This window comes from Eupeodes corollae, chromosome 2 (genome assembly GCF_945859685.1).
Source record: "Eupeodes corollae chromosome 2, idEupCoro1.1, whole genome shotgun sequence".
Lineage (NCBI taxonomy): Eukaryota > Metazoa > Arthropoda > Insecta > Diptera > Syrphidae > Eupeodes > Eupeodes corollae.
The window spans coordinates 101,631,984-101,900,261 of NC_079148.1; the positions used below are offsets into that span (position 1 = coordinate 101,631,984).

At 32.3% G+C, this 268,278-nt stretch overlaps 9 protein-coding genes, 1 long non-coding RNA gene and 1 other non-coding gene across 25 annotated transcripts; 5 read left to right on the plus strand and 6 right to left on the minus strand.

Annotated features, from left to right (window-relative positions):
• The first annotated feature begins 12,497 nt into the window (after positions 1-12,497).
• LOC129947878 (alkaline phosphatase-like) lies at positions 12,498-20,763 on the plus strand. Its single transcript, XM_056058624.1, has 5 exons — positions 12,498-12,700; positions 18,854-19,149; positions 19,221-20,235; positions 20,313-20,396; positions 20,466-20,763. The coding sequence occupies exons 1-5, from the start codon at positions 12,637-12,639 to the stop codon at positions 20,666-20,668; spliced, it is 1,662 nt and encodes a 553-aa protein (XP_055914599.1). The 5' UTR covers positions 12,498-12,636; the 3' UTR covers positions 20,669-20,763.
• Positions 20,764-34,019: 13,256 nt separating this feature from the next.
• LOC129944578 (alkaline phosphatase) lies at positions 34,020-70,284 on the plus strand. 2 transcript variants are annotated; one of them, XM_056054106.1, is made up of 6 exons: positions 34,020-34,178; positions 67,817-68,103; positions 68,166-69,180; positions 69,310-69,435; positions 69,973-70,056; positions 70,124-70,284. In XM_056054106.1, exons 1-6 carry the CDS (start codon positions 34,106-34,108, stop codon positions 70,228-70,230), a joined length of 1,692 nt encoding a protein of 563 aa, XP_055910081.1. In that variant the 5' UTR covers positions 34,020-34,105; the 3' UTR covers positions 70,231-70,284. The 2 variants fall into 2 exon arrangements, with proteins under 2 accessions (XP_055910081.1, XP_055910082.1); XM_056054107.1 differs by lacking the exon at positions 69,310-69,435.
• On the minus strand, positions 40,449-43,875 carry LOC129944579 (uncharacterized). The gene is made up of 2 exons (XM_056054108.1): positions 43,239-43,875; positions 40,449-41,869 (listed from the first exon to the last, which is right to left on the minus strand). The coding sequence occupies exon 2, from the start codon at positions 41,858-41,860 to the stop codon at positions 40,511-40,513; it is 1,350 nt and encodes a 449-aa protein (XP_055910083.1). The 5' UTR covers positions 41,861-41,869; positions 43,239-43,875; the 3' UTR covers positions 40,449-40,510.
• Positions 53,738-54,652, minus strand: LOC129944580 (uncharacterized). The gene is made up of 2 exons (XR_008781463.1): positions 54,213-54,652; positions 53,738-54,139 (listed from the first exon to the last, which is right to left on the minus strand). It is a non-coding gene; the product is annotated as an uncharacterized LOC129944580 (long non-coding RNA).
• Positions 70,285-79,439: 9,155 nt separating the features above from the next.
• Positions 79,440-94,816, plus strand: LOC129945552 (proteoglycan 4). The gene is made up of 6 exons (XM_056055363.1): positions 79,440-81,455; positions 81,543-82,106; positions 82,175-82,350; positions 93,314-93,524; positions 93,608-93,751; positions 93,811-94,816. Exons 1-6 carry the CDS (start codon positions 79,854-79,856, stop codon positions 93,961-93,963), a joined length of 2,850 nt encoding a protein of 949 aa, XP_055911338.1. The 5' UTR covers positions 79,440-79,853; the 3' UTR covers positions 93,964-94,816.
• Positions 94,817-95,859: 1,043 nt separating this feature from the next.
• On the minus strand, positions 95,860-100,950 carry LOC129945147 (uncharacterized). Its single transcript, XM_056054804.1, has one exon. The coding sequence runs from the start codon at positions 100,948-100,950 to the stop codon at positions 95,860-95,862; it is 5,091 nt and encodes a 1,696-aa protein (XP_055910779.1).
• An 18,036-nt stretch (positions 100,951-118,986) lies between these two features.
• Positions 118,987-135,439, minus strand: LOC129946144 (neuronal synaptobrevin). 9 transcript variants are annotated; one of them, XM_056056218.1, is made up of 7 exons: positions 135,324-135,439; positions 134,814-134,904; positions 134,591-134,720; positions 128,541-128,682; positions 126,606-126,764; positions 126,228-126,279; positions 118,987-121,564 (listed from the first exon to the last, which is right to left on the minus strand). In XM_056056218.1, coding segments are annotated over exons 3-7 (516 nt in total). In that variant the 5' UTR covers positions 134,593-134,720; positions 134,814-134,904; positions 135,324-135,439; the 3' UTR covers positions 118,987-121,403. The 9 variants fall into 9 exon arrangements, with proteins under 9 accessions (XP_055912193.1, XP_055912194.1, XP_055912192.1 ...); XM_056056219.1 differs by lacking the exon at positions 135,324-135,439 and adding an exon at positions 135,263-135,280; XM_056056217.1 differs by lacking the exon at positions 135,324-135,439 and adding an exon at positions 135,095-135,246.
• A 7,747-nt stretch (positions 135,440-143,186) lies between these two features.
• Positions 143,187-211,788, plus strand: LOC129946143 (nocturnin). 6 transcript variants are annotated; one of them, XM_056056210.1, is made up of 7 exons: positions 152,826-153,106; positions 177,284-177,675; positions 208,717-208,955; positions 209,035-209,100; positions 209,210-209,331; positions 210,396-211,052; positions 211,121-211,788. In XM_056056210.1, exons 2-7 carry the CDS (start codon positions 177,596-177,598, stop codon positions 211,250-211,252), a joined length of 1,296 nt encoding a protein of 431 aa, XP_055912185.1. In that variant the 5' UTR covers positions 152,826-153,106; positions 177,284-177,595; the 3' UTR covers positions 211,253-211,788. The 6 variants fall into 6 exon arrangements, with proteins under 6 accessions (XP_055912187.1, XP_055912185.1, XP_055912186.1 ...); XM_056056212.1 differs by lacking the exons at positions 152,826-153,106; positions 177,284-177,675 and adding an exon at positions 143,187-143,368; XM_056056211.1 differs by lacking the exons at positions 152,826-153,106; positions 177,284-177,675 and adding an exon at positions 159,768-160,133.
• A 3,801-nt stretch (positions 211,789-215,589) lies between these two features.
• LOC129946281 (ninjurin-A-like) lies at positions 215,590-239,073 on the minus strand. Its single transcript, XM_056056416.1, has 3 exons — positions 238,763-239,073; positions 216,020-216,511; positions 215,590-215,951 (listed from the first exon to the last, which is right to left on the minus strand). The coding sequence occupies exons 1-3, from the start codon at positions 238,820-238,822 to the stop codon at positions 215,775-215,777; spliced, it is 729 nt and encodes a 242-aa protein (XP_055912391.1). The 5' UTR covers positions 238,823-239,073; the 3' UTR covers positions 215,590-215,774.
• Positions 239,074-246,314: 7,241 nt separating this feature from the next.
• LOC129946282 (ninjurin-A-like) lies at positions 246,315-263,819 on the minus strand. The gene is made up of 4 exons (XM_056056417.1): positions 263,540-263,819; positions 247,034-247,097; positions 246,663-246,970; positions 246,315-246,593 (listed from the first exon to the last, which is right to left on the minus strand). Exons 1-4 carry the CDS (start codon positions 263,609-263,611, stop codon positions 246,420-246,422), a joined length of 618 nt encoding a protein of 205 aa, XP_055912392.1. The 5' UTR covers positions 263,612-263,819; the 3' UTR covers positions 246,315-246,419.
• Positions 247,546-247,652, plus strand: LOC129948654 (U6 spliceosomal RNA). The gene has a single exon (XR_008781941.1). It is a non-coding gene; the product is annotated as a U6 spliceosomal RNA (small nuclear RNA).
• Positions 263,820-268,278: the final 4,459 nt, after the last annotated feature.

The window sequence follows — 268,278 nt, forward strand, 5'->3', positions numbered from 1 at the left end:
ATATTAAATATTAACTTCCCAGAGGAAGTCATTGTAATAGGTCCGATTTGTCAAATTAAAAATTTTGAGATTTCTCGACGTTTCAAGCTTCCTAGAATCGAAATAAATTTTTTTAGAAAGATGTCTGTCCGTGCTGTGTATGTACGTTCGTACGTTCGCGACGTTTTTTTCGTCTTCCAAAGCTCAAGAACCAGAAGAGATATCGACTTCAAATAAATTTTGTTGTACAGATAATAAGGCAGAAAGATGCAGGAAGGGCTCTCAAGGTGGTGGCGTGGGTGGTTTTTTTACCATAGCAGTTTAAAAAAAATGTGAACATTTTGTTTAACCCTAAATATCTTAAAAATCAAAAACGCTAGAGACTTGAATTAAATTTTATATAATATATTGTAACGTGATATTAAACAAGTATATTTTTCGAAAAAAATTCAATTAACGTTTTTTTTTATAAATCAGAAAAACTAAAAAAAAATTATCACCTCGAAAATTTTACGAATACAAAATAATTTTATCTCCAAAATAAATTTCTACAACAAAAACTAAAGTTTTTAACATTTGGTAAAAAAAAAAACAAAAACTCTAAGCTGGTAAAAAATGATTTTCGACTCAAATATCTTTTCAAAAATTTGAGATTGTGGCTTCCAACTAATTTTATCTTATAAGACATTCGTAAAAATTTGATAAAAATAGAATTGACAGTTTTTTGACAAAAAATAAAAACCTAAAAAAAAAACAATACTAAAACTTGGTAAAAATTGATTTTCAACTTAAATATCTTTTAAAAATTTTGAGATATTAGCTTTAAACTACTTTTATCTTTTAAAACATATTGTTTTCAACATCCAGTAAAATTGCGAGAAAAATCGAATTGACAGTTTTTTTACAAAAAACAAAAACTTAAAAGAAAATTTAAGAAAATTTGGTAAATCAACTCTCAAATATCTTTTAATATCTTTTCAAAACTTTGAGATTATGGATTTCAGCTAGTTTTAACTTACAAGAAATATTGTTTTTAACATTCTGAAAAACCTAAGAAAAAACAATACTGAAACTTGGTAAAAATTTACTTTCGACTGAAATAGATTTTCAAAAATTAAAAATATTGTCTCCAAACTCTTTTTATTTCATAGAAAATATTGTTCATACAAAAATAAAAAAATATTACGCAAATTTGGTAAAAATTGATGTTCGGTTCTTGATATCTCTCAAATTAATTTCATTCATCCAATTTGTAAAAATTAAAGAAATGCTACTTAAATTGGTCAACATTTCTTTTTGACTTAAAATCTATTTCACAAAACTAGATTTTTAAACTAAACTATTTCTTTATATGAAAAATATTGTAAGTAATTTAAAGTTTTTAAGAATAATTCAACTGATAACTTTTTTAACCCAACACGAAAACCTGCAAGCTTTTAAGCAAGACAAATCGACTGACGGAATGGGAACTTATTAGCGTGCGTCGCATCCCAGCCTCTTTTTTCTTTTAATTTAGTTACTTATTGGTTTTAATGAAGTAGATTGCTCTATTTTCAAAAAAGTGAATGGTTTTGCAAAAATAGATTTCTTCGATGAGTCTATACCTCTGAATCACTCGAAGGTGTTTTGTACAGCTTTGTATACTTTTCTCACTGTGTTTGTTTTACGTAGGTATTTTTTAATGTTTATAAACAATACTTTTTATATTTGTAAGTGGGTTTGAGACTGTTTGGAACATAAAGACTAAAATATTTTTACAATGCAAATGATAACAGATTGTTAACTCTGAGAGTCGCAATTTTAATCTAGGCGATCGTAAAATGAACGAAACGTGGGGCATGATATCTCCTTAATAACATTAAATCCACTGTTATAAAGCAATTCAATTATTAACACAAGTCATTGAACGCACCCGACATACTTATTTGATAAAACATATAGTTTCCGTGGCGTTTTCTGTGTTCCACTTAGCGCCCGTCCTGCTGGAATCACATGTCGTCTAAATCCATTTGGTTCAATTTGAGCTATACAAAATTTGTTATCAACATTATGAAGCGCTCGTTTTCAAAAAAGTACAGACCAATTACGACGCCGTACCGCCCGGCCCAAAATCCATACCAAACGGTAACTTTTTGAGGATGCATTATCACCTGTTGAACCTCACTAAAGATGATTTTTTGGCCAAAACTGTGGTCATCTTCCAAACGATTGATAGACCAGTCAGCGGACAAACGTCCTTGTTTATGGTCATTAACTTTGAGCTCCTGGGTCAGTTGGATCTTATACGGGTGTAGTCCCAAGCCCTTAGGCAAAATTCGCCAAGTTGAAGTCTGCGAAAGGCCGAGTTCTTGTGCACGGCGAGGAATAGACTGCCTCGAGCTCTACTGTACACTTTAACAGGCCGCGACGATGTTCTCGGCCTCTCTTGCGTTACTTGAACGTACGGATTGGCCACCAATCATTGAAGAGTCTACTGTGAAGGGCCACCACGTCTACCGTAAATTGGGCACAACACGCGCAACGTTTGCTTTAACGAACACTAATTTTTTTTGATAATAAAGTTGTATCATTTGAAATGTGCTGTTCAATCGTGTAACTTGCCGTGATGATTTGACATAAACAACTGAATAATAAACGAAATATTTGACAGATGTCACCAAAACAAAATGGCCGCAACGGGGCGCCAAAATCTACCCGCGCCAATTCAAAAACCATATACTTAGCACAGCTAATACTGTGACAAGAAACATTTTTAAAATTACTGTAACGCGGGTGAAAGTTTCGAAAAGGTGCATAAATAAAAAATATAGATAACAAAACCGGACAGTCAATATTTGTATTTGTATTTATTACATATTATTTAGTCTTGCACAGTAAGATCGATATCTTTTAAGGTAGTACAAGCTTCAGTTTTACAATTGGTTTACATGAAATGAATGAATACTAAATTTTAAACAAGATGACTTAAAAAAAAAACATTAATTTAAACAAAACTACTTTATACTATTTAATTAATGAAAAGATTTGATCCATAGACTTTATTATAATACCTTATAAAACACCTTTGAAGTATCAAAAAAAAAAAACATCGCAATGCGTCAAATAATACTGTCTAAATCTTATTCTAAACCAAGAAGTGCAGCCTATCATCCTTATAGTTTGAGGAAGGGAATTCCACAACCGAACCGCGTGAACGAAAAATTGACGGCTCGAAACAAGATAGGAGAAGCGTATAGGTATCAGATCGCTGCTTCGATTAGAGCGTGGAAAAAGGATTCTGTTGTAAAGGTACGGCGGTTGTCGTGTTTGAATGACATTGTGGAGCATTATTAAGGTCCTAAACGAGAAAAGGTTATCAAAAGAAAAACCATATATTGATCTTGCATATGAGGAAATGTGAACATATTTCCGTAGTCCAAAAATATATCTTGTCACATTAGCTTGGAATCGCAATTACTAAATAGTTCACACTTAAATAATAAAAGCAGAATGAGCAGCGACTTAGCAAGAATCATTCTTGTTTTTATTGGAGTGATTCTTTGGGTGGTCCATAACATACGTAAACCTCCGTACACTCTACCTATGATAAGTTGTTCATACGTATGTACATATATGATTTGACCAAGTGAGTGTCTTATTGAATACTACTCCAAAATTCTTGGCTGAGTCAACAAATTGAATAGGGTTATCATTGAGTAATATTGCAGAAAAGCAAGATGTGTCTGTAGGGTCTTTTGAAATGACTAAGCATTTTGACTTAGTAGGATTTAAAAAAAGTCCGTTTGATCGAGACCAGAGCAATATCTTATTAAGAACTTCGTTTATCTCCCAAATTCCATTTTCAACCAACCCAAGTGGACAACTGTACCTAAGCTGTACATCATCGACATAAATATGTATGGAAGAGTTAAAGCTAAGAGACTGGAGCTCATTACCATACATGGTAAAAAGTAATGGCCCCAAAATAGACCCTTGGGGAACACCTCGTGTTAGCGGAAGAAAACTTGAAGTTTGGTTGTTAGCAACTACTGCTTGGTGTCTAGAACTAAGATATGAGAAAATGATCATCACTTAATTTGATGCATAAATTACTGTGGTTAACAGTGTCAAAGGCTTTGGAAAAATCCAAGAGCGAGAAAAGACACAAAGTTCTTATCTTCACTTTCTCTTACTTTCTCCACCACATTTATAAGGGCAATAGTGCAACTGTGTTGAATAGTTCGACAGCGATGCCGTCAGCTTCAGCAGCTTTGTTTGACTTAAGTTTAGATATAGCTATCTTCACTTCGTCAAGGTCGGGTGGTATGCGGAATTGTTGATCTGCGTCGCCAAGGTTGAGTGGTTCTATCTCCCTTACAGCGGAATTCGGTTCGTCATCGCCGTTATATAATTTGGAGAAGTGATCTTTCCATATTCTCAGCATCGACTGCGGTTCTTCTACGATGTTCCCCTGATCGTCTTTACAGGCTTCGGTTCGTGGCTGGTACCCTTGGGAGGTTTTTTTTACCTTTTGGTAAAATTTACGAACCTCATTCCTGTTGTGACATCCCTCTATCTCCTCGATCGCGCGCTTCTCATGCTCTCTTTTTTTCCATCTAAGAAGCCGGTGTTCCTCTCTCCTCTTCTGCTCGTAGAGCTCGCGAGTCGCGAGCAGCTCTAGTCCTTTTGTGCAGCGCCGTTTTGTATGCCTCTTGTTTCGCTGCGTGAGCTTGCCGGCATTTGTTGTCAAACCAGGGGCTTCGCTGTTGTGGCCGTGTGAAACCTAGCACTTCAGAGGCGGCAAGGCAATGTTGCTACTGGTTTTCAATGCTTAATGCAGGCAGCATAGGACTCCTTAAGAGGTTATTAGAGACTCAATCGGAAAAGGACATGGCAGTCTCTTGCGATTGTAGCCGTCAAACGTCGAATCTTCTCACAGTACTTCCTTGTTTTGGCTTGGATCTTGGCTACAACGAGGTAGTGGTTCGAGTCAATGTTGGCCTCTCGGAATGTTCGGATATCAAGGATACTGGAGCAGTGTCGTGCGTCGATCGCAATGTGGTCAATCTAGTTGACGGTCGATTGATCGTACTAGCTACCAGAACGTCTCGCCCCTCAGCGAAATCGACCAGCCTGAATCCGTTGTAGGAGGTAGTGTCGTGCAAGCTGTATCTCCTGATTATGCCACCAAAGATGTCTTCTCTTCCTAGCTTGGCATTCAAATCTCCTAAGCCAATTTTAATGTCATAGCCAGGGCACTGCACATATGTCTTGTCCAAGAGCTCGAAGAATATGTCTTTGGTGTCTTCATCTTTCTCCTCTGTTGGGGCATGCGCGCATATTAGGCTTATGTTGGCGAATTTAGCCTTGATGCGGATTATCGTGATGCGCTCGCTCACACTGATGAAACTCAAGACTTTTTGCCTGAGCCTAGTTCCAACAACAAATCTACACCCTCAGTAGCAGTCGCTGTAGTAGATATCGCAGTCTTTTAGTTTGCGTTTGCCCGGTCCATCCCATCGCACTTCTTGGATGGCTGTAATATCTGCCTTGCAGTAGTTTAGGGCTTCCGCTAATTGTTCGGCTGCACGTGGTCTGTTAGGGGACCTAACATTCCACGTACATATCCGAAGTTCGTTGTCCTTATTTCGTTTGCGTGGGTTGTCAACAGTGAATCCGTCCGTATCCGAGGCTTGTTGGTGCTTCGAAACTAAATTTATTTTTTACGTGGCCAGGAAGTCACCCCGACGGCACACCCCCAACCCGGAGGGCCAGATACTTAGTATAACTCCAAGGAAGGGGAGCCGGATAAACCGCTCCTTACAGGCCTGGGCTCCGAATATGTCGAAAAAGCCCTATAAGGTGTTCACTAAGTAGTTCAACCTTACTGGAACTGTAGACGCCACCATTGATTCCATCTCGAGAATTCGTCCGATGCCACCTGGATAAGGAGAGGTGCCTTAGTGGAAACACCTCTCCCCGCCTGCTGTCCCCAACAACTTTCCACTGGGGTTGGAACCCAATCTTCACTTGAGGTACTAGGCACCCGATGTTCAACGCGGGGAGGTGAGAGTAGGAGTTAATAGACAGAGGTGGGTTTCGAGAAAAACCTGTGGACGCTTGTGTCCTCTTGAATGCACATGTCTACCATTTGAACATCGTCTGGCTATGTCAGCATATATTTTTTTCGATAACCGCTCTTGAGATTCAATTTGGTCCATATTTCCCCAGTGTTATCAATAGTTTTTTGTTTCAGTGCTGGTGATGATAATGGGATACCTTTCGGTAGTGTATTTACGATTTTGCTTGTCACTTTAACTTTGCGAATTGTAGACATGTTAGAGTTTTTGATTGTTTATGTAAAAGTTATAGTGTATGTTTCAAGATTCACTTAAGTTATATGAACGTATTTGAGCACTGAGACAAAGAAATTATGAACTTCGAATTACAAGAAGTAGCCAAAAAAACTTTATCTGGCTGCTAAATCAGGCACGTCTACTTAGTACACACATTTATAACTTTTGATAACTTGAACTATTAAAGTTCAAGACATCAAAAGCAGCAAAAGTATTCAGTTTAATTTTCTTCTCTTCTGAATTAAAATACACCTCGTCTTATAACATGGAACATTAGAATAACCAAATATTTTTCGTAAGGCAAACTTTGTGAACTTTTTTTAAAACTTTTTCTATACGACAAATTCTAGACGCGGTATAGGGGCTCTATATAACAGTACTATATTCTAAATGTGGTCTGACAAAACTAGAATAAAGAGCTTTCAATATACAGGGGTCTTAGAAATCGTTTAAATTGCGAATAACAAACCCTAGCATAGAGTGTGTTTTTGAGATCGCTTAGTCTATGTGATTTAAAAAAATCATTTTAAAATCGAAGATTACACCTAGATCCTAATTGTATATTGAATAATTTTCTTTTCAAACTAAATCGTCCAATTTTTAATTGGCAGAAGGTTCTTTGAGCAACAACGAAAAGTACAGGCAATTGTCACCTAATTGGATTCAATTGAAAAACTTTTGACAGTCAATATTGTAAGATCTTCCTATCTTGTATACTTAGCTGCAAGCAATGTGTTTGCAGTGCCACCTGTTAAACTTTGTAAATATTTTTGTAGAATCGAACGTTAAAATGGAATGATCACAGATTAATTTACTTATGAAACTTTTAGAACGTTATGGACCGCCCAGGAATCCACAATTTATTATCAAAATAATGGTTTGGTTCGTGAGACGAAAGAAAAAAAAAATATATTAAATTAAACTTTTTCTAGAGTGTATTTGAAAGATTATGTGAAGACGTATTTCTTTTTGGTGCTAATGACTTCGAGCACTGTAAGAACACATACAAAGTTGAAATAAGTTTTAAGTCAGTATGCCTTTTTAAGGGTTGTTTCCAATAATAGGTTTCATCTTTTTAAGCTTTCACCTTTTGACATTTTGACAATGACTACATCATGGTCATGCTAAGAATGAGAATGGGACGATACAAGCTCTTACAATACCCTAACATTGTTTAAATTCTCAAATCAACTGTGACGCAGATTTTCTTTAGAAAATCATCTCGAGTAATGAGGTTCATTTATTATAACTATTTGATGCGGTTCTGTGATTGAACTTTACACATTCGAAAATGAAACGTTCATTTGGCTGTCATCGTTTTCCATTAAAAATGGAATATTTTTTCTTTCAAGTGAAATACTAACACAAATGAATTAGTCTTAAAAAAATACTCGTCTATTCTTAATATGAAATATATTTTTTTTATTAAAAACGGGTATTTTCTATAAAGATCAAAACCCAAGTAAATTCGGATTTCAATTGACGTTCTATAAAACTCCAAAAGTTTTGATTTGACATCAAAACAATAGGCAGGTTCAGGAAACATAAGAGACTTCATTTGCAGTCAACTTCATTCTTTGAACGTACATTTTGACCAAGGCAACTAGATAGTTTTTTAAGTGCAATGAATTTGAAATTCAGAACTTTACTTCGCAAACCTCTACCTTTAGTTGATTGTGGAAAAACTATCAAAAACACAACTGTCTATAAAACAATCCTCAGCCAAGCTACAAGTCCATGACGATTTGCATTTTGTATTGTAAAGAAAAATTAGTTATTTCTTTTCCAATTTCACAAGGAACCCTTTTAGACAAAACAGCAAATGGAATTTTGAATAAAAAAAGTTAACCAAATAGTAATAAACTTCAGCTTTCAGTTGAATAAAAAAACATGACCAATTGTTATTTTGACATAACGTCGCCCTACATGATATTTTGGAAACTATTTCAACACACTTTGCACAAAGCCAGACAAACTTAGGAAATATTCCCCAGACATTTTTAAAATCTCGTCTTGAGTAAGAGCTGTGTTACCATTTGCAAAATTTTCTTAGAAATACTTCCAAAGGTTTTAGGAACATTAGTCATTGTATGAAGTAAGAAAAATCCATCAATAATTACGAAATAAATCTGCGGAGGTGGATCGTGTTCTACGATTTTTTCCAGAGCTATCATACTCAAGACGAGATTTTAAAAATGTCTGGGGGGTATTTGGCTCCTACAATTTGTCTGGCTTTTTGCAAAGTGTGTTGAAATAGTTTACAAAATATCATGTATAAAAATAAAGACTCAGACTCTAAGAAAACTTACCTCATTTTTTCGCAAACTTTAAAGTGTATGGCGGAAATTACCGCCGACGAAAACTGTCTGGCAATATTTATTTTAAGTTTTTAATGAAATTGTGTAAAATATATACATACAAAAATTATCACTCAGATTTTAAGAAAAGTAAAAGATTTTTGTACAGGGAACCGGACGAAAAGTATGGCAATTTCTCCTCTTCGCACTGGAGGAATTTATTAAAAACAATGAATCGGTGGTGGCAGTGCAGCTGGATTTCAGAATCAGATTCAACATTGGACGTCAGGGTACTGTTCCTTCAAGAAACACAATTATGAGATGGCTAACTTCTTTTTGGAGTACGGGCAGTGTAATGAAAAAGAAACCACCTGGCCCCGTACGGACAGCTGCAAGTGAACAAAACGTTGACCGAGTAAGGGGAGCTATTCTCCAGAGCCCTGGCCGTTCCGATATGATGCTGCTCATGAGCAATGAGGCGCACTTCCATATAAATGGTTCTGTATGCCCCTGAGAACCCTCAACGCCTCCATGAACGACCACTGAATAGCCCTAAAGTAACTTTGTGGTGTGCAATGTCAAGAAATTGTATTATTTTTGAAGAAAAAGAAAACGCCGTCACCGTCAATTCTATCCGCTACATGGACATAATAAATAACTTTTTGAGATGCAGATGTTTGGTTTCAGCAAGATGGGCCCCCCTCACACTTCCACACCCACAATCGCCCTCTTGCGCGAGATGTTCCCCAACCGCCTTTTGTCACGCTCTGGGGACGTGCCATGGATCCCGAGGTCCCCTGACTTGACGACGTGTGACTTTTTCCTATGGGGATACCTAAAATCACGCGTTTACGAGTCGAAACCCCCCACTTTGGAAGCGTTGAAGGAAGCAATAACGTCTGAAGTTGCGTCAATTGAACAAGACCTACTGGAGAGCGTCCACCGAAACTTCTTGGACCGACTTGACACCTTTCCCGACGTTATTTTTAAAACTTGAAATGACATTTAATTTCCTATCTTGTGATATTAATTAAAAATTTTAAGACTTTAACTTTTGGAGTTACATTCATCTGTTTTTGATCCGGTTCCTGTGGGACACCCAGTATTTACCTTTAGTACCTGGTCTAGGTAAATTGGCCGCCGGCCCAAGCTAGCAGGTGGCATACACTAACACTATTCTGTATGTTACTCAGAAAATAAGTAACGTCTGGCGGGTCTGGGGCCTGGGCTCTTACTCTATTAGAAATCGTGTATGAATGAATGAATTTGTTTATAAACTTTTTGTTTTTTTACAACAATTATTTTAATAGGAAGCGAGTATTCTCTCTTTTGTTATGGAATCTTGCATGCCACAGCCTTTGGAGAATATTTTGAGAATTATTCCTTCTGAGTATGACACTTCTGGTAAAAGTTTGCTAATAAGATGTCCCAATATTAACGCAAGATTTAAATTAAATGGAAAACGCCGTTTTAGGTCTTTTGATAGTTATATTTTTTTGACTCGTAAAGTACATAGGATAGGGTTTTGTATAGAATAACACATCGGACAAATGGCCTCCACGGCTTTGCATGCACATGCGCACTCTTTTGCTGAAATTTTCCATGACCATTCTGCATAAATGTGGCTGAATTTCGTTGATGCAGCGTTGAATCTCCTCCTTTACTGCACGGGTGGTTGTGGGCTTGTGATTTCAAATAACCCCATAAAAAGAAGTCTATAATGGTGTTAAATCACACGATCTAGGAAGCCAATTTTGATCACCGAAACGAGAGAGTACACGACCTGGAAATGTCTCATGCAGTAATTGAATTGTTTCACGGGCTGTATGACATGTGGCACCGTCTTGTTGAAACCACGTATTGGACAGATTTGTTTCAAGTTTCATTCAAGAGAAATGCGAGGGATTTGAGATACGAAATGTGCTCGATCACTAAAAAAGCGAACAAAACCAATTTGGGAACACCGAAAAAGTTGAAGTCACTAATTTAAGGTTTCTTTTTCTATTCGTATATGAACTGTAAAGCACTTTTTAAAAGTACCTACATATGTACAATATTGTGATATATTTCTATATTGTATTTTAAAAATGAATTCTAAAATAAAATGTATGTTCCGTTTTAAACTGTGCCTTTTATTATGAAAAACAATTTTGAATTTAGAAAGTGAGAAACAGAAAAGAGAATTCTCAACTATATATCATATAAAAAAATCAAAAAATGTCAGTGGTTAGTTTTTTCGTAGCAGACTTTCAAACATTCAAAAGCGATTTCCCAAAAAAGTAAAAATGGCGTATACGGCACTTCAATACTAGGGTGACGATAAGTTGACTTGATTTGATAGTTTGGGTAATTTTCCTTGAATAACTTTCCAATCAAATTTCCAATAAAGTTGCCTAAGTTGGAAGGCAATTTTTTAGCAGCTGATCAATCAGATACTAGAAACTTGACTAACTTTCCCTTATGTGGCCTGAACCTTCCGAATAACGTATGTCTCCTCTGCACCCTTTAAAAAAAATGTGAATTAGGCGCCAAATTTCGTGAATTAGTATCTGTGAAGACACGAGGGTATAATATTTTATACTATTTATGGTTATATTTTGAAGTCTATTCTAAGAAAACAAATATTTTTTTATTTTTATAGCACGATTAGATTCACGTTTTGTGCAGCCAAAATAAAGACATCGTATTTTGTACAGCGAGTCAAATCAACACACTATATACTAGTTTACATATATACCTTTATAACATATCTAAATACAAACAGAAATTATTATGGCCTCAAGGCAATTGAAGTTTGACAGAACCATCAATATTCAAAGTATGGAGCCATTAAACAAAAAGATACATTCTTATCTTAATGAATTAATAAACTATTTTTGTTTTCTTTACCTAAGGCTTACACTTTCGAACCCTTGTATTTATACAAGACTGTGCCCGTAAAAAAATCATGATTTTTATGACTTAGGTATAATGTACTTTGTGGAATAATTTTTACTTAAATTTTGAATATGTACATTCTCAATTTTTTGATTTTAACAGCAGCGATAAAAAGTGCGACGAAAATTGATAAAAAATTAGATATTAAAATAAAACAATTTGACAGTTGTCTTGACAGTCTGAGAATTCGTTACACCCTGGCGTGATGGTTTGAGCCTAGGACTTCCTTTTGGGGCCAGTAAGGTACATATGTAGTTATAAATTATAGGTAATTGGAATAGTTTTATGACTTTATGCCTAGATTTAATATATTCTCAACAATGAATAAATAAAAATGAATCGTTTCGATTTGGCATACAAACTGCAAGTTGCCTCTATCCCTAAAATGATTCTCACATAGGATAACTCAGATTTGTAGGTCACTAGGCCCGGGTTCTCTACGGACTGTTGCGGCACCTAATTTATTTGTTTATAAGTCCGAGAATTCAAAAGTTATTAAGTTTGTTTCAAACCGTCTAAAGGATGCCTTAATTTCAAATTAAATAAATTCTAAAATTCGCTCAATTCATTCTAATCAAAGATCAAGTACGATCAAAAATTAGTCATAGCAAAATTCTAATTAAGTTACTTAAAATAATAAAGCCATGTACAAAAAATGTGAAGTACATAATATTTACGTACACCTTACCTCTCTTACCTTCATGTGTATATTTTTTGATTGAATGCAAATGTTTAAACAAGTTTTGTCTCTGGATAAAATAATTTACTTAATTTGTTCGTTTTTCTTTGTGGTCGAGTGTTCCTCAAAGCGAAACGAACAGAGATCATATTTTCGTATACAGATTGTGTATTTTTTGCTTTCCGTTTGATTTGGGAAATAAATACAATTTTTGTAAGCTTTTTATTAAACAAGTCTATATAGCCATAATTTTTTTTATTATTTCAACAATAGATATCTGTCGGGTCGTATAAAATATATAGGTAATACATAGGGCTATGCTCACCTGAAATGTCTGTTAAAAGAATTTGATCATTATGCTTTCTTAGCCTAAGACTTGAAGTTCGGTTGTTATTGAGTGTGAGTCGATATGAAAGGATTCGTTATATTTTCTTTAATTTTAAGTGGGTTAATTTGTGTAATTAACTGTGAAGGTATGAATTTTAAAAATTGTATTATAATATTTAAATTAATTTGTAATTAATTTGTTTTCAAGTTGTGAATTAGATCTTTGTTTAAAAGTTGACAATTTTTGCTTTCTCGCCTTAAAGTGATCCATCTCTGTCCTCGTTATAATTTTAAAGTTGCTGGAGCTAAAAAAATTAAAATTTTATAATTAGTGGTTGATAAAGAAAATGCGGTTAAGAAAATGTTGATATATAAAAGTTCCTAACTTAAATTTATTTTTATAGTTTTTAATTCGAGTATAAGCCGTTTTAAGTTCGAATTATTTATTTTCGTAGTATGACGAAAAATATATTTTTCATTTAATGACTTTATTTTTCAATTTCCTTAGAGCTTCGATAAAAACCACTACTTTTTTTAACTCTCTTTAGTACAGTCTAAATTTCGTTCAATCGTTCAATTTTTGGGGGCTTGCTTATAATTAAAGTTTTAAAATTTGAATGTGAAGTAATTAAAGGTTTTGAAATTTGGTTCCATATGAGTTAAACATTTAATGTGAATCCACAAAAACCCGTGTGTATAGATAATCTGTAAACAGTTAAGCAAATATATTTACAGACATTTTAATGATGAATTAAAAGTTTGCACGGAAAATTATTCACGTTTAAGGAACTAAGCCCCTGACTTGAAATTAATTTATTATTATATTCAAAACTACGATTTTCGGACAAAAATAAGACATATTGTCTTGATTTTGAATAGTTCGATAAATATGTATTTTCACGAAACAAACTTTGACTCATAATATCCTTAAGTTTTACCAATTTTGAGTGAAGTATAGCTTAATGACTACTCAGCTTCGTTTTCGAAGTGTGCATCTGAAAAGTTTAAATTTTCCATAACTCTTACGCATAAATTAATCGGAATCTAAAACATGGTGGTGAATTCCTTGAGTTTACAACATGCTATGGCCTAGCGTAAAATGCAACACCTTGCACAGGGCGTGGAATTGACTACATCGGATTTTCTGCACAGCAGGATAAAGATAATGGTAGTATTTTTGACAGGCGTTTTCTTTCTTTAACGACCAGTGTTAAGGGTTTATTTATAGAACTCGTCAAAACGAATGTATGTACCCTTTATGGAAGTTTTATTTTGGCAACCGTACAATGGGCAAATTACCTGAAGTGAAATGAAACTATTAAGGCAGATTATTTATTATTATATTATTTATATGTTCTAGATTCTGCTCCTAAGTTCTTGAATCAATTATGGAGTATTGATAAAAAAGTTCTCTTTCACGTGGCTTAAAAGAAGGTGTTAACCACAAGATCGCAGTGGCCAAATGTAAACTTCAAAATTTTAAAACTTGTCAAAAGATGACAGTTTTAAAAGTGGTATACTAACCACTTCGGAATATTCAAAATGAAGTGAAATGAAACTATTAAGGCAGATTATTTATTATTATATTATTTATATGTTCTAGATTCTGCTCCTAAGTTCTTGAATCAATTATGGAGTATTGATAAAAAAGTTCTCTTTCACGTGGCTTAAAAGAAGGTGTTAACCACAAGATCGCAGTGGCCAAATGTAAACTTCAAAATTTTAAAACTTGTCAAAAGATGACAGTTTTAAAAGTGGTATACTAACCACTTCGGAATATTCAAAATGACACTTCTTATTAAAACATCCATTAAAAAAATAATTGAAGCGTTTGGATGAAGAAGAGCGTAAGTAACATTAATTTGTAAGAATTTGAGATATAAGGTTTTTGTTTAGAACTTTTTTTGTGTTCAAATTTCAGAAAAGTTTGTTAACCGAATAAAACAGTACAAATAAAAGCTTTTCAACAATGTGGCTTTTAAGTTTTCACTTAGCCTTCATCATCCAAACGCTTGAATTATAATCATATAGAAAATCAAACAACTTAATTACGTTTTCAATAATTTATTTATATAAATAAATATTATTTTTAATAAGGAAAATTTTATTTTATCAGTAAAAACAATTCAATCTTTTATAATAAACTTACTGTTACTTTGTTTTATTATAATAATTAAACTGTTGTAATTTTTAATAATTTTAAAACATTGCTTCGGTCTTTAAATATACACAGTTGGCCAAAAAAATAGGTGCAATTTATTGTTTTATCATATAAACTCAATTTTTTCAAATGTTTTCATACTTAAATATTATTTTAACAATAGTTTTTATTGGACTATAAATATTTAGCAAAATATTAGTATAACGCTTTTTAAATTGAGTTATTATACATTTTATAGAACAAAACTGAACGTATATACGTTTGCGCCTATACAAAAAAATAAGTGCGTCAAAAATGGTCGTTTGTATACACATTTTGATGCGTTTTATCATCATTTTCGATTCCCTTTTTCTAATACTCCAAGTGTCCGCCATTATGTTCCAAAACATTTTGAAGTCGGGGTGGCATTGACTCTACAAGCTTTTTTAATGTTTCTTGGGTTATAGAATACAATTCCCTCTGAACAGAATCCCACAATTCATTCCTATTTGTAAAATATTGGCCTCCTAGCTTTCTTTTAAGCTCAGTCCACAAGTCCTCAATCGGGTTAAGATCTGGGGATTGACTTGCCCATGAAATAATGGAAACTTTTTTCTCTCCAAACAAGACCCGAGTATGTTTCGGATCATTATCTTGTTGAAACTTCCATCGGAGTGGCATAGTCTCTTCGGCAAATGAGAGCATAGTACCCGTGGCATGATGGTTAGTGCGTTGGACTGTCATGCAAGGGGTCTTGGGTTCAATCCCTGCCTGTGCCACCTTAATTTAAAAAAAAATTAATTTTCGTGGGTACTGCCTCTTGCGAGGAATTGACAAATTCTTCAAGAGTAATTCTTGTCATGAAAAAGTGCTCTCTCAAAATAGCCGTTCGGATTCGGCCTTAAATTGTAGGTCCCATCCATTTCTGACAATAGTTCTCGCACACAGGAATGGTTGAGAGTTGTAATTCACTAGGCCCTGATTCACAACGGACTGTTGCGCCACCCAATTTATTTATTTATAAATGAGAGCATAACATCTTCCAAAATAGCCCTATTCCCGTATTTGGTCAGGATGTTATTAATACAGAATATAGGGCCCACACCATACCAAGAAAAAGACACCCAAACCATAATATTACCTCCACCGTATTTAGTAGTTTTTTTTTGGTATAACGTGGTTGATAGTCCTTTCCTTTATGTCGTCGGACTTTACACCCCGACTCCGATGAGAATAAATTAATTTTAGTTTCGTCACTCCAGCCAGAGTACATTAAGCTATTTCTTAACTCCTTCAGTTCCACTCCAACTTCTATGGCTTCAGGCAAATTCTTTCCTTATATTATTCGCTTTTAGTAAGGGAACTTTTCAGGCTAATCTTATTGGTAGATTTAAGTCCTAAAGTCTTCATTATTTATTTGCGTGCACTGACTTCATTATTTATTTCAACACATAGTCCTTGATGAAGCGAAAGGGTTTGATTTTGCTAAAAAGAGGATCCGGCAATCATTAGTAATTGATGTTCTCTTCGGCCTTCCCCGATTTTCGCGCAATGATCTGGCATTGAGAGCATTTGTTACGAAATTCTTCTAGGGTTTCCGCTAAAAATGTATACGTTTTACCTTTATTCCTTAATTGTAAAACTATTCTTATTTCTTCCTACGACCAGTGCACGTTTCTGCCCATATTAAAACTGTAATGTATAAAAACCTTAAAAGTTAGTACCCCCTTTGAAATAAATAAGATAAGAAGTTTGAATTAATTTGATAGACACCTATTTTTATAACCATTTGGTGCATTTGGTATTGATGAATCCCTTCTTCGATGGGTTAGAAATTACCTTTTGGACCGTTCAATTCAAGTAGTATTGGACGGGTTCAAATCTGATATTCACAAAATAAACGCTGGTGTGCCCCATGGCTCCGTTTTGTCTCCGACGCTCTTCCTCATTTTTATAAATGATCTTTTGTCTGAAACTTCTAACCCACTTAATTGTTTCGCGGATGACAGTTCCCTAAGATTTTCATATTCGTTTTTAGATTCTCATCCTTGTTCTTCGGATGTGGACTACCAACGGCAGCGTATGATAAGCTCATTAAATTCTGATTTTGACAGCATTGTTCAATGGGGAATGCTTCGAAAGCTCAATGCTGTCTACTGTCGCAAAAGCGTAACCCTCCCCTAATGCCACTAACCATGAGTGGTACTTGCAACGAGGAGACTGAACAGCTATCAGTCGTAGGTATGTGCATTACAAACCACTTGTTGTAGAGTGATCACATATTTGACATCGCCAAAAATGCTGCTAAGTGTTTAGGTTTTCTCCGACGATGCAAGAAGTTTTTTACCCCTTCTGATCTGGCTATAATTTATAAAGCCTATATTCGTCCAAAACTTGAGTACAATTCCCATATTTGGGCAGGTGTTCCTATAACCCACTTGAGTCTCTTGGACAGAATTCAAAAGAGAGCTCTAAAAACGATAGGTTACCATTGTCTAACTGCAACTTTTGCATCTCTCGAGCACCGTCGTAAGGTTTCATGTCTCTCATTATTCTATCGCTACTTCCATAAGCAATGCTCTAATGAAATAGCCAGTTGCATTCCTCCCTTTAAACAATTTAACCGTAATACTCGTTTTTTTAGGAATGCCCATCAGCTTATCCTTGAGCCCAATTTCGGTCGTACTGTTAAGTTCAGAGATTCTTTTTTTAGTCGCACTACACGAATGCGGAATGCTTTGCCAGACTCAATATTTCCCACTCATTACAATGTGCAAGCATTCAAAACCAATGTGCATCGGTTTCTCCTTTCAAATCCTATTCTCCCTTCCTAATTACTCGCACTGTGTATAATCATTATAAGGGTATTCATATCCCCTTGAGTGCGCGTACAATACAAAAAAAAAATCTTAATGCAACAAAATTAAAAGAACAGCTGGTCATATCACAAACAGAATGCAATAAAGAAGAAATACTTGAATGTTAACAGTCAAATTGTTTTTTCCTGAACACATAAAATATATAAATATAAACCAGCATAAAAATGTTCATATAAGCGTTTCGCCCCGATGTAATGGTTGGGCTCATCAGAAGATAACAATTACACCTTGTCTTGACGCATATATTGTTGAATAAATCGAGATTCCATATGATCTGAGCTACATAGAGCAACTGCGAATTATATACATAGTTGCTACAAGTCTTCAAAGAAGACAGATTGTAGCTATTTTAATTGCCTTGCTATGGGACTTTTGAAGACGAAATATTTGACTTTTGAAATTTAGTAGATTTTTCAAAAGTTCTTTGCCTAACATTGTGCTCATATTTTCAATAGTAGTGCAAATGTCGACATTTGTAAAGGTCATTAATAAAACTGATAAAGGATGCTATTAAAATTGGGAGCAGACATTTTGTAATTTTTATTAAAAAAATGTTAAAAAACAGTTGTATATTAAAATCCTTTTAAGGAAACAATAGCAAACTCTTCTTTTTAACATAGTAACCTATATGTACTACAATTGATTTACGGTCCAATAACTTATAATTACACTTTTATTAGTCTTACCTCATAAATATTTAGGGAAGTTCACTTCTTATCTAAATACAAGAAGATTTTGTAAGGTTTTGTTTTATAGCAATTGTTTTATCTCACCTCGAATTTTATATCCATATATTTACCCAGAGTGTAATCTTTTCAGTTTGTTCAAATCTCTGTCAATTACATTTTATTTCATTATTATATTAATAAAGCATTGCCTTACTTCTTCTTCTATATTTAGCTATATTTTATTTTTGGTGCCTTGAACCACAAAAGTTCAATTGAAGTTCGAAGCATGTTAATAAAATGTATAAATCGCGATAATTTTTTTTATTCTAAATGTGAATTTGTTGACTTTTAAGACGCTATCTATATTGTTTTAGTCCAATACTCCCGACCTCTTTTATGGCTTAATTTTTGTACCTTTTGCGTATTAGTCTGTTTTTTTTTTCTGCGATAAAAGTAGGTCAGATTTTGGATTTTAAAAAATACAAATTTTGATGAGCATTTGGCAACCCTTCATTTGGGTATTAGGTTTTTAGGAAGGTTTATGGAGATACGCTGTGACATACATTTTTTAAGAATTTGATTCTTATTTTTTCATACATGTTTTTATTTAAGATTTTCGCCATTTCCCCACCAAAGATGCCGGCAGAGCTAAGCGAGCTGCATTACCGCTATTACTTGATATGAAAAGGTCGTCATTTTGGATGAATGATGCGCAACAAGCTCTTAAGGACAAATTAAAAAAGTCTGCTAACGAAGGAAAAGCCAAAAATGTGATATTTTTCCTTGGCGATGGCATGTCTATAGAAACAATTACAACTGGTCGATTATTAAAGGGACAGTTGGAGGGCAAACTTGGAGAAAGGAGTAAACTTTCTTTTGAAAACTTTCCAGTCGTTGGATTGTCAAAGGTACATTAGTCATAATTTCTGTTGGTTGCAGTATTTCAAAAATGTAAACAATATTTGTTTTTATTTTACAGACATACTGTATAGATAAACAAGTAGCCGATTCTGCATGTACAGCAACAGCTTATCTGGGCGGAATTAAAGCCAACTTCTGGACCATTGGGGTTAATGGAAATGCAACTCGTGATGATTGTGCAAGTGGCAGAGACCCAAGGAATCATGTTGAATCAATTGCAAGTTGGGCTCAAAAGGCAAATAAATCTACAGGCCTTGTGACCACAACAACCGTTACTCATGCCAGCCCGGCCGGTGTCTATGCACATGTAGTAAATCGGGACTTCGAGAGTGATAATATGGTGAAAATATCTGGTGCAGACCCGAGCAATTGCTCTGATATAGCACAGCAATTAGTTCATGACGATGTTGGTAAAAAGTTGAATGTTATTCTTGGTGGAGGAACCAAACGGTTTTTACCTAATGGCACATTGGACTTCTATGGAAATTCAGGTGAACGCTTGGACAAGCGAAATCTTTTGAATGAATGGCGTCATTCGAAAAAAGGAGTCGCAAATACTGTTTTCAATGTGCAACAATTGGTGGGTCTTGACTATAGTAAAACTGACTACCTCATGGGACTTTTTGCTCCCGAGCATATGGAATTCAAAACTGATGCTGATATCGTCAAGCAACCTTCGTTGGAAGTTATGACAGAGTCAGCAATTAAAATTTTACAAAAGAACGAAAACGGTTTCTTTTTGTTTGTTGAAGGCGGTCTCATTGATAAGGCACATCATCTTAACCTAGCACACAAGGCCCTTGTGGAAACAATAGAATTTTCAAAGGCCGTCCAGAAGGCTCTGGATATGACGAACTCGGAAGAAACCCTAATTGTTGTTACTTCAGATCATAGTCATACTATGAGTATGAGCGGATATGCTGATATTGGGACTAATATTTTAGGCCTAAGCACAGATTTGAGTGATGTGGACAACTTGCCATACACTACTCTTAGTTATGCTAATGGGCCCAGCTACTATAAGCATTTTAATTGGACTGGAGAACGTTTAGATCTTACTTCTGCTAAAGTTTGTAAGTAAACTTGTACTCGCAGATATAAATATTTTATAAATTAATTATTTTATTAATACTTGCTTCTTAAATTTTAGTGGAAAAGAATTTCGAGTATGTGAGCACATTCCCCTCTAAGATCGAAACTCATGGTGGTGGAGATGTCGCTATTTTTGCTAGTGGTATGTTTACCAAGGCATAATAATTTAACAATTTTAGTTAACCCGTATTTGTTCTTGTTTTATTTAAAGGACCTTGGGCACATTTGTTTACTGGTGTGGTGGAACAAAATATTTTACCTCACATGATGGCATATGCTTCATGCATTGGAGATGGCTTGACAATGTGTCAAACCACAACTAAGGAAAAAATAAAGAACTCTGGAGCAGTTTTTCAAACCTCTATTATTCTTCTAGTGTTTTGTTTGCTTTCCATTTTCTTCAAAAATCAATAAGATTTTTAAAGATACAATAAAATAAGCTTAGGTTGGATATTTTTAGTAAGCCATTGAAATTTTTTAAAGAACTTGCTTTAATTAGAAATTTAATTTGATTTTAATACACATACTTATAAATTTTGTTTATAAACTATATTTTATACATTTAAATTTATTTAAGCGATATACTTATTATATCAAGTTATGTATTCATACATTTTAATTTACGAATGTTAAATCAAAATAAAAATTGTAAATATTTATAATGTCAATATGGCAACAACTATACAAATTAAAACTATATATTTTTTGTGAGGCTAAAACCATGAAACATTGAAAAAAATAGTTTAAATAAATATGGAAGTGGTTGAAAGGTTGTCACTTAATTAAATAAAAAATTGGAAGTTTATAATAATGTTATTTCGGGACTTTGCAAATAAGATAACAAGACGTTTTGTTGACGGTAAGGTTAGATTATTTTGTAATTCATTTTTTAAATTTATTAGAAAAAAAGAGGCTGGGAGCGTGGGTCGCACGCTGATGTTGATTAAAACTTTAACACAATGTTCATTACAATATTTTGTGTGAGATAAATAATTTGAACTCATGTTTTTTTGGCATTCTATAAATAGTATAGTAGAAAATTCCAAAGAAAACGCATCCGCAGTACCCAAATTTTTGTATTTAAAAATTGGTACAACTGAAAGAAGATATGTCAGAATAACAATAAAAAACACACAAATAGAAGAAAGTTTTGTGAAAATCAAAATTTAAAATTAACTTCAGCAAAAAAAAAACTAACTAAAACTAATAAAATGGACGTATTTCAAGAAAAATGGTAAGAAAACATCTGGAAATTGATATTATATTAAAAAAGTTCATTGAACAACTGCCGCTTTGACGTAAAATAAAAACTTCAAGAAGGGGGTGTGTTCGTAGACTACTACATTAACATGTTCTTTGTATAACTGAATCGAGTTTAAAAGAGCTTGATTTGAAAAACAAAGAAAAACCTTTGTGGAGAAGTTGGTTTCACAGATAAGGCATTATGGTCTGTTGATTTGCATATTTGTGTACAACAAAATATAGTTTTATTTTAATCAAATACAAAAATTGCACATGGAGTAGGTAGCGTATTCTTATATGTTGCTGAATTATTTACTTCTTCATTGTTTAACACGAATCAAACTAACTCACTTGCACTTCATAAGAAACAACGAAACACTATTTGCATTTTATAAAGTGCTATCAAACTTAATCATTTTTAAATCTTCTTGTGCAGTGGAAACACCAAAAAGATTTATTTAATCTAAACTTAACTATCTTTTCTATTCTTGCAAAAGCCCAGTTAGTCTATTTTCATTAACAAAGCTAAATAATATCAACAGTAACAGATTGATTTTTCCCCCAATGGAAAACACGTGATTCCAAATGCACAACTTCTCAACAAACACAGCCATCGAGATACGAACGCAATATCAATCGTACCAACATTTGAAAAATTACATAAGATCCATTCGAGACTCGTATAAATGTCAAAAAACCCATCCGTAGTAAGATTCTACCAATTTTTTCTAATAAGATTTTTTACAAATTTTAGTAGCATTTCTTAAAAGTTTTTATTTTCTTATATAACTAAATACAAAAATTTGATTTTTCATTAGGAAGTCGATACCATTATTTATTCACAAGATATCGAAAATCGAACATCAATTTTTACGAATTTTTCGTCTATTTTTTGTAGATTGTATTTTTATAAAACTTTTTTTGAATATCAAAAAATAAATTTTGTATAAGATGAAATTATGATGAAGCCAATAGCTTAAATTTTTAACTTTTGGTAATATTTTTTTTAAGGTTTTTTACTTTTTTTGAAGAAACTGTCAATTCTATTTTTCTTAAAATTTTACCTGATATCAAAAACGTTATTCTTCGTTGAATAAAATAATTTTGGATTTAAAATCATTTCTAGTTCGTAAAATATTTGAAGTGACAATTATTTTATTTCAGTTTTTTTTTATTTATAGAAGAAACTGTTAGTTTAAAATCAAAATTGTATTAGTTTGGTATCACGTCACAATATGTGATATAAAATCCAACTCAAATCGCTAGCGTTATTGAGTCGTGAGATATTTAACAGTAATCTTTCTAGAAATCTTTTATTTAGTATCTAGGGACCTTGAAACGTCGAGACATGTTAAAACAACGATAACAATAACTTCCTGTTGGAAGTTAAGAAAAATTCCAATTTTCCGCTTAAAATTTATAGCATCTCACGAATGATTAAACAAAATGGCGCTTAATTTTGTCGTATGAAGTGTTAGTAATAGGCTTTTCACACCAAGTTCGCGAAGTTATCGGGTTTCGCCGATAACCTACATCGAAAACTCAAGTTTTGCCATACATTTTTGGTAAGACACAAGTTTTCTTAAACCACAAGTTTTATATAAAACCTCTCGAAAACTAGTAGGAAATCCAAGTTCTGTTAAACGAACAAACCTTTGAAAACATTCAGCGCTCAAATTAATGTAAACAAAACAGCTGATGGCTGCTGTAAAAACAAATATTTCATTTTGAAATAAATTTGGTCATGGTTAGTAATATTATTTATACAATTTCCTTACAAAATAAGAATGATTTCTTTTTGTTTTTTATTCACAGAATATGAAAGAGAAAAAATAAGGAAACTTTGCCAACTTTTGCCAAGGTCTAGAATAAAACCCCGTTGACTATTTACGGCACTGGCGATTCTTTTATGATCCTCCAGAGTTTTAAACGCTCTTTGTTGCTCATAGTTCGTAATGACGTTTCCAACGGATGTGTCTTCGAACTTGTCGCCACAAATATGTTCGACGCTTTCGCTTACTACCTGGAGAAAGACTTTCCGGTAACTCCGTTCAATCACAAGGATTTGGCAGATATGAGAAATGCGATAAAATCATAGTGGAGAAGAATAATATCTGGTGGAGGCAGTAATGGAGAAATTGCAGCCCATCATAACAGCTTCAGTGATCGCTTTGGATGAGTGTGATTTTGGTACGAATCTGGGACTAGAAATTGAACTTTTCTGCTCCGGCCATAAGGACTTACACTAAATCGTTAAGAATCTTCTCAACCCCGCCTATAAGTTGCTCGGACAGCTACAATACATTGCGATTCTGAAGGGTCATTTGGCCAGCAGAAGCAATAGTCATAAGCTCAGTATTTTCAATTTTTCAATTTCAATTTCAATTTCTTTATTGTAAACAATACACTAAGACAATGTCTTTTATAGTATTTGTACTTTGGTTGAACAATTAAAGTGCTGGTTGATTCTATATACAATAAGATAATACTTAGGCTGCCAAAAATTTGGATTAAATTTGTTGGGAAAGAACAAGAAAATGTTTTAAATAAAATTAATTTTTATTGTGACAGTTTTATATATGATATATTTTCTAAACAATTAGCTTCTCCTTAGTGAATTGTTAAGACCAGTTGAAGTGAACTAGGAGGATAGCTACAGACAAGCGAGTTTTTAGTTCTTGTTGGTTCATGTCGTAAGCCCATTCCACCCGTCCGTCCCCAGAACTTCAGTTGAAACTGTTACAATTCATGTTATTTTCACAAATAATTTGAGAAGAACAAAACTTTTTACTCACAAATTTTTTCATCAATTCAAAATTTAACAGCCGGTGTTAAACAAATTTAAATATCAAATGAAAACGTGTAAATGTTCGGGTTTTCGAAAACATTTTGCGGAAAACCCGGTTTTTTGTTTGGTGTGAAAAGGTTATAAGACAGATGTCGCTTAATAGAAATGTTAGTTATTTGGAGATGGGTTTATAAAAATGTAGTTTTCTTAACTTCTGTTTAGAACTTTTTAGTACAAATTTAATTTTATTGGAGGAAACGAGTGAAAAAATTCTCTTTTATGTTAAAAACATTTCCTCATTGGGTTAACCTGTCTGTTTCTTATATAATAGAAGACATACAGCTGTTAAAAAGTTTTTTTTTTTTTCCTAAAAAAAGTAATCTAAAGATTTTAATCAAAACAAGTTGTTTTTTTTATTAAAATAATTGAATGTACATACAATAAGTATATAAGGTACTATTTAAATTAATTCTGAGGTATGTATATACCCTCACATGCTCACATACAATGCATAACACATGTCGGCACAAATTCATCAAATGCTAAAATAAAAATCTTGAATTTCAATTCTAAATTTATTCAGTATTTGGTTATTTTCCTTAAAATATGTATTTATTTTGTTACCACTGATCAAACAATAATACAATTCTATATCAAACGCAAATACTCACAACTCGGCCTGGTTTATTCATCGATCGACTTAACCAACCTTTAAATAGATTACTGATTTTGGTTCGGATTCTTTACTAAGAGTTAGGTAAAACCCTAGGTAGTCATAATCTAGATCGTCTTTTTATTTAGTTAAAATAAAAGTTTTTTTTTACGGATTTAAATTGATTTGATAGCTTTGATACTGTTTCGAGTATTTATTAACTTCTATTAATAAAATAAATCAAATAAATAGAAGATTTTTCGGAAACAAAGTCTTGAGTAATAAATCATTAAGTGAACAGAAGAAGGAGCAACACAAAAAGAAAGTCCGTTTGTTTTTGTTATAAGGTCGTATTAGCATTTGCTTCCATCTGTGACTACAAAGTAAAGCTTAAAAACATAACATTTAAACCTATTTTTAAAAAGTGGTTTTAAAATAAGTTATTATTTTGAAGTCTTAGCTTTATAAACAATTAATTTCATTTGTTGACAGTTTTTATGAAATATTTATATTAATAGCTAGTGTTTGAACTTTTATATCGGTGACGTAAAAGTGCTTACTACAAATTTAACAGGATTTGGAGTAACAGTTGAAATAGCATCTATTAAAAAGTATTGTACCATTCATTCTTTGTGTAGTGAGCACTTCTTTACAATTGATATTTTGATCATAATCGTGTTGCAATTGAATTTAAGAGCAAACTAACTCATCAACCCAAAAAATGATTTTTTTGTTGATATTTTCACAGCTTCAGGTTTTACTCCTTAACACATGTTAAGTAGCTTGCACTCAAGATATTGTAATTTTCGACCAAAAGTTAAAGGTTTATCTGCATAAACACGGTCTTTCGAGTATCCCCACCAAAAAAGTCTAGTGGTGTCAAATCGCATGATCTTGGTGGCAAATTATATTGAAACAGATAGAAATTACGTGGTCTTTAAATGTTTCTTGCAACTTAACCATATTCGCTCGAGTTGTGTGTGGCTTGTGGCACCGTCTTGTTGATACCACATATTCTCCAACTGACCATAACACACCGAATTGACGGTGACAGTAGTTCCATCAAATAAATAAATTAGGTCCAATCACACCTCCGGACCAAAGAATGAACCAAGCAGTGACTTCAATTACGAACCCCGAGTACGATCATATTTTTCATTAACATACCCACCAATGTGAAATGCGCTTCATCGCTTAAGAAAATTTTGTTCGAAAAGTCGCCGTCTACTGTGAGCTGGACTTTATATAGATGTAGGTGTAGATGAGCATTGCGGCGGAAGCAAAGAAGATGGGTTTAGTGGTCAATGAGGGCAAGACCAAGTATAAGCTGTCATCAAAAAAGGACGTTGAACAACGACGTCTTGGACAAAATGTCAAAAAGGACAGCTATAACTTTGAGGTAGTTAAGGAGTTTTTCTACATAGGCACCGCTGCTTTTTGGGACTTAGAAGGCAATTGAGAAGTAAAGTCCTCTCTCGAGCATCTAAAATCACCATCTATAAGACACTCAACATCCCGGTTCTCATTTTTGGCGCTGAGGCCTGGACCCTGTGAAAGAAAGATGACACCGTCTTAGGATGTTTCGAGAGAAAAACTCTTCGTCTGATTTTTGGTCCCGTACGCATAGATGAAGCACGAAGGAGAAGATATAACGACGGGCTGTACAGCGACACTGACCTAGTCAGCAGAATATCGTCCAACGGCTTAGATGGCTGGGTCATGTAGAGCGAATGGACATCAACGCTCCAGCCCGGCAGGTCTTCGAATCCAATCCCGAGGGACGACGAAGTAGATGAAGACCAGGACTCAGGTAGTGCACTCAAGTGGGTGAAGACCTCAACCAACTTGGCGTGTGAAACTGGAGAAAGCTAGCTAGGGACCGAGCTGGCTGGAAACGCATGTTGGTTAAGGCCCAGGTCCGCCCCGGACTGTAGCGCCACCTTAAGTAAGTATAAGTAAGGTGTAGATCCAAATGCAAAATACGCCATAATGTGCCGTAAGACAGTTCTTGTTCCTCAGGACGACGAGGAACCGACACATTCGGGTCTTCGGCAACACTTTCTCTTAAAGCAGTGATATTTTCGAGCGAAACGATCCAGTCTCTTCAAATTTCTTCACAATTTTGGTAATTGCTTGCGTAGTTGGTTATCCATTTTACGCTTAAAACAGTATAAGGCTGGAATTCAACATCTGTAAAACTAAGTTGTTAAACCAACTTCTTTTAATAATCTGCCGTTTATGAAAATGGATCGTTTAATTAACGCACAACAGAGGTAGTTATGGTTTAGAATATCGTCCACCTACACTAGCAATTTGCAAAATTGTGAAGAAACTTAAACACATTTCATTGTTTACAGCTCTTTCTACTGAAAATATCGCTGCTGTAAGTGAAAAAGTTGCCGAAGACTCGAATGAGTCGATTCATCGTCGTTCTCAGGAATTAGACATGTTTTACGGCGCATGTTTGGTTTCAACAAGACGATGAGAAATGTTACGCAACTCAAGTGAATATGGCTTTATTGCAAGAGACATTTTCTGGCCGTGTAATTTCGCGGCGATATCAACTGGCGACCAAGATCAATAAATTTGACTCCGCTGGATTTTGTATGTAAGGCTACGCAAAAGATCTTAACCAAAATTCGTCGAGTTATGGCTGAGATACCACCCAATATGTTACAAAAAGTTGTCGAAAATTACTTCAAAACAATCGATGCTTGCAATAATTCGCGTGGTGGTCATTTAAATGATGTCAACGTTCAAACTTTACAATAAAAAAGAAATATCATGAATACAATTATTTTACATCTGTTTTATTACCGCAAAACGGATAGCCCTGTACTTCTAGTTTATTTCTTTAATATTAATTAATATATGATGATGACATACATACTGAAATACCAAACAGCACTAGCCATCAAGCTTGTTTTACAAATTTGTACTTGTTATTAATTTAAAGTATTGATATTTGCAAAAACATAAAAGAATTAATATAAGACTTACTTAAATTGTTGTATTTTAAAAAAACAAAAAAAAATAAAGTAGTACTTAAAAATATTTAACTCAATTCAAACACCAATATGGTGATTTTAAAAAAGAGGCTGGGATGCGACCCACACTGATAACTTCCCATCCCGTCTGTCGATTTGTCTTGCTTAAAAGTTTGTCTCTATGTACTCGTATCAATTTTTACCAAATTTGCGTACTAGTTTTTGTAGATTTTATTTTTTATGAAAAAACGGACTGTTGGATTTTTATATAAAAATTACTGAATATTGAAAACAATATTTTCTGTGAAATAAAATAAGTTTGAAGCCAATATTTTTAATTTTTGAAAAGCTATTTGAGCCGAAAGTAAATTTTTACCAAGTTTTAGTATTGTTTTTTTTTAGAGTTTTATTTTTTGTATAAAAACTGTCAATTCGATTTTTTTAAAAATTTTACCAAATGTTGAAAACAATATTTTTTATAAGAAAAAATTAAATAGAAACTATTATCTCAAAGTTGAGTAGAAAATCATTTTTTACCAACTTTTGTTAATTTTTTTTTCGCTTTTAGTTTTTTGTAAAAAAACTGTTGAGTCGATTTTTTTCAAACCTTAACTGAATGTTGAAAACAAGATTTTTTGAAAGATAAAAGTAAATTAAAGCCAATATCTCAAAGTTTTGAAAAGATATTTGAGTCGAAAATCAATTTTTACCAACTTTTATTATTTTTTTTATGTTTTTTTTTTTTGTAAAAAAAACTGTCAATTTGATTTTTCTCAACATTTTATCAGATGTCAAAAACATTATTCTTCGTTGCACAAAATTATTTTGGAGATGAAATCATATTTTAGTCGTAAAATTTTGGAGGTGACAAATTTTTGTTTTCAGTTTTATTGATTTATAAAAAAAAAACGTTAAATGGATTTTTTTCAAAAAATATACTTCTTTGATATCACGTTACAGTTTTTTATATAAAATTTAGTTCAAGTCTCTATCGTTTTTGGTTCTTAAGATATTTAGGGTTAACCAAAATTTTCACATTTTTTTCAAACTGCTAAGGTAAAACAACCACCCACGCAATTATTTTCTTGAGAGCCTTATTATCTGTGTAACAAAATAATATCTGAAATGTCAAAATTTTCAATTAGACAAATCGGACCCATTACAATAACTTCCTATGGGAAGTTAAAAAATAATTCAAAATATGATGGGGTATACATTAACGCAATACGATTAGTTTTGAATTGAAGGGAATTCCAAAGAAAAAACAAACAACTTATATCCCAGGGAGGGGTCATGACCCCTACGAGCTACCTCTGGATCCGCCATTGAATACAGTGTTAATTCGTGGGAATGACGTGGAATCGACCCGTTCGGTTCTTCGGCAACACTCTCTCTTACAGCAGTGATATTTTCAGTGGTACGAGCAAACCGATTATGTAAATGCCTTACTATATCTGTAACCAATCCAGTCTCTTTTAAATTTCATCACAATTTTGGCAATTGCTTGCGTAGTTTAACTATTATATAAACCATAATCTTAAAGCACGATATGTACCTGGGAGAAAATCACCATTTTTGTAGTAGGTTTTAATAATTTGTATGCCGTGTGCGATGCATTTTCGTAAAAAAATTAGTTTAACAACTTAGCTTGATGGATGTCGAATTCCAACACTATACTTTTGAAACGGCAAAATGGATGACCCGTTAATCATGCGATTTAACACCGCTGGACTTTTTATGCGAAAGGCCGTGTATATGAACCAACATTCGTCAAGTTATGACTGACCTACCCCAATATGTTACAAAAGTGGTCGAAAATTACCTCAAAAGAATGTTTTGCTAATTGAATTTTTACTTGTTATTAATTTGAAGCATTGGTACTTTCAAACACATAAAAGAATAAATATAAAACTTGCTTAAATTGTTGTATATTTTGAAAAACATAAAAAAAAGAGTGCTTAACAATATCTCTCAACGCAATTCACACACCAAAACTATGATTGCATTCCACTTAAAACCAAACGTATACAATAATAACGTCAGAAAATGTAACCAATATTTTACCTAGCTCCACGAACAGCTTAATTTCTATTTAACAAATGTGCCCCAAATTTCAGTTCATCTAATTACTTTCATTGCAGTACGTGAGCGTATGATCAACTTTTAAACATTTAATCATATATTTCAAAGCTTTGTGCAACAATAATTTCAGGAACTTAATTTTCATCTATTGTTTGAAATTGACAACGACTTCGTTGTTTAAGACATTTGACACTTGCTGAACATTTTTAACTTCCCATAGGAAGTTATTGTAATGGGTCCGATTTGTCAAATTGAAAATTTTGACATTTCTCGAAGTTTCAAGGTCCCTAGAGTCGAAATAAAAGATTTTTAGAAAGATGTCTGTGCGTGCGTGTGTAAGTACGTTTGTACGTCCGTACGTTCGCGACGTTTTTTTCGTCGTCCATAGCTCAAGAACCAGAAGAGATATCGACTTCAAATAAATTTTGTTATACAAATAATAAGGCAGAAAGATGCAGAAAGGGCTCTCAAGAAAATTGCGTGGGTGGTTTTTTTACCATAGCAGTTTGAAAAAATGGTGAAAATTTTGGTTAACCTTAAATATCTTACGAACCAAAAACGCTAGAGACTTGAATTAAATTTTATATAATATATTATAACGTGATACCAAACAGGTATATTTTTTGAAAAAAATCAATATAACGTTTTTTTTTTATAAATCAATAAAAGTGAAAAAAAAATTTGTCACCTCCAAAATTTTACGACGAAATATGATTTCATCTCTAAAACAATTTTGTGCAACGAAGAATAATGTTTTTTTTAAAGTTGGTAAAAATTGATTTTCGACTCAAATATCTTTTCAAAACTTTGAGATATTGGCTTTAATTTACTTTTATCTTTCAAAAAATTTTGTTTTCAACATTCAGTTAAAGTTTGAAAAAAATCGATTTGACAGTTTTTGTAAAAAAAATTTAAAACCAAAAAAAAAGTTAACAAAAGTTCGTAAAAATTGATTTTCGACTCAAATATCTCTTCAAAAATTTTAAATATTGGCTTCAAACTAATTTTATCTTATAAGAAATATTGTTTTCAACATTTGGTAAAATTTTTAAAAAATTCGAATTGACAGTTTTTTTTACAAAAAATAAAACTCTAAAAAAAAACAATACTAAAACTTGGTAAAAATTTACTTTCGGCTCAAATAGCTTTTCAAAAATTAAAAATATTGGCTTCAAACTTATTTTATTTCAGAGAAAATATTGTTTTCAATATTCAGTAATTTTTATAAAAAAATCCAACAGTCCGTTTTTTCATAAAAAATAAAATCTACAAAAAATAGTGCACAAATTTAGTAAAAATACATATAGGCAAACTTTTAAGCAAGACAAATCGACAGACGGGATGGGAAGTTATCAGTGTGGGTCGCATCCCAGCCTCTTTTTTTATTTGCATTTCTATTGAATAGTATTTCGTAACTGTCATGACATTCCCATCTATTTTCAAAACATTTACTGATCTAAAAATACTGCCAGATTTGACAATCGGTTGTTCTAAGCTTTAGTAAGGTTTTTCAAATTATTGAAGGTTCATGTATGGATGATTGTTTCACATTTCTCTGACATTTTGTATCACTAAGTTGTTTAGTGTGAAATTGTTATAAATGTTTGATATTTCTAAAAAAAAACTCATCCCCATAAAATCATTAAAAAGAATTAACAAAACAATTGAGTTAAGCCCTTTTCTTTTTTTTGTTCTGTTCTTTTTTCGATAAGACTTTTTAAAATTGTTTTTATTTTTTAATTCAATTTATTCACAGATTACTTTGTAATGTAGGTTAATTAGATCTCTATCAAATTAAACAAAAACAAAAAGCATTTTGCTTTGATAACCTACCTGGAAGAATAATATATTTTTTGTTAAATGCAAATTTATACGACAATAAAGAATACCTAATGAACAAGCAAAAGATTAAAGAGTATAATGTTTTTTTAATTGTTTTTTTTTTTCTTCTTTGCAATTTTGTTTAATTAGATTTGTGGTCAAAACACTAATCAATTTCTATTCCTTGAGAATTAGTGAGTGTAGGTATAGTTTTTGCAAAATCTTGATTTTTTTGTTTTAAATCTTTGTTCAACGTCAATAATAATAGGTTGTCATTCATTACAATAAAACAAACTAGTTTTGCCGAAAATGAGCATATTATCTACTGGAGATGTTAGGGGCGGCACCGGCTACAGTGGGACATTTTGTCGCGAATTACGGGAACATTTTAAAATATTTGTTTTGGTATTTAAAATGGGAGGGGGTTGAAATGCTGTATTTTAAAATACTGTATGGTCAAAATTCTGTACAATAATGTGTGGTCATAATACTGTATGGTTAATATTCTGTCTTTCAAAGTATCTACTGTAAATTTAAAATACTGTGTCACAAAATCCTGTATTGTCAAAATACTGTATCTCATAATACTGTATAGCACTGGAAGTTTTAGCAGATTAATTAGTTTGGTGCTGCAATTCTTGCTTATCATAGGAACAATTCATGTTAAAATGTGAGAGGGATACAAATAACTAAGAATAAGAAAATGAGAAACAGGGGTGGAATCGGCTAAGGTGATTGTTGATAAATGACAATCAAAATGATCGAATTTGATCTTCATAAGGTGATAGCCAAATTGATACCTAAAAAGCTATCAAAACAAATGTGATAGTTTGTTTATTCCGAATAGAGCTACCAGACGCTTACACAAATGACTGGACAATTTTCTTAGTTCACTTTGTTTCTTTTAAAAAACACATTCCTGTGACTGACAAAGCTTACGACATTCGAAAAAAAAGCAAGAAAAGTAAGAATTTTATTCAAAATCAGCCAATTTGAAACTTTTATTTAGATATTTTATAAGAATCAATTTAAAATTTCACCAAGGCAACAACGAATTTTGACAATTTGAATCTGAAATTGTTCAATCGAATTGAATTGAGTTGAATCATCTTACACAGACGGAATAAAAATGATAGTCAATTTGACTATCAAAAAATTGATAGTCAACAATCACCTTAGCCGATTCCACCCCAGATCATAAAAAGAAGATACCATTTAAGTTGATTTTGTTTTACTATTGCAAAGACTTATGCGTTATTATATGTACCTAAGTACTTATTTTATAGTTCAAGGAAAGTATATTAGAACATTATGCTAATGAAGAACTATTATGATGTTTTATTAAAAAAAAAGTATGCTGTTTTCAAAATTCTGTAAATAAGGCTAAAAAATAAAAATCGTTTTGATGATGAATGTAAAAAGTGCGCACTATTTTAGTTTGTCAAAACGATTTTTATCATTTAGCCTTATTTATAGTATTTTGAAATACAAAATTTTGATGTACAGAATTTTGATATACAGAATTTTGAAATACAGAATTTTGAAATGGAGTATTTTGATCATACAGGTATTTTGTACATACAGTATTTTGTACATACAGTATTTCGACCCCAACGCATTTAAAATGTAGGAATTTAAATGGAAACAAAAACTGTTTTTCTTTGAAAACTTTAAGAACTTGACTGTTTTTAATGTGTTTTATGGTTCAGTCTCGTTTCCAGTCTCAGTAAAGACACCATAGATCTTCGTATAGGCACCTACAGAAACTAGTCCAAAACTCGCATATGCCAAAACTCCTGAGTAAAAACGGGTGTTGATATATGTGTATGAAGTTACGTTTGGTTTCGTCTTATAGTCCGCATCAGTTGAGTGTCCATAATGTGATCATAACGTCGACCTAGAAATTTGGTACAGACCATTTAACTTAAAACCATTTTTCAATTTTTTCCAAAAGGTTCTATCGTTTTTTATTTGAATTTTTTATCGTATTTATTTTTTTTTTTTGTTCATTAAATTGTCTTATTTTGCTCTATTTTTTTAACGTTTTTATTTGTTTTTATAAAATCAATGTCTTTAACCTCAAACTGTTTTTTTTTTATTGTGTTAAGATTTTGTAAATACATCCCACTGTATATTATAACCACTGACTTCAGGTTGCAGGTTAAGCTATAGGAGCAGTTAAAACTGAATAAAATAAATTTAACTTAAATTTGTGAAACGTTGACATATTCTAATCACTCTCATTTACGGATTGATATTGTTGAGTTCGGTTTTAAAAAATGAACGGATTGTTAACTATTATTGTCGGGTTGGTTTTGGGTATTTTGGCAAATAATGTGGTTCTATCTGATGGTAAGTTCCGAGAAAATTGTTTAACTGTTTAATAGTTTGCTTAGAAAAATAATAAAAAAAGAATAAAAAACCAAAAAAAGTTAATTCAAAAATTAAATATTGCGGATCTAATTGACTTATTAGTGCAAAATTGTCTATTCACAGAAAAAACAATGTTAATCTAGTGCGATATTATGTTGAAGCTTACCTTGGATAAGTTTCCTTGTGAGTTTTTTATTTGAAATTTTAAATTTTATGGAACAATGTGTTTGGCAAATTAAAGAGTGTTCAAAATTACACAATTATCTCTTTTTTGGTTTAAAGTTTGTTAAATGTTTAATAGAATATAAAAAAATCTGAATTATTGTCGTGCATATTATTAAATCATTACTGGTCTTAAAGTGAGAACTCGTTAGTTTATTTTTAAAAATGAAGAATTTTATATGCTAATTTATTGTTTGTGCTGCTTTTGTTTTAATTTCTACTACAAGATTTTTCTAAAATTTAAATATCGTTAAATTAAAAATTCCATCGTGGCTGCTACACAGGATGCCAATTGATAGCTTCTGAAAAGTTAAGAATCTGGCAATTTTGAGCAAGTTATAAATTCTGTTTATGTAGATGGTAGTTAAGTTTGTCGGTTATTGATGTGAGTAGGACGAGGAACTTTGGGTAAAACCAACATCTTTGCCAATAGCTATTTTTTATATTTTGTGACATGGAAGTGTACTGAAATTTTTAGAAAGATTTCGGATAAAATAAATGGATATTATTTTGGCCTGGTTACTTCATTGGTGTTCTGTGAAAAAGACTAGACAATTATCGATTGTTTTAGTGTTCGAAACAAATTGTTTTAGTTACAAATCAAAAAAGTTACGAAGAGGTTGAACTGATCTATTTTTAATAAATTATTAGGACGTCCCATTAAAAGGGGAGTACAAAATATAAACATTTTGTTATTACTAGAAACTGAGATACATGTAGTCAAAATCGTGTGATCCGTTTTTGTGAAAATTTGTCAAAATATAAATGCACTGTTAATTCTTAATAATCTTGAAAACTGGTTTTCTTTTCTTTTTCTTTGTTTAAATGTTTATGGATATAATATAAATTTAAGAAAATAAATTAATTTAAATTCTCATAAATTATACAAAAAAAAATGTATGTGTCGAAATGTTTGAGTATCGTAAAATCAATGTTGTCAGAACTAACAATTTTAAGTTGTATGTTTACTCGTTAGGTAGAAAATCTTTCAATTTATTGTCAGATTTTGAATTACCTTTACCCGCAAATAAATTGTAAGAGATAATCTTCTTTCATTTTCTTAAAACCGTGTAAGCTCAGCTTATTAGAAGGTGAGTTTGTGATAGTGAAAAAATGTGTTGATGTTTAGAAAAACAACGTTACAAATTGGCAGGGCTGGTATCAAATATAAAAGATTCAAGATTCGTTCTCTAGAAATCCACTAACGAGATATCCTGTCAGATTTTTTTTGACTGACAGATCTGACAATATTGTAAGAGCTACCAATCGTGTACTTAGGATTCTATGAAGACTTAAGAAAATGGAAAAGTTGAATTCTATTTCTGTCCTAATTAACTGATCGCTCTTTTACGTCTTTAGCTTAAATGATAGTCCATAACCAAAAAGATCTATTATTTATATACAAAATCTTGACTTTTGTGTTGATACAAAACTTGTTCCCGATAAAGTAAGTAAAATAGATGTTTTATTTATAATTCTTAAAATATTCCCATTTCCTTCTCGCAAAGTCTTTAACTAGTGTTTAAACCGAATTTAAACCTCGCATAGAAATGCGGAAAACCCAACCCGACGTTGAACCGATGCTTATTTTTATAGATAAATAAAACTAAAACAATTTTGGTTGGGAAAAAGCCTTAGCAAAAAACCCAATTTATTAAACACCTTTTTTCATTACTTTCCGACTCGCCGACTGGCCATTTACAACGCTGATTTCAGACTAAAAATATTTCACCTAAGAACGAAGAATGCATGTTCTTTTGTATGCTCTTTCGTACAATACATAATAAATATATAATGTTGAAGTGTAGGTTAAGCTTTCGGTTGCTGGCTGTATTGGTGTTGAAACTCGTACGCTCGCGTTCGATACAGTCCCGACAAAAAAGGCACTTTTTTCATCTAGGTCCTTGTCACCTCCGAAACTGCTTTTCTCCTTCCTCCGACTGCTTTCTCTTTCGTTTCTCGTCCTGATCATACCTTGCTAGAAGACACTGTAACGAAACTAAGAACTGGATTAGAATATTTATATATGATAGATTTGCGAAGCCAAGATTGACTCATAGATCCTTGCCGACCCTGCCTCTTTATTTATTCAACTGGTAGTATGCATATTTTCTGAACCGGCCGAGTCAACTGCCCGGCTTCGGTTCGTAAAACTACCGACCTTGCTATCCCATCCTTGCTTTTAATGAGCTGGCTGATCCTCCCCATGGCCCATTGGGCTGGAGGAAAATTCTCACTCTTTATAATTACCAACTGGCCGATTCTTAAGCTCTCTTTTTCCCTACGCCACTTCTTTCTCTCTTGCAATGTAACAAGGTACTCTTCTCGCCATCTCTTCCAGAAATGGTCGAACATAAGCTGTCTCTCTCTAAAAAGCCTTGCCCCCCTTGCACCTGTTTCTTCAGGTGTTGATAAAGCTGGCGGTAACACAATTGGTTCACCTATCAGAAAGTGACCTGGTGTCAGTGCTTGCACATCTGTGGGATCATCACTTAGGGGATGAATTGGACGGGAATTCAATATCCCTTCTATGCCTATCAATAATGTTAAAAATTGTTCACTCTCTAATATACGCTGGCCAACAATGCGCTTCAAGTGATATTTCATCGACTTGACCGCGGCCTCATATATGCCTCCTTGATGAGGAGCAGCTGGCACCATAAATATCCATTCTGTTCCGCGCTGATTTAATCTGCCGAATAGCTCATCACTCTCCCATTCTTTCCAAGCTTGCTTAATTGCCCTAGCAGCACCAACAAATGACGTACCATTGTCACTAAACATACGCTGACAATATCCTCGCCTACTAACAAATCGCTCATAGCATGCCAGAAATGACGATGAAGTCAGATCCCCTACCATATCAATATGGACCGCCCTTGTCTTTAAACATACAAAAATTGCTACCCAAGTCTTCCTTGTGGTGACTCGCTTGCCGTTCCTATCCAATATTTTAACTACAAAAGGCCCTGCGTAATCGACCCCGGTATGTAGAAAAGGCTTGCCAACTTGCACTCTATCTGCAGGCAACTCGGCCATGAGCTGTTGTTCTAGCCGATAATTATAGCGCACACACGTTGTGCACTTATGAATATAACGTCTAAGCTCACTACGCAATCTGGGTATCCAGTATTGCTGCCGAATGAATTGCATCATGATCTGACTAGCGCCATGTTTCGTCATTCGATGAGCATGGTCGATCAACAACCAGGCCAACCTCGTATCTTGTGGAATAATGGCCGGATGACGCATCTCATATTGCTCGCTTGCACGATGTAGGCGCCCTCCTACTCGCAAAATGCCCTCGCTATCAAACACTGGCTTGAGAGATTCTATCCTGCTATTCTCTGTCAGCTGTCCATTTGCTTGGAGAGCCGCTATGTCCTTGCAATAGACCTCTTTCTGAGCTCTTTTAATAAGAAGTTTTAACCCTTTCGTTCTTTCATCAGCCGTAGGTGTCATGGACGCCGTGCCTACGCTATACCTTGTACGCTTTTTATGCTGCCTTTGCTTGCGTTCCCTTGCTCTTACCCTAAGCTGATTCATGTAATGAAATACATACCCTAGAACACTTATTGCCTTTTCCAACCGAGAAGCATATTCCTCAATTGGCACACTAACTTGTTGTTCAGGTACCCATATACCTAAAATTTCCCTTGTCTGCGTGGTCACACATACACGCATTTCGCTTGCTATTATGGGCGATACTTCTCCCTTTATTGGATTGACTGGCCAACTATCTTCTTGCTCAACCAGCCATGATGGTCCATGTAACCATAGTTTGCTCTTAACTAGCTCTGCTGGCAACATTCCCCTGCTAAGTAAATCCGCGGGATTTTCCTTAGTCCCGACGTGCCGCCAATTATTAACATCGGTATTCGTTTGAATCGATGATACTCGATTCCCCACGTAAGTTTTCATATCACGGGGTAGTCTTTGTAGCCAATGCAAAACTACCATTGAGTCTGTCCAAAGTATATATTCTACGCTTGCCCAATCCATTGCCTTCAGTAATTCTACCAATAAGCGACCGAGCAACTCTGCCCCTGCTAACTCTAGCCGCGGTATAGACACCATCTTGAGTGGAGCCACTCTTGTCTTTGAAGTAACCAACTGGCTTGTTACTTTGCCATTAGCTTGCTCTACCCTTGCATATAACACAGCTCCGTATGCCGTTGTGGAGGCGTCAGAGAATCCATGTATCTGTACCTTCGCCGTGCCGTTTGTATTTAGCCATCTGGATATTCGGAATTGCTCTAGATGTTTTATTCCCTGCCACAATTCCTGCCATCTTTTTCTTATAGCATCTGGTACCTCTTGGTCCCACTCCAAACTAGACCGCCATAGATCTTGTATCATGACTTTACCGATAATAATTACTGGTGTTATGTAACCATTAGGATCATATAGCTGAGCGATATAACTTAGCAGATTCCTTTTTGTAACCCTGTCAGGGATTTCTGGCGATTTTACTTCGAACGTAAACTGGTCTTGGTGCACTAGCCATTTAAGACCCAATACATTAGCTTTCTCTCCTTTATCAAATACCAGTTCCTCTTCGTTAACTGAGGGTAATCTACTAGCTAGCCATTGGCTATTCGATTTCCACTTGCGGAGTTCGAAACCAGCTGTTAGTAACACCCTATCCAATCGTCTTGCCGTATGTAATGCTTCTTCTTCACTGTCGCAACCGGAAACGCAATCATCCATGTAGAAGTCGTTACAGATAATTTGCTCTATATCTGGGTAGGATTCCTTTGCATCTCGTCCACATTGTATGCTGACGACGTCATGCCATAAGTCACAACTGTCAGCCAATATTCTTGAAGCTTCTCGTCAGGAGACTCTCGCCAGAAGATTCTTTGCGAATCCCATTGATGCCTAGCTAACCTAACTTGCCGAAACATCATCTTGATGTCTGCACTGAAAGCTATCTTATGTCTGCGAAACCGCATAATAATTTCAAATAGATCTCGCTGAAGTTTCTCTCCCAGCTGCTGTACTTCGTTATATGAAATACCCCTATCCGTCTTGCAGCTACAATCGAACACAACCCTGAACTTCTTTGTTACACAATGATGCGGTATGTAATACACTAACTGCCCTTGTTCTACTTGCGGAGGTCTGGTCGCTTTGACCATATGACCAAGACTTTCGTACTCTCTCATAAAACTGACATAACTCTCTCTAAGAGCAGGTTCCCTAGCTAGCTTCCTTTCCAACATAAAAAATCTTTTCAATGCTATCGCTCTCGAATCTCCTATGCCCTGCACGTCAGGCTTAATAGGAATCGTAACGACAAAACGTCCTTCGCTGTCACGCTTTGCTGTCTTTATGAAATTATCCTCCACCTCTTGTTCTTCTGGTGATCTAAATTTACTATTCCCAACCCGATCCATTTCCCAAAGCCGCCTTACTAAACTATCCAAATGATCTATCTCAACACATTTTAATACAGATGTGCTTTCAACTTGCTGCCCTGACATATCTACAGAACTAGCTCCAAATGCCACTATGCCAAAACTTGTTTTAATCGCAGTTATTGCGCCTATCGTTCGTGGCATTGAACATACCATTACCCTTGCAAAGAATTTCACGCCCAGTAAAATATCAACCGGAGCTTGCTTCCAATAAGATGGATCAGCGAATGGAAAGTCAAAAATCTCACTCACCTGCTGTATACTTGCTCGTGGAGTTACTAATGACCAATCCGTCTCCTTTGGTAACACCCAGAAGTCTTCTTCTATGCATACCTCTGAGGAAAACCATGGCACTATCCCAATCCTAGCCTGTCTATTAATTTGCACCATATTGCCTTCGATACCTGTAACCCTTTTCGTGGCTTGCCGTGTAAGTATTTTAAAGGCTCGCACTAATTCGTATGGAATCAAATTTGGCTGTGCCCCTGAGTCTAATATAGCTCGAACTGGCCCGATCAACCGTCCGTCGACCTTCAATCTTACCAACATTGTTGGAATCAAAGCTTCATCACCTGTGGAGGGAGAGATTAAATTAAAGACATTCAAGTAGCTATCAAGAAGGTTCTTATTTTTATTCAACTTTTGCCGCTTAGCCGGAATAATTGATTGTCAATCGGCATCGCGTTTAATGCCTTTCTTCACAGTAACCTCTGCCAGAGGTACTCTGTGGCTTGGGCATAATAAGCTGTTGTGCATTATTTTAAATGGACATCTCGGGCACGGAGACTGGAAGCACGCATTCATGTTATGTCCTTGCTTGAAACAATTCTCACACAACATGTGCATGCGCACAAAACGTACCCTAGCTGACTGGTCCAAAGCCCTGAATTGCTTGCAATGGTATAACTGATGTTCCTCGCCGCATAACTCGCACCTATGCTGATGTCTTATCGCTCTGCTCGGCTTGCTGCCTTGCCAATTCATCGATGGCTTTATTCCTTGCTTGGACTGGCCGGCCGTGTTCCCTAGCTGCCCTACTCGCTCGCTGCTGAATTTGTCGAAGCGCTGCCTCGACTCTTCCCTCGCTGCTGCGCCGCTCATCATGAAGGCCGCCTTAGCCTGATGGCTGCTTGCCGGTTGTGTGCTTGCCGATGCTTGCCGATCCAGGAATGCCAGCATCTCCTTTGATGTTGGAGTTTCAGATTGCCGTTGCAACTCCCATTGGCGGGCCGTGTCCGCATCCAGCCGCTCGTGTAGCAAGTGGACCACGATCATATCCCAGTATTCCACTGGAATCCCTTGCGCTTTGAGCTGTCGCAGGGTCTCGTGTGTCACATTTGAGAGCCTCTGGATCTGGTCTGCACGAGGTGTAGCTGGCAGACATGGCAGACTCATGAACTGCCTCAGTAACTCACGGCATGTCTGGTACTTTTTATCGTACAGTTGATTGAGCCTAGCCCAGGCTTCTAGGTAATTACCTTCCGTGAGCTGCCATTCGCCTAAAGTCCTGGCCGCCTTGCCGGTCAGCGATTTGGCGAGATGCTGAAATTTGAAAGCCGGCTTGACTTGCTCGTTTTCATGCACTGCTGCCACGAAACGATCCCTGAACCCTTGCCACTTCGTGAGGGACCCATCGAACTCCCCCCACGTATTTTTTACCTCCTGCTGAGGAGGCACTTGGATGGACACCTCTATCGCCTGTCCGCTTGCCGTTTCCTTCTCAACTCGCTGCTCCCTTTGGCGCTGCGCAATCGCAGATATCCGCTTGCGAAACTTCCTCTTTGTGCCTAGGTAAAGTTCCTCGGCGTCTGCTTGCCGCTCTGACGCCTCGTCCACGTCATTTCCCTTGCCAGATATCCACTTTATATGGTTCGCCGAAAGCTGGCTCCATACTTCTTCCAGACGTTCAAGCCGCACTTGCAGGTCCTCTTCGTCCTCATCTTCCCTGGGTTGCTCCAAATAGCCTTCCATCCTCTTCATCGCTTTGAGGCATGCCTCATGGATCCTATTGTTCGCCATTTGGGTATCCTGTAATAGATGTATGGATAAGATATTGATCCCTGAAACTTGCTTTAACTACTCCAACAAATGAGTTTGTGCCAGACAAATACTTAACTTCCTAACTTGCCATTCATATAATTTGTTAAAAAGCTTAATTTTTAATTCTACTATTTTACTTTTCCCAATTACTATCTGCGGTCGGTGGTCTTCATCAAAAGATTTTCTAAGAAACCTTAGCTCGCCGGCTTTGCCAATGCAATCCTGATCTATGATTGCTTCTTGCTCATATGCATGTATAATTATAATAATCTATACTGCTCTTGCCGCCTTGCTCGTCATGACAGCTCGCTAGCTTCAATAATTTCCTCGAATTTTCATAATTCGGCTTGCTGTACAATAATTTTATTTAATTATTTGTTTCCTTGCCATCATAGCCACTACCCTTGCTGTTAGCACTTCGGCTCAATTGCTTTAAAGCTAGTATTTTTAATACACTCGCCGGCTCTCCGATGGCTATGATTTATTTCCCTAACCATGCGCATTGTTACTCCCTATCCTACTTATTGCTTCGTCTGTGTCTTGTGATCTTAACCCCAAAAAAAGAAAATATGTGTCTACTGGTGGTTACAAGGCACCAGCGACAAACGCAACGTAAAAATAAAAATATATAAATCTGATGGTGGTTGTAAGGCACCAACGGCTAACGCAACGCAAAAATAAAAATATATAAGTCTGATGGTGGTTGTAAGGCACCAACGACTAACGCAACGCAAAAATAAGAATATATAAGTCTGATGGTGGTTGTAAAGCACCAACGACTAACGCAACGCAAAAATAAGAATATATAAGTCTGATGGTGGTTGTAAAGCACCAACGACTAACGCAACGCAAAAATAAATATATAAGTCTGATGGTGGTTGTAAAGCACCAACGACTAACGCAACGCAAAAATAAATATATAAGTCTGATGAGACATGCTCCCAATACACATCCCTAATATCATACCCCCGCACTAAGTCACCAGCATCACCGCATAGCACAGACCGAAGCGACGCAAACACCAAAAAGAAACACACAAAAAAAAATGAAAATGATGAAAACCACACCGCCACTATTACGCTTGCCGTTGTTCATTCTTTATTTATATGAACAAGATACCTCGCTAATTTGCCGCTATTTTCACTATGTTATTCTTTTTTCTTTTTTTAATTCTTGCACTGATCTACGCCGTCTTTCCCCTTGCTGTTGTTTCCTAATGAAACAAATATAACTCGCACTATATGCCGATTTGCCGAAACATAAACCCTATCCCAAACAATTTTCCTTTTTTCACTTGGCAATTAAGAATTTATCTGCACTCATTCACAACATATAAATGAATATAATATTTACTCACAGTTTTCTTCCGAGAAATAAATATATATTTTTTTTTTTAAACAAAAATTTTTAAATTTTAAATCGAGATAGCGCTCGCACAGTAATAAATAAATCGCAATCTAAACTTGAACTTATTCTAGCACCGATTGATAAACAACTGAACGAGAGTCGAGACAAACAAAAACAACCTACGGAGCACACGCAGCTGCTGCTTGTGTTTTTCTCCTCTTTGTCATCTTCTTCTCGTTCGCCTGCTAGTTGTACGTGAGTATACACATTTATGTATTTTGTGTATCCCTCTATATAAAATACAGTACCGCTTGCTGAGAGTAGCTGTTTACTCTTGTTTCCCCTTGAATAGCAGACACGCTGATTCATGTTGGGACTTGCACAAAATGTAAAAATATATTGTAAAAAGAACACATGCACATACAATACCAATATTAAGCCGCTTGCCGCTGTCGATAAATCTTGCTGATATTTACAGCTATATTCTTCTTGCTGATTTTTCTTCTTTGATTCATCTACACATAGACTAGGTCTCGCCATTTTATTTTTAATTTCACTAGCTGGAATTTACTTTTAATTAACACAAGCAAAAACGAAACACTCGCGGACTTTATCCATAGGTCGCTGTTAACTATCCGGCTCGAAGGACCAAAATGTTTAAACCGAATTTAAACCTCGCATAGAAATGCGGAAAACCCAACCCGACGTTGAACCGATGCTTATTTTTATAGATAAATAAAACTAAAACAATTTTGGTTGGGAAAAAGCCTTAGCAAAAAACCCAATTTATTAAACACCTTTTTTCATTACTTTCCGACTCGCCGACTGGCCATTTACAACGCTGATTTCAGACTAAAAATATTTCACCTAAGAACGAAGAATGCATGTTCTTTTGTATGCTCTTTCGTACAATACATAATAAATATATAATGTTGAAGTGTAGGTTAAGCTTTCGGTTGCTGGCTGTATTGGTGTTGAAACTCGTACGCTCGCGTTCGATACAACTAGATAAATTCAGCCTTCCAAAGGGTAAATATGTTTTTTAAAGGCTTATTTAATATATGTACATTGGTAACAACTATAATTGAATACATTTAAATAGAATTAAAACAGTTGTCAGTATTTTAAAAAATGAATGCAATATTTTTGTTGTGGGAATCCCTGGTATGGGTACTTTGATTATCTACATTTATCAATTAAAATTAAATACCTGCCGTTTGTTTTGTATAAAGTTAACAAACTTATTTAAAAATCAATCAAAATTTAATTGTGACAGCATTTACAGCGCAACTATTAAGAATTTGTTTGCATTTAAGAGAAGCACGTTTCTGTATAAAATAAATTATTCTTCCCAAAGGTAGATAACCTGTTTTGAAATTATTTGATTTAAGTAAGTTTGTTTTAAGTTAAATTGTAATAAAATTAGCATTAATAAATTTCTTTGTAATTGTTTTGAAATCTAAATGATTTTGATGTAACACAAAATATAACTTAGGATATTGTGCATCTTACAGTTTTGCTAAAATAAATAAGAAAATAATACTTTAAACTTGCGACATATGGGAACTTTGTATATGGAAAGTTTTGTATTCGTAAAAAATTTCAAACTCGATATTTTAGTCAGAAATGACGTTACGATCGTAGAGAAGTTCAAAAAAGAGGGTCGTTTAATTCTGTCTGTGTGTCTTGTCCAAAGTATTGGGTCGATTGACTTTAAATTTGGAAACTAAGGCTTTAAGTCTATCCACGTTACACTTTTTTTCATTTACTTTTTACCACTAAAAATAACAGTTGTCTCCATACAATTTTGTTGGTCAAAATTCGAATTTTCTTAAAAACGAATAACCGATAGATTTTTATTAAATTTTCTCTTTGTTTTTTGGTTTTTCTTAATTTGGCATCTTTCAATACAAAAATATATTTTTGTCAAGTGCTCCTTATAGGACCGTAATTTTTTTTTTAAATTTTATCAAAATGTCAGATGTAAATATTATTTTCTTCACAAGCTCTTAACTGTTCTAATAACATTTGATGATGAAAAATAAAGAGTGATTTTTTAGCTTTTATCTTTTTGGCAACACTGGTTTAAACAGCTGACGAACGTTTCGTGTTTTGTTTCACTGTCAAACATCTGAAGTTTGGTCTTTAATTTAACCATGAATCGTCTTAAAAACGATCAACTCTCAAATTATTGAATTTTATTATCAAAATGCGTGCTCTGATAAGAAAGTTCATCGCGCGCTTCTTCCATTTTATTGTCAGAACGTAAATATGGTCAGGGTACGTAAATAAGCAGAATTGTCAATTTTGAAGTGAATATCAGCCGAAAGCATTGCAAGAGCTACCAATGCATCTAGAAAAAGTCACAGTTTGGTGCGGTTAATGCGCTGGTGGCATCATTGGACCGTACTTCTTCAAAGATGATGCGAATCGTTAACTAACTGTGAATAGTGAGCGCTAATGATATCCAACTTTTGTTGCCAAAAATGCAAGAGCTTTACTTGTATGACATATGGTACAATACGGTACCACATGCTACACAGCACTCGCAACAATGGACTTATTGAGAGGCGAGTTCGGTGAGCATTTTATTTTACGTTCGGGACCGGTCAATTGACCGCCTAGATCGTGCGATTTAAAGCAATTAGACTATTTTGTGTGGGGCTATTTTTAAGCTTATGTCCAGGGTTAGTATTTTGTTGACCTTCAAAATTAAAAAAGGCAAAACAAAAAACACAAAAAAGGCAAAGAAAAGGCATTTATTAAAAAATCCTAGGAAAATAAACAAAATCACATTTAATTATAGTAGCATTGGACTACCAAGAGTTTTTAAAGTTCAATCTTCTTCAGTCGTCCCTTAGAAGAGCTTTGAAGGAGCCGCACGATCTCTCAAGTCTCAACTGAAACGAGTTCTAAAACTGTTTCCTGGAAGTTTGGAAACAACGTCGCCGTTTATTACAGAATTTATCTGCTCAATCGTTTTTAGCGACGGCAGTAAACTTCTTCAAGGCTTCCTTTGCAATGGGGCCACCTGCTTTTTTAATTTTCTTCAATGTTTTTCAAAACAGGCAGCACTTCGCCAATCGATGTTTGATTGTTAGCTTAAATTATAATTTGGTACAGACTCTCAAATATACCTGTTTTTTTGTAGGCCTTTGAAAATATATTTTTTTTGGATCGACAACAGAATTGTCAGAATTGCATTTTACGCAAGCGTGGAAGAGGTACCAAGAATTTTTGCGCAGATAAACATTAATACATAAATTCGAACATTTTCTATCATTTTTGTGTTTGCTTGAAACTGTACAAGATTTGTTACTAAAGATTCTCAACGGTATCAGAAAATGTTCGCATTTGTTTTAATGGCTAAACCAATTATTAGATATTTCTTAAGAAAATTTAATGAATAAGCAAAAAAGGCAGAAATAGGTAAAAATTGCGAATAAAGGCAATTATGGCATAGAAAGGCTAAAACAGGCAAAATAAAATACATATATTTGCAATCACCAGGGCTTGAAACATGTTTGTCGAAAGTCGACTTCATCTTCCGTTTCACCAAAAAAAGGCTAAGTTAGTACAATCCTATCCCTGATTATGTCTATACAGACAAGCCCGCTTCATTTGACGCATTTGAAGACAACATCGACCGTCCTGCCGAAATGTTGGAAAGAGTATTCCAAAATTGGACTAAGCGGATGGACCATTTGAGGCGCAGTCAAGGTCAACATTTGCATAAAATAATCCTCAAACATTAAATTAAATGGACCGTACTATCTATTCAAATACAGATTTCATGCATTTTTCTGAATTGTATGTGTTGTTTTTTTGAAAAATGTTATCTTATAGCTTGTAAAAAATCACCGTTTATAAAAATTTTTGTTTTTGATTTTTGAGAAAATATTATTTTTTCAAAATTCGATATCTTATAAAAGGGTCATCATTTGTTATGAAAATCAAACATACAAATTCTGAAAATATTATGAATTTTTTACATAAAGTTTCTACTTTTAAATAGCAATAGTAAGTTCGTACGAACCAGTCGTGCATTTTGTTGTAGGTTTTTAATTTTGTGGAAAATGTTTTTTTTTTAGATGAAAATTTATTTTCACAGTAAAACTTTTTTTTTTTTTGACAGAAGAAAATCTTCAAAAGACACTTGGCAGTATTCGACACCAAGTGGTGTGGGACTTTTAACCACTAAAACCACCTCTTCATCAGGACCAATCTTGAAGGATCAACTTCTTTCTTAATTTTGTACAATCATTTTGGGGGAAGTTTAAACTTTTAATACTTTCCCATGTTTTTGTGGACCATAAGCTCATGAGACTTGGTTCTTCTTAATCTCGAACATGGTTTCTTATATTCAAGACGGACGCCATTGCAAAATTAGTATGACTTTGCAGTCTCTGGTTGTGCGATACAGGGTATTTTTTAACAACTTCTGTAACCATTTCTATTTGTAAGTCACGATGTAGATCGGTATTTCTTATGTACCAAGGTGCATTAACTATTCCACGAAGGACTTTTTTTTGGAATTTTTGGATGATTTCGGTATTTGTTTTCTTTGTTGAGCCCCATAATTGGATTCCATAGGTCCAAACAGGCTTTAGTACTTGATTATACAGCATTATTTTGTTTTGGATTGATAAATCAGAGTTATTACCAAGCAACCAGTACATTTTTCCATATTTCAAGTTTAGTTCTTCTCTTTTATTTTTGATGTGCTCTTTCCACTTAAGCTTTGCATCCAAAGTCATTCCAAGGTATTTGGCCGTATTGGCGTAAGGTACAGCTTGATTATTAATGATTATTGGAATATTGTTTATCTTTTTATTTGTAAAGTTTATATGTGAAGATTTTGTTTCATTGAGTTTGATACGCCATTTTTCGGTCCAAGCTCTCACTGTGTCGAGAGTAAATACAGGGTGTATAGTAAATACAGGGTAGTAAATACCTAGGACACGTTCTTGTGGTACACCGGCTTCTTTTTTCTTCAATCCCGAGTATTCTTGATCGTACCTTACTCTAAACAATCGGTCTGAGATGTACGATTTTAATATTTCAAAGTACTGCCTGGGAAGATCCCTTTGAAGACTCAAGTCCCTCATCCCAAACCTTGTCAAAAGCTTGAGCAACATCTAAGAAAATAGCTGAACATACTTGTTTTTCTTCTAATGCTTTTTCTATTACATCCGATATTCTATGAACTTGGTCTATCGTGGAATGTTTATTTCTAAAGCCAAACTGATGGTTTGGGATTAACCTTCTTTCTTCTATGATTTTGTTAAGTCTCTTCAGAAGCAGTTTTTCAAAAACTTTTGCCATAATTGGTATAAGCGATATTGGTCTGCAAGCCGTAACTTCTGTAGGTGGTTTACCTTGCTTTGGTATGACAATTACTTCAGCAATTTTCCAATGGTGCGGGACATACCGGTGCTTAAGGCATGCATTTATTATATATTGGAGTTTTATGAAGGCTTTCAATGGCATTTCTTTCATAACCTGAGCAGTAATTAGATCGTATTTCGCTTTCATCTATCTTATCAACAAACTGTAATTTATTTTCAGCCGCGTTTGATGAGTATGGCTTAAAAACATTCGCAAGATGTTCAGCGAAAGGTTAGCTTTTTCTTTCGGGTTACCGATCCATTTCCCATCTTGAGATTTCAAGAGCGAGTTTTGTAACTGCGGTCTTTTTAGGCGCTTGGCTGCTTTCCATAGCGAAAAATCGGTTGAAGCATCAGTCGTTAAATTCCTTAGGAATGTACTGAGTGAATCATTTTTGAATTTATAAATTTGTTTTTTAAGATTGTTGCCTATACGGTTAAACGTTGTTTTATCATCTGGAAATCTACTATTTTGCCATTTTATTCGAGCTCTTCTTTTCTCTATTATCAACTCTCTTATCTCTAAAGGATATTTTATATCATTTTGTCTTCTGTTAGAAAATGTTGGAGTACTTTCTTCAGCGGTACTTTGCACATCAGCAATAAATTGTTCCACTTCATGGTCAATTTGCTCGATTGTATCCATGGGAGATCTTAAATTTATAAAACTTAAAAGCCTTTCTCTAAAATCATTCCAGTTTGTTTTCTTATTTACTAGCTTTGGATTACTTTTTTCTAGTACTTCCGATTCACTAAGTGATAGAATCACTGGAGTATGATCTGATGACAGGTCATAATTACCTTCGACACTAATGTGATTTCGTTTGATTCCTTTAGCTATGAAAAAGTCAATAAGGTATGGTATTTTGTTAGTATCGGAAGGCCAGTAAGTTGGCGACCTGGAGGAATAGAATTCGCAATTGTGTTTACGGCCTGCTTGGAAAAGTCTTTTGCCTTTTGTTGATATAAGCCTTGAACCCCAATGGGTGTGTTTCGCATTGAAGTCTCCTCCAACAAGAAAGTTATGCCCAAGAAGATTAAGTAAAACTGAAACAAGTTTCTTTCTCTTTTCAAAGTTTGTTAATTTCGTAAAAAGTATACAGCAAAAGAAAGTGTCAAAACTTATTTTAACAATTTGCTGTTAAAATAATTTTGACAAAACTTTAACATACAGAGGTCCGTTTTTTTCTTCCAAAAAATATTTGACTATTGTTGTTATATCAAGTAAAATTGTTTAAATGTCATTGTTGCGAATTGGTGCAATATTTTTGAATCATTAAGGAACAACAAATATAAGAAATTGTTGATCTCTCAAAATAAATTGTTTTATAACCGTAAATCGCAAATTTTCTCCATTACTGACTACTGTACTCGCATACAGGAATGGTTGAGAGTTGTAAGTCACAAGGCCCTAGCTGCCAACGGACTGTTACACCATTTAATTTATTTTTTATAAAATGGCAACCTAAATAACGAAAGCAACATCTAAACAGCTTTCAAATTGCTTGAGAAATTAAATAAAAATTGATGATAAAACAATTAACTCGTATGTATGTGCATTATGTATCCTAAATCAAATATTGATTTTTATTAAACGTTCATTTGTCAATATAAGGATAAAACGCAAAGAGAGGAATCATCGAAAAACATTGGCTTATTGTCTAATAAAAATTAGTGGTCCGCAATTTATATTACAAGTTGCTTTTAAGTTCATTATTTTCTCCCAAGCCACAAACAACAATTACGTATTTGTAAACAAATCATTTAAAGCAGCTCCCGAGCTGAGTTACAAATTGTCACCAATCCTAACTATTTGACACTTCAACAATGTGTTAAGGAGTGATTAAATGCGGTGTCTTATTTTTCTAAAAGGGTACAATCTTAACGTTTAAGAATGGCAATAGTTAACGATTGTTAACAATAATTGAAAATAGTTAGAAAATGAACAGAAATCAGGAAAAGTTGTAAAAGATATCAGATGTATACAATTTTAATTCATTTGAAAGGCCTATCAATGCAATGCCTGCTAACGAAATTTTCAGAAATTTACCACCCTTTTGAGACAAGATTTCGTTAGTAGTCAAAAGAATTTAGTATTTATCGAACTATAGCGCTCGTCATTGAAGGTAAAGGCCGACCAACTTAGCTTGCGTGTTATCGTCATGTCATTCTCAGAAAAGTCAATGCAAAATATACCACATTTCTTCTAGAAATGATTTCTCCAACGCACATTATTGTTGTCTTTAGTGTTTCTACCTTCTGCTCTATAATTTATGAAACTTTGATCTTCCATCTTATTACCGACATAAAATCGGATGTTTTGGCTTCTCCTATACACTTTCACAAACACTATGAATTTTGTTCGGCAGATTTTATACGTTTCATCGAAATACGGGTATTTGTTGATCGTTTATTTTGAAAGCCTGAACTGAATTTTTTCAGCACACAGTAAACGTTCCTCTGGGTAGGATATTTATGGGGACCGTAAAATGGCCGAAGTGCTCAGAACTCTGAACAAACTATTTTGTATACAAAATATGTACCAATCCGAAAAAAAATACTATGTATATTTAAGTCACTTAAGCACATTTTGTCAGAGCTGTAATATTAAGAATGAATATTATATTTTTTTTTCTGGAACTTCTATGAAATGTAGCTATTTATTCCTATGTTTCCCTCTTCTTTTTTTGATACGAATTAAAATCACATGAACAAAAAGTAATAGATAATAAATGAAAATTAATGTAAGGTGTAAAAATACAATTAATACAATATTGTGATTTTCTAATTTAGGGTTCTGGGTTGACCTAAATAGGTGTGCACGAGACCGATGCTTAGAACAAACTAAAGTCGTACTTTAATCAAATGTGTAACGCTTATAAATTCTTAGTAACTAAAAAACTTGTAAGCATAATGTTAACATTATAATTGTTTTGTATTTTTAATTAGTTTATAAATAATTCAGGCATGGTTAACACTACCATTTTCTGATCTTATAGATTTTCCGAAGACATTGATCTTACAACTTGTTTTCTTTAATTTGTGTTTTCTTGGAAAGCATTGCATGTAGTAAATATATTGCAGTAGTTAACTTTGATTGAGAAAACAATCTATTAATCACCTCATACTTAGCTTAACTTGCAACTTTTAAAAATAATTGATTTTGATAATAAGAATGAAATTTTAGTACACGTAACGTGATGTTAAGTGTGTAGGACTTATTCAGGAAAAAAAAGAACGATAATGACCTTCCATGTGTGAAACTCCAAAGAACTGAAGAAAACAGATACGTTTTTAGGAAAGTTCAAATAAATCCAGAAGAAGCCATCTTTGACGATGACTTGAAGATCCGGAGGACAAAGTGGAGGCGTTGGGAGCTGCAATTCAATGACGATTCCTTTCCTAATGCCATTATCGCTGAGCAAACGGGACCAAGTAACTTGTTAGTGACGAAGATCGAGCTTCAGCTCATATTCAATTCAATAAAAAACAAAAAGTCAGTAGGTGTCGATGGTGTATCCAACGTTGTACTAAGACATTTACCGATGGAGCAATTGACATTTATACCACACTCTTCAATAATGCACTGAATATTGCATTGTATCCAGTGCCACTGTGTGGTTCATCCTCTCCCGAAACAGGGGAAAGGACAACTCCAACCCGTCAAATATTCGGTTGATTAGTCTTTTTCCGAGCATCAGGAAAGTTTTCGATAAGACCGCGCACAGCAAAATAATTATGGATAAATAGTTCGGGTTCAAGGCGGGTCATGACACAATTCATGCTGCGTCTAAACTCGTTTCTGATATCCAATGGAATAAATCAAAACAACAATGCGCAGGTGCTGTTCTGGTTGATTTTGAAAAGGCCTTTGACACCGTATGGTTAAATTGTCTTTACCAAAAACTGAGCAGGCTTGGCATAAGCAAGCCATTGTTGTATATACTTCATGATCTTCTTAAAGGTTGAAAGTTTATTCTCAAAAGTGGCAATGTAACTTCTATCACAGCATTCCAAATTAACAATGGTCTTCAACAGGGAGCGATGAATTCGCCGATTCTCTTCAGCATTTACATCAGCGATCTGATAGGTATTCTAACAAAGGCAATTGTGTACACGAACGATCTAATTGCGTACAGAACGGCCCGAAAGGTTGAGGTTATTAGAATTCTCTTGTAGCGTGATTTCGACAAGATTCAGCGATATATTATGTATTGAAAATAAATGTCCAGAAGTCGGAGACAATTCTGTTTCGGACTCCGTTGGCTAGGGCCACGAGGGATACGTGCAAGAATTGGCGCAAGGCGGTCATCGTTGATCTTCACGGGCAGCCATTAGCGAGCAAAAGTGTAGTGAAGTACCTCGGTATCTGGTTAGATCAGTATTTATATTTCGACAGACATATAAATGCTGCTCTGACCAGCTCTTCGACCAATAATTTAATTTTCGGGGCGTTCTATCCAAACGACGAGTATTTTGAAAGTGCACGCTTGAGCGGTTTCATTCCACCTGAGGCATTCCTCTTTTTAGACAGATGCTGCAGTTGCACTAATCTACCACGTCAGACGACTAACTGTGAATAGGCGACTCCTGTACAATCGGGCCATCATGGCACAAGGCGGAGCAGAGCTCCTTCGGTTTAGTAGGGCTGTGTCCGAACGGGACCGAACTGATAGGGTGAAGCAGGAGAACCAGTTTTGGTGCCTTCAATCGGCACTTGATAGTGGGTAGACGGGATGGGGTTTTAAGCCTTGGCCGGCTTATATAATTGTTTTATAGTTTTAGGGTTCCGTATGGGACCTGTAAGTTATGGGTTATTAGGCTAGTTTTATGAATTTTTGTCTAGCTTTAAGATAGTTTTAAGAATAAATAAATAAAAATGAATTAAAAAAACAAATAAAAGTGCATAGGACTGTCAAGCTAGTAGGGGATCAATCCCTACCTGTGTCACCTAAAGTTTTTTTTCACGGGTAAAAACTGTTTTCCGCATAAAAACTGTAGGTCTTCTCCATCCTTCCAATATTAATAAAATAACAACTTTTAGGCAACTTTTTTTACTTGTACAGCTGGCATAACATTTCACTGAAACATTGAAACTTTAAGCAATTTATCACCAAACACATTTTTATATTTTCAATAATTTTTATTTCAATGATTTAATGTTTTAAAAATTATTCCAAATTTTAAAATTTCTTCCTCGTAAAAAACATGTTTTGTATTATTCCAGTTTTTGAATCCCTTTTTATGAATGTTTGAGTTTAAATCAAAATACTATTGGTTTTCCATATAAAATTGACTAATTTCACTTTAAATAAATTCCTTCTATCTGCAACCGCCAGCACAATCACAGCAGAATATGTTACATTTGCCACGCCCACAACAACTTCCTTCGGTTAGAGGTCCATCGCGGCAAAGGTATTCTCCATGGGAGTAGACATAATTACAACAGTCAGCCTTGACAACTGCTGCGATATTAGCGAAAACAAAGATTATTGCAAATAAATAAAGCAATTTCATTTTGGAACTGAAAATAAAATTATTAAATTAAGATTTTTGTAAAAGTCCTTAATTGAATGATTTTATTTAACACGACTTACTAGTTCGAGATTCTTTAAGATTCTATACTATACTCTTAAGTAATGTTTCATTTTATACTTTTTTTTTGTTCAATTGACATAGTATAGTGTACTTAATTTAATTTGTTGCTGACTTGTTTAAAATATGCGTTAAATATGATAATAATGTGCTGTGCAGGTTTTATAGATATGTGCATACGTGAATACATAAATATTGATACTGATCAAATGTAATATTTTTTTCTTAGAATTTTGTATACTGCCTTCATTGTCTGATTAATTATTAGAAAATCCAGATTTGCAATATGAATATAATATAACATAACATAACATAGGGTGTCATTTAAGTTCAAATAGATTGATAAGCTCATTATTGACACACATTTTGGAGTACGCACTCAATAATTGACACTAATTATTTTAATTTCTCATACAAAAAAAAAAACAAAATGAGGAAATAGAGAATATATGTAATATGTATTTATTCCGAAAAGATATTCTTGGTTAAAATCAATTGGAATCAAAGTTGCTTGCAAGATATGACGTAAGTGGGAAATTTTCATCTGTTATCAATTGTATTGGAATTTCTAATCATTTGAGTGGGAAACTTCCAACTAATCCAGGGCCAGGAATTATTTCTGTATGAAAGTTCAAGTTTAAATTCTATCTTCCAATCATTAGCTACATATGTACCTAAACTTACTCTAACAAACGTAGACTTTGTAAAAAGTTACGATGTCTCTAAATGCCAAATAATTATTTATAAAAGTTGCATACGTAACGTTGAATTGAGACAGTTTTAGTTAAAAGCGCCTTGTTTGGAAATGTTGCATGATTTCTCGTTTCTTGGTATTTTATCGAACACAAAGGACATTTATTTTGTACTGATCAAGTGTTCATTTAGGATAAGTGTTTATCTACTTCCTTAAAATAGGTTTGTCAGCTTTACTTCTTCAGCCGACTATTAACTCTTTATGCTTAGGTCCAAAGCTTGACAATATGTTCGCATTTAAAGAAAAGTTTTGATAGCCAAAAAGAGGGTGAAGTTTCATTATGCTCCTTAGTAAATCTTGTCCAATTTGACCAAAACTTTTAAAACTATTGAATCTTTAAAACGACTTAAGAATAAATTTTCTTTTTACAAGGAATCCCCTTATGTTGATTAGTATAGTGGTTTATATACTTCTTATTTAAATTCTCTAGACATTTATGATTTTTCTTGTTCAGTTCTTTTATGGACAACATAAAAATAAAAATAAATATTGTTCATTGATTCTGATTTTCAATTTTGCATTTAAATTAATGCACTAGCATCAAAGCACACAGAGGGGGCATCAAAACATGTTCCTGTTCTAACAACCAGTTTTATAGTTTATTCAACTAACATGCCTTGAGTTGTTTTTGTTTACTATATTTAATGTATATACGGTTGTTATTATTAAACATTTAAATATTCAATTAAAAATTATCACATTGAATGCAACAAAAATAAAAAAACAATATTCATCTTGAAATCTATTTTTATATAAAAATATGATAATATTCATAATTATAATAAGAGATGTAGTAATAAATAACAGTAGTAATGATTAGAACAAAACAATTCTACTGGTAGATTTATAACATTTTCATCTTAAAAAACTTGACAACTTCTAATTTATTCAGTAAAATTTCATGGTACAGTCTTAAAGTGCAAGCCAACAAGCGACCGATGCGACGTCTACAGAAATATTCTACCCTAATCGGTTAGCTTCAATTCTGACCCCAGGTAGACAAGCTATAGAAAGTGTAGTGCATTCAAGAATTGAAGCCTAGGATAAACCATTTAAAGCGAAGCGACGTAACTTCTCCAAAATGTTTTCATATACAAATTGAATAACGTTTTTTTCCTGCGACAAAAAAGAAATTTTGCTGCCAACAATTTTTTGTTTTCTTTTAATTTTCTGGCGTTTCATTACTTGCGACACATAGGAATTATATGGCAAGTTTTGCATTAGTACAAAATTTCGAACTCGAGATTTGAACCAAATATGACAGTTTTTTTTCAACCTTTTACATGAAATGGACCCTTCAGCACAAAGAAATATTTTACGACCCTCCAATCCATTGATTTTTTTCCGTACTTCGATAGCTCGAACTTCGATAACTCGAATTTTGTTTAATTAAAATAATGTGGTAACAGTCTTAAGAGCTTTTCTTTCATACATTTTAACTTTGATATCTCGAACTTTTTTGCTTGAATATCTTGAATAAAAGTCTTCAAGGGCGGGATAAAAATGTCATCACTGCTAAAGACAAAATTCATGACTTTACAAACAAAATTGGATTTTGGTCTTCGTTTCTTAATCAAAATCACTTAGATTCATTTTCCTCGACACAAACTTTTGTTGAAGAAGTCGGATGTGAGATAAATATCAAAGAATTTAAACCTGGTATGAAAACGGTGTTAGAAAAGTTGAAAGAAGAAATGTGTCATTAATTCTCAATGGAAGGGATATCGAAGAATATTGGGCCAAGGTGGATCTTTAATGCGTTTTTAAATGCAGCTGCAAATGAGGCAAAATTGGCAATCAAACTCAAGGAAAGTCTGCTGGATCTATCTGCCGATGGAATGTTGCAATTCAATTTGCATACCTTTTGATTAGAATATCCTGGATTAACATTAGAGGCTTTGAAGTTTTTGATTCCATTTGCCACTTCGTACCGGTGCGATTTGACATTCGCATCAATGGCCCAAATTAAAATTAAGGAAAGAAATAGCTTAAATTTCAAAACGATTTAATTCTCAATGAAGCAAAAACGGATCCACGTTGGGAAAAATTGATTACTGAAAAACAAGCTCAACCCGCGCATAACAATAACTTTTTGTTAATTTGATACAAATATTTTAGATGGATTATATCTCATAGGTTATTTTTATTTTTTGTTTATTTGACACTAACGAATATTTCCTTTAATTATCATTTTTCTTAATAAATCTTTCTAACTTTATTGGTTTCTTTAACCTTTTGGAATTCCTCCTTTGGAATCTTCGCAACTCCTCTTAAAAGGACCCTCTAGGGGGTCGAGACCCACAAACAAAAACACTGAAATATGACATTACGATGTTAGAGAAGTCGACAAAAATGTTGGTCCCCCGATTCCGTCTGTCTGTCTGGACCCCTACATCCCAAAGCATTGTTTTGATTGACTTTAAATTTGAAATTATGGTTTTGGACCAATATGCGTTAGGCTTTTTTCGTTTTTTTAAGGATTATACAAATTTGTTTGTCAAAAATCGAAAATTCGAATTTTCTCAAAAACAAACCAGTAGATTATTTTTAATTTTCGTTAAAATTTTGTTCCTTATTTTGCTTCTTTCAATACAAAAAAATATGTTTGTATTGCTCCAGAGGGGTATCCTCATAGAACCGTTATTTTGATTTTAAGTTTTCTCAAGAACTATTGAAACGATTTCTGCAAAGGCTTTTTATATGTTTTAATAAACTCAATGACAATTTTGATCATCAAATATAAGGTGGTCAACAATGTCATTCAGTTTATTTTTGATTGCAAAATTCGATAACTTGAAAATGAGTCACCATATTTTTACGTAATTGAATTTTAAACCGTAAGCTCTGCAAACAAAAAATATTTTTAAACTAAAACTGAAAAAAAAGAGGCTGGAACCCACACTGATAACTTCCCGTCCCGTCTGTCAATTTGTCTTGCTTAGTTTTTATTAAATTATTCTTGAGAATTTCAAAATTTAAAACAATATTTTTCATAAAAGGAAATAGTTTAGTTTGAAAATCTAGTTTTGTTAAATAGTTTTTTAGTTGAAAACAAATTTTTACCAACTTTAGTAAATTCGTAGTAATTTCTTAAATTTTTACTAATTAGATGAATAAAATTAATTTGAGGGATATCAAGAAAATTTGCGTACTATTTTTTGTAGATTTTATTTTTGTATGAAAAATGAAACTCTTAGATTTATATCAAAAACTACTGAATATCGAAAACAATATTTGCTGTGAAATAAAAACTTTGAAGACAATATTTTAATTTTTTGAAAAGCTCTTTGAGTAGAGTAAATTTTTAAAAAGTCTTAGTATTGTTTTTTTCGGGTCATTTTTAATTTTCTCAAAAATATTTTTTTAAAGATAAGCTTTTTCTCAATATTTCTCCGAAAACAACTGAACTGAAAACAATATTTCTTATTAGACAAAATTGTAATTGTAATCTCAAATTTTTGAAAAGATTTTGAGCCGAAAATCAATTTTTCCAACTTTTATCAAAAGTACTGTTTTTTTCACGTTTTTATTTTTATAAAAAAACTGGTGTGGTATCACGTTACAATATATTGGTTATTGGTTCGTGAGATATTTAGGGTTTACCAACATTTTTAAACCGCTATGGTAAGAAAACCAACCTAGCAATTTTCTTGAGAGCCCTTTTTACATCTTTCTGCATTATTATCTGTATAACAATTCGATATCTCCAATGGTTCTTGAACTATTGCGGACGAAAAAAACGTAGCTAATGTACGGACGTAAGAACGTACGTACACACAATCTTTTCATATATTTTTTTTCGATTCTAAGGACTTAGAAACGTAGAGAAATGTAAACATTTTCGATTTACAGAAAATGGTTCAACGATTCCACAACCAGTAAATATTTCAGAATACATTGGGGGCTTTTGGATCTTCTAGGCGATTTTGTTTTTCAACGAACAAATTCGTCCGAAAACGAGCCTTATTGTTGAGGATAATTTTTGTGTGAAATTAAGGGTAATTTTCCGACTGCTTAAGACCCCATTTAATTCTGTTTTATTTCAAATTTTAGGTCAGTTGAATTTGTACAGGTGCAGGTCTTAGAACCAACTTGTAGAACCAACTTTGGCCTACAAAAGATGCTGGCCTGAAATTAACTACCTCGAATTCTTCTTCTTCACTCTCTCGCTTAAATAAATCCACTAAACTTTTAATCAATCTCTTAGTAGGACACAAATTGTAACCGTTTATTGAGTGAAGCGTGCTGAACGTTGACCAAACATAGATTTTTATAAAACTTTAGAAGTTGCTAAAGATTTGTTTTTAAGTTTTTATTTCAGTTTCCTTTAAATTCGGTTCTACTTTTACACGAAGAGTTCACTTTACCTTTTGTATTTCTTTGCAACGCTTGGGGCAGGACACTGCCAAGTAGAAGGAAAGAACCTCTTAAGGTACCTCAAATACTGAATTTTCTAAAAAAAATAAACTTAGATGAACATTTTTAGGTAGGAGTGGATTTATCTCAAACAGAATTTATGCATTAATTCTTGCCAACTTTAGGTTGCTGAAATCTGGAAACTAATCGTGAAAATAGTAAAATTCGACAATATAAGGAACATTTTTAAGAACTCTCTTTTCAAAGAGAAAAAACAGTATCTAAACAAATTTCAAAGCTGATTTAAAAACTTACAATAACTGTTATTAGGTTGGTAACTAAAATTACCTTTAAAGTGTCTTGATAAATAAATGCAGGATTTTCCAACAAGAGGTTTCATTTTGACATTTAAACACAATGAGTATTTTTTTTAATGAAATCAATGGAACTATGAAAGCCTATTTTATTTTTAAAGAGGAATTAGCAAAGAATAAGACATATCATATAACAGCTAAGTGTTCTTAAAGCTACTGTTAGTAAATAAATTACGTGGCGCAACAGTCCGTAGGGCCTAGTGACTTACAACTCTCATAACCATTCCTGTGTGTGCGTAATGCTTTCAGGGACTAAGAGGACCAACTGTTTTAAGCCTAATTTATTACGGCGAATTTCAGAAAGTCAGGGGCAAACGCAAAAAATAATTTCGGTGGGGGTTTTAAATAAATAATATTATCTATAACTCTTTTTATTTTTGTATATACAAAGGTACTAAAAAAAAGAGATGAGGTGAGATTTTTCTATTTTCAAAGTTCTCTTTTCTTTGTTTCCGCATATTCAAATTTACTTTAGATTGCAAAATTGAATTTTGAAATTGTCAAACACGTTTTTCTTACACTCACCATGAAAATACTAGAAATAATGATTTTGAATGCGTTTTGAAACTTTAGACCGAAGACATAGTTCCTTGATAAGTTCTGATTTTGTCTTTGCTGAATTAAACTTCAGTTTATGTTATTCATATACAATTAAAACCCATTTTAAAGCGATAATCTGGAGTCTAAAAATAACCACGACGGACCTATGTATGTTTATTGTTTACTGCTTCTAAATCTATTAAACGTCAAAAATAAACAAACTGATTGAGTAAATTAAGTTACGAGACATTATTTGAAAATTTAAAATCAAAAATTGAAATCTCAAAAGACTTAAGCATACTTATATCAAAACTTTGATATTTTGCTGGATGTTGGAATGCTGCCAAATAACAAAAAACGAAAGCTCTACTTAAACCGAATGAGGTACGAAAGGTATCGATTCAAGAAAAAAAGCCGTCCAGTTTATAATTGATCTTCTAAGTATGTATTACCTATAGGTATAAATTTAGTGAAATTTTTGCTAATATATGCTGCTTTCAAGTCTTAAAACCACCAGCCCGACTTCATAAAATTTCTCAACTAACAACAAACAAAATAGTTTAAAGGATTTCAAAGATTTTGGGTCTCCAAAATTTATTTTCTTACCCTTTGCTAGTCATTTTGTATAGGTTTAAGTGATATTTTTCAAAATTGTAGTAGAATATGCCTTAAACCTGTTTCTAACTAAACAGAGCTGGCAAATTCTTTACTAATATCAGCTGTGTCAAGCTATGTATATGTTTAATTTAGACTCCAGTTCAAACTTGGGTTTAAAATATGACTATGAATATGCTCAGAAATGCATTCAAATGTTTAAAAATATTGAATTTAGGAGACATGTCAGACATCACGTAACTTTCATTATTTATTTGATTCTTTTTCTCGAAAAATAGGGAAAAAACGCGACTAACCCAAACAGGGTTGCTGATTTATTTTAAAATATTCTAGTGTCACAATTCAAAAAGTGAAAAAAGTTAAGTTTAAAGATTTTTTTTAATTTAGAGTTAAGGCTGACATAAATGAACCGAAAGTTTAACCCCCAAAACCCCTTACCTGCGTTCGCCCCTGGAAAGCACTTCTCATGACAAGAAATAGCCTTTCAATAAGACAGGCATGGATTGAACACAAGACCTCTGGCATGACTAACCGTAACGCCCCTACCAAACTGCGGTTGCTGCAACATTATCCTTTTCATGAATTTTTACATAAATCGATGAATGGTTTAAATGAGACTGTAGGTTTCTTTTATATTTCATATAAGGACCCAATTTATTGAAAAATGTCTATATTCACTCTGGTTAATATTATTTACAATTAACGGTCACGCCAAAATATGTAATTTTTTTATATCACTAAGACTGTAACCATGTTTTGTTGTAAGTTACAAGTTGTTTAGTATGTAAAGGCAAATAATTCTTAGGTGAATAAAATCAAAGCTATTTTTATACTTTAATTGAAACTATGATGCTTTATATAAAAAATAAGTTCATACGAATTCTATTTTAAGAAACATGTACTTACGTAATTGTTTTAATTGAGTAGCGTTTTATATTAAGAATATATGTAGATTACCTAAACTTACTTTAATACAGACTAACAACTTCAGACATTGCTAATTTGAGAGCATAATACATTTTGGAAAAAAAAAATATATATATTATGTTCACTGCAAAACTAAATAAGATAAATATACACAATGTAATAAAATGTATACTCTCCAAATTAAAACAAGTTTTATTTACAATCTATGGAACGAAATTGTAATTAAATTTGAAGCATTAATAATATTGTTGTCAATTGAAAATATGTAGTTGTTATATTTTTGCATTTATGAATATTTCTTAAACAAAAACGTGTCACTTACCTTGGTTTTCATCCATACAAAAGCAGATGATGATTATTATCACTTGAGTATAAATACGAGCTATTCATTCTGTGGAAAGCACAGAACACTGCAGTTGTTCCATTTGACTAGACCTATCTTTTTTTCTAATACAAATATTTAATAGCTACAATTAAATTAAAGATGAAACTAGTGATCTTATTAACGATATTTGTTATTTTTGCAAGCGTAATGTTGCAAGTAAAAGCTGATTGCTGCAACTACGTCTACTCCCATGGAGAGTATCTTTGCCGTGATGGACCATTAACCGAAGGAAGTTGTTGTGGAAAGGGGCGTTGCAATATATTTTGTTGTGATTGTTCTGGTGGTTGCAGATAGATTTGTGATGTTTTCTCGAGTGAAATAAATAAGCAAAGTGAATTAAATAAAAAAAGAAAAACAAATTGTTTTAGTTTAAATATTTATTTTTTCGTTCTAAATATCTAGTTTTAAAGAACTGGATTCACTCCGTTTTAAAAACCTTCATCCTACAATCTTTGTCGAAAGTTGAGTCCAAACCAAAAACGATTGATTATTTTCTTTTTAGCTAGAGAAGAGTATAAGAAGTTCTTAAATTAAAGTTAAAAAATTTAAATGCAAACATTTGCAAAAATTTCAGAAGTCGCACATTCAAAAATTGCTAGTATATCACGTTATTCTTTTTTCTCCATACAACAACTGATTTCTTTAACCAGAAAACACTTTCTTTTCGTTATTTTACGTTATTTTATTAAAAGCAAGTACTTATGTTTTTTTTTATCGAGTACCTACTCGAACTTTTCGTTTTTGGAAAATGCTCTCTGTTGTGCCTTAAGAAAGTTCTCACAGTCAAGCCCACAAGCTTGAACTCGCATGTGAGATCGATCGAGCAGAGTCGGACTCGAACTCAGTTTCATGTCCAAAAAAACAAGTTTACTCTCTACAGTTCTGAGTCAGTGATATGAGAACGATCTTAAAGCTCTTTGTATGCACTTGCACTACATAAAACAGTAAACTGTACGTTCAGCCGAGTCTTCTGAAAGCGAAAATAAAAGTGTAATTATAAACAATTATGCTGACCATCTTAGTGAATTTCTAGTGACTGAAACTAAATAAAGTTTTAATGGAGAAGTCCCAGTTACCAGTTTTAAAGGCAAGAAAAAGAGATTCTATTCTTAAAACCATAGAAGCATTTAAAAAAAATTTGGTGCGACATAAGTGAAAAAAAATTACTAAGAAAGTGTCAAATATAAAGTCCCGCTTAAAAAGCAAAATAGATTTTGAAAAAAACTGAAAATAAGATAATAATTCTTAAGGACAGGGAAAAAGAATTGCTCGTTATGATGCTTTTGTATCCGCCTTGCAGGTAGCCTGACGTACTCCTCGTGGTGATAGAGTGGTTTCCTTATACGCACATGTGTACAATCCAGAGCACAAATGGCGTAAGGAAACTCAATGTCTTCACCAACACCGCTTTGAAATCCAGGATCTCCTACAAAACGCAAAAAAATTCTCATTTTTTCTTGATGAGTCAAAGTACCACCGAGTGTTTCCAGGGTTGGGTCCAAAAACTCATCTGTCAATATTTGCACACTGTTTCACTAAATTACAGAGTAAAGAGCTTGAACTCATCTTTTTGCAGATGACCCATTGTTTCAGAACTAGTCTTAAATGATGAATAAATAAAATTTGTCAATTTTTATTTGTAGGATCTCTGCGATTTCTTTATTTCAATACAAAATATAAACACAATTTCTAATTTAGTTGTCACACGTTTTTATTTCCTTTCATTGTTTTGAAATAAAGGTTTATCCATTTTGCGGTTTTGAAACTAAACGCAAATAAAACATGTATAAAATATTTTTTTAATGATATTTCTTTTTTATTATAAAGTTTGAACGATGACATTATGTGTGAAACACTACATTATTTAAATAACAACCACGAGAATCTTTCGAGTACTTTTCAAAAAAATGTTGACACATATTGGGCAGTATCTCAGCCTTTACTTGACGAATGTTGGTTTTTAATTGCTCAAGAGTTAAAGGTTTACCTGCATAAACGAGGTCTTTCGCGTAGACTTACAGAACAAAAGTCCAGTGGTGTTAAATCGCATGATCTTGGTGTCCAGTTAATATCGCCACGAAGAGAAATTAAACGGGCAGGTAATGTTTCTTGCATATTCGCTCGAGTTGTATGGCATGTCAACACCGTCTTGTTGAAACCACATATTCTCCAAGTCGTATTTTTGAATAGCAGGCAAAAAAAAGTCGATTATCATATGACCATAACGCTCCGAATTGATGGTGACAGTCATCATCGGTTTCAGAGAAATAAGGTCTAATCACACCCCCGGACCAAAGAGCGAACCAAACAGTAACTTTTTGTGGATGTAATGTCCTCTCTTCATTTACTTGAGGATTCTTAAAACTAATAAATAAGATAATTTTGTTTATTAACACATTCACCGAGTGAGAAATGTGCTTCATCGCTGAAGAAAACTTTGTTCGAAAAATCGCCGTCCAAGAATTGGTTGCAGTTGTTGTGTGAGCTGAACTTTATATGGATGAAGTTGTATATTTAAATGTAAAATGTGCCGGAAGACAGTCCTAAATCCTGCGAACGACGGGGATCGACACATTTGGGCCTTTCGCAACATTTTCACTTACAACAGCGATATTTTTAGTGGTACGAGCGAATTGATAATGCACAGGCCTTCCAATATCTGTAAACAATCTAGTGGCTTCAAGTTTCTTCACAATTTTTGTTATTGCTTAAGTAGGTGGACGATTATGTAAACCATAATTTCCTCTTGAAGCACAACAAAATCACCATTTTTTAGCTAAACAAAATTGCTTTAACAGTTTAGTTTGACAGATGTCGAGTTCCAGCCCTATACTTTTAAAACCGTTATAATTGAATTGTTTAAGAAGAAAGGGTATAAGTGGTCAAAATCATCTCAGTTCGATAAATGGAATTATTAAAAAAAGCTCAAGATTTTTCTGTCGAATATTTAGGGACCAATTATCTTAATTTTCGAGGAAGCTTAATTGTTAAAGACAGTCAGAGCTGTAAAAGAACGCAGTCTTTTTGGTACTGCAATCAATTAAATGGAAAGACTTTTTATAAGTCTTTTGATTTTACTTCAGCACTGTGGCCTTAAAACTAAAGTCTAGGTCAATTTTGCAGTCTTTTATTTAAAAATCGTCTGAAGCAGTCAAATACATTCAAATCAAAAGAATGCATTATTTTTGGACTGCGTTCCTTTCAAAAGTCTGTTACATTCTTTGCATTCTGTAAGTCTTTTTAATACACTCGATGAATTTAAGTTTTTTTTATTGCTTTTCAGTCTTGTTACTAATTGAATACTTTTCACTCAATGCTTATAAAATAATTTCGACTACAATGAAGCTGGGGTTTAAAGTTATAGATTTCAATTATTATATTTTAAATCCAAACTTACAGATTAAAATTATATTAAAACTGAAGCAAATTGTTTAATTCAATTCAAAATAAATAAATAAATAAATTTTCACAAATTTCTTTATTACTATTATTGTAACTTGCCTGAAGGTTTTTTTTTAGAGGACTTAGTTTTTCACGGTAAACTGAAGGTAGAGATTGGTGAGGTAAAGTTCTAAGTTTGAAGTTTATGACACTTGCAAAACTAGCTAGTTGCCTGCAAATGAAGTCTCTTATGTTGTCTGAACCTGGCTAATGCCTTAGCTTTTGTTGTCAATTGCAGGTTGAGACGACTTAAGGGATTTGAAATTAAGGTAAGTTATTAGTTCTGATTAGCCAACTGCCAAAAACTTGCCTTCCAATAAAGATAGCTTTATTGGAAGTTTGACTGGAAAGAAAATCTTTCTAACTATCAAGAAGTCTACTTCAGTCAAAATTAAGGTTAGGTTAGGTTCTAGTGGCTGTCCAAGATGGAAACGGACACACTTAGGCCAGTTTAATGGCCCATTGTGATACCACATGAATCTTCTGAAGGCTTCATCCTAAGCTCAATGGAACCAGTTTGAATCCATTACGAAAGAGGCTGATTATACTGATATGATTAAGATCGTTTAGATCGTTAAAGAAGAGTTCTCCTAAGTAATTATTGCGTATTCGAGCCAGAGCAGGGCATGTGCAGAGAAGATGAACAACTGTTTCCTCCTCTTCCTCGTCCATACAGCTTCAAGCACCTTGAACGTTTAAAATCCAGTGTTGACCAGATGTTTTTGTGACTTGACACGTGGTGATGTTGTTCCACCTGGTGCCTGCCCTCCTCAGAGCTTCTTGCATTAGCAACAGTTTACAAGTAGTGATTGGTATGCCAGTACGTGCCAAACGTAGTAGGATGGGCTTTACTTTACCGTTCCTGGCGAGTTCATCTGCCTTACAGTTACCTGGAATGTCTCTATGGCCCGGCACCCAGCAAAGGTGAATATTAAACTGTTGTCACTTTCATTCTTTCAGTGTTCAGTAGATATGATCGACAGTTATGGACTGTTAAAGAGTTTTGTAGAGACAGAGTCCAGAGATTTGATAGCGGCCAGGCTTTCTGAGAAAATACGGATATCAGAAATCGATATCACGTTTTCTTTAAGCTAGGACAAGACTTCCTTCATAGCCAAAAGTTCCGCCTGGAACACGCTTCAATGATTGGGAAGGCGGAATGAGAGACTTAATTTCAATCGTTCAGAGTACACACCTCCACCAACCCCTTCTTTGGTTTTTGACCCATCTGTGTAAAAATGGATTGACTCATCCTCCAAGAATGTCCTATCCTCCCAAAAAGATCTGGTAGGTATAGAAATCTGGAAATTTCTGTCGAATTGCCAATGTTGTTGTTAGTCCACTGCGAAGAAGCTTTGAGGCGAATAGAAGAGCTTGCAGCTATTTGTTTGCTAAATATGTCAAGAGGTGTAAGGTAGAGCAAGGTGTCCAGTGCTGCAGACGGGGTCGTGCGAAGCGATCCGCTTATACATAGGCAGGCTGAACGTTGGACTTTATTTAACTTATCCCTGTTTATACCTTTCTTTAAAGCAGTCCACCATACTGCCACACCGTACGTTAAAATCGGTCTGATTACCGATGTGTATAGCCAATGCGTGATTCTGGGCTGTAAACTCCATTTATTACCAATAGCTTTTTTGCAAGAAAAGAGAGCTACATTAGATTTTTTGACTCTTTCCTGTACGTTGCGTTTCCAATTTAATTTTTTGTCTAAGACAAGACCTAGGTATTTAGCCTCGTCTGAGAATTTTAATTGGATTCCTTTAATATAAGGAGGTTGACAAATGGAATTTTGTATCTCCTCGAAAATAAGACCAGATCGGTTTTGTGTGGGTTAACACCCAGTCCACACCGATCAGCCCAAAGTATTACTCTGTCTAAGGCATTTTGTAGGAGTTCTTTTAGGATATTCAGATGCTTTTCTGAAACGTCGTCCGCATAGGCTATCACTCTGAAACCCTCCGCATCCAGACTAGTTAGGATTTCATTCACCACTAGGTTCCAGAGGAGAGGGGATAGAACCCAACCTTGCGGTGTCCCTCTACTAACGAAAATAAAAAAAGAGATAAGAATTGGAAAAATTATAAACTTTGCAAGCGCAAACAAGAAAATATATCAGAATCGGTACAATTTTTTTGAAATAATTGTTTTTAGATCGCTTTTCCTATTTTGAAATTCAAACTTATTTAAAATAAAATTATTTTATATTTTTAGAATTCCATCATCCTACTAACTACCGAGTAAAACGGAATGCTTTACCTACTGAAGATGGAATGGAAACAGCTTCATTTTGGTTGCAGGATGCCCAAAAAGATCTAAAGGAAAAACTTAAGTTCAATCTTAACAAAGAAAAAGCCAAGAATATAATCTTCTTCCTTGGCGATGGAATGTCAATTGATACAGTATCGGCAGGTCGTATTTTCAGTGGACAGTTGGAGGGAAAATTGGGTGAACGCAGTAAACTGTCATTTGAAAAGTTCCCAATTGTCGGACTTTCAAAGGTGGGTTTGTGTTTAGTTGAATTAAAAAACATTTTAAAAACTAACAAAATTTTCTTTTGAAGACTTTTTGTGTAGACAGACAAGTTGCAGATTCAGCATGCACATCTACGGCTTATTTATGTGGTATTAAAGCAAACTATGCTACAATTGGTGTGACTGCCAATGTCACTTTGAACGATTGTCAAGCTGGACAGGATCCTGCGAATCAAGTGGAATCAATAGCCGGTTGGGCACAGAGGGCAAAGAAGGCAACAGGTTTTGTAACCACGACAACTGTGACAAATGCAAGTCCTGCTGGTTTGTTTGCTCATGTCGGCCATCGTGACTATGAAAGTGACTTCCAAGTTATGCAACAAAATCAAGATCCACACAATTGTAGGGACATTGCTGACCAGCTGGTCAATGATGATGTTGGAAAGAAATTTAACGTTATTCTTGGTGGAGGCACGAGAAGGTTTTTGCCTAATGGAACACTGGATTTCAATGGCAATTCAGGTGAACGATTGGATGGCCGGAATCTGATCAAAGAATGGTTAGAAACGAAAAAAGGCTCTGCAAAAACAGTATTTGATCGGGATCAACTGCTATCGGTAGACTACGATCGGACGGACTATCTGTTGGGACTTTTTTCTCCGAATGAAATGGCCTACAAAACTGATGCAAATTCAACAAAAGATCCGTCATTGGAGGAGATGACAGAAGCAGCCATTAAGATGTTAGAAAGCAACAAAAATGGTTATTTCCTGTTTGTAGAGGGCGCTCGCATCGATCATGGACATCATCAGAATCTAGCTCACAAAGCACTTATGGAGACAGTTGAACTGTCAAAAGCTGTGCAGAAAGCTGTTGACATAACTGATGCTGCTGACACATTGATCGTTGTTAGTTCAGATCACGGACATACAATGACCATAAGTGGATATCCGACAATCGGAAATAATATTCTCGGACTAAATACAGAGCCAAGCGATGTAGATGGTTTACCTTATACAACACTCAGTTATGCAAATGGACCCAGTTACAATCAACACTTTAACAATAAGAAAACTCGTCTTGATCTTCGTGAAGTTGATGTTTGTAAGTATTTATATTATTTTAAAGAATAAGCTGATCACGTCATTGACAGATCCAAACTTGTGTTTTAATAACAATTGTTTTTTAACACTCAAATAAGAACTAGTCAATATGTGTATTTTTTATAAACAGCAGACGACGTTCTGTCGGACTCTTTTGAGGCGAATCATTTTAACATTTCATCATTTAATCTTTTTCCCACTCATCAACATATTAAAAATAAGAAAACTCGTCTTGATCTTAGTAAAGTTGATGTTTGTAAGTATATACATCATTTTAAAAAAATTAGCTGATCACGCCATTGAGAGATCAAAAGCTGTGTTTTAATACCAATTGATTTTTAATACTCAGTTATGAACTAGACAATATGTGCCATTTAGAAAATCTAATTTTTTCAAACAAACCTATTTTTATAAACAATAGATGGCGTTCGTTTGGATTCTTTTGATTTTTAAACATTTTTTTAAAATTGCAAACAACTTAGTCATTTTTTAAATTGCAAACAAAATGTCTGCCACACTTTCCTGTCTCTTTTTACGTGTCAAATCTAAAACAGGTACAATTATAAGGTATATTTGCGTCAAAATGAGTAGACTTAAAAGAATCCAATGAATGAACACGCTCACAAGTACAGTGTCAGTACTGTCACAAAAATAAAATAGTTAATCTAAATCTAATCTGGATCAAATAAACACAAATAGAGCACAGCTTAAAACAGTATCAGCAAATTTAACAATTACATAATGTATGTTTTAAAACTAATTTCGTATTTCTTATTATTATTTTATTTAAAAGTAAACAAGGAATATAAATATGCCAGCACTGTTCCCCAAGTCGATGAAACTCACGGAGGTGGAGATGTTGCCGTCTTTGCAAATGGTTAGATACATTTTTGCTTTCTGAATAATTTTGTTCACTAAACAATTTTTATATCAATTTTTCACAGGTCCTTGGGCGCATTTGTTTTCAGGAGTTGTAGAACAAAATATTTTACCTCACATTATGGCATATGCGGCTTGCATTGGAGATGGACTTACAATGTGTCAAGAATAAAATAAAAGTTGCTTAAACGTTATAGAAAATAAACTTAATAAATTTATTTATGTATGTCAGTGAAATTTATTTTTTGGTACATTTTATTAAATCTTAATTGGGAGTTATTACCCGATTTGTCAAATTGTAAATTCTGACATTTAAAAGTCCCTAGAAACTAAATACATGGTTTTGGAGAAATCTTACATCCGGTATACTTATTTTCGTGGGATATATCTCAAAAACCAGAAAAAATATTATTTTCAAATTAATTTAATTTTACAGATAATTAAACCAGAATATGCAAAAACGACTTTAAAATAAATTCAAAGGGTGTTTTTATAGCTATTTCAAGAGCAAGTGAAAGATTTAGTCGAGGTTAAATATCTCACGGTTCGAATACTCAAAATTTTTCACACATTTTAACGCCAAACAGAATTGCTACGAATCCAAAATAATATTACTTTCAGAATAGTTAAGTACTGCAAATAATTACTTTCTTTACATTTGCTCCTTAAAAAAACCTTTTGACAGTCTTGCAATTACAAAACATTAAAGAAAAATGATTTCTCAAAATGTATGTGTCGAGAACAAATCCTAGCCGCTTCTTTGCGCTCTGATACTTAGACATATTTGAAGTTCAGTATTAACAATGTTCCGAAATGTCTAATTAAGCTTTTAAATGGAGCCTGTCTTCATGGCGTACATTTTGAGTAGCATAAGTGTAACGGTGTCATTGCCACGAACGTAAAACAAAACAAAGCCATTAAAGTTCGCGCTCATAAGAACCACTGTTTTGTTGGACGCGCGACGCGCACCGCCGTGTGGCGCAGTTCTGTTGGACCCAAATATTGTTGTCATCTCTTGATAGGGATAACATCAATCAATATAATAGCAGGGCCGACCTCATACCATACCCACCCCTCCTTGTTTAAGACTGACATATGGAAACGTCAAATGAAATTGGCCTTAAAACGTTAAGGTGGTAAAAAAGATTTCTTCAACACAACTTGCTAGAGTTGGTTGTTAAAAATAAATAAATTGGGTAAGTCTCAACCATTGGTGTGTACCAGTACTGTTGTCAAGGATAGAGGGGTCCTTCAGTTTTAAGCCGAATTCAAACGGCTAATTTAAGTAAGCACTTTTCATTTCAAGAATTACTCTTGGAGAAATTGCCAATTCGTCGCAATTTCCTCCCCGTGAAAAAAAACATTAGATTGCATAGGCAGGGATCGAACCCACGACCTATGTCATGACAGTCCAAGAGTTGGTTTTTAGTCATTATTATATAGGGTGATGGAGCCAGTAGTCGGCCATCTAACTTTTTTTGTGCGTCTTACTATTCCTCAAAATTCAGCTGTTGGAGTTTTGGATACAAAACATAGTTTATATGATTATTTGAAATGCCTAAATTTTAAAACTCTCGATTTTTTTAGTGAATTTGCCATGACAAATTTTTTGAAATAGGCCCCCTAAACTCCGAAGGTCGGCAAGCTAGGTCTTCAGTAGTCGGCCCAAAATTTTAAGTTCTTTATTTTGTATTCTTTTGATCAAAATAATTAAAACCATCATAAACTATTAAACTTTTATTACAAAATTGATTGCAACTTACATACATAGAATAAGTAGCAATTTAAAACAAAAAAAAAAAACAACTTCAATACTTGTGTATGTTTTGACATACACTTAGGTACATGTGTAGGTAGTATTAATATAAGTTAGAATAAATAACTTTAAAAGTAAGAAATGATATAGGTTTAGGTACTCACTTATCACATGCTTCACAGATGAATACTTCATTTTGTATCTCTTCGAAATTTCGTCCAACAAAATGTGTGCATCTCAAATGAAGCTATTTAGGACAAGAATCACAGCCTACGTTCTTCAATTTCTTGTCTTCGGCGTCTGATATCAAATCACAAGCTGAAAACAAAAGTGGCACTATTCAAAATTGTGAGTGATACCTGTCCTTTTACCTCGTCTAATATCCACAGGAGGTCGCTAGTGTCACTTTTAAGTTTGACGTAAATCCCTCTATCGCTAATAGATAAAATGGCACTTTGGCAGTTCAAGTCAAGTCATTGGAGGGAACACATGTCGAGGTAAGTGATAAAATGACACTTTTTGCATAATGTCGATTAAGTTTTAAGCATAGAGTTTTTATTCGTGACAAAAATGAATTCATAATCCGTTTAGTGTCAGTTTTCTTTTTTAAAAAACAGTGGTTTAATGTTCAGTGAAATTATTTAACAGGCCCTTTTGGTTTAAAGCCATCTGATGATGATGCGCCGTACTTGCCACAAAAAACTAGAAGCCGTCCACGTTCATCTTCATCATCGTCCTCAAGTTCTTCGTCGTCTACTTCTACCAGCTCATCTTCAACTGAAAGTCAAACAACGAGTCCAGCAATTCAAAATGCCAACGATCCTAATGTAAAATCCCACATTTCCAAAGAAGAAAATGAAATAAATGTTGGCAGGTATAAGCAACAATAACTAAGAACAACTTTTAATCGAACCTGAAACTGACGAAGAAAACGTGGTAGAAGAATTTACAGCATCAATTGATAGGTCTTATGAGCAAGTTTTGGGCAATAATTTGACTGCCAATATTTCTCATGAGAATGCTTATAACGAGAATCAACAATATGATGCCGGGACAGCTAAAATCACTAAAAAGAAGGTCAAAAAGTTGGGAGCTGCTAAGACTACGCAAATATTAAGGAATTGTGGAAAACAATATGTTTCAAGCTCGAGTATGTCGCCAGGAGATTGGAAGAACGTAAGGGGCGTTAAAACAAGAGTGTGCACTCTTCGCACTCTAAATATTATTGGCAAATTTATCAGGACAGTGCTGGAGAACAAGTGCAGTAATACGGGAATACTGGAAGGAGAAAAAAGAGGTAAGCATAACAAACACAAAATGGTACCAGAGATCGACAGTATTCCTTGTATTGAAAACCACTATTTGAGAAAACAAACCACCAGAGAATTAATAGATGGAAGAAAAATTCTAGTCGATCTGTAATCTGTATACAGATTACAAACAGATGTGTAGATACCCAAGAAGGACTGCCTTGTGTTATGGTACACACGTATCGAAAAATATTCAACGAAGAATTCAATATTAGTTTCTTCACAAGTGCGAACTGTGTGAAAATACAGTATTTCCGAAGGTTCCCAAAAGGAAGCTCAGAGAGAAGAGTTTGATTGCCACCAACAAGAAAAAGAAAAAAAGTCGGCTTGAAAAATAAAACAACGACAAGGAAAAGGAAAAGACTTCCAGGCGGTTATGACAGTGCCAAACGGAGATGTTTCAACTTTTTATTATAAATCTAAAATAAACTGCTTAAACTTTACTATCACTGAACTACAATCTAATAAAACTGAGTACAACTTTTGGGGTGAATCTCAAGGTAATCGTTGAGCAAACAAATTAGACAACTGTGTTCTAAAGTTTTTGCAAAAAAAATCTTCTATGGCTAACGAAGATCTGGATGTAGTATTTTATTCCGATAATTGTTGTGGCCAGCAAAAAAACTTGTTTGTAATTGGAATGTATGCCTATGCAGTTACGAAGTTAAAAATTAAATCTTTAACGCATAAATTCTTGATCCATGGCCATACTCAAAGTGAAGGAGATGCAGCGCACTCCATGATCGAGAAAGAAGTGAAAAAATGCCTTAAGTCAGGGTCAATTTACGTTCCTTCACAATACGTTTCTGCAATTCGAAATTCCAAAAAAACGTGGAACACCATTTACAGTAAATGAACTGGGTTATGGAGACTTCATTGACATAAAAAAACTTCCAGTGCCAAGGCTTAACAAAAATGTTGACGACCGTAAGGTTAGTAGATATTAAAGTCTTCAAAATTGAAAAAATTCACAGGGTACACACAACAAAGACATTCAAATTTTCTGTAAAACATCTTACTTCGATGACTTCAAAGAGCTTAATCTGGCTAAAAGAACAGATTATCAAAAAAATCTTTCCATGCTTTAGAGGAAATAGGTACACGCTGGAGGATTTCCGCGCGGAATTTTGCCGGATTTGGGTAGAAAATGTGCTTTCTAAAAGCAGGACTTAATGCAAAGGAAGTCGATGGTGGTCTCTGGATGAGTCATTTTCCTTCTGGATATTAATGCAGTTCGTCTATCACTGCCAGGGATTTCGAGTATGGTCGTGTGCATGATGGTCCTGTTAAGAAAATGAAGTCAACTGATTGTTGGTTTGTCAATTGTAGATAAGACTTTATCTGCTTCCTTTAGAAGATCAGTATGTAATTTCCTCGTTAACTGGTGATAGAGTTGGTATTGAAACTGTTGCAGAAATTTAGTTCAGTTCTCCAGTATCGTTTATAACATAAGTTCCGGTTATGCTCTCAACTAGGGGTTTGACTAAGGTATTTTTAACTTCCATGTTGGCTTCATCTAGCAATTCTTGAAACTCGGCTGTTCCATCTTCAATACTAGCAATCGGTTCATTTGGCTGCTGTTCATTCTGAACTTTGTCTATAATTCGCATCACAGATGCAAAGTCGATTCCCTGTGTCTCAAAATCAGTTTTTGCCAGAGCCAGAACTTTTTTTATTTCATAGAAACTTGAAGCTGTGACTCGTTCCGGTGGGGTTACGTATAGTTTCTCAAGCGTATTCTGGACACATTTAGTTTAATCGGTAGCATCTGCATTGAATGGAAAAATTCCACATTTTCTAATTCGTTCCGTCCTGTCTGTGTTGTTGGTGTTCGTCACAGCCTTATTAGCATTTCCTGGAATGCTCTGCCATTTGTGAACGGTCTTTTTATAGTCACTTTTTAGCCCCTTGAATGCACCCACATCAGCTGGCTGAGTAATGTGTGTTGTATTTGGATAAAGTGCATATAAAATTATCCCATTACTCCTGCAAAAGTCGCTCAGTTCCATGGTAAGATGGGATTTATGACCATCGACCAAAAAAAATACTGGCCGCTTAATATTATTTTCAGAAAGATAGTGAACGAAATAGTTGGCCACCGTTTAGTCTCCGATCTTCCCAATACCAATTTGTGCGGCATGCTTTTTACCAATCCTGGTATGGAGGGCGCACATATGGGAACGCGACCAAAGGCGGTAGAGTTTGGCCATCAGCACTGAACAAAAATAGAACGGTTATTGTCTTCTTTTCATTTCCTGCATTAACCTTGTAGAGGTTTGTTCATCCCTTAGGAGCCAAAACTACACCAGGTTTTGGAGCCAAGCAAAATGACATCTTGTCTATATTGAAGATTCGATCTTCCAGAATATCTGCAGCATTTATCTCCTGCAGATATCCCTGTAATCTAGAAACCATTTTCGAAGTACTTCCCCCGTAACGATTGCTCGTCCTTTTGACAGTCCCTCTGAAGGATAATTGAGGATGCCGCTTTAAAAATGCATAATACCAAGTTTTTCTCTTAAGGCCGTCTTTAAATGGTGTCGGTCTTTTGTCCTCTAACATGATTTTTTGAACTGTGTTCAGAAGGTCAGATGACTTAGGTAGAAATCCACATTTTGCCAGGTTGATTATCCAATTTTCCAAGCACTTTTTCTCATCTTTGCTAAGAACCGTTTAGAGGACCATACGCCTAGACTTTTCAGCAACTCGACCGTGAAGTCTGTCCTGCAGTGTTGTTCTTGGGACTTTATATTGTTGGTTTGCCTTTCGGATTGCCCATTTTTCTTCCAGAATTTTTTAAGATCTTCAGTAAGGACCTCTTCAAAATATTTATAAGAAAATTATTGTTTTTATTTAAGCCTAAAATATTTTTTGGGAAATTTTTAAGGGTTTCATAAATTTTGTTCTTTCTTATCTTAAATACACACTGCCGACACCAGAAATCAATTCTTTTATAGTCGGCCTCCTAATTTATAAATAATTGGGTGGCGCAACAGTCCTTTTGAGAATTAGGGCCTCTTGACTGACAACTCTCAACTATTCCTGTGTGCGAGTAGTGTTGTCAGGGATGGAAGGGACCTACAGTTTTAATCCGAATCCGAACGGCAAATTTGACAAAGCACTTTTCGTGACAAGAGTTACTCTTGGAGAATTTGTCAATTCCTCGCAAGAGGCAGTAGCCGTAGCACATTTGTTTTCTAATTTGTTCCATTTTAAGCTGGTGTAGCTCTTCCTTTTGGCAATTTTCGTAACAAATTTGCTTGCTTCGTTGGAAAGGAACATCCGCTGCTGGTCTTTTAAGTTTTTTTTGGAAGGCTGTTTTTTTGGCACTCGCCTAAGTTGGTCAATTGGAGTAGGGTCGTTGAGAACATCAAGGGGCTTTTCTTTCATAGATGCCGAATAGCGGTCTTCGACTATAGGGGCTGGTTCATTTTCTATAGACAGCACACTTTCTCGCAAGCCCCCGTGTTGCTGTCCTATCATGTCTTGCACGATTAAATCTTTCTCAGGTGGTTCCGGAACTTCAATTACATTGCCAGTGGCTTTCAGAGCCTTCTTCATTCCAGCATTGCTTCTTCTGGCTACAACTTACTCCTTCAATTTTTGTAATGGTCTATTATCTTTCTTTAACTGGTCGCTATGCTTCCTCGGTAGCGACGTAGACTCCAATGCAGATAAGATTTCTAGTATGATTCATCTGGGAATGGAAACGTTTATTCCGAATAAGGTTAAAAGTATTAAACCCAAGGTTAAATCATGGTTCGATTCGAGCTGAAAAGAGGTTATCAAGCAGAAAGAGGTGAGCTTCCGGTGTTTTAAAGCTAACCCAACTGAGGAAAACCGGGAAAAGTTTAAGCAAGCCAGGTAGGCCTGCAACGCCTAAATTTGAAGGACCGAATATGTACACGATCAAAAATCACGGCGAAAAATACTACAATGTCAGAAGTTTTGGTCATTTGTAAAAAAAACATGAGGAATTCTTCCTCTTCCTAGGCTTGTTGTCAATGAAACTCCTTTAGTTAGCTCTATTGATAAAGCCAACTTATTTGCAAGGCAGTTCGCCGAAAATTCCACCTTACCAGATAGTGTCATGTCATGACTCCCCCAGTTCTTGGACGCGTATATGATTCTATCGGACCAATCTTTTTTTGTACTCGAACTGTGGCGAGAGTTTTTAAAGATCTGAACATTCTGAACATTCTATCCTATTCTTCTGGGATCGTTCCGAGTAGTTGAAAAAAAAATCTGCATTTGTTCAGCCAATCCCAAAAAAAAGCGAATATTCTTCTCTAACAAATAACCGACTGATAGCTCTAACGTCCTTTCTTTCTAAGGTCATGGAAACGCTGATTAATTATCAGCTAAGAAATATCTTGAGGAACGGAAGCTTCTTAACGACCGGCAATACGGCTTTTGTAGCAATAGGTCTACTGGTGATCTCATGGTTCATCTCAACGAACAGTGGAACAAATCTTTACATCGTTTTGGAGAAAGTAAGATTATTGCACTTGATATTTCAAAGGCATTTGATAAAGTCTGGCATCTTGCTCTCTTATCGACAATGCGTGCTTTCGGTTTTTACAAATCTCTTCTTCGTTGGATTAGACATTTTCTTTCGGACCGTTCAATACAAGTTGTTTTGAACGGATTCAAGCCTGAAACTCATAATATAAATGCTGGTGTGCCCCAGGGCTCCGTTTTGTCTCCGACCCTCTTCCTCACTTTTATAAATGATCTCCTGTCTGCTACTTCTAACCCAATACATTGTTTCGCTGACGATAGCTGTCTTAGCTTTTCATATATGTTTCCAGACTCATAGGGAAATAAAAAGGGGGGAATAAAAAATCGTGTGGAATTTAATGCTTCGAAATATCAATGCTGTCTTGCATCGTTAAAGCGAGATAAACCCTCTTTGCCACTATCTATGAGTGGCACTTGCATCAACGCAACGGAAAATCTTGACATCCTCGGAATGTGCATCAGCAACCACCTTTTGTGGAGCGGTCACATACGCGATGTTGCCAAAAATGCAGCAAGATGTCTAGGTTTTTTGAGACGTTGCAAGAAATTTTTCTCTCCGTCTGATCTGGCTACAATCTTCAAAGCCTATATACGTCCGAAACTTGAATATAACTCGCATCTCTGGGCTGGTGCTCCAGTAACTTATTTAAGCCTCTTGGACAGTATTCAAAAAAGAGCTTTTAAAATCATTGGTGACATTAACACCATCAACTCGCTTACATCACTCGAACATCGACGCAAGGTTTTAAAACCAATGTCCTAATGCTCACACTGTGTCTTTGGCATATTAACGGTATACAAAACCCTTTTAGTGTTCGCTAATCTAAAAAAAAAATATATAGCCAGCTGCCCTCATATTTATGTCGATATTGGACCAAGATGCTTACTTTTTCGTTGTCGTCTTAATATTTTTTATCGTTGACAATGTTGATGTGCCGGCGAATCAGTTTCCGCAAAAGTTCCTTCTCTGGCTGCGACCAGTTTTCCCGCCGTTCGCGTTTTATATTTTCCTTCTTCTTCATCTAAAATATTATAGAACGTTGTATTTTTGACTTACCTACTTTTTTCGACAACCAATTCGAGGAATGAAAGCAGAAAATAAGAAGTTTGAAAATATAACAATATTTTTTTGATTTAACCTGTCATTTGAATACAACCTTAAACTGGGGTTTTACTAAACCCAGCAGGAAAATTGACTATGAATAAGAGTTGTATTTATTCAATCAACATGCCTTAAACTATAGATCAAGAAATCACGACTTTAGTAATTCTCTATGAATAAGCCCCAATGATTTCAATAATTGAAATGACTTAGTTCCGGTTTGTAAATCGCATTGAAATGAATGAAAACAAGGTATAAGGAAATTCTAATCCCCCCCGATAAAATGGTTATGATCTATTATGCATACTTTCCTTAATTTTTGTTGAACAAAATCAGAACCCTGAGTTTATTTGCCAGCCAACTTAGTTATCTATTAATACACGAAAAAATCAGTTTTCCATTTGCATTTTGTTTTGTTTTTACTCGTGACTGTACATGTAACTCAAGCATAATACAAACACTTGAAAAATTAAAATTGGCATCACTTTTTACCCACTAAATTCCAAACACTTCCCATTTTATAGTTTATGTCATTAATGTACAATCTATTTATCTCTTTCCAACCAATTAGAATTCCCTTACATATTACTAGATTAGAAAAAGAAACAAGAATCAGAAATATTACATCAAGATGGAAGAGCTGCGTTGCAAAGCGAAGCCATCCATCCTTTCCCATACCAAACCAATGCCTATGCCAATCACAATCAGCATCAGCTCCACTCGTCCGTCGCATATTTTCGTTGCATGGCGCTTGTTTGTTTTACATAAATCAAAAGAATTTATTTTTGTTTTCTCAAATAAATACCCAATTCAAATTACCAAATATAAACAAAATAAACTCCCAAAAATACTGTTAAATTGAATTCATATCAAAGTGCTTAGGGCAGAAGTGTGGTATTAATAGAAAATCAAGTTCCAAATTGTGATCTCTTCTTTTTAGATTTTGTGTCAAAAGAAAAAATGGCGCTAACCAAAAATTTTTGACGATAAAAAATAGATTCACGTGTTAATCGGACGACGGGAGGTTTCAATGAGCCAACAATTGTGAAAATTTGATTTATTTTTTTATTGATTGATAAAAAAGCTTGTAACTTGTGATTGACAAAATGTCGGACGAAGTTGAGATCATAATTCCAGAGGTTGAAAGTGGCGGCGGCGAAGAAATTCCCAAGCAGAAAATCTTGATTGGAAATGTTGTAATGGAAGATGAAAACCCCAATGAGAGTTTGATGGATGAATTGACAAGCATTGAGCGGGACCTGGCTATAATGCACGAGATCGACGACGACGAAGAACAGCCCAATGTGTTGCAGAGCGGAATCGTCGAAGAAGCTCTGGCCATGGGCGTCGCGTCCTCGTCGAATGATGGACCCTCGGAAAAGAAAGACTCGGCAGCGACTGCAGAGGACATCATTGAGATTTCCAGCGAGAAAGTAGGTTCTGAGAGGAGAAATGGAACAAGCGTTAATTCTGAAACAACAAGTGATGCCCCGGACTCGACAACGGGCTCTGCTGCCCCAGCAATTAGCAAGCCAGAGGAGACCGCTTTAATGCATGATGACCTTTTGGCGGTTCTGAAGGGTACCGATACAGAGGACGACGTTGAGAAGGGGGTTACAATCGAAGGCGAGGGAGAGTTCCAGATTGTTGACATTATCGACAGTGAAATGGAGTTCGCAGAGGCAGACCCCCTGGGCAAGGAAACGACAAAGGTGGAACCCCTCACAAAGGAACAAGTGCACAAGGTTGCCCTGGAGCAATTCCAATCATTGTCGCGAGTTCCCGGGTCGCGGAATCGCGAGAACAACCGTCGTCGGAAACAGGACATCAAGTCGATCACTCAGCCAGCGGATTTGGTGACTTCGCTAGTGTCCGATTGGAGTGATGGCGATGAGGCTAATGCGGACGATTCTGAGGGAAGTCCTTCGCCAGCGAAAAAGAAGATAGCAATTACTGCTCAGCAGGCCAAGGTTACACTAGCAAAACCAACCGCTCAACCTTCTAAATCAACGACGGCTGCAGCTAAACCCGCAGCAGCCAAGGTTACAATTGTAAAACCCGCACAGCCAATCAAGTCAGCTGTCCCAGTAAAGGCAGCGGCCAAGGCACCACAGAAAACAGTTCAAAAACCAGAGCCCTCCACAGACAAGGATAAAGCTCCAGCGTCCTCGACTGCCGGTTCAGCGCTGGCCTCAGCACCAGCGCCAGCATCAAAGAAAGTCATAAATACCGCTCAGCCAAAGAAATTGATTAATGCTGAGAAGAAACAGCCAGATCCGCCTCCGCAGTCGACATTCAAGCGAACCAGAATCATAAAACGAAAGATAATATGGGACCCGGACGCACCGGAGACTCAGTTCTCCTACGCCAAGCTGGTGAAACCAAGTACGCCGGCTCCCCCAAAGAAGGAAAAGGTTGCTGCCGCAATACCCAAGTTGAAAGATGACGCCGACGAGGTTTCGAGAGCTGGAACGCCGCCCATCAAGCGACCAGCATCTACAACCCCATCGGTCAACGGAGGCAACAGAAAAAAGAATTCGAGGGAGATCGATCGGCTGTTGGGCGATGAGGGAGCCGTAAATATGTTGAATTCCCTGGAGACCGAGAGATCCAAGCGCACACCGGACACTGAGACGAACTCATCGAGACTTTCGACCGCTCGTAAAACAACAGTAGCTGCAGCCTCACTTTCACCAGTTGAAAAGCCTGTAAGTATTTCTTTCGGATACCTTTGATTATCTTCTCTAGTCTTCAAATTGAATTCCTTGATTTAACTTTAAATTTCTGTCTTACAGTCAGTGACGCCGCCAGCAAAAAAAGAAACTGTTGTTGCAAAAAACCGCAAAACAAAACCCAAGGCATCCGCCTCTTGGGATTATGTGTACAAACGTAAAAAGCAACAAGACGACGATGCCATGATCATCCGTCGTCGGTCGAACAGTTCGTACTCGAGTTCGGCCAGCATCAATCGCCTCAGCATTGATGGTCCAGCATCAGCTGGAAAACAAATGAAAGCAGCATCAAAAACAACAACACCAACCGCATCAGCAAATGCTTCCCCGGCGGCGGCGGACGCACCCAACACCCCAGAAACTGACAATCAATTTGAGTTTGCCAAGCCCGAGAACAAGTCGAAGTTGAAGAAAATGAAGAGCCCGGTGATTTTGGTGAATCCATTGTCAGCCGATATGAAGAGAGCTGCAACAGCCAAGCGAAATGCCAAGAGTTCGCCAAACGCTGAAGACGAAGCCGATAATGAGGAAGCAAAAGAAGATGTTAAAATTGTAAACATTGGAAATGTTAGACAATTGACCTTCAATACACATCGCGCTAAGTTAGCAAATACCTTAACTGTGGCGGTAAGTTACAACGAAACTCCATAAATTGGGCTTGATTGAGGCTAAATTTTTTACTTTTCTCTTTTCAGTTACTCAACGAATTGAGTAGAGTATTGAAAGTCTTGAACGATGACACAGAATGCAATGCTGTATTGATGCTATCAGAAGGTCCAAACTTCTGTCAGGGAATCGACTTTACCGATCTTACTGTGGGGACGGTGGAAAATAGAAAAAATGCTGCTGTTCAATTGGCAAGAGCTGTTAAGTAAGTATGGTTTTATTTTATTTCTATCTTCTGTGGCATCGAGATGAGAGCCTTATCATTATTACTTTTTTTTTGGTTCCATAAATATCTCGTAATGCCAGTGACTCATAATTACACATACCTACAAAATATGTTCTGAGAAAATTGTTGATTTCGAAACACGCGTTTTCAGCTTTGTTTGCTACAAAACAAACACTTTTCTTTCAACTTTCACAGATCATTATTCTACCAAGTAGGTAGGATTTTTATGATTTTGTTAATGGAATTTTATTGTGGGCTATAAAAATGTTGACATAACAGTTTTTTTTAGGTATTTACTCAAAACAAAGATATCAGTAAGACGAAAGAGAGAGATTACGTACAATTAGATTACGTAGAGTCAGATATTAATATAAGATAACTTAAGTAAGAGGCCAGACTTAGGTTCGTAGCTTCCTAATTCTTTTTGAACCTTTATTTTTGGAAAAATAAACAAATAAATTGAATCATTGAGACCACCTTAAGTTCTATTGTATTCCCTAAAGAACTGCATGAGGTTGTTCATTCTACAGTAGAAGTAAAAGTGTGATTTTGTTGATCATAATCTTCGTTGGTTGACGTCTTCACCCAATTGAGTGCGCCACCTGGGTCTTGGTCTTCCTCTACTGCCCCGTCCCTCAGGATTGGATTTGAAGACCTTCCGTCTTTGCTCTACATGACCCAGCCATCTAAGCCGTTGGACTTTAATTCTGCTAACTAGGTCAGTGTCGCTGTTATATCTTCTCCTCCATTCTCCATCTATGCGTACGGGACCAAAAATCACCCGAAGAATTTTTCTCTCGAAGCATCGTAAGACGCTCTCAACTTTCTTTGACTGGGTCCAGGCCTCAGCGCCATAAATTAGAACCGGGATGATGAGTGTCTTATAGATGGTGATTTTAGATGCTCGAGAAAGGACCTTACTTCTCAACTGTCTTCTAAGACCAAAGAAGCAGCGATTTGCAAGAGTTATTCTTCGTTTGATTTCAGCGTTGGTGTCGTTGTCTATGTGCGGTGCCTAGGTAGACAAAGTCCTTAACTACATCAAAGTTATAGCTGTCCATGGTGACGTTTTGTCCAAAAAATCGTTGTTCAATGTCCTTTTTTGATGACAGACTTGGTCTTGCCCCCATTGACTACTAAACCAATCTTCTTCACTTCTGTCGCAATGCTCAAAAACGCTCCACTGATATCACGCTTTGATCTTCCAATTATGTCAATATAATCTGCGTATCCCAGTAATTGGATGGACCTCTGGAAGATTGTGCCTCTAGTTTTGACGGTTGTGTTTTGCACCATTTTTTCCAGAACGATGTTGAAGAAATCGCATGACAGTGCATCACCCTGGCTTAAACCTTTTTTTGACATCAAATGTATCGGTGAGATCTTTTCCGACCTTGATAGAGCAGCGTCCATTCAGGGATGCCAAAATTAGTCATTGCTCTGGAGAGCTCTTCCCTATAGATACTGTCAAAAGCAGCTTTAAAATCGATAAACATATGATAGGTACCTATTTGCAGTTTCTGGGTTTTTTCAAGATCTGCCGTAGTGTGAATATTTGGTCGATAGTGGACTTTCATGGTCTGAAGCCACACTGATAAGGACCAATCAGGTTGTTGACGAATAGCTTCAGACGTTCACATAATACGGCAGAGAGGGTCTTATATGCAATGTTAAGGAGACTGATGCCTCTGTAGTTGGCGCAGTTTAGAGGGTCTCCTTTCTTATGTATCGGGCACATTATGCTGAGATTCCACTCATCGGCCATGCTTTCTGACGACCATATTTTGTAGATGAGTTGATGCATGTTCCCTACCAAGTCGTCGCCTGCTGCTTTGAATAGTTCGGCAGCGAAGCCTGAGCTCAATAAAACCAATTTGAATCCATTACGAAACGTGAAAGACGGACTATGTTAATGTAATTCAGATAGTTTAGATCTTTATAGAAGAATTCTTCTAGGTATGTCTTGCTTATAAGCTAGAGCAGTGCCCGGCTATAATACCGATTATCGAACTTATATATAATCTGCGTAGAGATAGCAAACACCTTGAGCGCTATGATTCTAGTGTAGGCCAGATGTTTTTCTTGACCTGAAAAGCGTTGATGTTATTCCGACTGATGGCTGCCTTCTTTATACAGTTGTGTTCATAAAAATTGCAGTGCTCTCCAAATATAATAAAAAGGCCTTCAATATCAACGTTATAATATATTTCATTATACTTCTAATAAAAAACTAAAATATTTAATTCATAATAACAGAAAATAAGTATTATCGATTTTTTAGCGTTAGCTTTGTCACAGTAAAAACCGTTTTTTAAATATATGGCTGTTCATAAAAATAGCAGTGCATGACAAAATACTAGATCTATTACGTAAGAAGTAAGAAAAACTGTAACAAGTTATATGAAAGTATACAAATAATTTTAGCTTATTAGTACTAAAAAACCTGACACCTCTCGACTAATATTGCGTCCCTCGAATCACGTACTGCTTGGGTTTTGCTTTATGAACTGCGTTTTTAACGTCCCCCCACAAATTTTCGATGGGGTTAAGGTCGGAAGATTGAGCGGGCCCTCCATAACGGATAACTTCTTCTTCGCAAACCATTATTTTGCCGACTTTGCTTTCATCACTCCACAGAACAATCCTCCATTTCTCTTTGCCGAATCTCTGTGCGCTATAACAAACTCCATTCTCTTTGCTACATGCCTTTTTGTCAAGAACCTTGCGTGGACTTCGGGCTGGTAACTTCGGTAATAAAAGACGTCTTCCTATTGTGACAGCGCTAACAGACAGTTGTACTTTTTATTTTCCTAGAGCCTATGGAAGGGTTCTGTTTTGCTAACTGAACAATTTTTCTGTCAGTTATTTCAGTAGTCATCCTTTTTGAGCTTCGCGTTTTCGGTTTATTTTGTCATTTTAAGGCGTTACTGAACATTTTTGCTGAGCAGCCTAGAATGTCTTGAATATTTTCATAGGTTTTTCTCTCCAAACGCAGTTTTCGAATTTCTGCGGTGCAGTGTCTTGACCGCCCCATTGTTTATTTTTGAGTTAATATTTATTAACTTTTTAATATCCTAGTATGTTACAAATACTTAAAACTTTAAATAGTTAATTATTTACTTACCGAAAAATTAAAAAAAATGAATTTTTAACACTTTTTAATTATAAAATCAAAAGTACTGCTATTTTTATGAACACTCTATATCCAGAGAGTTTGAAATAATGAATGTTCACCGGGAAAAGTAGAGTATAACTTAACGCTTAAAGACTCTAATACGAAAACGAAAGACCGTTAGATGCAAGTAACATGTTAATTTTTTTTGTAAGAATTTCCGTTATTTAAATAATTGACAATCTAATAAAATGTGAAAAGCACTACTATTTTTATGAACACAACTGTAGGTAGAATGGGTTGTACCGTACCATTTGTGGCGAGTTCATCTGCTTTACAATTTCTTGGAGGGCCGTTGGCGAGTGAACACTCTGGGGCTTGATTATGGGATTCGCGGCGAATAGTTTTGCTAGCGAGTTTGCCATTTTTCAATTATTGCTTTCGCCTTCTTCGTTTTGAGTTCGACCAATTAACGAATTCATAGGCGAATTTGAAATGTCATAATATTTTTGGCGAGCTGAAATCCGATAGTTTTTTTTTGATAATCCAGAAAAACTAGCTCCCATCTGGTTTTAAACATTTTAGAGATTAAGTGCATCGAATTATGGTTATTGAAATAATTGTTAACACCCAGATTATACTGCAAGCTTTTGTGCAGGGTTCCACTTTGAATCGCAAAACTTCTTCAAACATATTTCTTTGATTTTTCCCAGCGACACCTCAAACATTCTACTCCAATCCTCTCTCTACATGTTAGACGTTATATTGAAGTTCTAGCCGTTACCATTCTGTAAAAAACGTGAGTTTTTCGCTGCAACAGGTTCGTTGTAATTATGTTTGGTAGTCGATTTTTTACAAGGGTTAGTATTTTCCTTACGTAGTTAGGTTATATTAAGTAAGGAAATGGACTTGTGTTGATGACGCCATCTCCACACTTAGATGAATATAGCCTTCTGGTTCCCAGACACATCACTGTGACCTTGTAACCGTTTTCGAGATGTCAGTTTATATGAATATTATCGAATCACCAATTCGTTCCTATCAGGGAAGTTAGTACTGAAAGGTGTATTGAAGTTCAGACGAGGTGTCAAGTATTTTAGGCTTACATTGTTCATATGTATTCCTGTAAAATCTGCGCTTGCCCGATAGGGCTGATTTTCCATTTTAGGCGCTGTTTGCAAAAGTTTCCTTAAGATAATGGTCCAGGGTAAAAGATTAAATTCTTACGTAGTTAAATTGCATTCTGAGTGAACAAATATAAAAATGGTTGAGAGAGTCTAGTTTAGTAGTTTAAGCTTTGAAATGTTTCTCCCGTGAATATACATCTCAAAGCGTAAACAAAACTTTCTTCTGGTGATATTGCGCTTCTCAAAATTGTATTTTTTTTTTCTTAATGTCTTTTTTGTGAACGAAAAAAGTAGGTCCAAACTTTCTTCATTCATCCTGATATAATTTGAAACGATGTTTTATCATTTGATTTAAGTTCTTTTGACAAGAAAGTGAAGGATCCAAAGTAAGCTCTATTTTCTCTTCACATCTTTTTTTTCTTTTGCGTGGAAATCTGTAAAGCATCCTCACAAAAGTTTAGCACAACTAACAACAATGAAATTGCAAATCTGTATAGGAAATATATTAAAATTCCATCTATATCATAAGAAGTTTCACAGGTTAAAAGGGATTTTTTTTTGATATAGCATCATTTCCTTCTGGTATTTGATGACACCATTGCTCAGTCCTCGTGACACGGCAGATCAACTTTATAATGAGTCTCAAATACGAACAAGAGTTCCTATAGACAAATCCTTCAGAATATTGAAAAGACGGTTTCCTGTACTGGCATACGGCTGTGGTCTACAATTAAAGACGACATTGATAATTATTGTGTGTTTTTTAAGAAATTCCGTCTTTATTTTAATATCTAATTCCAAAGAACGTTTTCTTAACTCATGTTCAATAGAGGCTGTATATTTTTTTTTGAGTCGCTTCCTCGTTTTGGGTATCATAGTGGAGCTTAGCAAACTCAATTTTTATAGCTGATAGCTGTGAATATTGCTCAGTTATTTTGCTGCTAGGTAACGTTGAAGCAACGGGTCTTCACCTTCCAAACCAGTGACTTCTTTCTGTTTTTGTGGTCGAATTGTTGAACTGCTTTTTTAATCCTTTGGACATAGGAATGTTAGTTTTTGGGCAATTTTTATCAATATTTTCAAAGGTAACTTTCTGATCTGTAATACCCGTGGAATGATGGTTAGTGCGATGGTTTGTCATGCGAGAGGTCATGGGTTCGATCCCTGCCTATGCCACGCGTACTGCCTCTTGCGAGGTATTGACAAATTCTCCAAGAGTAATTCTTGTCATGAAAAGTGCTTTCTCAAATTTGTCGTTCGGATTCGGCTTAAAACCGTGCGTCCATTCCATCCCTGACAACAGTACTCGCACACAGGAATGGTTGATAGTTTTCAGTCACTAGGACCTAGTTCTCAAACGGACTGTTGCGTCACCCAATTTATTTAATTTAATTTTCTGATCAGATACGTTCTCGTGACTTATCTTTAATTTTTTTATGGATCGGGTTTCTCAATTGATTGGGTTTGAATTTTCCCAAATCCTTTGTTGCTTCAACATCCAACAAAATAAAGTTAATACAAACAAAAATATATTCTTCTTACAATGTTTGTACTGGTACCGGATTCATTTTCGAACAACTCATCTGCACCATAAAAAATGTTTTCATAGCCAGTTATTGTTTTTGGATTCATAATGGATATGGCAAGATCAAAGTTTTTATTGCGTAAAATGTTTTGAGTGCTTCAACGGTCCTGAAGCATGCTGAATCCGAATGGGAATTAAAGTTCGATGTTCGGGCATCCTCGAAAACAAGTTTTTCGACTCCTTTGATGCTTTCTCCCGTACAAGCACTAGCCGGGGCGCCGCACAGTGGTTCGGTTTGTATGGGAGAGCGGAAAAAAGTCTGTAAAATCTGAACGGTTCAACGGATTTAAATAAAATTTGGCATACATGTTAAGATTAGTCTTATACATATTTGGCCAAAATTTGGTTGAAAAAAAAAAATTATAAACAAAGTTAGTGACATTTTTCTAAAATTTGAGGGTTTTTGATTTTTGTATGGGAGAGCGGAAAAATTTTTGTAAAATCTGAACTATTAAACAAAATTTAATGAAATTTTTAAATCATTTTAAGATTAGTCTTATACATGCTTGGTCAAAATTTGGTCAAGAAAAAATTATTAGAAAAAAAGTTATTGACATTTTTCTAAAATTTGAGGGTTTTTGATTTTTGTATGGGAGAGCGGAAAAAAGTCTGTAAAATCTGAACTTCTAAACGAATTTTAATGAAATTTTAAACACATGTTAAGATTAGTCTTATACATGCTTGGTCAAAATTTGGTCAAGAAAAAATTATTCAAGTTTATAAATTTCGATTTTTGCGAAACCATTTATTTTTGCCCGGAAATTTTTTTCAACTTTGAACTCAATTTTCTTGGAAAGAACACACGAAAAGCAATATAGTTTTATGATATTTTAAATTATATGATAGAGCTTAAAAAAAATAAAGAAAAGGATTAGGGATAATCCTTTATTTTTTTAGTTTTTTGCTAAAAGTAGGGCAGGTAGAAATAAAAAAGGTGTTATTTTTAAAGTTTTATTGCTTTGTTTTTGTTGTGTATTGCGTAATTTTGTATTACCTGTCTTATTAGAATAAAATCTCTTACTTAAATCTATATATATAAAGGATTAAATTAAAAAAAAGTCAGTATTGAGTTATTGACCATTTGTGCAAGGTGTTTAAGAAAAATGTTTACTCTGATCAATCAATAAGTGAAAGTGAAGTTAAATATAATAACAAATATACATACAGTGAATAATGAATTCAATACATTAAAATGCATTCAATCGAAATTCCTTATTAGGTGTTGTGTAGTGAACTTATCACTAATGGACATGATGTTCAAAATCTTCTACCATATTTTGAAAGGGAATACCCCAACTTAATTTCTGAGCAAATAGAAACTGTGCTGTCAGAATTAAATAAACGTTTTGTGCCTCATTTTTTGAGTCGATGGAACGCAGTTCATAGAAAAAAAAAGTCATTTTAAAAAAAAAACACTCATTGGCTCGAAGGAGTTTTCGAAGTAGAACTAACCCAAAGTGTATTGGCCGAAACGTCAACTAATATGGGAAGACCACGAAAGAGTTTTGACGAATGCTGTGATCGAGCTAAAAGGTATAAGAGGGACGAAATTAGAAATATATTTCCTCAAGAAGAGATAGACTATGCAGCAACATCAGAGAGCTTTTCCTGCTCACAATTTGATCCGGATAAGGCTCTTGCATTATTTATACAAGCAGTATTGTCGAAACGCCAATATGAAGTATTAAGACATGCCCTAAAAGATGAAGGACTTTTATTTAAATATAACATCAAAAGCCTCAAGTTTTAGAAAAATGTCAATAACTTGTTTTCTAATAATTTTTTCTTGACCAAATTTTGACCAAGCATGTATAAGACTAATCTTAAAATGATTTAAAAATTTCATTAAAATTCGTTTAATAGTTCAGATTTTACAAACATTTTTCCGCTCTCCCATACAAAAATCAAAAACCCTCAAATTTTAGAAAAATGTCAATAACTTTGTTTATAATTTTTTTTTTCAATCAAATTTTGACCAAATATGTATAAGACTAATCTTAACATGTATGCCAAATTTTATTTAAATCCGTTGAACCGTTCAGATTTTACAGACTTTTTTCCGCTCTCCCATACAAACCGAACCACTGTGCGCCGGAGCGGGGGTCGTCTTCAAGGCTCTCTCTGCTTCTCTTGAACTCACTTGACTACTTTTGCACAGTTGATAATGAAGGTGCGGAACCCTGGTAAACTGCCACCATTTCTTCATGAATAGTTTTTTGACTTTTTCCTTGCTTAGTGAGAAATTTAATTACAGCGCGATGCTCAATTTTCACCATCATCGTCTCAGTTGCCATTATGATTCTGTTTAAATAGAGATTTAACGGTAAATAATAATCACATTTATATGAAATTTCACTAAAATAATAGTATTACTTGATAAATAAGTCAATTTATATATATAACCACAGCTTCACCCCGATACCGAGAATATATTGAACGCCCCTCGTAATTCCATCTTTTTTTATTTTCAATTATTGTTTTTTCTTAATATCCACATTCTTAAAGTGTTCGCGTTTATTTTAGAGAAAAATTGTGATTTCTTGTCCTTTTCTTGTCAGCTTTATTAATTTTGAACAAACGCAAACAGTTTCACAATCTTTTTCATAAATTTACCGTTTTTGAAATATCACACATACATACATACTTTTTCACAATTTGATTTTTTGTTTGTAATTTTACATCGAAGTTAGCTACGTTTTATTTTATGTGCAACTTATGGCGTTTTTCTTTTTTAGTTCAGAGCAGAGCTCGAACTGTCAAAAAATTAATTGTGTTTCTTTTTCTTTTTGAGTTCTGATCGTTCAGAGCTTCAAATTCGTGTTTATTTTATAGTTCTGAACATGTTCAGAGCGCGCTCTGCGAGCTCAGAATAAAAAAAGAGGCTGGGATGCGACCCACACTGATAACTTCCCATCCCGTCTGCCGATTTGTCTTGCTTAAAAGTTTGTCTATATGTACTCGTATCAATTTTAACCAAATTTGCTATTTTTTGTAGATTTTATTTTTTATGAAAAAAACGGACTGTTGAATTTTTATATAAAAATTACTGAATATGGAAAACAATATTTTCTGTGAAATAAAATAAAATTCAAGCCAATATTTTTAAGTTTTGAAAAGCTATTTGAGTCGAAAGTAAATTTTTACCAAGTTTTAGTATTGTTTTTTTTTTCTTAAAGTTTTATTTTTTGTAAAAAAAACTGTCAATTCGTTTTTTTAAAAATTTTACCAAATGTTGAAAACAATATTTCTTATTTTTTAAAAGATATTTGAGTCAAAAATCAATTTTTACCAACTTTTATAATTTTTTTTTTTAGGTTTTTATTTTTTGTAAAAAAACTGTCAATTCGATTTTTCTCAAAATTTTATCAGATGTCAAAAACATTATTCTTCGTTGCAAAAAATTGTTTAAGAGATGAAATTATATTTCAGTCGTAAAATTTTGGAGGTGACAAATTTTTTTTTTCAGTTTTATTGATTTTTAAAAAAAACCGTTACATTGATTTTTTTCAAAAAATATACCTGTTTGGTATCATGTTACAATATATTATATACAATTTAATTCAAGTCTCTAGCGTTTTTGGTTCGTAAGATATTTAGGGTTAACCAAAATTTTCACCTTTTTTTCAAACTGCTATAGTGAAAAAACCACCCACGCAATATTCTTGAGAGCCCTTTCTGCATCTTTCTGCCTTTTTATCTGTATAACAAAATTTATTTGAAGTCGATATCTCTTCTGGTTCTTGAGCTATGGACGACGAAAAAAACGTCGCGAACGTACGGACGTACGGACGTACAAACGTACGTACACACGCACGCACAGACATCTTTCTAAAAATCTTTTATTTCGACTCTAGGGACCTTGAAACGTCGAGAAATGTCAAAATTTTCAATTTGACAAATCGGACCCATTACAATAACTTCCTATGGGAAGTTAATAACAGAGTAAACGGAGTAAAATGCTAACCACAAACAATTTGATATTTGAAAGCCGGGAAATTAAAAAAATCATCGTCAAAACAATAAAAATGGCGGGAGAGTCTGGTCGCTCTAGTGCAGAAGGAAAGATAATTTAGAAAAAACTAATTGCATATAGCATTTTTATGAATCACATTTATTTCAGGCGTCAAATTAACCAACGCTATGACTGTTTTCCAATTATGGCAGTTTAGTGCTCAAGTTGTTTCATAATTAAATCAGAGAGCTCTGAGCATAATCTGCTCAGAACTCAACTCTACTCTACTCTGTTCTCTCAGACTCTGCTCAGTGCTCAGCTCTGAACAAAAAAAAAACGCCATTAGTAAAGTGAAACATACAAACTTTCTAACAACAGATTTAAAAAGTATCAGCAAACAGGCCCAAGTCATAAAATTTTTGTGCAACTAACTCTTTATTTTATGTGTGTTTGTTTTTCAAACATTTACTGCCTCTTTTCTCTCAAATACTGTTAACACGACTTTCCAATTGTTACTGTTGGGCAAGTATTCATTCTTTTGGTAAGCATATAAGTTTTTTTAAAAAGTAATTTTTCAACCGTAATTTGTCAATGTCAATTCTCTTGCGCCATGTAACACCCCACTAGGTAACGATGTCTTAATATCATGGTATATTTCTATGTGAGGATGTTTGGTTAGCATCCCCATGATTTACTTAGCTTCTTTGGCAGTTGCCTGGATATGTTTGTTCGATAAGAGTTCTATCTATTGTGATTTTAACCTTCTTCTGGATGTCGATTACTTCACCAGAGCCATGACAATATGTTTCATTTGCGGTCCTCTATTAATTATGTTACAAAAAATCTCTTTGAACTATCCTTGATCTGTTATAATAATGTCATGAGTATGTCCATATACTTTTTACCTTGAAAAGCATTTGGTAGTTTACTAGGTTTCAAGGTATGGGAGAAAAACTCCTCCTTGATGGTTTTTGTATGACGTTTGTCTTGCATGATATTTTCCTTGTTTCGTACATAATATTGAATTAATATATCATGTTTCAATACTATTTTCTTACCCCTTTTAGATACCTTGGCTCCAGAATATTTTGAATGCTTTTTAAACACACGAAATAACTTTATTTTCAAAAACCCAACAAAACTCCAATAATTTTATCTTCTTTCAGAAACTTCCTTATGACTATGGCTAAATTTAGTAAGCCATTGATAGCAGGCGTAAATGGCGCCAACTCTGGCCTTGGAGTAACAATGTTACCTTTATTCGATGTAGTAATTGGCAGTGACAAGGGAACCTATGAAACTCCTTATGCTAAAATTGGACAAATACCCGAAGGATATTTTATATTCTCAGAAACAACAAAAATCCGTTCAACTTTTGTAAGTTTATAAAAACGATTTTTTTTTTGTATGGAAAATTGTTAAAATTTTTAATATGTTTTTTTTTGTGTTTGTTTATAAAGAAAACAAAACTTCTGTGGCTATCGGAAAAATTACACTCAACAGAATCTGCCTTATCGGGTCTTGTCAATAAACTAACAAGCGTTGGTAAAGTCAACGAAGAAGCACTAGGCGCAGCAAAACGAATTGCATCGCTTTGTCCCGAGGTAAAAATAAATGTTTGTCATTTTATCAGTTTCTTATATTTAAAAAAAAATAATTTTAGACCTATTTTGAGATGAAACAACGAAGCATTGAAAATGTTTTGCCACAAATAATTGAGTCTCTTGAAGAAGAAGAGGAAATTCTAGTACGACAATGGTGCAGTGCGCCATGTTTGGAGAAATTCAAACATTTTATCCAAAAGGGTCAATGGTGAGGACATCACTGTTTTTTGTTTTGACTGTTTTTAAGGAAAACTTAACGAATTCGCCGAGACAAAAGCAAAAACAAAATTAAATATAAATTAAAATTATATACTTGAGTTATGTAATACAAAAGAAAAAATGAAGAAAAGAAAAAAGTAATAAAATCTTAGTTAGATTATAAAAAAAAAAATTATTAATTAATTATTATGAATCGCAAACTTTCTTATTTTCATTTTTGTAGTTAAAATTTTATTTCGTCATAAAGACAGAAAAAAAAAATGAACCATGTTGAATTATTTAAACACAAAATTATGTTGAAAAAAAAGAAGAAAAAAATTAATAAAAAAAATGTCGCATTTTACTTTTAATTAAAAAATTAGAAAGACTTTTAGCAGTTAAGTTCATTAAAGAAAAGAAAAAATAACTAAAAAATTGACGCAAACAATTGCAAAGAAAATAAAACATCCAAGAGACGAGCAAATCCTATGGAAAACATAAACTCAATATTTTATCAAAAGGGTTAAAAAAATTGTAAATATAAACTAAAAAGAAAAATGGAAAAACAAAAAAACAATAATTTAATACAATTTATGCTTTTTGTTAAAAAAAAAACAAATTTGATTTGATTTGAACGTAGTGGAACGTTTCTATTTTGATTTTTATGTTGCAATACATTTATCCTAATTATACTTTGTTATTTCATCATATGAGTACATTTGTGCACACAATTAGCAAAAACAACAACAAACAAAATTTACTTTAATCTTATATTTAGATAGTAATAGAAATTGCAAATATATAATTTTTGAAGTGTAATTTTGTTCTCTTTTTAAATGGAAATAAAACAATAAAAATAAAAGTGTACACACATTTTTTTCTGAATTTAATAAGAACCTCCAACATTTTTCACTAAAAATAATCGTTTAAAAAATAAAACAGCTAAATTCTTTCTTTGGTTTTCTAATACCCCTATTATGGTTGTTGAATTGAATGTTCGAAGTGAGATGTTTTCATAAGTGAACTAATACATTTGACATACTACGGTTGGCGAACTTTACAATTCGAGTTCGAAATTCAGTGCTACCACACAAAACAAAATAACAGACAAATAAACGTCAACGCATGAAAGTTCAAAAAAATTGTTGTGTTTCATTAATTGATAATTTTCATATTCGGCTCTATCGAGGTAATCGTGGGAGCGGAATTCCTAAGAATCGGAGACATTTTGCTTCAGCTGATCGGACATTCTCTCCGACAAATCTCAACGCATGCAATTTGCATGCTATGCTTTGCTATGAAGTACTTGTATGGTTTTATTCTTGATAGATACAAACACAATTTTCCGAAGTCCTTCGACAAGTTCTTCTTGGGGAAAGGAGTTTTCTTTTTTTTTTAAATAGTTAACTAAAATGTTATGGGCCCTAAGGCCCACATAAAAGCTCTTTAATATACCAGAACTAACAATTTTGATTTTATTTGACTTAAAATTACAAGGGACGGGGAATTCGGACTGAAAAATGGAAAAAGTAAAGGGTATCTTTCAGATGGGATTTAGAAATGTTGAAACCGAAAACTACCATAGCAGCGTTGCAGTGACGAAGAATTCTGGACTTTGGTTCAAAGTGCCTGTTCGCGTTAAGAGTGGACTGTAATTTTAATTTAATTTCCAAAAAGAAAACTCCGCTGAAATAAAAAAAATAAATAATATAAATTTCCGAGCGAAATTAAACACGTCTTTTTTCCTTGAAGAAGGGATTACAACTCAACTTTATTTGACGAATATGTAGACAAAGACAAGACACAAAGTTACATAGATGGGCTTTCGATAGATAGGAATAGTTTCGTTGAGCCTAAGGCTGTAAACACAATTTGTAGCTCAAACATCCTCCCGCCGTTGAAGGACGCCTTCAACCAAGTAGTAAAGGACATAGCTTGCAGACTGGACGCTTGAATTCACCCTTAGCAGTAATGACGGAAGCGACTCGTACAAGTCCATCTCGGCCAGGATAAGTTTTAACGATTCGGCCCATAAGCCATCGACATGGGGGTTGATTTTCATCGATGAGAATAACCACATCATTAGGCTGAATATTTTTCGATTTCTCCAACCATTTTGGGCGCTTTCGAAGTTGAATAAGGTAGTCTTTAGACCATTTTTCCCAAAAGCTTAGGACTAGACGTTGAAGATACTGCCATCGATCTCGCAGCGAGTCCTCTGCTGTTAAGATACTCGGATCTGGTACAGTTGTTAGTGGTCGTGCAATTAGGAAGTGCGCTGGGGTTAATGGATCCATATCCCCTTCGAAGCGAGCGCACAATGGACGTGAATTAGCACAGGCTTCAACTTGGCACAAAACGGTGGAGAGCTCTTCGTATGTTAGAGATGATTGACCTAGGACTCTTCGTAGATGAAACTTAGTGGTCTTGACCCCGGCCTCCCATAGCCCGCCGAAATGCGGAGCATGGGGAGGTGAGAAATGCCAGGTGATTCCGTTGGTGGTAAGTTCGTTGGTGACATCTTCTTGAAATTTTGTTGAATCGAGTAGGTTGGCCCAATCTCGTAGCTGTTGATTGGCGCCGACGAAATTAGTGCCATTATCACTAAAAATAGAATGGCATCTTCCACGCCTAGAAACGAAACGCCGCAAGGCTGCGATGAAGGCAGATGACGAAAGGTCCGACACTAACTCTAGATGCAAAGCTTTCGTAGCCATGCAAACAAAAAGCGAAATATAAACCTTGTGTAACTTAGCACCTCGACCTTTCCACGAGCGGACAAAAAATGGACCAGCGTAGTCCACACCCGTGTTGCCAAAGGTACCTCCTGGTTCCAATCTCTGTCTCGGTAGGCTGGCCATTTGTTGTTGAAATGGAATCGCTCGCGGTCTAATGCACGTTGTGCAGCGATAGATGACTCGTTTGATAACGTGATGAATACCGATGACACAGTAGTGGAGCGAGAGCTGGTACGTCATTTGTCGCATTCCAGCATGCAGGTTGCTTAGATGGCATTCATTGACGATAAGATTTGTTAGCGGGTGATTCTTATGAAGAATAACTGGATGCTTCTGCTCAAATGGTATGCGGGCATTTTCGAGCCTGCCACCAACACGAAGAACACCCTGCTCATCGATGAAGGGACGAAGAAAATAATGTTTGTTTTTCTTAGAAACAGCTTGGCCATTTTCCAAGAGAGCGATATCATTTTTAAAGATGTGTTTCTGAGCGAGTTTAAATGACGCTATCTTTGCCAGATGTAAATCGTTTGGTGACAAAAAATAATTTCTAATACGGTCTCGAGGTCTGACACGATTTCGAAATAGTCGGATGCAACGAGCGATGACCCGAAGAAGACGATTGAGATTCGAAAACATTTCGAAAACACGATGATCCCAATCATCTGTCTCCGCTGCTGAAACGAGACATGTAACTTCATCGTCAAAAAAACTGTCTTTGAGACTCGGTATTTCAGAAAACACTATTTCATTATCGCGAAGAAACTCAGGGCCTTTCCACCACAACTCTAAATCTAGCAAACATTTCGGCATTATGCCGCGAGTAGCGCAATCCACTGGGTTCTGGGCCGTGCGCACATGATGCCATATTGAAACTGGGAACTGGGCAACAATTTTCGAAATCCTATTGTCCACGAAGACGTTTCTCGCACGCGGATAACCCTTAATCCAATGAAGTACGGTAGTAGAGTCTGTGTACGCGAAACATTTGACATCGTGAATAGCGAAAGCTTCTTTAACCTTACTAAGGAGCTGGCTTAGCAGTAAAGAGCCACACAATTCCAAACGTGGAATAGAAAGAGAAGGTTTGACTGGAGCAATTCTGGTCTTAGAACAGATAAGCGCAGTCTCCACTGCACTGACTCCTACCACCCTAGCATACACTGCTGCAGCATAAGCTGACTCGGACGCGTCGGCAAAGCCGTGCAGTTCCAGTATCTGCCCTTGACTAAAGTGAATCCATCTTGAAATGTTGACGTTTTGAATAGAATAGAGATCTCGATTGAAATCACTCCATTCTCGCATGAAGTCAGTGGGAATAAACTCGTCCCAACCGACACGTTTGATCCATAAACGTTTTATAAAGATCTTCATTTTGACGATAATCGGTGATAGCCACCCTAACGGATCGAAGATTCGAGCTATAACCGATAGCACTTCTCTTTTGGTGGCGGTCGGCCCGATGGCCGGAATCGTGGGTGCGAATTTGAAACAATCGTATTTCGTATCCCAAAGCAAGCCTAATGTTTTGACTCCCGTTTCACCGATGATTAAATTGGTATCCGATTCCCGATGTTCGGGGGAAATGGTGTTTAAGAAATCAATCGAATTGGAAGACCACTTACGAAGGTCCATTCCAGACCTGTTGAGGACATTTACAACTTCGGTTTTTAATTGTATCGCTTCATCTACGTTTTCGAAGGTAGACATGTAATCGTCGACGTAAAAATCTTCAATGATGCTTTTCGAAGCCGTGGGAAGAAGATGCATATTGTCTAAACCGATTTGTTTGAGAACACGAGTTGCTAAAAAGGATGCCGAAGCCGTTCCATATGTAACCGTAAGAAGCATGTAATCGCGTGGTTCTTCGGTTACTTCCTCCCTCCAAACAATTCTTTGGAAATGAACATCGTTTGCATCGACAAGTACCTGACGGTACATTTTGGCGATATCGGCCTTAATCGCGATTTTATTTTTACGAAAGCGAATAAGGCACGTGAAAAGATCGTTTTGAATCGTGGGGCCAACATGTAAATAATCGTTTAATGAATGGCCATTTGATGACTTATACGAAGCATTGAAAACCACGCGCAGCTTTGTCGTTGCGCTGTCGGGTTTCAGGACCGCGTGGTGAGGTAAGTAAAATGATGGGCAGCTTAGGTCGTTGATTGGGACGATTTTCATATGACCCAGGCGCTCATATTCACGCATAAAATCGATGTATTGTTGTTTTAATATGGGATTCTTTGAAAATCGTCTCTCCATAGAATGCAACATGTTGAGAGCAGCTCCGCGAGAGTCGCCGAAAACAACGGACGTTTTATTAAACGGTAAGCTGACTACGTATCTACCATCTTGATTAACTTTATGTGTCGCAATAAAATGTTTTTCAATATCTGCACTTACCTCACTGTCGTTGGAACGAATTCCGTCGACAAGATCTCCAGGCTCAAAGACATTTTTTAAGAGCAAGTCTAAGTCAACAGTTGAATGGTTGACGCTAATAGTAGCTTCTCGTTTTAACGGAACACTTCCCGCTATCACCCAGCCGAAGATAGTGTTCTGGGCGATAGGTGAACCCGATGGATGTACGATTTTACCGTCCGCGAGAATGTCAAAGAATAAGTCCGATCCCAACAACAAGTCGACCTTGCTTGGGCGATAACAATAGGGGTCTGCCAATGATAGATTTTTGAAATGAGACAGACAAGCACTTGGTATTTCAAAACTTGGAAAACAGTTTATTAACGAGGCAAGAATGAACGCATTAGCCGAAATACACGAATTTGAGTCAAAAGTCGAAGACATAATAAGGCTTACTTGTCCCCGTGTACCTTGAGTACTTCCATTTTGTCCGAGACCGATTACCGGAAACTTAGCATGAGATCGCTTTAAACCGAGACGTTGAACACAAGATTCCGATATTAAGGTAGCTTGGGACCCAGAATCAAGGAGGGCTCTACACGATTGAGGTTCACCATTTATGTCTTTAATCAAAATTATTGCCGTAGGAAGCATAGTTAAACACTCATGACGCGATGGGGGTGCGCGAACCGACACAGCTGACACGATGCCATTCGATGAACCGGGCTGATTTGCAGCAGGGACTGGTTGAACGAAAGGGGGGGCAATTCGGTCTACGTGAAGCAGAGTGTTGTGCTTCAAATTACACGTTTTGCAGTTCGAAAATTTGCATTCCGCTAACGAATGCTTAACCCGTAGACAATTGCAGCAAATTCCGTTTGCTTTCACAAATTCACACCGAGCAGGCCCCGTAAGTTCTCGGAATTTCACGCACTGATAAAGCATATGTTTTTGTTGGCACTTAGGACACGATGGAATAGTGATATTGAAAACACGTTTACCCGAATCTTTATTTTTAGTCGGAGCTATAATATTACGACCGGAACTGGATTGCACTTTTGAGAGATTTAAACTTTCGAGTTCGTTTATTCGCTCTTTCAAAAAGTTTGAGAAATCCGCAAACGATTCAGATTTACCATGCTCCGCGGCCCGAATCCATAATAATTTATTTTCTGAATCGAGTTTTCGTGTTAAAGTGTAAACGAGTAATGTATCCCACGAATCGACCGGGAGTTTCAAGGTACGCAGCGCATTCATGTTCTCAATGGTAGTACTGAATAATCGTTTTAATTCGCACAATGAACCACTTTTGATCACCGGTTGGTCGAATATATTGTCCAAGTGAGCCACCATAATAAAATTTGGTTTTTCATAATGCTCACCCAACAATTTCCACGCGATAGAAAAGTTTTCATTGCTACGGGGAAGATGGCTTACGAGTGACAACGCGTCTCCTTTTAATCGCGAAAGGAGGTATTCCATTTTTTCGATGCCGGTTACAGATTTTTTACAAATAACTAACGCTGTAAATAAATCCCGAAAACGAATCCACTCATCGAATTTTCCCGAAAATTCGTTTAAAATCACTTTTGGTAGGCCAGATGATTGCTCCGAATGAGTTATGCTTATTGGCCTTCGCGACGTTTCTGCTAAATTTTTTACAACGTCATTTAGCGCGGTTTGATTTTCGATTAGTGTTTTAATGGCTGAACTGAATTCGGTTTCAGAATCATCGGAACGCGACGCATTAGAAATTTCGTTTATAATATCAGATAATTTAGCATGAGTGGAATAAAAAACCGATTCGAAATTTGAACGATATTGGGTCTCATCTGCGAGTAAAGTAGCGTCTTCAATCGATTCTTCTATTTGACTTTGCAAGCACTCGAATTCTTGCATATACTGCTCTAGTTTTGTTTGGCGCAATTTACACTCAATACAATGTACGATATTTCAGTGCCAAAATATGTCTCATTGTCTGTCATTCTAGAGGAGGACCTAATCCAGCCCCTCATGAACCCGCAACCCTGACTCGTAAATGCATACACGGGCCTCTGTCTCTGCCCAGCATTAGTCTGTTGTCTGTCCCCAACATGGGAAATCTGCAAATCCGGCTCGAAGGACCAATTTTGTTCGCGTTAAGAGTGGACTGTAATTTTAATTTAATTTCCAAAAAGAAAACTCCGCTGAAATAAAAAAATTAAATAATATAAATTTCCGAGCGAAATTAAACACGTCTTTTTTCCTTGAAGAAGGGATTACAACTCAACTTTATTTGACGAATATGTAGACAAAGACAAGACACAAAGTTACATAGATGGGCTTTCGATAGATAGGAATAGTTTCGTTGAGCCTAAGGCTGTAAACACAATTTGTAGCTCAAACAGTGCCCGTAATTAGTGCGGTGATGAGGGATATAGAAAAGGGAAACTGATCGCAGATTTTGAGGGTTGGTGTTAAGATGAATATCACTCAGGAGTGCCGGCGAATCTATATTGCCCATTAACAATTGGTGAGCAAATAATATAGCAGCGTTTTTGCGTCTAATATATAAGGCCTGCAAACCTATCAGTTTTAGTCGATCGGCATAAGGAGGCAAGTTGGATGTATCATCCCAGGGGAGGCCACTTTAGGCAAATCGAACGAAACGCCTTTGAACATTTTCAATTCTGAGTGAATGGTTTTCATAAAAGGGAGACCATACTTGGCATGCTTATTCAAGATAAGGACGGACTAGGGAAATGTAAAGCGCTTTAGTTACATAGGGGTTGTAAAATTCTTTCTCTTAATAAAACCGAGAGATATATAAGCTTTATCAATAATTTGGTCAAAATGGGAATGGAAATTCAAGTGTTTGTCACACATAATACCAAGATCTCTAATAGAATCGACTACGTTGACGGCGTCATTAAGGAAGTAGTATACTCTATGAGATGGGATTTGTTTGCGCGAAAAGGTCATTTGTTTACATTTACCTACATTTAACTCTAGGAAATTATGCATGCACCAAACAAAAAAGATATTAAGATCATTTTGTAAAAGTAAGGAATCAGATGGAGTAGAGATAATCTTAAAAATTTTCTCATCATCCACAAACATTAGGATATCTGAGTTTTTTAATTTAAGACAGACATCGTTAACAGATAAGACGAAGAGAAGGGGGCCAAGGTGACTACCTTGTGGGACTCCAGAAGTTGCATGTATCGGACTGGAGACTGAGTTACGGAAAAGGACTCTATAAATTCTATTCGCAAGATAGGAGCTTATCCAGTTTATAAATATAGATGGAAAGCCTAGAGCTCTTAGTTTGAAATAAATTATGTTATGGGATATTTTATCAAAGGCTTTGCTGTAATCAGTGTATACAACATCAACTTCTTTGCCATTCTCAAGGGCTGACAAAACTTTGGATAGAAATTCAATTAAGTTAGTCGTAGTGGATCTACCTTTAAGAAAACCATGTTGAGCGGGGGAGAATAAAGGCTTGCAATGGAAATAAACGGAATCATAAACTAAGCTTTCAAAAAGTTTTGGAATGCATGAAAATTTAGCAATAGGTCTATAATTGTTAATTTCAGTTTTATTGCCTTGTTTATGAATGGGAAATATAAATGAATAGTTCCATATACATGTGAGGAAACACACCTTGGGAAAGAGAGAGTTCAAAGAGTGCAGTAAGAGGCTTTGACAGAGAATACATACATTTTTTTAGAACAACTGATGGGACGCCATCATGACCAGGGCTAAAGTTTTCTTTGAGGCTTACGATTTTGGCAAGTACTATTTCTTCAGTTATTGTAAACGATGAAAGGGAGGTTTGAGTGCAACCATCTAAATAACTAAAGTAGTGTGGATCAGGATCATGCAAATGTTCAGTATACGATTTGCTAAAGTAATTAGCAAATAGATTTGATATGGTTGTTGGATCAGAGGAGATTGTGTTGGAGAAACTCATTAAAGGTGGAAACCTATCAGATTTTCGTTTGACATTTATAAATTTGAACAATTTCCTTGCATCAGAAAGAAGGTTATTTTCCATTTGGTTAAGGTATTGGTTATAAAAGGATTCCTTTAATTCAGGAAAGAATTATAGGCGAGAAGATAATTGTTGTGATCAGTATCAGATTTGGACTGTAAAAAGATCTTCCAAAGCTTGTTACGGGTATTTCTTAGGCTACGGAGCTCTCTGTTGTACCAAGGGGAAGCAGAAGTGTAATCTTTTCTAAAATCAAATAATAAATAAATAAATAAAAAATAAATTATCTTGTGTTATTAATAAGTTACAGTTTCAGTTTATGGACTGGACTGTTTATTTTTAGGCAAAACAAAAAAACAAGCGCTCAGCAATATAAGGGAATGGTAAATCTGCTGAGCGAATATGCAGACATAGCTCAAAACTATACAAAAAGGTCACCAGAAATTGTGGCTGTGTTTTGGGAAGATCTGGCTAATCAGCTAAATTCATTGGGACCAAGGCAAAGGGATGTTGGTGGATGGAAAAAAGTATATTCGTGATTTTGTGAATTGATTAATTTATGTTCCGAAGAGACACAATCAGACCGATGATTTGTTTTGTATTTGTGTTTAATCTGCTCCAAAAGAAGAGCAAACGCGTTTTTCTTGAATCTGGAAGAGAATCGTAGAATTATTAGAAGATATGTAAGTTTACTTACGCCGCGTCAGATAGTTCACTTACTTTGCTTTCATTTCGCAATGTTCTCCTATTTTCTTTATTTTGCGCTCTTAGCTCATTGGATTTAGCGTCCAATAATAATAAACCAACACCATCCATTTCTTACTATAATTGCTTGTAGTAGCTTCAACAGTTTTTTTTTTCAATTTATTCTTTTTCTTTAACACTTCAAATGGAAGCAAAAACACGTTTGAAATAGGGAGGGGACTTTTTTCGATAGTTTTGATTTAAAAATCGTTGCATCTAATTAGATGTCTTAAAAATGCTAGCGCATTATAATTGAAAAAAATTACTTTTTATAAGCAATAAATTACGTTCTGCAACCAATTTTTTATGGTTTAAAACGCTTATTGTCTTTATTTTATAAAATATCGAAAATATATCGCATTTTCTATATATCGGTTAATTTGTAAATCTCTTCCTAAAATTTATATCCATCGCATTGCGTCGTCTTAACTCTGGGGGGTTATTATGAAAAACGAAATTCGTTCAAAATAAGGCTTATTCGTTAAATCAGAGAGAAAACACTTTTAACACACTAAATAGTCAAATTGCTATTAAAAAAAACAAGAAGTGTAAAAATGACGATACTCGTATTTTTATATACGAGTGCCTTCAGCTCTTCATCTTCAGGAAAGATCACTTCTCCAAATTATATAACGGCGATGACGAACCGAATTCCGCTGTAAGGGAGATAGAACCACTCAACCTCGGCGACACAGATCAACAATTCCGCCTACCCGACCTTGACGAAGTGAAGATAGCTAGGATAGGAGACCCTTTAAATTGCGCCAACTACAGAGCCATCAGTCTTCTTAACATTGCATAAAAGATCCTCTCTGCCGTATTATGTGAACGCCTGAAGCCGTTCGTCAACATCCTGATTGGTCCTTATCAGAGTGGCTTTAGACCAGGAAAGTCCACTATCGACCAAATATTCACACTACGGCAGATCTTGGAAAAAACCCAGGAGCATCAAATCGATACCCACCATCGCGTATGACAGCATCTATAGGGAAGAGCTCTACCGAGCAATGTCTAGTTTTGGCATTCCTGTCAAACTTATCCGTTTGTGCAGAGTGACGATGGAGAATGCATCAAGGTTTTAGACAAGGCGATGCACTGTCATGCGACTTTTTCAACATCGTTCTGGAAAGAATTGTGCAAAACTCAACCGTTAACACTAGAGGCACAATCTTCCAAAGGTCCATCCAATTACTCGGATACGCAGATGATATTGACATAATTGGAAGATCAAAGCGTGATGTCAGTGGAGCGTTTTTGAGCATTGAGACGGAGGCGAAGAAGATGGGTTTAGTGGTCAATGAGGACAAGACCAAGTTTATGCTGTCATCAAAAAAGGACACTGAACAACAACGTCTTGGGCAAAACGTCACCATGGACAGCTATAACTTTGAGGTAGTTAAGGACTTTGTCTACCTAGGCACCGCTATTAACACAGACAACGACACCAGGGCTGAAATCAAACGAAGAATAACTCTTGCAAATCGCTGCTTCTTTGGACTTAGAAGGCAATTGAGAAGTAAAGTCCTCTCTCGACCATCTAAAATCACCGACTATAAGACACTCATCATCCCGGTTCTCATTTATGGCGCTGAGGCCTGGACCCTGTCAAAGAAAGATGAGAGCGTCTTAGTATGCTTCGAGAGAAAAATTCTTCGGGTGATTTTTGGTCCCGTACGCATAGATGGAGAATGGAGGAGAAGATATAACGACGAACTGTACGGGCTGTACAGCGACACTGACCTAGTTAGCAGAATTAAAGTCCAACGGCTTAGATGGCTAGGTCATGTAGAGCGGATGGACATTAACGCTCCAGCCCGGAAGGTCTTCGAATCCAATCCCGAGGGACGGCGCAGTAGAAAAAGATCGCGACTCAGGTGGCGCACCCAGGTGGGAGAGGACCTCAACCAACTTGGCGTGCGAAACTGGAGACATCTAGCTAGGGACCGAGCTGGCTGGAGACGCTTGTTGGTTGAGGCCCAGGTCCGCCCCGGCCTGTAGCTCCACCTTAAGTAAGTAAGTAAGTAAGGAAGCCTTCACTCTTGTTCAGCTTTCGTTTAGGGGGCAGTTGTCAAATGTCATACATTTTTTTATTTTTGTTTGGTTGGTTTTTGTTTTGCTAAGTGAGCAACTAAATTTAAGTAAATAATAAATAAAATTGTAAAAAAATCATAAAAAATAAGTTATTTCTAAACTATTAGGCCTACAACCAATGCTTAGCCGTTGAATTTGCTGGTAGCTTTTATGGAAACCAATCCAAACATAGTAAAAAATTACTTGTCGACGAGCCAAGCCAAAGACAAAATTCTTTGGAATTCTTTGACTGATAAGCAAATAAACAAATTTATCATAGAGTAATAAAGTTCAGCTTTCAGTTGAATGATGATCAGCTGTCATGTTTTCACAAGAAGATTTGACTTGATAAATGGGCAGGTTCAGATGACACAAGGGACTTATAAGTAAGGTACGTTTCAAATAGCCAATTTGATACTTGAAATTTGTCTTACTTTCAAGTCCCTTATGTCGTCTGAACCTTCCCATTATAAAGTTAAGTCTTCTTGTGAGAACATGAAAGCTGCCAACAAATTGCCTTCCAATTGAGGCAACTTCATTGGAAAGTTGACTGGAAAATTATTCAAGAAAAATCACCTTAAAATGGCAAACAGATCGAAATGTAGCTTCCTTGAGTAGTGTTTTGTAGACAATTATGTTGTTGATAATTTTTCACGATCAACTGAAGATAGAGGTTAGTGAAGTAAAGTTCTGAGTTCGAAGTTTATATGACACTTGACAAACTAACAAGTTGACTGGGTCAAAATTTACGTTCAAAGAATGCAGTTGACTGCAAATGAAGTCCCTTATGTTGTCTGAACCTGCCCAATAATGGAGAATTTTCTTAACTGACTTTCCAGCCAACTTTCCAATAAAACTTCTAACGTCACCTTGAGGGTACTGCGAATGTAAGAAAAGAGCTTCATGGTTATACTATAGATTTTATATTAAAAAATGTCGTCTGAACCTGAACAATGGCAGCTTCATCATAAGTCTATACATGTTTATGATTAATTTGATTAAATTTATTCACTAATTTTAATTAGAACTTTATTTTTAATTCGGAAATCCGGAATGTGCTTGTGAACGCATCAGAAATTCTTGGAAAAATTGCAGTTTTGATATGGATGAGGAACTAAACTTTGATTAGGTGAGTTTTAAGCAAATAATTGAAAAAAAAAAATGTCATGACGAGCCTTGTGCACACACCGACTTCTTAGTTAAAAAAAATTACTGGAAACAAAAGGTTTGTTAGACCTTTGACACACATGGAGACTATGACTAAATCCATGACAAAATTCAAAAACTAAAAATATTTTAGTAATCATCTTCGGTTTATTCATTACTCATTTAAGTTACAAATTTACAAAATGTAAAAAACTTCTATAACATTCAACGGTTCTCGAGTTTTGAGTTAAAAAAAAACACAAATACAAAATTTATTGTGAAAAGAAAAAAATGTAAATCCAAAAAAAAAAATTTTGACTAAAATTGAACTTAAAGAAATGAAACAAAACACTTTTTTTTAATAAATTATAATGTATGTATGATATTAAAAATAATTAAGTTTTGAAATACATTGATGTTTTAGTTTTATAAAATATCCGCTACATCACTTCCTTCATCAGAATTAGAAGAAGAATTCGCGTCTTTTTCGTTTCCAGAAGTAAAATTGTCAGGCTCTTGACCTTCATCATCTTCATTTACAACTCCTTCAATAACTTCATTCACATCTTTAACATTGTCAACTTCTGTTGCTTTACCATCCGAAGAAATAATAAGATATCTTGGTTGAACAGCTTCATCTTCATCATTTTGATCTTCACTATTATTTGCACTATCATTATTGTCAATTTCACCAACTCCTTCTTCAACATCTGACATTTCCTCATTTTCATTTTCGACTGGAGGCTCAACTCTTAGACCTTCATCGTCATTCCATGAATCCTCAGTTGACGCAGCTTTTTCTGTTAGTTCCTCTGTAAGAGGAAATGCAGAAATTGGTGAAAATCCAACAACGGCGATCATGCCCAAAAGAACAATTAATAATTTAGGAGACATATTTTCTTATTTTATTTTAGATACTTTGATAAACCCTTTCGCTTTAAAGTCAAAACTTAACAATCAAGAAAAGTAATTCTCATCTCTCTTTTATATCCATTTAATCAAAAAACAACAACAAATAACAAAATGTTATTAATCAAAAATTGTCTGTATTGATTTTGTTAGAATCTGTAAAAAATGAATTGGATAAATTAAGACTTTATTTTTCTATTTTGTTGACTTTTTTGTGTTTCTATAAAAACAAAACAAGGTTGTTCGAAAATGTAGCTTTTTTCTACACATTTTTCCATTAGCAGATGTTAAAAAAAAAACATTTTTCTTTTGAAATCGAAAGTTGAGGGTATTGAAAACAAATAGAGTAAGTAAATACACTTGTTGACTCTCAGTCAAATGCGCACAAAATTTGGTTTAAAAAGGTAAAAAATCAGTTTTGAAAAACCTTGGCAAAAAGAAATGTGTTTAAAATATTTGTCATAATTTATTTATAAATACAAGATTCATCTTCTTTTTCCTGGGATAAAAAAATGTTTTTGTTTTGTTTATTTAATTCTATTTTGTGGTAGAAGGCTGAGACGCCCGGCTTTGATGGGGATGATAATAACAATAAAACACAAGATCTGCCATATCCGACACGGTTATATGATTGCCGTAACACATTATTTTCATACATTTTTTTAAAACTTGAAAACACCTTGGAGGTTGACAAATAACACGGTAACGAAATTCTGTTTTTTTTTTCAAATTGCAATAGTTTCGTTGCTTTAAAGGAAACACAAGCTTCGTTGTTTCATTCGTCATTCTTGTTATTACGGCCATAAGAAAACATCAATCATAGCTCGTTGGCACAAAAGGCGGATCCCAGTCAAACGCCAACAAACTTTATTTAATGCCTTGCAAAGATAGCTGAAGACAATTGGACTATTATTTGAATTAAATAATACATACTACATCTTACAACCTTTAAATTATACACATGCATTAGTGATGAAGCTATAGGATGGCTTAAATAGTGATAGTTTTTGTTAGAACATTGTTTTTTGCCAAAAAGGCTTGTAAAAGAATACAATCTTCTGGGAATGCAATATTTTATGACTTCAGTATAAAGATTGCATGCATTGAACTTCCCTAAGGATTGGGACTTACAATTGTGCAATCTCGAATCATTTGATCTTAAAATTATTGTAATGTTTATTCAACGTTTTAAGACTGCAGCAGGAGGATACCGCCAATGCCTTCGCCGACCGAGTATCACTAGAGCTTGCGAGAAACCTTACAACGAATGAGATGTGTCCAGAGACAAACTGGAAGCCTTGCAAACAATCCATCAGGAATGCTGCAGAAGAGCTTGCGAGAAACCTTACAACGGATGAGATGTGTCCAGAGACCTACTGCAAGCAATTCATCATGAAAATGAAATCGTTCGCAAAACTTCAGAACATGACGTCTGTTATAGGGCTGGTCCAGATGGAGTACCTTCTTATATTTCGAAAAAAATGCGCATCCTAATTATCCTATTCTCTTCATATTCTTTTTAATAAATCGCAAATCTTCAATTTTTCCTGAAATTTGGAAGAGTTCGTTCATAACACCTATACATAAAAAGGGTAGTAAAAATGAAATACAAAATTATCGTCCCATTGCAAAACTGTCCGTCATCCCTAAGTTATTTGAGTCTATTATTTGTAAAGTCATATCGTTTAATTGTAAGTCTATAATTTGTGACATAATATAAAATAAGTCAACAGTTACTAACCTCTTTCATTTCAGTTCATTTTGTTTAGATTCTTTTGAAAAAACGGAAATAAGTTGACTGTGTCTTCAAAGACTTCAGTAAGGAATTTGATACATTGTGCCATAAAATGTTAACTTACAAATTTAAATCCCAAGGCTTTAACGATAAATTTGTTAGTTGGGTTTCGTCGTACTTATATAATAGATCATACAGCGTAGTTTTTAGAAATGAGCGGTCATTATATTTTTGTACCAACTCTGGCGTACCACAAGGTAGCCACTTAGGACCTTTACTGTTTTTTTTGTACGTTAACGACTTACCTTCTATTATAAAATACTCATCTGTTTTAATTTACGTTGATGACATTAAAATTTTTAAACGTATTGACTCACTTGACGACTGTTTACTCCTACCAGATGATCTACATAGTTTTTGCTAATGGTGTTTTTTTAATAAGCTTTTACTAAACATTGACAAATGTAAGTTAATGTGTTTTCTTCTTATTTGACTAAACTCTCTACTTTCTTTAACCTAGGTATTATTCTTGACTCAAAATAAACTTTTACAAATCACTATGACTATATTATTAAAAAAGCAAATAAGGCACTCGAATTTATAAAAAGGTTTTCACAAGATTTTTGCGACCCTTATATTTTTAAACTTCTTTATATATTATTTGTAAGACTAATATTGGAATAAGGCTGCATAATATGGGCTCCCTTTTATTCAGTCCATATAAACAGAATAGAAGGAGTACAAAGAATATTCATGCGCTTCTGCCTCTGTTTCTTCCCATGGTCCAATAGGTTCGAACTTCCACCGTACAATCCTAGACTCACGGTCATAAATCTTCCATCGCTTTCTAAGTACAGAGAGTATACTCAGCTGTGCTTTATTATAAAATTTATCAATGGGTCAGTCATATCACCACCAATTTTGGAACAATTAATCTCTATTAATAGCCGTTCAAGTATTAGAAGACAAGTTCCTTTACGTCTTATATCAAGCAGATCGAACTAATAGTAAAAACATTCCCCTCAAACAATTAATTCGAGTTTACACCAAGTATTACTTTTAGGTATATTCAGTAAGCTATGATTTTAAAAGTAAAACATTTAAAGTAAATTTTGTCGATACTTCAATTTAGCTTTTTTTTTTTGCAAACTGCTTAGAGCATCGTAAATCTATTTATACCTTAGAGTAAATGCAATATTAGTCTTAAGTTCTAACGTTTGTTTGTTTAACGAATTTAATAAATCGAAATGGAATCGAAGAGGATGTGAATTCTTCAAAAGAATGCAAAGACTTCAGATTAATACAGGAAGCCTAAAATGATTGCAATCAATTGATTGCAGTTTTTTTTAAGATCAAATGATTATTGATTGTAAAATTTGACATCCCAATCTTTAGTTAAAATCAATTAATGAACTCCTGAATAATTTTTAATGATTGCATTCAAAAAAGATTGCATTCTTTTTTTAAGCTTGCCAACAAAGTACTCCTAACTAATGAAATCATTTCGTTAATTTCTTAATTGCATATGCAACATATCAGTCTAAACGTACAAAAACCTTGATGATTGTGGGGATTATTTATTCATTGAGCTCATCTGTCTTAGAATAAGTTTGGAGATTGGACCACCAGTTCCGTATAAGTTAAAAAGTTTTCAAAAACTCTAATATCTGAAAAAAATAATTTTTTTGCGCTGAAGTACCTTAGCATATTTTTAAAATTTTAACGTACAAAAATTAATGTTGCACAAAAATATCGTAAGGAATTTGCTATCTAAACATGACAAAGGTTAACTCTTTCAGAGATCTAATGAATAAAAATCCAAAGAAAATTCACTTTATTGATTAATTAAGGGCTCGTACTGTTTTCTATGTATAAAAGTATTCCATCACTTTTTTCACATTTCATGGACTTCCTTGAGTTTTGTTACAAAATATTTTAAAATATATACTTTTAAGACCCCTTTAGGTTTATAGAGATTGACATTTAATTAATTAGGTATGGAAAAAATCCACAATAAAGCCGAAGATGAGTTTCAGAAATTACAATTGTGTAAAAACTTTTTCAAATTGTTTTTGTATTAAGTTAAAATAATTTAGTGGGAACTATTGTTTTTCTAAGGTTTGAATTTTGTAAATGTTTTTAAGTTAACAAATCTCTGCATAATTGTATTGTTTATAGAATTTTATGGTTCAGCTGGAGGATCATGACCCCCAAGACGACTCATTCACTTAGATCCTCCATTATTCGGTAGCGCAATATATTCTTCGTAGCGTTATCAGTGTTATCAACATCAGTCTAATTTTAAATTAAGTAAGGTCTGATCATACCGCCAGTCCACCAAACATAAGTAAAGGATAAAGAAGCTTTTAAATAGAATTATTCTGGGATATTCCATACCCCATGTAAAAGTGGGCCTCATCACTAAAGAGGAGCACAACTGAAAATTCGACATTGCTGGTTATTGACCGGCTTGAATTCATCTGTCAATTAAAATTTAAAAGACTTAAGATAGATCTAAGTCGTTGATATTTTTTTTTTTTTGAAATGCCGCTACGGGCTTCTACCAATAATATTCTCAGTTGTTCTTGATCTATGCATTTCGTTTCGCTATCTTCTCCATAGCTCACATATTTCATTATTGATTAACTTCGACTGAAGATTTTCAGCGTTTTGCTAGTGAATTGTAACAATTTCAGTGCATTGTTAAAGCGTGTATCGTTCTATTTTTAGTAGTAGCGTAGTTTTTACTTCTCAATATTAAAAGAAAACAGCTTAAAAAGTGACAGCTGCCCAAGAAAGGGTGCTATTTAAAACGAAAGCTCTTAGTGGAAACGCTTAATTTAAAAAAGAAATTTCGAAAGAAAATGCTTACAAAAAATAGACTACAAAATAAAAACTTAAATATGTCCCTGCTTCATGGGATTAGTAATTACATTTCAGATCGTTCAATACAAGCAGTATTGGATGGATTCAAGTTGGAAAACCAATAAATAGATGCTGGTGTGCCCCAGGGCTACCGCGTGGAATTAAATGCTTCGAAAACCCAATGCTGTCTTGTATCGTTAAAGCGACATAAACCACCTTCTTATTATCCATGGATGGCCATGGCACCTGCTTAAATGAGACTGGACATCTCGATATTATCGGTATCTGTATCACCAACCACCTCTTGTGAAACGATCACATTCGCGATGACGCCAAAAATGCCCCAAGGTGTTTAGGTTTCCTTAAATGTTTCACACCTTCTGGTCTTGCTATTATCTACAAGACTTATATACCTCCGAAGCTTGAGTATAACTCCTATCTCTGGGCTGGTGCTCCTGCAACTTACTAACGCCTCTTGAATAGTATTGAACATAATGCATTGAAATTGGGTGCAGGGAAATAAGTCCACGGGAACTAAGTCCACTGAGGGACTAAGTTCTCACTTAAGGTGGGAAATAAGTCCACGGGAACTAAGTCCACTTGGGGACTAGGTTCTTCCTTAATGGGAACGAAATCCACTTTACTAAAGTGGTCTTTGTTCCCATTAAGTGAGAACCATCTCCACTTTCTTATGGGAAATTAGTACACACTCGAAAGTATAAAGTGGGAATGAATTTCCAACAACAAAAATTAAAGAGAGATGTAAGCTACTGTTAGTTCTTAGACCTTTTTTTATATTTTCTTAAATTTATCTTGATAAGTACGAGTATGTTACAGTTTATATTCAATACATCATTTGTTATTTGAATATTCGTAATGAAAACAGTGTAAGTTTCAGTGACGATATAATATAGAGCGTGTTAAAATGGAAAAATTGAATCAAAAAGCATAATTTTATTTTGAAATTCAGATTTCGAGTTATTTTTGAAAACTCGAAAACTGAATTTCAAAATAAAATGATGCTATTTGATTCAATTTCGAAATACAGTTTTCGAGTTTTCGAAAATAATCAAAAAAAATCGCCCGATTTTTATTTGATTATTTTTGAAAACTCGAAAACTGAATTTCAAAATAAAATGATGCTTTTTGATTCAATTTCGAAATTCAGTTTTCGAGTTTTTGAAAATAATCAAAAAAAAAATCGCGCGATTTTTATTTGATTATTTTTGAAAACTCGAAAACTGAATTTCAAAATAAAATGATGCTTTTTGATTCAATTTCGAAATACAGTTTTTGAGTTTTCGAAAATAATCAAAAAAAAAAATCGCCCGATTTTTCGAGTTTTCGAAAATAATCAAATAAAATCGCGCGTAATCACATCAAGATATGTGAAAATTGTTATAATACAATTTCGTAAAATGCAACATCTGAATTATTGTGTCCGTATTGTAGAACTATAGTTACGAGTTTTACGATAGTTTTTTTGTAGATTGTATTTGATTTGAATTCTTGTATACTTTGTTGAATTTTTTATGTTTTTTTTTCACTTGAATTTATTATTGAAATTTTAAATTAAAAGTATTTTTGCTTTTTGTTGTATTATCATCTATAAAATGTTTTACCTTTGCTTCGAAATTTTAACAATTTTGTTAATTAAATTTGGTATCTCGATAGAAGTAGAATAATTTTTTGTACAGAAATGTATTTTTTTATATTAATAAAACTTAAAAATACTTGAAGAATTATTTTTTCTTCCTGGCTTAACATGGGAATTTATTTCGCATTCAAAGGGAACTAAACCCACTGTTTTTTGTTACGAATTTCCCACCTTGCATGGGAACAAAGACCATTTTATTTAAGTGGATTTCGCTCTCATTAAGTGAGAACTTAGTCCCCCCGTGGACTTAGTTCCCGTGGACTTATTTCCCACCTTAAGTGAGAACTTAGTCCCTCAGTGGACTTAGTTCCCGTGGACTTATTTCCCTGCACCTTGAAATTGATAGGTGATAATATCATCATAAGTTCATTTACTTCGATTGAACATCTTCGTAAAGTTTCTTGTCTGACCAAGGGTGGATCCAGACTTTTTATCAGGGGGGGGGGGGGGGTTCACACACTTAGATGAGTTTTTTCCAAAAACAAAACACACTTTTCTTGTTTTCATTTCTATTAATGCAAAGAACGCTGCAAAACTTTAAAAATCCAGAATATGAGAGAGGATCTGATATGTGAAAATGTCGGGCTTTTTTGACGTAGTTTTTTCGAACTCAATTTCCGGGAGTCTCTTATTACTATCGTTATCAATCTGCTTACTCGTATTTGGATCTTATAAAGTCGTCAACAAAACTTAAAAATTGTAGAGACAAAAAGGTTTGGTTTTTGAATTTAAGGAAATAGTTGTATTTAAGAACATAATTTATCTAAAAAAAATAAATTAAAACAAAGTAAGGTAAGTAAACAAATAAGTTGGGAAGAAAAGTTTTGTAGCCTTCACAAATTTCACGTTCCAAATCTTTTATATCAATAGATATTAAACGTTTATTATGTTTTTCACTTAGCCATTAGTTTAACAAAAGTGTCACTTGATTTTTGGGACATTTGTATTATTGAAATTCGTGTTTGAATCTCAGTTCTAGAGCATCCAATGCAAATTCACTTTTGTTTGATTTTTTTAATTTTTTAAGATCTTTTGTATTCAACAGAAAACCAATTTTGAAAGAAATGAAATGCAAGACTGGGTCGCATGAACTTGAAAAATTTCTTCTAAAAAGTCTGTTTAAAAATATTGCCTATATTTTAAGATTTAAAAATGTACCTACAAAATAAGTTCTTCTCAAAAATTTAAATGCCATTTTATTTGTCAAAAAATCTAGATCAACCTATATTTTTCGAAAATCATTTTAAATGTTGTCTTAAAAATATTTTTGGTATAAGCACTTAATAAAGAGCTTATAAATATATGAACATTTTACATTCAAATTTTGTAAAAAATGTTGTCCCCTTTCTGAAATATCGAGTTTTGCAAACAAAATTAGTATTTTATTAAAAATAAAAAAAAATACATTTTTGATCATAACAAATCATCATCAATTTGATCATTGACAAGAGCTTGCACAAAAAGAGAAGAATTTTGAAATCGTTCCATTAGTTCTTGAGAAAATTTAAAAGTAAAATAAAGATTTTTTTGAGGTGTACCCTTCTGGAGCAATATGAAAACATATTTTTCTTGTAGAAATTAATTAATAATTAATTAATAGCACAAAATTTTGAGAAAGATTTAGAAAATAAAATTTGTTTGAACCAAAAAATTTGTGTGGGGACTTCTGTTATTTTTTGTATTATTAAAAATTATAAAACTCCCTACACTAATCAGCTGAAAATCTTAATTTCAATCAGAAAAATTGTTTGGACTGTAGGGGCCAGGAAAGACAGACAGACGGAAGGAATAGAGGTACCCACTTTTTTCAACTTCTCTACCGTCGTGATGTCATATTTGAATAAAAACTCTAGTTTGAAATTGTTTACTTATGAAAAACTTGCTATGTATATAGTTCCTATATTTCGTAAAAATCACTATTTATGTATGTCAAAAAAATGTAATAATAAAATTGAAGGCTGGTTTAAGGAATTCAAAGGCAACTTAATATAAAATTGATGATCTCTTATTCAAGGTTTCTTAAGAACCTGAATAATTGCTCTTTTTCTTAGAAACAAATTTTATGAAAATAATTTAAAGCATGACTAAAGTTTTTTCAAGTTCTAAATTGAGCGAAAATCAAAATTTGAGTTGTTTTTGACAGCAAACCACTCTTTTGTAAATGTCGTTAAATGATTAATAAATCTTTAAATGAAATCTTTGCTTATACAACTTAACTGTATAAGCTTTTTGGCTCATATAATTCAAAATATAATAGGGGTCATATCCACTAACGCATAACGATTTGTTTTAAATGGAAGGGAATTCCTACGAAAAAGTAAACAAATTATCTCCCAGGGGGGGGGGGGTCATGATCCCTACGAACATCCCGTGGATCCGCCATTGTGTCTGACCCTTATTCTTCTGGGACTGTTCATCAGTATACCCTTGAGTTTAACCTGAGCCGTACTATCAAATACAGAGATTCGTTCTTTAGCCGTACTACGCGAATGTGGAAAGCCTTACCACACTCTGTCCTTCCTTGTCATTGCAATATTCAGGAATTCAAAACCAATGTGCACCGACATTAGGGTAGAGCAAAAAATTTTTTTTTTGTTTATTGGTATCTAATAGTAAAAAAAAGTTGCCTTATAGGCTTAAATATATGAATCCAAAATATTATTCGATTTGGGTAACGATAACTGCCTCCGCAATCACACTGAAACTTTTATTAAGAACGTCTCCTTGTTTTACCCTTTTAAATTTAAAAACCTTTCTTTTGAAAATCAAGTTAGCCATGCTTTTTGTTTCATATCACTTCGCTGTTGTTTTCTGTGTGCATCAGTCATTTAATTGTCTTTTATAAATATTAAACTAAACTCTTTACAAAAAAAAGAAACATGCAAAGAACTCGAAGTGTATTTAAATGCCCTATTTTTGGTGATACTTGTGATATAAAAGAAAACGTTCTGCCTACCTATGAAGATGCAATAAAGTGCTATGAATGGACGAGACATCAATTAAAGTTCGAATTGGAAACTGCAAAAGAGCCCACATTTCCAGAAGTAGTAGCTACAGTAACATCCAAAATAGAAAATATATGGCGATCTGCATCTATTCCGACTGTAACAAGAACCAGAATCATACAGATGTTGAAAGCATATCATTTAAAATACAAAAATTTACTAAAATCTGTCAAGAGACTTTCCCCAGAAAAATTAAAAAAATTTCAGGAAAGCGGTAAGTTTCTTTTTGATATTACGGCATGCAAATGCAAAGAATTCAATCACTGCACCTGCCCCAAAGAAAAAAAGGTTCCGAAACAAGAACAAACATTTTTAATTGACCAAAGAAGTGTTCGAAGTATGGCAATCGGTGGAATTGATGTTATTGTCACTAACAGGCTGCGAAAGAGTTTGGAAAGAAAACAGACTCGAGAGAAATACCAAACTACTACTGGTTTAAGTAGTACTTCTACGACTGCTGTTTTGGAGATTAGTACTTCTTCTAACTCTTACTCTGGACCTTTGGGAAAAGCACTAGAAACCTGTGAACAATTACCTGTTCAAAAATTTCTACGTATTAAAGGGAATGTTTTGCCAAAAATGGCTAAAGATTTAAGTACAGATCAACAGTACTTGCACAAGATTGTGGCAGCGGTTTTATCAGGTGAGTTCCCACAAGATCTGTCAAATAAATCTCCAGGAAAAATGTCACATGCGCGTTGACTCACCCGTGCCAACCGCATAATGCGTTTATATGTAACAACAGAGAAACCTTCGGAAAACTTGATCACTTTGGCCACATTTGTTGTTAAGGTTTACGCGCCATGTTGGTTCTCCATCAAAAATAAACCATCGTGCAAGGATGGTACACAACATCTTTTTAACATGATTATGGCTTCAAGATATCTTCCAGAAGAACTTAAGAAAGTAATCGATCCTGTCATTCAGCGGAATGGTTATTTCGCGCATCCAGAAAACATTCTTCTTGGCATGGTAACAGATAATAATAAACATATTAGGGAACTGGCAGCTCGGCGTATATTAAAAGCTCGCAGTATGCCTCGGTCTTCAACACCAAGGCTGTTTGAAGTGCCTCCTATAAATTTCAATGCATCAACGTATATCGATTTGATAAATTGGCAAGGAAAGGTTTCTGACCCACCGATTATGCAAAACTTGTGTGACCAAGAAATTCGAAGCATCGTGGAATCTGGCGGTGAAGGTGAAGTGTTCTTTTTACGGCTTCCGTGCCATACCCAAGCTGTTGAACGAGCTGTAAAGATGACGACGGAAGCTGCTACTTCTCAGTACACAAAAAAGTCCCGACTAGGAGCAATAAAAGCCAAAATAGAATCACGGAAGACTATGCCTAAGTTTGAGACAAAACGAGATTTTCAAGCATCTTAATTTTAAAATACATACATATATATATTGTTATGAGAATGAATTTATGTTTTCTTTATATTGAATTACAATTCTAATCATCAGGAGTATATTTTGGACAATGTTTTCTATCTATTTATCTTATACTATTTTCAGCCATATCTGTTTACTAAAATCTTGTATCAACTTTTGATTTTTGAAGTCAGTGCGGGGGCAGAAGATCTTAACCAAATTAATTGAAAAACAACATTTATTTTTCTTTTAATATAAGGCACCAATGCCCCCCTATTAGAATTTCCAATCTCAAAAAAAAAAAATTTCATACATTCTTGCTCCACCCTAACCGACATCTCATTTTTATTGCTCACCGCCATTAACTGTCAGAACTCACAAAAGACCTTTACATAATGCAAAGAATACCAAATTAAAACACTAATTTTTTTAATTTAATTATAAGTAGGTGCAATTAATCAATTTATTATCGTTTATATTTATAATATATTTATAATAAGTATATTCAATATTCATATACAATGCATGTACTATTTATTTATACAACACTATATTTTGGTTTTTGTTACTATATTGTAATTTTGTTTTCTTTATTTTCCCATCGATATACAATATATTTTATTTTGTTTGTTATGATTCCCTTTGAATTTGCTTTTTTTTGTTGTTATAATTATATTAAATTTTTAAATTTATATTTTTGTCATTTAATTTAAAACAATTTCAATATTACCCAATGTATTTTTTTTTTTATTATAGCATTATAGTATATTTTCTCTTTGACAAATTTTAATATATAGTTCAATGTAGTTTTACTTTTATTTATTTTTTTAATTGAAATGTATTTATATATTTTATTTCACATAAACATGAAAATTGGGTAATATATTAATTTTTGTTTCTGATGTTCTTTTGTTGGTTTTAATCTATAAAATTCCCTTTTTTATTGTTTTAAAGTGTCTTTTTTTTGTCTAGTGTTTTGACGACTGTAGTTTTATAAAATAAAACAAAAACAAAAATAATAATTAAGAAATTTTTAAAATTTTTGTTTGTTTTGTTAATTATAATATAAACTGTATTCTATATAAATATTTAATAAAATTAACAAGAAACCCCAGAAATAATAGTAAAGAAAAATAGTTTTTTTGTTATTTGTATATAATATATTTCTTTACATTTCCCACTGTATAGTTTTGCTCCACTATTGTGAACTTGCCCGATTTTATTTTGTTTTTTATTTTGTTCAAATAAGCATGGTTTTATTTTTTATTTTGTTTAAATATAATGTTCCTATTAAAAATTTCATTAAAATGCTTTTGTTTCTTTTCTTATTTTTGTTTTTATTAATTCCTTATTAAACGTTTATTTTTATTATATTTTTTCTAATTGAAATTTTGTAATATGACATATTATACATTTATATAAAGATAAAATTGTTGTAGGTACATTTAACTATATAGAAAACTGAAAAACAAGAACTTAAAATAAAAAAAAAGAATTTATATGTTTAAATTGTTGTATATATAGTTTTATTATTATTTGTTTTTTTTTTTTATTTACATACACATAGATTCACATTGATATTCAGATTGTATTTAATAATGTATTATATAACAATAATAATAATAATTAAATATACAATTATTATTGTATTAGTTTATATTTAAATAAATTTAAAAATTAAATCGTTGAAATTTTCTCATAATTTTGTTCTTATTTCATTTTGTTTTGTTGATATTTTTGTTTCTATTTTTGTATGTAAATTTAATTATTGAATTTTTTATTATTATTAAAGAGTATTTTGTATTAATTTCTTTAAAAATATTAGCTTTTACTCTTTTTCATTAAATTTTATTTTACAAAAGAAAAAAATGTTTAAAAAAGGCATTAAAATTGACAATCTATGCAAGCTTTAAAAAAAATTAAAAATTAAAAAAAACATAAGATACCAAAACTAATAAAATCGTTTACCTTGAGGTAGTCCCCAGTGAACATCTCTTAGCAAAAGGTTAAGAAACCTCCGAAGCGAATATTCGCAGGGTGGAGTTTTAATACCACTCCTTTGTTTTTTATTTGTAATAATTGATTTTGTGTTTCCAGTTTAGTAAACAATTTTGTATCTTAAATGTTTGACATAGTAACTTATGTCATTTTCCATTGACTTGGTCACTCGGCTTTGAAGTGTTCACAATGTTTCGGAATAGGAAAATGTCATAGTTTATAATGTCATTTTCTCTGTTTAATGTCATTAACTGCCAATTTGACATATCTTAAAGTGCATGTTTAGAACGTTGCACTAAACCTGATAGGAAGGCTTAAAAGTTCAAAAATTGTGAGAATTAAAATCAAACTAAGAACAAAACTTGAATTCATTGCACATCTGGCTTTTCTATTTTTAACTTAAAGTGCAGTTTAATTGAAGCATTTTTGTTATATTTTAAAAATATACATATCTAAGCTCTAGTAAATAAATTTTTTGTTTTATATATTTTTTTAATTATTTAAGTCAAAAAACAAAAACTGCAACATAACTGAGCTTAAATCATTTAAATATTCAAAAATATATACATATATGTCTATAAAAACATATATATACATACATAAATATACATAGAATATACCTACTTCAATATATATATAATATGTTGTTGTTTTATTATTTTTAATGTTTGAGAATTTCTATTAGTATTTTATTTTTCATCTTAAAACATTCTCATTACATAGTTTTATCTTTTTGTTTTCTTGTAATGAATTTATACTGAACCATAAATTGTATATTTTTTTTGTATTTTTTGTTTTAATTAATAATAAAGTTTTTTATTCTGTTTAATTAATTAATTAATATTTTTGTTTTTATTTTATTTTTGTTTTAATTTATTCTACGGTTTTACCGGAGTGATGAGATGAATCTTGTACCAACTGTGCTGGAGCACCTTGATTTCCGGTTGGAGCTTGCTGTGGGGGAGGCATGTATTGTGGTGGTGGCATGTACATTTGTTGTGGGGGTTGTTCGCCACCTATTAATCCTAGTTTGTCTATAGTTTGTATAATTTTTTTTGTGTACGAGGAAAAAATATAAAAAATAGTAATATTAGTAAATTTCATTAAAATTATAAATAATTTATTTTGCACCTAAAAGCGATACAGCTAATAAAACAAATACACATTTTTTAGCAATAACTTTGCTTTTTTTTAGTTCAACATTCGTTTTTATTAACGATGTTAGGTTATGAATATTTGTAGGTAAGGTAGAAAAAGCTAAAAATGTCTAATACTTCTAGGCAGTGAAGGAGATATAGACATCCTGCATTTTGATGACTTGATAATTGAACCTTCTATTTAACTTATAAATTTTTAATGGACTGAAAACTTTAAAAAACATAAAAGAGACTCGACATAATTTTAAGGTATACATTTTACAAACATGTTATCAAGCTGAGACATATTTTTTTGGCTCAAGATTGAAAACGATATTTGGGTATACTTTTTGTTTTGGAGTGGCACGAAATTGTGCCACGAAATTAATATTTTTTAAAATATAGTGCAAAATTTCAATACGAAATAGAAGAGACACCACAGTGAGGACAAAAATTCACATCACAGAGTGAGAATGAATAACAGCGATTCACGATTCTTAGGACCTCTACTAACCCAACTTAAACATTTACAGCCAAAATAATAAAAAAACGCTTATTCCTCCTTATTCCGCGAGTTTATATACTAAATCCGGGAATAACAGCTAAGCTGTTTACACAGAATCCCTTAAGAAAATCTACTACTATAACTTGAAATTTCCACGAAGTTCCGCAGACTTTTTTTCGTATGGGTTTTGACAGTAATTTGTTATGATCCGTAAACACACCTAAGAATGCTCTTGTTTTATGAGTTTATATGTTTCTGTCAAAATTACTATCATTTTTCAATTGTTTTTATTGTGTCTGTTTTTTGTCCACCTCTTGTGTCTCTATTTAGGTCATCGTTAACAACCTCAATAAGTTTCCTCAAATTTTAATTGGAAAACCTAGCTTAGCACTTTCGGTGGAGAATTGTTGGTTTTGTATATTTTTCTTTTTCTGTTGGTTGATAGCTGATTGTTCAATAATTGGAATCGGTTTAAAAACTCGACAAATCTTTTTATTTCAGAATAAATATGACACATTTGGATCTTATTCTTTCGCTAAACCCCCTTCTTGGATGGTTTAACTTAATAAACGTGACTTAGTAGAAATTTTGTTTTATTCATAACATTTTGAACTTAGTCTATGGGATTATTAATTTGTCTTTTAAAGATTATCTTTTTCGTCTTTTTTAAAACTTGGCATCAGAAAGTGTAGACGCCATTGTTAACTTTAAGTGTAAGGTTGGCCTTAATGCCGATATGTATATTTATTTAGTTGCCACTTATTGTTGTATTTCATTTGGCGTTTTTCCTTTTTAGTTTAAACCAACAGAGTAGAATAGAGCAGAGTATGTTCAGAGCTTTTTGATTTAATAATGATACAACTTGAGCAATAAACTGTCATGATTTGAAATTCCGTCTGTTTGAAGGCGTTCAAAATTTTCTTTAACCAAAAATAATTAAAAAAACAGTAAAAGCGTTGGTCCATTTGACGCCTGAAATAAATTTGATTCATAAAAATGCTATATGTTTTTTCTAAATTATCTTTCCTTCTGCACTACAGCGACCAGCCTCTTCCGCCATTTTTATTGTTTTGACGAGAATTGTTTTTAATTTCCCGGCTTTCAAACATCAAATTGTTTGTATTCAGCAAATAACTCCGTTTATTTTGTTATTTTATTCTGAGCTCACAGAGCGCGCTCTGAACATGTTCAGAACTAAAAAAAGACACGAATTTGAAGATCTGAACGATCAGAACTTAAAAAGAAACACACTTATTTTTTTGACAGTTCAAGCTCTGCTCTGAACTAAAAAAGAAAAAACGTCAATCGGAAACTAATTTGTGTGGTCTTAGGCAACACAAGTGACTTCATTTAAAGTCAACTGCTTTCTTTGAAAGTAATTTGGACTAAGGCAACTTGTTACTTTTTGAGGTCTCATGAATTTCAAGTTTGGAAAATATTAAATCCTTTGGATACTCTTTACTACGATAAAAACAATAATGCGTTACGATAAAAACAATAATGCGTTGCGTAGTTAAATAATACTCATTTTATTTCTAATTTGATAAGAATTCTTTTAGTAAAAACTTTTAAATTAAATAATGTAAAAAATGAATAAATCATAGATATACAAAATTTATGATTTTAGCTCAACGAATATAGTTATGATGTGACCAGCTGATATTTTGACTTGAAAGTGAGGGAGATTTTACTTGAACAACTGTCCAGGCAATTTTTGGACAGCTGGCCTATCAGATATTAGAAACTGATTTTACCTTCAAGTACCTTATGTCAGGCCAAATATTTTCCATTTTTAAGTTAAATATGTTGTAATTTTAATAGTTTTTTCTTTTTGGATCGTGTTCCAATCCGAATACATTATTATTATAAATAATAATACATAACTATACGTGATAACATCAAAACACCGGAGTCCTTAATAAATGCATTTGTTTAACTCTACATATAAATGTGTGTAAAAAGTGACAGTTCCAAATTGGTAATTGTTATAAAACCTCAGGTACAATGTGATTAACTTTCGGATTCTTTCGTTGATATTTTGTTTGGTAAGAAATATTAAAATCGTAGTTAATGTTTTCCATAAATCTACATACGAAAGTTTTGTAAAGCTAAGTGCTTTAAGTTTTTTCAAATATGTATTTAAGAAAGGTAGCCCTAATACACACTGCGTAGCTCTTCGAGAATTCTAATTAATACGATTTTAAATGATCTATTTGAAACTTGGACATCTACCCGCCAGATGCAAAACTAATTTGTGAATAATCATAATACTTATTTCTGATGCAATGTTTTTGAAAAAATTAGTCAGAACAGACCCCTTATTTAATATAGAATTGATGTAAATTTCAAAGCAATTTTACAATTACAACCTTATGTTACAAAATGTTAATTTCACATTCATTTAGCGATACTGCTATTTATACATATTTTGTATTTTCGTTTTTAAATACCTATGGTAACTTTTAGAAGTTTTAATCTTTCTCATCTTTCTCTGTAAAATAATTTCAAATTACGTATTTTTCAAATCATATATAATTTAATTTAAAAAATCCATGTTAAATGTATCCACTAGTATACAATAAAATACACACTATGATTTTTGGCTTATTTATAATTTACAATAATTAATGTAGTGATATTTAAAAACAATTATTATTGTGATTGCTAGCATGAGATTAATTTAATGCCAACATTACAAAAGCTTATTCTAGTTTATCAAATATTTTGGCTTTACGATGAGATTTTTTTCCTTAAGTCTTTCAAAAAGAACTATTTTTCAACCTGAGTTGATATCGTCAAAATCGTTTTAACCCAAAATGTAACATTACGAGATATATGTAATTAAAAACTTGATTTCATGAAATACCTTTTTGCTCAAAATAATCTATAGAAATTTTTAACGAAATTGGCATTACATAAATTATTTTTTTTGCACCGTTTAAGCAGGTCGTTTTTTATTTGACTTTGTAGACCAATCGTTTCGACTCGAAATACTAGAAAATTAAATTTTAAATATGAAGAAATTTTAAAAGTTCAAATAGCTTTGATATCTGCTATTGAACTCATATAATAGTGCTTATGTTTTGTACATATGAATATGATGGAAACATGATCTCTGAAGATTTTTAGTGACACCAATGCCAACCTGTCAAAACTCAAATAAAACCGATCTTCTAAAGCAAAAAGTTAAATCGATCTTTCATGGAATAATTGACTGCAAGAAAACTTATTTGATACACAAATAATTGTTCATATTGTTTATGAGGATAAAATCCAAAATTAACAATGGAAAACATAACAACTTGTTTTGTTTTTTAACTTATAATTTTGTTTATAAATTTAAATTTAAAGCAAACTTAAAGTTTTGTTTTAGAAACATTTATGTAAACGGCTTAAAGCACATAATCAGCTTGATTATGTGTTGTTATTTTAATCTCTTATTGACAAAATAACAGCTGCATGAAGTAATTTTAGGTTTAATCAGCGGTAGCGTTTGATTTTTTTCAAGGCTAAACTAATAAAAACAACATGAACGGAACAAACAAAATCAAAAAATTAACTAGGTTGAGTAATATGTAAAGAATATGTTTAATCTTAATGAACATTATTTGTTTAGTGTAATAAACGATTGGAAGTATCTAAGCATATATTTAATCACACAGAACAATGCAACTAACTTAGAACATCATTTTCTTAGCAATATTTCTTCGAATCTGAGCCATTAAATGATTTTCTGATAAAATGAATTACTTTTGAAATGGAAATCATTTTTTCGATTAATTTGATCGATTTATTTTGTGTTTAAAATTTGTGAGTGTTTTAATAGCTCTACTTGAAGTTATGTAAATGAATAAAAATTAGTTTCAATTTCAATGGATTAAATGATATGATTTAAGTGATTTAATATAAACTTAAATAAGATCTTTAATATTTGTAAAAATATATATTTTTCTTTTAATATTGTGGCACGTTTGAAAATATGTTGAAAAACATACAAAAGACTTATATTTGTTATATTTGATTGAACAAGGAATATTAAGAAATGCTTTAACTTACTTGCGATGATTCCGACTATTACCAGACCAATGATGCCCATTATGATCATCATCTATAAGAAATAATTTAAATGAATGTAATAAAAATAGTAATTTTTTAAACATACATATAGTCGTATTTATAAAAGCATTTTAGGGACTGCGTTAAGTTACAATGTTTCTAAATATCGAAAAGATATTTATAAGGGTTAGGATATGCAATCTTGAATTGATTCATTTTAAGCTATAAGCTTTTAGAACTTGCTTAGGATTTGCACAATTTCGTACTTTATTAGACACCGAGGGACTATAATACCGCAACTATATTGAGAGTTGCTTTTATAAATACGAATTACTATAACAACAAAAGTTTGTGGATTCTCTTTTATTTTTTGTTTACCTTTAAATTTTGCAGCCAGAATTTTCGTTTTAGTTTTCCAGCCTGTTGTTCAAATTGTGAAGCACCTTGTTGTAAGGCATCAGCTCGATCGTCCAATTCTGATAATTTTTGATCTCTTTCAAGAACTTTTTCTACATTTGTTCTCATAATATCAACAACCTTTAAAAAAAAATTAAATATTTTAGGTTATATTTTAAATTTGTATGTTTACTTATATTTTAGAGACTTAATTAAAAATTAGTTTTACAATAAACAATTATTATTAAGGAGGATTTTACTTGATTTTTGAACTTCACATTAAGCTGTGTATGGCGGTTATGATTAAAAACAAAATATTCTTAAGGGTTCAACCCATGTGATGGGTTCAAAAAATCTAGAATACGGTACTTAATGGATTTTTCAAAATTCGAAGTCGTTTTAAAGACACGACTTCGGGCTGTTAAAAAAGATAAAACAAATAAAGGAATCGGTGGAAAAGGACCAGGTAAATTTACTGATAAAGTTATTCAGGAAATATTTAATGAAGGTTTCGAGGATAATTTGTAAGTAATGTCGGCTATGGGATGCTCCATAGGCCGTGAGGCCCATACTTATGTTGAGGAACGTGATGAAAAGCGAATCTCACGTTATGAGCGTAAGTGATGCCGTTAAACAAGCCAGAATTGATTCAAGAGCTTAATAATCTGCTTTGAAAGAGTTTCAAGAAGAAGAGGAAGGAATACTCTATGGAACAGGCATCGCTGATTGAAAGGGAAGTTGATATTTTCATAGTTAAGAGGACTTGAAACTTTAAACGAGTTTTTCTTAAAACTGTGTTTTTCAAACTTTCCTTCATCGTATCTCAAACACTTGAGATACTTGACTGAATGACTTGAAATTTGATGGGTTGGATTCAGCACATGAAAACGCAGTGAATAAACTATCGACAAGCAAAAATTATAAAAATTTTGATTTTTTTATAGCAAAAAACCAAAATTCGCGACTTTTTTTTAAATGTATCCCAAAAGTCCAATTTTTGGCATATTCATTTGATGATAGTTCATTCCATCCATTTAGGCTCACAGATTAAGACACCGTTTATTTTTTTTGTTTTAGATAAACCAGTCAGCCGGAATCGTGGAGGAAGTGCGAGCCCATTTTTTCGAGGTGGAGTTGTTCACTCCGGTGTAACTCGTGGTCTTTACAATATTTTTATTCAAATTTTATATGTATACTGTCGATTTATGTTAATAAATGAAAATAAACTTAATAAAGTTGTATCTATTTACTGGTCGTAAAAAAAAATTCTAAAACTTCCTTAAAATACAGGTTGTCACATAAGATGACACCCTTAATGCAAATAAAAAGGATCAATTTAAAGTCCAGCAAGCCACCGTTCATCACTTGGTTTGCAAAATTCTTAAAAGGAAGTTAAGATTTTTATATTTATATAGACATTTTTTACATTTTCTTTTGAAATAGAGACGTGAAATAAAACGATATGTACCGTGGTTGCAAAAGCAAAAAGACAGATATTTTTCAATGGGGTACAAGAAGAACGCCAAGAAATTAAAAGCAACTGCCAAAAAATAATGTAGAAGTATTCAGAGTCAAAGACTCAAACTGTAACAAGAGGTGCAAAAATAAATTTTAAACTTTCAAAGGAAATGGACAGCCAGTGGTGCTGAGTACTTTTATTTTCTTTTAAAATTTCTGAAAATATTCATAAGTATCTCGAAAACTTCAAATAGAAAAGAGGACTCCAAAATTAAAAATTATGAGGATTTTTTTAAAATATTTGATAAATCAAGATTTTTAAGAACATACTTTTTTCATGATAACACACTTGAAAATTACACTTTTTTAATAAACAATAAATACGAAAATTTCGTTAAAACTCAAGAAATTCAAAAATAAATTCAAACTTTTCAAAGTTTCACTTTTTTTAAATCTTACCTCATCGACTTGTGCCTGTGTTTGTTGTAATCTTTTTTGAGCAGCAATCTGCTGAGGATTTCTTGGTCCTCCGACGATTTCATCGCCTCCTTCTCCAGCTGGTGCTGCTGGTGCTGCTGCGGCTTCTGCTGCTGGATCCGCCCTTTAGAACATACAAGAAAGTTGAACACCAAAATAAATTATTAGTAACTTGATCAAACCAAATGAGTACATATTTAGGGATCGAGCAGTACTTTAAGATTTCAAAAGAATTTTTATATTTTTCATAAAAATCAAATATTATCTAGGTATATATTTTGTCTGTCTTGTTTTTCTGTTCATTATTTTTAAATACATAGATACAACCTCAAAATATTACTATATTTTACTCAATGAATTATATTTGGTGCAGGAGAATGTATTCCGAAAAAATATCTAATGATCCAAAAATTGAGGAAAACTAATGTTACCAACAATAGGCACGAATTTATGTTAAATTAAGAATTAACTTACTCTTTTCTTTAATACAAAATCGGTTGTTAGATTAGAAGACACAAAATAAAAGTAAGTAAGAAAGAAATTAAATGTTTTCATATAATAAAAGTATAATAAACTGAGGATAATAAAATAATAACTAAAAATATAAACAAAAGACTTACTCTTTTCTTTAAAATTAATCAATTTTGGTGTTTGGCAAAACAATTTTTAAAATAAAAAAAATGTTATTTAGTCGATATAAAATTATGTAAAAGTACAGAAAACAAAACTCACTTTCTATAGGAACATCAAAAGAAAGCATTATTTTATGAAAATAAAAGGAATTAAAGAATAAAACAATTAAAAACAGATATAAATAATTATTATTCAAACAAAACTCACTTTCCCCTTTAAAATAGAAGCATAAATAAAAAAGTAATAGAAGTATTTAAATTAAATTTATAAATAATAAAATTTATTAATATTAAAGAATTCTTTGTGAAAAAAGTAAAATAAACATATCAATAAAAAATAAGAAAAACATTTTAAAGTTTCACTTAAAAGCAATAGGAACACGAAGTACACACTTTACTGTTCGTACATCCTTTTTTATGAAATGAAAAAGTTACCAATCTTTAAATTAATTTTCAAAGATGTATTTAAAAGTCATTTTTAACACAAAAAGTCCTTAAAATAAAACACTCATAACTCAACTCATGCGGTTTGTTTAGCTGTTTCCTTGGCGTTAAGTAAAAAGGCCTTGAGTCAAAAAATGCCATTTTTGGTTTTGATTTGGTTAAACAGATTTTTTTTCTTTAACAGATTTAGTTCCCTAACTACTCAAGTCTAGCAAAACAGCTTACTGTTGTATTAATTTTGTTTTTAGACAATAAATCAGAAAAATTTCATATTTGTTTTTTTTTTACACTTCAGAATTTTCAGAAATTAGTAAGCTTATAGCAAGCGTCAAATTACGATCAGAGGATCATCATAAGTTCATTTGTTTAATAATGCAACTATAGCCTAACACACGCACAAAATGCAAAACATAATTAACTTTTAAATATTACAGAACAAAAAATAAAATGAGAACGTTTACGATAGTAGAGCATTGGTTCTAAACAATGATTTTAATCCCACCTTATTTAAATTTAAATCTATCGATGTACAGTTTAAGTTATATAAAATGTTCATAAGACTTAAAGTTTCATTCTTCCCATGGTTAGTTCTATGGAAGTCAATATGTATAAAATCAAATATACGCTGGTGATGAGTTCCGCCTCGGTAAATTAAATGTACACAAGATAGCAAATATAAAATGAATCAATTTCCCCATTAAAGAATTGATGAAAAAATACTAAGTCATTATTAACACGCCTTTGATGGAGAGATTGCAATTGAAGAAGCTGAATACGATGTTCATAGGGAGGCAGATCGTAAGGATCATCTCAAGGAAAACCCTTTAGGGCAAAGCGAATGAAATTATGTTGAATAGATTCAATACGTTTTCTATGAATTTCGTAATAGGGAGTCCATACCTGCCAAGCATATTTAAGATGAGGACGAACATGGCAATTATACAAAGAATACGATCATGGGTGGACTTTATTGTGGATGGTGAAAAAGCAAGAGCTTTAAGTTTAAATAAAATAATACTGTGGCTAAGTTGGTCAAAAGCTTTAGAAAAGTCAGTGTATACATAGTCAACTTCATAACCTTGTTCTAAAGCGTTTGGACATATGTTTGAAAATGTGAGGAGATTTGTAACGGTTGATCTTTTTTCACAAAACCATGTTGCTGCTCGCGAATGAGATTCTTACTAAAAAATGATACACTTTTACAAACAACTTGTTCAAACAATTTAGGAATGCAAGAAAACTTTGCAATGGGCCTGTAGTTGCTTATATCCGCCTTGTTACCTTTCTTGAAAATTGGTATTAGAAATGACTTTTTTCATATACTAGGAAATTTGCCTGTTTTTAGAGAAAGTTTTAATAAGAACGTAAGGGGTCCAACTAAAGCATTATTACACTTTTTTAATACTACCGGAGAATACCATCGGGACCGGGTGAACAGTCATCATTCAACGCGGATAAAAGATCAAGGATCGTACTCTGTGGGCCAGGTTCGTGACTACAGCTAGTTTGCAAAAAGGAGTGAAAATTATGAAAAAATACTTTATCAACTTCTCCAGGGTGATTAACATATGACTCACGGAAATTTGTTGTGAAAGCGTTACAGATATCAACAGTTTTATCTATTGAAAGGCTCTTGTAAGTGAAGTTAACTGGAAAGCCATCTAATTTTTTCTTAGAGTTTACAAAATTCCAATATTTTTTAGGATTCTTTTTCAAAGATGTGCCTAAATCAGTAACATAACAAGGATATACAAAATTAAAAAGAGACTTAAATTGGTTAAAGAGGTCAACATAAAAAGAGAAGTTGATTAAAGACAGAATTTTGAGATACATTTTCCAGGCCGTATTTCTTCTGTTACGCAGAAAACGCAATTCTTTGGTGCAAAGGATGGCTAAAGTTTGTATTTCTTGATTTCTTTAAGTGTACATTTTCTTCCAAACAATTATTAAGGATCTTATAAAAAGTTGAAACTGCTTCGTCAATGTTAGAAAATGCTAATGTATCAGCAATTTTTTTTCCGATTTGAAACTTCATAAAATGGCTGCGAGATATTAAATTTTACATATCTGTACAAATTTTCAGTATTTCAAACTGTCAACACGTTCTTTAGAAAAAGTTGCATTTTTGACATTTTTATAAAATAAATGAATTGCTATTAAACAATCAATTTTGAGTTTTACAAGCAAATTTTGCGTATAATTTTAAATATTTTCCCGAAGGCAACCTTTAAAACTATGCTCATTCAATTGATTTCTACGTGACTAATTTTTCCCATAATAAATATTAAAGTTTATTAAATTCAAACATCATAAAAAGTGGTACATATTTAAAAAGATTTGTATGCCAAAAATAAATGTTTTTTTAAATAATAACTGTGTAATTTAAAAATACTGTTTCGATTGAATTATGGTAGAGTGTTTATGTTGTAAAACTAAGTGGCATGTACTGATAACCTAATTTTAATAAATCTTTGCAAATCACATTGAAATTTTTTAGCTCTCCATGTAAATTACATGTCAAGGTTATGTTAAAGAAGCAAAGTCTACTTACTACTGGTTCTTATTCAACAAAAATTCTTATAGTTTAGAGTTAAAAACTCAAAGGTAATTTTTTTTCATACACATCATATGCATCTAAAAATGTCCCTTACAGCAACTTAAACTGTATCCTATTTATTTTATGGTCATTTTTCCCTTTCACATTGTAAAAACCATTTTAATGTTGGTTAATAATTTAAGAAAATTTAAGTATATCTATGAAATGGTTAATAATTAAAAACATGTAATTTTTTTGTAATGTTTCATAATTTTTTGAACTTAAGCTATGTATTAAAATTTCATATTCATTTTTATATTCTATATATTTAATGTAATAAATCCTGTTATATTTACAAGTTGCTTTATAATTAAATAAATATCAACAAAACAAAATAGAAGAAAAACTAATTATAAAATCCAACAGTCTCTTTTGTTAAGATAGTATATCAAAATGTCTCAATAAATCAAACTCAAAGAAGTTTTTTTTTTATTATGTATAGCAATTCATCATAAAATAGTTGGAGTTCTATTTTGCCCAATGTTCGAATTAAAATAATGAATTTTAAATAAAATTAATTACAAAGCTTTATTTTATATTGGCACATGTTTTGACAACTATGAAAATAGCCATTATGTTATGTAATACATATGTACATAAAGCTTAAGTTACTCAGGGTTTGAACTGTATAAAAGTTTTAAAAAAATATGATTTTTAAATTCTTTTACCTCATACTACTGTAATTGAAACAAAATAAAGTTTTATTGAAAAAATAACAAATATTTATTCAAAATATAAAATAAATCATAGGACGTTTAAAATTTTTAAAACCAAAACCTTGAGGATTTACTTTTTTAATTTACATCAGTTTCTGAAGGGACTGACTATAATAACCCCATCCTCCGAATATAAAATTTCAAAAAATGGAATTTTAAATAATTGTAGGTGTATAAATTTTTATTTTACGAACAAAAAGTAAAATTAAAAAACAACTTATTTTTTCTTTAGGTTGGTTTTGATTTTAGAAAAATAGTTTTTAATATATTGTAATTTTTATGAAAATTGATATTTATCGAACTTAAATCTTAAACAAATAAAAATGACTTTCTCTGTATGATTAATTTTGTTCTACTGTCTAATAGAAAACACTGAAGAAATCTTAGTCCACCTGTAACATTTCCCATCACCTACCAAGTACAATTGGTGAAATTAAAAAACGAAAAAATAAAATGGTAATGACTCTTCGCAATGTGAAATAAACTTATTAAATTCATGAGAATTAACCACACATTTTTGAGTACAGATGAACGTAGAAGAAGCTATAACGTCTGTCAAAAAAGAAAAATTCCTTAACAACGTAGGTATATATTTGCAACAACAATATTATGCCGGTATAAATTATAAAAGTGTGCACAGTGCACACCCCATTTGAAATAATATTCAACAACAAAATACTAAATAAATAAAAATCAATAAATATAAATCGAATGAAAAATACACAATGAATTTTGTATTGTTGCCGTTGTGTTTTTTTGTTTTATAAATTTTTAAACGCAATGTATTTTTATGACTAATGGAATGTATTTGTATTTTATAAAATTATTGATTTTTTAACCTACATTATTATAAAAATGCCACCAGTTTATAAGTAGCTACGTATAATATTTAGTTTTTCTTATATTTATGATGACGACGAAGACGCGACGGACGGACAAACCAAAGACATCAGTGCCAAATGTGAGAAAATTGACCAATATTACGTACCTAAATAAGGTTCATGCGTGTCATTTCATCACAAATAAAATAAAATTCATTCCAATTTACTTATATGTAGCTATGTAGGTACATTTTTGTAGATACGGGTAAGTGTATCTATCTTTTCATATAATTAAGTTGCTCATGTGTCACTTTTATATGGACATACGAATAAATGTAAAAAAAAAATATATTTTACCTACATTCGTTGTAATTTATTTTTTATTGTTAAATTTTTTAAAATTATTTTTTACAAAAAAAGGATTAATTCATTTTTTCACTAGAGAAAAACTATAATAAAAATAAAGATACAGGATCTAGCTACGTACATTTTTTATCAAGACCACACAACTATTGACTTTCTATGTACAAATTTGGTCTTCCTTTATATGCCACCAAGTTTAGGACTTGATTTACAGTAAAACTAATTTATTTTCTTCAAACGTTGTTAGTTGTTTTTTTTTTTCTTAAATTTTCATTCCAAATTTTTTGTATAATTTTCTCAATGAAGAATGTCGTCACAATTGTAATTGAATTTTATATAGAAAAACCATTAAAACCGTTCAAACATTCAGAGACAGAGACACGAGAGTTTTTGTATTATAGCAAATTCGTCGAAAACATTCAGCAGAAAACTTATATATGAAAATCGATATTTTACTTACATTTTTCAAGTTGACGGTATGTGATGTGTGCGGTGGAAACGAGCTAGCGAACGAACGAACGGATAGAAAAGCTTTTTCGGCCTCTTATTGCAGTGTCAGTCCTCCGGTGTGTTCTTTTTTCTTTAGTTGGCTGCTTTCAAAAAAGACCGATGAGGGTGCGGGGGTGAATAAAAAAGTTAACTCTACACCAACAATGGTAGTTAGGTACTGCAAACGCACTCACAAACACTCGAGTCTTGGCAAATTCGAAATGGCAGCAGCTTTTCTAAGTCTTATGAAACACACTCAAAATGTCCACCAAGAATTTTTGAACACTGCAGGAAAATTAATTATTTTTTCTATTAATTTTTTTCTATGATATTAGAGGTATTAGTATTGGGGAAAAATTTCTAAATAGCAAAGCGGAAAGACGAAGATAAAAATCAAAATCTGAGCCTAAAGCAAAAAACTTAAAAATATCAAATAAGTATATAGTATTGATTTTGAGCAAAAGAAAAGAAGCACCTTCATTTAAGAAAAAAACTATATAAATTCACTATAAGCTAAAAAGTCATAAGCATTTTTCTATATAAGCACCAAACACTGTTGAATTTATTTTATTTTTATAGTTTTATAAGCAAATCACTTGGGGGAGAAAAAAAAAAACAGGAATAAATTGAAGAAAAACTGCACCCATAAAAGACTAATTTTCCAGTGAAACCTTCTAAAATAAGTTTAAACTTATCTTACTTACATTTGACACAAAATTTTCCAACTAAGAGATGTTCGCTGCTGACTGAGAGGGTAGTTGTAGAAGGCAAAAGGAACCCACTCAAATGAGAATTTGGACTTGAGGAATATTAAGGTTGAAAACGGGCATGCGTTTACATTTTCTTTTTTACCAACTTACTGTCTACATGAATGAAAATTTATTTGCCTCTTTTGGTGTATGGTATGGAAGGTTAGGTGGTGAATCGTGATGTTATATTATTTCTTTGGCTTTTGGGAGGAATGCTAAGCTTTTTTTTTAGCTTGGTTGTGAACCATTTTGCGGAAAACCTTTTATTGAAAGTATTTGGTGAGTTTTTTTTCGGCGAACATGCGCGAAAGGGAAAGGACACAGGAGAGATTTTTGGTATGTTTTTCGAAAAGAGTTGCCAGTTCCGTTTTAATCTACCCATAATACGAATTTGAACTCTTATGGTGAATTTCCATCGAATTAATCAAATCCTTCTTTTCCTTCAGCATACAAATCAAACAGAACTAAAACGTTTTCAGATGATTGGGAAGCCGTTTTGAAAGTTGTCTCATTGTCTTGGAATGACAGTTCCGAGAGAGATATTGGATTAGATTTGGTTAAATGATTAAATTATCAAATTAAATTAAATAAACGCTTTGGAATTAAAAAAAAGTTTGCAGCATTACAAATTAAAAAGGTGGAACAAGTATTTTTAGGAAAACTCAATGAGTGTTTATTTTATTTTAACAAATGTCAAAAGATGACAGCTTCCAAAGGAACACAAAATAAATCAGAACAATGAAAAGGAGAGCAAATCAAAAACGAATTATAGAATTTTTAATTAAGAATTATATGTGGATTTTTAGAAAGAAATAACTCAACTTAAAAATTCTTCGGTACAAATTAGTTTTCCTTTCAATAAATATAAAGCTATTAAAATTTCAAATAGAAAATTTGTTTTCAAAAATATAAAAAAGGCTTCGTCACGATATTTACAAACCCTAAATAAATATTATCTGGCAACTTTTGTATGTTTTTCATTTTATCCAGTAAATTCCTTTTAATATTGTATAATTCAACAAATTTGTTGAGAAGATTAAATTAAATTGTTTTTATTTGTTTGTTTTTTTTTTTGTTTTTTGGAAATCTAACCCACAGCCATGCCCGAGTTAAATAAAATTATGTATTCATATGTTTTTTTACTTTTTTTCTCTTTAAAAGGACATCAATAATTTTCGGTCAATTTGGTAAATAATCATTATCAATTGGATTCATTTTTCTAAAATGAAATGGGGAGCTAGGGCCTATTAACTTTCAACTATTTCTGTGTGTAAGTAATGTCAGAAACCTTCAGTTTCAATGCTGGCTATTTTTTTAAAGATAACGTCAAGAAATAGCAAAAGTTCTAAATTTTATAGTTGACTGTAATACAATCTTATATCAGATTTTATAAATTCGGTAATTTCATTACGAAATCCGTCTTTTTGATATTTTTTTTGATATTCATATTAAAAAATAGAAAATATCAAAAGGTCAAATATGTCGAAATTCTTTAAAAATGTTTTCTTATTTAAAAAATTGGTATAAAATTACTTTTCTGCTGAGAATGTAATTATATAAATGTCTTCATTTAAAAAAAAAAAGTTTGTACAAACGTTGTAGATACTCAAGTTTCGTCGTCAACTAAGTTTGCTGTTGTCCTTTTAGTTTCTATTTATGGAACATCTATACAGTTTTCGACATAAATAAGCCCAATTTTATAACTTAGTTATTATTATTTATATTTAATAACAATTTTAGAACGCTTAAATTTGCACACGTGTTCAAGAGAAGCAAATGTCTCGGTGAGAGAACGATCTCCTATCATTTTTGAATTCTTTTTAACTTCCCATAGGAAGTTATTGTAATGGGTCCGATTTGTCAAACTGAAAATTTTGACATTTCTCGACGTTTCAAGGTCCCTAGAGTCAAAATAAAAGATTTTTAGAAAGATGTCTGTGCGTGCGTGTGTATGTTCGTTCGTACGTTCGCGACGTTTTTTTCGTCCTCCATAGCTCGAGAACCAGAAGAGATATCGACTTCAAATAAATTTTGTTATACAGATAATAAGTCAGAAAGATGCAGAAAGGGCTCTCAAGAAAATTGCGTGGATGGTTTTTTTTACCCTAGCAGTTTGAAAAAAGGTGAACATTTTACTTAACCCTAAATATCAGAAACGCTAGAGACTTGAATTAATATAATAAATTGTAATGTGATATCAAAGAAATATATTTCTTGAAAAAAATCCATTTAAAGGTTTTTTTATAAATCAAAAAAACTGATAAAAAAATGTGTCACCTCCAAAATTTTACGACTAAAATATGATTTCATCTCCAAAACAATTTTGTGCAACAAAAAATAATGTTTTTGACATCTGATACAATTTTACGCAAAATCGACTCGACAGTTTTTTATAAAAAATAAAAATCTAAAAAAAAATTTATAAAAGTTGGTAAAAATTGATTTTCGACTCAAATATCTTTTCAAAAATTGTAGCTTTTGGCTTTAAACTACTTTTATCTTTCAAAAAATATTGTTGTCAACATTCAGTAAAATTTTGAAAAAAAATCGAATTGTCAGTTTTTTTACAAAATATTAAAAACCGAAAAAAAAAATTAACAAATGTTGGTAAAAAATGATTTTCGACTCAAATATCTTTTCAAAAATTTGAGATAATAGCTTCTTTTTACTTTTTATTTATAAGAAATATTGTTTTCAACATTAGGACAAATTTTGAGAAAAATCGAATTGAGAGTTTTTTTACAAAAAATAAAGCTCAAAAAAAAAAAAAAAACAATACTAAAACTCTTTAAAAATTTATTTTCGACTCAAATAGCTTTTCAAAAATTAAAAATTATGGCTTCAAACTTATTTTATTTCACATAAAATATTGTTTTCGATACTCAGTAATTTTTATAAAAAAAATCCAACAGTCGGTTTTTTTTTATAAAAAATTAAATCTACAAAAAATAGTACGCAAGTTTGGTAAAAATTGTTACGAGTACATATAGACAAACTTTTAAGCAAGAAAAATTGACAGACGGGATGGGAAGTTATCAGTGTGGGTGGCATCCCAGCCTCTTTTTTTAATTATATCCAGAAGACTCAAGTGCGTTATTGGGGCTCCAGCCCAAATATGAGAGTTATATTTAGTTTTAAACAAATAAAACCTTTGTAAATTATGGCCAGATCAGAATAGGTAAAAAACTTCTTGCAACTTCCAAAAAAACCTAAACACTTAGCAGCATATTTGGCAATGTCAAATATGTGATCACTCTACAACAAGTAGTTTGTGATGCACATACCTAGAAAGTGATAGTTGTTCACAGTCTCCTCGATGCAAGTACCACCCATGTATAGTGGCATTGGGGAGGGTTAAGCTTTTGCGACAGTAGACAGCATTAAATTTCCAAAGCATTAAATTCTACACGGTATAAAAAAGAGGCTGTGGTGCGACCCACCTTGATAACTTTTCATATCGTCTGTCGATTTGTCTTGCTTAAAAGTTTGGAGGTTTTCGTGTTGGGTTAAAAAAGTTGTTACTTGAATTATTCCTAAAAATCTAAAAATTATAAAAAAACATTTTTTATATATATAAGAAATAGTTTACTTTGAAAATCTAGTTTTGTAAATAGATTTTTTGTCAAAAACAAATTTTTACCAATTTTAGTAGCACTTCTTAAATTTGTACAAAGAGAGAATGAAAGAAAATAATTTGAGGGATATCAAGAGCCGAACATCAATTTTTACCAAATTTGCGTACTATTTTTGTAGATTTTTTTTTAAATGAAAAAACGGACTCTTGGAATTTATTGAAAAATAATATTTTCTGTAAAATAATATTTCCTGTTGAAGAAAATATTTTTAATTTTTAAAAGCTATTTGAGTCGTAAGTAAATTTTTACAAAGTTTTAGTATTTGTTTTTAGGTTTTTATTTTTTGTAAAAAAAAAACTGTCAATTAGATTTTTTCAAAATTTTCAAAATGTTGAAAACAATATTTCTTATAAGATAAAATTAGTTGGAAGTAAAATCTCAAATTTTTGAAAAGATATTTGAGTCGAAAATCAATTTTTACCAATTTTTGTTAAAGTTTCTTTTAAGTTCTTATCTAACTGTTAATTCGATTTTTCTCAAAATGTTACTGAATGTTGAAAAGAATATTTTTTTAAAAGATAAAATTAGTCTGAAGCCAATATCTCAAAGTTTTGAAAAGATATTTGAGTCGAAAATCAATTTTTACCAACTTTTATTAATTTTTGGGTTTAGGTTTTTATTTTTTGTCAATTCGATGTGTTTCAAAATTTAACCAGATGTTCAAAACGTTATTTTCGTTGCACAAAATTGTTTTGGAGATAAAATCATTTTGTATTCGTAAATTTTTCCAGGTGACAAATTTTTTTTCAGTTTGTTTGATTTATAAAATAAGACGTTAATTGGATTTTTTCAAAAAATATACTTGTTTGGTATCACGTTACAATATATTATATAAAATTTAATTCAAGTCTCTAGCGTTTTTGGTTCGTAAGATATTTAGGGTTCACCAAAAATGTTCACCTTTTTTTAAGACGGTAGATAAAAAAAAACCCACACACGCGATTTTCTTGGGAGCCCTTTCTGGATCTTTGTTCCTGAAGTCGATATCTCTTCTGGTTCTTGAGCTATGTAAAACGACAAAAACGTTTTGAAAACATCCTTTTTTGGCAGGTACACTCTTAAATTTTAAAATACAGGAAATATTTTTAAATAGAGTTTGATTGTTGATCTAGCAGGTATCTTGTAACTCTATTTACATTGCTATGAAAAGACCAACTTTTTTGTATGATAATTTTGGATGCTTTTGCGTGTCTTCTATAACAAACTAACTTAGCCGATTTCCCCCTTGGGCTTAGTTCGGGTCAGCACATAAGTACATTAATAAATTAAAATTTGTTTTTATTTTTAACTTCCCATAGGAAGTTATTGTAATGGGTCCGATTTGTCAAATTGAAAATTTTGACATTTCTCGACGTTTGAAGGTCCCTAGAGTCGAAATAAAAGATTTTTAGAGAGATGTCTGTGCGTGCGTGTGTACGTACGTTTGTACGTCCGTACGTCTGTACGTCCGTATACATCCGTACGTTCGCGACGTTTTTTTCGTCGTCCATAGCTCAAGAACCAGAAGAGATATCGACTTCAAATAAATTTTGTTATACAGATAATAAAGCAGAAAGATGCAGAAAGGGCTCTCAACAAAATTGCGTGGGTGGTTTTTTTACCATAGCAGTTTGAAAAAAAGGTGAATATTAACCTTAAATATCTTACGAACCAAAAACGCTAGAGATTTGAATTAAATTTTTTATAATATATTGTAACCTGATACCAAACAGGTATAATTATAATTGAATATCGATTCAAATATCTTTTCAAAAACTTGAAATTTAGGCTTCAAGCTTATTTTATTATAAGAAATATTGTTTTCAACATTTTGAAAAATGTTGAGAAAAATCGAATTGACAGTTTTCTTACAAAAAATAAAAACCTAAAAAAAAAATTTATAAAAGTTGATAAAAATTGATTTTCGACTCAAATATCTTTTCAAAACTTTGAGATATTGGCTTTAATTTACTTTTATCTTACAAAAAATCTTGTTGTCAACATTCAGTTAAAGTTTAAAAAAAATCGAATTGACAGTTTTTTTACAAAAAATAAAAACCTAAAAAAAAAAAATTTATAAAAGTTGGTAAAAATTGATTTTCGACGCAAATATCTTTTCAAAACTTTGAGATATTGGCTTTAATTTACTTTTATCTTTCAAAACATCTTGTTGTCAACATTCATTTAAAGTTTGAAAAAAATCGATTTGACAGTTTTTGTACAAACAATTAAAAACCGAAGAAAAAATTAACAAAAGTTCGTAAAAAATTATTTTCGACTCAAATATCTTTTAAAAACTTTGAGATAATAGGATCAAACTAATTTTATCTTATAAGAAATATTGTTTTCAACATTTGATAAAATTTTTAAGAAAATCGAATTGCCAGTTTTTTTACAAAAAATAAAACTCTAAAAAAAAACAATACCTACTAAAACTTGGTAAAAATTTACTTTCGGCTCAAATACCTTCTCAAAAATTAAAAATATTGACTTCAAACTGATTTTATTTCAGAGAAAATATTGTTTTCAATATTCAGTAATTTTTATATAAAAATCCAACAGTCCGTTTTTTTCATACAAAATAAAATCTACAAAAAATAGTGCGCAAATTCGGTAAAAATACATATAGACAAACTTTTAAGCAAGACAAATTGACAGACGGGATGGGAAGTTATCAGTGTGGGTCGCATCCCAGCCTCTTTTTAAATTTTGTATTTAGATTGTCTAAAACATAAAGCTTAAGCTTACCAATTCATGATTCTTGTTTGAACTAAAATAAAATGAACAAAATTGAATATTCTCCATGTAATGCCAATTTGTCGTTGGGAGTAAATGTTTCCATTAATTGTTTTATGGCGTTCAACAAATTGAAAGTTACCACAGACGGTCACATTGGTTGTTTTGGAGATATTAGTAGCTTCAATTAACCCTAAAGGAAAATATTAAATATAAATAACTACGTCAGCATTTTTCTTAAATATTTTTAGAGCTTTCAGAAGATTGGTGTCTTTTCTCAGATTTAAATAGAATAAAACATTATTATCACTTTGAACCCTTTCAAAATTTTATTCAGCTTTTTCGGATAAAGATTTGTTTTGTATTTTCAATTATTATTCCTTTCCTTACTTATTGATCAAACATGATACCTTCATCACAAATATAGTTCCTATACCTTCCAAGACCAAAGTACATATATGCTTACATTTCTTCTATTAGTCTTGTATACTTTGTGGCTTTGAAATGTCCTATCCCGAAAATATACAGCATCTTATACAAAAATATAGGTAAGACGATATTTGTTTTTATTAAAGTTAACTTTCATTCAACTTTTTTCGCAAGGCTCGGCTCGGCGTTCTGCATGTCAAATTGCCACAGAGTCTTTTAAAAAAAGCTTGCATATTTAAGAGTACCAGCAAAGTGTGTTTTTGAGAATGAAAATTAATTATATGAGAGTGAGTATAACAACAAAAAGTGCAATGATGTCGAAAGTAGTTCTCGACTTATGAGCTTTCATTTCTGATGGTTACTTCCACTACAAACAAAATCATATACAAAATGACAATAAAAGTTCGTTAACTGTTTTATAAAAAATAAGGATTTATGTGCATAGATTTAAGAAAATAATTGATTATCAAATTACATACCAAAAAATAGGTACCTAAACAGAATTTTATTTAATATTTCTTAACACTCTAAAAAATGCCCTTATTGTTGAATCAGTTTTACCAAACAGATTACATTATAATAACGTAGTAAAAATTTAAATTGGTAACACCGGTTTATGTCAAATTTGATTTGATAGTTGTCATATGATTTTGTTCTCAATTTTTGGTTGTCATTTTAAAAATCAACATGAACTCTTCTAGATCGAAAGTAAATCTGCATTCTACGTCTAAATATTTACATAAAGTTGAAAATACTTTAAAAATCAAATTAATTTGATGTTTATTAATATGAATTTCTATATTGTTAGACATAAAATTTGACAATTCCCAAAAACCACACAAGCTGTGGTTTTACGAAATAAATGTTACTGTTTTGTTTTACCTTTCAAAAAGGCGACAACACTGATTTCAACTCAATCAGCGCATAGCCTCTAAACAAACAAGACGAAGTTCAAAACCAAATTCCATATCAGCTGCGAAAAGCTAATTAGTTAGTATATTTCAATTTAATTGTTGTTTCTCATCCACGTGGGTTCATATTCTAATACCATAAGTGACTACTTGTATAAATATTTCAGAACGAAGTCTTTGGTTGTGTTTGATGTCAAAAAAAGAAAAATATAAAAATAATCAAGAAATCAATCTGCTTCCCACTCACAAAAACTATGTTCAAGTACATAATATCAACGTGTATGATTTTATTCAAATTATTTTGGCAGCTGTAAGTAGATACTTTCTCGGATTTTATTGGTGAATAAATTAATGATCACAGTGCGCAAGCTTTGAAATTCACATAATTCAGTATGTAGTTTCGTTCTTTTTTCTGTTTTCTTGTGGACTTCAAATGCCATCTTATGGTAGTTCATGGAATGAAAGTGACAGCATGTGACAAATGACAGATTTTATATTTATTAAATTGACTTTAAACTGAACTTATTTAATGATTTTTCTTTTTTAAACTTAATTAACGTAAAGTTTATAGGTCATATTGTGTTTATGTGAAGGTACTTCTCAACGAGAGAGTCTTTATTAAAATGAAAAGTTTTACTTTGTTTTAATGTAACGGAAAAGTGACAGTAGATAGAAATGTGTAAGCTTTTTATTCGCTCAGTAAGAACTCTTAGTTTTTTCTTTAGTATACAGAAAGTATGAGTATTTGTTTATTCTGTTGTGTAGGTTTGGGTATGATTTTCTCTTAAATCGACAGAGATTTTATTTTTAAGAGTTTAATTATTTGTAAAGAATAATGACAATTTACTTAGGCTTTTTTACAAAAAATTTAAATAGTTTATTATCATATTTATTATAATATTATTGTTCTCTTTTCCTATTTTACATTGTTTGTCATCTTTTGAAAAAAAAAACTTTACGTCACTTTTAACATATTAACTAGTTTTAGGAACATGCATTTTACTTTGAAATACATACTTATTTAAATCATAACATGATGATACATATTATGTAGATATTTTGTTTAATCAATACAGATGTACAATAATATTTCATAGTACATAGGCCAATAAAATTTTGACTAAAAATTACTAAACAGTAAAATAGTATGGTTTCAATATTTTAATAGTAAGAAAAACACAGACAGTTACAAAAAATGGTTCCTAAAAGAAAATAAATAAAACATTTAAATATTGATTTGAAACAAAATAAACAAATAGTTAAAGCAACGGCATAGTTACATAGACATTCAGTACTTTTTGTACACAAAATTACACTTTAAAATAGTGCATTTGATTACTTCCATAGGAAGGTATTGTAATCGGTCCGATTTGTCGAATTGAAAATTTTGACATTTATCGGCGTTTTAAGGTCCATTGAGTCTTTATAAAATTTTTTTAGAGAGATGTCTGAACGTGCGTGTGTAGGTACGTTCCTACGTCGGTACAATCGTTCTTCAAACAAATTTTGGTATGCAGATTATAAAGCAGAAAGATGCAGAGAGGAATCTCAGACAAAATTGAGTGGGTGGTTTTTTTACCATAGCAATTTAAAAAAAAGTGAAAATTTTGGTTAACCCAAAATATCTTACGAACCAATAACGCCAGAGACTTAAATTATATTTAAGATTTTATGTTGTTAAGTAACGGGATTTTATAAATAAAAAAAAATCACCTCGAATATTTTACGAACAAAAAATGATAGTTTATTCCTACAACGCAGAATAAAGTTTTTGGGAGAATGTACCATAACTCAGGTGACAAAGTTTAATGACGGATTTGTATAGAACTGTTAAAAATAATCATTTTTTACTATGGAAAGAGGGTCTATCTACCCCCGTTTAGGCGGTAAATGCAGTTTAAAAAAATATGTACGTTAAAAGCAAAATATAATTAATAAATAGTATTAATACTTACTATTAAGTTTTATACATTTTTTTAAAGCCAACACTTTTATCTATTAGCTTGTTTTTAAATCAAGCCAAAACTATGAATATTTTTTGAAAAAAAATTTTTTGAACTCCTAATTTGGACAAACAAAAGTTAAAAGAAGGGTTTAAACTGTAATTTTTCAAAACTGTTAGAATTATCTACTATTGTTTTTTATAATTCATTGCTCTTATATGTTTTTGATCAAAAACTGAAATCTAGATAATTTTATGTCTTCTAGTATTTGAGACAATTTAAAATTACCAACAAAATAATTAATTAAATTATTTTTTTATTGCTTAAGTATTTATGTACGTATTTCTTCTTTTGAAAGTAATAATCGAATATATGTAAATCAAGATAAACTTATTATAAATTAATTTTTCTTGTACCCACCCCAAAACCTTACACCTCGATGTGGCATACACCCTACCCTTATTACTATAAAAAAGAGGCTGGGTTGCGGCCCCCACTGATAACTTCCCATCCCGTCTGTCGATTTGTCTTGCTTAAAAGTTTGTCAAAACTTTACTGAATGTTAACAACAATATTTTTTGAATGATAAAAGTAGTTTAAAGCCAATTTCATCAATTTTTGAAAAGATATTTGAGTCGAAAATCAATTTTTACCAATTTGTATACATTTTTTTTAAGTTTTTTTTTGTAAAAAACTGTCAATTCGATTTTTCTCAAAATGTGTCCTAATGTTGAAAACAATATTTCTTATAAGTTAAAATTAGTTAGAAGCTATTATCTCAAGTTTTTGTAATGATATTTGATTCAAAAATCATTTTTTACCAACGTTTGTTAATTTTTTTTAAGAAAACTGTCAATTCGATTTTTTAAAAATTTTACTAAATGTTGACAACAATATTTTTTGAAAGATAAAAGTAAAATAAGGCCAATATCTCAAGTTTTTGAAAAGATATTTGAGTCGAAAATCAATTTTTACCAACTCTTATTAATTTTTTTTAGGTTTTTATTTTTTGTAAAAAAACTGTCAATTCGATTTTTCTCAAAATTTTTCAGAATACTGAAAACAATATTTATTATAAGATAAAATAAGTTTTAAACCTTAATTTAAAGTTTTTAAAAAGATATTTGAATCGATATTCAATTTTTACCAACTTTGAGTAATGTTTTTTTTTTAGATTTTTATTTTTTACAAAAAAAACTGTCAAGTCGATTTTTCTCGAAATGTTATTAGATGTCAAACACATTATTCTTCGTTGCACAAAATTGTTTTGGAGATGAAATCATATTTTAGTCGTAAAATTTCGGAGGTGAAAAATTTTTTTTTCAGTTTTTTTGATTTATAAAAAAACCGTTAAATCGATTTTTTCAAAAAATATACTTCTTTGATATCACGTTACAATATGTTATATAAAATGTAATTCAAGTCTCTAGCATTTTTGGTTCGTAAGTTATTTAGGGTTAACTAAAATGTTCACCTTTTTTTTTCAAACTGCTATGGCAGAAAAACCACCCACGCAATTTTCTTGAGAGCCCTTTCTGCATCTTTCTGCCTTATTATCTGTGTAACAAAATTTATTTGAAATGGAGATATCTCTTCTGGTTCTTGAACGATGGACGACGAAAAAAACGTCGCGAACGCACAGACATTTTTCTAAAAAACTTTTATTTCGACTCTAGTGACCTTGAAACGTCGAGAAATGTCAAAAATTTCAATTTGACAAATCGGACCCATTACAATAACTTCTTATGGGAAGTTAATAAAACCACTTAAGCAAAAAAATAGTTATTAAATTAAAATAGTAAATGTGGTTATTTTCAATTTTCTCAAACACTAAAAGACATAAAATTATCTAGTTTTCAGTTTTTGATTGCAAAATTAATAAGAGCAACAAATTATTTTAAACAAAAATTATAAACTTATGGTATTGAAAAATAGATTATAGATAGAAATAGTAGTACCCGTGGCATGATGGTTAGTGCGTTGGACTGTCTTGCAAGGGGTCTTGGGTTCAATCCCTGTCTGTGCCACCTTAATTAAAAAAAAAAATAATTTTCGCGGGTACTGCCCCTTGCGAGGAATTGACAAATCCTTCAAGAGTAATTCTTGTCATGAAAAAGTGCTTTCGTTCGGATTCGGCCTAAAATTGTATGTCCCTTCCATTCCTGACAACAGTACTCGCACACAGGAATTGTTGAGAGTTGTAAGTCACTTGGCCCTGGTTCACAACGGACTGTTGCGCCACCCCATTTGATTTTTTTGATTTTTGGTATTGAAAAATTTAAATTTTTTATAACTTTTTTACTCAATTTTGAGTTTAATATTAAATTTGCATAGTCTAGACTCTAGACGTGATTTAAAAATTGGATAATAGAACAGAATGTTGGCTTTAAAAAAACGTATAATACTTAATTGTAAGTATAACCATTATAAAAACTCCGTTATAATATATTGTCGCCTGAGTTATCGTACTCTTTGCCGTTTTTGACATCTGGTAAAATTTTGAAAGGAATCGAATAGACAGTTTTTTTTTTTTACAAAAAATGAAAACCTAAAAGAAAAAACGTTTTTAAAAATAAGTAAAAAACAATTTTCGACTTAAATATCTTTTCAAAAATTGGATTTAAACTAATTTCATCTAATAGAAAAAATAGTTTTGAAAATTCTGTAAAATCGTTATAAAATTTAACAGTCAGTTTTTATCATACAAATTAAAATCTACTAAAAATCTAATGCAAAATTGGTAAAAATTGATGTTCGATTATCGTCAACAAATGAAGGTATTGACTTTAAAGTTAAAAATTAAAACAGAAATCTAATTTAAATTTGTTTACATCAGAAATCAAAACTTTCAAGAAATGCTACTAAAATTGGTAGAAATTGGTTTTTGACTAAAAATCTCGTTTACAAAATTTTTGAAATCAAACTATTTCATCATATGAAAAATATTGTATTTTTAAGAAAAATTCAACTGACAACTTTTTTTAACAAAACACGAAAATCTAATAAGAAATTTTTTTGACTCAATTATTAGGAGAGCAAAGAAAGATATTGACTTCAAATTATTTATCTAACACAAAATATTGTTTTGTTAAGGTTTAAAAACAAATCGACAGAAAGGATGAGAAGTTAACAGTGTGGGTCGCATCCCAGCTTCTTTTATTTAGTATTATTTTGATATGAAAACATTTTTTATAGATTTAAAGAAAAATGAAAAGCGCTCTGAAAATAATTTATAAGCTTGAAAGGTTTTATTTAATTGCTAATGCTAAAAGTGTTACTATTCTTTATTAAGAAATTGATCATTTCTTTTGTTAATTTTGATTTTCGTCTAATAATCGAAAATGTTTAAGTTTTTTTTTTTTTAATAATGTACAACAAGTTAAGCAAACAAATTTGAATGAATGAAATTAAAAGAATTGTCTTAGTTATTTTTTCATTATATATATACTATACAGTCCCTGGCCATATTATAAGACGCACTTTAGATTTTATGAAAAATTTTGATTTCCAGATTTTTTAACCAGGTTTTCGAATATTGTAATGCATTTAAATAATTTTGTATGCAAAATGTAAACTACTTCCTAGAAATAAAGTAAAAGATTTAAAGAATTTTTTTTCAAATCAATATTATAAGTTTTTTGTTGTTGTTATTTTTGTATTTTTTTCAATATTTTGTTGAACCTCATTTTGCATTAATAAGAGGCTCAGTTCTGCGTGGCATACTGTCAATGCATGATTTGACTTTTTCCTGAACGTGAAATACTCTTTCAATAAGTGACCGCATCTTTAGCTACTTCCCTCTTTATCAGCTCCCACACGTTTTCAATTGGGTTCATATCAGGTCTGTTTGCCGGCCAGTTCAACAGGGGGAGGCTTTCTTCCCTCAAATAAGATTTTATGGACCGGGCTGTGTTGCATTGGAACTTCATCTTGCATAAAAATGTAACCATACGTTGAAAATATTGCGAATAATCTAATAATTATAAACATTCTGCAGTGCGTCTAATAATATGGCCAGGGACTGTACATACAATATACATATATATTGTTTTTTTTCAAGAATTTGTGAGAATTTACTTTCAAAAATAAGAACTGTACGAGTAATGCTTCAATTCAAATGCTGACTGTGGAATGAGCACAAGTTTATAAGAATGTTAGCATAGTCTAAAACCATAGAAAATTACCGATTGGTACAAAGGCAAATTTATTATTATTGCTCCGAGTAAATTTATAAAAGTACGTCGAGAGTTAAACCATTACTCAACTTTTTACTATAATGTTTCCCCCATCTTGTAATGGCCATAGCTACAAAATTATAGATTATGTTAAAATCTTGTTTTAAGGACTTCAGTCAAGCTAACTCTATTATAATATAAATGAATTGGGTGGCGCAACTGTCCGTTGAGAACTACGGCCTAGTGACTTACAACACTCAACCAATCTTGTGTGCGAATATAGTTGTCAGGAATGGAAGGAACCTAAAAACGGCTAGTTTGAGAAAGCACTTTTTCATGCCTAGAATTACTATTGAAGATTTTGTCAATTCCTTGCAAGCGGCAGTACCCGTAAAAAAAATCTTTAGATGGCATAGGCAGGGATCGAACCCAAGGCAGTACAACGCATTTTTCTTTCAATTCATTTTTATTCATTTATTCTTAAAACTATTTTAAAGATAGCCAAAAATTCATAAAACTAGCCCAATTAACCATAAGTTACTGGTCCCATACGGACACTCTAAGTTAAACAATAATACTTAATTTTAATGCCCTTCGGCCCTAACATATATTTAACTGCAATTCAATTTTATTTATTTTTGTATTCATTAGAAAATAAAAAAAACTAATATCAATATCCTTTTTTATTTTTACTTAAAAATGTGACGATGTCCCGAAACTGTCAATCTATCCTGTATCAGACCGCATTTATCTAAGAAAAGGAATGCTTCTGGTGGAATGAAGCCGCTCAAGAGTGTACTTTTAAAATACTCGTCGTTTGGATAGAACGCCCCGAAAATTAAATTTTTGGTAGAACACATAGCTCTTGCAATCTGACCTCGAACGAGTTTTATCACGAAATTGTCAATTCTGTTAATTCGAGCCCCGTTGATAGGAAAAGTAATGCACGTAAGAAGAGTTGGCTGTTTGATTTAAGCTGGTACAGTGTCGTCGTAAGCACTGCCGCTCGAACACCCGAAACTTCTCCATCTATGAAGGGGCAACATTGAACGACGCAGGACAACCAATAACGATCATCGGCCGTATGAGAGCCATGTAGTAAATTACCTTCACTCTGAGGTCGAGCTGACTGCTGTTAAACAGACTTTTCGTCAAAGCGAAGGCTCCTCTGGCCCTCGTCAGATCAACATTTACATGCCTGCCGAAATATAAATACTGATCTAATCAGATACCGAGGTATTTCACTACACTTTTGCTTGCTAATCCCTGCCCGGTAAGATCAACGCTGACCATCTTGCCCCAACTCTTGCACGTATCAGTCCAACGCACTATCCACCATGCGATGGGTACTACCATATATAACTCTATTATAAGTAATTACAAAAAATGCGAATGCGCCTGGGCTTACCAAACTAAATCTTGGTTTTGTTTGAAATTTTAAAGTTATTATTTTGAAAATTCCCTTAAAAGGAAATTCGAATTGTAGGGATTACACGTTGGGCATTCATTTTCAAAAAAAAATCAGTGCCGTGAAATAAGACAAACATTCAAAACTTGGTCTTATCATACTTTACAAAAGTAAGGCTAAGACAATTTGTAGTCTGACAAATTGAAATAAGGCTAAACTTTTTTGAGAAATAAGACCAAATTATTTGTATGGTGAAGTATGCCCACACCACCCTTGGGCTCATTACAGGATTTGGGGTAGATGCGAAGTTGAGTGTATGCAAAGTTTCTTTGCATTAATTACAAAATATACTGTTGAACCAATTTGGCTTTATTTCACTTTGTTTAAGTTTAATAACCCCAATTTTGGGAAATTACACTATACAAAAGTGAAATAAGCCCAATTGTTAAAAATTGGCCTTATTTCACGGCAACAAAGAAAATCATGTGTTAGTAGGAACATTACAATTGAATTTTGACCTGTTTGGCCACATTATGTACAGTACCATCAGGCGATATCATGCTGTCATATGCCCACTTATTAAAAGACGATCAAGAACTTTTAATAATATATTGTATTATTCATAGTACATTTTAGAATTTCAGGACATTAGCCTTTTTGCCGTAATATTTGTAAATATACGTATTTGAAATAAAGATAACCTCTTATTCTGTTCCCAGACTACCAGATAAGCTAAATTAATCTAGTTATCTAGATTGATTTATCAGTGAGTACGAATTTATATGTATATACCAAGAATAACTTTTAAAGACACAGTTAAATGACATATGATCTTGTTCGAAGTACTTACCAATTTTCAATTATAAAAGAATACTAAGTTTCAAATCCATAAGAGTTTTGAAAATTCATTTCTTCTAATTAAATTTAGTCATAAAGTTCATAAATTAAAAACAAGCAGAAACTTACTTGCAATTTCATAAAAAAAAAAAAAAAATTAATAACAATTTCTAATCTGTAAATAATTATTATGAACAAAAACGTGACAAATTTAATATAATATTGCACCTAATGACTTTGTTTACTTCCTTCCAGACAAATTGTTTTTTTTTTTTTAACTGCATGAATCTTAATTATGCACACAATGCAATGTTTACAATTTATGGTAGTTATTTATGTATGTATGAATATGGAAAAGCTTCTAAAACATTTTTTTTCTGTCTAAAATTCAGTTTAAGTGGGATTTTTCCTGTCTTTGGCTAATAAAGCTGCTCCAATTCAGTCTTCTGGCGCGATGTTTACATTAAATTTACACTTTTGATTAATGTTATTAGGTTGTTGTGCAAATTTTTAGATGAATTTTCGTTGTAAAGATAAGTTTGGAAATTTTATAATTTGTCATCACTTTTGCAAGTAATAATTATTAATAATTAATTAAAAATGTTCGCTTTAGAAAAAATTGCAATTATTATTTAAAAAAAATAAAATTGGGCACCATGTGGTACCATTTAAGGTAACCATTAAGAGGTTTCATTTTTATATATAAGAATAACTATTCTTTTCAAGAGTGAATCAATGGATGTTAAGTTTATTGCTAAATGTGTCCCACTAAAAACAGCATTTTTTTGAAAAAAACACGATCAAAAAGATTTTCTTGCAAAACGGAGACAAAAGAAACGAAATTTGACGTTTAGGATTAATATTTTCGTAAGTTTATCTGTATAAATGTTCAAACCAAAACGTTCAAACTTCCGATGCTTGTCTATATATCTATATTAGGAACAGTAAAATACCAAACAAAATTACTGACGCCAATTTTCAGTTTGAAAGCTATCGTAATTTTGTGACAATGTCAAGCATCCGCAAAAGTCTATAAGTTTGAAACTTATTATGCTAACTTTATATGATTGATATTTTTCAGATATGTAAAAAAATAAGTTTCTTATTTTCATTTAAACTCCCACCCCACTGTTTCCTTTTATATATGTATTGAATATTGGTATATTCAATAAAACAACATTACAAATTTACGATGCATATTCCTTATCGTCATTTAGTACATTTTATTTCAATCCCCTCGTGTGATTTTTTTTTTGTTCAATGTTTATAATTTTTTTTTACATTTCATTGCCTAACTGATAAGAAGTCCCACATAGTCTGGTCTGAGATTCTTATCAGTAGACCTCAATTCAATATAAATTGAAGAAATTTTAATGACTCGGGTTTAATTAAATTCAGTCGCTAGTAAGTGAAACAACCAACAAAACAACGATAAAGGTGAAACAATTTTACTCATTCAATCCTATAAAATCAAAAGCATTTTTGTGAATAAAGAACTTTGAACATTTTTTTTTCATTAAATATTAATTAAATAAACGGACTTTTATGGTGAATTTTGATAAAACTTACATCAAAATTACTTTACACAGATCCCAAGTGAAAAAAAATTAAAGTGTAATTTTTAAAAGTTATTTGTATCTATTTTATTGGACTATGTTTTCAAAGACTATCATGTTCTAAGAATGGTAAGTCTTCTTAGTTATTTATTTGACAAAAAAAATATTATTTCAATGAATAAAAAAGTCATATTTAGTGAAGTGGTTAACTACCGGTGATTAAATCAAAAGATAAAACTTACAATCTTTTAAAACAAAGACCTTGTTTCCAAACAGACTTTTGTTATCAATTATTAACTCATAAAATCTCAATCTTTATTGTTGTTTTCTTAAAAAATAAACTATCCATTTTGGCATTGACGTGAAGGAAAAAAAATTGTTTTTTTCAATTAAAAGTTCGCTGAACTGAACCCAATTCAAAGTGATTTCTATGAAATTTAGCATAGAAAGAAAAAATAAAATAAAAACTCAAGAGAATTAACGAGATATGTACAGAGTTCAGAGTCCTGTTTACAATTTATAAAATATAATAACACAACAAGTAAAAATTACTCATAGGCTGAATTTTCCAGTTTTATTTGATATGAACCGATTTGCATCGGTATTGAATCGGTTTACGTAAAATCATACACAGATCGAGTGCAATATGGTTTGAATGCATATGTATGTGATATCTCGTTGTCAACTGTCAAGAAACACTTTGTTGTTATGATTTATGACACAATATTAATGTGGATGAGATTTGTGAATTTCTGCTGTATGAGTGCTTTAAAATCAAAACAGCTTAGGTCTTCCAAGCCCCCAGGAAAAGCCCTTATTTTTCTACTTTTTTGACATATCGTAATCGATAATATAATGTGATATAAGTGGAATGTAATCACCTCCTTATCATTCGATTAAAACTATTGAGTTTACAAATATTATCGCAAAATTATAGACAGCCTATTTTAAGGGTCTTAAGCATCTTGCACATGAGCTTCGAACTATGGATGTTCGCATATTTTGATTTGTCTTTCACATGAGCTTTATTTCTATTCGGAGACAGCGACGAATTGTCAATTTATAATTATACTTTTCAACAAACAAAACAAGAGTGGTATAAATTTGAGGTTAAGTTAAGCGCGAACAATTAATTCAGTGTGGATGGTATGTGGAACGCAAGTAGAGTTTGACAGTTCGTAGCAACAACACTGCAATTCGTTACTATAAAATTGTTTTTACAAAATTTTCTTGACTTTGAGAACAAAATGCAAATTTTATTATCCTGAAATATGTAAGTGTCAAAGTCAATTGGTTGTTTATAATTTAAATGTGTTTTTGTTTGAAATTGAATTTTTGAAAAAGCACGTTTGTTCGTCGTTCGCCCTCATGTGCAAGGCCCTTTAGTGTGTCACTTTTTAACTTAAATAAAGTTGTCTAACTTTTCCTGAACTATGAACAATATTTAATGTACTTACATTAAGCACTAAAACCATTGCATTAAGAAACAGTTGTTGAACGCACCTTAAACAATGGCAGTTAGTTCGAAAAATTAAGGTAACAAACTTTCAGTACAAAATTTAGCTGTCAATTGTCATTTAATGTATTGTTGTTCTTCTTGTGAAGCGAAATGGTTTTCCAAGAATTTTCCGCCGCATAATAACTGTTTGTCTACGTCTTATTAACGTCCCATAGGAAGTTATTGTAATGGGTCCGATTTCTCAAATTGAAAATTTTGACATTAGCGACTTCAAATAAATTTTGTTACACAGATAATAAGGCAGAAAGATGCAGAAAGGGCTCTCAAGAAAATAACGTTGGTGGTTTTTTTTACCATAGCAGTTTGAAAAAAGGTGAAAATTTATATAACGTGATTTCAAAGAAGTATATTTTTTGAAAAAATTCTTCTAACGGTTTTTTTATAAATCAAAAAAACTGAAAAAAAAATTGTCACCTCCAAAATTTGACGACTAAAATATGATTTCATCTCCAAAACTATTTTTCGCAACTAAGAATAATGTTTTTGACATCTGATAAAATTTTGAGCAAAATAGAATTGATGGTTTTTTTTATAAAAAATAAAAATCTAAAAAAACATAACTTAAAGTTGGTAAAAATTGAATATCGACTCAAATATCTTTCCAAAAACTTGAAATGTAGGCTTCAAACTTATTTTATCTTATAATAAAATATTGTTTTCAACATTCTGAAAAATGTTGAGAAAAATCGAATTGAAAATTTTTTTACAAAAAATAAAAACCTAAAAAATAAATTAAAAAAAGTTAGTAAAAATTGATTTTCGACTCAAATATCTTTTTTAAAACTTTGAAGTATTAGCTTTATTTTACTTTTATCTTTCAAAAAATATTGTTGTCAACATTCAGTAAAATTTTGAAAAAAATGGAATCGACAGTTTTTTTACAAAAAATTAAAAACCGAAAAAAATTAACATAAGTTGGTAAAAAATGATTTTCGACTCGAATATCTTTTCAAAAATTTGAGATAATAGCTTGCTACTAATTTTTACTTATAAAAACATTTTTTTCAACATTATGACAAATTTTAAAAATAATCGAATTGACAGCTTTTTTTTACAAAAAATAAAACCTAAATAAAATGTATAATAGTTGGTAAAAATTGATTTTCGACTCAAATATCTTTCCAAACTTTGAAATATTGGCTTCAAACTTATTTTATTTCACAGAAGATATTGTTTTCGATATTCAGTAATTTTTATATAAAAATCAAACAGTCCGTTTTTTCATAAAAAATAAAATCTAGACAGACTTTTAAGCAAGACAAATCGACAGACGGGATGGGAAGTTATCAGTGTGGGTCGCGCATCCCAACCTCTTTTTTGATTTGTTACGCTCATTGAAATTTTTCATAAAAAAAGTTTTTTTTTGAGATTTAAAAATTAATTTTTAAAGTTGTTATAGTTTTATTGTTTGTTTCTCAATAATCTTTTAAAAATGTTGATTAACGAAGTGTTTTAGAATACCCTTCTTGTTATTTAATAAGTTTAACGTTTGTGAAGACCTCGGTGTTTAACCTTCGATACTTAGAAATGGGATACTTCGTTCCTTTGATATATTGTGGAGAATGGCTTCAGCAACAGTAACTTTTTTTTTGCAGTATCCAGCTCAACTCCTAATTGATCTAAGAGTGGCCTTAACTTTGATTTCAACTGCCCATTTAGACATTTGACTCTGCTCCTTGTTGAAGTATGACTGTTATTGTATCTTTCTTCTTTCTGATTGCATGGATTTCTTATTGGGGTAAGCAATATAACAATACACCCTAATGAACATTTTTGATCGCTTCTAGTTTTTTCTTGAGAAGGCAATGGTTCCGAATATGAGACTCATGTAGGGAACCGCATTATCTTGCGACAATAGATATCAATAATTTTGCAGCTCGCGTCGGTCAAGATCGGGACGTTTAGCAAATATAGGGCTTGAAAATGTGGTGAATAGTAATTTCCTTGTTGAAATATCATTTAGTAAAGTTGCTCATAGTTTCTTTTTCTATTGATATAATGACCAACCACAGCAGGTTCCACTGTTCTAGTTGGCCGCTTTATTTTAACATGGGTACAATCTTTAGCTACTATTACCTTGAGGAATTTTGCAATTTTGTAAAAGTGTTGTTTGGCTTCGTCAAATTCTTCAGTTGATGAGGGGAAAATTATAAAATTAGATAGTAACGAAGTAATGCTTTTTGAAATATGTGCAATAATCTTTCCTACAGTTAAATGTCCTATTCCATGCAAGGCGATATTATAATAATGTTTCTGCTTAGAGAGTATCTTTTCCTTAATTACAATTTTGCCTTAGCAACATCACTTTGAATCACGAGCACTTGTAGTGATTTAGGAAAGAAAGTCCACGATTTGTTGAAGGTTTCGCTCCATGATTTCGACCAAGAAATCTATGAACTATGAGTTTATCATTTCTATATCTTGAAAAAAAATCTTCATCGTCCAGGAATAGAAAGTGCAAGGTTAGTTGTAGGGTTTAACTCCATCTATGTTTCTGACCGAAAACCGAACTATGGCCTTATCAACTCTAAATCTTAAAAAAAATCTTTATAGTCCTGCTCTGTAAAATTTTCACTTCGTGTTTTGTATACTTAGGCTTCCAAAAAAGCTTAAAATCTTCAAAAAGTTGAAAATCTTCATCTCCAAAAACATGTTGTGAAATGAATTTTTGAGGAATATGACAGTGCAAAACTTAAAATATAAAATTGGGTTTCGATAGTTATAAATTTTAATCAAGTGTTTAAATATAAAGATGGTTTAAAATGGTCTATAATTTACCTAGTATTGCACTTAAATTGTTGAATGTCAAGTTAACTCCACTGCACTCCACTTGCGCCATTGCCTTTAATCTGCTTTATGAAATTTTGAAAAGTGAACTAGACCATTTATATGTACAAACATTGCGCTGAATGCTTTCAATGTCGAATATCTTTTTAAAGCCTAGTATGCAGCTGAAGTGAAACGAATTCTTTCGGCGGTCTTCAAGTGCAGAGCAAAATGAAAACGAAAACCACAGCGGAAAAATATTTGTGGAGAGTTCTGTCAGCTGTCAAAAACAATTGACAAGTTCTGACAGTCAGCTGCTGGTAAACAAAAGTGGAAAAGAATTCTATTTATTAACATTTTGTTGAGCAGTAAGTACATAGTTTTTTTTCATTTCTGCAGCTATAATATTACTTCAGTGGCTCACAACGGCTGAATTAATTTTTTTTTTTTTTAATTTTATTTTAAATTTTAAATTAAATATAAATCAAAGTCAAAACACCGAAAGTCAAGAGTAAACAATTTTTTTTCAATAAAAACATTAAACGTCAAAATTTCGCAAGCAATTAATATGCCGGGCAATTAAATTGAGACCGAAAAGAGTGGGGAATTGTACTAAGAAATCTAGTACAGCTATCCACTAAAATGACACATTTCGTTTATCAGCAGAGTTACTGAAAAACGAAAAGCACAGCGTTTTTCGTTTCGCATCAGCAGCGTACTAGGCTTAAGTATTAAACGTCAAAGTAAATAGCTAACAAGTTTCCTAAGGTGTAAACGCAATAAAGGTTTTGTATTTACAACTTTAAATCGGAAAAATGTTATAAACAAATATGTATGTAATGTTGTTATAAATTATCTTGAAAACCCAGTTCTCTTATTTTCACCACTAAAAGCAATAATTGTAATTTTTTTGACATTCATAACACTGAACAAATTGTTTCTCATTGAAATCCATCAGGAAAATGTTTTCTGTTGGAAATTAGTCATTGGAAATATATGGAATTGAAACAAGAATGAGTCATTGAAACAATTTACTCATTGAAATCAATCGTAAAATGTTTATTGACAGAAATCTGTCGCTGGAATTGCGTGAAATTGGAACACAAATCAGTGGAATAATTTGTTATCACCTGTACAGGAAAATAAATTTCCGTCCAAAAAGTAGAAAAATAATTTTTTAGAGAAAAATAAATGTGCAACTACACTTTTTTTCACAAACAAAACTCTTTGTGTGATTTCCGATCGATCAGTATATAAGTTTCATTTCTTATCAAAGGGAAACACCATCAAATATCGAATAAATATGTTTCCGGATCGATTCCAATGATAACTATAACTGGCCCTAAAAAGAAATAAAAAAGTATATTTTTTATCAAGAAATGATTGTGCAATTTCATTTTTTCACAAAATTTTTAATAGATAACTTCATTATTTCTATCTATCTATTCTGATCAAACACAGAAACACAATTAAATTTGTTCGCCGGAATATTGTGTTCGAAAATCTGAATTCAGTAAAAACTGTCTTTATCTCATTCTAGTATAACCAAAGGATAACAACAACTGTCAATTTCGCATTCAAATTGAAATGTAAATATTTTGGTATGTTCGATTATACCTTTTAACAACTGTCAAATTCTATCCAATTTGGTTCAAAGTTCTGAACACACAAATTATCTCTAAGAATATGTCGATATCATCTGGCATACTAGATTTGTTAAAACACATAATTAGCAATGAACTTGTTATTATTTTTTTCTGGCAAGTTGCCCCATTATGCCGACAGAGCATCCGCATTTGGTTCTTAAATCAAACACAATGTCAAGTTTAAATGTGTTCTTCTAATTGTTGGTTATGTCAGAATAGAATTAAAGAATAATATGAAGAATTAGTTTTAACAACTAACTTAGTCATAATTGTACTGTTTTGTCCCAGCACTTACAGACGGCCGCCGCTGCCTTCTTTTGTTTATGTCTACAAACATTTATGTTCAATTAAAAACGAAACACACAACAAGCTATAAATCAGCTGAGCTTACGAGTAAGTACAAAAGAGACAAGACAAGAACTATTATTAGTTTCAATGACAGATTGGTGGCAGGCATTTTGCCAACTGACATTTTGCCGGACAAATAGCTGTACATGAAGTATAGGTGGATAAGGTATACTGATTCTATCGCCATTTTTGTTTCGTTTCTTTTTACATCGGAAGTGAATATGAACTGTTTGTTTTTATTTTTTGTTCTGTTCGTATAGTATACTTAACGGATTATGGATTTCAGAATCAAAATAGAATTCACAAAAATAATTACGTTTTATTGAGTGAAGAATACTAAAATAAACGCGATCACATAAATAAGTAGTCGGTCGTGATCGTGACTCGTAAGAGTAGATAATATTTATTTTGTACTTTTTTGCATTCTTTTTTCTTTATTGTTTAATTCGATTTTAACGCTTCAACTGACTATTAGTTTTAATTAACTGTATATTATTTTTATCATTTATATTCCAAGTGTTGTTCAATAATTTTTATTGCATCTTTTTTTTTTAATTAATTTTATTATAAGTTCAATGACAATGGACAGACAACTACGAAGTGTTTCTCGTAGCTTCGGTGCGCCCGAGGCGTACGCGTAGTTAGTTTTTATAGTCGCGTCATTCAGTATTGTGCGTGTGGTTTATAATTTATTGCAATGCAATACATATTGCAATTGTAATAGTTACTACTTTATTTTATTGGGCTACCTTTTAGACTTGTTTGTTTCAATTCATTTTTTCATATCAGCGCCCACAATGTCTGCCTTTGTTGCTAATTATAAACATTTATTATTGTTTAATGACTTTTGCAGGAAGAAGATAAAAAAATACTTAATGTGAGTTTGATGTCATTTAAGTTAAAAAGAGATAATTTTTGGTAGATAAACTTTCTCAATATTTACCTACGAAGAATTTTTAAAAGTCAGATCAAATTCTTATCTGACATCAGAACCTAAAATTTGATTTTTGACGTTTAGTTGACATTTTCGTTGAGTTTATCCATTGATACCTGTTTTTCATAATTTAAATCTATCGACTATAATTTCTTAAATGCAGTTCTAAGGGTACTTTTCTAATACAACAAAACTTAATAATGATAGCTCCGATCTTTTGCATAGCTTTGTAGTTTCTAACTTGATCGCATTTATTAACTATTTCAATAAATAGTTCAACAAACAATTCTCCACCTCAGGTTTATTATTCCACTCACCAAAATCTTACATTTTACGAGTATACAAGACTTCTTAACTTCCTTTTTATTTAAAACAAACATACATAAATATCAAAAAGAAGAATTTAATATATATTTTACTTCCATGTTAATTAACATTCAATATAAGTATAATATTAACTTTTTAAACAGAATGGTTTATTTGAAACCATGCCTCCCTAAGACATGTTTGGAATAATTTAATTGTTATGCGAGTGCGGAAAAAATGTGATTAAAATCGGAAATCGTTGTACACGTTCCAAAAATATATACCTTTATAAATCATTTATTCATTATTATAGCATTTGGTACTAACACAAATCTTAAACATGTTTGGAGAATATTTTATTTAAAATTCCACCATTTTTAGAAAAAAAAAAACATTTAATTCCATCACAGAAAATTCAAACCTTAAAAATATCTGAACGCACTTTTTTTTACTGAACACACTCAAGAAGTCAGTTTACAAATTATGATCTCTGGGATTATAGGGTATTCCAGAAGTGAATATGGATAGCTTTCCAATTATTCCAGACCACTTTTAAATTCAATATTTTTGAGAGTCGTGTTTTTGTGGTTTAACTGAAATGTTCATTAAACAGATTATGTTTGTCGTATAACCTATAAAGCTGTTTGTTAAATCTCAAAAGATACAAGAAAAAAAAGAAAATGCAATGTCGCTTTAATTGAGAAAATGTCTTAATTTTTTGCAACTGTCAAAATCTTTGGTTATTTTTATTTTTCGCGATTGGACAACTTGAGATGGAAACTTGTATAGATCTTATAAATTTTATAAAGTAATATAAAATAAAATAAAAATAACTGAAATAACTGAAACAGATGTCAAAGTAAGCCACACGACTGAAACTGCAGATTATAGAGCATTTTTATTGTAACGATAACCCACGGGTCACATGAGAGAGTAATTTAAGCTGTAGCGATTAATTGATACACTTTCAACTAAATTTTTCAACCAGCTGTTTAACTTCCTAGATATTTTTTGGTGACAATTTAAACGCTTTTAGAGTGGCTGCGTTCTCTATGTTTTGGATAGGGTATCTTGGATCGGTGGATTTTTAGATACCTTGTTGAACGAGTTGGATAACTGTATTGAGATAGCTGTCAAAAAATAAAAATTACTTTCAGCTGTTCACGAAAAGGAGGAAAACATTAAAGTTTCGAAGTCAAAATTGTTGTAAGATAAAACATTTAATGGATAATTCAATAGATTCGTCGGACGATGATGAATTGCTAGGTGCGTAACATTTTAATACATAAGTCAATTTTGAAGTTTAAAAAAATAGATCATAATTACCTTATAAAATTTGGAGTCAAATAGCCTCTTCATCGTCTATTATGTACAGAACATCCTCAAATACAACTTCACCTTACATTTTGTATCTTTTTCTTTACCAATTAATACAAAAAGCTGAAATCCAATTTCAAGTTTCTTGCAATTCAACCATGTGTTGAATCAGCTGTTCTGTCAGTTACCCACATACCCCAGAAATTCTTAGATACCTTTGGATTCTCGTTTTGACATCTCAGCTGTTTTTGATCAGCTGTTATTTTACACGTAAAACACTAACAAAAAGGTATCCGTATACCCTATCTGTCTGAGATTGAACGCAGCCAGTAATGAGTGATTTGACAGAATATATCAAATAAATGTCATTGAGCGGTCTTTTAGAAGGCTTTTGAGCGATCAATCCCTCGAACTCGACGTTGAATTAAAAAATGGTGTAAAATAAAACATTACGAGGTCTGTTTGACAACTTTTCATTACAACGTGCGTTGATAACACTATCTAAAAAAAAACATCTATTTTTGTTCTGTTTATATTGGGTACCTAGTGTAAAAATACTCTTATATTAAGCATTTCCTAATATGTGACTAGAGACGGCCTTGTAGCCTTAACCTTACTTTATTATCAGACTTTTTCTAAAACACATTTCACTTCAGTCTATGAATTAATTATATCTATTTTTCATTAAAGCAATAAAGTCTTGAATTCTCAAAACCCTGAACTTGAAAAAAAAAACGTTACTAATTAAAAGCATAATTTACAATAAGACTAAGTATTATTATAATTTATTAGTGCACTAGAAGCTGTAGTACATATAATTATAAATTATCAAGCATTAGGTACAATTACGTTTCAACGACTAGTTCAAAATCTCTATTTGTAAATACATAATGTAGGTGCGCTTGAAACACTTTAACAAAAATGAGTTTCTCGGGAATTTCTCATCAAAATTAAATCATCACATTTCGCAAAACGTAATTAACAATTATTTTACAATCAACTTACCAAACTAGAGTGAAGCACTTGCAATGGTTTAAAAAAAGATCTTAAAAAAAGAAACAATAAATCTTAAGTATTCGTTTTGTCTATAAAAAAGGTGGGCGTTTAGAAAGTTTGCGATTAGTTTAATTTTGTTTACACAATTCATTTTGAAATCAAAAACATAACAGATGTATAGATTTGTATAGTAGTTTTCATAATGAATGAAGCATCATCGATTTGATATTGAAGATTTTTAATTGATAAAATATTTATAATTGAATTAATGACTTTCCCCAATAGAAAAACAACCCTTAGTTATGGATTTATTATGAGCAAAGAGCAAATATTTTTAATCGAAGCTCAATCCAATATCTACATAATGTAGTTGATATTAGCTTTACACTTCTAAGTCACGTTGGGAAAAATAGTAAACAGAATTGTTTGTAGATAACCAAGTAAAAATATTGCCATATTAAAATCGAATTGAAAACCACATTTGCTAAATATTTTTCCATTATAGTTATTTTTTTTTTCAATTTGAAAATTTTAACTAAGAAGAGGTTCTTAGAACTGCTAATTACAAGTTGTTCATGTTAAATCTAAAAGTGTTTTCCTCAGCTTTTCAATTCAATTCGTGTGGTTAAACAGTTTAATCTGAACTTAGATTCAATTAACAAAATTATACCTGTACTATCAATAAAAAACGATCATTTAATAAATTAACTAAGTTATATCATTACATTAGATAATTTAAATATTATTATATTAAATTTTAATATAGTTAGTAGAAAGATGAAAATGTCCAGTTAATAAATACAACAGATTCATGGCCGAAAATACATTGTCTGTTAGATCATAAATGATTGGGAAGCTTATGTTTCTAGGATTTTGGAGAATTTTCTGTGTCAGATTTGTAGTGCAGGACATTGAAATACAAATAGATATGAATTTTTTCCAAAGATTGTTTACACCAAAAACTTTTAATTTTTATAAACAATTTTGTTTATATTTTTGAAAACACAGAAATATTTGAGATCTTAGAGATATTAACTCACCCAGGTTAATTGGAATCCACACGAACTGTGTTTTAGAGTGATTAATTGGTAACACTTGTTTAGAGTTTTGGCACTTAAAACGAGATATTTGTACAAACAATTTTGTTTGGAATTTTCTGAGATATAAGAAATATTGACTTTCCAAAATTTAATAGAACTCGACACGAACAGTGTTTTTAGTTAAAAAATTTTAAAGTTCAGTAAAGGTTTTAATTTTTGAAACTATGTATACATTGAAAAATATTATGTTAATTGAAATCCAGCCATATTTCTAGAAGAAATTTGACACTGGATGGACTAAAACACAAGCCAGTGGAAAGTTGGGCAATTATTAATGCCAATTTTTTAAAAACAAAACATAATTGTGACAAATCATTGTATTAATTTAACAGAAAAAAGTTCTGCTGGCAATTGTCATGCCAGAGATCTTGGGTTGAATCGCTGCCTTTGAGATGTAAAGTTTTTGGCACGGGTACTTCCTCTTGCGAGGAATTGATAAATCCACCATAAGTAATTCCTGCTATGAAAAGTGCTTCTGCAAAGAAGTCGTTTAGAATTAAAACTGTAGTTCCCCTCCATTCCTGGCAATGTTACACGAACACAGGAATGGTGAAAGTTGTATGTCAATATGCCCTGGTTCTCAACAGACGGTTCGGCTGTCAAAATGTTGTTTAGTTGTTAGAAATGCGTGCATGCATTTTGAGACACCCTTTATTATTAAGTTAAATTGAATGCTCTGATTCCATCCACTATTAATCTCCACTAGCTTCTTTATATTTTGTCTGACGCAATAAGCTGTAAGAAAAACAAAGCTCATTAACAATCATTCCCGGAGTCTGTTTGTAGAAAAAATAATCACGTGTTCTACAATTTTCTAACAAATTAAGCATTCATAATTGCAAAAATTAAAATATGCAAGAATCTTCAGAAATTCAAAATAAGGACATATCGGCAAATTTTACAGTCGTAACACCTGGCTTTATACTTTTTTAATCTTCTCGTTAGTTTTAATTTTTGTTAAAGTGTCTTAAAATAAAGAAAGATATATGAAATGTTTTTATTTTTGCACGGAGTTAGAATGTGTATATAATTTGATCTCATTTAAGAAGATCTTATTTATATTTTAAATATTTTTAAATGCTGAATCTATCTAAAAATAGGAAGAACAATATTTAAGATATAAGTTTTGACTCAATCAATCTTTTCTAAGACTGGCCATTCACGACACAAAACATCTGCGCAAATTGATATTTTACTCAAGTCCGTTTTTGCTGAACACGAAACAATCTGACTGTACAGTTTTTAGTTTTAAAAATGGTTTGTTTTAGAGAACATGTGAAAAAATGCCTCTCTATGTTTTGCTTGTTATTGCATTGTAAAGAATAAAAAAGAAGAAGAAGTTGGTCAAACAAAATTTTTAAGAGAATTTGAATTAACTTTTGAAAAAGATTTTAAAAACTATGCAATCATGGAGAAGCGTGATTTTGAACAACTTTTATCTAACCAATAAAAATATTATCAAAAGGATCAAAATCCACCTATCATCGCTTATCGTTAACTTTAAGGTTTTTGGCCATACGAAACAGCTACAAAGGCTTAAAATTCCTGACAGCTATTTTACCCCAAAGAATTGGACAAATAGTCATCTGACTTATTTGGAATTTCGAGCACTTTCCGGTAATTTGGCCGAAAATTATTAATCTTTTTCCACAGCAATGGAATTGCGTTAGCTGATTTTTGATAGTTGAGTATCAAAATCAAGAAAATACGTCTGTGCAAGGTGTTTTTGTTGATTTTTGTAATTGACACCTATTTAGGTATCAATTTGATTAAATTCTGTATTGTTTTATTCGTTTCCTTTGTGTGTTTAGCTTTTCGGAATATAACTCAAATGAAGAAACTCAAATCCGAAACGGAATGAAGGATGATCTTTCGGCAAAATAAATAAAAAAGCAATCAAAAATATTTTGAGTTCAATTACAAAAATAAAACTAGATGTATAAAAGGAACTTCATTTTCTTATTTTACCAATATTGAATACAAAAAGTAAAAAGAGGATGGGATGCGACCTACACTTATAACTTCCCATCCCGTCTGTCGATTTGTCTTGCTTAAAAGATTGTCTATATGTACTCGTATCAATTTTTACCAAATTTGCGTACTATTTTTTGTAGATTTTTTTTTTTTTTTTTAAATTGTCAATTCGAATTTTTTTAAAATTTTACCAAATGTTGAAAAGAATATTTTTTATGAGATAAAATTACTTTGAAGCCAATATTTAAAATTTTTGGAAAGATATTTGAGTCGAAAATCAATTTTTACCAACTTTTATAAATTTTTTTTTTAGGTTTTTATTTTTTGTAAAAAACTGTCAATTCGATTTTTCTCAACATTTTTCAGAATGTTGAAAACAATATTTCTTATAAGATAAAATAAACTTGAAGCCAAAATTTCAAGTTTTTGAAAAGATATTCGAATCGATATTCAATTTTTACAAACTTTGAGTAATGTTTTTTTTAGATTTTTAATTTTTATAAAAAAAACTGTCAATTCGATTTTTCTCAAAATTTTATCAGATGTCAAAAACATTATTTTTCGTTGCACAAAATTGTTTTAGAGATGAAATCATATTTAAGTCATAAAATTTTGGAGGTGACACATTTTTTTTTTCAGTTTTATTGATTTTTAAAAAAAAACCGTTATATTTATTTTTTTCAAAAAATATACCTGTTTGGTATCACGCTACAATATATTATATAAAATTTAATTCAAGTCTCTAGAGTTTTTGGTTCGTAAGATATTTAGGGTTAACCAAAATTTTCACCTTTTTTTCAAACTGCTATGGTCAAAAAACCACCCACGCAATTTTTTTTCTTGAGAGCCCTTTCTGTATCTTTCTGCCTTATTATCTGTATAACAAAATTTATTTGAAGTCGATATCTCTTCTGGTTCTTGAGCTATGGACGACGAAAAAAACGTCACGAACGTACGGACGTACGAACGTACGTACACACGCACGCACAGACATCTTTCTAAAAATCTTTTATTTCGACTCTAGGGACCTTGAAACGTCGAGAAATGTCAAAATTTTCAATTTGACAAATCGGACCCATTACAATAACTTCCCATGGGAAGTTAATAATAAAACGAAAAACAAAGAACATAGTACATGCATACGTTTGTAGTTTTAACAAAAAAAAAATAAATAATTCATAAGTCACATAGTTGTACACATGTATATACGTATACATATGTTCATATCACTTTTTGCGTTACCCAAAACAAAGTTTTTTCAAACTGAAACTCTTCAGCAATTAGGGACAGCGAACACGGCCTGTATTTGCAATGACCGTGCACAGGGTTTTCAAGATTTCATTGATTCCATTTACTGTCTTGTCCATGGATTCAAGTACAGCTTGTATGCCCGTTTGGACAGTCACGAACCTCACCTGTAGCTCCTCCTGTTTTCTTGCAAGAAGGACAGACTCCTTGATTTGTGCCGCGTTTAAACTTTTTGAAGCTAAACTTTCATGTTTTTCCATGCTTGGAGTCTCTATCGAGTAAGTTTGTGATGAAATTGTGGAGTTAGTATTTTATTCGAGTCAGATAGAACGGTTTTTATTTTTTCATCAAAATCGAAAAATGTTCCAAAAAAATATACACAAATGACTATTTTAGTTAAACTAAAACTAACTCACTTTTGTGTTCACCACCAATGATCCCCACTTTTGCTGCCTCAATCCCACAAACTTGTATCTACAATAGTTTCTTCATTTGTAACTCCATAAACGGGGCTCACCATGTTTGTTTTAAGGAATTTTGGTTCTGTACGAGTTTTTTTTTTACAGAATACTTTCGCGTTGTCCAAATCTTTGCAAATTAATACGAATTATAAATATTTTTTTTGCTGACTAAATTACAATTATTTACCCTTTTCCACTCTCGTTTGGCTTTAGTTGGTGGTCCATTTGCGTTTAAGGTCTTCAAAACTGCTTCCCACAAAATTATGTGGGATTCCTTATAGTTATTTTCTTTTGAAGATATAGATTTGGCCAAGTCCGTATGCTGCTCCATGAAATCTTGCAACATATTTATCTGTGTCTTACTTGCGTTCAATCTGTGTATTAATTAACGCATTAAAATTCTTATTTTAAGGATTTTAGACAGTTTTTGTATCAACTTTTTTATAATATTCAAGCTCTTCCGTTGTTTATTTATTTGACACAAGATTCAAGATATATTTTTTGAAGTGATACCAAGTTTAGTAGTAGTAGTAGTCTTTATTGAGATTTTTTTTTTAACACAAATTACATTCTTAATTTTTAGGAGGTACACATCCATAAATATACATATATGTTTTTTTTTTTTTTAAATTAATTTGCCGACTTAGAATTGGTCTGGCTATACTTATTATATATTTAATATTAACTAATTTTTAATGCGATTCACAGTTTAAAGACAGCAGTCTGATATATTTTTAAGATTATTAATACGTCCACTCAAAACTCAACATCTCTGAATCAAATAGAAAAATAAAATAGATAATACAAATAATTGCAACGTCTAGACTGAACTCATCCAATTACAATTGGACTAACTTAAGTTCCTATAATATTAGTAACTATGCTGTGAATTAAAATATATTATTTATTGATAAATTTTAGATTTAAGTAAAGATATCTTATATATATAAAACTATGTGATACATTTAAAACTCTACATACTAATGAAAACAACCAAACTGAGATACCTACTTGAAAAGGAAAAACGTCATGGATACAAATTTAATAATAAAAACTATATGCTACTCCATTTGAAACTAGCTTCATCTTATGTAAGGAGATAGAAACAAACATATTGTGAAATCATTACCATTTCTTCTCCTTTTATCTTTTTTTTTTTTATTATTCTCTTAGGTTAAGCATTCTTTTAGGTTAAGTTATCTTTCTTATGCATCTAAGTGATACCAAGTTTTGAGAGAAAAAATATGATTTCAAAGCAATCATCTTACACAGACGGAAAAGTATAAACGATCAAAATTGATCGTCAAAAAACTGATAGTCAACTATCAGCTAAGCCGATTTCACTCCGGATTTGTTTTCAAATAAGCGGAAACTATATCTGCACAAGTTGATGGACTTGACCAAATAACGATAGTGTAACGCCTGGGGGTTTTCACCTCGGATTACAGTTACAGCGAATGAATTAATATGATCGATGTGGGATATTGTTTTTTAAACTATAAGTTGCAATGTTAACCCAAAATATTTCTGTGCATTCCATTTTTTTTTATTGTTCAAACAAATTATTATAAAACAGTCATTTTTTGTATTTATATGTTAAATATTACCCGAATAGACATATACGAACATTTTGCAAAGATACCTTTGTATAAAAATAGCAGTATGGATCTCGAAAAGGTAGAAAAGCGGTACAGCGGAGCGACAGCTGATATGTACACTGTCAATTCGATTTTTCGATTCGTTTAGATAGATAATATACAGAATTTTTAAAAAGAGGTGGCGGAGTTTTAGTGACAGTTAAATCCATTTCCCAAGCAAAAGTATTGTTTTAAGTAAGACTGGAGAAAATATTGAACAATTACGTATTAATGTTAGCTTTTTTGGTAAAGATATTTTATTTATTGTAAGTTATATACCTCCAAAGATTACAACAGATATATATGAATATATATATCATAGGCAATTTATTGGAAAATCAATACCCATTTATTGTTGGAGATTTTAATTTAGGAATTATGGAATTATTCAAATGAAGATAAGTGTCTTATTCCATTTAATATGAAAAAAGATTATGAATATAATTTTATTGATTCTATGTATTCTTTGAATATTTCTCAAGTTAATCATATTAATAATTCACTTAATAGATTGTTAGATTTAGTTTTTGTAGGTAATATTAATATTGAAATTATTCAAGTTCAATTTCCACTTTTAAAAAATTCAATTCATCATGTTGCAATATTTTCTATTTTAAAATTTGAAAACTGTGTTAAAAACTCTGTACTTTTGTCTAATGATGATTTTTTTGATTTCAACAAAGGAGATTTCGTTGCACTCAACAATTACCTTCAGTCCAATGACTGGACGCATGATCTTTCCTGTTTATCACTTCAAGGTGCGTTTGAAAAGTTTATAGATATTTTTTCGGTTGGCTTATATTGACAATATATTCCAAAAAGTAAATGTTTGAAATCATTTAAAACGCATTGGTCTAATAAACGATTAATTAATTTAAAAAATGTTAAGAATAAAGCTTTTAACAAATTTAGAAAATCAAATTCCGAAGCTGACAGAAAGCTTTTCTGCCGATTTCGTAAAGAATATGATTTTCTAAACAAGTATTTGCACAAGCAATACATATTAAACATTCAAAGCCGTTCATGTGAACTTTTCTCAAATTTTGTAAGTCGGTTTATGTTCAACATACCGAATTAAAGCTTCGTCAAACAAAAAATGTATGCCATAACAATGCTAATATCTCAAAACTTCATTTCTTTGAGTCTAACATTCTTAATGGTATCTCAAAATTAAAATCTAGCTCAAATCCTGGTCCAGATGGAATTCCATCTCTGGTTCTGAAGCAATGTCAATTCACATTAGTGTTCCCACTACTAATAATTTTTAATAAATCGCTCTGTACTGGCGTATTTCTTGATGTGTGGAAGTTCTCATACATAAGTCCTATTTACAAAGCTGGTCCAAAAAATCTTGTAACAAATTACCGCCCTATAGCTAAGCTCTCTGCAATACCTAAATTTTTTGAGCTTATAGTAAAAGATCGTTTGTACTTTACTATAAAATATATTTGTATATTTGCGTTGAACAACATGGGTTTATGTCAGGCAAGTCTACTTCAACAAATCTCATGCTTTATTGTAAATATGTCGTCGATTCATTAGAATCTAGATACTATCTACACAGAATTTATAAAAGCATTTGATTCTATTTGTCATGAAATTCTTCTAGCTAAACTTCGAGCTTTTGGCATTCACGGATTGCTTCTGAAATGGATTTCCAGCTACCTTTATAAAAGAACACAATGTGTGAAATTGGGTAAATTCTTCTCTAATATCATACAAGCTTCATCAGGAGTTCCTCAAGGTAGCCATCTGGGACCACTTCTTTTCAATATATTTGTTAATAATATGCCCTCTCTTCTTAAAAATGCATCTTGTTTGATGTATGCTGATGACATGAAAATTTTTCTTTGTATCAAAAATAGAATTTATCAGCAAAATCTTTAAAATGATTTAAATGTTTTATCTGATTGGTGTGATAGGAATATCGTTCCATTGAATATCACAAAGTGTAATGTGTTTACGGCACATCGTATTTTAGTTCCCATGATTCACAACTACCATGTGTTCAAGCAGATTCTTGATCGCAAATCTGAGATTCGTGATCTTGGAGTCATTTCTGATCCGAAGTTGTCTTTTTCGTTAAATATAGATTATGTAATTGCAAGGGCTAATTCAATGCTTGGTTTCGTCAAGCGAAACTGCAACAAGTTTTCTAACCCTTATGCTCTGAAATCAGTGTACATGTCATTAGTTTGTCCGATCCTTGAGTATTGTTCAATTGTTTGGTGTCCTTCTACTTCTATTGGCATAACTCGTATTGAAAGAATTCAAAAGGCTTTCACAAGATTATAATTTTGAAATCTACATACATTCCTTAAAGAAGATTGCGTCTTCGACATTTCTTTAACAATCTTAAACATAGATGTAATTATGGTTGCAACGAACCATTTTCTAGATGCATAAAATGTTTCAATACTATATGAAATGAACTTGATCTTTCTAAAAACAGATGTGAATTTGAAATCCAATTGCAAGGCATATTAAAAAACTTTGACCCTTTTAAACTTTTCTATGCTTCAAATGATTACTCAACAGATTTCTCTTGAAGTTACTGCTTATAAAATATTCATGAAAACAGTTTTTGGGGCTTTTAAAAATTAAAAAAGATGACTTAAAAACACTTCAATTTTCTTTAAAATGCTTTCAGATTATTAGAAAAATGTGTACATTATATGCTTATTTAAAACAAGTCAGTAATTTTCCACTCAATAAAACTTCCCACAACTTCTTTTTAAAAAACGTGCTCATAAGCCTTTTTATACACACATTTTACATAACTCTGCCAGCTTTTAATGAACATTAGCACTCGTCATGTATATACCTACCTTAATGTGCTCCCGCACTTCTGTGTCACTTAAATTCAAATAATGTAAACAATCATATTCTTCAGATTAAAATAAACTATCAATTAGTATTCAATTCATATAGAGACCTGTCTGTTTTATTAACAACAATAATAAAATTTTAATCCACAAGCTTGGGGATGGATGGATGAATCAATGGATGGATCATTGATGGGTTTATTGTCTATTATTTAACGTCTCTCTAGGCCTGATGTGGCTCTGCGGCACAAGTCTCCCCTCCGTTAATTGCTAACTCTTTATTTTTCTTTTCGTCTAAAAAACAATCAAGATACATATATCTACAAATGGATGTATGTATGTATATATTCTTCGCAAATTAATATTATTATTATATTTTTAGTACTGCGAACAACTTTTTTGCTTCTGGTACAAGAAAACGCGTTGTCGCATCGTTGTCGCGCCACGGTACCGACCGCAACACTACCGCTGATCTGCCGCCGCTGCTGCCGTTGTTGTTCCTTCGCACTCGATCGTGTGTACGAGTATAAAATTTGTGTTTAAAGCGCATTTGCACTCACTTTAGTGATTTTCATTTTTATATTTTTGTTGTTGTTGTTGAAAATATACCTACCTTACCTACCTGCTATTAAATCACCTCCACACCCTCCAATCAACCCCTTTGTTCGGATAACCTATAGAACAGCTGAATATATTTATATTTTTTATTTTTATTCGCACGTAGAATCAGAATGTCGATAGCCTCGGCTTGGACCATATAAATAAAGAATTTCCACCGTCTCTCGGATTACTAGTTTAATGTTCTAAACGTGCAATTGCGCGCGAACCTATCTCTCTACCTGTGCATTTAATTATTGCGAATAACGTGCGTTTTAACGCTAATATTTTGTATTTCTTTTTATTTGTGTGAAATAATAAAACAAAAATATTGTCACGAACGAAGAATTTCCTGACAAATAAAAAGTGACTGATCTTTCAAGTGATCTTCGGCGAGTGTCCTTGTTGTGCGAGAGAATAATAAATAATATAATAAAAAGTTTAAATATTTAAATTCGCATGAAAAACTTTCTTTGTTACAATCACAATGCAATCTCATCAAAGTGCCTTCGGTGGGCAATTCGTAAACGGTCATAAACGTCGTCCATCGTTGGGTAAGTCTATGCCGGTAACATCGTTGCTATTGGATTTTTCCAATCCATCAACGGTGAAAGATTATTCGAGCTTGTCCAAGGACGGTCTATCGCCGGAATTTGAACGTCCTCCGTTATTTTTTAACATTCGAAAATCGAACAGTGACAGTGAAGGCAGCAGTGAAACCATAGATGAGAATTTAGAAAAAATAATCGAAGTTCTTGAGGCTCCGCGAAACGAGGATCAAGTGTCCTTGAAAGGTGACTCAAAGACTAAAGCTCCCTGTTTAAATTGTCATAGTGCGTCTGATGTTGACGATAACCCGCTGAAAGAGTTGTGCAAGAAACTTTGCTCTAAAGAGTGTTGTGAAATGCCACAAATCCCACCTCTCGAACTACCTGTTGAGAACATGCGTCAACCTCAACTTCTCAGACCACCTTCAAGAATTGATTTACAACGCCAACAATTTCTCACTAAAATGTTGGGCTTAAATGACGGCGACGACGATGACGTTGAAAATAATTCGTCCACCACTAACAACAACGTCCCTGAGCTGGTTGAGATAGTCGCAGATATAATTGATAATAATTCAACATCTGGCAGTGCAAAAGACGACGACGACGACGACGTCAGCGGCACAGACACTGTTGACCGGCAACATCCGTCATCGCTATGGTCAGCAGCTTCGCCTCAAGAAAGTGCAATGCTGAAGGATTTTCGTGAAAAGTTCGCCATTGCGGAAGCACTAGCAAAAACCTCAGCAATGACCTCGCCGGCAGTTAAGAGACGCTTGGCCGCTCGCCGCGTTGAAATGGAACTGGACTGTGAGGAGAACAAAAATCGTCATCACTGTTGTCTGGCAGAGTCGGGAGCACATTCACATTCACATGGTGCACCAAATGAATCTAAAATTGAAAACGGAAGTGAATATGAACCACCACGGGACCTGCTGTTGTATCTTGTGAGGTAAAAAAGAATTTAAAAAAAGTTGTTTTATAGTCAATTTAACAACGACGACGACGACGATCCGCATATCAACTGATGCCTCGGGGCCCGGTTAGTCGGTTATTTAGACTCGGTTTCCCCTTTTGCCTTATATATAAATCATCTAAACTGGATCTGGTTGCACTTGACTATATGGTAGAGCTTTAAAGTAGTTCTTGATTACGAATATAGTGGCGACGCGACGCGACTAAAGCGACTAAAGTTAGCTCAGGCTTGTTTTTTTTCCCTTGGACATTTTGACATGGTAGACAGATTGACGTCAGGTTGCTATAAACTTGTGGCTACACTTTAAGAGAATGAATGTTTGTATTTTGTTTGGGAGTTAGCAAGGAAGCCGAGAGTGGGTTTCAAGAAATCAATAATGTGACTAATTTATAATGGAAGTATCAAATTAGCATAATAGGTAACGTTTATGCAACAAGTATACTGAAGAGTGGTTCTATAACTCCTACGATTTATTAGCTTTATTGCGAGTGTTTATACAAGTTTTGTTCAAACATTTGAAATGATTTTGGTCATTAAACGGTTTTGTTGTATCGATTGATGTTTTTTCTCCTTTCGATTGACATAGACCTTAAGCAGCATTCACATGAGCGCGACCAACGAACGACGAATGACTTACAAAATGTGAGCTTATCTACGTTTGAAGACATATTTCCACACAAATTCTTTACAAAACGATAGCAATATAGTTTCTATTTGATTTATGATGCATACTTTTACTTTTCAATATCAAATATTAATAAATTTAAGAAAACAAATTTATTCGTCGCGAAAAAAATTGAAGTTGATACGAACTGTCAAACTTTATTCGCGTTCCACATTGTCCACACTCCCAACGAATAAAATAATCGCACGTACTTAACCTAAAAAAATCATTCTTGTTTTGGTTTCGGTGGTCAAAGTCAAACTTTATTCGCGACGAATTAAAAACTCTCATGTGAAAGAAATGTCAAAATCGACGAATATTCGTTCATTCGTTGGTCGTTGGTCGTGCTCATGTGAATAATGCTTTATAGCAACTAAAGGAAAGTAATTTTGGGTGTTATGGAATTAAAACATAAGACTTTATTTCAATTGACTTTACTACCATATCATTAATGCACATTTCTCTCTCTTTGCGATACTGAGTGCCATCTTGTAGTTGAATTCAAATGCAAATGAAATTCGTTAACATCTGTCATTGGATAGTTTTCACACCCGTGTTTTTTTCTGGAAAATCTATCAATAGTATAGTAGGATTTTACACGAATAACAAAAACAATATAAAAATAAAAAAATTGGGTGGCGCAAGAGTCTGTTGAGAACCAGGGCCTAGTGACTTACAGCTCTCAACCATTCCTGTGTGCGAGTAATGTTGTCAGGAATGGAGGGGACCTACAATTTATATGCCGAATCCGAACGGCTAATTCGAGAAGCACTTTTTCATGACAAGAGTTACTCTTGGAGAATTTGTCAAATCCTCGCAAGAGGCAGTACCTACCCGTGAAAAGACTTTTATACCACCGACAAAAGTTGAAGTAGAATCTTACTACGGATGGGTTTTTGACATTTATACGAGTCTCGAATGGATCTTATGTGATTTCGTTGTTGGTACGATTGATATTAAATTTGTATCTTGATGCCTGTGTTTGTTGAGGAGTTGTGCATTTGGAATCATGTGTTTTCCATTGGGGAAAAAAATCAATCGGTTACTGTTGATATTATTTAGTTTTGTTAGTGAAAATGGACTAACTGGGCTTATTTTGCAAGACAAAACAATACAAAAGATAATTAAGTTTTGCTGTGTTTCCACCAAAGGCTTAACTCAGTTTATATTGCATAAATCTTTACAAGAAGATTTAAAAATGATCAACTTTGACAGCACTTTCTAAAATGCAAATGGTGTGTTGATGTTTCTTATGATGGGCAAGTGAGATAGTTTGATTCGTTTTAAACAATGAAGAACTGAATAGTTCGGCACCATATAAGAATATGCTAGTCTCCGATCCCCGACGGGAATCGAGTCAAATCAAGCTCATTCTAACTTGATTCAGGTATATAAAGAATTGAGACGAGGTTCAAGCTCGGTTTAACACCACATGTTAATGTAGTAGTCTACGAACAAACCCCCTTCTTGAAGTTTTTATTTTATGTCAAAGCTGCATTTTTATAGAATTTCAATCCTTTTTACTTTCTTCTTTAAAATTTTCCATCATTAGTTTTAGTTAGTTTTTTTTTGCTGAAGTTAATTTTAACTATTGATTTTCACAAAACTTTCTTTAACTTTTGTTTTTTTTATTATTATTCTGACAAGGGTTCTTTCAGTTGTACCACTTTTTAAATACAAAAATATGGCTACTGCCGATGAGTTTTCTTAGGAATTTTCTACTATACTATTTATAGAATGCAAAAATAACACGGGTATTGAATTCTTTTGAGGTGACCTTTTGGCCGCACTCTCAGAAATAAAAACAAAACTTATCATAAAAATATCTCACTTTTGCTGTCAGAAAATTGAGAACAGAATATTTTGAATAGATTTCTCAAGAATTCTCTATTTCACTAATCAATAAGAAAGAAAAGAAATGCAAAGCTAATAATGTTTGCTATAGGTAAGAATGAATAGTAAATTGTGTTTATATTTTATTCTCCTGCTCTGTCAATACGTCTGGCCAATTATATCTCACTGGGAAAGGAAGGTGGACATTTTTATTTTTAAGTAGCAACAATGTCTCTTCATAAGGGTCCAAAATGAAGACCTTCCTGATCATTCGGCTCACTGATTTTAACTTAAATGGCAATTTCATAGCTGTCACAAAAAATAATTGACATACACTGTCAATTGGCGTTTTTTGTTTTCATTTATGTGAATAACGACCTTACAAAAATTATCTTAGAAAAATCTGCTTCAAATTACACAATAGATAACAATAATTTCATAAATGATGAAACTTAAACGATTTGTAAGATTTTTTATAAATACAAATTTCTTCCAAAACTACACTAAAAATGACTTAAAAAAAAAATGAAAATAAGTTCAAAATAAATTGTTTTTCTTTACTTTTAAAATCCAAATACTTATTTTACATTTCTTTCTTTAATTTTTTATAGGAATTTAAGGATTGTGTACCATATAAACGAGTATTCGATATAATGATTCTCTCGATAACGATAAGAACTTTTTACTTATCATTTATGATATCATTTCAAAATCTTTGTTAAAGTCTTTTTTTTTTCTTTTATCGTTGCAAAGTAAATTAATTTTATATATTAAAGAAAAAAATAAAATATAATTATTCAATTTAAAAGAAAATAATTGCACCTCACCCCTGTTATTCGTTGTTCGTGTTTCGATACTTAATATTTTGTTTACCAGAGAATCAAATTCAAAACAAGAAAACAAACATACCTAAATAAATCAAAATGGAATTTCTTCTCAAATCATCACGTTTGATTGTTTCATCTAGGACGTTTACACGACGTGTTATGGTTCCCATTCCAAGGTAAATAATAACAAAAAAAAAATATTTCAATGCAAATACCTATTATTTATCGATATTATATTAGAACAGAGTGAACAGCAGTGAGACATACATATGTACATTATGTATAAACAATTGAAAAATAATAGTATTGTTGATAAATACAAAAACAATCAAAACAAAGAACACATTTAAATGGAAAGGGAAACTAAAAATAACTTCAAATTGTTCATTTTGTTGACCTAATTAGATAAAATATAATAATGGGGAATAAAAACTCATTGTTCAAAATCAAAAATTCAAATGGATGAGATCTTACCAAAATATTTTAGTAATTCTATTATTGTTTAGAAATAAAATTTTAAAAATACTGAAATTACAATGTTTCAAAATTTGATGAATGAAAAATGAAACTCAAAGTCTACGCGAGCGAGTTTCTTATCATACTCTACAAACACACTTTATCAATTCGGTGTTCAAGTTCAACTGACTCGCTTTTTTCAATGTCAGTTGAAAAGGAATTGGTTCAAGTATTTCGAAATAACTTGTCAAATTAATGGGTGCGTTCAAGCAATCATTATTTTTTATCTAGTTGAAAGTGAAAACACAACATAAAGTTTTGTCTGGTATTCATTTGGGGTTTATCAATTTTATATAGTTTTGGCATTTGTATAAGCCGGTTGACTAAAGTTAATTGGTCATTTTTTTGTGATCATCAAATTTATAAATGTCGAAATAAAATACGACACACCCTGTAGTTTGTTTTAAAATTTCAAAATCAAAAAGTTTGAAGTTTAGTAACAGATATGACACTTACAGCTGAAACACAAACACGCTTCAGCTTCGACTTCGCCTGACGTTTACAAGTTCAGCCATATGAGTTCAATGCATGCTTCATTTGACAATCGTAAGGAAATAACGTAATGTGACTCCAAACGGAAGCTCTAGTTCAAATTTCCTGAGCATTTGCTTTATCTGACAGCTCAACAGCTGTAAAAAGTCAACAAACAAAATACATTTACTTTTCGACCGATTCCCATTGGTTTGATTTTCTAGAGAGTTTTCCAATTTTTGAAATCAATACCAGTCAAAAATACCAGGAGTTCAGAATTTTTGCAAGCAAATTTGAATATTTTTAGAATTAAACACAAAGTTGATTTTCTGGACATTATAGGCTGTGAAAGCTACTTCCGCGATAAATTTAATTTTTTCGATTTCAAAACTCATATTTTTTTTATTTTGAGAAAAAATAACAGCTGCTAATGACAGATATGCCATTTTAGAAATGTCATATTGGAAAAATTACCACATGTAGGTAAAAATGAAAAACAGATTAATTAATACTGCACATTTTTCTTAACATATTTTTCATATTATGCAGATGACAATTATTTTTTATTTAGGTAAAAATAAACTTACAAAACCCCTAACAAACTTAATTAAATTAGATTAACTCAAATAGAGATAACGAAACATGAAAATAAAGCGTTTTAAGATGATATTAAAGTTTATAAGCTTAAAAAATGTAAATGCAAAAATATAATTTAAGAAAATTTATTACTCTCCAGACACTAAGACTATTTTATTATTTTGAAGCTATTTGCTCAGCACGTTATTAAAACTAGGTCTATTCCTTTATTTTTAAAACAAACTATTCCAAAAAATAAAAAAAAATGACTATTCCCAAATTCGAATAATGTCAATTTTATCGTTGATTGTTATTTTTTTGAAAATATAGGCATCGTCAATTCCATTACTTCATCCTAATGAGTAGATACGAGTAATTTTCTCCCTTCCCTAAGTCCAATTCAGATCAAGTGATTGGAAGTGTCATTCAAAGCAACGTCAATGAAGGCCCAACGTAACGCAGACGAAGCTGAAGCTGACGCGTGTTTGTGTTTCAGCCATTAAGTCATAATAATTAAAAAAAATGTGAATTTGACAGTTAATATATGTACTCTACTTGATTTCGTTAGTGTTCAGTCATGACATTAATCAAATTTTAAACTACAGTCAAAGTCGGATATAGCGACATCATTTATTACAAAATAACGTATTAATTTATGTTAATCTTTATGTACTAGTAGAGATTCATACAAATTTTACTAATCGAATATAACATTTAACGATATCAAAAATACCAGGAGTTCAGAATTTTTGCAAGCAAATTTGAATATTTTTAGAATTAAACACAAAGTTGATTTTCTGGACATTATAGGCTGTGAAAGCTACTTCCGCGATAAATTTAATTTTTTCGATTTCAAAACTCATATTTTTTTTATTTTGAGAAAAAATAACAGCTGCTAATGACAGATATGCCATTTTAGAAATGTCATATTGGAAAAATTACCACATGTAGGTAAAAATGAAAAACAGATTAATTAATACTGCACATTTTTCTTAACATATTTTTCATATTATGCAGATGACAATTATTTTTTATTTAGGTAAAAATAAACTTACAAAACCCCTAACAAACTTAATTAAATTAGATTAACTCAAATAGAGATAACGAAACATGAAAATAAAGCGTTTTAAGATGATATTAAAGTTTATAAGCTTAAAAAATGTAAATGCAAAAATATAATTTAAGAAAATTTATTACTCTCCAGACACTAAGACTATTTTATTATTTTGAAGCTATTTGCTCAGCACGTTATTAAAACTAGGTCTATTCCTTTATTTTTAAAACAAACTATTCCAAAAAATAAAAAAAAATGACTATTCCCAAATTCGAATAATGTCAATTTTATCGTTGATTGTTATTTTTTTGAAAATATAGGCATCGTCAATTCCATTACTTCATCCTAATGAGTAGATACGAGTAATTTTCTCCCTTCCCTAAGTCCAATTCAGATCAAGTGATTGGAAGTGTCATTCAAAGCAACGTCAATGAAGGCCCAACGTAACGCAGACGAAGCTGAAGCTGACGCGTGTTTGTGTTTCAGCCATTAAGTCATAATAATTAAAAAAAATGTGAATTTGACAGTTAATATATGTACTCTACTTGATTTCGTTAGTGTTCAGTCATGACATTAATCAAATTTTAAACTACAGTCAAAGTCGGATATAGCGACATCATTTATTACAAAATAACGTATTAATTTATGTTAATCTTTATGTACTAGTAGAGATTCATACAAATTTTACTAATCGAATATAACATTTAACGATATCACCTTTAACGAACAATTGGTAGCAGCGAACAATTTTAAATCTATCGTTTTTTAAAGAAATACAAAATTACAGGCTGTTTAAAAGTCAGAGATTTAAAACGATAATTTTCCTTTTGCAGTATACTTGTATTTTATTTTATTATACACTATATTTGCATTTTCTTTTTTTCAAATCAACTCGAATAGCCATTTTTCTATCACGTCATAAGGTTAAGAGAGTGTTTAAAAACGGGTGCAAAATGCAGTGTTTTTAGTATTGAAGAAAAATCTTAACTTTTTTTAAAGCACAGAATACGATTTATGTTTATAATAAACAAATTAAAATTTTGCAAAAATAAACAAAATTGTCTTTTTTTAAAGGACCGATTGAAAATTGGTTAGGTTTAACAAACAAATTCTTCAGACCAACAGAAATCGTTATAACCGATTTTGACTGTATATGTATATATTCTGAGAAAAATAATTTTAAAACAAAAAGATAAACTTCATAAAAGTCAACACGTTTAAATATTTATCACTAGCAATAATTTTGTATGCTGATTTATGATTTTGTTACCTTCTTCAAGTTTTCTCTATAAGTGTTGCACTACCAATCATTAAATTGAAAAGTTAAGAAAACTTCTGAAAGAACTTTTTTTAGTGTATATTTTTCTATTTGACGGTTTATCGTCCAGACATAGATAGTTTTTCTGTCAATAAGCAAACAAAACACATGTATTTTTATCGAATATTATCCAATCGTATGTCAATCAAAACAGTTTTTTTGTCTTCAATTTGAGCTTTAATTAATTTAAATACCTTTTCAAAGGCGAGACAACAAAAAAAGATAAAATTTTGTATATTTCATTAACAATAAATCAAAACATTTTTAGAACTTTTTCTTATCTTTATAACATTTTATATTCTGTTGAAAAAGGTACGTAAATGATAAGAAGCTGAATTTAAGGCTATAAAGACCTTAAATTGTGACGCAGTAAAAAAGCAACCATTATTATAGACAACACACAAATTATTGGAATTAGAATACCACTGAAAGGTCAATGGCTGTTTGTTGTGAAGTGTAACAGAATTGTCAGTTAAAGTTTGACATAAAAGAAGGAATTAAAATGTATTTAAAAACAACTAACAAATTATTGGCAAAACAAGACTACTTTCTTTAATATTTCCTTTGTATTTTTTCCTTTATGGTATTGCTTTAAAAATTAACAAAATTAATTCTTTCTTCAGAAGGTCAGAGACAATTGAAAAAAATATCGTTAAAAAACGAACATTTCCTGGAAACTCATTTTTAGCGTTGGATAAAAACTATTGTAAAGGGCGATTTTTTAAAAACTATTTAAAAAAAAAGCTATAGAAAGAAACGGGCTTGTCTGTATAGATATGAGCTTTAACATAGCCTTACAAAAAATAGTCTGAAGACATTAAATCGCACGATCTAGGCGGCCAATTGACCGGTCCCGAACGTGAAATAAAATGTTTTAAAACCTAACTCGCCTCTCAATAAGTTCATTGTTGAGCGTGCTGTCTGGCATGTGGCACCGTCTTGTTGAAACTACATGTCGTGCAAGTCAAGCTCTTGCATTTTGGGCAAGTTGGATATCATCTCAAGGTAGCGCTTACCATTCACAGCTACGATACGATTCGTATCATTTTTGAAGAAGTACGGTCCAATGATACCATCAGCCCATAAACCGTACCAAACTGTGACTTTTTCTGGATGTAGCTCTTGTAATGCTTCTGGCTGATATTCACTCCAAAATCGACAATTCTGCTTATTTACGTACGCATTGAGACAAAAATGAGTTTCTGCTTCGTCACTGAACACAACTTTTCGGTAAAAATGTGGTTTAGTTCAGTTCACCAAAAATTTTACGTTGCAGTAGGTCGTTCGGCTTCAATTCTTGCACCAGCTGCATTTTGAAAGACATCACACATGAATCCTTCCGCAAAGTTTTCCATGATTTTAAGTAACAGAGGCCCAATTGATGCGACCGGTCGCCGGGCGACGAATCGATAATTGATGGTCATTATTAACACTGGCCAATTCGTAGAGATTCATGAGAGTGAAGTGTCAAAATTAAGTTTTCTATCAATTATGACGGTGCTGAAATTGACCTTATTAACTTCCCATAGGAATTATTGTAATGGGTCCGATTTGTCAAATTGAAAATTTTGACATTTCTCGACGTTTTAAGGTCCCTAGAGTCGAAATAAAAGATTTTTAGAAAGATGTCTGTGCGTGCGTGTGTACGTACGTTCGTACGTCCGTACGTTCGCGGCGTTTTTTCGTCGTCCATAGCTCAAGAACCAGAAGAGATATCGATTTCAAATGAATTTTGTTATACAGATAATAAAGCAGAAAGGGCTCTCAAGAAAATTGCTTGGGTAGTTTTTTTACCATAGCAGTTTGAAAAAAAGGTAAAAATTTTGGATAACCCTAAATATCTTATGAACCAAAAACCCTAGAGACTTGAATTAATTTTTATATAATATATTGTAACGAGATATCAAAGAAATATATTTTTTGAAAAAAATCAATTAAAAAAAAACTGAAAAAAGAATTTTGTCACCTCCAAAATTTTACGACCAAAACATGATTTCATCTCCAAAACAATTTTGTGCAACGAAGAATAATGTTTTGTCATTTGATAAAATTTTGAGAAAAATCGAATTGACTGTTTTTTTTTTATAAAAAAAATAAAAGTCTAAAAAAACCTTACTCAAAGTTGGTAAAAATTGAATTTCGATGAAATTATCTTTTCAAAAACTTGAAATTTAGGCCTCAAACTTATTTTATCTTATAAGAAATATTGTTTTCAACATTCTGAAAAATGTTGCGATGAATCGAACTGACAGTTTTTTAACAAAAATAAAAACCTAAAAAAGACATTAATAAAAGTTGGTAAAAATTGATTTTCGACTGAAATATCTGTTCGAAACTTTGAGATATTAGCTTTAATTTACTTTTATCTTTCAAAAAATATTGTTGTCAACATTCAGAAAAATTTTGAAAAAAAACGAATTAACAGTTTTTGTACAAAAGTTTTAAAAACCTAAAAAACATTTAACAAAAGTTAGTAAAACTTAATTTTCGACTCAAATGTCTTTTCAAAAATTTGAATTATTGGCTTCAAATTAATTTTATCTTATAAGAAATATTTTTTTCAACATTCGATAAAATTTTGAAAAAAATCGAATTGACAGTATTTTTACAAAAAATAAAACTCTAATAAAAAACAATACTAAAACTTGGTAAAAATTTACTTTCGGCTCAAATAGCTTTTCAAAAATTAAAAATATTGGCTTCAAACTTATTTTATTTCACAGAAAATATTGTTTTCGATAGTCAGTAAATTTTATATAAGAATCCAACAGTCCGTTTTTTCATAAATAAAATAATTGATACGAGTACATATAGACAAACTTTTAAGCAAGACAAATCGACAGACGGGATGGGAAGTTATCAGTGTGGGTCGAATCCCAGCCTGTTTTTTATTTTTTGTTTTATCGTTTTAGCTCATTAACAAAATTATTAAACCATATTTTTCAATCATTTGTGTTGTTAAATCCTCAAAAAAAGTACATTTCTTAGTTCACTTTTTAACGGAGGAAAATATATCTGATAGAGATGTAGGATACTTTAAAAATTGGATGTCAACTGTCAAAATGTTTGCAAGCATAAATGGTGTTTCAAATTTCTTAGCAGTCATTGGAAAGCTTCAAAGTATTTATTTTAAGTTTTTGGATTTATTTGTCTTGACTTATTCGGATTGATGTCCACACTGTACTGATTAAAACCTCTTATAGGTTAATCGACATTAAACAACGAGCTCAAAATGTATTGTCTACTGAGTGCGTTGACTATTAAAATGAAAATCAAATCTCTTTTTCAAGTAAATTATTAATTGATTACATAGAAACATCTGAATTATTTACAGTATAGGCGTATGAATCATTTTAGTTCATTTCTTTTTTTTTTTGAGATAAAAAAATTTGTATTTCTTTTTGTGTTTTCATGTTTTTGTGCACAATCTGAACTTCCTCTTACTGCGTAAAGTATAAAAGATTAGGCCTGATGCTATGTTTTTTGCAATAATGAAATCAAATTATTTTTTTAAGAGTTCCTTACACTTTTTTTTGCTTTAATAAATGTTTATTTTTGCCTTATATGCTTTATCTTTATACATATGTATGTTTTTAGAAAGGCGATTTTAATTTTTGTATTCAATTCATTCATAATAAAATATTTTTAATTTTCAAATAACAGAGTTTAAAGTCCTTTATCTATGGAACCGTAATATAATTATAGCTTTTGAACTTGCGATTTGTTTACATTAGAACAAAAGATTTTGTTTTAATCTATGTGTTTATTCTTGAAAAATAAGAATCTCATAAAAAGACCTCCATAGATGTTTATTTGATTTAAAAATTCAAATTTCAAATATGAAAACAATAATAATTGTCTTTAACCTTGTACCTAATTGTTTATTCCAAAATATAGAAAACAAAATGTTTCCACATGCGTAAAAAAAGCATTATCATACTTAAAAAACAAAACTATCATTTTAAACTTTTTCACTCCAACAAAAATTAGTTATATTCGTAATGATATTGCAAATCATCTTTAGGATTATTTAATCTGATTGAATCGTTTATTGAATCTTCAACAAGTCCATTTACAAACAGTCCCATCCGATCTGTTTATTTACTGTTAAAGAATGCTAGTCTTGTCAATACAAATGTCAGTTTAAAAAAAAAGAAATGCATTGCAAACTCGTCATACTTTCAATCATAATTATTACCTAGAAACTTTTTCGTTTGTGTTCTGAAACGTCATGTAGTTATGGAAATATATGTGTATTCCGACGTTTTTCTTTCAAATAAAAGAAAAATATCGTAGAAATATGTATCAACGAATAAAATATTCAATGCCGGCATAAGTTCACGTTCAATGTTAATTTCGTTAAATTAAATGTAATAACATAGTACTGTGCAAAAAATTGATCTTAATCGTTTTCTGAAATAATCATGGAATTTTTAAACTTTTGCTTTCAAATAGCTGAACAAAAATCAGTAAATAAACTTTTTCAATTTTGTATGGGTCTAAAACATGTAGATTAACAAAATTAAAGAACTTTCTGGAAAATAATTTAAATAATTCGAAAAAAGTGCGCTGTTTCAAATTTTTTGCTTACTCTTTAAAAATTAACTTTTTAAAAACATTTTACTTTAAGCACTATTCACATGAACACTACCAACACCAAAAAATGAACGAATATACGTCAATTTTTTACATTTATTTCAGATAAGATTTTTTAATTCATCTGCGAATTGAAGTTTGACTTTGACATTTGTTTTTTTTTTTTTTTGTCGGTCGAAGCCATATTTGTTTCAAAAAAGTTATTGGTGTCCTTGTTAATAAACAAAACAAGAACAATATTTTATGTGCATCTATTTATCCATATTTTTTCAAGGAGTCACAAAAAACGAATGATTCTTTTAGGTTAAGTACGCGCGATTATTTTATTCGTTGCGAGTGTGGATAATGTGGAACGCGAATAAAGTTTGACAGTTCGTATCAACTACAATTTTTTTCGCGAATTTGTTTTCTTAAATTTATTAATATATAATATTGAAAAGTAAAAGAATGCATCATAATTCAAATAGAATCTATATTGTTATCGTTTTGTTAAGAATTTCTGTGAAAATATGTCTTCAAACGGATATTAACTCACATTTTGTAATTCAATCACCGTTCGTTGGTCGCGCTAATGTGAATACTGCTTAATTGCTTCAAACCAATTTTGAGTTATTTTAATTTGCACAGCAATGTTGAAATTTAAATCAATAAATAATATTGCATGATATATCATAACAAATCAAAAAACCACGTGCATTTTCATCAGCGGATATCAATATAAACAAATCAACATAAACAAATCAACTACAATATATCCACTTCACTGTAAATTAAACGAGTGTCAGTCAGAATAAAACAAAAACTTTCTTGCCAATTGTACATACCAACCAAGCCATGCATATGCGCATCTTGTTATAATAAATTGTTCTTTTTTTAAATTCATTTTGTACTGTTTTTGTTAGCTAGACTTTATTTTGTTGTTATCTATCTGCATGGCATATAATATTGTTTATTGTAGACTGAAAAGAAGAATAGTGTGGAGGGGCCAATTCATTTGAATGAGAATAAAATATAATAAATGTAAACAAAAACTCATTCAAATGCTATTGTGTCCAAGAAGAAGAGATCCGTACCTATGGAGACGTATAATATTTAGATAAGATATCACACATTTTTGCATTAATACAACAAAATACATAAACATTGTCAACGAACGCCACTGACGCGCCACTGCTTTATTGTCCAGTGATGGATTTAAGAACTTACTCATAAGCTTCAATTTGATATTGGATTTTAACTGAAATTGCAAGAAGTGTCAACACCAATCTGTCAAAAAAAATAATTTGACATGTTGCTTCCAAGAAACAAAACACTATGCGAAAGCTATGCCATTTCAAAAACATTTCTATCAAATTTTGTCTATAGCCCTGTCTGTCGAGATATCTTACAAATTATGGGTCAAAATGACAGCCATTGTAGAGAATTTACAAACGATGTCAGCTTAATATCTCAGTATCTGTTTGCGTGTAACTTACATTTAAATACAAACCAAACTTCGTTTGTAATATATCAAAAAATGTACATTTATTCGTATTTCTTAGAATAAAATGATAAAAGACGTACTTTTTTTAAGAAATTCTTCTGACATTAAAAACAAGGCAATGGTAGATTTACTTATTACAAACAGGCCTACGAACTAACTTTCAAAATAATTAAACACAATTAACTAACCTTAAAGGCCAGTTATAGCTGTCATGTAAATCGATCAGGAAAAATTTTTGAATCGATATTTGACCGTGTTTCCCTTTGATTAGAAATGAAATTATATACTGATCGATCGGAAATCACACAAAGATTTTTTTAGGCAAAAAGTGTAATTGCACATTAATTTTTCTCTAAAAATGTGTTTTTCTATTTTCCGGACGGAAATTGGGCAGGTTCAGGCGACAAAAGGGACTTGAAAGTAATGCAAGTTTCTAGTATCTAATTGGCCAGCTGCCAAAAATTTGCCTTCCAATTAAGGCAACTTCATTGGAAAGTTGACTGGAAAGATAGTCAAGGAAAATCTCCCTGACTATCAAGTCAAGTCTACTTCTGTCAAAATGATAGGTTAGGTTAAGGTTAGGTTAAAGTGGCTGTTGGTTGGGAAGTCCAACACACTTCTACCAAAGTATGATCCGTTGTGATACCACATGGATCAGTTGATCAGCTTAACTTGTCGAACCAATTGGAGCTCCGAATGAAGCGTAGGAGACAAATAATGTCAGAATTTTTTAGATCGCTGGTGTCGTTGAAGCAGTAGTCACCAAGGTGGATTCTACGTCTTTATGATAAGTCAGAACAGATGCGCAGAAGATGAGAGATTGTCTTCTCCTCCTCCTTTTCCATGCAACTCCTACAAAATTCATTTGCAGAGGCTCCAAGTCGAATAGCATGCCTTCCTATCAAGCAGTGCCCAGTCAGGACACCAATAACGTAGCTAATGTGCAATATACTCAGAGAGATTAATTGTTTTGAGCGCCTGGCGCTAAGATTAGGCCAAATTAGTTTAGTCGCTAAACAGGTGGTGGTGTTATTCCAATTCAAGTTTGTTTTCTCTATGGTATCTTGCTTAGACATGAGTTTACATGTAGCTAAGGGGATGATACCTATGCTAGCATTGTGAGCCAGCAGAGGTAAAGTTGTTCTGCTTTTTGCAAGTTCGTCAGCTGTGCAATTTCCTGGAATATCTCTATGGCCCGGCACCCAGAAAAGGTGAATGTTGAACTGTGTAGCCATCTCTGAAGAGATGATCGACAATTTAGGGCTGTTAGTGAGTTAGTGGAGACACAGCCTAGGGACTTTAACGCAGCTTGGATTTTCGTGAAGATGCGTATAGTATTAGTTGATATAAAGTTTTTTCTAAGCCAGAATTTCAACTTGGAACACGTTACAATGATCGGGTAGACGAAAGGAGAGACTTAAGTTTAGGCTATTTAAGTATACGCCTCCACCAACCCCATCCTTCGTTTTTGATCCGTATGTATAAAAGTTTATAGGATCATCGTTCAAAAATGATGTATTCTCCCAAGAAGACCTGGGAGGTATAGTTGAAGCTTTGAAGCTATAGTTATTAAATTATATGGTGTAGTCAATATTACTGTTTATAGTTCTGAACGAGTTCAAAATAGTGGTGTGGCCAATTCCATTATTGATCCACAGAGAGGAGGCTTGAAGCCGTATGGCTGTATTAGAGCCGTTTGCTTGCTGAAAATGTCCAGCGGTATAAGATGGAACAGAACATCAAGTGAGGCAGAGGGGTAGAGCGAAGTGCTCCTCCCATACAGAGGCAGGCTGTTCGTTGGACTTTGCTGAGCTTATCGCGATTTGTCGCTATATCTAGCGCCGTCCACCATACCGCTATGTCAAAATGAAAGTTGGTAATGTTTTTTCATTCAACTAAAAGCTGAAGTTTGCTACGCTATGATTTATTTATTTTCTACACTGCTCCATTTAATGTTTCATGTAAAAAGGTTCCTTGTCAATTTGGAAAACAAATAAATAATTTAATTTTCAATACAAAATACAAATCGTGATGGACATGCAGCTTGCCTATTAATTTTTTTATACAATAATGCTTTTGTTAGTTTTTGTACTATGAACTTAAAGAAGAGGTTTGCGAAGTAAAGTTCTGAATTTGAAACTCATGACATTTTAAAAACTAATTAGTTGCCTTGGTCAAAATCCACGTTCAATGAATGAAGGTGACTACAAATAAAGTCCCTTATGTTGTCTGAACCTGCCTATTCATTTTCCTAAGCAGCTGATACTTTTCCAACAGTTCAAAAGTGAAACGAATTATTCCACTGATTTGTGTTCTAATTTCACACGATTCCAATGACAGATTTCTGTGAGTAAGAAAATTTTTATTGGCTTTTAATCAGGAAATTTTTTTCAATGACAGACATTTTTAATGAAAGCTATAAACGACCTGCCAAAAAAATTACAATGTTTGTTTTCAATGAATCAAACCAATGATAGCTATAACTTGCACCTTAGTGACGTAAAGACGAATACCTCAGTGAACTAAGAAGCAAATTCTCTGAGATTGAATCTGCTCTGTTGTTGCTAAGGGAGGATTATCGATTCAAGAGAATAGCTGAAACAATCAAGGACGAAATATGTTTTAAAGATGTAGACATGGGGTCATTTCTGAAATGGAAGGGCAGTTACTTTGAAAGAGATATCTCCATACTTGCAATAAACGGGGTATTAACAGCATTTCCGACAACACAAGTGATAAGTGCGCTAGACAAAATGCAAGCTTTGTTTGGACTCAAAATGTATTGGAAGCTAGCAGACATATTTGGCAGATACACAAATCATTCAATATTTGAAAGAGGAATGTTTTTGATAAGAGAGATAGGATCACTTCGGGAGAAGTTGCATCAAGATTTCTTTTCATTTTGCTCGACCTTTGAAGCATTAACGATAGGCTGGGTGGTCAACAACAAGGATGATATCGGATGCAAAAAACTTTTTGAAACCCAGATGAGAGAGTGCACGGAGATCACTCCGAATACATCATGCAGATGTAGATCGGTCAGAGTTTGGGATAAAGAAATGGAAAAAACTTCCATATCTTGGAGGCTAATTAATGAATTGAGATTGATGGGATGGATCAAAGGAAGAGTTTTGAATATGAGGATAGTTGGAGCTAAAAAAAGAGACAGCAGATGGAGAGATTGTAAAGAAAACTCTGGACTCCTCCCGTGTTGAAAACAAGTTACCTGATAGTATCGATTAGAACTAGATTTTATATTCTTGACGTAAAAAATTTTTTATGTAATTTAATAAAAAAAAAAAAAAAAAAAAAAAAAAAAAAAAGCCGAATGGCCCAACGAGCTAATCTACCCTGCGGATCCTTAAGGTTGCTTAGCCAAACCAAAGAGTGGTGATCAGTTACGACTGTAAATCGAACACCTTCGAGATACGGCCGCAACTTTTCAATCGCCCAAAGGACTGCTAAACATTCCTTTTCGGTCGTAGAGTAGTTCCTTTCATTCCTATTCAATGACCGACTTAAGTAACAAATGGCTTTTTCGCCATCCTCAAACTCCTGTGATAATACGACCCCGATGCCATAGTCCGACGCATCTGTTTGTACAACAAACGGCCTTGAAAAATCCGGACATGTTAGAATCGGTGCCGTAACCAAACACTCTTTGGCTTTCCTGAAACTCTCCTCATATTCTAGTGTCCACTCAAATTTCTTACCTTTCTTTAAGAGATCGGTAAGAGGCCTAACCAAAATTGCAAAATTTGGTACGAACCTACAGTACCAAGAAAAAGTCCCTACAAAACTCCTAATTTCCCTCACGTTTTTCGGTGCAGGGATCCTAATCATGCTTTCCACTTTTTCCGGGTCAACATGAAGCCCGTTCCTATCAACTACGTAACCTAGAAATTTTAAAGAAGGCCTACAAAAATTACACTTTTCCCTACCTACTTTTAAACCTGCATCTACTAACCTTTTAAAAACTTCTTTTAAAATTTCTAGGTGCCTATCAAAAGAATCGGTGACGATGATAATGTCATCCAAGTACACAAAGACGAACGGTTCTAAATCAGGACCTAAAACGTCGTCAATAAACCTCTGCCATGTTGCCGGGGAATTGTGCAAACCGAAAGGCATCCTGCAAAATTGATACAGGCCACGCCCTGGCACGGTAAAGGCTGTGTACTTGCGCGATTCTTTTTCCATTGGAATCTGCCAATAAGCAGATTTAATGTCTAAAGAAGACAAGTACTTCGCGTTTCGAAGCTTGTCTAAAATAGCTGAAATAAATGGTAGTGGATAAGCATCCCTATCTGTAACCTCATTCAATTTCCTATAGTCAACACAGAACCGATAACTGCCATCTTTCTCCTTAACCAGAAGTATTGGCGATGCCCAAGGACTCTTCGACTTCTCGATCACTCCAGCCTCCAACATCTCCTGGAGCTCTTGATCGATATGTCTCTGAATCGCTGTCGAAACAGGGTAATATCGTTGTTTTATCGGTTCCACAGACGTCCTAATCTTGTGCTCAACTAAGTTGGTGCACCCTAACCCTTCGGTCATTGATTTAAAAAGTTCTTCTAACACTAATTCTAACTTCCTATTTTCAAAATCGTTCAAATCCGATTTTTCCCTAATCGCTACCATGTCTGTCATCGAAGCCAATCTCTCTTGGCTCGAAAAATTCCACACACCTGATCTCAAATCCGGGACTATGCCCGATAGTGCCCAAAAATCGGCACCCAAGATCAACTGGTGTGGAAGATTCGGAATGACCAGACATTCTATCAAAAAGGATTTGTTCTCAACCTCCACTGGTAGAGAAACAGATCCAGCTACATCTACACCTGCTCCATCTGCTAACGATACTGACCCAACACTACTCTTTCCTAACCTAAGCCCTAACTCTTTAAAAATTTTCCACCCGTCACCACCCACAATGGTACGAGAGGCTCCTGAATCAAGAAGTCCTAAAAACTTGATTCCATAAACCCTAACTCCTAAATATGGTCTAGTGTCCCTACCATTTGCCGCTAACGTGAAACTTAGATTAACTCCTACCCGCTGATCGTCAGCAGACGACCTCCCTATCGACGACGGACTCCTTGTCCTGCTGACACAAGGGCCCGATTCCCATTTCCCGAACACCTACAGTCCCTACGATATACTCCTACAGCTCCACAACCGAAGCAACGTTTCTGAACGGTGCATCTCGAAGCTATATGCCCTTCCTTGTTACAATTATAACACCTAACCGACTGCCTAAATGTATTCTCCGAAACTGGAGCAACAGCCGCTACTCGGTGTTGTCCAGACGAGCTAGGTTGATAACCGCACTCCGGTTCCAACAAATGTCTACTTCTAGAAGGTGGGGTAAAACTATCCACGTTCACCTTAAGCGTATCTAATTCCCTACCTAAGATAGCAAGTTCCTTAACCGTCTTTGGTTTGGCACTAGCACTAGATAAAAGGGATCTACGTTTTTCCTCAAAATCGAAAGCATCCTTCCCTCTGACAAAGGCTCCGATAATCTTCGAAACAATGTCCTCATCGTGGTAAGATACGCGCCGAAAGTTTCCTCCTTTCCCTGCGAACGCCGATTAATCTCCTCCAACAAGAGATCATCGTAATTCGCAGGAAGGAACTCCGCTTTGAGTTCCTTGACGAGTTCCTGCCAATCCGCTAAATCTTCCCTAACCGACCTTAACCACATAAGTGCCCTACCATTCAAAAGCTCCGAAGCGGATTTAAAAAGGTGGCTTTCAGGAACATCGTTAGCCAGACGAAGTTCCTCCACTCTTTCCAGGAATGAATTTACTGATGTTCCACTTGAATCACCAGTAAATTTCACCCCCCACTTCCCTAAACGTTCGGTGCATTTCTGTTGAACGACCATTTGTTCAACAGAAGTGTCAACCCTATCGATCCTATTGCCTATTGGAACCCTAACTGATATATCACTGGCTGACGGATTACTGTCACCACCCCTCGGTTCAGTTAATGATCCTCCGGCCAGTCCTAACGCAGACCGTCCACTACAAGGACAAGGAGTCTGACCAATTTGTACTCGAAGCTGGGTTTGAGTCTTAAGTGGAGTCTTTTCTTTTTCCACTTCCTCTTCCCTATCACTATTCTCACTATCACCAGTGAGATCTCCTAACAGACACAAAACCTTGTTCCGAAGTGAACTAACTTAATCTTCTTCATCTTCGGCCTCACAAGGTGTCCTAGCTAACCTGCCTATACACCACTCAATCTTTGTCACTATCTTAATGTACTCCGATGACTTTGGATTCTTCGGAGGTACTTTAAGAAGGACCCTAATCTCCTCAATCTTAGCTTCTATTGCCTCGACATCCTCTTCATAACTGAAGGGGTAAACTAAACTTACTTCCATCGAGTTCCTCTTAACGAGTAACCTCGATGACCTCAATGCCTTCCGCATTTCCTCAACTGTCCCTACTTTCAATCCCCTGACCTTCATCTCGTAGGCCAGTTCGTCCTGTGCTAATCTACCAATATTCATTTTAATTTTCAAAGAAAAATTAAAAAAAGTATTTATACAAAATATTAAAAAAAAATGTTGTAAGCCCTAAACTAAAAATCTAATTGTTAAATTAATTTATTTTAATTAATTTAAGAAACATATAATTTAAAAATAAAACAAAAAATAATTTCCTAACAAATTCTAAAGTGAATTGAAAAAAAATTGGGATGGTCACACCAACTCGAACTAACTACACTCAATTCTTTTGAAAAATTTAAAAATTAACTTTCACTCAAAAACTAGAAAACACTCCGAAATAAAAACTATCAACCGAGTCAGAAAAGACACTCAAATAAACAACAAAAATTATGGAAGACAAAATGTCGACCAAAAAAATGATTAGAAATAAATAGGTATAAAAAAAAAGAAAAACAAATCTTATTAACATCAGACACCACACAGTAAATAAGAACAATAATAATAAGAAAAAACGAGTTTACACCTCACAATCAAAAAACAATAATACTTGCGATTTGTTTATCACTTTGAAACCTCCCCCGATGAAATTTCAGTATTTTTGTCTTTCAGGAACAACACCTCTCATAAAAAAAAACACCTCCAAAAATTTTTCCACTGGAACTAAAACAACTCGAATCAAGCACCTATAAAAAAAAACAAGACGAATAAAATGTTCTTTTTAAAAAAACAATATGTACATAAAAAAAACACGATACAAATTCTACCACCGAAAATTCTTCCACTTAGCCCCACGTTGGGCTCCAATTTGTTACACTTTTTTTTCTCTTATTATTATTTATTAAATAAACAAAACCGGCAACGCGACGGCTGCGTAGCGACGACGACGACGCACGCAAGTGCAACGATTCCAGCAACTCGCACTCAACCGAGTACGAATGCGACACAAAAGAGAGAACGAAAAAAAGTGCAACAATACAGCTTGTTGACGAAGCTGTAACCGCGACTGCTCAGCTGGGCTGGGTTCTTTTGGAAGAATTTGTTTATGTAAATTATAACAATATTGATCGATTTTTAATAATCAATCAAATTGCTATAATTTAGAAATACACTGCATCAAAAAATTGCACGTACATCAAACAAATTCAAATAAAATTATTACATTTAATGTACTTATAACCTAATCCACGTACCGATTGACTTTATTTTGAACAAAAAATGATACATAGATGTAAGTACAGTATTAATAGGTAACACAAATTTCGACCTTTCTTCTTATAACTTTTTTTTTTATAAACATATGTTTCTATAAGTATAAAAAAATTGCACGTACACCAAACAAATGTACGTACACTGTTGTTTTTTTCTACAAAAATTAAATAACGGTTCTTTTCCAAGCCAAAAACTCGTACGATCATGAGATTGAATCTCCTACTCAGTCTGTTATGTTTAATTGATCTGGCTAAAAGTGTTTTTTTTTTTGCGTTTTAAAATTTTTTTTTAGTTATGGAATCATCACATACAAAAGTTCCTATTGAAATAAAAAAACAAATTGTGGATCTCAAAAAGGATGGAAAAAGTTATTCTGAAATATCATCCATTGTTAAGAGATCAAAATCAACTATTCAATGCGTGATAAAAAATTATGAAAAAAACAAAAGCTTCGAAATGGCCCGAGGAAGAGGTCGAAAAAAAATTTTAAATGACAAAATGGAACGCAAAATCGTACGAATGGTGAAGGTTGACCCAAAAATAAGTGCTCCTAAGATAGCTGCAGAAATCACAGTAAGTCATGGAATATCACTAAACCCACAAACAGTCCGGAACGTATTGCATTCAAAGGGTTATCAAGGACGTGCAATAAGAAAAAAGATTTATATTTCGAAGACAAACGTGCAAAAGCGTTTGGACTATGCAAATGCGTATGTTTCGAAGCCGGATGATTTCTGGAAAAACGTGATATTCCTTGACGAGAGTAAGTTCAACATTTTTGGGTCGGATGGAAGAAGGTTTGTGTGGCGGCAACCAAACACGGCATTGGAGACAAAAAATATGCAGCCAACAGTGAAACATGGAGGCGGAAATGTCATGGTCTGGGGAGCGATGAGGGCTAGCGGGGTGGGAAATTTAGTATTTGTTGAGTCAACGATGGATTAAATGGTTTATCTGCAAACACTAAAAGATAACTTAAAAGCCAGCGCTAATAAAATGGGCTTAAGCGAGGAATTTGCATTAGTACAAGACAACGACCCTAAGCATTCCTCAAGGCTTGTGAAAGAGTGGCTGTTGTATAATGTGAAATCGCAGTTGCCTCATCCTCCTCAATCCCCAGATCTAAATCCCATCGAACATCTTTGGGATTATTTGGAAAAGAAAATCCGACAATCGGAAATAAGAAACAAAAATCAACTGAAAGCCGTTTTAATTGAAGAATGGAACAAAATTCCACCGGAAGTGACTTCAAAACTAGTCCTGTCCATGCAAAACCGTTTAAAGAATGTTATTAAGGCAAAAGGTAACCATACTAGGTACTAAACGAAGCAATTAACTAATAAACTTTAAAGTGTATGTGCAATTTTTTGATGTTAATTTTAGTTTCTTCCCTTTTTGTTATTGTTTTTTTATTCCTATGAAGTCTATGTAACTGAATTTTATTTTGTTTTTACTTCTATCATAATAAAGAAAATAATAAATGAAAAAATAAATATATAATAAGTATTTTTGATAAAGTATGTGCATTTTTTCACTAAACAATCAGATGTACGTGCAATTTTTTGATTTATTACAAGTACCTACACTCTACAGTGGGGTACGTTGCAATAAAAGTGGGCGCCAGGAATTTTGTTTGCCAAACCGAAGAAGAAAATTCCAAAACTCTTATGATGAGTGAAGCGAATAAAAAGAAAATGACAAACGTTTGACTTTTGACTTATAAATTTATTCTTTGGGAAACCGTGGGATTGAAGATCCCTGGATTAAAACCCAAAATGTTTTCCAAAACAAAAAAAAATGAAAATTACAAGCCAATGAAATTTAAATCAAACAAAGAAAATAACTCACAAAAGAAAATGGGTTCTTAATACCGGACGCGTCTCAACAATAAATATATCTCTACTAAAGAACAAATAAACAACAGAAACGAACTACTTATCTTTTTTTTCTATGTATCCTCTTATTCCCGATCCTCACAACTCGATCCTCGAATCTTTAATTTTCCCTTTTTCAATTTCCTCGACCTTTAGTTTTCTATCCTTCTTCTCGACTTTTCTTTGTCCTTAACACAATTCCTCGAACTTTTCTTTATTTGTCTCTTATCGCTTGTCAGGCTCTTACTAGAGTGCCTTCCAAGCTAATTTCAAACTACTTTCTTCCTCCCTCGACCATTCCAGTCACACACACATTCATTCAACACAAACATTAGTTTTCGTGATTGTCGGTCACGGTATCGCGGCTTCCTGGAAGCTTTACGCTCAACAGGAAAGCCACCGTTGTTGACTCTCAGCGAAACTTTACTTTCACACACACAATCACGGTTTCAACAAGTTGTTGGATGAGTTTCCAAAACTTGCCGAAACATAATGGCGAGTTCAGTCCCCTTCCCAACTATTATTATTTCTCGAGAAAGTGTAAAGAAAAACAAAAATCGAGAAGAAGTCTAAACTAGGCATTTTCCTATTACTATTAATATCGCGCGAGGTTCGAGGTGTGAATTTCGTACCAAAATGAAATTAATCGACTTTAACAACGCGGCGTTAAAAACCCATATTTTTTTTTACATAAAATATTAAATGTTAAGATAAGAATGTTTAAAAAAATATGTTGTTATTGCTGTTGTTGTTTTTGTTGTTTAGGGTCCGCCTGACCGCATACTTCTTCGGCTCATCCGCCGGCATTTTCGACCTTTTTGAAAGAACTCGTTCTCGATCACCTGTTTTTGTTGCTTTTGCAAAATAAAGGCTAGGTACACCTGTGGTTGATGAGACCATGGTTGCCCTCAACTTTGCCGATATTTTGCAGCCACAACGGGAAAAAGAAAACAGCCAAAGGCTGGTTTTTGTTGCGGTAAAATTTACCGTAACAGTAAATAGTTTAACGGCTTTAAATGTCTATGTAACTTACACTTTATGAAACTGTCAGCGTTCACAACATTTTACGTTATTGAACTTATATTTATGACATTTTGCAAACCGTTAATATGTTTATACTACAAAAATATTATTAATGATTAATATAGCCTTGTAGTCTGATTTGATCCTAAATTTGTGACTTTGAATAAAGTAAAACATTGTCAAACAAAGTTCTAGTTCCCTAGGCTGAGATTTAAATCAAAGTTCTAACGCTTTGGAACTTGATAAAAAAAAAAAGTAAGAGCTCAATGGAGTTCTAATTTATCAATAAACAGTCTTAAAGACTAGAACTTTGTCAACAATTTGGCCGTAAGATTCATAAAAATAAGTTGGGCTCCCGGAAATCACGCTAGAAGAAATTAAGCTAGGAAAAAGCACCAGTATTTTGTGAACTTGTTTTCCTCAACTTTTTATATAGTTTGTCTTTAATTTTAAAAATTGCATAAAGACCAAAAAATTTTGTTAAGAAAAAAATTAAAGGAACTTAGTATTTTTTGTTTTCCTTTTCATGCTTCGGAAAAAAGTCAGAAAACTGTTTTAAATAAAAAATGCTTCAAATTTAAACGCACCGTAATGCATATCTTTCTTTTTCCAACATTTCTGAACTATTTCCGAAAATTGTTGGTTTTATTTCGGACTTAAAGCAGAATGAAAAAATATCTTCCAAGAACATTATCTCGCGTAGTTTCCTGAAGCTAAGGCCTGTGGAAACATTGAACAAATATAATTCGATGATCCATTTGTTTGATAACAAATTAATCTTCTTCCTAGCGTGTATATCTTTTTCCGTGTATGTGCTGTGCATTTGTATGAAAAATCAATTTTCTAAGGAAAAGTTTTCACTACTCTTAATAGCGCCCTAAAAAGTTATTCGCCCTCAAGTAGCTGTCTTATTGCAACTTTGAAAAATCCGTTTTAAGCCATCGCCATCGAAGCTTGCAATACATCTTTTGTTAAACAACAAAATAATGTTAATAGGCATTTTTTTGTTTTGTTTGTATTTTTTCTTCATCTCAGAAAATGCAAAACAAGTACGTCTCGTCTGTAGGTTTAAGACTTTTATTTTCTTTATAATATCTTTAGTAATTGTTGTTTTTATCAAAAGATTTATAAAAGAGTATTTTTGCACGTGCTACACTTTTATCCTCCACTCCAAATATATATGCATACAAAACATTCTAAAGTTAAGTTCTAAGATCTCAGAAATTGTGAGTGATCAGTTTTGTATAAACCGCATTCTGTATCGGTTGTAAGAAAAAATACAAACTAAAATTATGATATTTTTGCCTTTACGTTGTTGATTGTGATTATTTAGAGTGCCTTATAAATTTGTTCATTTAACTGCACAAAACGTGTTCTTGTTCTTAACAACAAATAAATTATTTTCAAAAAAAAAAATCCGAAATCAGCTGTACGAATATTGTTTTATTTAAAGAAGAAAAATTCTATTGGAATTAACGAAAATGGAAAGAAATCTTAAAATGAAACAAAACCAAAAAATGCCATGCAAAAATGACAGAAAATCTTATTTGCAAAAGGTCATGTTAACCAGGTAATCGATTTTATTTTATGAATTAAAAAAAAATAAGAAACAAGTAAAATGTGTGGGAAGATAATTTTAAAATGTCAATTCATTGTTTACTTAGCTTAACTCTTGGTATTTTGATTAAAACAAAAAAAGGGGGGAAAACACAATTTTGAAATAATGATTAAATAATGTGTTAATTGATAAGTTAAGCTATCATCAGGAAAACCCCTGAAACTTTTTGAATTTATTTTACAATTCAATTTGTGTGTGTCACACTTATAAATGAAAATACAAGAAATAGTATGCAAAATGCCAATATTTTTTAACTGTTTAATTCAATCGAACTAAAAGAAAACTCTTGTGTATTTACTATTTTTTTCAGTAATTTAACGTCATCGGTTTTTTTAAGAACGAATTGTGATGTGTAAATCATTTTACACATTCTCGGGCTTTATGAAATGAATTTTGTGATGTTTTAATGTATCTTACAATTTCATATAAAGTGCATTACAGCCTTAGGCCTTGTTTGGGAATTTGGTTAAAATTTCGATAAAACTAAATATCTTCTTTCTAAGTTATATCATAAAATTGAAGTGGACCAAAAAATAATTTAGATTTTAAAAATATATTTTAGTGAAAATTGTTGTTCATGTAATTATACACAGTTAAGCAGATTATGACACTTTTTTCATACAATTGATAGATTTGAACGAAATGATCAAAAATGTCTGGACATTTATCGGTCTTTTTTTAAGAAAATTATTTTCAATTAGAAAACCAAGTATCAGAGTGGTAACGAACGTGGTGAACCACTATCCTGACAATTTGTCATAACAATTTAACAACTTTTTTTTACCGAAATAATCAAAAAAAAAAGTATATTTGTCCACAAATTACGTGCGCATGACGTTTGTACTTCGATTTGTTCGCAAGTGCCAGCTTTTTAAAGTTAAGATTTTGGTCAAAAAGGGGGGGTTGGAAGACTTGAATTACTATTTTAATTCGTAAAATACTAACGTGAACAATACTTACACATATGAACATAAAACTTATAATGTAAATTAAGTATTTAAAGCTGTTAAGAAACATAGTTTTAAATGTAATGCATTTTAGTTATATCATTTATGAATGAAACACAAACACATTTCAGCTTCGGCTTTGTCTGCGTTACGTTGGGCCTCTTTGAGGTTGTTTTGAATGAAACTTCCAATATGACATTTCTTAAATGGCAATTCGGTCATTAGCGGCTGTTAGTATATGAGTTTTGGAATCGAAAAAATTAAATTCATCCCGGAATGGGAATCCCTCCAAAAACAAATGTATTTTTTTTGTTGACTTTTTTACATCAGTTGAGGTGTCAGACAGCAAATGTTCAGAAAATTTGAACAAGAGCTTCCGTTTGGAATCCCATTACGTAACATTATGTTCTTTTCCTTATGATTGTCAAACGAAACGTGAGGTCAAAACTTCATTGTGATAGCTTGCATTAAATTAATATGGTTGAACTCGTAAACTTCAGGCGAAGCCGAAGCTGAAGCGTGTTTGTGTTTCAGCCATTGTAGACTTTATACAAAAGTAAAATTAACACATAGTTTGATCTACTAAATATATATCACAATTTTTGCAACACAAAAACGAAAAATTGCAAATACTTTCTATGACTGGTGAGTGTTGGAAGGTTTATTAAGCCTAATGCTATGAAAGAAAAGGAAGGCGAAAACGCGTAAATCTTTTCAGTACTACTTCAAGTCTTATTATATGAATGAATAATAAAAGTGGCCGCTCTATACAAATATTTTTAAGCATTGACCTTGCAAATGAAAAAAAGAAAAGATCAAGAACGTAAGAATCAAGTCAATCACAACTGAATCTCTTTATGGATCATTCCTCACCTTAGCTTTTTTAAGTTTAAATGCTCATAAGAGTTAACTTGAAATCAGGAATAGCTCCTTAGTCAGAAAACACAGTGACTTTATTAAAAGGACTTGTATCAAACGTATTTAAAACCAAAGGGCACTTTTTTGCATTTTAAACTTCTCAACATTTAAAACGAGAGAATTTTAACTGCATTCCCCCAAATATTTACAAGTCTTCCAGCAAAAGTATAAGGTCATAAGAAGATTTTATACTTTTAAAAACTATATGTCATCAGCATAAATAAGGAAAGGCGATTTTTATGTAATCAAAATAAAATAATTTATAAATAAAATTTCACCTAAATGGTTTTCCTGAGAGATGCCAGAGTTGACATCGATTCTTCTGGGGCCTATTACTATCTTTTCGGATAGTGTTCGTACCAGTTTTTGATCTTGTGTCAAAATATCGGGTCTTTCAAGCAACTTTCAACGCTTGTATGTACTATGGTGCTCAAGTTTTTGGATACTTGGTTCTTGAGGAGTTTAAAGCAATTCAAAGACACTTTTTCAAACGCTTGTTTAGATTACCAAATTCAACAAAAAATTATGCTATTTACGTGGAGTCTGACGTAACGCAAATATATACTCAAAACCTTAAAATGAACTCGGATTATTTAATAAGAGTGATAAAGAGGAATGAAAGAAGTCTTCATAAAACCATCTTGCTAAGACTATTGCAATCTAATGACACCCCTTTCAAAGAATGGAGTCAGCTAGCTATCTCACATGAAGCTATTTAACTTTATTGGAATCAAATGAAGATGAATCGCCCTCTATGTTTTCAAATGTTACTGCTAAAATTGATGAAAGAAATTACAATAAGCATCTTTCTGAAGCATCGTCAACATCCTCCAGGATCAGCTTTAGGAACCTCAATCACCAATTACCATCAGAAGCTAACTATTTCAATAATGAACTATCTACCGAAGCTTTAAGTTACATATTTAGAGCACGAGTTGAAATTTTAAATCTTAACTATGTGCCTCATCGAGCTGATCTTCCACAAATTTGTAACTTATGTAACAAAAGAGAAATAGAAAATATATATCATTTTATTGCGGTATGTCCGATATTACAGGAAATTCGTCGATTACATTTAAATAAAAGTCATCTCGTTGTAAACAGATTTCATGGGATATTAAAAAGTTAGCTAGGATGGTCCACCCAATATTTCCGAAATAGTTTCTCAACGTAAAATCTTATCATTCGGCCAGTTACCATTATTTTAATATTTTTAATTTTGTGTTTCAAATCACTTTAAAATTGATCGTTTTTATGTTTTAAATCATATCAAAATTGTTAATGATTGCTTAACAAGTTCTAACTTCCCACACATAGGAACTATATGGCAAGTTTTGACTTCGTGCAAAATTTCAAACTAGAGATTTTAATTAAACATGATATTACGATGGTAGAAAAGTCGAAAAAAGTGGGTCTCGTGATTCCTAAATCCTAAACCATTAGGTCGATTGCGTTCAAGCTTCGAAGTTAAGGTTTTGCACAGATTCACGTCAGGCCTTTTTTTCTTTTTTTAAGATCAAAGCTAACAGTCAATTTGTTTGGTCAAAAAACGAAAATTCGAATTTTCCCTAAAATTTTACTTTTTAACTTCGCTTCTTTTAGTAAGAAAAAAAATGTTTGTATTGGTCCGGAAGTTTACCGCTCATAGAACCGTTTTTTTTTGTTTTTTTAATTGTCTCAGCGATTTATGAACCGATTTCAATAATTTTTTTGAACGAGCCCTTGTACAAACACCAAAAGTGCAATTTTTATTTTTTATGAAATTCAAATGTAGAGCAAATATTAGGATTTCCAGAACATCTCATTTAAAGAGAACATGTTCTCTTTTTGGACTCCGATCTTTCTTATTCTTTCTTTTTCCATCAAATTCTTTTTTTGTACTCTTTTTTATTTATTCTCTTTTTTTACCTCTTTTTTCTTTTTTTTAAGTGAAAAATAGGGATCTTACTCCCTTTTCATCAAAATAAACTTTGAAGTGTCCACTAAAATAACTCTAAATGTACTCTTCTAACCGTCTGCATAAACTCACCACCCAATTTTGTATTATTGTGTGTTTCTTTTCAGTTTTTCCATTTCCATTTGACATTTCATCAATCTAAACGCAAAAAATAGTAGTATCCGTGGTTGGTTAGTGCGTTGGACTGTCATGCCAGAGGTCTTGGGTTCGTTCCCTGCTTATGCCATCTTAAGTTCTTTCACTTGTACTGCCTCTTGCGAGGAATTGACAAATTCCCCAAGAGTAACTCTTATCATGAAAAAGTGTTTTCTCAAATTAGCGGTTTGGATTTGGCATATAAACTGTACTCCCACACAGGAATGGTTAAGAGTTGTAAGTCACTAGGCCCTAGTTCTCAACGGACTTTTGCGCCACCCAATTTATTTATTAACTTCCCATAGGAAGTTATTGTAATGGGTCCGATTTGTCAAATTGAAAATTTTGACATTTCTCGACGTTTCAAGGTCAATAGAGTCGAAATAAAAGATTTTTAGAAAGATGTCTGTGCCTGCGTTCGTACGTCCGTACGTCCGTACGTTCGCGACATTTTTTTCGTTGTCCATAGCTCAAAACCAGAAGAGATATCAACTCCAAATAAATTTTGTTATACAGATAATAAGACAGAAAGATGCAGAAAGGGCTCTCAAGAAAATTGCGTAGGTGGTTTTTTTACCATAGCAGTTTAAAAAAAAGGTGAAAATTTTGGTTAACCCTAAATATCTTACAAACCAAAAACGTTCGAGACTTGAATTAAATTTTATATAATAAACAAACAAAAGAAAACTTTTAAAATTGAAAAATCTCACCTCATCTCTTTGTTGCTGTTACTCATATTTATTCATGTGAGAGTTCAGCCTAAGGATGATGGATTGACGGGATCGACAACGGCAACTAAGAAATAAAGCATACAAACTTATACATGCATAATGCACATAAAAATTAAGTTTCAACTTTTAAGCCAAAGTCAAACTGTTTTGTCAATCGTAAAAGCAAGTCATATGTGTTTATATGTAATTTTTATTCATACATGTTACTTAGAACCTTTATAAAATAGTTACAAAAAAAGAAAAAAACACTTGACATTTAAAATAAAAAGTAATATAATATATATTTTTTGGAAATTTAAAAGCTTAATGTCATCAGCATAAATAAGGAAAGACGAATTTTGTGTGATCAAAACCAAGTCATTTATAAATAAAATTGGGCCTAAATGGCTTATCTGAGGGACGCCAGATTTGAAAACAATTCTTTTTGGACTATTACTAACTTTTCGGATAGTGTTTGTACCACTTTATACAGCGCAGTTTTAACCTTTAATATACGAGTCTTGAATCACGAATATCGTAGAAAGAATTGTTATCCTTCAAGTTTTGACTATTTGAAATTCATAGTGTTTTCTATCTCTTTTCTTTGCTGCTTTGCTAACGTCACCTCAAGTGACGAATTAAAAAGTGTGAATAGTCCACTGCTTAGTTCCATAATTTCCGTAGTTATTAGTAAGTACTTCATGAAAGTCATGTCTATAGCTCAATAATTTGTCAAAAAACAATCATAAATAAGTTTTGACTCATTCAATTTTTACTTTTACATAATAAAAGCGATCAAAAAACACTTAATGTGATGGAACGAGTAAATTTTGTTTTTGGTAACAAATTTGGAATTTCATTTGAACCCGTGACCTGATGGTTAGTGCGATGGACTCTCATGCAAGATAAGAGTCCTTGGGTTGAAACCCAGCTTGTGCTATCTAAAGTTTTTTGTACGTATACTTCCTCTTGCGAGGTATTAACAAATCCTCTAAAAGTTATTCTTTTCATAAAAAGTGATTTCTCAAAAAAGCTGTTCGGAATCGGCTTAAAGCTGACAAAAAATACTCGCACGCAGTAATGGTTGAGAGTTATAAGTCACTAGGCCCTAGTTCTCAACGGACTTTTGCGCCACCCAATTTATTTATTTTATTTTTTAATATTTAGAAGGTCAATCATAAAATTGATACCCTTCATATAAATCGTCTTCATCTTTTTCAAACGGGTCCAATAGGGTTAAGTAGAGCTTTCGTTTTTTGTCAGCATTCCAACATAAAGCAAAATATCAAAATATTGATATATGTATGCCTTTTGACATTTTAATCATTCATTTTAAATTTTCAAATAAAATGTCTCCTAAATTAATTTACTCAATCAGTTTTACGTTTAAACCGTCGTTTTTATTTTTAGACTCCAGAGTATCTTTTTAAAATGGGTTTAAATTGTCTATGAATAACATAAACTAATGTTTAACTTAACAAAAACAAAATCACAACAAGGAACTATGAATATGACCCTATGTCTTCGATCATACGGTTCGGAACGCATTCAAAATCATTATTACTAGTATTTTCATGGTGAGGTTAAGAAAAACGTGTTTGACAATTTCAAAATTAAATCTAGCAATCTACGGTCAAATTGAATATGCGAAAACAAACAAAAGAAAACTTTGAAAATTGAAAAATCTCACTCCATCTCTTTGTAGCTGTAACTCACATTTATTCATGTGTGAGTTCAGCCTAGGTAGGTAGAAATGGCGATCTCAAGGCAACCTAGCCTGAGATCCAATTAGCTCTGAAGTGCGCCGTTTTGATACCAAAAACTCGTTTAACCTTTGATTGAAAGGTATAGATTTATAGAGAAGCTTCATAGCGATTATGTTGGAGCCATTTTGTCGCATTGAGAAAAAAGATTAGGTCTCTAACCTTTGTCTCAGATAGCTCATCGAGTTCTTGAAAGAATGCTTTTCCAAAGCTTTTCATTCTGGTGTTTGCCAAAGCTGGACATTTGCAGAGGAAATGGATTATAGTTTGTTTTTGGTCACTACAACTACGGCAAAAGGTGTTGTTAGAGATACCCAACTTCTCTGCAGAGTTCAGCGTAAGGACGATGGATTGATGGGATCGACAACGGCAACTAGGAAATTATAAATATAAAAAAAAATAAAATATAAATATAAATATTAAGTTTTAGTTTTTAAGCCAAAGTCAAACTGTTTTGTCAATCGTAAATTCAATCGTCATATGTGTTTATATGTAATTTTTATTCATACATGTTCGTTAGTACCTTTATAAAATAGTAACAAAAAAAGAAAAAAACACTTGACATTTAAAATAAAAAAGTAATATAATATGTATTTTTTTAAAACCCCCCCGAAAAATATCCTGCGTTCGCCTCTGTTATAGATCCTTTCTCACCTTAGCTTAAATAATTAAATTTTCATAAGAATTAACTTGAAATCAAGAATAACTCCAAAGTAAGCAAACACAGATACTCTACTTAAGGACATGTAGGAAAAGAATTTAAAACCAAAGGGAACTTTTTTGCATTTTACACTTGTCAACATTTAAAACGAGACGATTTTTACTACTTTCCCCTAAATATTAATACGTCTTCTTGCAAAAATAAACTTTCACAAAAAGATTGTTTACTTTTGAAAAGCTTCATGTCATCAGCATAAAAGGAAAGACGAATTTTATGTGATCAAAACCAAGTCATTTCTAAATAAAATTGGGCCTAAATGGCTTCCCTGATGAGGGACGCCAGATTTGAAAACAATTTTTCTTAGACTATTACTATCTTTTCGGATAGTGTTTGTACCACTTTACACAGCGCAGTTTTAACCTTTAATATACGAGTCTTGAATCACGAATATCGCAGAAAGAATTGTTATCCTTCAAGTTTTGACTATTTGAAATTCATAGTGTTTTCTATCTCTTTTCTTTGCTGCTTTGCTAACGTCACCTCAAGTGACGAATTAAAAAGTGTGAATAGTCCACTGCTTAGTTCCATAGTTTCCGTAGTTATTAGTAAGTACTTCACGAAAGTCCGGTCTATAGCTCAATAATTTGTCAAAAAACAATCATAAATAAGTTTTGACTGATTCAATTTTTACTTTTTACATAATAAAAGCGATCAAAAAACACTTAATGTGATGGAAAGAGTAAATTTTATTTTTGGAAACAAATTTGCAATTCCATTTGAAACCGTGGCCTGATGGTTAGTGCGATGGACTCTCATGCAAGACAAGAGTCTCTGGGTTAAAACCCAGCTTGTGCTATCTAAAGTTTTTTGTACGTATACTTCCTCTTGCGAGGTATTAACAAATCCTCTAAAAGTTATTCTTTTCATGAAAAGTGATTTCTCAAATAAGCTGTTCGGAATCTGCTTAAAGCTGACAAAAATTATTCGCACGCAGTAATGGTTGAGAGTTATAAGTCACTAGGCCCTTAAAGGACTGTTGCTATTTTTTTTAATCTAAAATCCAATCCCAATCAAGCCAAATCACACGACTCAACTTTGCTCAGCAACCAATTGGATAGGTCGTTAATGTATAGCCGGACTTCCGTAGTGAATGATGTGATTCTTATTGGACAATTATTTGTAATTCAAATTTGTATACAGTTCTTTAAGGGATTCAATCAAATAAGGGTTCTAAGAAGTAAAATATGTGCATATGAATGAATAATTGATCATAGTGATATCATCATATCTTAACATTTACATAATCGAAATTGCTCCTTAAGTTACACCATCCCACTTCGTCATAACGTCTGGAATTAAATCATTTGTTGAGAAGAAGAAAACTTTAAGAAGTTGCTTTCTTCGTTAACCGAATAGAAAAAAGTGTTGCTGAATTGTTAAATTTTCAAAAATATAAAGAATTAGTAAGCTCTTTGTCTACTACTTTGTCTACTGATAAGATTATTATGGCAAAATATAATTCTTCCGTATTTCTCGCGACTGATTTTATCAAATATTTAATCTTGCGGAATATAATTTGGAAATTACCCGCTCTGTGAGTATTAAGAATGCATGATGATGATGGCGCTATATCGCCTTTTAAGTTTGAATTTGTTTAAAGTTTTAAGAATATTTGTATGTAGTATTTTATGCCTGCCAAAGAAAATGTTTTATAAAGATAGAGAAGCTCCCTTAATTGTATGATATGATGAAGATTATGTAGGTTAATTAAATTAACTTTTAATTGTAACAGCAAGCTGAAGCATGTGACAAATTAGTTGAAAGCTTTTTTTTCTCAAATGAAGCTTGAGTATGATGAATTTTGTTTCTTATTTTTACAAAATTAATTCAAATTAATAGTTGGTTTTAAAACTTCTTCTTTCCAGGATGGGATCATTTAATTCGGCACCAAAAATAAATAATATCGATTCCCAAGATGATAGTCTTGAAGTGCCACAAGGATTGAGTACCAGTGAATTGTTGCAGCATATAAAACACTTACGTGGTGAGAATCAACCACAATTGCTAACTAGATATTTTGTGAAACAGTCAATTACACCATCATTGGTTTCGAATGATATTACCGACAATTTGAGCTTCCTTAAGTTAAATTCAATTTCAAAAGGTAAGACAAAAAAGTCGCACTAATTTTCAAGTCAAATTTTTTATTTGATTCCAATATATTTTGCATATGTTTTTTGCAGTGTGCAGCGCCCCAATAAGTGCACCAAATCACATCCGATTATTTCAATGGAATATTTTATCACAAAGTAAGTTTTTTTTTTGACATAAGATACGCTGTCAAATTCGAAATGCAAATTATATACAATTTGTATGTGCATAAATTCTGATGCATGATGTTTTAAATTTATTTTGTAGCTTTGGGACAGAATAATGATGGATTTGTGCGGTGTCCGGAAGAGGCTTTGACGTGGGATCACCGAAAATATCTTATAGTACAAGAAATCTTACAAAATAACCCGGATGTCATTTGTTTACAGGTATGGAAAAAAAAAGTATTCTTTTCCTCCACCTTAATTCCAAAAATTATTTCTAACGATTTAAAAAGAATGTCATATTTAATTAATGTTCAACAACAATGAATTGGTTGACATTTTGTGTATTTTTCTTTATTTCTTCGAAATTTAAGTTCAATTAATTTCAACGTTTTACCATTCATTTTACCATACGCCTTACGCCTTAAAAACATCGAGCAAGGTGCCACAAAATTTGACACTACTTACGAAAAATTCCCCAAAAATGTTTGGGCTAAGGTGATTTAATGGACAGGTTGAGGCGACATAAGGGACTTGACAGCTGCCAAACATTTGCCTTCCAATTAGGGCAAGTTTATTGGAAAGCTGCCTGGAAAGTTAGTCAAGAAAAATCACCATAACTATCAAGTCAAGTCTACTTATGTCAAAATGACAATTGATCATGTTTTTTCATTGAACTAAAAGCTGAACTTTATTACTCAATGATTTATTTATTTTCTGCACAACTTCATTTAATGCTTTCAATAAAAAGATTTCTTGTAAAAATAAATAAACTAGGTGGCGCAACAGTCCATGAAGAACAAGGGCCTAGTGACTTACAAAAGATTACTTGTAAATTTGGAAAAAAATAAGTAATATTTCTTTACAAGACAAAATACAAATCGTGATGGACTTGTAGCTTGCCTGAGAAGTGTTTTGTTAACAAAAATGATTTTGACAATTTTTGTACTATGAACTTGAAGTAGAGGTTTGTGAAGTAAAGTTCTGAATTTGAAATTCATGAAACTTGAAAAAGTAACTAGTTGCCTTGGTAAAAATGTACGTTCAAAGAACGCAGTTGACTGCAAATGAAGTCCGTTATGTTGTCTGCATCTGCCCAATTTCTTTTTTGACATTTGAGGCCATTTTTAAGAATTAGAGAATTGACTTTTGGGCCACATTTGACTCTTTTGACGTCTCATCATTTCATACCATTCCCAATTGATAATTAAAAAGTGTCCAAAAAAAACACCGATCTTTTTATTACATTTTAAACTTGATGACTTTACATATATTTTTTTCTTACGTAGGAAGTCGATCATTTCAAATTTCTGGAGAATGTCCTCGGCTCACAGAACTATGGTGGCATATTCTTCCCAAAGCCCGATTCGCCATGTTTGTATATTGAGCAAAATAATGGACCCGATGGATGTGCCATTTTCTACAAACGTGACAAATTCGAGTTGAAGAACTTCGAAACTCATGTTCTCGAAGTTTGGCGTGTTCAAAGCAATCAAGTAGCAATTGCTGCAACCTTGGAAATCAAAGCAACCGGCAAAGAGATTGTTGTATGCACAACTCATCTTAAAGCTCGTCATGGTTCATTGTTATCGAAGCTACGTAATGAACAAGGAAAAGATCTTGTACGTTTTGTTAAGAATTTCGCCGGAAAACGTCCAATTATGATTTGTGGCGATTTCAATGCAGAACCAATTGAACCAGTTTACTCAACAATCCTAAGTAGCGAAGGCTTAAATCTGTCAAGTGGTTATGCGGACATTAAGAAAGAATTAGATAGTCTGGATTCGAATGAGAAGAGTGAAAACAGTGAAGAAATCATGGCTGTCGAAAACTATGCTGAGACATTGGCCAATTGTGAACCTCCTTACACCACATGGAAAATTCGGGAAGAAGGAGAAGTTTGTCATACCATTGATTATGTCTTCTACTCTAAAGATTATCTCAAGGTGAATTATTTTTGTTTTGCTTTTTCTGTGAATTTCATAAATTCATAAAAATTATTCTATTTTTTAAGGTGAAAAATTGTTTAGAATTTCCACAAGGTGATGAAATTGGTAAAAACCGTACACCGAGCTATCAGTATCCCTCCGATCATTTCTCCTTGGTCTGTGACTTTGAACTGCTGGCCACTTCCAACCAAAACTAAACTAACAGAAAAAAACGACAGCAAAGATTCAGGGGTGAAGGCTTTGCAGAGTTTCTTCGATAAGATTGGATTCTAAAAATTCAAATTTATTGAAATCCAATTATATTGTGATATTAGTTATTAGATATTCATAACAACAAACAGTCAGATAAGAAATATAAAAAATAATATACAAAATCTATAATTTTTCTAATCAAAAATTTGATCATCTCCAATAAAAATAATAAATGTGTTTTCTTATTTTTAAGTAACAAAAACTAAATTAATGTAAACAAAAATGTTGTATTTTTAAAATTTAGCATAACACACTGACAATTTAAAGAAAAAAAGAAACTTTAAAAAACTAAACATCACTCAATTAAGAAGCAAACATTATTAATAGCAATTGTTAAAGAACACACACAAACACACAAACACACAAACACAAACATATAATGTTAATTTATTTTTCTAAGTATTTTTATTTTAATGAAATTAACAAATTTTTGATAAAACATGTTTCAATAAAATTGGTATGGCATTCTTATAAATATAAATTTCCTTTGGTTTTTGTTTTACTTCTGATATGAAGTTTTTAGGTTTTTAGGTTTAGAGGTTTTTACTTTTTTGAAAACTATTTTGACTGGATTATTTTTGAGCTGTGTCAAATGGTTTAAGGTTCGTGCAATTTGACACAAATGTAGCGCTGTCTTTCAGGGTAATGATGGGGATTTGTGGATTTAGCATTGTGACACGTGGTTCTCAAAAGATAAAGATCATAACGATAGCCTTTCATCTAGCAATTTCTAGGCGTGAAACCACAACTGCACTGAAGGCATGATAATTTAAAGAGTAGTTATAGTTAGGATACCAACTTATATGTAAGATATGGTAAAAAAAAGCATGCCCGATGAATGGAACCTCTGTATTGTTTGCCCGATGCTATAAAAAAGAGAACCTTGTACAGTTGACTCACGGTAACTTGAACTATTAAAAACAAAGCGTGTTCAAGTGTTCAAAGTTGTTCATGTTGACGAATGCGTAGTTCTTAAATTTTTTAAAATAAATAAGACCTTTGTTTCAACTAAAATGTATATGTTTTTTTTATTTCAAATGTAAATGTACATGAAAAATTTAATTGTGTTACAATTAATGAACAAAATGGGTAATAATTGTCTGAATTTTCTTTTTTTCTATTTGGCTGAAAACTGCGTTTTCGTTTACGTACGCTTATGTCTGCTGTATTAACTTTGTCATATTCAGCCCATTCCAAAGCCTTATTGAAAATGTCGATTGCTTCCCTAGGCTCTAGTCTGGTATGTTTTCAAAATACTGTCCTCGCTTTCACATTCGTCACTGATCAAAAACTCGTTCGTTTTGGTGTCGTTTGGAAGATCTTCCTTTCATTCATGGCAGAAGGGTAAAAATCGAATCAAATTTTTTTCTGTACACAAGAGAAAATGAATGAAGAATTGCTTGAAAAAGTTCTAGTGTACGTTCCTCTTCAGAGTTGATTGGTGAACAAATTCTTTCTTTCAAAAGAGCCAGTGGGATATCCTCTTCAGAGACTTTTTCATTTCTTATTGAGCTTAAAATATTCGTCCAGCATTTTGCTGTTATTAACTTCCCATAGGAAGTTATTGTAATGGGTCCGATTTGTCAAATAGAAAATTATGACATTTCTCGACGTTTAAAGGTCCTTAGAGTCGAAATAAAAGATTTTTAGAAAGATGTCTGTGCGTGCGTGTGTACGTACGTTCGTACGTCCGGACGTTAGCAACTTTTTTTCGTCGTCCATATCTCAAAAACTAGAAGAGATATCGACTTCAAATAAATTTTGTTATACAGATAATAAGGCAGAAAAATGCAGAAAGGGCTCTTAAGAAAATTGCGTGGTGGTTTTTTTTACAATAGCAGTTTGAAAAAAAGGTGAATATTTTGGTTAACCCTAAATATCTTACGAGCCAAAAACGCTAGAGACTTGAATTAAATTTGATATAATATATTGTAACGTGATATCAAAGAAATATATTTAAAAAAAAAATTTGTCACCTTCAAAATTTTACGACCAAAATATGATTTTATCTCCAAAATAATTTTGTGCAACGAGGAATGAGGAAAATCGAATTGACAGTTTTTTTGATAAAAAATAAAAATCTAAAAAAACATTACTTAAAGTTGGTAAAAATTCAATATCGATTCAAACATCTTTTGAAAAACTTAAAATTTAGGCTTCAAACTTATTTTATCTTATAAGAAATATAGTTTTCAACATTCTGAAAAATATTAAAATAAATCGAAATGACAGTTTTTTTACAAAAAATAAAAACCTAAACAAAAATGTATAAAAGTTGGTAAAAATTGATTTTCGACTCAAATATATTTTCAAAACTTTGAGATATTGGCTTTGATTTACTTTAGTCTTTGAAAAAATATTGTTTTCAACATTCAGTAAAATTTTGAAAAAAATCGAATTGCAAGTTTTTTTACAAAAAATAAAAACCTAAACAAAAATGTATAAAAGTAGGTAAAAATTGATTTTCGACTTAAATATCTTTTCAAAACTTTGAAATATTGGCTTTTAACTAATTTTATCATATAAGAAATATTGTTTTCAAAATTCGATTAAATTTTGAAAAAAAATTCAGTTTTGACAGTTTTTTTACAAAAAATAAAACTCTAAAAAAAAAAAACAATACTAAAACTTGGTAAAAATTTACTTTCGAATAAAAAAAATTGGCTTCAAACTTATTTTATTTCACAGAAAATATTGTTTTCGATATTCAGTAATTTTTATATAAAGATCCAACAGTCCGTTTTTTCATAAAAAATAAAATATACAAAAAATAGTACGCAAATTTAGTAAAAACTTATACGAATTCATAAAGACAAACTTTTAAGCAAGACAAATCGACAAACGGGATGGGAAATTATCAGTGTGGGTCGCATCCCAGCCTCTTTTTTCTAACCTAACTTAGGCGCTAGTTGTAGTTATCATTGGTTTTTATCATTGAAAACAAACATTGGAATTTTTTCGGCAGGTCGTTTAAAGCTATCATTAAAAATGTCTGTCATTGAACAAAAATTCCCGGATCGATTATAATAATAGCTATAACTGGCGCCTTAGAGGTAGTTAAAGAATTTGTCTACCTAGGCTCCGGTATGAACACAGAACACAACACCAGCCTTGAGATTAAACGAAGAATTTCTCTTGCTAACCGCTGTTTCTTGGGCTTATGGCTGAAACACAAGCACGCTTCGGCTTCGGCTTCGTCTGCGTTACGATGAGCTCTTTTCAAATTTGCTTTGAATGACATTTCTAAAATAGCACTTCTGTCATTAGCAGCTGTTATTTTTTCTGAAAAGTTTGTTTTGCTTTTCGTGCAGTAAACAAAAATTAATTTTGAAATCGAAAAAATTAAATTTATCGCGGAAGTAGCTTACATAGCTTATAATAACCAATGGGAACCCCTCGAAAAGTAAATGAATTTTGTTTGTTGACTTTTTTTACAGCTGTCACATTACGAAACTTTACGTTCTTTACCTTACGATTGTCAAACGAAACGTGAGGTCAAAGATTTATTTTGATAGCACGCATTGAATTCCTATGGCTGAACTCGTAAACGTCAGGTGAAGCCGAAGCTGAAGCGTATTTGTGTTTGAGTCACTAGAAAGCAATTGAGTTGCAAAGCCCTCTCTTAAGGGTCCAAAGTGTTGCTATATAAGACCTTCACCATCTCTGTTCTGCTATACGGTGCAGAAGCATGGACTTTAACAAAAGCCGATAAAAGCACCTTGGGTAGTTTCGGAAGTAAAGAGCTTGGCATGATCTACGGTCCCGTATGCTTAGAAGGTAAGTGGAGGAGAAGATGGTTTTTTTTTAAATTTCAAAGAATAGTTTTTGAAGTCATGAGAAAGATCTTGGTGTTAATGTGCCTGTTACTTCAAATTACGACAAATGACAAGAGCAAGTTCAGCAAACCATTTTGAAAGCCCTTCTTTGTGTGTTCATGCCTTCAATTTTGACGTGTTTGTGTTGAAGGCAACATCTTTCGGTGATCAAAATTAGAGTTGCATACTTATAGATGTTAGTTTTGTATCACAACTAAAAACCTGCCGTTAAAAATGTTATAGTAAATAAGTTGCCATAGCCTTCTGGGCCCATCGTAACTTACCAGTCCGTTCAATTGATAAGTGATGCGTGTTTTTAAGATATAATTATTCACGACACGATAGATGTATAAATGTATGTACGCAGGTAATAAATATTAACAAAATTAATTAACAAAATATGTACAATTCTCTTGAAAACAAAAATAAATTGGAGAACATTTTTAAAACAAAAAGACAATGAACTCTTGTGAGTGGCCGAAATTTAATTTTTACTTTTTTCTTTTTCCTAAATATCATATAAAATTTTTAAAACTTATAAACTAACTTCTTTTGATTAATGTAAAATTGTTAATACTAAATTATTTGAGTATAAAAATAATCGATTTTTCTTGTACACTTAGAATTTTAAAATAACATTAAGTATGTAAGTTTATTTGTTATCCGCTGGAGCATCTGCAACTCCAAATGCTGATATGAAAACATTTACAACAGTAATAATGAATATTCCAATAATAGTCAAATTACTAATCCGATTTGCTTTACATATTTCACGATCGTCCTTGACGTTGTATTGACTGTTTAGGATCAAACCAACACCAACTGCTACCTATAGATATAAAAAAAGAAAGGGTAACAAAATGTCCTAAAATCAAGATAAAATCTCAAGAAACTTACTTGAAAAATTATACTCAAACTGATAAATATCAAGCTTGGATAGAAATACGGATGTCGATTGTATGATTCCAGAACATATCTCAATTGATTTGCATTCGCCGAGAGTAATGCCAAATCCATCATACCTTGAGCCAAGGTTTTCTTGTGCTGATATGCATTTAAATCGGGTACTTGTGTTTCGATGCCATCGACCAAAATAGTTCTGGGACCATTGTATATGGAAGGTGTAATACTTGGTCGACGTTTTGGGAGTTCGTCTTCATTTTCGTCAGCTTCTCCCTCGATGCCGCCACCGCCACTGGGTGTTACGCTACCATTCGCTGGAAATTTTGGACCGTTCGTTTTATTTTTATCGTCGTTTGACAGTAGCCCATCATCAACTCCGGGAGATGGACCTAAAATATCAGGCCCATCATCGTTTTCTTCATCAACTTCTGATACTGCCCTTGGTATTCTTTTTCGTGGTCCCAGAGATCTGTCTCTTGACCTTGACTTGAAATTAAATAAGAAATCATAAATAAATATAGAATGCAAAATAAATAAAATGTATCAAGAGTACCTAAGAAATGTGAGACATAAACATTCTTAAAATCTTAACTACTTTTGATCAAAAAAACTGTCGATTTGATTTTCATTTAAATCTTAAAATTTATAAAAATAATATTTTATACAAAATTAAATAAACTTTCAAAATTTTTTGTAAGATTTTTTGATATTTAAAATAAAACTCATTTTGACCTGAAGAGTGATCTAACCGTATAACATTAAGATGCCTTATTTTATTTGATATTTTTGTTTTAGTCTTTGATAGAGTGTTAAGATTGTTGAAACGTTTCATACGTTTTATGAAAATGGGCATTCAAATTAAAATACATTTCATGTACTTTCTGATTCGTTTGCTCAGCGTAAAGGATAGTTATCAGTGAAATCGTTAAGGATAGTTATCAGTGAAATCGTTAAAAAAAGAATCCCTAAGAATCTACAAGATGGCACTAATTAAATCTAAGCGTTCTTCTTGGCGATCCTTTTGTGGCACGATAGAAGAAACTTCTGAAGCCTCTAGGTTACGGAAAATTCTTTCAACTAATCCAGCTATGCCAAGCTGCTTGAAAAATACAGACGGCTTCTGGACAAATTCAAGTATTGAATCGCTGAACTTACTATTGGACACTCACTTTCCTGGTAGTTCTCTTACCGAAACTTGCAAACAGTTTTATACGTTCAAGTTCAAATACAACATATCCACAAGGTCTAATCACAAAGGATAAGCTACAATGGACTCTCAACAGCTTCAAACCATTTAAAGCTTCAGGACCAGATGGTATAATACCAGTCGAATTACAAATGACTTCTGACATAATTGCACCAATCCTTGAGTCAATTTTTACCAGCTGTCTTTACCTGGTCCATGTTCCCTCGGCATGGAGAGAAGTTAAAGTTGTTTTTATACCTAAAGTAGGTAAATGCTCCCAAGTCAATCCTAAAGATCTACGACCTATAAGTCTATCATCATTCCTTCTTAAGATCCTGGAAAGATTGATTGATATCCATTTAAGGGCACGTATCGATACAAGACTTCTGTCTTCGTCTCAACATGCCTACTGTAAAGGCAAATCGGTGGAAACAGCGTTACACACTTTAGTACGCACCATCGAATATTCCCTTCATCATAAAGAGTTCACTATGGTTGATTTCCTTGAAATCGAAGGTGCCTTTAACAACGTGGTCACATCTGCAAACACTTCTGCACTGACATCTCTAAATGTAGAGAGTTCGCTTCGGGAGTTAATTTATTTAATGCTTACTAGCAGAATAATTAACTCAAAACTGGACAACTTTTCTAGCAGACGATTCGTTAGTAGAGGGACACCGCAAGGTGGTGTTCTATCCCCTCTCCTCTGGAACCTAGTGGTGAATGAAATCCTAACTAGTCTGGATGCGGAGGGTTTCAGAGTGATAGCCTATGCGGACGACGTTGCTATAGCAGTTTCAGGAAAGCATCTTAATATCCTAAAAGAACTCTTACAAAATGCCTTGGACAGACTAATACTTTGGGCTGATCGGTGTGGACTGGGTGTTAACCCACACAAAACCGATCTGGTCTTATTTTCGAGGAGATACAAGATTCCATTTGTCAACCCGCCTTACATTAAAGGAATCCAATTAAAATTCTCAGACGAGGCCAAATACCTAGGTCTTGTCTTAGACAAAAAACTAAATTGGAAACACAACGTACAGGAAAGAGTCAAAAAAGCTACTGTAGCTCTCTTTTCTTGCAAAAAAGCTATTGGTAATAAATGGGGTTTACAACCCAGAATCACGCATTGGCTATACACATCGGTAATCCGACCGATTTTAAAGTACGGTGTGGCAGTATGGTGGACTGCTTTAGAGAAAGGTATAAACAGGGATAAGTGAAATAAAGTGCAACGTTCAGCCTGCCTATGTATAAGCGGATCGCTTCGCACGACCCCGTCTGCAGCACTGGACACCTTGCTCTACCTTACACTTCTTGACATATTTAGCAAACAAATAGCTTCAAGCTCTGCTATTCGTCTCAATGCTTCGTCGCAGTGGAATAACAACAACAATGGCCACTCCGTAATTCTGAGGTAGCTACTTAGAATCAATTCCAAAGCACACAGACTACACTATCCCCCAACTGCAATTTGACAGAAATTTCCAGATTTCTGTACCTCCCAGATCTTTTTGGGAGGATAGGACATTCTTGAAGGATGAGTCAATCCATTTTTACTAAGATGGCTCAAAAACCAAAGAAAGGGTTGGTGGAGGTGTGTACTCTGAACGACTGAAATTAAGTCTCTCATTCCGCCTTCCCAATCATTGTAGCGTGTTCCAGGCGGAACTTTTGGCTATTAAGGAAGTCTTGTCTTGGCTCAAAGAAAACGTGATATCAATATCTGATATCCGTATTTTCTCCGACAGCCAGGCCGCTATCAAATCTCTGGACTCAGTCTCTACAAACTCTATAACAGTCCATAACTGTCGATCATCTCTAATGGAGATGGCGCAACAGTTTAATATTCACCTTTGCTGGGTGCCGGGCCATAGAGACATTCCAGGTAACTGTAAGGCAGATGAACTCGCCAGGAACGGTACAGTACAGCCCATCCTACCACGTTTGGCAAGTACTGGCATACCAATCGCTACTTGTAAACTGTTGCTAATGCAAGACGCTGCGAGGAGTGCAGGCACCAGGTTTAACAACATCTCCACGTGTCAAGCCACAAAAAACATCTGGCCAACACTGGATATAAAACGTTCAAGGTGCTTGCTCTCTCTAAGCAGATCGCATGTAAGCTCGATAATAGGTGTCATAACCGGACACTGTCTAATAGGAAAACACGCCACGAGACTAGGCGTATTCTCAAATGACTTTTGCAGAAGCTGTATGGACGAGGAAACGGTACTTCATCTTCTCTGCACATGCCCTGCTCTAGCTCGAAAACGCAAGAATTACCTATTAGAATTCTTCTTTAACGATCTAAATCATATCGGTAAATTAACCTCTCACGTTTCGTAAGGGACTCTAGCTGGTTCCATTGAGCTTTAGGAGGAAGCCTCAAGATTCATGTGGTATCACAATGGGCCATTAAACTGGCCTAAGTGTGTCCGTTTCCATCTTGGACAGCCACTATAACCTTACCTAACCTAACCAGTCAATAGTAATTATCTGTATCTATTTAAAAGTCGCTTTGATATAACCTCTCGAAAAATATCTTTACAGGTTCAATCGTGAACGGAAGTGTTATGTGATTTAATTAAAAAGTATATCAATATTCCAATATTCTTCATTGTTTATTAATCTGGCTCAAACCGCTCTGTAGAATTTCAAAATGCCACTTGATTGATAACAATTCTAACAAAAGTTCACGCTGCATTAGTGTAGGTATATCTTCCGATTTTAAAGTTTTGTATTTAAATACACATCCTCTCTTTTTAATGTCATTATTAGCCGCGTTTTATTATCACCGTGATCTGATCCGGATCAGATCATGATAATAAAACAGCATTGGATCATCATATTTTTTATTATTTAAAGTTTGGTAGCCGTGTCAAATTCGTTCTTCCAAAAGTGACATTTCGAAGCAAAAAAAATATAAACAAATACCCAAAATGGAAGCTGCTGTGGTTGATCGAAGTATTCATTTTAATTTTTATTTCTTTTCTCTTTTAAAAACTTTTATAATTTGCTGTTTTTATTTGAAAGTGATGAAAGCGAAGAATCAAACAATTCAATTTTATCCCTATTGAATCTTATCGATGATGATTCAAGTTCCAGTTGTAGCTCCACAACTTCTGAAAATGTGCAAATCACAAAAATCAAAAAATGTTGAAAATACTTTTACATGGGATTTTTTTGAAATCATTCTTTAAATTAAAAATGGTTGTAAAAAACACTTAGGTGACATAAATTAGAACTCAAAACCGTCTAAACCATCTCAATAAAGAGAGTAGTTTTGAAATGACAGTGGTTTGTATGTAACACTTCCAAGAATTTCGAGAGAAAATCATACAAAATTCTTAAAAGTGTTACATACAACCTTTTGTTCCTTTTTTTTGGGCAAAATATTACCCATAAATTATGTCAAATAAACATTTTTTTGGACTTAATTATTTGAATTTCACCAATTAATTAGGTTTGTTAAAATATCTAATTATTTCATGGATTATATACCAAATAAATAAATATAAAGCTTCTCGCTTTTTATTTAAAAAAATATTTTATTTCAGTCAAATTAAAATGTTTATATGGCAATACAGGTTTTATTTAAGTTGTTTGCAATGATACCAACATTTGCATGTGAAATCACAATGATAGAGCGCTCCTTGTTGTGAAAAAAAGAAGTAAATTTTGGATCTCAAATTGAGATCCAAACACAAAGCAGGATCTTGTGTTGTTGTTGTAATGCATGTAAATCCAAGATCCGGATCAGATCATGATGATAATAAAACGCGGCTATTATGCAAGCATTAAAAGTGGTATTTGTAGATGATAAGATATATATTTTATTTTATAAATAAAGAAAAAGTTACAAAGTTTACAATATTTTCTACTCGGGATGATATCAAATTATATCATACCGAAAAACAATAATTGGTTTTTGAAAAGCATGCATATCTTAATATTGAAAAAATAAATAAATAAATAAAAATAGGCTGGAATCCGACCCACGCTGATAATTTCCCATCCCGTTTGTCAATTTTTCTTGCTTAGAACTTTTACAAAATATTCTGAGTCAGATAAATATCTTACTTTTCATACTTTCTTATTAGTTTGTTGTTAATTTTATAGGTTTTCGTATTTTGTTAAAAACGTTGTCAATTGAATTTTTCTAAAAAATACTAAGGATATTTTTATCGAAACCCAATTTTTATCAATTTCAAACAAATATCTATATATATATATATAAAAATTAATGCCACTTTTCGTTGTAATCTTACAACTCAACAATTCCTTTACCGATTTGGCTAATTTTCATCTTGAATTATTCGTTCAAGTATAGAGAAGGTTTGTACGCAGAAAAAATTTAAAAAATGACAAAAAAAATCTTGAAAAGGTGTAAAATTAACATCTTTCTATACAACCACATACAAAAAATTTGTAAAGGGTGTCCCAAAATTAACGCAAAATTTGAATTTGCCGCCATTTGTGGAGTGAAGTGTTGGCAACCATGAAAAAAAGCAATTTGACAGCTAACAGTATAGGGTTATTAAAAATGGAGCGTTACACAATAGAACAACGTGTCTTCATTATTAAAGAATATTTCAAAAATAGTGAAAGCTTGGCGGCTGCAGTTCGAAAATTTCATACAAAATATGGTCGGAATAGTGTTTTAACTTCGTCAACTGTGAAGAGATTAATTGAAACATTCATATAGACTGGATCCGTTGGAGACGCCAAACACACTGGTCGTCCAAAAACAAGCCGTTCAAATGTGAATGTCGAAGCAGTGCGTGAGAGTGTTGCTGACAATTCAGGAACCTTAATTCGACGTCGTGGACAAGAATTGCAAATTTCAAGAACCTCTCTACAGCGTATACTCACCAAAGATCTGTGTCTTCATGCTTACAAAATTCAATTAACACAACAATTGAAGCCTAATGACCATGGACAGAGAAGAGAGTTCGTTGAATGGATTATTAAACATCAACAAATGGACCCTGATTTTTCGAGCAAAATCATCCTAAGCGATGAAGATCATTTTCATCTTGATGGCTTTGTCAATCGCCAAAATTGCAGCATTTGGGGTTCGGAGAACCCACATGTGATTGTCGAAAAATAAGTGCATCCACAACGCGTGACTGTATGGTGTGGATTTTGGGCTGGAGGCATAATTGGGCCATATTTTTTTGAAAATGATGCTGTTCAAGCAGTGACTGTTACTGGTGCTCGATATCGCGACATGATTACACAGTTCTTTCTGCCAAAATTGGATGATATTGATGTGTCCAATATGTGGTTTCAACAAGACGGTGTTACATGTCATACAGCCCGTGAAACAATTCAATTACTGAATGAGACATTTCCTGGTTGTGTACTCTCTCGTTTCGGTGATCAAAATTGGCCTCCTAGATCGTGTGATTTAACACCATTAGACTTCTTTTTATATGGTTATTTGAAATCACAAGTCTATGTCAACAAGCCCACAACCACCCGTGCATTAAAGGAGGAGATTCAACGCTGCATCAACGAAATTCAGCCACATTTATGCAGAATGGTCATGGAAAATTTCAGCAAAAGAGTGCGCATGTGCATGCAAAGCCGTGGAGGCCATTTGTCCGATGTGTTATTCCATACATAACCCTATCCTATGTACTTTACGAGTCAATAAAAATATAAAAATATAATTTTGGGACACCCTTTACTTATACATAAAGAAATCCCGATTGCGAATTATTTTATGGGATCAATAGAAGCATTTAATCGAAAAATTCAAGATTTACGCGGTAATCAACAGCTGTTATGGTGGTGCTCTGATATTGCTGTCAGGGGACTTTCGTCAAACATTTCCTGTAATTCCTCGACCAACTCCTACTGATGAAATAAACGCCTGTTTGAAGTTATCAGTTCTTTGGAGATATGTACGAAAATTGACACTGAACATTAATGATACAACGAACTGACCATGAGTTATCAAAACAATTGTTAGAAATTAGTAATGGCAAAATACCAAACGACAGTATCAACGGATTGCGCAAACTGAGCCGCTAGTTTTAAATTAAATTAAGAAATATTTTTGAAGTCAATAACTTTTCAAACAAAACATCAATTTTCGAAAATTTTGTGTATTATTTTTTTGTTGCTTTTAATTTTTATAAAAACAATTGACTATTGTATTTTTAAAAATATTGTACTGCAAATCGAAAAACAATATTTTCTAGACTATGAAATAAGTTTAAAGCCAATACGTTTAATCTTCAATCAATTTTTACCAACTTTTAGATTTGTTTTTTTAGGTTTTTTTTTTTGTCTGAAAAAAAAAACTGTTTATTCTCTCTGCATCTTTCTTCACCACTTGTTAAATTTCATGATTCTAAAATAATCAGATATATTTTACGATTCCAAAATACAAGAAAAGTAGGAGGAGAACACGCCCATTGGTGTATAAGGTTACTTTTTTGATTTGTATTCCTGTACACTCATTAACTTCCTTTCACACTGCTTAATTTCATTATAGCTCAAGAATCAGTGGAGATATAGACTTCAAATAAATTTTGGTACACAGATAATAATACAGAAAAATGCAAAAGGGATTTTCAAAAAAATGGGTGCTTGGTTTTTTACCATAGCTATTTAAAAGAAAAGATGAAAATTTTGGTTAACCCAAATATTTCACGAATCGATAACACTAGAGACTTGAATTTTATATTTATGTTATAACGTGATACCAAACTAATTTATTTTTGGAAAATTTCCAACAAACGGTTTTTTTATAAATCAAAAAAATGTGCCACCACGAATATTTTACGAACAAAAATGGTTTTCTCTCCAAAATATTTTTGTGCATCGAAGAATAAAGTTTTTGGCATATGATAAAATTTTAAGCAAAATTGAATTGATAGTTGTTTTTTATAAAAAATAAGGAATGGACCGGTAAGTTGGCCACCAAGATCATGCGATTTGACGCCTTTAGACTATTTTTTGTGGGGCTACGTCAAGTCTAAAGTCTACACAAATAAGCCAGCAACTATTCCAGCTTTGGAAGACAACATTTCCGAAGAAATTCCGGCCGAAATGCTCGAAAAAGTTACCCAAAATTGGACTTTCCGAATGGACCACCTAAGACGCAGCCGTGGTCAACATTTAAATGAAATTATCTTCAAAAAGTAAATGTCATGGACCTATCTAACGTTTCAAATAAAAAATCAATAAGATTTTGCAAATTTTATGCGTTTTTTTTTTTTTAAAAGTTCTCAAGCTCTTAAAAAATTACCGTTTACATCCGCTTCCCTTGACTGAGAGAGATGCATACAACGCAAACCTCTAGCGTCTTGAGCTTTCGCAATTCATTTTTGTATATGACTTTATAATTAATGCCTTTTCGATAAAGAGAAGAGAAGAGATTCCAACGCACTAACCATCATGCCACGGGTACTACCCGTGCTACTAATATTGGACTAAAAATCTCGTCTACAAAAAAAAAATTAAATAAAACTATTTTATCAAATGCAAAATATTGTTGGTAATTTTTAAATCTTTTAGAATAATTGAAATAATTCAAATAATTTCATTACCTTACAAAACTTAGAAGTCTTATTTTTAACTCATATCTTATATATTTTAGTGGGTTGATACCGCACTTGTTAATTGGAAAACCATAATTTTCCGTTCGTTTCCTTTTCTTGCATTACCAGTCCTCCATTGTTGCGAAATTTAAAGATTCTGTGATGTCTAAAAGTGCTTCATAATTTTAATGATTGGCCAGGCAATTTTAAAAGTGTTGTTTCTCAGAGACTCTTTCGGCTACGAACCTGAAATTCGGTAGAGTGCAGTTCACCAATTAGATTATTAAGTGTCGCAAATTTTAATTTCAAGGCTTGATTGCTTCTGTATAGTAAGAGGGTGTTTCAAAAAATAGTTCCTACTATTTTTTGCCCTTTGATTGGCCACCGCTTTCTAATGATTTGACACCATTGAATTTCTTTCTTTGGGAATATATTTTTTGTGTACACAAATAAGCCAAGAACAATTCAATAGCTAAACTATGAGGTAATTTGGCACATTAACGGCATTGAACCTCAATCTTGCCCCAGGGTCAGTGGCCATCTTATGTTCGAAATTTTTTAATTCGAAAAATTGGAACGATTACATTAACTTCGGATGGTAGTTGGAGATGTTAGCCACATTGGTTACTCTGATTAAATGTCTATCTTAACTCTGCCTCCATTTACTCTTTTTTATTAAAACCATCAAGTTCTCTAAAATACGCAGCTTTGAAAATCGCTATAGTTTTACTACGAAAATAATCACAATGAGACCCAAGAGAGCTTCAAATAATAATTTATGTAATCTTCTTTCCAACAGAACCAAATTCACATTGAATCAATTAAAAAGAAATTATCATATAATCATTAGATTTTATTCATTTAAGACAGCTTTCCTTATCTAAGTACGTACATAACGTATGACACTAGAAATGAGTCACTTTAAAACGTTAATACAAAACAAAACCATTGGAATTGAAGGTAGGTTAGTTATAGCAGGTTCATACATCATCCATCATTTGCATATTTATAAGAATTTCTTTTTGCATTTTTAAACTATTTTTGTAATGCAGATTTAATTACTATTACACATGCAATGTTTTCAAATTGTAGAAAATTTCAATTATTCCTTATTTTAGTTGTTATGAATTTTAAAAATGATATAAAAATGAAATTCTATTGAAAACTTATTCAACAATCAATCAAACTATGTTCTGGAGTCAACAGGTTGAAGTGTTCATTAAAAGGCTTCGAAAATCATTTCTTTATAAAACAACATTATTTTCTAGCTTCATTGTAAAGTTGATTTGGAAACATTGATTTAACTTTTTTATGTAAATGTAAAGTTATTCAAAATATGTCGATGATAATAAATAATGTAAATAGAGCGGCAATTTGTATTGAAATCTGAAATCCTTGAATTGAAAATTTTCATTCATTTCATGCAAAGTAAGTTTTTCGAGCAGCAGAATAAAATCCTAACAAAGAATTACAAAGCACACCTTTTTTGCAATTGTGGTGACATTATTTATGAAGGTCAAGTCATGACAGAACTATTTTCTGCAGGAAGTCATGAAGTCTTAAATATTGGTGTAGAAAAAGCTAGCTTAGCTACTTTTTTTTTAATAATATTACTAAGATAGTGAAACGTAGATTGTAATATATTCTTTGTTTAAGTTATTTCTGTCATGCGAATAAATTGAATCAGAAGTCATTCTCGCTTCTCGCATGATAATGTTGTGAGTCGGGTAAATATAGATTTTCATTGTGTGGTGATTTATTCAAAATATTTGTGAGATTACTTTAAGATAATTATTATCTCCTGAATACATCGTGTATTTTGTGCTGTGATTGTCTGTTCAATGATTTTCAAGAGATTTTTCATCTACTCATAATTCGGTTTGAGTTTATTTTTATTATTCTTATAAAAACGCAATTAGTCACAGTAATTAAAGAGAAAATAAGTCGTTACATCTTTCTGATTCACACAATTATTGATATTTCAATTATTATCTTTTCTCAGCGGGGATAAATTATTTAAACAATCTTATAAAATATATGGGTGACGAAACTAGTAAATGCGTGCAGTTTAAACTATAAAGAAATAGTTACATGTTTAACAAGTAATAAATTATTAATATTTTCCTGTTCCCCGGAGACAAGAAATAGATCCAATCAAATATTTTAAATTGTTTGCTACATATCTATAAAATTAAGTAGTATTAGCTATCTAAAGTTTTTCAGGTATGGTTACATAAATAAAATAAAGAATTTGTCAAACTAGATAATAATTGTTTTTGTTATTATTTTTTGATTTTGGTGAATGATAACTCATTTTATTAATATAGTACAAAAATACATTTAAAGTCAAAAAAAAAAGCTAGGATGCGTCCCACACTAATAACTTCCCATCCCGTGTGTCGATTTGTCTGGATTAAAAAATTTAACAAAATATTCATAGATAAATAATTTGAAGTCAGTATCTTTATTTGTTCTCCTAGTACTTGATTCAAAAACTATTTTTTATCAGTTTTTTTGTTGTTGCTTTTGTAGGTTTTCGTATATTTCAAAAATGTTTGCAATTAAATTTTTCTAAAAAATGATCTAAAAGTTAACAAAAACATTTTGAATATGATAAAAAAGTTCGGTTTTAATACCTCTTTTTGTTTCCGAAACTTTAAGTCAAAAACAAATTATTACTAAAAAGTAAAACAGAGTATATAGTAAAATAGTAGCAATTTTTGAAAATGTTTATTTTTTTATAAAAAATATAAATTGGCTTTTTCAAAAATCAAATTCTACCAATTTTGCTTACTATTTTTTGTAGATTTAATTTTTTATAAAAACAACTCACTGTTGGATTTTTATACGAATTTTACTGAATGTCAAAAACAATGTTTTTTAACTTCCCATTGACAGTTATTGTAATCGGTAAGATTTGTCGAATTGAAAATGTTGACACTTCTCGACGTTTCAAGGTCCCTAAAGTCGAAATAAAAGATTTTTAGACAGATGTCTGTGCGTGTATGTGTACATACACTCCTCGTTCGTTATGTTTTTTTTGTCGTCCAAAGCTCAAGAACCAGTGGACATATCGACTTCAAATAAATTTTTGTATACAGATAATAATGCAAGAAAGGTGAAGAAAGTACTCTCAAAAAAATTTGCGTGAGTGGTTTTTTTTACCATAGCCATTTAAATATGTACAAGATGAAAATTTTGGTTAACCTTAAATATCTGACGAATCGATAACGCTAGAGACTTTAATTAAATTTTATATTATATTTTCTAACGTGATATCAAACTAGTTTATTTTTGGAAAAAAAATCCAACTATCGATTTTATCTAAAATGAAAAAATAACTAAAAAGAAAATTAGTCACCTCGAATATTTTACGAACAAAAAATGATTTTATCTCCAAACTATTGGTGTGCATTGAAGAATAACGTTTTTGACATCTGGTAAAAATCGAATTGACAGTTTTTTTTACAAAAAATAAGAACATAAACAAAAAAAACAATACTAAAGCTTGGTAAAAACTTACTTTAGTTTCAAATATTTTTTTTTAAGGTGTTGGCGTCAAACTTATTTCATCTTATAGAAACTATTGTTTTTGACATTCAGTAAAATTTTTATAAAAATCTGACATTTAGTTTTTTTTTATACAAATTAAAATCAACAAAAACTAGTACTTAAAATTGGTGAAAATTGATGTTCGGTTCTCGATATCTCGTGAACATGTAAAGGTATTGACTTCAAAATGATTTCCTTCTGTGATAAATTTTCTTAGTCTGTATTTGTTTATAAAAGAAATAAAAACCTTCAAAAAAGCTACCAACTTGGTGAAAATTGGTTTTCGACTTAAAACCAAAAAAAAAGATTTTGAAATCAGACCATTTCATCATATGCAAAATATTGTTGGCAATTTTTAGTTAATTTTTTAGAATAATTTGACCGACAACTTTTTTGACAAAACAAGAAAATTTACAAATCTTTTAAGCAAGACTAATTGACAGACGGGTAGTACCCGTGGCATGATGGTTAGTGTGTTGGAATGTCATGAAGCTTTTTTTACGGGTACCGCCTCTTGCGAGGAATTGACAAATTCTCCAAGAGTAATTTTTGTCATGAAAAGTGCTTTCTAAAATGAGCCGTTCGGATTCGGCTTAAAACTATAAGTTCCCTCCATTCCTGACAACAGTACTCGCACACGGGAATGGTTGACAGTTGTAAATCACTAGGCCCCTAACAGACGGGATCTGAAGTAATCAGTGAGGGTCGCCTCTTTTTCATAAAATAAAATTAAATATAGACTGATATTTTTAATTATTGAAAATATATTCGAGTCGAAAATCAATTTTTACCAAGTTTTAGTAATGTTTTTTATGGGTTTTTATTTTTTGTAAAAAAAACTGTCAATTTAATTTTTCTCAAAATTTTAGAAGATGATTATTTTGAAAGTAAAATCATTTGTAATATATTCAAGATGACAATCATTTTTTTTCAGTTTTTTTTTTGTATTTATGAAAAAAATGTCAAGTGATTGTTTTAAAAATTATATTAGTTTAGTATCACTTTACATTATATAATAAAGGGTGATTTTTTTGAGGTTAGGATTTTCATGCATTAGTATTTGACAGATCACGCGAGATTTCAGACATGGTGCCAAAGAGAAAGATGCTCAGTATGCTTTGACATTTCATCATGAATAGACTTACTAACGAGCCAACGCTTGCAAATCATTAAATTTTATTACCAAAATCAGTGTTCGGTTCGAAATGTGTTTCGCGCTTTACGTCCGATTTATGGTCTACATAATCGACCAAGTGAGCAAACAATTAATGCGATTGTGACCAAGATTCGCACTCACTTTACTTTATTGGACATTGCGTCTGTTTCTGAGAGTGTTGCTAAAGACCGTGAAATGTCGATTCGTCGCCGTTCGGAGCAATTGGGTTTGTGTTATTCGACCACATGGAAGATTTTACGCAAAGATCTTGGTGTAAAACCGTATAAAATACAGCTCGTGCAAGAACTGAAGCCGAACGATCTGCCACAACGTCGAATTTACAGTGAATGGGCTCTAGAAAAGTTGGCAGAAAATCTGCTTTTTTATCGACAAATTTTGTTCAGCGATGAGGCTCATTTCTGGTTGAATGGCTACGTAAATAAGCAAAATTGCCGCATTTGGAGTGAAGAGCAACCAGAAGCCGTTCAAGAACTGCCCATGCATCCCGAAAAATGCACTGTTTGGTGTGGTTTGTACGCTGGTGGAATCATTGGACCGTATTTTTTCAAAGATGCTGTTGGACGCAACGTTACGGTGAAGGGCGTCGCTATCGTTCAATGCTAACAAACTTTTTGTTGCCAAAAAAGGAAGAACTGAACTTGGTTGACATGTGGTTTCAACAAGATGGCGCTACATGCCACACAGCTCGCGATTCTATGGCCATTTTGATTGAAAACTTCGGAGAACAATTCATCTCAAGGAATGGACCGGTAAGTTGGCCACCAAGATCATGCGATTTGACGCCTTAAGACTATTTTTTGTGGGGCTACGTCAAGTCTAAAGTCTACACAAATAAGCCAGCAACTATTCCAGCTTTGGAAGACAACATTTCCGAAGAAATTCGGGCTATTCCGGCCGAAATTCTCGAAAAAGTTACCCAAAATTGGACTTTCCGAATGGACCACCTAAGACGCAGCCGCGGTCTACATTTAAATGAAATTGTCTTAAAAAAGTAAATGTCATGGACCAATCTAACGTTTCAAATAAAGAATCGATGAGATTTTGCAAATTTTATGCGTTTTTTTTTTTTTAAAAAGTTCTCAAGCTCTTAAAAAATCACCGTTTATAAAATTTATTTAAAGACGATAGCAGCATTGGTTCGTGAGAATGCTTTCTTCATATTTCTGTTTTGTTATCTGGGTAACAAAATTTTTTTGAAGTCGATATCTCCACTGGTCCTGAGATATGTGGACGACTTAAACAGCTTCGCGATCGTATCTTTTATTTATATTCTAGGAACCTTGAAAGTCGAGAAATTTCATATGTTTAATTCGCAAAATCTGACTGATTACAATAACTTTTTATGGGAAGTTAAAAATAAAAAAAAAACATCCCTAAAATCGCAAGTATTTTATTCAATACAAAATGTACCTTATTTTAAATTTAAGATTTTTTATATAGCATAGTGTTAAAGTTAAGAAACAAACAAAAGACAGAGTTATTAAATTGTTTAAACCACACTTGTCTAAATTTTGTGTTTAAGTTATTAAGTAATGATGAAAGTACTTTCCTGTGTAGTTCATACCAAAACAGTTTGTAGAGAAAAAAAATACATTTAGAGCATAATTTGGTCCCCTTTATCCTCTTTAAAGAAAAAAGTAAATAGGACACTTTACCAAAAGTTTTAAAATCATTGAAACCTGCGATGTGGCAAAATAAATACTTTTTTTTTAAGACCTCATTTATGGACTAGAAGTTTACATAAGGTCAAGAAACAATTTCTACCATAAAATTACCAATATATTTATATTCTTACATTTAAATCAAATCAATGATTAAAAAATGTATGTTTTTCGTTATAATTCTAAGAGCATGAAATGTTTATTAAGTCCAATCTATCCACGGCTCAAAATCATACTTTCTATACATACAAACATACATCCACTTGTGTATTATTTTATAAATTTGACTTTCTGTTAAAAGTTATTGTAACTGGAATCTGAATTTTAGAGATACATATGTCTGGAGTGCAGATTCTCCGTTCGTATTTCAAGAACTACACTCAGTGAAATGACGATAAGGACAAACAAAAAACACTGCTGTTCCGTCTGTTTTTTTTGAAAAATTAATATCAAGGGATGGTAACCCTTTTGTTTGATTTTATATTTTTATAACGGTTTAACTAAATTTCTCTCTCTTGTACTGTAGTCTAACAATAAATTATTAAACTTTATTGCGATACGAACAATTTATAATGCCAAGTGATTATATTTCGTAAGAATCGTTATTAAAAAGGACCAAAAATAAGAAAATATTCAGATAAAAACGATTTGTTAGTTTTAAATACTTTTTAAATCACGTTTTAATAGATTAAATTTATTAGAATAAAACACGTCGTTATGATTTTATAATTGTAATGCATCCTGAAAGCCATTATCCGAAGAAGAGCGGGATCTTGTTGCTAATTACCGAGAACAGAGGAAGACACCTAGTCAAATCGGTGGCATATTTTCAAGAAGTAAATCTGTAATAGACATTTTCTAAAGCTGTATGAAAATTAAGAAGTTAAGCGAAGGTCAGGTAAAAACCTAAATTAACCTGGGGAAAAATCAAACGCCGAAATAATTTTTTAACATTTTAAACCTCAATGTGTCAACAAAGCTGGTGTGACAATTAGTTTTGAAAGGTGTAAAAATATTGAATAAATCACGTCAAAAAGCGAACAGGTTGACTTTACCTTTAAAGTATCATTTTTTTTCGAATAAGACAAATTTGAAGAGGCCCAACAATTTCGGCATGACGAACGAACCGAAAAGGAGCATAGAAATGCTTGCAATTTTTTAAGGTGGTACGCAGATAGTTTGGTTTACCATAAGCTGCTGTTTCTACCAAAATAAATTCAGAAAAATATACGGATGAAATATTTACTGTGGAATATATCTTTCGCGCTTCTTTAACGGTGCTATTTGTGTTTCAAAACCCAAACCTGATTGAAATCGTTTGGGCAATTTTAATACAAAACGTTTTTAAAAATAATGATTTATAATTTTGACCAAGTTGATGTTTATGTTTGATTTGAGGACAATTTAAGTGGTGATTCTCATCGGCTTTGTTGATATTTTTGATGATTAAATGAAAACAATTTTTATCTGATTTTTCCCAAGAAAGCCGATGAGAATCACCACTTTAATGTTCTCAAATCAAACGTTTTTAAAAATAGACATTAATTTTAGTCTTTAATTTGACAAAAGTTGTTCTAGAAGATTGAGCTAAAATTAATATGTGTCAAATAAAATCATTAATAATTTCAATATCACGATGTCTATGAATTCTTATTCAACGAACTAAATATAAAACGCCTTTTTAAAAGCTTTAAGTTTAACTAAGAATTGTCTTAATAACCTATATCAAAATTATAAAATAAAGCCTAATTTTTCATATTTTTGTTTTTCCTTATAGGTTTGGTTGTAAAGATACTAAAAGTTAAATTAGTTCGTTACAATCCAATAGTAAATTAAAAGAAAAAAAAATTGTATATGTCCTTATGATTATTTCGTATAGAGTGTAGTAGATATATTGTCTTAAAAAAGTGTTGTTTTTACAAATAATAAAATCAAGAAGTTCAGAAACGATTTTTAATACGGCCTCAATTTAACTTAATTTCACATATTACTATACATAATCTAAATCTCGAATACTTTCCAAACTATGTATATGATAGAACCTTCAAAATAGTTTTTGACTGCGAAAATCGATATTTTTGATATGAATTAACATTTTTATAAAAATCCAATTTATATTTTTTTTACAAAAAATAAATATATACAAAAAAAAACTTGCTTACTGAATAAAATGCTTTTTAACTCGAATATCTTGATTACAAAGAAAGATATTTAATAAAAATTTGTTTTCATCTTATATAATATACTGTTGTTAATATTTGTTTTTTTTTTCCAAAAATTAAAGTTTTGTCAAAAAAACTACTAAATTGTCTTGATGTCTTGAACAGATCGGCAAAAACAGCATTAAGTATTTTTTTTTACTTTTTTCAAAGATAATATTCTATAAACAAAAATATTTTTGAGAAAAAATGATTATTTCTATTTCATAATAATTAAAAAGTGAAATCACTGCTTGCTGTTTAAAAAATAAAAAATGCTCACGAACTCATAAAATTCATTTTTAGGATCTTGAAAACGAACTCTTCAACTTCTCCAAGGTGTTCCTATACTTACAGTTTTAAATAATTTTATGATTATAGTTAAAATTTGTTTTCCTGCAAAAATGAAGTTAATGAATTATGTATACGCCACGTTTGCCGATTATAATGTTTAACAACAATTATTTTGTTATAATTGTTTGCTGTGGAGTGGAAATATATTGTATGCACATTATCTACAAATGCATGTACTAAAAACAAATTGGTTTTGGAATTTTTAGTAAGCATACGAAATTATTGAGTTTTATTAACATATTTTTATGATAACATTTGTAAGAATCCGATGACTTCCTTTGGGCACTATATCACTTCGAAAATTGTCAATCTATTTCTCATTATCACTTATCAACAAAGTAAAGACTATCCAAACCACAATGCCACTGCATTTGCGGCAATCTATGCAACCACATCGTGCTTAGGATTATTTTTTGTTTTAAGACTCATATCATTATTTATTCCAATATTGTATTTGAGTGTATAAATGTTATGTACTTTTCTAAATGTATGATAACCATTACTCGCGGTTGCATATGAATTGATAGCAAAATTCTCTAAAACATTTATAGAATTTCGAAAAAAAACTTTCTGAAAACTTAGATTCGTAATTTCTGTTTAAAATAAAATGTAACAGCAACATCAGCACTTTATTTACGAAAATAGATGCCAAGCCTGCAAGTTGCCGCGCTAAATCTATCAGAAATAGGATGGAAAGATATGATATCCCAAAAAAATATGTAGATACAAATAAAACTACCATAATTATGCTTTTATTACCTTTTAAATAAACTTTATGTTGTGTTCAATAAAAATTCAATTACAAGACTATTCATCATTTGTTAGTTAATGTTTGGAATGTACATTTTTTTGTTTGTTAATAATTAAAAAAGCCTTAAGCTTCTGTATAAACAAAAATAAAACTTTCAAACCAGTTGCAATATAAAAACCTACGTCAGTATTATAACAATAAAAATACTCATAGAACACTTTTAGGGAAGTACGAGTAATAATAAAAAATTCGGTCGTGCAAAAACCCCGTCAATTAGATTATTCATGATTTTGTTTTGAGAAAAACTTCTTTATGGCTTTAAGATTTGAATCTTGTTCTCAGTCAAAACAACAAAAAGCAACAACAACTTAGACTCAGACGCACTGATTTTTGCATTACAATATATGTATACAAACATTTCTTTCTTCTTAAGACTTAACCGATAATTTATCAGAGTTGTCAATGAAGTATTTTCGTAGTATCAAATTGAAAAGTATACATTTTGCTCCAACTTCTTTTGATTATATCCATATGATTTAATTAACAAAATAAATAAGTATTAAGAATAAAGTTTTCTATACATATCTTTGGCTGAGAATTATCGTTGTTTTACTAATTTTTATTTACTTACTAAAAAATATACTTAAAACTGAACTAATAGTTTTTAAACTATTGTCACCTCGAATATTTTAAGAACGTACAATTATTTTAGCTCCAAAATGATTTTATTCAATGATGAATAACGTTTTTGACACCTGGTAAAATTTTGAGAAAAATAAAATTGATAGTATTTTTACGAAATATAAAAACCTAAAAAGAACATTCTTTGGACTAAGAAAGCAATGGAGTGGTAAAGTCCTATCTCGAGGGACCAAAGTGTTGCTATATAAGACCCTTATCATCCCCTTCCTGCTATACGGTGCAGAAGCATGGTCTATGACAAAAGCGGATGAAATCACCTTGGATCGGTTCGAAAGAAAAGTTCTTCGTGTGATCTACGGTCCCGTATGCATCAAAGGGGAGTGGAGGAGAAGATGTAAAGGCTGTACAGCGACGAAGACTTAGCCAGAAGTTTAAAAGTCCGAAACTGGAGACATCTAGCAAAACTGGAGACATCTAGCTAGGAACCGTGCTAGATGGAGAAGTTTGTTGGGTGAGGCCCTAGTTCACACAGGACTGTATCGCCACCTTAAGTAAGTAAGTAAGTAAGTAAGTAAAAGAACATTACTAAAAATTGGTAAATATTGATTTTCCACTTAAATAACTTTTTAAAAATTAAAGATACTGGCGGGTATTCATAGAGAATTACTAAAGTCGTGATTTCTTGATCTATAGTTTAAGGCTTGTTGATTGAATAAACACAGCTCATATTCATAGCCAATTTTCCTGGTGTGTTCTAATACAATTATATTTCAAATGACAGGTGAAAGCAAAACGAATACTAATATATTTTCAAACTTGTTATTTTGTACTGTCATTCCTCGAATTGGATATCGAAAAAAGTAGAAAATACAAAGAAAATATCATAGTTCCATAATATTTTAAATAAACACCAAAGAAAATATAAAACGCTAACGGCAGGAAAACTTATCGCAGACAGACAAAGAACTTTGTAGCGAAAATTGCCAAAAACAAGAGCTACATCAGCAAGCTTTCAGCTTTTCAATTCATTAACAAAAATTAAATTTGACACTTGGCTGTGATAATAACTACCTAAACACAGCATTTCAAATGTTTTTATTGTTAAACCACACGTTAAGCTCTAAACTTAGTTTACATTTATTTATAAATAGCCTAAACTCTGGACTTGCTTAGCAACAACTTAGCAAGAGTTTATCAACCATCTACGCATATGACCCATTGTCTTCGAACTAATTAATTTATTTAAAAGAGGCTGGGATGCGACCCACACTGATAACTTCCCATCCCGTCTGTCGAGCTTAAAAGTTTGTCTATATTTACTCGCATCAATTTTTACCAAATTTGCGTACTTTTTTTGTAGATTTTATTTTTTATGAAAAAACGGACTGTTGGATTTTTATATAAAAATTACTGAATATCGAAAACAATATTTTCTGTGAAATAAAATAAGTTTGAAGCCAATATTTTTAATTTTTGAAAAGCTATTTGGGTCGAAAGCAAATTTTTACCAAGTTTAAGTATTGTTTTTTTTTAGAGTTTTATTTTTTGTAAAAAAAACTATCAAGTCGATTTTTTTCAAAATTTTATCGAATGTTGAAAACAATATTTTTTATAAGATACAATTAGTTTAAAGCCAATATCTACAATTTTTGAAAAGATATTTGAGTCTCGAAAATCAATTTTTACCAACTTTTATACATTTTATTTTAGGTTTTTATTTTTTTGTAAAAAAACTGTCTATTCGATTTTTCTCAAAATTTGTCCCTATGTTAAAAACAATATTTCTTATAAGTAAAAATTTGTTTGAAACTATTGTCTCAAATTTTTGAATAGATATTTTAGTCAAAAACCATTTTTTACCAACTTTTATTAATTTTTTGTTTAGGTTTTTATTTTTTGTAAAAAATCTGTCGCTTCAATTTTTCTCAACATTTTTCAGAATGTTGAAAACAATACTTTTTATAAGATAAATAAGTTTGAAGCCTTAATTTAGAGTTTTTGAAAAGATATTTGAATCGATATTCAATTTTTACCAACTTTGAGTAATTTTTTTTATAAAAAAAAAAACAAACAACACAAATTTGTCTTCAGTTTTTTTTTTTTGACTTATAAAGAAATCGGTAAATGGATTGTTTTCAAAAAATACACTTCATTGATATCACGTTACAATATATTATATAAAATTTAATTCAAGTCTGTATTATTTTTGTTTCGTAAGATATTTAGGGTTAACCAAAATTTTCAAACTGCTATGATAAAAAGAACTACCCACGCAATTTTCTTGAGAGCCGTTTCTGCATCTTTCTGCCTTATTATCTGTATAACAAAATTTATTTGAAATCGATATCTCTTATGTTTCTTAAGCTATGGACGACGAAAAAACGTCGCGAACGTACGTACACGCACGCCCAGACATCTTTCTAAAAATCTTTTATTTCGACTCTAGGGACCTTCAAACGTCGAGAAATGTCAAAATTTTCAATATGACAAATCGGATCCATTACAATAACTTCCTATGGGAAGTTAAAAACATAGTTTTTAACATTGAGTTAGATTTTAAGAAAGATCAAATTTTCTTACTCAAAATAAAAAACTAAAAATTACTAAACCTTCGACTGAAATATCTTTTCCAAAATTAAATAATTTGGATTCAAACTAATTTCATATTATAAAAAATATTGTTTTCGACATTCAGTAAAATTTGTATATAAAAACAATCAGCCAGTTTTTTCATAAAAATTAAAATCTACAAGAAATAGTACCTACGCAAAATTGGTAAAAATTGATATTTGATTGTCGATATCTCGCAAAATTTTGTTGTTAACGTGTAATATTGTTCTTAGAAATTTAAATCTGTATTTGCTTATACAAGAAACAAATTTTTTCAAGAAATGTTAATAAAACTGGTAAAAATTGAGTTTCGACTAAATATCAAACTTTTTATCATATTCAAAATACTGTTGGTAATTTTTAGTTAATCATTTAGAAAAACTCATCTTGACAACACGAAAATCAACAAAAACCGATAAGAAATGGATTTTGACTCAAGTATAAACAGAAAAAAAAAAGATATTCACTTTAAATTATATATCTCACACAAAATATTGTTATTTTGTTTTAATAGCAAGACAAATCCATTGACGGGATGGGAAGTTATCAGTGTGGGTCGCATCACAACTTCTTTTTTTTGTATTTTCTATTGATGCTTTTGTCCATGTTTGATACAATATTTCATTCAATACATTTTGTATTGAAGCATTGGTTATAAGACGAATGGTCCCCGACGTGATGGTTATTGCTGTTTCGTCTAGGAATGATTGAACAAATTTAAAGACTACCTATTTTCGCTTTGAGAAATAGTGGATTCCGCATAAAATTATAATATTCATTTTATTCCTACTCCGCTATTTAATTAATTTTATTCCTCAATTTCAAATTTCAGTTGAATAAGAATGATTAAAATGAATGCCTTGCAACGGGTCTCACCTTTGAGACCTACAATTCTCAGTTATTTTCGTTTTCTTTTTCGTTAACCTACACTCGACAAGAATAAAACAAAGCTTTTCAATATACAAACTAAACAAATAGAACATTGACAACCCTGGAGATGACATCAAAAATCTCAGAGATTCCTTAATAAATCACAACAAAACTCACCCGATCTCTTTGTCTTTCTGTCAAGTTATCCATTTGCACAGCAACATGATGATCAGTCATGATGGCGTTGATAGTGACGTTAAAATTAACAGACAAACAAAAAACAATTCACTTTTTTCTTAATTTATTGATTAATTTTTCCTAAAGCCGGGAACTTTTACACAAATAAGTTTTTCCACAATTTGTATTTCTTCGAGCATTAGCACCAAAGTCTCTAATAAGTTTCTATGAGTACATATTGTACTTTACTCAAACAAAAGACACTTTTTCAAAACTTAAAAATACGTTGTTATACGAGTATGTTCGTCCGCTTTGCTTGCCGGGAAACTCAGAACTAAATTCGCTTGCTTTGCTGATTTCGCTGCGCGGCCGCGGACATTCATTCAATCGGTCTCAGTTTGGTGAATATCATGATGGTGAGTATATTTCATTAACTTTTAATGTTTTTTTTTTTCTTTTGAAACATATGTTTCTCTGAAGTACTTATAGATTTTACCACCACGACCACCAGCTTGAATCAATTTGCGTGCTTTTGTTTATAATCAATGAAATGCCCTCAGACGATGTAAATGTCCGTTAATAATTCTTGTTGGTTAGTCATGGAAAACCCCATGAAAATAATGGGCTGTATTAATGGCTTCTTTTTTTGTGATTTAAGAAATTTCTTTTTATATTAAATTTGTCTGCAAAACGGGTTTCTTGTGCTTTTACCCAAAGATTGATACGTTGCGTATAGGCATACTTTGAAAACATTTCAATAAATAAATGATATGAGTAATACAAGAGCTAACCACTGAAAAATGGAACGAGAAAACTTTTTCATATTTCTGAATAAAAACACACGACTAGAACGGAAACTTGCTTTAATTGTAAGGGCTAGACCCAAAACAAGAAAAGTATTGGTTTTGTCCTTCAAGCATTTGAAAAGATATTTTACATTTTGAAAAAAGATCCAAAGTGTTTTGTCAATCAGATTTTTTATTATTATTATTATTACAACTTTATTGATTCATAAATAAATTACATAACCAATAATTAAAGTTACTCTCCTCTACCTACCAGGGCTTTGAGCTAGATAATTGTTAAATAAATCAAATTAATAATTCTAATTTTAAAATAATTTCATCAACATGTTTTACATTAGTCTAGGATATAACTGTTAAAAGTTCTTGAAGATCTTTTCCGGGAATGGTTTTGGAAATCGATCAATGTTGGAGCACTAAAGCATGTGTGTTACAGTAAAAAATGATCTTTCGTCACATAATTCGCAAAGTGGAGCAGGTTCTTTGGTGATTAGGTGCTTGTGGGTGGTGTTGGTATGTCCCAATCTCAGTCTTATATATTTTTTTATTTCTGAACTTTGTAAGTTACGAGGAAATATAGCCTTAGTAGCGGTAGGATTGAGCAATGAATAAATGTGTTGGTATTCCTGCCATTTGTTTTTTAACTTGTTGTTCATAAACGTTTTCAAATATTTAGTTATGTCTTTTTTGTTGAATTGATAGAAGAAGATTAGGGGTTCCTTAAATGCTTGTTTGGCTTCTGAATCGGCATGTTCGTTGCCAAAGATGCCTACATGTCCAGGTACCCATGCAATTCTCAGATTTTTTTTTCAAATAAGTTTGTCGCGGATGTTTGCAACAGTACTTGAACAGTTGTTGATGTTGTTAATAGCATTTATTGTTGAAAGGCTATCAGTGAAAATAATTGTTTTTTTTTTATATTTCACCGTTTGAATGGCTTTGAAAATTGCAAACGCTTCTGCCGTAAAGATTGATGAGGTGAAGTGGAGTAAATCTTTACCTACTGATAACAGATCCTTCTTCGGTGACAACAGCGAATGAGGTTCCATCATCTGTTTTCGAGGCATCAGTAAAATAAAATTGCCATCCCAGGCTTCCATAATTTACTTTTAACTCTAAGAACATTGCATGATAGATACTGTTGTGGGTAGTAACTTTGTTAAATTCTTTGAGATGCGAAATGACAGTGTTACTTGGCAGATTCTATGGGGCGAAGTGGATGTGGGCTTATAATTTACTGCGATTGGGATATTCAGGGTTACGGCCGCTTCCAATGATTTTTGAAGAACTGAAGGATATTTTAGAGTTTTCTTCCGATTTAACAAGTTCTTGATGTCATCGTGAATAGGCGTTGCGAGTGGTGATTTAGCTTTAGGTATGATTTTCCAGGTTAGATATTCGATTCTGTCAGTTAGTTCGGGAAGTCCAGCTTCAGTAAGGATGTTTCTGATTGGTGTATGTACGGAAGGCTCCAACGCAGATTCTAGCAGCAGAATGGTATGGTGTTGAGATGAGTTGCATACTTGTCTTTGGGCATTTCCCATTAATTAGGAGCCCGTAATCGATTTTTGAAAGTATTATGGCTTTTATAACATTTGCAATAGTATTCACGTTGCAGTTACTTTTTCTTGAAGCGAGATACTTAACTAGATTAACCCTCATTAATATAACCACAATGATCCTTAACGCTATATTTGGAGTCAAAAATGATACCTAGGATTTTTGAATATGTTACATTTTTGATACGAATTTTGCTTACATTGACTCCTTCAATACATTTTGAACAATTATGTTTTCTGCAAATACGCAAAAGTTCACATTTAGAATAAGATATTTTAGATACAGACATACGAGTACCTATTACACCATTCTGATAGATTTTCAACAATCCGGTCAAATCAATGGAGAAAACTGAAACGTGATTTTTTTCTGAAAGGGCTGAGGATATAAATGTGTCAATGTGTAAGAGAGAGTCTAGGGTGCCACTACCCTTTTTGAAGGCAAGTTGATTTTTATCAATAAGATTGTTTTTTTCTATCCACCTTGATAAGCGCTTTTAAACAATTTTTTCAAGAATTTTTGAAGTGCAGGGAAGGAGAGAGATAGGACGGTATCCTTTTATAGAAGTGTGGTCTTTGTTTGTCTTTGGGATAGGGAGGATAGTAGCCACTTTCCATGTTTGAGGAACAATTCCGCTGTCGAGGATGTTATTATATAAAGATAAGAACCTAGTCTTAAAACAAAACGGGGAGTTTTTGAGCATTGTGTAGGTTATTCTATCAAAACCCGGAGTTTTACCTTTAACTGATCTCAAAACTGATGGGGGATTCAATTAAGTTTGCTGAAGTGATATGTTGTGGATTAAGCAGATTAAAACATGAGTTTTTTCATCAATGTAAGGCTGATTGAAATTAGAATCGTCTTGGAATTTTTCCCAACATTTAGCAAAATAATCATTAATTTCTTTTGAACACGTTAAGTTTTTAGAATCTGTTTTTATAAGTTTTATAGAGTGTGGAATAAAGTTGCCGGTAAGGCATTTAATGTCAGTCCACATTTTTTTGGGGTTTGAATGTTGATTTATTTCACCAGTAAATTTATTGAAAGAGGCTAATTTCTCTATCCGTACCGCTCTTTTGAATTGGGCATTTGCCTAACGATATGAAATTAAATTGGAGTTATTTGGAGATTTTTTAAATGCTTTGAAGGCATCTTGTTTTGTTAGGCGAAGGTTGGCAAGATTTTGATTCCACGAGGGGACTGTTTTATGGTGGGGCTTATGGGTTGTCTGAGTAATAGACATATTTGCTGCAGAACGAATTGCTTTAACGATGTAGGCGGCTTCCTTGTTGATGTTATTGTTAGAGGAAGTTGAAATTTAATTTGAAATTTCAGTTTGGAAAAGATCCCAATTAGCTAGGTCAGTTAAGAATTTGGGCTGAGTTTTTGGTAGATTTAAATTGTTGCCTACAGATATTGAAGTGAGGATAGGAAAATGATTGCAACCAAATAAGTCATCAGAGATTTTATTATTTTGGAAGATAGACGATACATAGGATACCATGGCGTGCGTGATAGTCAGTGCATTGGACTGTCATACCAGATGTCTTGGGTTCAATCACTGTCCGTGCCACCTGAAGGTTTTTTTTAGACTGGGTACTGCCTCTTGAGAAGTATTGACTAGTCCTTCAACAGTAGTTCTTGTCACAAAAATTGCTTTCTCAAATAAGCCGTTCAAATTCGGCATAAAAACTGTAGCTTGTCTACATCCCTGACTTGACTCGCAAAGACGAATGGTTGAGAGTTTTTTGTAGTTCTCTATGGACTGTTGCAAAACCTTAATTTTTTTTAAGAAGATTCAACATTATTTGAAATGAAATACAAATTTGAATGAACTAGAATTTTCCAATAGGGGGTTTCAATTTCATTTTAAATAAAATGCACGACTGGGTCGCATGAACTTCCTAATGTTCCCATAAAGTCTCCTTGGACGTATTCTCTATGTTTTAGTATTTAAAAATTTATTTTTTTAATGCAGTTATTTAGAGCTTATTAATATACGTTTTACATTTTAATTTCGTAAAAACCTGATAAGATATCGAATAAAAAAATTATATTTTTGATCTTCAAAAATTGTGCAGAAATTATTGAATTCGGTTCATTAGTTCTTAAGAAAACTTGAAAACAAAATAATTTAGAAACAAATTTTAAAATCTATCGGAAAATTAGAATTTTCGATTTTTGGACACAAAATTTATATAAGGGCGACAGTTATTTTTGGGCTTTAAAAAAGCCTAATGCGAATCTGCTTAAAACCTTAATTTAATAATTTAAACTCAATCAACCCAATGTATTGGGCTGTAGGGTCGATTACAGACAGACGGAAGATATCTGGAACCCACTTTTTTTTAAATCTTCTACTTTCTTAATGTCATGGTACAAATCTCGAGCTCGAAATATTTTTCGAATGCAATAGTTGCAAACTCTATGTCACAAGTAAAAACAAGTACATTTTAAGAGAAACAGAATCTTAAAAGTCTTAAGACTTAAATCTTTACTCAGGGCTTCGTCTTGATTTCAATGCATCGATAAAGTGTTTATTGTTCCATTTTAAGTTGTTACGTAATATTTACTTGTCACTTAATGAATGCTAATAGTGGGCTCATTCAAAATGAAACCTCTTAATGGAAAGTCTTTAATTTATAACAATGTATATGGATACGGTTTTCTCTAATTGCCGAGCAAATGCGAAAAAAGTCTCGTTGGGTCTACATTCCTAAAAATTTTTAGTTATTGCTTAAAAATATTATATTTCTTACATAAATTTATTATTCTTGAGAATTTTATTTGTGCTAAATTTCTTAAAATAAAGTATATTATTTTTATTCCTAAAAAGTTCATTTATGCAACTTTTATAGATTTTTTTTTTAAACTTTTATTTTTTGTAAAAAAACTGTCAATTAGATTTTTCTCAAAATTTGTCCTAATGTTGAAAAAAATATTTCTTATAAGAAAAAAATTGTAAAACGCTATTATCTCAAAGTTTTCAAAAGATATTTGAGTCGAAAATCATTTTTTACCAACTTTTATTAATTTTTGTTTCGGTTTTTAATTTTTTGTAAAAAAAACTGTCAAATCGATTTTTCTCAAACTTTAACTGAATGTTGAAAACAAGATTTTTTGAAAGATAAAAGTAAATTAAAGCCAATATCTCAAAGTTTTAAAAAGATATTTCAGTCGAAAATCAATTTTTACCAACTTTTGTTAAATTAATTTTAGGTTTTTATTTTTTGTAAAAAAACTGTCAATTCGATTTTTCTCAACAATTTTCAGAATGTTAAAAACAATATTTTTTATAAGGTTAAATAAGTTTGAAGCCTAAATTTCAATTTTTTGAAAAGATATTTGATTCGATATTCAATTTTTACCTACTTTGAGTAGTGTTTTTTTTAGAGTTTTATTTTTTGTAAAACAATTGTCAATTCGATTTTTTTCAAAATTTTATCAAATGTTGAAAACAATATTTCTTATAAGTATAATTTAGTTAGAAGCTTTTATCTCAAATTTTTGAAAAGATATTTGAGTCGAAAATCAATTTTTACCAACTTTTGTTAGTTTTGTTTTAGGTTTTTAATTTTTTTTACAAAAACTGTCAATTCGACTTTTCTTAAAATTTTACTGAATGTTAAAAACAATATTTATTGAAAGATAAAAGTAAATTAAAGCCAATATCTCAGAGTTTTGAAAAGATATTTCAGTCGAAAATCAATTTTTACCAACTTTTATTATTTTTTTTAGCTTTTTATTTTTGGTAAAAAACTGTAAAGTCGATTTTTCTCAAAATTTTATCAGAGGCAAAAACATAATTCTTCGTTGCACAAAATTGTTTTGGAGATGAAATCATATTGTAGTCTTAAAATTTTGGAGGAGACAAATTTTTTTTTTCAGTTTTTTTGATCTATAAAAAAAACCGTTAAATGGATTTTTTTCAAAAAAATAAACTTTTTTGATATCACGTTACAGTTTATTATATAAAATTTAATTCAAGTCATTAGCGTTTTTGGTTCGTAAGATATTTAGGGTTAACCAAAATGTTCACCTTTTTTTCAAACTGATATGGTAAAATAACAACCCACGCAATTTTCTTGAGTGCCCTTCAGAATCTTTCTGCCTTATTATCTGTATAACAAAATTTATTTGAAATCGATATCTCTTCTGGTTCTTGAGCTATGGACGACGAAAAAAACGTCGCGAACGTACGGACGTACAAACGTACGTAACCACGCACGCACAGACATCTTTCTAAAAATATTTTATTTCGTCTCTAGGGACCTTGAAACGTCGAGAAACGTCAAAATTTTCAATTTGACAATTCGGACCCATTACAATAATGGGCAGATAATAATGAACGACGTCTGACGTTTGCAGAGCACCATACCTTTTGTTTGAAATATTCCATAACAGTTCTCCCATGTTCGACTATATTTGCACAAAAACTTCAAGAATATCTTCTTTATGATCTTAAATCGATTATGAAGCAGATAGACCTAATCCTTCATTTGACCCTAAATGAAAAAGATGTATTGTAATCACCTCTTTGACACATTCAAGAAATTTGTCCTGCAAAATTGCGATTTGTTGTATGTACCATGGACCTCAAACTGACTTGAGTTTTTACATTTACAGAATTTTAAAAGCCATACAACTTAAATTCTAACGCAATGCGTCGTCTTTATTTCAATGCGTCAATAAAGTGTTTATCGCTCCATCTTTAAAAATCACGTAATATTTACTTGTCAAAGATGACAGCTAATAGCGGGCTTATTTAAAATGCTCGAAAATAATATATTTCGTACTAAATTTTTTATTCTTGAGGATTTTGTTTTGTTCAGAATTTTCAAAAAAATGTTTATTATTTTTATTCCTAAAAATTTCTTTTATGCAGTTTTAGATGAGCTTAAAAAAGGTCGAATAAAAAAAGGAAAACAACAGAAATAAAAATGGTATGAATACACCTAAAAGACTAATACCTAACACTTAAAGAAACTTGAAGTTAAGTACTAGATATTGATTTTTAAGCTATTTCTCGCTTGTATAGACATATGTATAGTGAAGTTTGTTAATTATTTTTAACGTAGGAATACATTTCCACACCCTTAAGGTTGTCCTTCAATTTAAGTGCTTTAATAATTTAAGTCAAGTTTAAGTTTGAAAGAAAATAATCATCGCAACAAATATGTATACATTAGTAAGTATATATTTTTAAAGCTTTTATTGGACTAGAAATATAAAAATTGCATTTTGTTTATTTCAAATAATTTTCTTAACACTATTTAACTTCTTAAGAAATTGCATTATTTAGTATTGGGAGCATCTGCCACACCAAATGAAGATATAAAAACATTAACAATTGTGATGATAAATATTCCAATAATTGTCATATTACTAATTCGATTTGCTTTGCATATTTCACGATCATCTTTTACGTTATATTGACTGTTGAGGATCAAACCAACACCAACTGCTACCTACAATAAAAATGAAAGATTAATTTTATAACTTATTTTCAAATGAATTTTCAGTTTTAGGAAACTTACTTGAAGAATTATACTCAAACTGATAAATATCAAGCTTGGATAAAAGAACGGATGTCGGTTGTATGATTCCAAAACATATCTCAATTGATTTGCGTTCGCCGAGAGTAAAGCTAAATCCATCATGCCCTGAGCCAGGGTTTTCTTGTGCTGATATGCATTTAAATCTGGTACTTGAGTTTCAACGCCATCGACCATAATGGTCCTTGGACCATCGGTTTCATCTGATAGTCTGGGTGTTATATGTATTCCACCGTTTTGTGTTGTTGGTTCAGTTTTCACTTCCTCATCGTTATCGTCAATTTCAGAAACTGCAATCCGAACAAATTATTTGGTTTAAGATATTTACAAGTACATATTTTGATATTTTATACCTGCTCTTGTTGTCCTTTTACGTGGGCCAGGAGATTCGGTGGAAGATCGGTCTCTCGATCTTGACTATTTAAATAAAAAAAAAAATATGAAATAAAAAATAAAATCCGACATTAAAAAAAATAAGTGAAGAATGTCAACCAGTGAAGTTACAAAAATTCAAAATTTTTGAAAATTGGATCTAATATCATAAACCAATCGAATTCTTAGAAATTATAAATTTCCAATTGGTCATTTATGTTAAAGAAAAGTTAAAACACTCAAATAAAGTTTGGACATTGAAAAACAATTTGATTGAATTGACCGCGTCGGAAAGATCCGCAGGTTGCGATATACATACATATTTTAAATAATCGTGAACCAATTATTCGCAAGAGATTATCTCGGCCAAAACTTTAATAGTTTAAAGTGCGTCTGAATTATTCGGGTGAAAAAAGTTTGTTTGCATGAATAAATAAATAAATTAGAAAATTAATTAGATAAATTAAAAGAAAGGGAAGTAAAACATATTCATGTTCTTGCTTCGGCAGAACATATACTAAAATTGGAACGATACAGAGAAGATTAGCATGGCCCCTGGGCAAGGATGACACGCAAAATTGTGAAGCGTTCCACATTTTTGCGTTTAGTTTCACTTTTCAGCCAAGTTTTTGACAAAGGAGTTATTCCACAAACATGGAAGACCGCGAGCATTGTTCCCATCCAAAAACCAGGAAAACCAATAAATGAAATAAACAGTTTCCGCTCGATATCTTTATTACCTTGCGTTGGTAAGGTACTAGAAAAAATTGTCTCAAAACGACTTCTATGCTATCTATAAAAGAAAAATCTTACAGATATTTACCAAGTTGCATTTAAGCACGGTCGATCAACAACAGACGCTTTGTTGCATGTCGACGATTTCATAACCTCCGCTCTCTCTACTAAAAATCACATTTCAATACTATCAATTGACTTTGAGAAAGCTTTTGATAGAATTGGAATACTTATTATTATAAAAAAAAACTTATAGATTGGCAAATCGGTCCAAAAATATTAAAGTACATAACTGTTTTCCTAACAAATAGAAAATTTCGCACTAAAGTAAACAATGTTTATTCATATATAAAAGGCACAGAGAATGGTATCCCACAAGGATCTCTACTCTCTGTCACTATATTCATAATAGCTTTTAACGAACTAAGTGAAATTTTAACAAGATTTAGCAGCCTTCGTCATTCCCTGTATGCCGATGACTTGATTATTATGTCAAAATCAAAAGAAATTTCACATGTAAATAACACGTTTTCAAATGTTCTTTCAGAGGTCTAAGCTTTCTGGATCTTCCATTTCCTTTGATAAAACCAAAATTCTACACATTTGTAAAAAAACAAATTTTCGGAAAACAATACCACTTTCTTTCAATAACACAAATATAAATAATGTTGATTTTCTTAAAATTTAAGGTATAATATTTTATAATAAATTTAGTTTTAAGCTTAAAAAAAGCCTAGTTATCAGATTAAATATAGTAAAATATTTATCTTCAAACAAAAGTTTTTCACATATGAATGCAGTTATCAGAGTCATCAAATCTATTATCTTATCCAAAATCGACTACGGCCTTGTCATCTACGGAAAATGCGCAAACAATACGCTCCAATTAATAAGACCCCAATATCACTCAGCTATCCGATGTTGCCTAAAAGCATTTAGAACTACCCCAGTTAAGAACATGTTAGCAGAAGCTGGCCTCCCTTCAATCGGGGAAAGATTTGACTATTTAACCTCTCTTCTAATCACGAAGCTAATATTCTCACCTAAATCGCCTGTTTCTATTGATGCCAAACGAACTCTATCTCGGAAAAGGATACCAAAAATTCAATGTTCAATATATAATGCAATAAGCATTACTCGATCTTGGGATATCTCACTTGACATTCGAACCCATAAAGCTACAACTTATCCCCCTTGGTTAATTTCAGATTCAACATTTAACACGGAACTGAAAAAGATGCCTAAGAACTCCACAAATAACCAAACATACCAAGCATTGTACAAGGATATAGTAAACAAATATAAAAACGAAAATTGGAACCTTGTACTCACCGAAGGCTCAAAAACCGATGATTTTACTACATTCGCTATAAAAGACGAAAATAAAAATCTCCTCAGTTAAGGATTGTTAACACAATTTTGTTCGGTGTTTTCAGCTAAAGCTCTAGTTGTATTTCAAGCTACAAAAATAAATCTTTTTAAACAAACTATAATCTGCACTGACAGTTTATCTACAATTTACGCCATCAAAAACGTAAACAACAAAACCCCAATCATAGATTATATCCGAGATTACTTGATAAAAAATTCCACTAAACTGAAAATTATGTGGATACCTGGTAACGTAGGAATTAATGGTAACGAGGCAGCCGATTTGGCTGCTAAAGCGGCAAGCAAAGAACCACTAATTTCATTTTATCTCCACAACAACAAAGATTTAAAAGCTTTAATTCATAAAAACTGGCACAAAAAAAAATTGACGTCTGGAAGGATTACGTTCATTACTACTCCAGAATAAACCCACTTTCTAAACAGATGCTCTATCCGGCAAACTGCCGTAAAGTTATGATGAAATCATTTCTCCGTCTCCGCATGGGTCATACAAATCTCACGCACAGTCATCTTTTCACTTGATCTTTACCGCCACCTTGCCATCTCTGTGATACACATTCCATCCTTACATTCGATAATCTATTGTTATGCCAGAAGTTAAACCAGAAATCAAATGCTCTTAAAAACTGTTCATTTGTCGATTTGATAAAAAATCCAACCGAAATTAATATAAAAACTGTTTTTAAAATACTAAAATTATTAAAAATTGAACATCTAATTTAAGTTATTCATTTATTATCCAAATTATTATGGTTAATTATTCACTAAATAATTTTATCATTAGTTTATTATTATTTGCAAATTATAACACCATGTACCTTTGTATTTGTATATATTATATTTTTTGTACTCTTAAGATTTGTATGTATCTAGCTGACAGTCCCTGGTAGCTAGACCTTATACAAAAATTATTGTCATTTGTAATTTATTTACTTGATAATAATGTAATAAATAAATAAATAAATAAATAAAAACATATCCATATAAATTAACAGAAAAAGAAATATAATAAAAAGTAAATACCTACTAAAAATTTATTCATCAAAGTTTCTTTAACAATAATTATTATCAATACAATTAAAGTCAATTGTGAAAAGCAAGTCTTTAACTTTTTGAAGAAAAGAGTTTAAATTTGGAGTAGTTGTTATAGATGTTGGGAAGTAATTAAATGACTTGGGTGCTGCGACAGTATAAAAGTTAGAGAAATGAGTTTTATGAGCAGTGGGTATACATAAAAGATGCATATTATTTATGCGTAGATTATATAACTGCGAGTTGTTGGAATGCTAGAAGCATTCGGAATAACAAATTAGAATATTTTGCTTTCTTAAGCAAACATAATATTGATGTTAGTTTAATAAGTAAGTAAGTAAGTAAGTAACAAATTCATTTATTTTTATTCTTATATATACAGATTTACAAGTTAATGAATTGATAAGCTATGGCTTAGCCGTCAGCCTGGTTAGCAAATTTTATAAATAAATTACATGTTTTGTTAATTCACATTTTTCAATCTTAAATTGGTATAAAAATCAAACATATTCCGTCATTAGTAAGAATCTATACTTAAATATGGCTTTTAAAAAGTTGCTTAAGGTCTTCCAATCACATTCGTTAAAAATTTGGAGTGTTTCTTGCATGGTTAATGTATTTTTACCAAAAAACACTAGCCTCTGTTGGTAAAATATTGGACATACACTTATGAAGTGATAACAATCCTCCTTTGATTTTAAATTGCATAACGTACAAAATTGATTGAAGCTGCCGTTATAGGGTCTAGCATTTAAACTTATAAGTTCACATCTTGCTTTAAAAATTAAAGAAATGTCCTTGTAGCTAAGTCCATCATGGAAGTAGTTTCGTTGGTTTAGGTTGTAGTTGAGCTGAGAGTATAGTACTCTACTATCTGATTTGCGAGCTTTATTAATAAAGGATTCTCGAACTATGTTTTCATTCTTCTGTATAATCCTGTAAAGTTGGTTCTTTAAGTTGTTTAAATTGTTGAGATCTATATACAGTATCTCTCCACAAGTATTACCGATGTCTTGCCATTTTTTCATCCACCAATCTTTATTCCTCAGTTCGTACAAAAGCATTTTTTTCGATAGTCTATTCTCCTGGTATGTTAAAGTTTTAATAATATAATCAGCCTGTGCCTTGAGTGTGCTCGTGAGAAGTTTCGGTATTCCGGTTTCTAAATACATTGCATAAATCGGTGTATTTTGCGGTAAGTTGAAGAGTTTTCTCAAAAAATTCCTTTGAAATTTTTCTATCACTTCGTACTCATCTGCACCCCAGACCTGAGAAGCGTAGCAGAGAGTTGATTTCACAACGGCATCAAATATTTTATATTTGGCTGAAAGGATTATTCTGTCGTTTGAAAATATATGAGTTTAATATATGAGACTTGGTTAGATAAAAATGTTAATATCTCAAATAAAGACTACAAATGTTATTGTGTAGATAGAGAAGAGAGAAGAGGGGGGTGTTGATGTGGTAGTTAAAAAAAAACGATTAAGCATAAAATACTTCCTGTGAATTAAACTAAACTTGTTGAAAATATTGGCATTGAAGTACCATTTGAAAATGGGCGTTCTATACAAATTTTTTCAATTCATTTTCCGGGTGGTTCTACTTCCCCAGAAAAAAGGATTGATTTCCGTAACGATTTACGTAAATTGATTGGATTAAATGATACATACTTTATTGGCGTCGTTTTCAATTGCAAGAACAGAAATTGGGGCATGCATGAGGGGAAATATACTAGCGGATTTAAATTCAAGACACTCATTTAACATTCTGTACCCCCTCAACCTACTTGTATGCCCCAAACAATAGATCTAATCCATCTACTACAGACTTATTCCTAACAAATTCCGACGAACTTTTCAATCAACCTATTGTTGAAAATGATCTTAGTTCAAATCATCTCCCGGTAATAATAAACACAAAGTCAATCCCTGTGGAAAATTGCAATGAATATTTTGACTATTCAAATGCTGATTTGAAATTGAGAAACATTACAGAGAGGAATTCAAATAATACCAGTATCGAAAAAATTGACGGAGCAGTTAGAACGTTTACAGCATCAATTCTTGAGAGTGTTGAAGAAACTGTTCCCAAAAAATCTCAAAGTCGAAACAATAATAATTCATTTCCCTCCTATGTAGTGGAAACAAATTAAGTGAGAAACAAAAAAAGAACCCAATGGATAAGGGACCAGGGACGAATACTTTCTTTCTGAAAGGAATAGAATGAACCTGTCCATCAAAAATTCAATCTTTCTTTTTAGAAATCAGATCTGGAGCCATAAATTACAGGGTTTAGATAAAGGTGGCAAGCCGTTTTGGAATATAATAAAAGTAATTAAAAAGAAAAAAGTTAGTATTCCGTCATTTAAAATAGGGAATTCCATATTAATATATAACGACGAAAAAGCCAACGAATTATCCCGCACATTTTGTGCAAACAGTTTAGTTGCTAGCAACAATGCAACTAATAATGACATGTATTGTTAATCAATCAATGCAATTACTCAACGAAAGTGTCCTTGATGTAACCGAAGATATAGTATCTTCTGATGACGTTGAATTTGTTTTAAAAAGTCTTAAGACCACAAAACTAACAGATTTGACGGAATTAAAAATCCTTTTTTAAAGAATCTTCCAAAAATAGGCATAAGATACCTCAAAAACTTGTTTAACAATTGTTTTACAACAGGTTACTTCCCCACAGAGTGGAAAGCAGCCAAAGTCATTCCTATCCGTAAGCCAGGAAAAAGTTTTAGTGATCCTTCTAGTTACAGACCAATTAGTTTGTTGAGCTCATTAAGCAAATGTTTAGAAAGACTTATAAAATACAAACTCGTTTTACATGTAGATCAATTTGATATCTTGCCACCAGAACAATTTGGCTTTAGAAGGTATCATAGTACAACTAACCAAATTGACAGAACAACAAAGTTTGTTAAAAATAACTTGTCTTCAGGAAAGAGCACAAGAATGGTACTTCTTGATGTGGAAAAAGCGTTTGACACTGTCTGGTATGAGGGCTTGAACAACTGGTGCACTGAAGAAAACAATATCACTACAGATGTACCCAAGGGTCAGTTCTAGGCCCAATTTTATATAACATATATACTTACGATTTCCCTAAACTTCAAAATTGTGAAACTGCAATATTTGCTGATGACACTTGCGTTTATTCATCAGATTCAACTGGTTTTTGCATTGAAACCAACTTTCAATCTGCTCTGAATACTATTCAGATTTATTAAAATATTTCAAAAATAAAAATAAATGCATCAAAGATACAGGATCTTTTTTTTACGAAAAAAAGGAAACCTTGTTTACTGCCATAAAATAGCCTTCAATTGAACGGAGAGCAAATTGAGTGGAAATCAAGTGCTAAGTATCTTGGGGTACACCTGGATAAAACATTGACGTTTAACTTGCATATTCAGCAAACATTAAATAAGCTAAATATTGTGATAAAAACACTTTATCCTTTTATAAATCGGAAGTCTAAAATGAGTGGAGAAAACAAACTAATGATATTTAAGTCTATTTTCCAAAGTATAATTTTCTATGGTTCCCCTGTCTGGGGAAAATGTGCTATAACTCATATACAAAAATTACAAATAATGCAAAATAAAATTTTAAAAATTATGCTTAATCTGCCCTGGTACTTTTCTACAGAAGAGCTTCATAGAATAGCAAATATTGATAAGGTTCCTGTAAGAATTTCGAAGTTACAAGACCGTTATATTTTATCGTGTAATTGTTCGGATAAGAATTTAATCTCAAACTTAGCTGCTTAAGGTGTTAGTAAATTTTTGTTTTCTCTTGATTTATTTAGTGATAAATGAATGTTACATTTATGGAATTAATTATTATTTATTTATATACTGATTTTGTTTTCTCTATTTGTTTCTTGTTATTTATTTATTTGTTTAGGTAATTTATTTAATGGTTTTTAATTTATTAAAATATTTATTTAATAATCTTGTTCATTATTTATTAAAATTGTTCATTCATGTTTAATTATTTGTTATTTATTTATTTATTTATTTTTATTTATTTATTAATTTAGTACTTATTGTCCATTTTTTCATTATTTCATTTATTTATTTTCTCGTTTGTATTTAATTATTTGTTATTCACTTGTTGATTTGTTTATTTATTTATTATTTATTATTTATTATTTATTTATTTATTTATTTATTCTTTAGTTAATTATTAATTTATTTATTTTTATTTATTAATATACTTTTTTCTGTGATACATAAATGTTCTGCTCCCCACTTCTCTCTTCCTATGAAATAATTCTAATATCTAATGAAGGTTTTTTTAGTAACTTTTCCTTCAAAATGTAATAAATCTTTTTTTTTATAATAAGCGAACACTCAAGGGGATATATTATCCTTATTATGTAGACACAGTGTGAGCACTAGGAAAGGGAGAGAGGGGTTGAAAGGAGATGTCGGTGCACATTGGTTTTGAATTCCTGAATATTGCAATAGCTGGGAAAGACAGAGTGTGGCAAGGCATTCCACATTCGCATAGTACGGCTAAAGAACGAATCTCTGTACTTGACAGTACGACCGAAGATGGGATCGAGGGTATATTGATGAGCATTCCTAGAAGCGCGAGTATTACGGTTGAACTGTTTAAGGGGAGGAATGCAGCTGGCTATTTCTCTAGACGGTAAAAAAGCGTGAGACAAGAAACATTTCGACGATGTTCAAGTGACGTAAATGATCTTATGATGGTAATATCACCAATCAATCTAAATGCTCTACGTTCAATACTATCCAAGAGGCTTAAGCAAGTTGCAGGAGCACCAGCCCAGATATAAGTCTTGTAAATAACAGCCAGATCGAGATGTTCAGTTTCCTCGATGCAAGTGCCATTTATGGATAATGGAGGTGGGGGTATATTTCGCTTTAACGATACAAGACAGCATTGCGTTTTCGAAGCATTAAATTCCACGCTGTTTCTTATTCCCCATTGTACAATGCTGTTTAGGTCAGAATTTAATGAGCTTATCATATTTTGTCGTTGCAGTTCCACATCCGAAGAGGAGGGGTGTGAATCTGAAAACGAATATGAAAAGCTAAGAGTACTATCGTCAGCGAAACAATGTATTGGATTAGATGTTGCAGACAGGAGATCATTAATAAATATGAGAAAGAGTGTTGGAGATAGAACAGAGCCCTGGGGCACACCAGCATTTATTTTGTGGTTTTCAGACTTGAATCCATCCAATACAACTTGTATTGAACGATTCGAAAGGTAATTACTAATCCAATGAAGGAGGGATTCATGCAAACCGAAAGCACGCATTTTCGATAAGAGAGCCTGATGACAAACCCTATCAAATGCTTTTGAAATATCTAGTGCAATAATCTTACTTTCTCCAAAACTATGTAAAGATTTGTTCCACTGTTCGGTGAGATGAACCAGGACCTATTGCTACGAAAGCCATACTGTCGGTCATTAAGAAGCTTCCGTTCTTCAAGATATTTCTTGAGCTGATAATTAATCAGCGTTTCCATGACCTTGGAAAGAAGGGACGTAAGGGACAATAGCGGGGATACCATCAGGACCAGCAGATTTGTGTATGTTAAGATCTTTTAGGACTCTCACTACAATACGAGTGCGAAAAAAGATTTGCCCCATAGAATGATTAACTCGCTCAAGTACAGGCGGAGTCATAACACTCACTGGCAGCGTTGAATTGGCGGCGAACTGCCTAGCAAAGAGATTTGCTTTCTCTAAAGAGCTAACAAATGGAGTGTCATTCACAACGAGCGTAGGAACCGAGGAAGAGGAAGAATTCCTCATATTTTTTACAAATGACCAAAAATTTGTACTGCCTTTGGGACATTGCAGTATTTTTTGCCGTAATTTTTGGTCATGTAAAAATTTGGTCCGTCGAATATGGGCGTTGCAGGCCTTCATGGCTTGCTTGAACTTATTCGGTTTTACTCAGTAGGATTGGCTTTAAAACAACGGAAACTTACCTTTTTAACCCTAATAACCTCTTTACAGCTCGCATCAAACCATGCGTTTTCCTTAGGTCCGATGCTTTTAACCCTATTCGGGATAAAAGTTCTCATGGAAGACAACACAAAAAGATTCATGTTAAAATTACTTTGATTTATATAGAATTGACATTCAACAATGTTAAAATGAAATGTTCAATACAGAAATTCCATTTTAAAATTCTTTATTGTTAAAATAAAAGCTTTTGATCTTAAAAACATCTTGAATAAGTAAGTGAAAGCTATTTGAAAAAAAAATAAAAATAAAAATTTTAATTAGATTGGGCCGTGTTGAAGAGATCGAAACGCTTACACAAAATCATATAGGTTGTTGAAATTGAATTCTTTTCAGGATTAAAGAAGAATTAATTTGTACTGTATTCCCCACATACCCTTTTATTTAATTTAGGAATGACAAAAACTATTCCGTTACAAAGAATGTATTGTAATAACGCAATCACACGAATTCAATTTTGTTTCAAAATTTAATCATATTGAAATAAGATTCTGTCGTGTTAGAACAAATCGAAGCTCCATGAAATTAAATTGATAGTTCTTATTTTAATATGAGATCTTGTTGAAATAATATTATTATGTATTGAATTCTACAAAATTAATATGAAGTGCCGTTATTTTTCCGAACTAGGTAACTGGAAAACATTTAGACAAAGTCTATCAGTTCATTTATATTATAGTCGCGTCTCGTGTCCGAAGGATTTTATGAAGTGAAAAGTTTCTTAGTGAAAAGTGAGTTTAAATAAGTTCAAAAGAAAACGAATATTCTTCTGTTCATTCACAGCAGGTCGAAGTAGATGAAACAATAAATTTTGTAAAGAACAGTGAAGTCAATATAAAAATAATAAGCCTACCAATTATTCAAGAAAACAAAATAAACAAAAAGATAAGTTGGACGATTTATTGAACAAATTTAATTTGACTTGTAGAAAGAATATATTCAAGAAGCTATTCCATTGAATGATCTCCGCTCGGGTTTCCAAGAAACATTATTCAGTTGAAGAAAGAGTGAGGTATTTGTTCATGTACGTATTTATTTTTATATTTAATTGTTTTCCTGTCTACTTATGACACAGTTCGAAATTGATGATGATACCCTTTCGTTTTTTGGTTGGGAAACCAGACCAGTTTTGCGACAACATCAACTATTACATGTGTTTGGGCAAGTCGGAACTTAAACCTATCTAAGGTAGACGAAAAATAATATTTTTAATAATTGAATAATGTTTAAATTTTGTTTTTAGAAGTTAAAACTATTTTTTTTAGTTTTAGACTTTAGAAACCAACGGCCATTGAAGTGACTCGTTTCTAGCTAGTTTCATCAATATAATTTTGGGTGACATTTATTACAAAAGCAGCTGGATTTTCCAACAAAATTAGAAGACATACTGAAGCAATTCCCTTATGAAATAAAAGTAGGCATATTTTGTCGAAACTTTTCGATAAATAACTGTATTTTAGATTTTAATTTGCAGGAATCATTACTTGTGGTAACCCTGGGGGTAAGCTTTGGGACGAATACGTTAATCAAAGAGCAAGGCGTTTACGGTTTGAAAGGAAAATAAATGAATCTTTACAATTGGATGTGAAGGATAAAGGCATCGAACATTTACATTACAACTGGCACTAAAATAATCTGCAACTTACTTCGATTTTGACGAATTGACACTATTCTAATCAAAAGGTTCCCAAGCTAGTAAGTTTACACTTTTTTTTTAATTTAGACTGAACCAGAGGAGAATTTTCATAAAATCTTTGCTATTTCTTTTTTTAATGTAATACAAATCTTTTGTTTGCGAATATAAAAAAAGCTGTTTTTAACTACATATAGCCAACGAATTGTGTAAACTTTATAAGATATATTGTTTTGCTTAAGTTTGTATAAAATTTATTTCTTGCGTTATGAATTTGAGCTTCAACATTTTGATAAACGTTGATCAATCATTTTTTTTTTAAGAACTCTAAGAGTTCACAAGCCTCATTTAAGTTTTGTTTTAGGAATTATGGGTAAATATTAGAGGTCTGCAAAAAATAAAGATTTGAAATTACTGTTTAACATTAATATACATAAACTAATACAAAAAAAAAATAATAAAATATATAATTAAACTAACATATTTGTTTGTATTTTTATTTATACCTGTTTGTCATTTTGACAATTTAACAATATCTTGCAATACACGTTGAATCATGATGCAATGAATTAACATGATAATAATAATTGATTTAAAAGGAATAATCACGTTGTTTTACCATGGAGATCGATTTATTTCAATATGATTTATCGTTTTGTTTCAATAGGTGGATCAAAACGATTCAAAAGGAAAAGTCATGTTGTTTTAACACGTGAACAAATTTATTTTAACAGGATTAGTAAAATTGATTTAACATGATGATCAAAACGATTCAAAAGGAATGTTCGAATCAATTTAAAAGGAAAACTAAATTGTTTTAACAAGGTCTTCCAAGTTGATTCAACATGACCATAAAGATGATTCAAAATGAATTATAAAGTTATTTCAACATGAGATCAATATCAATTTAACTTTAATTCACATTAAATTCATTTAATTTTTTTTACGAAAATAACATATTAAATCAACATGAAACATCTATGAAGCAAAATCATTGGTAAAAAATGTTGAATCATGTTTATTTTTTTTGAATTTACATTGGTTTTTTTCTGTGTGTAATTAGATATTTTTGACCAATCAACAAGGGTCTTAAAGTACTAGCATATGAACCACCCCAGCTAGATAAACCATATTGTATTTTAGAGTGTGAAAGTCCCTAATAAATTTAAGTTAAAACTCTTTTTGAGCAGAACGATTTTAACTGATACATTTCTTGTAATGAGCATCAAATAATTTTTATATTTAAAATATTATCTTTCCAGTTAAGATTAAAATCAATTGTAACTCCTAGATATTTAAAACTGTACACTGAATCAATTTTAAAACAAGAACCGGAACAAGAACCAGCTACTTGAAAATTAGGTCCGTTAAGAACAAGGGGCTAGTGGCTTACAATATCATAATGTAAGCCATGTAATGTAATGTTTTAAGGAATGGAGGGGTCCTACAGTTTAAAACCGAATTCAAAAAGCTGATTTGAGATAACAATTTTCATGAAAAGGATTACTCTTGGAGGATTCCTTAATTCCTCGCAATGATCAGTACCTGTGAAAAAACTTTAGATGACACAGGCAGGCATTAAAACCAAGACTATTAGAGGGACAGTCCTATGCACTAACCATCACGTCAAGGGTACTGCAGGTTTGTCCATAGCATGACACAAAAAGTCAAATCGCATATGATCTTGGTGGCCAATTGACATCACAAAAACGTGAAATTATTTGAATTTTATATATTTGTATATATTATATATATTTGTAGCCAAATTTTGTGTTTACATTTTTCATACAACACGAAGGGATACAATACCCAGTTCAAAACAGCTTTTACAAAAGAAATATAATTTATGTAGGTACATAATATTATACATATCAGTCTTTATTACGAATAAATAAACAGTATTATTATTAATAGAATAATAAATAAATAAATTAATAAATAAGTAGATAAAAAATGTATGAATAAATACAAAATTAAATAAATAAATAAATAAAAAATAAATAAATAATTAAATGAATAAATGAATAAATAAATAAATAAATAAATAAATGAATAAATAAATAGATAAATAAAAAATAAAAATATTAAATAGATCAGCATTAAATAAACAGATACAAAAAAGTTAATAAATATATAAACATATAATAATATTTGAAGAAAAAAAACTGTGAAATGAATAATTTAATAGATAAATAAGTTACATACAAAATAACGTTGATATATAAAAGAGATATGGAAAAATAAATAAATAGATAAATAATAAATAATTGTATAATAATTAATAACAATAAATTAAATTAAATAAATTTGCCTATAATAAACATTTTATCAAAAATAACGTTTTATAACAAAGTTTAAGAAGCTAGATTTGAGATAAGGGAATTGTCGGAAGATAAACAAGAATTTATATATTTTTCACTTAATTTAGAAATTCTCATGGAGACCATTTCTATGTTGGCTAAGGCGTGCAATTCGATTGTTGAAAAGCACCATGGAACATTTAGCATCATTTTCAGGAGTTTGTTCTGACAAATTTGAAGTCTTCGTATGTGTGCAAAAAGGCACAATTTCCCCAAGCAGGTGATCCATAGAACATAATCGCTTGAAAAATTGCTTTGTAGATCAGTAGTTTGTTTTCACTACTCAACTTTGATTTTCTTTTTATAAATGGGTACAGTATTTTGATTGTTAGGTTAATTTTTTTAATAACTTCTTGTATGTGTATACTAAACGTTAATCTCTTATCCAAATGAACCCCTAAATATTTAGCGCTTGACTTCCAATCTGTTTCATAACCGTTAAGAATAAGATTGTTACTTGGTAATAAACAGGGTTTTCTTTTTCGAGAGAAAAAGACCGCCTGAGTCTTAGCATCATTTATCTTTATTTTCCAGTCACTAAAGTAATCTTGTATTATAAACAGTGCAGATTGCAAGTTAGTTTCAATAGTGGAACCAATTGAATCTGAAGAATAAATACATGTGTCGTCAGCAAAGATGGCTGTTTCACAATTTTGAAGTCTTGGAAAGTCAGACGTAAACACGTTGTAGAGAATCGGACCAAGTACAGATCCTGTGGGGACCCTGGCGACACAAATAAAGCTTTGGGAAAGACAATTGTTAACGGACACAATACACTTTCTTGAAAAACAAAAAAGATTTTAAAATTTTAATAAGGTACATAGGAAAATTGAAAATTAATAGCTTATGTAATAGTCCGTCATGCCAAACGGAATTAAAAGCTTTTTCAACGTCCAGTAACACCAAACCCGTACTTTTTCCTACATTAAAGTTACTTTTAATGTGTTTTGTGATGCGATGAACCTGTTGTACAGTACTGTGAAATGCACGGAATCCAAATTGCTCTAAAGGCAAAACATTATTTGAATTAATGTGTTCAATAAGCTTCTTTTTAATGATTTTTTCAAAACATTTACCAAGAGAACTCAGAAAACTAATCGGTCTGTAGTTAAGAGACAAGTTTGCTATCTTACCAGGTTTTAAAATTGGAATAACCTTTGCTATTTTCCATTCATTTGGAAAATATCCCAATTTAAGGCATGAATTAAAAAGTTTTTGTACAAATTTAACTCCTAGCTTTGGAATATTTTTCAAATACAAATGTTTTATTTTGTCAAATCCAACTGACTTTCTAGTTTTCAAAGAATTAAGAACATCTTTGGTGTCTTCAATAGTGATGAAGTAATTTTCACCATCATTCGTATCACAGTTAATTATTCTTATTGATTGAGAAACAACAGATTCAATGGTATCATTTGTAACGGCATTGCTAGCTAACAATTGTGCATCATAAACGGTCGTTGCTAATACATCTGCTTTTTCAGATCCCGACATCATTAAACTACTTCCTACCTTTAAGACAGGAATATAATAGGAGTTTCGTTTTTTTATAACTTTAACTATATTCCAGAATGGTTTGCTTGCTTTATCCAACCCTAGCAGCTTCTGATTCCAAGCTCTATTTCTGAAAACTGCTATACCTTCTTTTATAATAGAGTTAAGAATATTCATTTCAGTGAAATAGAAGCTATTTCTAGTTCTTTTCCTCTTGCTCGGTATCGGTTTCGCACCTTAATCAATTCGACCAAATTTGGTGGAAGGACATTTGTGCTTTTAATTTTCATTGGTTTTTTAGGTATAGCCTGATCAACACTTTCCATTATTGCAGATGTAAAGGAAGCAATGGTTTGATCAATTTTAAATTGATCTATGTGTGAAATTATCTGCGAGATTTCTCATTTTGTTTAAATTCTCTTTTATAAATACAACATTTAGCATTTTTAAAATCGAAAACTTCATTTCGTTGACTAAGAGGGAATATAAAAGTGTGAAATTATACGACCAGGTTGGACCTGTTGGGTTTAGTTGGAACCACATTACATCGTTCAAGTCATGATCTACCCTAACCAATGATGCATAGACCTTTTTTGAAATCAGAAACACTTCATTCGCTTTAAAATTTAACCAAATATTTGTGTAATCGGTAACTACCACTTCTGTAAAAATTTTGTATTAAATTTTAAGGCGTTGTTTGATTTTTAATTATAATCTTCAAATGACAGCTGAGTTTAGCAGATGGCAAATAAATGCTATACCAGCTTGATATGACAAAATAAATGACCTTGTTAAGTACTATCTATACATAACAGGTTTGGATTAGAACAAAAACCATAAATAAAAGCTTACATCTAGTTCGAACCTCATTTAATCGACCAAGGGCTAAAATGTTGACCACCTTTTTAAAACGAGTTTTAAGTGTGTCAAATTTGATGTCAACAGCCACTTAAACTTAACCTAGGTTATACACCTTCGTAGTATACCTTCATATTTTTCCCGTTAAGGAATAATGATACAAAAATTAATCAAATTGAATTTGCATTGTAATGATAGCTGAATCTGAACTTGCATATTCACTTCTTATTTATGTGTAGGTTTGTACTGAATAACAAAACAAAAGTATTCTGAAAATTCTTCAAAAAATTCTCAGAAATCAAAATTTTCTTGTAAACAAAAATCAAATCAAAACAGAAAACGTTCAAACCAGTTCCAAGAACTTTATTTTAATTTAAAATTCATAGAAAATGTTTAATAAAAATATAAGAAATTATACGAAATAATCGGCCAATAATTGATTATTCATGATTTTGGTTTGGTTTATCTCACAGTTCATTGATGTTAAGACTTATGATGTCGTCGTATCTGGTCAATTTCATTGAACAACAACAACTCACTGATGATAACTTGAATTTGTATCAACATTTCTTTTTTCTCGAAAGATAACTAGGGTTGCCAAGGAAGTCTTGAAGAATGAGTTAAAATGTGACAATCCTGTCCCATAAAAAAAATAGTTGATTTGTTTGACCTTTTTGTTTGAGCACCAAGGAAATTTGTTTCTATGTTTCTAATTACTTTTAATGTTTAAAACCTATATTCAATCAATTAAAAAAGAAAATGTTTAACACAAAATTTATTGGAAAATATATCCAAAAAGAGCTTTTCACTTTTTTTCTTCAAAATTTATTTTGGATGAGATGTTTTGTCAAATTGGCAACCCCACAAGATAAGTATCTGTGAGATTTTTCGACATCTTGTTCTCAAGAAATCATAAATAAGAAAAAGAAAAGTATTTCAGCATCAATTACTCACTCGATTTCTTTGTATTTCTATAAAATTGTTATCATTATCCATCTGTACCGCAATATGCTCTTGGTTACTCATTGTGGATATATGTATGGGCGTTATCACTTCTTTGTGTTTTTTATGTCCGAAAAACCGCGGACTTTTGAATAATTTTGTTTATATTAATTTCTTTATTTTTATAATAGAAGTTGTTTTGTTTTCTTTTTTAATTAAATCACTATACTCGTTTGGTCTATTCGTTGCGATGTCCGTTCGCTTTGCCGGTAAAATCAGAACTAAATTTAAAAGTTGGATCGTTTTGATGATTTCTCTGCACGAGCATACAATTTTCAATTTCATTTCATTTTGGTGAATATAGGGACAGATGGGATGAGGGCTATGGCGATATGGTGAGTATCGCCGATTATTATCTTCTATTATTTTTTTTTTATTTTTTTATAACAAAGTATCTATCTTTAACGTCAACTTCGCGCTTCGATGATCAACCGTTAAATTTTCTTTAAATTTACATTACATTACTATACTTTTTGTTTTGCTTCAAAATTCGTTTGTTGATATTCATTTATTTTTGAATGCGAACTTTGTTATTAATTATAGGAAATCCCCTGAGATGAATATTCATTAGATTATAGAAGATCAGTTCACTTTCAGTATTTATGTATTTTATTTATCATGTTTTGCCTGTGAACTGGTATTTCTGGTGTGCTTATTTCTATCAAAAATGCATCCTTTTAATTAAATCATTTTAAGTGACTTAACGACCTAACAATACCAATCATCTACTGAGGATTATTTTTCTGCAAAACATGGAGGAAAATCCACTAAGTTGCTTTACAATAAAAACAACAGTCAAAACAATAGATTCAGATTCCTTGATGATAGTCACTTGTAATGTTAAACAACAGAACAGATTTTTGACTGTCAATTTTTAAATGAACAAATAGACCAGCGGCGAAAAGGTCAAACTGCGAACCGCGGAACCACGAAAGGTCAAACTTAGCCATACTAACGATTCAATTTAATATCATATGCATGTAAGAACATTTAAACAAAATTTTAAAAAAACTTCACTAAACACAAGCAAGTGCATTTGAAACTCCTTCACACAATTTTTAATATGGCAGCTAAGCATGAATTCACAGACATGGCTTTCTTTGTAAGTAAAATTGTTTCTGTGGTCAAATCGGTTGTCAGTCTTATTGTGAGATCTAATTACGGAGTTTTCGTTCGATATCGAGTGTTTTATAATTGTTTGTGTTTAAAAACGTTTCGTACCAATAATATGGATCCTCAAAAGCGGAAAGTGAAAATAGGAAGTTTCTGACCGAGTGTACTGAGCAAGCAATATAGTTTTTCTGTGCCTAATAAGTCTCAAGCGATTTCAATATTCCTGATATGTAATAAAACTATTGTTATTGTTAAAAGTGCCAGTTTAAAGCGACATCACGAAAAAATTCATCAGCATTTCCGCAAAAAAAAACAAAATTGAGAATGTGAAACGGCGTTTTCTAATTTAAACGGTGAATTCGGAATTAAACGTCGTATTCTGAGTCATGTTATTGAACGTTTCTGGATGATTAAAGAGCGAGTAATCTACTTCTTGGAAAACTTGGATACGACGGAAGCAAGGAAGCACTTGGAGTTCATAACAAAAGAAAGCAATGTGCTAGTTTTGGCTTTTCTTAAAGATATACTGAAATATTCAAATGAGCTTAACATCCAGTTACAGCTTTTCGTCGTAAGCTGGATGTTTTCGAAAAAGATATTGCTAAAAAAGAATTTATTCATTTCCCAACAATTCTGGAATTAAAAAAGAAGAACTCTGAAGAAGAAGTCATTGCAGTGTTTTCAAACTTTCTATCCGCTCTTAAAAGCGAATTTGCTGTAAGACTCCAAGATTTTGCAGATATTGGGAAGCTATCTCAATTCCTTAAGTTGCCTTATGTAGTCACTGCAGTAGCATTTTTTGAAGAGCAATTATCGTTCGAGATTATCAGACGCCTACCACTCTTCCAATTTGATGATCCTTGCGTAAGCAAAACTATAAAAAACTGACTCAAGGACATCGATATAATTTTTCTCTTTGATTTCATTAATATTACAGTAACTCAAATGAAGCAAAATAAAAACTACAAAACTTTTTTATTTTTTTTCTGTACCTCGATTGAAATGTTTTCAACCGTATCTGGACCCCACTTAAAACGGCGCAGGTTCAAAAGTCCAGAGGCCAAAAGTCCAGAAGAAACTCTTGTGGACTAATGACCCCTTGATTATGAATTTTTGACTCACTTAGGTGAGACAAAAGTCCATAATGTACAACCTTGAAATTTGATTATGTTTTTGTTGTTTTGTTTGATTTTAACTGTTAACATAAAAAATGCAATACGCAAGAGTTAGTTTTAGAGGCGGAGATTATATCGGTAAACTATAGAGTAAAATTAAGAAAAGCACTTTTTGTGCTCCGTTAAGATTTTGAAGAATTGATTCACATCGATCATTACAAGTGCTGTGTACAGTTGAATAAGACCTCATTAGAAAAGTGGAAAGTAAAAGTTATTGTTAAAACATGGAAAACACGTGCATAAAGTTTAAATTTATCATTGGTTTAAGAAAGAACAGTTCGGTCATATATTTAGAAAACGAAAAACAATTATATACGAAAAAATATTCATATAAAAACATTGACAGATATATTTGCTACATAAGATCCTGCAAAGCAGGCTTAACATTTGACCGGGTGTTTAATAAAATTGTTAATGTTTCCAACCCTCATCCGGATCAATATAATATGTACCAGAAAATGGAGTTAATAAACAGTATGAAAAAAGATTGCTTGGATATCAGCCTTAAGGGGGTATTCTGGTCTAGAAATTTAAAAAAATCGATTTTTTTTTCTTTTCATATTTTCATAGTTTAACTATTTAAGAACAAGTCTATGAGAGGATTTTCCCAAATTCAAATTATTTTCGGAGAAATAAGTATTTTGCTGAGCAGCCACCCAAATCGGTTGGGCTGCAACTAATAGAACAAAAGACATAATGGAGTACTTTAAACGCGTTTTTCTCAGAACTGTCTTTTTGAATCTGATACCCACTATTTCTCAGGTTCTGCCGAACCGATTTACTTGAAATTTTAAGAGAGTCTTCTTTAGTGACTTGTCTACGTCCGGAACTACGGCCATCCCCAAATTTTAATTTTTACTATTTTTAACAAATCGAAGAATGTTCAAAAAAATGGTAATTTTTTTGTATTTTTCTTTAGACAGCCGCCATTTTGTAAAAAAAAAATGTTTGTAACTTTTCCGTAGTTCCAGACATTGCGACATTATTGTAGATTAATAATCTTTTTTAGTTTTTGATTTCAGATTTCTAGGAGAGTTAAAATCATGGGTATGGTCACGCACCAAATTTTTAAGACGCACCACTCCATCAGCTGATAACTAACGGAATTTTGATTTTTTTTTTACTTTTTTATTTTTTTTTGCATGCTTCTAATGTGAATAAATAATGTACAAAAAAATAGATGCTAAAATTATTGCTTGCTTTTTTCTACAGCACTTCAAAAATTACCTAAAATTCATGTCTCTAGACCAGAATACCCCCTTAAGAGGAAAACAACATCAAAGCAAGTTTTTGACCAGAAAAGAATGAAGACAACGGAATCCACCCATTTAGTCCACTACAAGACCCTTAAAAGGACTCTCAACAGAATAAAAAGTAGTACTCTTCCTCAAACCCCGAAAACCTTTTCGGAAGTTAAAGAAATATTCCTTAAAGAAAATGTCTGTCTTAGATATGGTATGTCACGTTACAACAGTAACAATACTTTCTATAAGGGCACAGTTTTGGAAACAGACTTTTCATATTTAATATTTATGGCAACAGAAATAGTTTGCCAGAATCAGACAGAAAGTATGTCATTGACGGTACATTCGGCGTACTTCCATTAGGCGAGTGGAAGCAATTAATAATTTTGTGTATCGTATCTTCTAAACATGTAAGTATCTACCTAATTCAAAACTTCAATCGCGAAATTTGTGATTATAATTGAATTTTTCGAATTATTATTTTAGATTGTATATTTGAAATTTTTTTGCCAAACAGAGAAACAATTTGGGGAGTGAAAATTAAAAAAAATTCTCGCGCGAATTCACTCCCCAAATTGTTTCTATGTTTTGTTTTTGTTAAATACTCAAATAGTAATATAATTTTGAAATATTGAAGTTTGTAATTTGTATGTCCTTATTTTACCTATAGGTGTATCCATTCATCTTCTTGCTTATGAGTCATAAATCCGAAAAAGCGTACACCCACGCTTTCCAATACATTGAAGCCAGTTTAATGAATTTTCGTCCAGCTTCCTTCACACTGGATTTTGAGCATGCATTGCGGAAGTACTTGACGAATGTTTTTCCTAACGCACAAATACATGGATGCTGGTTCCACTACTGCAGGGTCATAAAAAGGAGAGCTTCGAAAATTCCAAACTTTTTGAAAGGCTTCCAAGGAAATAAAAATTGTAACAAAATATTCAATACATTTTTTGTCCTACCCCTCTTGAAGCCCGAAAATATGCAGAGGGGGTTCGAAATGATTCAAAGAGAAGCAATCGGATTTACAATGTTCAACAATTTTATGGAATATTTTCAAAAGCAGTGGATAGCAAATGTAAAAAAGAGGCTGGGATGCGACCCACACTGATAACTTCCCATCCCGTCTGTCGATTTGTCTTGCTTAAAAGTTTGT

Excerpts from the sequence above, each read along its gene's own strand:
- LOC129945552 (XM_056055363.1), top strand. The coding sequence starts at position 79,854 with ATGTCGGACGAAGTTGAGATCATAATTCCAGAGGTTGAAAGTGGCGGC. Across the intron at positions 82,107-82,174 it reads CAAATACCTTAACTGTGGCG|TTACTCAACGAATTGAGTAG; the intron begins GTAAGTTACAAC and ends TTCTCTTTTCAG. Across the intron at positions 82,351-93,313 it reads CAATTGGCAAGAGCTGTTAA|AAACTTCCTTATGACTATGG; the intron begins GTAAGTATGGTT and ends ATCTTCTTTCAG.
- LOC129945147 (XM_056054804.1), bottom strand. The coding sequence starts at position 100,950 with ATGCAAGAATTCGAGTGCTTGCAAAGTCAAATAGAAGAATCGATTGAA.
- LOC129946144 (XM_056056218.1), bottom strand. Across the intron at positions 126,765-128,540 it reads CACAGGCACAAGTCGATGAG|GTTGTTGATATTATGAGAAC; the intron begins GTAAGATTTAAA and ends TTTTTTTTAAAG. Across the intron at positions 121,565-126,227 it reads AATAGTCGGAATCATCGCAA|ACAAACTAGGATTAATAGGT; the intron begins GTAAGTTAAAGC and ends TACAAACTATAG.
- LOC129946281 (XM_056056416.1), bottom strand. The coding sequence starts at position 238,822 with ATGACTGATCATCATGTTGCTGTGCAAATGGATAACTTGACAGAAAGA. Across the intron at positions 216,512-238,762 it reads CAGAAAGACAAAGAGATCGG|TCAAGGTCAAGAGACAGATC; the intron begins GTGAGTTTTGTT and ends TTTAATTTCAAG. Across the intron at positions 215,952-216,019 it reads GTTTGAGTATAATTTTTCAA|GTAGCAGTTGGTGTTGGTTT; the intron begins GTAAGTTTCTTG and ends TTATATCTATAG.
- LOC129944578 (XM_056054106.1), top strand. The coding sequence starts at position 34,106 with ATGAACGGATTGTTAACTATTATTGTCGGGTTGGTTTTGGGTATTTTG. Across the intron at positions 34,179-67,816 it reads TAATGTGGTTCTATCTGATG|AATTCCATCATCCTACTAAC; the intron begins GTAAGTTCCGAG and ends TTATATTTTTAG. Across the intron at positions 69,181-69,309 it reads TCTTCGTGAAGTTGATGTTT|CAGACGACGTTCTGTCGGAC; the intron begins GTAAGTATTTAT and ends TTTTATAAACAG.
- LOC129947878 (XM_056058624.1), top strand. The coding sequence starts at position 12,637 with ATGAAAGGATTCGTTATATTTTCTTTAATTTTAAGTGGGTTAATTTGT. Across the intron at positions 20,236-20,312 it reads TCTTACTTCTGCTAAAGTTT|TGGAAAAGAATTTCGAGTAT; the intron begins GTAAGTAAACTT and ends CTTAAATTTTAG. Across the intron at positions 20,397-20,465 it reads TGTCGCTATTTTTGCTAGTG|GACCTTGGGCACATTTGTTT; the intron begins GTATGTTTACCA and ends TTTTATTTAAAG.
- LOC129946143 (XM_056056207.1), top strand. The coding sequence starts at position 173,139 with ATGCAATCTCATCAAAGTGCCTTCGGTGGGCAATTCGTAAACGGTCAT. Across the intron at positions 209,101-209,209 it reads ATGGAATATTTTATCACAAA|CTTTGGGACAGAATAATGAT; the intron begins GTAAGTTTTTTT and ends TTTATTTTGTAG. Across the intron at positions 209,332-210,395 it reads CGGATGTCATTTGTTTACAG|GAAGTCGATCATTTCAAATT; the intron begins GTATGGAAAAAA and ends TTTCTTACGTAG.
- LOC129946282 (XM_056056417.1), bottom strand. The coding sequence starts at position 263,611 with ATGAGTAACCAAGAGCATATTGCGGTACAGATGGATAATGATAACAAT. Across the intron at positions 247,098-263,539 it reads TAGAAATACAAAGAAATCGA|TCAAGATCGAGAGACCGATC; the intron begins GTGAGTAATTGA and ends TTATTTAAATAG. Across the intron at positions 246,594-246,662 it reads GTTTGAGTATAATTCTTCAA|GTAGCAGTTGGTGTTGGTTT; the intron begins GTAAGTTTCCTA and ends TTTTTATTGTAG.
- LOC129944579 (XM_056054108.1), bottom strand. The coding sequence starts at position 41,860 with ATGGCGAACAATAGGATCCATGAGGCATGCCTCAAAGCGATGAAGAGG.